The sequence below is a fragment of the Sus scrofa genome, chromosome 3, assembly GCF_000003025.6.
Source record: "Sus scrofa isolate TJ Tabasco breed Duroc chromosome 3, Sscrofa11.1, whole genome shotgun sequence".
NCBI lineage: Eukaryota > Metazoa > Chordata > Mammalia > Artiodactyla > Suidae > Sus > Sus scrofa.
The window spans coordinates 127,235,866-127,524,223 of record NC_010445.4 but is presented as its reverse complement, the minus strand read 5'-3'; the positions used below and the strand labels follow the sequence as shown (position 1 = coordinate 127,524,223).

The following is a 288,358-nucleotide window of genomic DNA, read 5'->3' as shown; positions in this document are numbered from 1 at the left end:
CCAGCTGTGGGGGGGGCTCTCTCCTCCTTCATGGCCTCCCAACAGTCTCCTGTTTGCACATGGCCCTTTCTCTTCTGTCATTCCTGACACCTTCTTCTTCTTCTTTTTGCCACACCCCAGGCATGTGGAAGCTCCCGGGACCAGGAATCGAACCGGCGCCACAGCAGTGAGCCGAGCCACTGCAGCAATAATGCCAGATCCTTAACCCTCAGCACCACAAGGGAACTCCTCGACTGCTTCTTAACTTTTCAAGATAATTATCATTTGGGATGAAGTTTCTTACTCTTGAATCAGAGCCAAGGGACCTTTTTTTTTTTTTTTTTTCAGTGTTTAAGGAAGATTTTTCAAATATCTCTCGTAGGTTCCAACTTCAACTCATTTTAAACAAAATGTACGAGAAGCCACAAAATATTTGAAATGTGTATTTCAGTAAAAGAGAATCCACTGAGTCCTGCGGGCCAGACAGCACAGCCCCGAGGAGACTGGGCTTGCAGAAAGCCTCCCTGTCAGAGATCTGCCCTGAGCATGTGTGGGGTGGGCAGGGGGTGGCAGGGGGCGGCGGGGGGGTGTCTGCTGTGGACCGAGTGTCCTCTGGGGACCGCAGCCCGGCCAGCGTGGCCGGCCACACGCGTGCGCTGCTTTGCTTTCCGAACCACCAGCCCATGGGAGCCAGGGGCTCAGGCTCCCCATTCAGAGCCTGTAATGTCCACTGAAGCGAAACAGGAAGGGAAACAAACGTTCAGAGCAAAGGGTTTCTCCCTCCCATGACCCTGAAAGAGAGCCAATGGCAGGCTGCAGGGCCGGGGCCAAAGGCTTCGGCAAAAATCACCCAGCCGAAGGTTCTGCGGCGTGCTGGAGAGCCCGCTCCCCTCAGAGTCAAGAAAACTGCCCTGGAATCCTGCGACATGCCAGCCGTGATTCCGAGGTCCACCCTGAACCTCGGTGTCCTCGTCGGGACCAGGGCTGGGGCTGATGGGGTGTGTGACGGGCCTGCTCGCTCCAGTCCTCCTCCCTGACCAGCTCCTCCTTGTTCACTTCCTCCAGAACCCCTCCACGCAGCCTCCACGCACCTCTCTGAAGAGTGACCCATACCTCGTCACCCACTGGCTTCAAGATCGCCACTGACCCCCCGCCTTTTCCTGCAAGGAGCACCGCAGCCCGCAGGGTCAGCTCCATCCTCCGGAGTCCTCCGGATGCAGCCCGGCCTGAAGTCCTTCCTGAACACCTGTCGTCAGGTACCCAGCGGGGCTCTTCCCTGCCCCTCCCCTGGGGCCCTCCCCTCTTCTCTCGGCTTGAGTTCCCCACCCTGTGCACAAACTCCCAAAGAGAGAGCGGTAGTGCCCACGGCTGGAAAAGGAGCAGGGAAGGCAGACCATGGAAGGCATGTCCCCTGCAGGGAGCAGCACCTGCACCTACCATCGGGGGCGTGGCTGCTATAGTCGCCCACCACCCCCATCATCTTTAAGGCCCCTCTCCCCAGGAAGTCTGGTTTCCCAGACCCCATGCTCCCGGGCTGGTGGAAGCCCCCTGCCCCAGGCTTGCCTCTCTCCTAGAACTTACCATACGGCCCCACAATGCACTTGTTCATCCGCCTCGCCTCTCATCTTTCCCTGCTCTGCTTCTGTGCTGGCAGCTGCCACAGCACCGAGGCTCAGGTCGAAGGAATGAATGAATGAATCGGAGGGAAGGAAGGAGGGGAGGGAGGCGACTTCCGTCCCACAGTGGGCACGCAGAGGTTCTTTTTCTGTCTCTTCTTAAGGACATCTGGCCCCGACGGGACCCTCCCTGCCCCTCTAGGCTCCAAGGCGCTGAGGATCACGAGAGTGCCTGTCTGTCCAGTGGTGTCCCCCTGCCACAGCTGTCGCCCACCCACCTTCAAGCAGAACAGAGCAGAGGGTCAAGTCTCTGTTGCATCAGCTTTAGATTCCCGCCTCCCTGTCCTGGGCCGCTCGCCACACCTTCGTCCTGGCGGTTCCCGCCAGCTTGTTCACAAACCGAAGGCCTCGGGTTTCTCTCCCCAGACTGTCCCAGTGTCCCCTTCAGAGAGGAGGCTGGCGTCTGAAGTCCCCCGTCCCAGTTGGAATTAGCCGCTTCGCCCCGGAATCTAGCTTGCTCCCCTGGGTCTGTCCCGAATAGGGACCCGGCCGAAATGCGTCATCATGCAAGACAGTCCTTCCTGGAACTCAATCTGAGTGGCTTTTTGCAAAAACAGGAGACGAGCAGACAACATCTTTCCCAACCTTGATAACCACGTCAAGACGGGGCTCAGGCACTCCTGACCCTCCCCCAATTAAATAACCTCAATTCCTTTCCTCAAAAGGATCACCTGGAGCTCCCATGGTGGCTCGGTAGTAACGAACCCAACTAGCATCCCTGGCCTTGCTCAGTGGGTTAAGGATCCAGTGTTGCCGTGAGCTGTGGTGTTGGTGGCAGATGTGGCTCAGATCTGGCGGAGGCTGAGCTGCAGCTTCAATTCAACCCCTAGCCTGGGAACTTCCATACACCATGGAGCAGAGGCGAGGGGGTGAGACATCCTGGAGGCCAGCTGGGAGGAGGCCTGTGCTTCCAGGATGGAGTCCGGAGAGCAAGTCTTCAGTGCAGGTGGCCTGCTTCTCTCAGTCAACCATGGGGAGCTGCTTAGAGGCTTGGAGCAGGGGAACAGCAAGGTCCCCGTTTTGACCCTGGGATACAATGGCTCTGGCCTCAGTTGTAATTGGGTCCGCGCTGTGTCCTTACGTAGCCAAATGCCACCCTCCACGCCAAACTGTCACTCTTGTCTCATTCCACTTTGCCCTCACCACAGGTCTGTGGCATCACCTTTCTGATGCACACAGACAACAGTCAACGGAGGGGTGACTTTTCTAGCAACTGTGCATATTGTGTTTTTGCTTGGTTGCAGCATGACAGTGGAATCTCTCATAATCAGCTTCAACTGGTTCCAAGCCAGGGGACCCCCGGGCACTGGCCCAGGATGGTTGGAGTTCACGCCGGCTTATGCTGCTGTTCTTGCTGGTGAATGGTGTCCCCCGCTTCTCTCACAAATGTCCTGCTTTGGAAAATAAGTCATATGGCTACTTATGACTTTTATGTTTGGAAAATTGAGGCTGGGGGCTGCTGTATTCTGTGCATTTATCCCCCAGGGGGCCCTGTCCATGGGCTTTTTGGAGGAGAGCAGAGACTGGACCCCGAGTTTTTTATTGCTTAGCCTTGCAAATGCTGGATGGGGTGGCCACGGGGTGCAAATTTCCCCTTTGCTCAAGAATTGGACAAAACCCCAAGAATACAAAGAGCTATGTGCCCCCAAATTCCTGGGAAGCCTCCAATAACTGGGGCAGACTTGGAGGCAGCATAACCCCTCGGTGACTCTCCAGCACCCCTGCACCCTTACTGCCAGCCTAGGGGAGAGCAGGGAGGGGCAGGTCAGCCCTGGGGGGCCCGAGCTCCCAGTGAGAGGCTCCCCCTCTCCTCTGGCCTCCAAGAGCATCTCTGCTGAGGCCAGGGGTGCCTGGCCGAGCTCAAACCCCACTCCCAGGGCAGATGTCCGCTCAGGACGCAGGGAGACGGGAGTGGCTGAGACCTTTGTCTTCAACTGTAATTTCAAAAACAGTGCAAAGTGACCTTCGGGGCTCCTTTCTGGCAATAGCAGATTATGGGTCCATGAACATGACAGATGCCATGTCCAGGCCTCATAAAGTAACAAGCCCCTGCACCAGGATCCCAGGCAGTGTCCACACGGCTCCAACTGGGACTTTCACCTGCCGCCTCTGGCTCCTTTTCTTCCCCAACCAGATGCTCATTAATCCAGTCAGGTGTGCTTGGCTGGGAGCCCAGGGGACCGAGGCACCAACTGATGGGCCTTTCGCTGGAACTGCTGAAGGGCACACAGCACCTTTTCTTCCAAAGTCCGTCCGGCCTGGTCCCCAGTGGGTTTATTGACACCTGGCTTTAAGCTTTGGTGGCAAACGGTCTCCTCGGAGTGCGCCTTCAGGACACAGAGGCTTCGGATGCTGACGTGGAGACCTGAGTGCACAGGGGACAGGGGAGGCTGCCAAGGGGGCGGCAGCTCATCCTGGCAGTTCTCTCCCCGGCCCGGGGCTCTCATACCTGGCCGGCATCAGAATCCCCTGGGGGGCTTGCAGGAGCACACCTCCCCGGGGCTTCTGATTCACCGGCCTGGATGAGGTCTGAGAATCTTCACCCTTGACCGTCCCAGTGGCACTGATATCATGGTCCACGCTCGGAGAGCCTCTACCCTGGTGTCCTAGTGGGGGCAGGGCCGTCTGCCCCCTGGACATGGCCCCACCTGCCAGGCCCGGTCTGTGATGAAAGCTCCCCTGGCGGGGCCGCCGCAGGGGCTGCAAAGCTCAAAGGATTCGACCAGGAGGCAGCCCAGCCTGGTGCTTGTGGCTCTGAAGGGGAGACTCTGGGGAGAGGGGGCCCAGGTGGGCCAGGGGAGATTTTAGCAGAAGTGACATTTGAGATTGGGGACAAAGAAGGACCAGGCCACCAAAGGAGGATGAAGGGAGCCCCCGAGAGCAGGATGGACAGAGAAGCAAACCCCCACCCCGCACAGGAGAGAACTCTGTGGAGCAGCAAGCAGGTCGGTCAGGAGTGCTGTGACAGGAGCAGGGGTGACAGCTCAGGTGGGACAGCAGGTCGGTCACAACCTGCCAGGACCTGCAGCACCGTCAGAATCTGGACATCATCCCGAAGGCAGGGCAGCTGGGAAGGGTCAGAGGCGTGGGCTAATATCCGATCCTGGGCCCCAGGGGGCTGTGACTTCCCAGAGGGAACAGCCCTCGGAGGGGCCCGGGCTGGGGATCAGGGCACAGAACTGAGGCGGGAAGTGGGGGTGGGGGGAGGCGGGCTGGCTTAAATGACAAACATTGATTTCTCACAGTTCTGGAGGCAGGAAGTCCAGGATCACGCCATCGGTGGATTCAGTGCCCGGTGAGAGCCCTCTGCCCCTGGCAGGGTGGCAGCCGGCTCCTCACGTGGGGCAGGGGGGAGGAGCAAGCTGTCTGGTGTCTCTTCTTAGGAGGACCCTGGTCCCATCAGGGCGGCCCCTCCCTCACCGCCCCATCTAATCCCTGTCACCTACCAGAGGCCACCTGCAAACACCCACACACGGGGGTTAGGGCTTCAACACATGAATTTGGAGGAGACACCATCATTCGGCCCGCGGCAGGGGGATGGGACAAAATTCCAAGCTGGCGTTCACCTAAGTTTCCGGAGGGCTTTACATGGGAGGGAAAAAAACAAAAAACAGTGCTATCTAAGAAAACTGGGGCCGTCTTTGAGAAGTTCTGCGCTGCCTTCGCTCTATTCTGGTAAACTGCGGGTCACCTCTAAATACAGTTTTCTTCCCAGAAGCAGACTCAACAGAGGCACTGTCGGTTAAAAATTAAACAGCAAAACGCAACTCAGACCATGTGAAGGTCTTTTTTTAAAAAGTAATCGCAGAAAGCATCTGGTCTCGTGCCCTGAAGGTCGAGATCCATTCGGAAAAGGTCACAGTCTGGGCTCAGCGGTGGGTGTCTCATAGTCTAGCTTTCCCCCTCCCCAGGGTTCCTCGAGCAGCAAACCTCTTCCAGGACACACGGGGGCCTCCTCGCCCCGCTCCCTCGATCTGGGGGGATCTAGAGTCATTAGTCTCTTGTTTTAAAAGGAGAACCAGGGACTGCCCATCGCGTCTCAGTGGGTTACAAACCCGAGCAGCGTCCACAAGGATGTGGGTTCCATCCCTGGCCTCGCTCAGTGGGTTAAGGATCTGGTGTTGCCACAGGCTGTGGCGTGGGTTGAGGATGCAGCTCAGATCCCACGTGGCTGTGGCTGTGGCATAGGCTGGCAGCTGCAGCTTCAATTCCACCCTTAGCCTGGAACATCTATATGAAAAAAAAAAAAAAAAAGAAGAAGAAGAAAAGAAAAAGAAGAAAAATAAAAGCATAAAAGGAGAATCAGGGAATAGCCTTTGATGTAGAGAGTGTTTTCACTGCAGCCAACAGACGCATCTTCATTCCTTCTCGTGCCTCGTGCCACACCGTTGTTGTTTGAAGGGTCCAGGGGTGCAAAGGGTAAACCAGGCTCTGCTCCCCAGGAGCTTATGATGTGAGAACATTCCGGGGGTATTCAGCGGAGTTCAAAGAACCAGAACAGGTGAGAGGACAATGATGGCCTGAAAGCCACCATACCCACCTGCCCCAGGGATAAACCCCGAGCCCAAGGGACAGCCTGAACTTTCCGAAAAACCTCTCCAGGCTAACCTCTAGTTTTCCCAGATTCTTTGCAGCACAGAGTCAAGACATTCAAATAAAACAAAACATACCAAAAAAAAAAAAAAAAAAAAAAAAAAGCCCTCTTCCAGTCTTCAAGCTCCACTTTATGACCTAAAAAGCAAAATCTTTCTAAAGCATAACAAGCTACTTCAGCTGAAGAAAACAGCGAACTCTAAAAGGCCAGGAATCCAGCGTATGCCCTCTGTCACGTGAGCACCAAATACCGAGAAACCATCCGGGACGAGAAGGCCGGCCTAGAGCAGCTGCTTCAAAGAGGCTGTTCTTTAACCAAAGGCTTAACACGATGACCCTGGACACTCGGAGGGGAAGCAGGCTGAGAGCTCGGCTGGCTTGCCACGGAGGGCTGCGGAGGGCCTCTCGGTGGGATTCAGGCCATCGTCTCATTTGCAGAGACTGCCAAGTGTCAGCGGCAGCGATGGCCTTTAAAAAGAGCCAGGCATTGGCACCACATCGAAAAAGGAAAGGAAAGAAGCTCAAGATTCCCCAAGCTTAAAACTGCAGAATAAAGGATAAGTTTCCCCCAAATAAATAAAACAGATGCAGCCAGGTTAAAATCGGCGTGGTTGGCTGTTTTCCTTTTCTTTTTCATCTTTTTTATCTTTTTCCAGCCATGCCCTTGGCATATGGAGGTTCCCAGCCTAGGGGTAGAACGGGAGCTGCAGCTGCGGAGCTACACCGCAGCCACGGCAACCCTGGATCCGAGCCACGTCTGCAACCCACGCTAACAGCTCACGGCAACACCGGATCCTAAACCCACTGAACAAAGCCAGGGATTGAACCCTCATCCTCACGGGTACAAGTCGGGTTCTGAGCCTGTTGAGCCCCAATGGGAACCCCTGCTCTCTTTTTGAAGCCAAGAGGGGCCACCTCCACGAGGAAGCACAGGTGCTTCTGCTTCTTCCCCGACCCCCGCCCCCAGCCTTCCCCACCCCACGCCACCCCACCCCACCTTCTGAGCAACAGCTCTGCACTTGGAACCCATCAGAAAGAGCCTTTGTCATCCTGCTCTCTGCATCATCCTTCAGCTCATCTCTCCAGTTTGGGTGTGAGGCAATCTGGGCCTTTTTTTTTTTTTAAGACCGGTGTGTTTAATTTACAGTGATTTCGCTCAATAGTGCGAATGTTTACCATATGGTGGTTGTGTGGCAGAATATTCTGGCTCCCCTAAAAGTCAAGCTGCTGAGTCATGCTGAGTCACTTGCCAGCTGGGGCCACTGCCCTGCCATGCGCCGCCCTCCCGGGAGAAACAGGGACTGGACAGCTGAGCTGGAAGAGTCAGGCCAAGATTCCACAAACGACTGAAGCACCGCTGCTCTGAGGAATCAGCCACGTCCTGGGAATATAGAAATTGTAGGACTTTGCTCACAGAGGGAAATAGCCAAGATGGAGCCAGAGCAGCAAGCAGGACTAGACACTTGTAGACAGAAATTGTACTCAATTAAAAAGCAAGATAGAACCTGATGGAAGATAATATGAGAAAAAGAATGTGTGTGTGTGTGTGTGTGTGTGTGTGTGTGTGTGTGTGTGAGACTGGGTCACCATGCTGTACAGCAGAAATTGATACAATATTGTAAATCGACTACAAGTTTTAAAAATATTTAAAAATGAAAGGCAGAACTTTAGCACTAACAAAACACAGACTGCTTAAATTTGGTAGTTTTTGACTTGTCCTGTGATCTCTCGGATATTGGATGAGTCAACAAACTCATTTGTTTTGATGATTACTAATCATGTTTTAAATGGAACATGGGTCAGCTTGACTCACTATTCCCTAGAGATCCTTCAGTGTCCCCAAAAGTCAGAACCTTCGTTGGATGCTCGAATGGCCCCTTCTAGTTGCCCTGTGGCCGTAGGAGTCACCTGGTGGATCAGTCACATCTCCACCTCTGCTGGGAAGCTCGGGGTCCCAGAATAATATCTGAAAACATGATCCCAAGATTGTCCAGGAATCCTGTCAAAAAATTTAAAGTACTGGCCCTTTTCACACCTACCCCCAGATTCTTATGGGATAGGTAGAGGTGGGGGCTAAAACTCGGTATTTTCCAGAAGTTTCCAGATCATTCAGGTTGGGTTTTCCCTGGCTGTGCTTTTAAGAAACCAACGTCCCATCGCTGCCTAAATGACCCTCAATTTCCGAGCAGACATGGAAATGTTGCCCATGGGTTTCTGTTACTCTTTTCCATTTAAGAGTAATCTTTCTCATGATTTTCCCTGTACTCGATGGAAAGAAGCAGAGAAAGTACATCCATCGTCCCTGACTTTGCTCCCTAATCCTGACTCTCAGTAGCTCTGTGACCTTAGACTTGTTTCTTAACCTCTCTGAGCTTCGCCTTCTGACTTATTCTAAAATAGAGTGCCAAAAGCTGTAGCTGCTTCCGTGGAGCTGTGGCTGGGGTCAGGCACACACACTCGTAACGCTTGTGAGTGCCTGACTCTCCTACTTTACTATGAAGTTCCAGCCGTGTGAGCCGGAAGACGTACTTTCTTCAAGTCTCTGCTCCGATGCCACCTTCTCCATGCAGCCTACCAGGATCGCCCCATTCAAAACCATTCCTCCACCCTTGCTGTCGGCACTTCGCATGGCCATCCCTGCTCTATGGCCACAACCTCCATCATCTTTTAATAACCTCTGTTATTTAAGCACCAGTTTCATTTCTTTGTTCTCCCCCACGCACCCCTCCACTGGAGTGCAACACCCTGGAGGTCAGAATTTTTGTCAGTTTTGTTCACTGATGACTCCTAAATTCCTAGAAGAGTGCCTGGTGCATAGTAGGTGTTCAGTAAATACTGGATGGATGGATGGATGAGTAGACGGATGGATGGATGGATGGATGCGTGCCTGCATGCATGGTCAGATGGGCACCTGCCTTTGCACTCTATCGCATCTGTGCCACCATTCACACCCGCTGCATGTCTGAGCTTGGAAAACCTGTCTTCTTTTCCAGCTGAGGTAAGATCTGATTACTCACAAGCCAGTGACTTCCCCTTTTAAAACCAACTTTGTTGTTTTATTACTGACATGTTTGCGCCAGATCTGTTTGCATGCTCGTTAACCCAAGTAAACGTTAATAATAATAATTTTAAAAACCTATGAAAACAGCTTCCTACGTGCTTCCTCTCCCGGGCATAATCATGTGACCCCGCAGGGTTCGTATGTGCCAATGGAACAGTTCCCTTTCCTAGGCGTCCCAATTCCTCCTGGGAAGACACCAAATCCCAGTATTCACATCGCCAGTCCCAACCCCAATCTTTCTGCTTGTCTGCACAATGCAACGATCCTCAAGTAAAACAAAGATATCGAAGCCCCCTGCCTGTGACATGGCAGCACGCGGCATCCACTCCCATGCCAGGGCAGCCTGGGGATGCAGTCATAGCTGTACAAGGGTTTGTGAACGGTGGGAATATTCCAAGAGTTATTTCCTCCGTGGCTGCATCCTGCCCGTAAATACTCATCTCTTCACAAATAACACGCAGCACTTTGCAACATGAAGGCCGTTGGCTCTAGGTTCCCCTGTCCTGCCCAGTTCCAGGGTCCCAGCCCTCCAGTTCCTGCTACCTTCCCCACACCCACACAAATGGCTCCACAACAGGCTTTGCAGTCCCCACAGCAACAGGGGAACTGGCTAAAGGTCACTGGGCCAGAGGCCTGCCCCGAGGCTCTGCATCAGTGACGGTGCTGCGGTTCCCAGCCTCCCCACACTCAGGCGTGGCCGGGAGACAGTGCCAACGCAGGGGGCCTCTGACAGAGCGATTTTGCCCCCCAGAGGACCTCTAGCGATGTCTGGAGACATCTTTGGCTGTCACGCTTGCAGGAGGGGGTTTCTATTAGAATCTGGTGGGGAGAGGCCAGCACCCAGCCTGCCTGGGACAGCCCCCCACCACAAAGGAACATCACCCCAAGTGTTGGTTGTGCTGACCCTGAGAGGTCCCCTTCTGACCTAAGGGATGCGAGTTCAAGTGCTGTGAGCCAAGTCTACCCCAGGGCATCTCCGCAGGGTCCTCCGAGCTCTCTCCCCTTTTTCAGGCTGGAAGGGGATGAGCCGAGACGCTCTGGAAGCCCGCGGTGGACCCGGGAGAGCCTCGGAAGTGGGCGGGGCCTGGGTCCCCGAATCGCGATTGGAGGAGTGAGGCCCCGGCCACCTGCCACCGCTGGCATCACTTTGGACTTCGAGCGAGCTGTGCTGGAGCCGTCCTGGGTCAGCAGGGTGACCTGGGGATCCTGGAGTAGCTGTCCCATCTCACGTGGGACAGGGGCCTCCCCCGGGGTGACGTCGCTGGAAATCAATTTATGACAGAAACAAGGAGCTGACCTGTACCGAGAAGCAGGAGGGGCCCGAGGACCTATATGTCTGTCAAAACCGTGCAAACCTGCCGCTTTCTAAATAAGCCTTCTGATGTCCACCTTTGGCCATTGTGGTCCCAATAGACTCCAAGTTGGAATTTTTACCACTGTAATCTGTCGGTTTAGTTAGACATCTTCTCTCCCCGTTATCTTAACTAGTCAGAGCTTAGTGACAAAGGCCCGTTCCTATCTTTACGGACTTTTTAGTTCATTCCTAAGGAGTGCTTGCTGCTGTCATAGTGACCATGTACTGAAAAGGTTGAGAATTAGCAGGAAAAATACAGGGACTCGCTAAACTAAAAAAGTACTCCTTGGTCATCTGAAATTTAATCTGTGCTTCATTTTACCTGGTGACCTGCTTCCTGAGCAGGTCTATCCGCTCAGGTGTTGTATGTGACACACGCTGACTGTTCAACATACCACCCAGAGTGACGTGCTGTTATCAATCCGAATTCTCAGAGTCAGAAGGGCCAGGGCTTTCCCTGCATCACGTATCACCTGTCACGGCCGCAGTGCTGGGACCCCGGGCAGGCTCCCTCCAAGTGCGTTGATGCTTTCCCCGCCCAGAACGCTGCTCCCAAGACCACCTGCGCTCAGGGATGTTCCATCGTCAGCATCCTTCCTTCGGTCCCCACCGGCCACATGGCCTCGGCCATTATCTGCCCCAAGGGGATCCCACGACACAGTAAGGATGGTTACGATTATTTTATTTCAGGAGTTCCCTAGGTAGCTCAGCAGGTTAAGAACCCAACTAGTGTCCATGAAGATGCAGGTTCGATCCCTGGCCCCACTCAGTGGGTTAAGGATCCGGCATTGCCGCACGCTGCAGCAAAGGTCTCAGATGAAGCTCGGACCTGATGTTGCTGTGGCTGGATGTAGGCTGGCAACTGCAGCGCCAATCTGACCCCTAGCCTGGGAACTTCCTGTAAAATATCCCTTGTCAATGTCTCCTTTTTCTTTTTTGTTTTTTGTCTTTTTAGGGCCACCCTGTGGCATATGGAAGTTCCCAGGTAGGATGGGAGCCACATCTGCGACCTACACCACAGCTCACTAGGCAACGCCGGATCTTTAACCCACTGAGAGAGGCCAGGGATCAAACCTGCGTCCTCATGGATGCTAGTCAGATGCGTTTCTGCTGAGCCACAGTGGGAACTCCCATGTTTCCTTTTTTTAAAGCCAGCAAATCTCTCTGAAGACAATGCAATGGACTAGATACACCTTCAGAAAGCCTTAGGGAGGAACTCAGTCAGAGATCGGACTTTGAAGCCAGATAGTCCAGGGTCCAGATTCTGAGCCCCATCTCCTGGCTGCATTGACAGGACGGGTTACAGGGCAGCTTCCTGGCAGGTGAGACAGGAGTGCGAGCAGGTGCCAACCTGAGGGTCTTGTAGGGTTTAGGGACGTCAGGCCGTGAAAGACCTCATGCCAGGCCTGTGCTGGAGTGAGGGGGCTGAGACGCCACCCGCCTTGTGGGGTGGAGGTGTTTGGTGGGTGGGAGCCCTGACCCAGCAATTCCCAGGCTCTGTGCTCTCAGCCAGAAGGACCCCCCTACCACCCTGACCCCACCCTGGGACTAACAGCCCCACTGCAGTGCCCAGCACCTCCCAGGCCTGCTTCCCACACAAGCCCTCACTTGTTCCCCATCCAAAGACATTCCCACTCCCCATGGACAGCGGAAGGAATGGGCACCCTGGGGTCCAGTCCTCACCCCACCCGCCACCTGGCCCTGCAGTACCACCCACCTTAAAGGATAAAGCCGGAGATAAAGGTGGAAGCAGGTGTTCGAGCATCTCTGCTCCTGGCTCCTTCCACAGCTCCAGGCGGCCCCTCACTGGCGGCAGCTCTGGTTCCCCAAAAGGTTCTGACTCAGTAGGTCTGGACCGGAGCCAGAGTCCACTGGCCTCCGTGCTCCCAGGCTGCAGGCCCTGGTGCCACACTTTGCGGAGTGCGGGTCGGTGCTGAAGTGCTCCCGTCCAGCCTGCCCCACAGTTTGAGCCTCTTCGTACAGGTGGAGGAGCCAGGAACCCGGGCCCAGGGTGACTGGCTGATGGCCGCTGCGACCAGGGGGAGATGGCAAGGCTGAGGACAATACTGTCTAAGCCAGGAATTCTACAGCTGTCAGACCTCTAGACACCTGCAGTCAGGGCCAGGTTGGGCCTAATAAAACAAGACTTAAATCATATTTTTAAACTCCACGGCTTGATGAAGTAAGGTACATGGGAAGGTGCTTTCCAAAGCCAAACAATACAGAAATGTGAATAGTTTTCCATTTTATTTAACAATTAACATACAGAAACTTCTAGTTCCACATAAGATGATGTAGATGTACCTCTCCCTGTTCCTCCTGCTAAAGAGAGCTAAAACTCTGGACGTTGGAGAGAAAACAAAAATCAGAAGACGCTGAGAGGTGGAGAGAAGGGCAGCCTGGCTGGCGACGGTGGGGCCCAAGGAAGGGCATGGTGATGTTTTCTCTGTTTTTTTGTTTGTTTGTTTTGTTTTTTGTGCTTCTTATTTCCCAGGCCCGATGCCGGGGAACCTGGCACCCAGAAAGGCCAATGGACACAAGCGAAAAGAAAACAAGAAAAGCCTGCTCTCTCAAGCAGTGAACCAGGAACAAGGCAGCCTGGGAAGATAGAAAACACCTCGACAATGACCACACTGCTCCAAGCAAGCCCCACAGTTTCATCTACGTAAGATCCCTCGCCCTCGCCCTCGCCCTACTGCCAGGAGGCGCCCCCACCCCAGCCTCCCTCTACAGAAGGGCGGTGTTACAGATGGTGGGGTGGGGAGCGGGGGCATCCGGTGCTGCTAGTCGGCAATGAGCCCTCTCAACAGGGTCAGCAGAGGTCACCTGGGAGCCTGGACTTTCACCACCACACAGCAATAGCCAGGCACTGCTCCCCTTGCCCACTGGGTGGTCTCAGAGAAGGCTGAGCAAGAAGCTGGGGTATCCACATCCTTCTGGAGGTAAGAGACCGTTGCCCCCACAGTGTAGGTTGGAGACCACTCTGCAGGGTCGGAGAAGACACCTCACCCCCTCCCCAGCCAGGGTGGCGTCAGCAGAGGCCTGCTCTAATAGCAGATGCAGTTAAGATCCAGAGTTTCATAACACCCAAAAAGTTCAGGTTTCAATCAAAAATCACTCATCATACCAAGAACCAGGAAAAGCTCCACTTGAATGAGAAAAGACAACAGTTGTCAAGACTGAGTTGACATGATGTTGGAATTAACTCATAAGGATTTTATAACAGCCACCAAAAAAGTCTTTCAATGAGCAGTACGAATATGCTCCAAAAAAGAAAAAAAAAAAAAAAAACTCAGTAAAGAAACAGAAGATATCAAGAAAATACATCATGGTCAAATTTCTGAAAAGTGAAGATGTGAAAATATTTAAAAACACAGGGAGAAATAGCACCTTATCTACAGAAGAAAAAGAAATTTGAAAAAACAAAAAACAAAACCCAGCTGATTTCTCATCCATAATCATGGATGCACCAAGGAAGTGATCGCAAATGCTGAAAGAACTCTAGCCCAGAAGCCTAGATCCAGCAAAAACATCCTTCGGGAATTGAGAGGCTAACAAGACCTTCTCAGATGCAGGAGAACTCATCACCAGCAGATCTACCTTGAAAGAATGTCTAAAGGAGGCCCTTGAAACAGAAAGGAAATGGTAGAAGAAAGAATAGTGGAACATCAAGAAAAAAGAATAAGAGAGAAAGTAAAAACGGGGGTAAAAATATAATAAACGTCTCTTGTGTTCTAGAGTTTTGTTAAATAAATAAATAAAATGTTTGGATCCTCAGGAGGTCCAAGATAGCTCGTTCTCACCCTGTAGGATGGACGGAAGAGGCCAGTGGCTAAGCCAAAGCGTCTCAGAGTGTGGCGCCTGCACCTCCTGCATCAGCATTTCCTCAGGCTGTTTCCTGGGCTGCTCACCAAACCCGGTTAATCAGACTTTCTGGAGATGGGCCCCTGGACTCTGCCTATAAAGACGACTGCTGCACATACTCAGGTGTGACATCCTCACATCCGAGTTCTTAATAGAGTCAGGCTCCGGCACTCGGTGGGACCTTCTGAGGACGGGGACAACAATGTGTTTTATAAATTTCTGCAGAACTGGAACACACTTCAAGGTAAAAAAATAACCAATATCCCACCGGGGGTCAAGGTGGCGCCCCTGCGGATCGTCACAGGATGCTGTGTAGGGCGTGTGGGCTCACAGGGGCGGCTGTCCTTCTGTGCCCCAGTTTCTTCCTTTGTAAAATGGGGACGGCATCTCCTTTTCCTAAATCCTGGGGTTCAGAGGAAGAGCAGAACGGGCCAGCCGGCATGGGCTTGTAAGTGATTACTCTTACCCAGTGTGAATGTTTAATCTGGCCTTAAAGAGGGCCATCGTGTCGCCCTTTCTTCTTTGAAATGGAATGTCTGGGCGCTTCCCAAGGACTCCTGGAAGGGCAGAGATGGTTACCATAACATATACCACTTAATTCCACCAGCCTTTCCTCCCAGGGCCCGCAGACCCACAGCCCCAGCCTTCAGACGGGCGGGCCCAGGCGTCAGCGGCGGGGGAAGACAGCGCGATCCAGAAAGAGCTGACGCTGGGTGCCCAGGGACTGCTCCCCGCGGGTCCCCGCTGCGGACTGGGTCCCCATCACACCTCCCGAAAATGCTGTCCTAGGTCCTGTCTCCTCTCGCGGACAAGGGTGGCAGTGACCTGTGACAGGAGTCAGGGGGCTTAGAGAACCCTCGTGCTATTTCCAACTGGGGAGAAGAAATATCGTAAATTATCATTTTTAGGGACGTGGGAGTGGAAGCCTCAAAGACTGGCGGGGGCCGGGGGAGCGTGGAGAGAAGGATTTCAAATCGTTTAAAAACCAACGTCTTTCCACCGGCCAACCGAAGAGACCAGCGTTTAGAATTATGCGCGCTGGCGCCTCCTGGGTGCCACCAGTGCCCCAGAGGCGGCCTCCCGGGTCGGAAAAGGGCAGTGGCCAAAGCGCCGCGGGCACAGGACGCGTGTCCGCCGCCGAGCGCGCCCCGGCCCGGCCCCGGCCTGAGCCCCAGACCTGTCGGCGGGACAGCGGCGGGGCGCGGCGGGGTGGCCGCCGGGCGGGCGCGCTCGTGGTGCGGGGCGGGTTCCTCCGCTCTGAAGTCATGGACTTGGCCGGGGCATCGCGGCCGGCGCGCAAACGTGGCTTCGGCCAAGAAGGGGGGGCGGGAGGGAAGCGGACAATGTGTTTCTTGTTAGGGACTCGCAAGCCCGGCCCGGGGTTTTGCTTTTGGTGCCGTATTATAATATTAAGATGCAGCTTGATTCCGGACAAGCCCGCCCTCGTCGCCGGCCGGGGAGGGCGGCTGCGGATTCCCACGGACGCCAGTGGGCAGTCCCGGGGGCCTGGGCGCAGCGGCCCGAGCAGGCGGCGCGCTGTGGGCGGCAACCCGGGGTCCCCGCGGTGACCCGGGGTCCCTGCGGGGGCCGGACCCCGCGACGCGCGCCTCGGGGAGGCTCAGACTCGGCGACGCCAGCCCCGCGCCCGCCAGCTCTCGGGCGGCCGGGGATTGTTTCCCAAGACCTTATCTCTTGCTCAAGTTAATTTTCTTTTTTAATTTGGTGACCGGAACAAAAGTCACAGGAAAATCCTTTGTGAAAATCAAACGCGGTCACAAATCGGGGCACTTCACAGCATTTGTAACCAAATATTGGCCGTGCTGGTAGTTAAATCGGCCCCTCTGCCAAACTTCCCAAACTTTGCTTTCTTTGAAAGGGTCTGAAAGGTGATCTCGCTCCCAGATCAGACGGTTGAAAGCAATTGGATTTAGCACGGCGTTTTTCCTGGTGCTCTTGCGATCTCTGGGCAAGCAGGACGGCGCGCGAATCCTAGAAGGAATTAGGGCTGCGATGGTGGCGGGCGGGGGAGGGATGGCTGTTAAGCCATTGTAGTAGCTCAAGCGTTTTGTTAATGCAATTTATTAGCTGTGCGCGACAAGAAGTAGGAGAGGTTAGGCAGGTCTTCAAAAATACCCAAAAGGAGAAAAATAAACATCCCCTTGTTTGCTTTTTGCGGTTTTGCTCGTTTTCTCTGCCCCCCCCCCCCCGCCGCCGCCGCTGCCCCTCATCTAAGGCTGGTTTTAAACCCAAATTCGGTTATCTGGTTTCAGGGCAAGGGCTGCCTCTTGCCAAGGTATTAAATAAACAAGTACAGCAAAAACTTGAATCCTTATGTAATCCAGATGCCGTTTCCTCGAAAACCACAACAAACTCTGCTAAACCAGATAACAGGACCGGGAAGAGTCGTACCCTCACCCCCGCGGTCTTAGGGCCAGCAGAGGACATCCCCGTTCAGCAACTCCTCGGCAGGACAGACGATAAATAACTGCTGCTAACACTCCAAACTGCAGATGCGCACCCTTGAGGGATCCGGATGCCATAAACTGTCCGGGAATGTTGGCATCTGGTTCTTAAAATGGAACTTTCCCTTGAGATAAAGTTGGGAGCGTGGGGGCGTCTGCGTCCGGCGGGCTAACTGGGAACTTTCTGGCCTCCTGATGTTCTCAGCTAAAAACGCCGCCTTGGAAAAGGGGCGAAGTTTGCCTGGCTTTGTAGTGGTAATGAGGACGCGGACGCGGGTCCGTTGGCGCGCTGAGGCTGGGAGGCGCGGACCCTGCTGCACCTCCGGGGGGCGGGGGGTGGGGGGGCGACTGTTATGGAAAAATCTGTAGGTGTTTAGGGCAACCTCCAAGGGTTCTGAGAAGGACGGCAGGCAGGGGCCAATGATTGGCGGGGGGGGGGGGGAGCGGGAGTGAGGGTTCCTTCAAAGGCATTCGGGGGAGTCCAGCATCAAAGTCATATCCCGGAGGTTCCAAAGGAATAAATAAATCTCGCCATCCACTAAGTCACCTTCTCCCCATCCGCCCTTCCCTCGCGCCAGCCCCACCCTGAACGCCTGGATTGCAAAAACAAATAAAATAAAGCAAAACCTTTTGCTTTGGCAACCTCTAAGGCACATTACGCCTCCTTCTGCACAAGGAAGATTTCTTTCTTCTCCCTCTCCCGGCTGTTTCTCTTCGCCCCCAACCCCCCGCCCCCTTTGCTTCTCCATCCTCCTTCCTTCCCCCAAATCGCTCGAAACTTAAGACGTGCGGCGGCTGCAGGTGCGCGCGGGCCGGGCGGCCGGGCCGGGGCGAGCCTGGGACGGCCGGGCCTCGCAGGCATTGATCAGCAGGGCGCGCGCGCTGAGTGACGGCGCGGTTGCCATGGCAGCCGCCTGAGCGGCGCCGCGAGGACAAGGCTGCAGGGCGGCGTGAATGGGCGGCGTCACGCGCCTGGCGCCAGAGAGTCTGCTCCGGGGCTCCGGCTCCGGCCCCGCCGCGGCCTGGCCCGCGCGCCGCCGCCGCCGCCACCGCTGCCAATTCATCACCTGTCAGGGATCACTCGGGGGGTCACGGGCGGAATGGACACAGCTGTGAGAACAAAACCGGGGGGAAGAAAGGCGAGCGCTCCCAATTGCGCCAGATGTGCAGGGAGGACCTGGAGGACCCCCCCCCCGCCCCCGCCGACCCCGCAGGCTCCTCCCGCCCCCCGTTGCATCACGCGGGGATTGCAAAGGCGGCCCGGCCGGCCCAGCCCGGAGCTGCTTCTGATTACTGCGAGGAGTTGGTCGCCCTGGGAGCCGGCGGCGGGGCCTGGGGTGGAGACCGAGGAAGGGAGCCCTGGAACCAGGGTGGGGGAACTTCCAGGGCAGGCGTGTGCCTTTAAGTAGGGGGCGAGAGCATTCCCCCCCACACACACACACACCGGAAGCCATTCACACCTTCCCACCACCCAAGGATCTAGCGAATCCAGGGCCCTCTCTGCAGCTTTAGAGGCCGCAGATGCGAACCAATTGACAGATTTTTCGGTGCCTTGTAACCCACCCCGAAAATGCTGCTCCAACACCAATTACCCGACGAAAACATACTTTTAAAGGGAATTTCGTATTGGGCTTTCTGAGCTAGCCATACTAGTCATCTGGGCCTTTTTTTAATCATTAACTTATACAGGCTCATAATCCCCTTAAAATGATCTTTAAATGAACATGGAACTGGGTAGCCTACCAGTCGAATCAAATTCAACACAGTCAGGCTGACTGGACTCTTGACATGGCCGCTAAAGAAAGATACACCAGAAAACTTTTAGCGTATTTAGCAATTTGACTACAGCAGGGTCCAAAAATGATCAGGGGAGCAGGCACTGCCTTAATCAACTTTGCAAGTGTGTAAAGTAATACTGCACAGCGCTCATTAGGAACCAGCCCAGAGCCTGGCTGTAGGGATAATGAGGCTGGCAGGGACGTTAACATACGGTGTCCTTGGAAAAAGCTAGGCATGCGTCAGTATCGCAGAGCTGCAATGTCCAAGAATCACAAGTAATAATTTGAGAATCCCAAAGATGTTTGTTTACATTGGCTATTATTGTAAAATAGTCAAAGTATAACATCATGAACCAAAATAGTGTCAAAACAAAATCTGTTCCACTGTGGCACGTATGTGACAGAAACACATGCACACAAAGTACATCAAAAGGCTCGAACTGTGGGGGACTCGGGTATGAAATCATTTCCAGACTTATTATCAGAGGAGAGGTTTTTAATCGAATACTGTCAGGAACAGAATTGCAGGCTTCATTTTCCCGGCCAGGCCCTGAGCAGATTTCTCTGCGGGTCAGAGAACCATCCACTTCCATCCTCCAAAACCAAAGCGGCTGGATTTTCTGAAAGTGACACCCACCTCGTTGCCACCAGCTCTTCCTCCCTGGAGAGAAGCCCTGAGGCAGGCGCATGGCGGCAACTGGTGTCAGAGACCAGACCCTCGGGCCACCAGCTGAAGAGTTAATCATTAATTGATGGAAAAAATACTGTGTCCCCATTATTAAACTTTGCTTTTTCTCCAGTTCTGCCCCCCCCCCCCGCCAAGTGCAAAGGAGATTGAGACAAAACATAAGATACTTAGAGACATCATGTTGTCTCAGATTTTCTAGCTTATTGTATTCTAGAGAAATATGGTTTTCAACACACTAATTTATCATGGTCTTCAGTTAAGCTAGAATTAATGTGTGAATTAACTGAAAAGGATTTGAGCAAGTAACTCCAAGCTTTGTAGAAAATGTAGATGGCAGAATAAGTTCTTCAAGATTTAATAGGGGAAAAGAGGGAAGGAAACAACCTGAACCTGCCCCTAAGGCTAGTGCTGAAAAGAGTCCAAACTTGGTATATGACAGATTTAAAGAACAACAACAACAACAGCAACAAAACAACAACAACAATGTGAAGATATCCACCACTGGCTGGAGCCACCTACCTGTCACAAAGCTTTAAAAATACAGTAGGACTGGAATGTGACACCAGAAATCACGACTTGTGCATAATTAATCACCTTACTTTGCCACCTACACTGCAGAGGACAGACTGGCAGCCTCGGAAGGCAGTGTACGTAAATACAGCTTCCATACGCAAATTCTCCTAATGATTTCCGCTTCGTAGGATCATTATCATAGATAGCCCTTCCTCCTTCTAGAAAAGGAAGCCAGAAAGCGTCCTGCGCTCAGAGCTCCTCAGCGATCAGCACAGGTTCCAATAAGCACTCACTTCACCGAGTTTACAACAACGCCTCCTGCGTTGCTCCGAGTTGCACGATCCCACACTAAACCTGTCGTTGAATGCGCGCGTGGGTGATTTTGGTTTTGTTTTTTACAAAGCTTTTCCTTATCTTAAGAGACCCAACTCACACTACAGACGTCACTTGGCGACGGCAAACTTATGTGCGTTTTCACTTTCTTCAGAAATGCTTTCTATCTTGCTGACATTCCGTGGGGCGCAGGGGACCGTGGTGGCTTTCCCTCCGCTGCGCAGACCTGGCCTCGGTGGCTGTGGTTTTAGGGATGCTCAAAGCCCCGAGGTGTAGAAGGCTTCCTCGGGAGACACCTTAGGGAGAGAGTCCGGCCTCGCCGTTGGGATTAACAGGGGATTAAGATGCACATTGAGGTTCCTGGGGTCTCCCCCTCCCCCACCCTGTCCGCGACCCCCTCCTCTACCCCCACCCGCTTCTCTCCCCCCAGCCCTCCCCTTCCCCTGCGCTCCCCTCCGGCCCGGCGCTTACTGTACTCTATTTACCACCCCAGCTGGGCTCGCGCCGCGGGGATTGGCTGCGAACGCGGAAGGACCGAGCGCTCGCCCCGCGCCCGCGCCGGCCAATGGGGGTGCCCGCCCGGCCTGATGGACGCGCCGCCCTCCACCAATGGGGACGCAAGGCAGCCGGATCGTGTGGCCCCGGCGAGCGCTGATAAAAGCCGCCCGGCCGGGCTCCCTGCTTCGTTCTGAGCCGAGCCTGGTGCCGAGCGTAGGAAGCTCTGCAGGCGGCGGCGGCGGCGGCAGCGGCGGCGTCCTGAGCTCCGGGGCAGCCCGCTCCCTCCTCCCGGTCTCTTCTTTCCTGCGGTCAGCATGAAAGCCTTCAGTCCAGTGAGGTCCGTTAGGAAAAACAGCCTTTCGGACCACAGCCTGGGCATCTCCCGGAGCAAAACCCCGGTGGACGACCCGATGAGCCTGCTGTACAACATGAACGACTGCTACTCCAAGCTCAAGGAGCTGGTGCCCAGCATCCCTCAGAACAAGAAGGTGAGCAAGATGGAAATCCTGCAGCACGTCATCGACTACATCTTGGACCTGCAGATCGCCCTGGACTCGCACCCCACTATTGTCAGCCTGCACCACCAGCGACCCGGGCAGAGCCAGGCATCCAGGACGCCGCTGACCACCCTAAATACGGACATCAGCATCCTGTCCTTGCAGGTAAGACCTGCTCCTGGTGCCCCGCTCGCGGCCGCGCAGCCGGGCGATGCCTGGGCTGCCACTGGCCGACCCATTGTCGAGACCGCCGGCCGCAGTCGGTGACTCACAAATGAGCTAATTAACTTCATTGTTATTAGTTTTAGTTTTTTTTGTTTTTTTTTTTTGTTTTTTTTTACAAATCTGCTGTAGATTGAGTTATGCGGGAAATTGCTGATAGGTTAGTTCTGAGAGGTTAACGCATCAATCTTTGAGTCTGCAATTAGCGTAAACGTCTTTACTGGAACTTGCTGTTCTATGGGCTACTTGGAAAAAGAAAAAAAAAAGCTCTTTCTCCTGAAGTTGTCTAACGTCGAGCCTTTTATCCCCGTTCTCTCGTAGGCTTCTGAATTCCCTTCTGAGTTAATGTCAAGTGACAGCAAAGCGCTCTGTGGCTGAATAAATGGTGAGTGTTTGCTTGTGCCACCGGTCGGTGAACCGGCACTCGGGGTGTGTGCGCGCGCGCGCGCGTGTACTTGCGAATCTGTAAAATGTTGGGTTTGGTAGATGAATGTGTACTTGGTTGTATAACACGTAGTACATTGTTTACGTGTACTAGATGTGAAGAGGCATCTGGCTCCTGTTACTCAAATTCACGGAAGATTTTCCTTAAAAAAAAAAAAAAAAATGCCAGTAACTATGGAAGGTGGCAGAGGAAACTGTGTAACTGTGTCCCGGTTTTATGTGCCAGTATCATGCCTGGGCTGTTTTCTGCTCATGCTCTGGTACTACGAGGTACTAACCCCCGTGTAATTAATCTTATCACCGCAAATTCCATCGGGATCCTCCCTCCCTAAAACTCCAGCCCTCTGGGACCAGGCTAGCCAAGCATTGCTGCCCTGTGCCTCAGCCCCTGTGATGTGGGATTCCGACTTCCCAATCTGTTAACTAAAGGGCTGTTTTCAATCAAATAATTGTTACAAGAAGCAGACTGGCGCCTATGAGCCCTGCCGCTGGAGATCCAAATAGGAGATTGCATTGGGAAGTTTTTCGCCTGAGTCTCTGCTATTTTAATGTTTAATTTGCGCTGTCGAGGCCGAGTGTGTGTCTTGCATCTGTGGACGCCAGGGTTTGCCCAATGTTTGAGTGTTTGGTTAAATGTTCAAACTGCGGCTTCCTCCTGGCGCCAGTCTGCCCGCCTCTGCCCTTAGGTTAAAATCTCCTAAACAGTCCTTTCTCTCTCGATCTTTTGCAGGTGTTCATGACTCTTCCCCCCCCCACACCCACCCCCTTTGCACAACAACAGCAACAAATCCACAGGCTCTTTTAAGGCGCTGAACTTATTTTTCAACCATTTCCCAAGGAGGACAAGTCAAATGGACCTTTAAAAAAAAAAAAATGGAAGGAAAACTAAGAACGGTCGACTTGCCCAGTGTTCTCTGACCTGGACTGTGTACTAGTTATTTATGAAAAAGACTTTTAAATGCCCTTTCTGCAGTTGGAAGGTTTTCTTTATATACTATTCCCACCATGGGGAGCGAAAAACGTTAAAATCACAAGGAATTGCCCAATTTAAGCAGACTTTGCCTTTTTTCAAAGGTGGAGCGTGAATACCAGAAGGATCCAGTATTCAGTTACTTACATGAAGTCTTTCGGTCAGAAATTACCTTTTTGACGCAAGCCTACTGAATGCTGTGTATATATTTATATATAAATATATATATATATTGAGTGAAACCTCGTGAACTCTTTCCTTAGAGTTTCCTTGTACAGCGGCAGAGATGTCAATTTCTGCATCAAAGTGTAATGATGTACTTATTCATGCTAAACTTTTTATAAAAGTTTAGTTGTAAACTTAACCCTTTTATACAAAATAAATCAAGTGTGTTTATTGAATGGTGATTGCCTGCTTTATTTCAGAGGACCAGTGCTTTGATTTTTATCATGCTATGTTATAACTGAACCCAAATAAATACAAGTTCAAATTTATGTAGACTGTATAAGATTATAATAAAAACATGTCTGAAATCAACACCTGAATTCCGAATGATTTTTAAGATGTTCTCCTTCTCTGTCTCGCCATTTTATTTAACCCCTCACCCCTTTCGCTCTCCCCCCCCCCCCCAAGTCTTGGAACCTGTGTGCAGAGAAGCCCCTTATCAGATGTGTGGTCAGAAGGAGCACTTTGGGGCAAAGGGCTGCTGCTGCTTTTTGGGAGAGCTGATGGGCTGGAAAGTCTCTAAACCCAGAAGTTTCTCTCAGTCCCGCCTGTGTTTTGAGTGTTGAGTTGCCAACCAAGGAGTTGCTGTGGCGGTGGCTCCTGGGAGTGGGATCATTCAAATTACATGTGGGCTCTGGAAGGGCTACCTGGCTGCAGAGATGTTAAAACGCTTCTGGAGTAAAGGAAACTGCTGTTAACCAGAAGAGGAAGAGCTCCAGGGAATTCGGAACATGATTTTAAGATTTAGAGGCAGGGCAGAAAGCCCTCAGTGTTAGGGTCTGCTGCTGGTGACTGTTTGCCCTGGGACTTCAGGTGTCATCGGGCCCTGAGCTCACAGCCCTGGCTTCCCCTGTGTTTGCTCCACCTGCAGCACACCCAGCCTCGGGAGAAGGGCTGGGACCCCGCCGGCTTTCCAAGACGGGTGCCTGTGCAATCGCCCTTCGCCCTTGACTGTGCCGCTGGCCGGCCCAGGGAAGGACACTGGGAGTCACGGGGACAGTATCAGCGCGCTCTTTGCACTGCAGCCCTCCCGTGGTGATACTGGGACCCTGCCTTAAAATATCCGGTTAATATAGATGCGTGTTTAAAAGCCACATGTCTAGGTACATTTATATTAGACGCTCAAATTGGAAGACACGTCCTGTGAGGGGGGAGGTTCTAGAAGCCTGGTGGGAGGTGGACGGGAGCTGGAGAAGGAAGTGGATAGGCCGGTGAGGATGGGTGCTCACCTGGGGCCACTTTCTCAGGCCCAGCCAAGCAGGTGTTTGGGTGGCGCCACCGAGTCTGCCCTGACGGCTGCGGCGTTTCCGGCCCTGACACGGAATCCATCACCACGGAGCGAGGGGCGGGGGCGGAGGTTGGGGTGAGAGGCCGCCGGGGAATCTCGGCTCCAACCTTGCCGGGTTCTTGCATCCTCGGCAGCCGTCCTGGCCCCCAGGCCCTCCCTCCTTCAGGGCGGGGGTCGTGCAGCCGCCCAGGGCAGCCCTGCCCACCATCCGCGTCCTGGACGTCGTCCAGGCCTGGGATGGCATCCTACTCCGCAAGTGAGCCTGTGCCTTGCTTCAGGCGCAGTACCCAGGGCCGTCGTTGTTGTTCATAATCATACCCGCAAGGACGTGAGCTCTGGCTGCAGCAACCGGGCGGAGCCGGTCCTCCCGACCCTGCTGCCCTCCAGGCCTGTCAGCTGACGTCTGTCCACACGTGCTCAGCCCCTCCCGCCCCCTGCGCGACGCGCCACCCTGCGCGGGGCTGGACCCGGTGGGGGGCGAGGGCGGAAAGCGCAAGGTCAGGTCGCTGCCCACCCTCGTCCTTTCCTTCGGGGACGGCGGGCAGGGCGGACGCCAGCCCCATGTCCCCCGCCCCCGTCGCCAGCCTCGGTGACCAGTGCGAGGTCGGCTGGATGCACGAGGGCATCCGATCCGGGCGGAGGATCTTGAGCAAGGGCTCCGTGGCTTTGCTGCCTGTGTGGGCGGGGTGGGCCCTTTCAACACCTGCACTGTCACTGGGAACCCCGGGCCCATTTGCAAGTTTTGGACGAAGACCTAGAGTAGCAGCAGCGGCAAGAAAAAGAGGCTCCCTTCGGAGGGGACTTCTCGCTGCGGCGCCAGGCGGCCCTTCGAGGTCCGACCGGTGGAGGCCGGGCGCCACCTGCTGGCCAGCGCGAGGAAGGCGGCTCGAGAGCGGGGATCCTGGTGGGTCGGGGCTTGGAACCCGAGTTAACCCGCTGGAGTGTGAGGGGAGAAAAACGCCAGGGAGATAGATACAGCGTTGTGACAGTGAAGGAGGATGTCATGAAAGCTTCTTTCTCTGGCACGCATGTGTTCAGTCGTTTCCACATGTGACTCTTCTTTCATCTTTACTACTTCATAACTTGGATAGGATCCCCTTCTGGAAACTCGTATCTATGACTAACTCGCTCTACACCAGGTGCTCTCCTGGGTTGTAATAAAAGCCTCAGCCATGTTCCCCGGCCTCAAAGAGATTACATCCAGACTGTGGAGAAAACGGAATTGTGAAGTCCAATGCGAGCCAGAACGTTTTCCCTTCTTTTCTCTTTCCCTAATTTTTGGTTGAATTTTTTTCCGGACAGCTTCCCCAGGACCTCCTGGTGAACACCCTGTTAAAGCAATGAGAGCTTGGGATGGGCATCTTGTGTTATCCCAGACTTTACTGAGAATAGGTCAGATTTTCTGTTATACCCGACCCGGCTCTAGGATTTTGTTATTGTCTTTATTAATTTTAGGAAGAACCCTTCAATTGTTAGGGTTTGTTTTGTTTTGTTTTGTTTGAGAATTGAAAATCATAATTCAGGAGTGGTTTGCAAAATAGTTTTACTGTATCTATTGATTCTCTAGTGTATGACACTGATTTTTTTCTGATGTGAACTACTCTTATGTTTTCGTTATAAATCCTTACCTACCTGAACACAATGTATTACTTTTTCTATGCACTAGTAGGTTCTGTTAGCCCGTATTTTACTTGGGTTTTGTTTTTTGTTTTTTTGTTTTTTGTCCATACCTGTGACATGTGGAAGTTCCCAGGCCAGGGATCCAACCTGTGCCACAGCAGTGACAACGCCTGATAATTTAACCACTAGGCTACCAAGGAACTTCTACTTGGAATCCTGGAGAATGAAATGCAGCGTCGGTATCTTTTGCAGTCCTTGTCTGATTTTGGAATTAAGGTCACACGAACCTCAAGCAACAAATGTGCAGGTCAATTTACATTAAGTTTAGTCCTCAAAGCCATGGACAAATCCGCGGAGAAGCAGATATGTAGTCTCTCCTACAGACACCGGACTCAGCCGTGCGAGGTAAGTGAGCACAAAGGGTGCAGGACAGTCAGGGGCAGAACCACTCAGCCCAGTGTCCTCCTGGAGCGCAGAAGGGGCTTCTGAGCTTCATAGGAAAGAGCCTTGTCAATACAAAGACGTTCTGTGAGCTTTTTTTTTTTGTTTTAACTCAAGGGTGATTATTTATGGGGCTCGCTCTCCACAGGGTGAGCCCCCAGCTCCAGGCCTGCCCAGTCAAATAGCCTGGCTGGCCACACCCCCTGCTCTTTCTGATGTGTGCCCTGTGGCTGAAAGACACCTCCAGGCTCAGTGTCCTTCTGAACGCTGGCTCTGCCCAGGCTTTGACTGTCTTTCGATTTTATCCAAAAATAATCTGAGACAGAGGCAGCAAGATTTGTTGAGGAGTTTAGCAAGAGGCCTTCGTGCCACCACTGAAGCAGGCCCTGCTGGAGTCCCAGCCTGAGGTTGCACGGATGTCGGGGACCCCAAGGAGGACAGAGGAGGGTGCAAGGAATCAGAACCAGGGGAGTGTGCATCTCCCGAGGGGCCTAAGGGACCTGGGTGAGCCCCACCAGCCTCAGCATGGTTTTGAAACCATGCAAAGCAGGACACTGTAACAGAGACCACTGTGCAGGACCCTTGAAAGCCTGCAATCTTAGCTAAAGTATAGATGGGAAAAAAAATTACTCACTAGCCCAGGAAGATCATAAGAAAGTCTGTCGGTCTAAGACCAGCCAAGAAAAGAAACAGCTCTCTTGAAAACACAATGCCAGAAATTCCCATTGTGGCTCAGTGGTGACAAACCCAACTAGTATCCATGAGGACAGGGATTCCATCCCCCGCCTCGCTCAGTAGGTGAAGGACCCTGCATGGCTGTGAGCTGTGGTGTAGGTCACGGACGCAGATCTGACCGGGCATTGCTGCGGCTGTGGCATAGGCTGGCAACCCCTAGCCTGGAAACTTCCTTATGGGGCCCTCAAAAGAAAAAAAAGAAAAGGAAATACACTGCCATAGATCTGCGCTAGTGGGGATGCAAGTTCAGACATATACTACCCAGTTAGCCTGAGACATTCTAATCCTGATAAATTAACATAAAAATGGGGTCCTGGTGGGTGGTGCCCCTGGGATGCTTGGCAATAGCAAATGCCAAACTTCTCTGGAGAGGAAAGCTCACCATACAGACAGCACAAAATTCTCATATGTAATGGCTTACTGTAACTTAATTGTAAATATACAATTAAAAAAAACTAAACCACTGGCAAACAATTTACTATGAGACAAAAATCAGTAGATACAGTGAAAAGAAAGATTAGAAACCGAAGAACGATAAAGGATAAGGATGATGAAAGTGATTCTAAAAATCAAAGAACTAATTGAAAACATAATAAAATTACAAGATCTATTTATTGAAATTAAAAACTGAATGCAAAAGTTAAAACTCAGATTAAAAACCACTGGAACAATTCTATATGCTAAGAATGAGCAATCCCAAAAGGAAATTAAGAAAATAATTACATTTACAATAACATCAAAAAAGAAAAAAAAAATACTTAGAAATTAAGCTACCCAAGGAAGCTAAAGACTTGTACAGTTAAAAGTACAAAACACTGCTGAAGAAATGAAAGAAGACATAAAAAAAAATGGAAAGCTGTTCCATGCTCATGAATTGGAGAACTTAATATTGCTAAAATGACAGTGCCACCCAAAGCAGTCTGCAGATGCAATGCAATCTTTGTCAACTCACAATAGTACTTTTGCAGAAATAGAAAAAAACTATTTTAAAATTTATATGGAATTGTAAGGGATTCCTAAGCTAAAACAATCTTGAAAAAGAAGAACAGAACTTAACAGTTCCTGACTTCAAAATGTACTATAAAGCTACAGTCATCAAAACAGTGTGGTTTGGGCATGAGTACAGGCATAATGGTTAATGGAATAGACTAGAGAACCCAGAAATAAACCCTTGAATACAAGGTCAAGTGATTTTCAACAAGGATGCCAAGACCGTTCAGTGGGAGAAAGGACAGGCTTTACAACAAAAGGTGCTGGGGAAAGTGGATATTCGCATGCAAAAGAATGACAGTGGACCCTAACACCATATACAAAAATTAACTTAAAATGCATTAAAGACAGAAACATAAGAGCTAAAACTATAAGATTTTAGAAGAAAATACTTTACTACACTGCATGTAGTAATGATTTCTTGGCCATGACACCAAAGGCACAGGCAAAAATAAATAAAAATAGACAAACTGGACTTCATGAAAAGGTAAAGCTTTGTGCATCAGTAGGCACTATCAACAGAGTGAAAAAGTAACCTACTGAGTGGGAGAAAATATTTGCAAATCATGTATCTGACAAGGGATTAATATCCAAAATATATGAAGGCGTCCTAAAAGTCAACAACAACAAACAACCCAATTAAAAAATGGGCAAAGGACTATTCACAATAGCCATTCTATTCACAGTGGAAACAATCCACACGTCCACCGATAGATGATTGGATTAGGAAGATGTGGTATATACACACAATGGAATACTACTTGGCCATAAAAAAGAACAAAATAATGCCATTTGCAGCAACATGGATGGAACTAGAGACTCTCATCCTGAGTGAAGTAAGTCAGAAAGAGAAAGACAAATACCACATGATATCACTTATATCTGGAATCTAGCATACGGCCACAGAAAAGAAAATCATGGACTTGGAGAATAGATTTGTGGTTGCCAAGGGGGAAGGGGAGGGATTGGGAGGGACTGGGAGCTTGGGATAATCAGATGGATAATGTTGACTTTGGGATGGATTAGCAATGGGACCATGCTGTATAGCACTGGGAACTCTGCCTAGTCATTTATGATGGAACACATAATGTGAGAAAAAAGAATGTATACATGTACACTGGGTCACCATGCTGTACAGCAGGAAAAAAAAAAAAAATATATATATATATATAAATAAATGATTTTAAAATATGGGCAAATGACTTGAATACACATTTATCCAAAGACAATATATAAACAGCAAACGAAACTTGAAATCATTACCACTCATCATTAGAGAAATGCAAATCACAATCACAATGAGATATCAATTCACATCTATTAGGATGGCTGCTATCAAAAAAAAAAAAATCCCAGAAAATTGCAAGTGTTTGGGAAGATGTAAAGATATTGTAATTCTTTCACTGTTAGTGATAGCATAAAAGGATACAGCTGCTGTGGAAAACAGTATGGAAGCTCCTCAAAAAATTAGAAAATAGAATTACCATATGACTCAGCAGTTCCATGTCTGGGTATAGATCCAAAAGAATTAAAGCAGGATCTCAAAGAGATATTTGCATGCCCATATTCACAGTAGTATTATTCACAAAAACCAAAACTTGGAAGCAACCCATCTGTGTCCATCAACAGATGAAATGGAAAGCAAAATGTCTATACATACAATGAAATGTTATTCAGCCTTAAGAAGGAAGGAAATCCTGACATACGCTGCAACAGGATGAGCTTCGAGGACATTATGTTAAGTGAAATAAGCCAATCACAGAAAGACAAGTGCTATATGAGTCCATGTACATGCAGCTCTCAGTCAAAATCACAGAGGCAGACCATCGAAGGGTGGGTGCCAGGGGCCAGGGGGAGGGGAAAAGAGAGAGTTATTGTTTAATGGGCACAGTTTCAGTTTTGCAAGATAAAGAGTTCTGAAATTTTTTCATTTGTCTTCTGTTTTTTGTTTTGTTTTTTTGTTTGTTTGTTTGTTTGTTTTTGTCTTTTTAGGGCCACACTCGCAGCATATGGAAATTTCCAGGTTGGGGTCCTCGAATCAGAGCTGTAGTTGCTGGCCTATGCCACAGCCACAGCAACGCGGGATCTGAGCCGCATCTGCAGCCTACCCCCCAGCTCATGGCAACGCCAGATCCTTAACCCACTGAGCAAGGCCAGGGATCAAACCCATGTCCTCATGGATGCTAGTCAGGTTTGTTAGCCACCAAGCTATGATGGGAACTCCAAAAAGAGTTCTGATGATGGCTGGTACTGATGGCTGCACAGCAATGTGAATGTACTTAGTACGTATGTATTTTTCCACAATAAGAAAACAATTTAAGCTGCTAGAGAGAGAATTAATGAACTGGGAGGCATGTTTGAGGAAATCACCCAGAACATAGCTATGAAGAGATAAGGATATCACAACTATGAAGGCAAAGCAGGATGGAATGAGAGGATCCAACACAAAGTTCAGACTTTACCGACGGTCACAGCAATGGAGGGGAGTGCGGCACAGTGAGCAAGCAACTTCAACTTGACCATTTGACAGTCTACATCGTAGGCAAGCCTTCAGTCAAGCTGACAGCTACACACATATACATCCTAAACTTGAGAAGACAAAGTTCAACAACACAAGACAGAGATTTCGCAGATGAAGGAACACAGTGGCCTTTAGACCTACAAAAAGATAGTCAATTCACAATAAATACAAATGGAAACCACATGAGGTTCCAGTTCTCCCCTAGCAGATGGACCAAAGTCCGAAAGTGAGCATGTACTGTGTTGACAAACCTTGTACAGTGTTGATAATGAGACGGTACAACCCCTATGTAGAGGATTTGGACAACATCTAGCAAAATTATACATTCATTTAACCTTTCATGCAGCCATCCCACTCCTAGGAATCTATCCCAAAGGCATTCTCATAAAAATATGAAATAATATCTGTTTCCCAAGTTAATAGATTTGGCACTGTTGTTTTGTTCTGTTTTGTTTTAAATAATAAGTGATTGGAAACAGCCCACAAGCTGTTGTGCTAAGTGCTGCAGACACAAGGACCCCTGCCCTGAGCTGGGGCTCCAGCACTGAGAGGCAGACATACACAAGTAAACAGCCTTCCATGTCAGGGTGGCAGGTGCTATAAGAGAAATAAAGCAGGGAAGCGTGAGAGGGGCTGGGGACGAGCTGGGAACTCACTCACTGTCTCTGCTCCATCCTCTTGGGGTGGGGGCTCTGCGGCCCGGCCCAGGTTCAGGGCGGGGTGACTGGGAGGGGCTGAGAGAGGGAAGCCACCCATCCCGCGTGTACAGGAGCTGCGGCTTCTGGAAGGCCTGGGGCGGGGGAGGGGACAGGCTCCCTGCGGTCTGACCTCTGTGATACCTCCCTAGAGATCTTTTTGTGGTTATCAGTTACTTAGTTACCACTTTACACCTTGTTAACAATAGGATTCTCACTTTGAAAGTACCAGCCCGGACTCTGACTGGTACACTCTGCCCAACCCCTTGACCTCCCTGGACAACATGGAAACCCGGTAGCCCAGAGGAGATGCTCCGAAGGCTCACCGAGTCTTGGATTTAAAACAGAATCTTGGAGTTCCCGTAGTGGCGCATCGGAATTGAATCCGACTAGGAACCATGAGGCTGAGGGTTCGATCCCTGGCCTCGCTCAGTGGGTTAAGGATCCGGCGTTGCCGTGAGCTGTGGTGTAGGTCACAGATGCGGTACAGATCTGGCATTGCTGTGGCTGTGGTGAAGGCCAGCAGCTGTAGCTCCGATTAGACCCCTTGCCTGGGAATCTCCATATGCTGCAGATGTGGCCCTAAAAAGTGAAAAAATAAAATAAATAAAACAGAATCTCCATTATGTGTTAGCCCTACACTGCTGCATAACTAAGCACCCCAAAAGGTAGCAGTGCTTAGGACAGCAGATGCGTCTTATCTTGCAGGGATTCTGAGGTCAGGAGCCGGGAGGGGCTCTGCTGGGTGGTCCTGGACCAAGATCTCTGGACTCAGGAGTCCCCTTGTGGGGCAGCAGGTTAAGGATCTGGCACTGTCACCACAGTGGCTTAGGTCACTGCTGCCATGCAGCTTCGATCCCTGGCTGGGGAACTTCCAGATGCCACGGGCAGGGTCAAAAAAAATAATTTAAAAAAAGGTTAATGAAAAAGATCTCTAGACTCAAGGCTGACCACAGCCCAGTTTCCAGGCTCCCTCATGTGGTCGCCTCTGTTCCTCTCCAGCTGTTGGCTGGGGGCGGGGGGACACGGGGGACCTTCTCCACGGGGCTGCTCACAATAGGGCAGCTGCTTCTCCCAGAGGGAGACCGAGAACATCCAGGACAAAAGCTGCAGTCTTGGTACCACGCCAGGTCCCAGACGTGGTACCACCACCTACGGTCACACAGACCAGCCCGGTCCAAGCAGGGGGACCACAGTGATGCGGGCAGTGAACACCAGGAGGCAGGATCACTGTGCCATCGTGGAGGGTCGAGACACAAACTTGTGTAGGTTGTTTCAGTAAGAACATTGGCGTATGGGATCGGGTGGGATCCGGGCCAGCCTGGGTGTCCTGATTCCTTTGCTGCTGGTGAAAAGGGAGACACCCCTTGTCTGAGCAGAGGCTGCAATCCAGGGGTCCCACAGGGAGGACCTCATTAGATGCTCTTTCAAACATTTGGTGGAAATGGCAGCGATAATTTTGGCTGGACGACTCCTCCAGGCATATCTTGCTGTGTCACTAAAACGCTTTAGGACCTATGCTGGCATTTCCTCCAGCTGATAAGATGTCTAGCTGTCTTTTTTAGTTATGGACAATTTGTTTTAAACTTAAGAACAAGGTCACCATTAACTTGGTTTTTGAACTCACGAAAAAACAAGCGTATTAAGTCATCACATCCCAGAGCATCGTCACGCCCCAGGTCCTTGGACTTTTCCCAAATATCACTCCCACCTGATTCAATACCTGGCTACAAGAAGCACCTTGAAAAGGGGGGAATAATCTTTTCACTTCTACAATGGGAGGGATAATTGTGGCATATCCGAAAGACTAGATAGATAGATAGATAGATAATTGTGCTATCAACTAGTTTGGACTTGAAATGATTATTCCATTGATAAAGGCAATGGCAAGGTATGAGAGCCAAGGATAAAAATGCAGTTCTTCCCTCTCCTTGCCCGGCTACAATATGAAGGCAGCTCGTCTCGGGAGAAATAATTCGATTCCTGGAAACACACAATCGATAATGTTCCTCAGTCTCATCACTGAACATGTTTCCCTTCAAGTCCGAGTGACTGGCTGGAGTCAATGAAAGGACCAAAGTTCCAGAAATGTGGAAAGTGGCCCGTGGGCCACCTCCACGCGTTTGTACACGGGAAGCGGGGAGCTTTCGCGTAGCATCTAGTGAAAGACAAGGGACTTGAATCCTATCACATGTGGACACGCAATCTGAAAATAGTATATATTGAAGATTTTTATACACTTCAACATTTTCTGGGTAAGGCCTTTACATTCTTAGTTAGAGGCAAGAGCCCAAGTTTTCCGAGATTCCATAGCCAAACCATCAGTGAAATAGGAGGGGAAAAAATCTCACTGGAAGCCATATGCAAGAGAGAGATAGTGACAGTGTCTGAAAAGAGAGCTATTTCTAGTTTTTACATCTTTTTCACTACAGTGAGGGTGAACATTTTAACTGACATTTCTCGATGAAGAAAATCCTTCGGGAGAGGGGGGGCATGGAGGCAAGGACGTATCAAAAGTATGTCGGAGGCTTCAGAGTTGAGGGAAAATATCGACTGGATTTCAACTATTTTCAACCAGGACAGCTTCCTGCCCCACACTGACCACGCAGCAGCACCTCCGTGGAGCCCCTGGAAGAGGAGTGAGGCTGCGAGCTCTTCACCCTGGGTGCTGCCACCCCAGGGTGTGGGCAGGTGCATGCACTAACCAGCTCTCAGTCTCACCAGAAGCAAACTGGGATGCTTTCAGCCCCACTGTGCTGTCTTTAATTCGTCTCCTGCCCTGGAAGAGGAACAGCTCTCCCGAGTCAGGCTGGGATGCATCCAGCACGTAACAGGTGTTTTCCCATCCATTTTCAGCCATGACGGACTCATAGGAGAGTATGCGTTTGTCTTCCTTATTCCCGAAGTGATCTGAGACAGTTTGTGTTTTCCAAAAATAGCTGCAACATTTCTGGGCCCAGATGCTCTTCTAGAACCTTGTCACTCAGGTAACAAGAGGTGGAGTCCTGTCTCCCTGAACCTGGGCTGGATTTTGTGGCTGCCACGGCTGGGTCATAAAAGGAGACACAGGAGTTCCCATCATGGCACAGTGGAAACGAACCTGACTAGCAACCATGAGGTTGCAGGTTCAATCCCTGGCCTCACTCAGTGGGTTAAGGATCCGGCGTTGCTGTGGCTGTGGTGTAGGCTGGTGGCTACAGCTCTGATTCAACCCCTAGCCTGGGAACCTCCCCGCCCTAAAAAGACAAAAGACAAAAATAAATAAATAAATAAAAGGAGGTACAACTTCTGTCTGGTTCCCTCTCTCTCTCTCTCTCTCTCTCTCTCACACTTTCTCTCTCAGTCTCAGGACATTCACTGTTGGTGTGTAGCTGCCATTTTGTGAGGAAGCCCAAGCTGCCGAGAAAGAACATGCAGGCAGTGCCACCTGCAGATGCTGTCCCAGCGGACAGCAGTCACCCACCAGACATGTGCGTGAGAAAGCGTTTGAGAGGCCTCCAGCCCCTGCCTCCATCTGACCAAGTGCATGCAAGACCCTAAGTGGGAACACCCGGCTGAGCCCAGGCCACCCCAGGACGCTGAGGTTTATATTTATAATATATAACTGTGGGCGTTTTTGCCAATCAATTTGGGACAATTTCTTACGTAGCAGTTGATAACCTGAACATGGTCTGAAAAGGTAAGGCATCACATAATTTAAGATTATAATTAATACAATTAAGATCATAATTAACCTCCAAATGTTTTTTTTGTTTTTTTTTTTTGCTTAACCTCCTCAAAGGATTTTGAAAAACCATGTATCTGCTCACACAGTTTTCAACTGTCATCTGAAATTGTTGTTATAAGTTAAAAGGGCTACAAAATAAATTTCGATACAAACGGATCGCATTAGTCTCTGAAGTTCATCTCCTGGAGTATCAGCCGCCATCACCACCCATATTTAATAGACAAGAAGCATTTCCTCTTTAGAAGTCAAAATGGTCACATTGTTTCTTTCTCTCCAGAGCCAGCATTTCTACTCCACTTCCCCGGCACAATTTTATTCCAATGTATGTTTGCCTTTCAAAATTATTTGTTGCCTTATCATGCCTTTCTGCAAAAAGAGCATGTACGCAGCTACGTAAATGCTCACCTATATATACAAATTGAAGTTATAAACATTTTTGTTTCCAGTTATCACAAATCGTATTCAACACTTAAACATCTTAATAAGCATTAAGATCCTGTTTTACAGGAAATACATTTCTTAATGAGACAGGTAAGATGGTTTTTCAAGTACCTTGAGTATCCATGGATGAATATTCCTTTTGTATAGAACGAGCCAGAGTTCAGCATGAATTTTCATCCCAGTATTTTTATTTGCAGAGATTTATGTGCCAAGAAACCTAAATAAGTTTCTCACTCACATAAATAAGTAGACGGAATTGGAAGTTGTTTTGATAGAGCACTGTCAATGAGTCTTTTATCTCCCAAATTCTATGCTAGAACGGACGTGGCAGTTCTTTATCAATCTGCATGTTCGGTACACTATCCCCCCGACAACTCAGTCACACCTAGCTTCCCTTTTACTGGTGGCAAGGAACTTGGAGATCACCCGGCTTGAACGTTTCCTCAAAAATGTTTGAGGGAACAAAAGGGGAAGGGGCTTTAGATGGTCTTAGGAACACTGGACAACCTTCCATTTCTCCTCCCACTTTCCCCTCTGCCTCCAGGGGGCGACCCTGGGCTCCCAGAGCCTGTAGGGGTGTTGGAGGCCCTGTAGGTCAATGCTATTCTCCTTCTGGCCATTGGCAGGCACCCAGGACATGGCTTGTTTCTCCACTAAGTCACCAGCCTCCCTTGGGTTTCCGGTTTACAGCATTTGTTGAGCCCTCTCCTCTGCTGTCACCCCCGCTTCCTGAGCTTCTGGTCCTTGCAGGTTGACACAACAGGATGGAGAAGAAAGAGATGCCTGCGTTCATTCTCTCTGTCTTAGCTGGTAGTGAAGGAACCAGTTCACAGAAAGTGCAAGTACTCAGACTTACCCCACTGAGCGTCTTACACTCTAAAGACCAGCCTTGGGGAGTTCCCGGGTAGCCTAGTGGTTAAGGATTTGGCATTGTCACTGCTGTGGCTTGGGTTCGATCCTTGGCCCAGGCACTTCTGCAAACCATGGGCGTGGCTCAAAAATAAATAAATAAGTAAATGAAAAATAAAGACCTGCCTTGAGTGGCCCTCTTCCTCTCAACTCATTAAAACAGGAACCTCATCATTTTTTTAATGTGCTCTACGATGGATTTGCTTTATTGATATTTTCAAAAAGCCCTTTGGAGGAAAGGCCTTAATTAAACAAGGCCCTTTATGGGACATTCCAGGGAATACTGTCCACGCGTTGCTCAGGGGGAAAGGATTTGGGGTGGGGTCTATTTGGAAGAGACTGCACATCATTTTCCCGTCTTGGAGTTTCACGATATACATGGAAAAGTCTAATAAATTATGTAACAAAAAAAATGATTAGAGGAGTTCCCACTGTGGCACAGTGGGTTAAGGATCCGGCTTTACCACAGCTGTGATGTAGGTCCCAGCTGGAGCTCAGATTCTATCCCTGGCCTGGGAACTTCCGTATGCTGTGGGTATGGCCAAAGAAAGAAAAACCAAAACAAAAACAAAACAACACTTACTGGAGTGGCGCTTCTAAACTGAACGGACCACAAATCCAGTTTTTCGTGTAACACCTGCTAACATCCTCGCCAAAGCAGCCTTCCTTCCACAGAACATCCCAAGGGAAAGGCTGTGATAAATCCGGTAAGAGATTTTGGTCAGAAGCTGTTTCCCCAAAAGCTCCCCTTCAGTTGGGTCCTGGGCGTAATAAGGACCCTGCTCAATCCCCCGCTTTGTGAGGGTCCTGGGGCCCCTCAGCATGTGTGTGACAAGACGGACGGACTTTTGACCCCAGGTTGGAACAGTTGCACCGATGGCAAAGGGACAAAGCAGTGTTTTTCTTTCTGATTCTGACATGTGTGCTCTGGGGCATACTGGGAAGGTTGTAATTTTCCAGGGCAAACTTTGACACTTTGTTTCTGGGTCACTGAGAAAACACTACCTTTCAGTGCCAATTACTGTTTTCCTCAAATCCGCTCTTTTTGTCCAGTTTCCTTTGAAAGACTGGAACAAACGCTAAGCCTCTGGCTTCTCGACTCGTCACTCAAATTCATAGCACAGATTTCTGAGTCCTGCTTGTGTTCAGGTTGTCCTGCAGAATACATGGTTTGCTCTCAAAAGTCACCTCTTTTCCCAGCCCTGGGCACGCTGCTGGAATCAGAGCTCTGACTTTTTTCCACAGTCATGATGTTACTTGTATAGTTATTGATGTCTTCTATACCTTGTTGAATTTTCAAGGCCACACTCTCACTTTTGATGTCATTTCATTCCAGTCAAATCCCTCTGTATACATTTACATTTTATGTGAAACTTTGACTTGCCATAATCTTTGACATCCTTTGCTCCAAATAATGGTACTTTCTTTTAAGCCAATGCATAATAATACATTCTTCTACTTTTCAAGGCTGCTAGAAGGAGATTAACTCAGACAATGTTGAGATTAACGCTGCTGCAAGTCAAAACAAGTTGCAACATGCTGGAAAACAGAGCCCGGTTTTGAGTTTACAAATGAAGGGTGTTAGACCTGAAACTTTGAAGGTCTGTGGAAAGCTTTATGCTTCTGCATGTTGCTAAGCTCAGGACTCTTGTGTGTAAATGATACAATAACAGTCTTAATCACTTATCATTCATTACATTTTCCTCAAGTGTTTGAGATTCAATTATCTTTCAACCTATTGCAGCTCTTTAAGTAATAAATTCTATTAACCTGCTACGCAGCACGTTCAAGTTGGACCCTTGGCCCAGGGCCTTGCAGACGGTGGTGGCTGCGCACGAAGATTCAAAAGGACAGTCCCCTGGGCTGTGATCAGTTTCTAAGCTTTAAAAGACAACCCAGGCAATTCCAGGAGATACTGTGCCGAGAAAGTACGACCCATGAGGAAGAAAAGGGCATGTATTTGGGATTGGATGGAAGTGGGGACAAGTTCACAAAATCAGGACCATCTGTGAATTGAGTTTCCTGAAGATCTTTGTAATATTCAGGACAAATTCGGTTAAGTGGACGGCTTTAGCTTAGAAATCAATTTGCACAGGAATAAACTGGGACCAGATCTTAAAGACCCTTGAAGGTCCATCCAAGGTTACTAGGCTCGGATACGCTGCGTGATGGTGTCATCACCACTAGTGCGCGGGACACGAACGCGGGGCTTTGCGAGGCTCCTCTGGCATCTGCGCACAGACTGGACTGAAGCGGGGAAGCGGCGGGAGGCAGGTGACGCGGTTGGCGAGATGCGAGGCGGAGGGATCCTAAGGGCAGAGGCAGGAGCCTGGCGAGTGATGGGACGAGGAAGTGGGAGAGAGAGGAAGCAAAGGCAACTGGTTTCGGAGCCCGAGTAATGGAAGCAGTGATGGCACCAGGGACAAGGAGGAGCACACATCAGGGCGGGGGGCGGGGGTTACTGGGAGGATGGGTTTGAACTTCGTGTTGGACAGGCTGTAGGTGAGGCGGGGCCGACATCTGGTGGACGCTGTCGGCTGGTGCTGGAGGCGAGGGAGGGCGGGATCCTGGGGCTGGCTGAGCGCATGCGCGGTCTCCTGCCACCCCCCCCCCCCCATCACGTCAGTGCCCAGGGTCACCGCTGTTTCCTCCTTGCCTCATTCCAGAGTCCAAGGTCCTGGTTTTAGTCTGTTTCCAAATGGCAGTCTCTAGGGTGCACAGCGGTCACCCACTCCCTGCCCCTGATGCTGTGGTTAAGGTCTCATGATTGTCGCTGCAGTCTAGACGCTGACTTGCCTCCAGGGAGGTGTGGCAATAGAATAAACCAAAGGAGTCTTTAATTTCTCCAGTTTTCTTCTGGTCACGAAAATACATGTTTTTAAAAATAACTCTCATCTCTGTGTGTGTGTGTGAGAGAGACTGGGTCACTTTGCTGTACAGCAGAAAACTGACAGAACACTGTAAACCAACGAAAATAGAAAAAAATACAAATCCTTATTAGAAAAACCTCACATCCAAAAAGTTCAAACTCTTGCACGTGTACAACAGGAGATGGGTAACACATACCCAGGCAAACTTTGCCATCCACGTTGAAAACAATATGCAGCAAGACAGATACGAGATACCTAGTTACAGGACGGACTACTACTCTGCAGTGAAAAGTCCCGAATGACACCTACGTTCGTCCCCTGGGATAAGCCTCACGGTGTGTCATGAAAGAAGCACGTCAAGGATAAACACTGACAGTATGACTTCACTGACATGAGGTCCAGACCAGGTACACTTGTTCGTGGGCACACGCATAAGACGGAAACACGTAAGGGTACGCAAGGAAGGGTCGGTCACAAGAGGCAAGAGAGTGGTGTCTGCAGGCACTTCCAGAAGAGACACACGAAGGACTTCTAAGATACTGGCTGCTCCTACTTCTTCAACTTGCTGTGGCTCATGGATATTTGCTTTATTAGAGTGACACAGTGAGAAACAGAAATAGGATCTTTGGCCCACGTTCCTGACGCAGAGCCCTAAACTCCTCGGGGCTTCCCCGGGTGATCGGACAGTCTTTTGTTCTAAGGGTGCCTCTTGGTGGCGCCCGGATAAGCATCAGGCTGGGGCTGCTCAGAAGAAAGACCAAACCACGATTAAAGCCTGGAACTTCCGGTCCCACTCTCCGTCCCCGGGGAGCGGACAGGGTCTGAAGACTGAATTCTAGGAGGTGCGCTGGCTGCTTTGAGGTCTGAACGGCACCTGGAGGTCCTGGAGGGAAACACTCCTGGTTTCTCGTGATGAGGGTGCAGCGACAAGAGGCTGGTACCCTGATCTTGGACTTCCAAGCTCCAGAACCGTGAGACACAGATCTCTGCTGTTTATAAGCCTATGGTCAGTCTATGGTGCTTTGTTACGGCGGCCTGAGCCAAGACAAAGATAAAATGAAGCTGAAAGCGGGGTGAAGGCAAACCACTCGATGCAGCACAAAGGTACCTGTCACAACATGACCACTTTGCAACATGCTCAGCTGTGAGCGCCGGGCGGCGGGCCTAAGTGACCGGCAGGTTTTCCTCTCCCTCTGCGCTCAGGAGCCCCTTGGCCACTACCTGGGGGTCTGCAAACCGCGTTGACATCGTCCTTGGAAAGGAAGGCGTGGCTGGGGATACGTGAGTCGGCTTTGGTGTCAGAGCTGGGCTCAAGCTTCTGCTCTAACATGGAAAGGCTGTGAGACATGGGGCAAGGTTTTTCCCTTCTCTCAGCTCTGGTTTTGCCATTTGTGAGACAGGCAAAATATCTGCATCTCCAGATTATTGCAAAGACAGGGAGCGACTGTTTGCAAGTGACTAACATGTAATAAGCACTGGGGAAGCCGTGCCAGACACTGAGGGCTTCTAATAGACGAAGAAACGAAAGCCGACTCGTAATGGCCAGCGGAGAAACAGCGGACCCAGGCCGCCCGAGACTCCGTCCTCATGTCACCCGCAGTGTACTGACCGACTGACTCACCATTTCAGGGACGGGACTGATCAGATCAGCCATCTGCCGAAGTCACATTTAAACACACACATGCACGTGCACACACACACTCTCTCCCTCCCCCGCCAGCACCAGTGTAAATACTTCGAGTTGGTTCTGTCCATCCTAATGGACGAGCTCAGTGCAGGAGACCCGGTCAGTGAGGACGGTGTGGCCAGCCAGGCGACGGGTTCTGAGATGCACAAGGACTTAGAGGCCCAGGGGGCCCACGGATCCGGACTCCTTCAGCATCGAGGGTGCAGGTTCAGGGGAAGGACGGAGGAAGGAGACCGGGCTTCGGTGGGAAAACCCGGGACTCACTCGGCAGAGTGCGACGGCTCAGATGTGTTCAACACTCACCACGCACATTTTCTACAACAACGCAGCGTGGAAACCGAGGCACAGAGACCCACGGAAGACAGCGTGATGGGTACCGGGCTGAGGGAATCAGGCACCGCGGTGGGAAAATCACCAGACTTGGAGTCAGCAAAGGAGGGTTGGTGTCTTTGTTCTGTTTCCTAGCTCAGTGACCTTGGGCGGGGTGGGGAGAGGTCTCAGACTCCCAAATCTTTAGTTTTCTCAAAATGAAGATGATGCTGATAATGCCAAGAGTCTTAGGAGCGAGTGATAAACACCTCATGGACGGTTGTTAATGGAAAAGGTGTATGTTTCTGGATCTCGGTCCCCTTATCTACAAACCAGGGAGAGTGACAGTATTTGTTTTACAGGCTTGTTGGGATTTAGTGAGTTAATCCATGTGAAATGCTTCGAATAGTGTCTGGATTAAGTAAGCACTCGAATTACTAGGCAGTTAATTACATAAAACCAAACTGTCACCCACCACCAGCTCAATCCACTGTCTACCCGCCATCACTGATGTGTCCGCTGGTGTCTTACCTTTAGCAACTAGTCATCGTGAAAGACGAAGGGTCCCATTTTGCCTATTTTCTTTCCTTTTCTTATTAGAAGACAGCGACTAGAATCATTAAACAAACAACAAAAAACAAAACTCTGCTGCAGTCATGACTTTGTAAGTACATATGTTACTCATCTATTCATATTTACTAAGCATTAACACTGTTCAATAATAGAATATAAAGAAAATACGTACAGTGCTATTTCAGATTGTAACCTAACACCGAGCACCTCCCATGGTGATACAGTCTAAGGCCGACCACAGAACGGCCACTATAGGAAAGACGATAGGACTGCAAATAAAGTGAATATATCCAATTTATGTACAAACTTTAATGTAATGGCCTAATCCATGAGTAATAATGGGACAAAGGACACTAAAAAGAAGTCATTAGATTATTAAGCAAAAATTGAACATTGTTCCAAAATAACTATAGGAACAAAGATATTTGATGTTTAAAAAAATGATTTTTCCCTATAAATATAATTTACACGGGCTCTAGACTTTTCTTTCTACAGATGTGCCTGCGGCATATGGAAGTTCCTGGGCTAAGGTTTGATATGGAGCTTCAGCTGCCAGCCTACATGGCAGCCACAGCAACACCGGATCCAAGCCACATCTGTGACCTACACTTCAGCTTGTGGCAACACCAAATCCTTAACCCACTTAGCAAGGCCATGGACTGAGCTGGCATCCGCATGGACACTATGTCTGGTTCTTAACCAACTGAGCCACAATGGAGTTGTTAAAAGACTTTTTTCCTTTGCAGCAACATGGATGGAACTAGAGACTCTCATCCTGAGTGAAGAATGTCACAAAAAGAAAGACAAATACCACGTGATATCACTTATATCTGGATCTAATACATGGCACAAAGGAAGCTTTCCACAGAAAAGAAACTCATGGACGTGGAGAACAGACTTGTGGTTGCCAAGGGGGAGGGGGAGGGAGTGGGATGGACGGGGAACTTGGGGTTCATAGATGCAGACTATTGCCTTTGGAATGGATTAGCAATGAGATCCTGCTGTGTAGCGCTGGGAACTATGTCTCGTCACTTAGGATTTTAGGGGAAGGTAGTTTTCACTCAGCCAGTTCTCATATATCTGAGAAACTTCCAAGTTTCTTTCTTTTTTGTCTTTTCAGAGCCTCACCTGCAGCATATGCAAGTTCCCAGGCTAGTGGGCGAATCAGAATGTAGCTGCCAGCCTATACCACAGCCACAGCAACCCCAGATCTGAGTAGCATCTCAGATGATGGAGCAGGATAATGTGAGAAGAAAGAATGTACACATGTATGTGTGACTGGGTCACCGTGCTGTACAGTGGAAAACTGAAAGAACACTGTAAACCAGCTATAATGAAAAAAATTTAAAAAAACAAAAGGCTTTTTTCTTAAACCCTAAACCCTATTTTAAAACAAGTAGACAATGATGATGATATAGCAAATAAAGCTATAATGAAACTGTGTCTTGGGGAGTTCCCCAGTGGCTCAGCAGGCTGAGGATCTGGCACAGGTTCAATCCCTGGCCTGTAACTTCCACACGCTGCGGGAGTGGCCCAGAAAAAAAATAAAGTAAATGCTGACTCACCCCTATGTAGCTAAAGAAAATAAAGATAAATGTAATAGAGAGCACGGATGTTCTGGAGCTCCAGTGCCTGGGCCTGAATCCGGGCGCTGCCACTTAGTAGCTGTGTGACCATAGGAAATTACTTAATCTCTGTGTCATCTGAGAGCTAAGGATAACAGTAATTAATTCACGAGGTTATTGTGCAGACTAAATTAGCTAACACACGTAGAGATCTTAGAACAATGTCGGACACATAATGTGCTCAATAAATGTTAAACTATTTTCATTAGAATAAATGCATAACAATACTTTATCCAAAATGAATACACAATAACTTTTAAAAGAAATATTTAACATAAAATGTTGAATTTGAGGATCCGTTGAATATACCACCACGAGTCCACGACGATTGCTAAAGATACAGCTCAACATGGCCTTGCCGTGTGTTAAAATAACACCATGTTTCACCACTCCAAGCAAGACTCCCTCCACTGTACCGAGGGGCAAATGCTGCCGTGGATGCCAGCGATGGTAAGAGACTCCAGAAAACCACGCATCTCGGGACTGACAAAATGTCAAGGGACAAAACTGAGACGTGGGCAGTAGAGTTACTGCAGACGTGCTGCCTTAAAAGCAAGACGGTAAACTTGAAGTCTGATTTTCTGCCTTCTGGGAGGGGAGACATACTTCCCAGAGGAGCGGCCACTGATATAAGTTTAGCCTCTCACTCACTCTCTTTTTTCCCTCTTCTGGCCACCCCGGGGCATACGGAGGTCCCGGGCCGGGATAAGATCCTTGCCGCAGCTGGGACCTACGCAAACTGTGCCGGGCCTGCTGCAGAGACGCCGCCAGCCCCACTGTGCCACGGCTAGGTTTGGCTCCTCTTCAACTACCAATCCCCGCACTGGGAGCCAGAGCCTCCCAGGACCACATCCTGCCATGTCTGCCAGGCACAAGGAAAGCCACCAAGAGTCCTGTTGTCACTGTCCCAGGAGAAAGAAAGGCGAAAGAATAGATGCAACAGAAAGACTGTATTTATAATCAGATTCCGGCTGGTCTGAGAGTCTGGGGATAGAGAAAGGACCCCCGAGGGTTGAGAATATTTACTCTTTTTCCCATTCTTCATCTTGTTTAATTCTCCCCGCCACCTGTTCCATATTAGAAACCTGTGGGAGTTCCCAATGTGGCTTAATGGTAATGAACCCGACTAGCGTCCTTGAGGACATGGGTTCGATCCCTGGCCTCGCTCAGAGAGTTAAGGATCTGTAGGTCACAGATGCTACTCAGATCTGGGGTTGCTGTGGCTGTGGTATATAGGCTGGCAGCTACATTCTGATTTGCCCACTAGCCTGGGAACTTGCATATGCTGCAGGTGAGGCCCTGAAAAGACAAAAAAGAAAGAAAGAAACTTGGAAGTTTCTCAGATATATGAGAACTGGCTGAGTGAAAACTACCTTCCCCTAAAATCCTAAAATCTTCCAAGTTAGATGTTATGATTTTAACAGACTTCCCTACCAGAATGAAAACTGCATGCACGGCAAAATTTTAGAGAGATGTCATTTAAAAAAAAAAAAAAAATTCTGCTGCTCAAGTTGAAAGCCAGATGAGTTGCAGCCTTGACTCCGCCATGGATGGACCACCCGTGTCAAGGCCCTGGGTGGGAAGATGCCTGTGTGCTACCAGAATGTTCGCTCTTCCTCCAGGGCATACAGGTCCCCGCATTCCCAGGTCCCTTGCAGTTCAGCACGACCAGGTGACTTAGGAAGGGCAATGGGATGGGCAGACACCACTTCCGGGCCTGGACGATACAAAATTCATCCCTATGCGTGGTCCTCCACCCTCTCAACTCCCTATGTATCAACAGAACACAGAGGAGGGAGCAGAGGAGAGGACTCTGCAGCCTCGGAGGCTGGTGGAGCCACCAGAGGAAGCGGGTGGGTCCCTGAAAATTTACCAACTTAGGTAACGTTGAGGTTCAGTTACAGGAATGAGAAAGAAACTTCGAATGTATTAAGTCAATGAGATTTTGAGGTTGCGGTTAGTGGTCAGCCTACCTTAATAAAGAGCTTTTTAATCAACACACAATGGCCCAGGCATGCACAGCATACTGAGAATGGGATCCCAGTATAACACGAGTATTCCAGTCCAAGCGTGTCAGAGTGGTCAACCTGAGATGAGGAGTGAGAGACAGCCCTGAGGGGCGGTCAGCGAAAGCCAGTAACAAACCCTGCTAGACGCTGCGCCAGAGAAAGGGGAAAACCTTCACGTCAGATTTTCTGGAAGTCAAAATGGGCTCGGTCTGGGCTCAGGGAAACAGGCTCGCCACAGCTAAGCTACACCAGAAATAGGTTCAATATCCTGAAGTGAAGTGCAGAACTGAACCACTTCATGTGATTCTGTAATTATATTTATAAGGCAATATCTCCGTGAAGCACTAAGCAAAGGACCTGAGGCACGGGGGGGGGCTTTGAAATACATCCATGAAGTAGAGCATGGAGCCAGCACTTTGAGGCGAGAGAACTTAGCAAGGTGGGCTGTGGGTATTCGTCCCTGAGGGATTTTAACAAAACATGACAGCACGCACTGAACGATTCCCAGAGTCAGAAACGGAAAAGCTTTCGGGGCCAGTTAGCAGGTGGGTGGAAGGTGCCAGCAGAGACTGGGGCCTGTGGAGGACGGCGGCGCAAACGCACAGAATTCAACTGTGGCACCTGCGTGCACCGCGTTCTCTCACTTAAGTACTGCCTGACCCCCCACCGCTGCCTGAAGCCAGGATTGGGCCTAAAAGCTCTCCTGAGGGTCCTTCCCATTCGAACACTCTAAGGAGTAAAATGAGATGAATATAAGGCAACCAAAACAAACCAGAAACAAAAACCCAAGACACAAAAAGAGTGAGAAGAAAAGAACTCAGGTAAAAAATCCCGGGGGAGGGGGGAACCACAAAGAATTCAAAAAGAAAACAATTCTTTAAAAATAAAAGTTTTAATTTGCATTAAGGATAACAATATGCACTCTATAAATTCTCAGAAACAAAGCTGAAAAGGGCAAGCATCGATAACTATGACAATTTTGAAAATAACAATCTAAATTTTTTTTTTTTTTTTTGGCTGTGCCCAAGGCACGTGGAAGTTCTAGGGCCAGGGATTAAACCTAGGCCACAGCCACGACCCTCGCCACAGCAGTGACAATGCCGGATCTTTAACCCGCTGCGCCACCAAGGGAACTCCGTCAATCTAACTTTTCATTAGACAGTCTGACCAAGAAGGTGCTATAAGATAAGAAATGTCAGGTTATGGAGTTTGTTTACATGCTTTTTCTATACAATTTGGGCTTTTATCTAAAATTTCATAAACGGAACATTTTGTTAAAATGAATTCAAGTTTCACAACCACGCTTAGTGAGCAAACAGGCAAAGGTGAACAGATCAATCGTCTTCAATCGACCGGATAGCGGGGTTACTGACCGGTAGGTAGTATCTTCTTTGCCCCTTATGTTTGGTGAGGAAGCCAACTGTGAGAGGTGGCCACTGTCACGAGGAGTGGGCTATGGGTGGGGACTAAGGTCTAGAGCCCTGTTGCCTTGAAAGAAAATGAGGTAAGTGTAAAATATATTAAAATTCAAAAATGACAGTGGGCAATCAAGACGACCTTATTTCAGACAACTCCTTAATTTGAATAATATGGAGCATGTAGTGCTATATTCTTTTTTAAGGTAAAACTGTATTTACTCAAGTTCTAACATTGTTTGATATGCTGTTGTGTGTTTTGTTAAATCCTGGCGAAACTAAGATAGGGTCGTAATATACAGCCCCCGATGTAAATAACACCACGTGAAGCCTGGTGACCCCGGAAACGGAAGACCTAAGTGTATTCTTGGTCAACAAATGACCACCGGCCATCCTGCACCGACACTGTCAGAACAGTCTGTGCGTTTAAACGCAGTCCCTGCCTTTCCCGCACAATATTATTATAATTCACATTTTTGGCCAGTTTGGGTTGGTCCTCAGTCCAGTTAGGTCAAATCACTGCTATTTTTATTGGCTTTTAGAGTCATCCTACGAAGAGCCTGGAAATAACTGTTCTGCTTCCTTAACTAATACTTTTCTTCTTACAGATTTTGTATTTTATTTTATTTATTATTATTATTATTTTGTCCTTTTGCCTTTTCTAGAGCCACTCCTGTGGCATATGGAGGTTCCCAGGCTAGGGGTCTAATCGGAGCTGTAGCTGCCGGTCTACACCAGAGCCACAGCAACGCAGGATCCGAGCCACCTCTGTGACCCACACCACAGCTCACGGCAACGCTGGATCCCCAACCCACTGAGCGAAGCCAGGGATCGAACCTGCAACCTCATGGTTCCCAGTCAGATTCGTTAACCACTGAGCCATGACGGGAACGCCACAAATTCTTTTCTTAATGCAGGGCTGTAAGTGGAACTCCAGGGAAGAGCCCATCACGCCTCCAGCTAGGCCCGCTTCAGAGGTTTCTGCTCCAAGGGCTGGAAGCCCTTTTAGCCCTCTCGCCGCCCCCCCACCCTGCACAGACTTGCGTGTGGACCACGGCTGTGCTTTACTGAGAATTTTCTGTAAGGAGCTCTGGCCGAGTGGGTGGCCTCTAGCAATCATGTCAGCCTTTACCACCTGTTTCTTAAAGCGGTGAGAATATGCATTCTCTAATTGGTGAGGACTGTTGGAACAGCGGCGTAAAAGGAATGGACTTGGAAAACTAATATTTTTTACATACCTTATTTTAAACAGGATCCTCTGAAGATCTATCTAGCTCAAGGGCAGCATTTTCTTCCTAGGCATGAAAGGGTTTAAAATACGTAAGATTTCACATTCTCTTTCTAGTTCATCGGTCTCAACCAAGGATTCTCAACCTTTCCGAAGTGAAGAGCCATTGCAACATCATCCAAGCGCAGGCTCGTGGGTATCTATCAGTTTCTTTCTATGGTTCCATTTATTTGTGTAATTACGGCCTTTGCTTAAAATTCTGAGGTAGGGAAGGGGGTGCGGGGGGGGGGGCCTCACAACCTGGAAGCTAAAAATGCAAGTAATCTCAGAGGGTCCACCCAGGCCAGCCAAGCCCCACCCCCACCCCCACCCCAAGCAAAAGAGCCTCCCCGGCTGTTTCCTCCCTTCTGCCAATTGTCAGCATCATTCTAGAAAGGCAGGAGGGAAGGAGCCAAGATATTCAGTCTCACGTGTTTGTCAAAGAAGTTAATTTTACTGTATCTTCCTTTCTTCCTGCTTATTCCCTCAAGGTCACTCTTCCCTGAGGTAAAGGGGACTGTGCCATCTAGGCCTCTTTTCCTGGTAGGTAGGCTGATTTGCTCAAGAGCTAGCCAGGAACTCAGGGATTTTTAAACTCTACGATACTTCTAAATAGGCTGAGAATTCCTGGTATAACCAAAGAGTATGTACTCTTAAGACCTTTTAAATTTAGTATCTTAGCCAGAAGAATAAAAGACTTAATTTCATTCAGAAATTTTTCTAATGTTAGTATTTGTAAGAAAAAAAAATCATGATTACAAATATAGTTCACTCAGAACTTTAACACGCGAATGATCTAGAGTTCTCACCTTAAGAATTTCAGTAAATAAGTTTCTAAAATTTAGCTAGGCAATTAAAATTATTCTGACTGGTACAGAAAACAGACAAATACAAGACAAAAACAGATTTTCCTGTTAATACTATAAATGTTGGTTTGGTTGTGAAAGCTTAAGTTTCCCAGAATTTGAAAGCTGGCCCTTAAACACTCAGCATCGTGAAGGTTGTACCAATGGAGAGAGCGCCGGCTTCTCTTCATTTTGAGTCTCTTCTGCAGAAAGGCTATATTCTTGGGTACCACTCCAGAAGCCCTAAGTCCAAGGTGAATGGATCTGGCTTAATGCTGTGCTGCATGAACAGAACCATCTGTGGCTTAACAGAGAGGTCAAATGGTTTCCAAAACACAGCAAGATCCCGAGGCAGAATCTAAGGGGCTCGCAAATGTCATACGTCGGCTTTCTTCCCTATCGTTTTTCACCCAGCTTAAAGAAGAGTTTTGCATCTGTGAGAGTCGGGCTGAGCTGTGTATTTTAAATATTAGACACACACACACAGGATTCAAGGGGATGACGGTGTGACTCAATAACTCATCCGGTTTGTTAATGTCTACAACGGTATGAAAAAGCAAACTTTTCCAGAAAGGTCATACAATAATGACAAGGATATCTTCCCAAGATCTGGAAAACCTACTTCTGGTAGCTACAGAAAGGCACGGTACAGAGTGGTGCTGTGGGGCATGAAAGTGCCACAAAAGCACCACTCAGGCCCTGGCACCTAAGAGCCGAGCTCTGCCAAAAGGACCAGTGAGAGCAGCTGGGAACACTCCTGCCAGCTGCACGACGGCTCGTGAACCTGACCGTCTTCAATGGACTTCAGACATGTGACAACACACACACACACAGTCCTTTTTTATTTTTAACCAAAATGTGAATTATCATCCCTACAGTGAATAAAAATTCATGAGTCAGAGTAGCATGCGATCTTTTTATTGTCTTCTAAATCTGTTTGTACACTTAATATGCTGGCATTAACTTCACAAAGAGAATAAAGAACATACTACAACGATATGAAGCTAAATCTACGCACCTGCTAAGGAACAAAATATTTCCCCGGAAATAATGACTAATTACACAATATTGCGAACTAGTAAACACCATAAATAGTAAAATGTTAACATTTCAATATATAATAATAACATTCTGGCTTTTAAAAAATTAGTTAAAATGGGTTAACGTCATGCGAAATAAACACGTCATGAAAATGCTAGATTACACTCAAACATCAAGGCAAGAAAATGCAAAAGAGCAACTTTTAATGCAATGACTGGCTGAGTAAATAAATACTTAGCGTATTAATTAAGTGCAAAACATTGAAAATGGACCACTCAATGTAAGTAGCTGCTCAGCTACGATCTCACCATCTACAATCTTCTCTGGGACTGAAGGTACACGGCCAAAATTCTTCTACATCGATGAGCCACGTTAAAAAAGACCAAAAACATGTCCACGCACGATGACAGGTGCACTTCCAGTCCACACGATACTTAAATGTGCTTGTTCTCTTAATGCTACCAATACATGAAAAGTCACACCCGATTTATCTTCTTTTCGCCTTTGCTTTGCTATATGTTTTTAAACGCTTTTCCTAAAAGTATTTCTCATGATCTTCCCCCAGAACTAATTTAGGAACAGATGAAGCAGATGAGCTCTGCGCTGGAGGAGAAGGCAGTGGTTTCATTTCACCTCATCACATGTTTCCTTGTCATCTGTCAACGACCGCCGACCTCCCGAGGTACACGGTTCCTCCTGGCCCCCGTCTCTTCCCCCACGAAGACCCTCAGTGCCTATCACTGCGCGCCACGGCTCCCCGACTCTCCAGGGGAAGAATTCATTTTCTCCTCTCACTGCTGGGCTCACGAAGGAAAGCTGAGCGCCCAGTTTAGATGGGTCATAGGGTAAACCTGGGTGGGTCTTGAAGCCAGGTCTGGGATTTAGGGAGAAGGGGGTGCAGGTCGGGGGGAGGTTACGGGCCCCACCCCACGGGCCATGCTCCCAGCAGCTCACAGTGGCCCGGTTACTGTGGCTCTACTCTGGGCACTGCGGACTTGCTCTCCTGGCAATTTTTAAAGCCCTCTTTACATTTTCTACTTAAAATTTTACAACTCTTTGAAGCAATCTGTCTATTATATAGAACACTGGTTCTCTACTCACAAAGCATTAACCGTTAGTCTCTAGGCTATTCCGTGATCTGTAAACTCTTGCCTATTACCCTTAAGAGCGAGCGAGCTGTGCTTCTGGTTCATTTAGCATCGATCATGTCTTCCCTCAAATATTTAATGAATGAACGTTCTGCAAAAGGGCTCTCTGGCCTTTTACCTCTGTTGGCAAATTAACCCCTTTATATTTAATAGACGACTTCTGACCTATCGTTCTGCTCTGATCTTGTCTTGGACTTATATGCCAATGAAAGGTGTGATAGCAGTAGTGGGGTTTTCAGCTTCTAACTGCAGAGACAATGGAGGCGGCAGACGAACCATCCTTTTGTACACGTCCCTCCGATGCACAGCATTTGTCTCTTTTACCAAAGGCCTTCTCATCCATTCGCGATTTGTGAGCGAAATGTACAAGGAGGACGAGCCTGGATGGACTCACTATAAAACGCAGCTCAATCTTGACAGAGGGGTACAGTAAGACTATTCGACTTGCGCTTGTCTTTCTTAAAGAATGCTTTCTCTTTCTTCTCCAAAGCCTGTGCTATCAGAAGAGGCTACTGCGTGGAGCTCTGAAGACTCTTTGGAGAGCCTCGTGTAACTTGAACGCTGGCTTCGCTTATGCGCCATGCTCTTCAGGTTCTCGTTCTGAATGGCAGACGAGTGGGAACTGGAGCCAGACCTCAAAAGGACTTGGGAAGTCTCCCTGATTCCCTCCATTTCATCAAAATTCTGGTTGGCTCTATTAGCTGGAGCACTGTTGTTGTTCAGAGTCACGGTGCTGGGTGTGCGATTGAGATTGTAGGCTTTCTGGCATGCTGGCCAGTTCTCCTCGGGGCTGCTGGCTATCAAGCTGCATTCGGAAGGGCTTTTCTTGTCTTCGGAGCAAATGGACATCCGCGCCACAATCGGATCTTGCAGGCCACTCAGGCTGTGCGGTATTCCCCGCTTGGCGCTGTGGCCGTCGTCCTCCAGCTCTATGAGATTGGCCTTTTCCAGGCGGGAGTCGTCCGCGGCTTCGTTGTGAAGGGAGTGGTTGGGGGAGCTCTCGCTGGATCGCACGCCTGAATCAGACGAGTCCTTCTTGTCAAGCAGGGCGTCTGACAAGTACTCCTTCGCCTTGATGAAGGTCCGAATGGGCTCCGTGCTGTGCTCTGGAGACTTCAACACCCTCTCTGCTTTCCCCTCGGCCTTTTTGTCTTTGTCGTCTTTGAGCAGAGGGGTGTTGTCTGACTCTTCGGTCCCAGATTCATCTTCATCACTGGGAAGTTTCTGATAGCGCAGGCCACCTCCCTTCAGCTTCAAGTCCGTCTGGAAGAGACTGGACCTTTCGGAGGATTTCTTGCCTGGGAGCAGCTTACTGCCCGACTGATCGGATTTTTCATCTTCTTCAGTGATAGGGTCCAGGGGTGAGGCGTCGTTCGTGGAGACGCCTGACGATGAGTAATCTATAACGTCGCCCCTCTTCAGGAGAAAGGCCTTCCTGCCATCATCTTGCTTTGGCTCGCTATCCTTCCCTTTTTCTGGCTCCAGGTTAGAGTGGATGGAGCCCCCTGATGAACTCGGGCCCATATAGTACGTGCCATGCGGAGAAGACCTGCCGCTCACTGTTGCAGACCCTGTGCCCCCCTCTAACTGAGACATCTGAGCAATATACTCTCTATAGGCATCTCTATACTCGGCCTGCACCTTATCAGTGAGCTTTGAAATTTCAATACTGGAATCCTGGGAATTGAGACTCGAAAGACTGGGGGTTCTGCGAGTCTGTGACTGTGAAGACAAAAAAATAATAATAATTTAAGAATTCAAACACACCAAAAAAAAGGCATAATAAACATTAGCTTAAGAAATACATATGTACTGTAAGAATTTTTAAAGTCCGTAAAATAACAAATTCTTTTCAAAGAATTCTGCATAATACAGTTTAACAAAAGCTGTGAACCTACGAATGAATAATTTTACTGATATTAGAAACTAGCTTTATACAAATTTTAATAGAATTAGTTTACTTTTAATATTTACAACTGTAGTTAAAGGTTATATGTTAACATATAATCTTAGGACTTGTTTTTATAACTTCAAACTTTTAAATGTATTTAAGACAAAAGTTATCTTCATGGATAAAATTTAAAAATTCCTCTTAGAAAAGAGAAAAGAAGATGAGAGTTAAGACAGATGTGAAAAATAAAATACTCAAGTCTTCACTGTTGGTTAAAAAAAAATTTCTCAACTTGTACACCATGAAGCTTCTGTCAACTTTCAATTCAGAGAAAGAAAATACACTCAAACGCGCACCCACACACATGCGCGCGCACACACGCACACACACAAAGAATTTAAAAGGAAAGTATAGAGTACAATGGAAAAGATAAAATGACAAACACAGGGTCCAAACGAACAGAAATAGAAGCCAGGAGGCCAATCGTTATGTCCAAGTAAACAGAGAAAATACTCCTTAAGGTTTGATTTCCGTTGTGAAGCTTTAGGGTCAGAACAGTTTTAGGTCCCAGAAAAGTGGATAAATGAGGGGTGAAAAGTAAAGAGGAGGAAAAAGAGGAAGGACACGGAAGAAAAAGTGTCAAGGAAGCTTAAAAAGGGCCAAGAACAAAGGCTGAAAAGCAGCAAAAAGCAGAAGAAAAGAGACCCGGCTGCCCGAGGAGGCTCCCTGAGCCCTAACTGGAAGGGCAGTGCCAGGGCCGGGGGCTCTCAAGGGCAGCGCGGGCCCCGCTCAGGGCACCCCCGCCCCTCCCTCCGCTCGGAACTGTCTTCCTGAGCCAAGGAAGCGTCTCTGCCTTTGCTCCCTCACAACGTGTGCACTGGAGCCTCCAGAGGCTCCGTTCCCAGAGCCTGAGGGTGGAAGCGGAAGCGGGTCTGAGCATCCAGTGGCCTCTGTCAAGCCAGGCGTCAAGAGAGCTGCAAAACCACAGCACTGCCAGCAAATATGTTTTGTTTTGGAAACCACCGTCATTTTTCATTTAAAGAGTTATTTGTGTTAAGATGTTAACTGGTTCATTTTTAATTCGTACATATTTAAGTTTCTCGGTTTTTATTTCCAATAAATATAGACAGGTAAACAAAACCTCTCTGGGGTCCTCCATAATTTTTAAGAGCGTAAAAAGATTCTGAGATTTAGGAGTTCCCGTTGTGGCGCAGTGGTTAACGAACCTGACTAGGAACCATGAGGTTGCAGGTTCGGTCCCTGCCCTTGCTCAGTGGGTTAACTATCCGGCGTGGCCCTGAGCTGTGGTGTAGGTTGCAGACGCGGCTCAGATCCTGTGTTGCTGTGGCTCTGGCGTAGGCTGGTGGCTACAGCTCCGATTAGACCCCTAGCCTGGGAACCTCCATATGCCACGGGAGCGGCCCAAGAAATAGCAAAAAAAAAAAAAAAAAAAAGACAAAAAAAAAAAAGTTTAAAAAAAAGAAAGATTCTGAGACTTAACAAAAGTCTGAGGACTGCTGCACTGACAGGAAGGCTGGGAGAGCGTCCAGGTCACGGTGGTGAATACCAAGTGTGGACGAGGAGGAGGAGGATCTCCTAGGAAAAGTTAAAAGGAATCCCAGGGAAGAGAAAGGAATTACTGCACCGGAGATGGAAAGGTCAAGGGTGGACTTAACTTACTGTAAAATAAGAAAAACGGTCTTGGTTACTGGAGAATAATGCGATGGTTTCCCAACTTAAAGAAGATTGGTGGTATGCAGAGAGAGGTAATAAAACAAAAAACTATCTATTTTTACTACCAAGCCAAATGAAGCAGGTACTGCTCTTCCCTTTGCGTGGAGCGCTCGGTTGCTCCTCGCTGCTTTTCCTTCCGACTTTCCCTCCTGAAACCTGCTCTGCTTGGCTCCTAGCTTAGCTCCTTCTTGCCCTCCTCGAACTCCTTCTCATGTTCTCTCACTGTTGTTTTCATTCCTGACCCTTGGCTGTCCTCCCCCTTCTAAGAACATCCAAAGAAAGAACTCGCCCATATCTAACAGCGGATTATAGAAAGAAAATGCATGTCCATCAACAGTGCGTCTAGGTGCTGAAAAACCTCGAGATGGTGCGCAAAGGGGTAACACGCAGCTGATTTTCCAATAAAGGTGTATTTTAGCCAACGATAAATGAATTTAACAAGAAAGGAGCAAGGGAAAGACTGAACTCAGCTCCCCCGCCCAGTAAGCTCAGTTCCCGTCCACTGTCAAGGCCACGACCCTGCTTGACCCGTCTTCGCAGTTCTTATCAATTCTTAGACAACCGTCTTCTCTCTGTTCACCGCCCGGCCTCTCCAAAGAGCACAGCCCCCGGAGAACAGGGAGCCCCCGCTTCACCCTGTTCCCGCAGGTACGCAACACGCAACAAGCTCAGATCCGCATGACTGTCTGAACGCGCCCACCCGACCCGATCCCGGCGAGTTGGATGCATCTACCGCCTCCAGGGCCATGAAAGGTGACCCGTGACAAGTACCTGCCAGCTGAGGTTACTGTGACGCGCAGCCCCTTCGTCCAGCCCGAGCGTGTTCAGCTCTTCAAAGCTGAAGTTGAGGGTGTAGGGAGCCTGGCTGGAAAGCTCGGTGTGCGGCAACTCGCTGTGCGACGCGCGCCGAGCTGACTCGCCGTGAGCAGCTGCGCTGCTGCTGTTTTCACTCAGCAAACGCGGGTCTTCGGGGACCACCTGGTTTTCTGCGTTTCTCATTTCTATCACCTTAACAGAAAAAAGATGCCATTACTGCCCACACAGACAGACAAATCACCTTGCAGAGGCTTTAGACATTATTTTTAAAATAAAACACAAAGTTATTACCCTGGAAATGAGAAGGCATATTTCCTATAGGTGAATGTCAAATAAATCTGCAGTAGACCTGCTCATCTCTCATTCTAACTTGTACAGCTGACCCCTACACAGGACCCAACTGCACAGGTCCGCTTACATGCAGACGTCTTGCCAAAGTCATAGGCTGCGGATCTAGTAGGTGGTCCGGGCTGGCGGAATCCTCGGATGCGGAGGAACCTCGGACGTGGAGGACCGACGGTAGGGGGTCAGTGGACTGACCTCGGACATGCAAGGATCAGGGGTACAAGAGAAGCAGAGTCGGCCTGTGGTATCCAGAGGTTCCACGCCCGCGTATTCAACCAATCACAGGTTGAAAACATTCAGAAAAAGAATTCCAGAAAGTTTCAGAAAGCAACACTTGAACCTGCCATGCACTGGCAACTATTTACACAGCATCTGCATCGTATGAGGCATTGTAAGTAACTTAGGATTTATAGTATACGGGAGGACGCGTGTGGCTTATATGTAAATACCATGACATACTACACAAGGGACTTGGGCATCCAAGGATTTTGGCAACCACGGCGGTCCTGGAACCAATCCCTGCAGATGCGGAAGGGCAACCGGGTTGGCCACCACCATCACATGCATTGTACTCTAATTTGGCCGTTATGTTACTTCTTTAAGATTCAGCTTCAGAACAGAGCCTAATGTAACTGCCGTATGTCAAAGAGAACCAGAGCCCGACAGCAGCTCAAGCAGGAAAAGCAGACTTTACCCAGGACCTCCTGCAGTGGGGAACACTGGGCTCAGTTCCAAACACAGCGTGGACACATGGCCGTTTACAGCCAAGGAGCGAGGTGGGGTCGGTGGACAAGGACAAGGGGGGATTCTGGCTGAACCGACCTGACGGGGCGAGCGGGGGGAGGCGGGGACTAGGACACCACTGGCAGTGGTGGGGATGAGGAATCCGATCCGACACCAAGGACGATCAGACACTGAAGGTGAGAGTCTCTCTAAACTGACTTAACAGGAGTCCTGCTACAGCTGGGCCATGCAGGGCCAACAAGGACAGACACGGGCGTCGAGGCCGAGAAGCACAGAGGGGCCTGCCTGGCTGAGGTCAAGGAGAGGGCTGTGGTCAACGGCAGCATGGAGCATTGGCGGGTGGCCTCTCGCCCACATTTCCAAGAGAATTTGCCTCAAAGGCAAAGGCTGCTGGTGCTGCTGTGTCTATTCTGCATGACAGCAAATACAAGAGTTGTACACATACGTGTAAAATACAATTTTTACATGTTTTTTTAAATACAGGAAACTATCAGTTTAGGCCAGCACTCGCTGGTACGTGTTTTACACAATGCTGTAAATTATTCCACAAATATAAAATATCTTACTGTGCTTCTGAAAAGATGCCAGTCTCCAAAATTCATATTCATTTCCTTCTTCAGCTCATCAATGTTACACTGAGCTAACACACGGCCATTTATGTTCGCCTAATACAAGGACAAAGACAAAGGACAGGTGAGACGCCCGCACCGTTAGTGACTGACGAGTACACTCGCCTTGTGGCCACCGAGCCAGAAGCGAGCCACCAGAGAGGCTCCACCCCAGTCCGAGGTGCCCGAGGGACCGGCCACGAGCCAACGCCCCCGCTACTTCCGAAACTACTTCCATGAGCAACCACAAAACTGTCAGCTTTTCTCCTCTCAGCCATAAAACACGGCCACGAAGGCAACAGCTGGGAGGGACCAAGACGTCTGTCCGCGCGCCGGTCGCTGACAAAGTCCGGAGTGAAGCCATGAGCTCTGACGAACTTGCGTATCAGCTGCAGCAGGTACCTTCAGCCGTCAGGAATGTCCACCCACCAGTTTCCCAGTCCAGCAAAGGCACCAAAAAATGATCTGATCACTACTGGGTCTCTGTCATGCTGGCCTCTCCCACGTAAGAAATGATGGAATTTGCTTTGTTAATAGTAGGTAGCGTCCCTCACGAAATCCCAAACCTGACTGTATTAACTATGGTAAAACCATGGAACACCTGGAGTGCTGGGCTAAGGGCTAAGCCCGCAGAAGGTCAGAGCAAGGCTGTGACCGAGGGCCTGCGGCAGAAATGCCAGGAAGCTTCCAGCACTGGAGAAACCAGGTGCCAGGTTTCAAGCAGCCAGGGCCTGGCAGTCAAGAGCTGAGTGGGGAGAAGACACTGTCTGGCGGGAAACAAAATCCCCACAAAGGACTCACGCTGGAGGCCTTCCTCTCCCCTGATGCCAACCCGGCCGCCTCGTGCCTTGGAAAGGCGGTGCCCGACGCGCTGCAAACGGGCTGCCACCAACTCGATGCGTAAGAAAGCTGGCATTATCTGCAGCCGTGCTGACCAAGCGCAGCTTAAGATGAGTGTCACGGTATGTTTGCCCATAATCTTTTTAGATGCCATTCTCTAAAGCATGTAACGAACAGGGGCTTGCGGTTCGTGTCCTACTTCACGAAACCTCGGACGGAAAGAGTCTAACTTGGTGCAGACACAGCCTATCCAACCTGGGACTTGGCCTCATACACACGAAGCCTCCCTCCAACTCCCAGGTTCGCGGCAGCGCCCGGGACTGCACAGCGAGGTCAAGAAAGACGTGCACTTCCTCTAATGTGCTCGCCAGGCAAACCCAAGCCTCTGCAGCCTCATCGAAGGGGACGTGAAAGGACATGCATCAATTAAAAACCATCTAATTATGTTCTGTATAATTACGTACAAAAAGGAAATACAACGTAAAAGAAAAGGCCTTCTCGTGTTCTCTGCTGCCTGTTGGAAATAACGAGTTGCGGTTCATCTAAATGTGAGACCCCTCAGGGCTCTGCCTTCCTCGTTGCAGCATTTTCTGCTTGTCTGAGGTCATCTGAAAGTTAACACTGCGACACAGCCCTCTACTCGCGGTCCACCTGCCCGCCTCCGCGCCCTCAGCCCCGCCTGGGTCCGCGGGCCCGTCACCTTTTTGATGGTTGCGCAGTACTGAGGCAGCAGGCTCTGGTCCAGCCCTTCTATTTGCTTCAGCTTCTCACAGACGGCATCCACGTTCATCGCATTCAGGGATACGGCTCCTGGAGCTGGGCCTGATCCCTAGATAAGTCGGGGAAAGATCATGTATGAATAGCGCTTCCTGCCAGATGTACGCACTCACGTCACAAAGAAACACTCACGAAGTACACTGTGAAGTGCGCGGGTTAGTGATGTGTTTTCACATGAGGGTAAAGACAGCGGATGTGTGCAGCGTGGGGAAAGGCCATCGGGGAATAGATTTAGCTACTGGTACCCCTTCGAGAGCATCTTTTACTACGGCAGATACAGCCTGATCGAAACACTCTTCTCAGAAGACAGAACATTCCGTGAGCCAAGAACAACCTCAAGAGAGCCTATAACCTCAAGCCTAAGCTCAGGAGAGAAGGGCACAGCCCTTAGTAACACAGGACAGGAGGGTCCGAAGGGAAAGGAAGGGGGATCACAGGTGCCTCCGTCGCAGAAATACGAGAGGAAAACCTACGCGGTCCTTTCGACGTGCCCCACGAAGCAGCTCTAAAGGTCTGTACAGACCGTCCTGATGGAACCCAGCGGCTGCAGTGCTCAGACCGTCGTCCTAGTTTATGTCCAAGCACCTAGAATTTCCCTCAAGAGTCTCGACCATGGCCGTGTAAATATAAAACAATGCTATTTCTGCTCAACACATGTGGAAGTAGATCCACTGAAATTCGGTCTCATTTAAAAGAAAATGCAAAATAATAAATCTAGCATTTACTTAGAAGAAAAACATTTTCTCCAAGTGGTGCCATATTAAAGAAGTGTGTCTCTGTGGCTGATTCTCTATGAGTCTCTGGGATAACAGATGTGGACGCTGGGGTCCAGAGAGGTAGGTTTTGGCTTCAAAGTCACAGAATAAATAGCTAATTATTGGTAGATCTGGATCTGAACCCTAACTTATCCGGTCTTACGACTTCCTGTCTTCTTTGCTACAACTATTTTTTTTTTTTTTGTCTTTTTGCCTTTTCTAGGGCTACTCCCTGGATGTTCCCAGGTTAGGGGTCCAATCGGAGCTGTAGCCACTGGCCTACACCAGAGACACACCAACTCTGAATCCGAGCCCCGTCTGCGAACTACACCACAGCTCACGGCAATGCCGCATCCTTAACCCACTGAGCAAGGCCAGGGATCAAACCCACAAGCTCATGGTTCCTAGTCGGATTCGTTAACCACTGCGCCACGACGGGAACTCCAGCACAACTGTCTATTTTTAAAGAGTCTGTGAAAACTAGAACCAAGGTAAAGAGAAGACAAACCAACTAGTTAGAGGATTATGTTCCAAACGGCCTGTCTTGCTCACCATTCAATCTAGTCTTAATATGATAAATACAATTAATCCTATTCTCAGGACAAAAGTAACAGCCAAAACTTCCTGTTAGCAACTTGTTAAACATTATTTGCAACATGAAAGCATAACATAATACTCTAATAGGAACTAATAAATAAATATACACACCTAGTACATACCCAGAAGATATATATATTACATATAAATATAGCTAGGGTATGAAATCAGATTGAACAGGTGGGGTAGCAATTTTACGAGAGGGAGTCTTAGCAAGTTTACAAGTATAAGACAGTCCCATAAAAATTTATAATGAGTTGGAATACACTGCACCAAACACATGTATAGTTTGTTTTTAATTAAATATAAATTTAAAATATGCCAATATATTATATGGTCTGAGGTTCCATTATTTCAAAAATATTAAACGCAAAATACCAGTGTTTCCATAATTTAATTCTCATATTTCTGTACACAGCTATGTTTTCTGCCTGGAGGAGTACAGCCAATGATCAAAGGGTTAGTTATCCACTACTCACCATGGAAACTCAAAATACTTTCTATGAATGTGGAATAAGAGTATTTGTTTTATTTTTCTTTCCTTTTAAATAGGTCTATTTGGGATATAATTCACACACCATGCAGTGTTCCCACTGAAAGTGTGCCCTTCGAGACCCTTCAGTGACTTTGGGTACATTTACACAGGAGGGAAAGGCTCACCACCCTCAACTCTAGGACAGTTTCGTGCCCCTAAAACGAACCCGGTGCCACCAGCAGTCATTCTTCTCCCTCCGACACCCAGTTCCAACCCCTGCAGCCACCAGTCTACTTTCTGTCTCCATGGATTTGCCTGTTCTGGGCACTTCATGTAATGGAAACACACAGTATCTGACCTTCTGGAACTACCTTCTTTCACTAAGCATGACGCCTTTCGGGCTCATCCTCGTGAGAGCACGCATCTGCACGCCACTCTTTTATCCCGAACACTGCTGACCCTTTAAGTGGCCTTTAACGCTGTCTTTCACATGCTCTTACCGCCCAGGCTAGCACTTCTCTCTGGACACACCTACACCGGCTTACACCTCCTTGACTAGAAAGCCACAAGTGAACAGTCTGATCACCAAAATAAACAATGACTAGGCTGAATTACAGTTCATAGAATAAAATGCCCACGAGTCCAGTCTGATACAAAAAAAAGGTAGAGATAAGTGAGGAAGAAGGGACAGCTTTAACTTACAGAATTCTAATTAACACATAAAGACGAGGGAAACAGAATACGGCTGTACGCAAGATGCACCGATGGATGCTAACACTGACCCACAACGGTACAAGGAGAAAAAGGATGTTTGCAGAGTTGCAGTCTCTCCTCCAGATATGTACTCAGTGCCAAGGGAAAAGTAAAACATTACAGTGCTGAAATCTGGTAGATGCCACCTTAACCAAGTGCCCGAGGTTGGCATGACCATTGGGAAGGTGCAGGCCTCAAAGACCCTGCGTATGATGCCCTGGGAAGGACGCAGCGTCACTGCTGTGGGTCTCTTGCCAAGTATGAATAATCTCCTTCTAATCATGAGGAAACTGCAAACAAACTCGAAGAGAAGGACAGGCTATGAAAGATCTGTATTCTTCAAAAGTTTTAAGGTCATAAGAGACCAGGGAAGACGGAGGAATTGCCACAGACTGGGGAACTCTAAGGAGAAATAACAGAATACAACTGGACTGGCTCCCGGACCAGAAAGATGACCTCAGTGGAAAAACTTATAACAAAGTCCGCAGTAACTTGAGAGTATTGTAGCGATTCTAATGTCTGCTTTTGAGAAATGTGCCCCGGTTAGGAAAGATATGAACATTAAGGGAATACAATTGGTGTACCTTTTAAGTCTAAAACTATTTTAAAGTTTAAAAATTTTAAATCACACAAAAAACTCCTTCTGATTGTGCTACAAAGGACAGGAGAGAAACAGCCATGAAGCAGATGAGCTGTGTCTACGTGGGGGCGGGGGGTGTGAAATGTCACGGGCATCTTAAAGGGAATCTGAGAATTCTGCACAAAGACACGTTAATGACGATACTACTCGTTCCCTTTATTTTTTCTCACTCTTTTCTTTCAAAACAAAAAACTCCACATTATTTTACTTTCATGATCCCTTAAAACTTTACTATTTTATCATTTTAAAATATACTTTGCTCCTCAATAGGAATTATGCATAAAATATATATTATCTCTAAATGACTTTTTGAAGTTTTATAAGAAAAGACAGACATGCATATGAATATAAAACCCCTGTAATTCTATCAACGCTAGAGTCTGACTACTGATTACTTGTGAGCTGAGTTTTATCGAGATGAAGGGTAAATTATCAATAAATGAAAATACATTACAATACGCTTCTTTGCATAAAGGAGAAATGGCAACCACCTGCCAGGTCTTTTTGAAAGTATCCATATATAATAAAATTATTTTGAAGTCAAATGAATCTTAGGAACCAAAATAACGACCTTTGGATGGAAATCTCATTAAAAGATGGAGAAAAAGTACAAAAGTGATAAGGAAAAAACCCTTTCAATAATTCAGTATATACATTCTTTAGTGGAAAAGTAATTACACTGCGTGGACAGCATGGTAACATTTAAGAGCTCGTCATGCATTCTTACTTGAAATTTACCTGTGACCAAAAACGATCATTTCAGTATACTTCACAATTTATTTTTAATGTTTTCTTCTAAAACAGAAAACTGAATGCAAATGTTAGTCTGTTTGAAGTGTTAAACATAAACTTCAAAATTCACAGAAATTAGAATTCCTCCACGTACAACCACAGCTCACGAAACAGATTTAAATTACTTTGATGAAACTATATGATTTTATATTGTAAGTAGATTAAACTACACTCTGGAACATGATCATCTTTGGTAAATTCATTAAATAAGCTTAGAACTGATTAGCCAGAAATGAAGAGCCATGCAAAGGCTGAAAGCAGCTATTAGAACAAACCCAAGGCACTGAAATGAGCACGGATTTATAAACAGCCCAGCATGAGGTTGCCAATGATTGCTTCTAAGTCTAAGGTAAGAAAAGAAAGATTGCACTGAAAGTTTCGGTACCTGTCTCTGTTTGTTAAACCCAGAGTCACACGGCTTTAAGGAAGGAATAAAACAGAATGAAGGACACGAGCTTAAAGTGAAACATCAACTACATACATATAATAAACACAGGCAGCACGTTCGTCATTCCTCTCATTCTTCTCTAACTGTGAACACACCACCTCTACAGCAACACAAAGCAAGGAACACTCGCAAACACACACGTGGCAGTTTGATTTCATTAACATGGGCTTGGTAATTTTAAACCTGTACTCTCAAACTTGATATTCTTTCTAGTAAAAGAATAAATAAGTCATGGGCCCTACATTCAACAAGAAAACCAGGTAGATCAAATTTGCTACGAAAAGTCAATATTCCTGCTACATAACAAGTTTTAAATTAATTTTTAAATCTGATTGAAAACCTCCAACTATTAATCGTTTTCTGTGCAGATTAGGTTGGTGGTAGATATTCTTAAAATAGTTAAAATAATCTAGAGGTAACTGACAATATTGAGTCAAAGTCCATTTACAATGCTTTGCTTTGTTTTTTTACGTACTCATTATCTGGAGTATTTCATGAGAACCTTGTTTTCAAGTTGACACATCAACCTTATTTGTTATAAGTTGGTTTTTAGAAAGTTCCTATGTATACCTGTGGAGACCTGAGATAAGTATCAGAAAGGAGTGCTAACGAAATCATAGTTTACTACAGGATACCCAAGACACAAAAGAAAGTTATTGTTTCCTAGCTGGAAGATGGACCTTCCTCTTCCACCTACATGAGAAATAAAAATGCGGTCCAAGTTTGACAAATGAGGTTTACCTAACACCACATTTAAAGGGCAATCTTAAAAAACACATGTACCAGATATGATGTTGTTTTTTTTAAACTTTCACCTATACTCTAGGATTTCAATGATCTCACTACTGCAATATCACATTTCTTCAATTACCTCCCAACCAATTTAGTTATAGCTTTAAAAGATTTCTTGAGCTGAAGCCTGGCACAAAAACTTGAGCTGGAAGTGAATACAATTTTTCATTTTACTACTGAAGAAAAAATAAGCAAACGCTTTTCCAAATGGAAAAATGCACCCCCTGCCGTTTAGCAGAGGGAACTATATCCAACCTCCTGGAATAGACCATGATAGAAAATCACATTAAAAAAAGAATGTATACGTGTGTACACGCGGATATAGATTTTATATACAAATATAGATAGAGCTGAGTCTCCGCGCTCTACAGCAGAAATTGGCACATTATAAACCAACTAGACTTGAATAAAAAAGAAAGAATTTTGAAAAAATAAAAATGCATTTCTACAATGCTTTAGAAAGTATAAGTGGGCCTCCTGAGAGAAAGTGTAAGCGTACCCGGCCTGAGCCTGCCATCTGAACAGGCCCCGACGCGCGCCCTGCCTCACCCACGGACTCTTTGGCCTTCTCGTCCCAGTCTGCTCCTGAACAATGAGCGACAGCTTGATGTGGACATGTTGCTTGTTTGAAAACAGGTTTTAAGTTCTAAGCCAGTGGTGGAAACAAAAACGACCTACAGTGGAGTCCCATCTTTTTTTTTGTTTACTTTGGTCCCTCTACCAATTGGATTCAGTTCAATGAAAACCATGACCTTCACTTTCACACTTGCAGTAACTCAGTAAATCGTCATCAATCTCCAAAAGCCAAAGGACCACCACACTGGAAAGCAGGAGGCCGTATTTCACAACACCTGCATGATTCTAAAGTTCTTTGCAGGGAAACTTTGTGCTAATTATTTTCATGCCTTTTCAGCAAGGTAGGAAGATGATCTAAATAAAGCTCCCTAAATGTGTCGTGAAAACCCTGCGACAGAGCAGGTGCAGAAAGAATGGCTTGGTGGCACTGATGGTTCCCGCCCGGCAGCTCCATGAGGGCAGAGGCCCGCCAGTTTCATCCACTGGAATAGCGGCTCAGGACATCCCCAAACCAGCCAGCGATCACACAGGCTCTGAGGCGGTCCAGCCACGTGAGCCAAGGAAGGACAAGGGGACGAAGAAACACTCACCTCGCCTTCCTCTGAGAAACTGCTTTTCAAGGAAACACGGGTACCACCATGAGCCGCTCATACCTTAAATGAAAGACTGAACTGGGGAGTTCCCATCATGGCTCAGTGCTAACAAACCCAAGTGGCATCCATGAGGACGCAGGTTCGATCCCTGGCCTCGCTCAGTGGGTTAAGGATCCGGCGTTGCCATGAGCTGTGGGGCAGGTGGCATATGCAGCTTGGACCCCGAGTTGCCGTGGCTGTGGTGTAGGCCGGCAGAGCCAGCTCCGATTCGACCCCTAGCCTGGGAACCTCCATATGCTGCTGGTGCAGCCCTAAAAAAAAAAAAAAAAAAGACAAAAAATTTTTTTTTAAATAGAGACTGAATACAACACTCTAAAAGCAACTCTTTGAAAGACCTTAACAGCGCCTCTGAGGAGATGGGACTAGAGACAGACCCTCCTTGGTGGGGCCTCCGTGCATGGTCACAGAATGACCTGAACGCCCCTACTTCTTGGTGGGATCTCGACTGAAAGAAGGTAAAGGCACCGAGTAAAATTCCCCGGGGAAGCTTTCAAAACTGTAAAGTATTTGGAACATTCAAATAACCTGGAAACCCTTCTAAGTTCTAGAAAACAACTCAACTGACAGCTTTCGGGCCAGAGAAGCATCAACAGATAAGACTGAGTTAGTGTAAACTGACGGGGGTATTTGCACACTCCCCCCCCCCCACTGAAAAGGTTATTTATACAAAACAGTTTTAGTTTCTGACTCTTTAAATACAGCTCTGTGGAATCCGGCCTTTAGGAGAGTAGTAATAATGATCATTATTAAGTACTTCGAGTACATGAAGGTGGAGCTCTCCTTACATCAGACCTATGAGGTAGGTCTGCTTTTTCCAGATGAAGAAGTGGAATATCAGAGAGGTTAAGTGATTTCTCCAAGGCAAAAAGCTAATTGCCAGGGTCTGTTGAACTTGAAAGACCAAGCACCTGACCCAGTTGGGCTCAGGACTGACAGGGCAGAGAGGGCAGCAGGGGTGAGGCAGGCTGCACGCTAACAGCCCCATGGATTGAGGTCTACACCCAGTGCTCCCTCCTGTGAGCCTCGGGGAGTCCCACAGATGGCCCTGGACCAGACCAGGGGTCCTGGAGCTCTCCGAGAACCCTGCAGAGAAAAGGCAACTCCAAAGTGGGGCCACGGGTCTTTTATTTTTACTGGTTTGTATAAACTAGAGTTCTGATGAAGATTTCATTTCTTAAAAAGGGCTTCTCTGCTTTGAAAGCTTGAAAACACTTGTCCTTTCTCGCTCTAACATCTGGGGGATCATATCTTGGGTCCAATGGGGTTTTTTTAGTTTTACAAGATTTGGCATATATTTTCTCTATTGTAAAATTACAGGGGAAAGAGCTAGCACAGAGGCTTCGCTGTGACACCCCGCCTGGAAGATGGAGAAACACCCAGAGGCATCTACAACTTATCTGATTAGTCCTCGGCTGGACCTCACAAGTCACCATCATTACAAGGGTCCTTAATGTCAGAGAACCCAACTATTTTCGTAAGGATCTAATTTATAAAGGCTTATGAGCTATTCCTTAGGATAAAACAAGAGGGGACCACCTATATTGAAAAGACCATAGCGAGTTGGTTAACTTTCTGTGGTCTTGGCTTTTGTGATGTGTGTGTGTGTGTGTCTGTGTGTGTGTGTGACTCATTCTTTTGTGTCCCTAAAGACGAGGTGTCCAAAAAGGTGTGTGGAGCTCCTGACTTATCTCTAAGAAGCTCTTGCCATGAAGTGTTGCCTCCGCACGGCTGAGTGAGCGGAGATGGACTCAATCTGCCGTCTTGTTACCGCAGAAATTATACGGAGGTTTCCGCTACAGGACTGAAAACCAAAAGAGCCACAAAGGGCTACGGACTTTTCACATTAACTGCTGCTGTGTCGGCTCAGGTTTATATGAGGAGCCCACACAGTGTTCCTGTGTACAGATACTTCATACTTCCACCACGGCTTCTAATACGGCTTTGAACTCAGTGTCTACTTGAACTCGCCTACTAGAAAAGAAATTTTACATGCCACTGTCATTGCTAATTTCTTAAAAGCAAAAGAAGGCTCGGGAAGCAACTATTATTGATTACACAGAGTGCACAACTATCTTTTAATACTAAAAGAAGAGCAAAGAGTATGGTTATTTTATTCAGTGAAGGCACTGATATATTCAGAGCATTTTAACTCACTGTTATTGGCCTTCTAAACACATCTTAGAAGTTGCCTTATTTCCCCTTCCTCAAAAACTCATTTTAAAATTTGCCTGATGCTCCTTCACTGGTTCCTGAAATTACAGCCACCTTTTAATCACAAGGGTGTGTCTACAGTCTTACGCGTGGAACAGCTACTATTTCAGTGAGCCTCTGTCATTAAGACCCTCAAATTCTTCACAGTATCTCATTTTCATCAAAAGTTTGCTGAGAAATTTTAGCTCAGAGAATTGGAGCGCATGCATGAATCGATGATATATTAAAGGCTCCCTGACTGAACTAAAAGTCATTCTTGCTTGTGGTGGCAATGAACCATGGATTAAAGATTCCTCTAGGAGTTCCCATTGTGGCTCAGCGGAAATGAATCTGACTAGTAACCATGAGGATGCAGGTTCGATCCCTGGCCTTGCTCAGTGGGTTGAGGATCCGGTGTTGCCCTGACCTGTGGTGTCGGTCACAGACACAGCTCAGATCTGGTGTTGCTATCTATGGCTGTGGTGTAAGCTGGCAGCTGTAGCTCCAATTTGACCCCTAACCAGGGAACCTCCAAATGCCATGGGTGCAGCCCTAAAAAGACAAAAAAAAAAAAAAAAAAGAAAAGAAAAAGATTCCTCTAACACCCAAACAGAATTACTATGGTTTATTATGTCTATCATTTGTGGATAACCAAAGGCACTCTGACACTTCAGCTAAAATATTAACGACTCCAAATGAATCATCAGCCCCTCAATGAAAACACCAAAATGGTTCTTTCTATCTCACTAACATTAACTCAAAGAAAAGTAAAGTTAAAAAATGATTACCTACTCATATGCACGCTTTAAGTTAAAAATTACAGGATACAATATTTCACCAAATTAATTCTTAACTCCTACGCCACATGAAACTGACCATGTTTACACGGGCATAACATTCTGATGGAAATATTTAAGAACTTAAAATACAAACTGGGCTCTTAAATTCCACACTGATTGAATGAATGAAGATTTAAAGGCTCATCACATTAAATGTATTTCTCATTAAATACAAAGCCTTGAGTGATATCACAAAGTGACATCCTACAAAACTTGGTTTTTTATAGAAACCTACCCTAAAGTGTTCGAGGAAAGAATTTTAAATAATTCCCACTACGCGCTAAACGAACTCTGTTTATCTGGAAACTTTATTTCCAGAAACCGGAGATAAATACAGTTGGCCCTTGAACAACACAGGTCTGAATTATGCAGGGTCACTTTTACGCAGTTTTTTTTTCAAAAGTAAATACACAGGAATACCCGACCTGTGGTTGGTTGAATCTGTAGCTGCAGAATCACAGATAAGGAGGAGCCACTTATGCTGGAGGGCTGACTAAGGTACAGGCTCTGTTCGCGACTGTTAGGATTCGGGGCTGCTAGCAGGGTCAGTGCCCTAACCCCCACATTCTGCAAGGGTCAGCTGTATGCGGATACAGGAAAGCAGTATTGTAGCAGTCCCGAATTCACACCAGGCATGGGCACCGGGATTAAACATGAGTCACTAAGAATCCATACCTGGTCTACACCATCCAGCTCAGAACGTCTTTCTGTTATCTCAATGCTGATTTGGGGTATTTTGTGGAAAAAAAAAAAAAAAAAAAAACATGCATTCTGCATGTATAGTCCCAGCTGCAGGTTTAAGAAAAACCGGCACATGAGAAAGTCAAGTCCACCGTTAAGGAACAGACACCACCAAGTGAGTGCTCCTGCGGACTGCTGGAAAAACGCCTTCCTTACTAGACGACAAAACCACCCAACCCATGTCATTGAAAAGGGGGAAAAGCAGGAGGAAATGGAGGGTAAAGTTAAACATGAGCTGTTTAATTAATCCATGGACTCTAGGCATTAGTATTCAGCTACTCTACAGCAGCGGCCCGTCACACCACGGATGCAGTTAGTGAACTGCCGTCACCACGACTGAAGACCGTCGTGACTGCTGCACAAGCGGCGAGACGCTCGCGTTCCACACCACGAGACTACTCCGTTACCCTCGAGGAGCCTGTGGGTGAAGAAAGCCCCTCAGCAGCGTCCTCCTTGATAACCTCCTACCAACACAAAACGAGAGTGGGGGTGAAAGTGAAGGCCTGAGCCGGACAAAGAAGGAGCGCGACGCTGGACCGCTGGACCCCGGGAGCCTGGCCGGGATCGGAGCTCCCCTTCCACGCCAGGATCTTAAACCTTCAGCCACGGCCTACGTTCTATAGATTCGGCCTCCGGACTTAAAAAACGTACTAACAGGAATCTCTTTTTAAAACCGTTAAACTCAGTTGATCATCAGGAACACCTAAAACCGCGGGCACAAAGGTATTTTGGTTTTGATTCGAAGTAACAGTAATTTGAAGAATTCTCTTACCCTGTTTAATGTCTGCTATTAGATCCAAATAGTCTCTCCCTAGACCCCTCATTTTATACCATCGTGCTCGCATTCATATACATACAGATACCATACGTGTATGTCCTTTGAAAAGAAATGAGAAACTAACAGGTATAACGGCTTCGTTTTAAAAGTCTGCTGACAAACAATACACTACAGGCCGGAAACTGATCATAAATAACTCATCATTTATTCCCTGAGGCTGCTAGTGACTTTCCTTCCGTAGCTCTTTGCCAGAAATGAAAAACAAAACACATTTTGGGTTAGTAATAGCTTATGTTTCTTAGAACTCTTTATAAAATAAGTTGTGCTTTTACTCCAGAAAGGAAATAACCAAACTTCTAATGCTGACTGTGTTTCTTATTGGATTAATGCTTTAGTTACCCTTTTTCATACTTACTAGGCCATTGCTCTGATCTCTGGGCAAATTCGTTTTTACTGATGGACGTGAGATGAGATGGTGGGAACCGCCAGGGTAGTACCGTGGCGTGTAAAGGTATGGGGCAAAGAATGGCTATGGAAAAAACACGTAACAAAAGAAGGGGATAAACAATTACAGAAATCAAAGTGGAATGAGATTCATCAAATGAAACTAACCAATAAAACACAACTCCAAGTTTTTCATGCAAGTGACAAAACAAACGAAAACAGCCTCACTCATATTCTGTAAGATATCAAACCCAAACATGAAACGTATGATTTACAATCTCACATTGCTGATTTAATGCAAGCTTTTTTAAAAGCAACTAAAGTTTTGTACCTTACGACTTGACACAAGAGTTTCTCTTTACACTTTACATTTTTATGGGTTTACCATGTGTCAGGTTCTGAGTGATTTACAAATATTAACTCACAATCTCATTTCAAAAAAGCAGAATAGAACTTCCATAGAATACTATTCTTTACCAAAACACAATTAGCCTTAAGGGCGACCAGAAAGTCTCAATTATATGAGAACCCCCTAGCATGGACTCCAGGAATACCGTTACTCTAAGTTCCTAGACTTTACTTCATAGTCTATGTGCTGGAGTTTACTCTGTCTCCTAAATAGGCAAAGGTATTTTTAAACTGGGGAATCCACTGTTCAAAGGAGATCTAGGGCTATAGCATTTATTTGTAACCAGCTTCATATAAACAGGAGCTATCAGATTACATGGGCTAAAAATAAAGATTAAAACACACTAAACTTCACTACACTGATGTAACATCTTCCCTTACCTTTTTAACTTCTGCCATTTTAAGAAACTTCTGCTTTTAACTTTCAGACTAAAAACGTCAAATAACTGGAGCAAAAAATAACTAGATTTAAAAACACGAAAAATTGCTGAATGCTTTAAAAGTAACAAAACGCCCTTAAAGCATCACATCATTGTTATTCATGTAAAACTAGTTGAACACAAGGTCTCCAACTAGATGGCACGGCAATATTTTTTTAAACTTCTTGGTCTCAAAACTTCACCTGTCATCTAATGATCAATTGAGCCATTTTATATAAAATCACAGCAGATTTTAAGACTAATAAAATAAAAACCTGCATTTCACACTGCCGACACCCAGTTAAAGTTTACAAGGATGAAATACATTATAAAATGTTACTGTTCCACCTTTTTCTCCTTATCTGAGTCAAAGAATGAAACAACACTCATAATACCTCTATAAGCGGTATATACCCAATAACTTATATGGCCAGCTGGCCAACATTTCTGAAAAAGTGAAAATTTAAATTCTAGAATTCCTTCTTTACCACATTTGTTCTAAATTTCTCTATCTTCCTAGCTCACATGAAATGTATTTAGGCATGCAGTTGGCTTCTCTGAATGCTAGCCTTCATGCTTTCTCGAATTAGACTAAAGAAGGAAACAACAAAAATAAAGAAATTGCAACGGATCTTAGCGTTCCAGAAAGTATAATACTAGGATTAGTGCTCCGTTTTCCTGTAGGAAAAATTATCCTCATTAAAATGAGGCTGGCTTGTACCTTCTAACCTTGATAGGGTCTGAATACCGCTGATAATTAATTGTGCTATCATCCTTTGAGGGAGAAAATCATCATATTTATACTAAGTAAATAATGATACATGACTGAAGGTAAGTTGAAACAAAACTCTAGAAATGAGCTATAGCGCTATCACTTGGCAGTAGCATCTGAGTCCTCCAAGCAGTACTTCCCATCATTATCTCACATTTAAAAGCTATAACACATATCAAATACAGGTTCACTGAGCTACTGTAGAAACTTTTCATTGTTTTTAAATGCCTGCCAATATAAATTATTATACAAGATATAACAATTGGAACATTTGTTTGTGAACAAATAGAAAAACAGACCCCTTTGCAGCAAAGGAGAGTCACTGCTGACCCTGCAGAGTTCAACTTCTTATCAAGGTAACAAACAAGGGCAAAAAGCATCTCTAATTTGCAAATTCAGCTGAGATCTAGAACCTGCTAAAATTCAAAATTCTTCTGACTTTTGAAAAATCCTGTCTATGGCATTCAAACTGCACACCGTTTTGTCTCTTAAAGCTAAAGTACAGCTTCTAATACTTCCTGGAACAAATTCTTAAAATTTCAGATTCCCAGCCCCTGCCTACTTACCCTGTTGTAGAACGGGTGCTGGGGTCCCGTCATGCCGCTGTAATAGCTGCTGTGAGGCTGCGGTGACACAACCCCACCCGCAAAGGGTCCATTGAAGGACGTGGAAGAAGAGCAGACAGACGGAGGCTGACTGTAGCCTGAGGGCGGCCGAGGAGGAGCCTCGTGCAATGGAAGCGGGGGATACGCAAGCCCCCCGATATTAATCTGCTCTCTGGCAGCACGAACATCTGAAAGATGAAACGATACCCCAGAAGGCCAAAGAAAAGAGCACATTAGGAAGCAGTCCAATTACCACAGAAACATGACTGGCCTGCGGAAGCAGACGCAGAATCCTGCACACTGCTTGGACACCGGAGTAAATAAAAGACACCTGACGACTCTGCATAAAAGCCTTTTGCACCATTTGACAAGTCACCAACCTCTAGATTCTTCTCTTCAGTTATCAGAACGATACATTTTTTTCTGACTTTCTAAGGTATTTGTTTGTGCTATGCTAACAATTCTTAGGATGGATAAGGTTTTGCTAATTACTAATAAATCACTCTTAGGTAGTAAATACAGTGTTAGCTGAGACTGGAGGCTTGCAAACGCTATGACTCATCCGCCTCTAAGCAACAACGAACAAGTCCACAGCCACACAATGCACGTCTGGTGGCAGCCGTATGTAGGAGTCGAGGCTCTCGCTTCCTAATTCCTGGAAAATGCAGAGGTGGGTCAGCAGCACCTGTGTCATACAAAAGACAGGGTGTCCGGACAGAGGTTTTGCGTCCTTGCGGCAGCGCCTCAAGGACACAGTGTCTTCGAAATCTTCAGGTCACTGTCCTCAAGGTCCAGCCCCGATTTAGCTTAAAATTTAAAAAGTAATAGAGATTTTCTTAAGCTTCTGCATAGAGATCTCTGTTAAAGACAGAAGACTAGTGACAAAAAAGTGACAATGGACAGACATCTTACAGGGGTGACTATACATTACAAGGAATCTGACTCCCAAAAATGCTCAGCCGTGTCAACTGGGAAGCGCACGGTAAGGTCAACTGAACAAAGAGCACGTTCCTCGCGGCCCCAAAAGGATGTCGAGATTCTCCGTTTCATTCATTCTCCTTGCAAGGGCTTGGGTTCAGTATTCCTTGGTTTTTCATGGAGCAGGAGAAATTTATACAGCTAATTTTTTTGAACTTTTTTTTTTTTTTTTTAGCAGTTTAGAGAAGGACATTTTTTAGTACTTTAGAGAAGAAAAATTACACTTACAACTAGTACCCACCTGCAATAATTTCCCGGAGTTTGGGATCTAGATTTACAGTGCATGGCAAAAAGGTTTTCACATCTCGAGCCACAAGAACTGGGGTCCTTGAAGACAGAAACACTTCAAAATTTCGTATATCTCCATCTATTTCAAGCAGTGGCTCAACATCTTTAGTTGTTGGAATATTCTTTGATATTCTTCAAAGAAGACACAAATGGAAAAGGCCTTTAATGTCACTACTAGAAAGACAGTCTGCATGTAACTTAATATTTGTTATTTATAAAAATAACGAACACATTACACACCTTGTTCTCACAGTTTTTTTTTTTTAAAGAAAAGAAAAAGAAACAAGAGAAGTAGTCTAGTTACCAGCGCTGAGGTCAGAATTATACTGCCTTTAAGCAGAGGCAGGATTTGGGCTGAGAAGACAGAGGAAGGAAAGCAGCCCCTGTTCCAGGTATATCACACGGTGGCGACTACTTCTCAGTGAAGATGAACCGAGCCACCGTTTTACACACGAGAATGGTGGCCTCGGACAAATTAAACAGCCGAAGTCACACACTCAGAGAATCTGACTGGCTCTAAAATCCAGGTTTATTATAAGATTCCATGGTTCTTGCCTTTGCAAAGAAATGCAGAAGTGAAGCATAATTTCTAAATAAGTTACACAAACTAGAAAACGCCCAGATTTTTCTTTTTCAAAAAGGTTTTATTTGCTACTGTGAAAGTAAAAACTGACTATATAAGCATATATATAAAACAGAAATACAAAAAAAAAAAAAAAACCACATACTTTTACCAACCAGACACAATAACTACTAATATAGGGTCACTTAGTCTCATCTTTCATTCTGCAGAATTTTTTACATAGTTGAATTTATATACGTACGTGATTCTCTATCAGGTAGGCATCTTAAACGTAAAAACAAGTGACACGCACTAAAAACACCTACTAAGCGCGCTTCTACATTGAACTGTGTGAAACTGCCATTTTTACAGGTCAGAATCATCAAATACTGACAATTTCATCAGGTGCAAGCTACTACATGCCAGGCCACGTCCTGATCAGAGGCAGTAAGACAAGGGAACGGAAATAAGAAAGAGCGCTTAAAAGACAAGGGGATGGATGAGAAAACTGGCTGTAACCCAAGTGACCACTGACAACCAAGCGATCGATAACATGCCACGTGTCCATATGACGGCAGACTGCTTAGCAATACAAAGGAATGAAGTTATTTATCTATGCAACATGGATAAATCTCAGTAAATTACGCTGAGTGAAAGAATACAGTATATGCTGAGTGAAAGAATATAGTAAGTAAAGAATATAGAGTTGTATTTTTTTCATTTATATAAAACTACAAAAATGTAAGCCAATCTGTAGTGACAGAAAGAGGCGAAGGTTCCCCGTGAAGTCAGGGATGTGGGGAAGATAAAAAGGGAGGGATTTCGAAGGATTAGGAGACACTTGGAAGTGAGGTGTGCGCTCTCCCGAGGGTGGTGACGATTTGGTGGTGTCTCTCTCTCTCTCCATGTATATAACACATGCACACACATCAAAACTTCAGGAACTGTACAACTTAAATATGGCAATTTACTGTACGTCAATTATACCTCATAAATATGTTTTAAACTCACTAAAGTTGGTGATATCGTCAAAACACTCCATTCCCATTAGTCAAGAACAGTATCTGTGAGATTATACCGAGTCTAATTTCAGAGAAGCGGTAAGACTTTCATGCCCTTCAAAAAAAGTGAAATGGGATCTTACTCTATTCGTGATAATTCCATTAGTTCTCTGGGACTAGCACTTTACTACTCAGGCCCAATACTTGGCTAGTAGCCATTTATTAAAAGCCGTCTAAGGGTAAAACCAGAGAACAAAATCAGCAAGCAGGGAAATCTGGATACGGTACCAGTGAGATAATAAGGACAGCAAGTTTGTCCCAATGAATTTGAGGAAGTCCTTTTATGGACTCATGCACACGTGCACAGAACTGAAAAGCCCTCGGAAAAGGGATTACTTCTTAATAAATTAAATGCGCATTTAAACTGCCTATTAAGTATATTTAAAATGCAAGAGGAAACTTGGAGAATGGGTGCACAGAATACTCAGCAGAAGTGGCCAGGATCTCAGAGCTTCAACAGTTAAAAAGGTACATGGTCTATTTCAGGAGTTTAACATAAAATATGAAGAAGAGAAGCTAGAAAGATTTAGATAAAAACACACAGCTGACGAGTCACATGAAACAAGTTAAGAGAATCTGAATGCCAGCTCTGCTTAAGTCTGAATGTGAATAGTGTTCGCCACGCGATGAATAATAGAGCTGTTCACAAGCCAACAGTCTGCTGCTGGTTTCCAGATTGAAGTCTCTATTCTAACCTTTTGAGCTCAATACATTAAACTCTTCTACTGCAAGAGATATTTATGTAAATGATAATCTTTTGGCAGTCGGCCACCAAAATCATATGTGCCTTTATTTTTCAGATATTTTTCCAAAGGTTAGTATTTAAAGAATTGAAGTAACTTCACTTCTCACTGAAGAGGGAATTTAAATTTCCAGTATTGTGAATCATGTGAATTAAAGTTGCCAGCAGTTAAATGGCCCACAGAAAGCATTATAAAACCTCAGGCATCAGTGATCTCCTGGTAAGTTTAAATGCAATTTCTTTCTATGCTACCAGTCTAGCAGTACTTCTTAATGCCAACATCAGTGTAAGTTAAAAGCGTTGTGATTATAAGTGAGAGTGGTTTACAGAAAGTCCATATTAATTCCCTGGCAAAAATTACATAAGCCATTCACACCACGTCTATTCAAACGAAGGTTTTTAATTACATGGAAAAAATTCTACTTTAAATCAAAATATAAATAGGTTGGAAGAGCATAATTTATGAAGAAGGCATTATTTTCCATATTTTGTCTAAAAGTAGCTCCCTAATAATGCCATTATTTAATCATAAGAGGGTGAAAATTAAGATAAATTTTTAAAAAAGAATGTATATATGTATGTGTGACTGGGTCACCTTGCTGTACCGTAGAAAATTGACAGAACTCTGTGAACCAGCTATGATGGAACAAATAAAAGTCATTTAGAAAAACTAAGACAAATTCTCTGTAAAATTTTTAAAAGTGAAAACTCAACTGCCTCAGAATTTTATTACTCTGAAATTAATTTAACTTCCAGGAGACTCTCAAATCCTCCCTATCAGTGAGTGCCCATTTGTTAAATTCTCTCCATGCACAGAGCACTCTGGAGATTCTGGAAGACAGAGGGAACACCCAGACAGAAAACAGCCACTCGGAACAGTAGCCAAAAGGTCAGAAACAAAGGATAAAATGAAATCCACTGTTAAGTCTATTGCTGCCTGCGGAGGACAGACAACCCAAACTCCCGGACGCCGCAGGAGCTCATCGTGCGCTCCCGTTCCATCCTACCTCGGTCAATGCCCACCTCTCCTCCGTCTCCCAGCCCAGCTCCCCGGCAGGGAGGCCCTCCGTGAAACCACACCGTGTTCCTCCGTGACACGTCCTCCTGGCACAAGTGCTTTCTTGCACACACATGCCACAACTAGAATGCTGTGGGATTCATTCCATATTCTGATTTCTGGTATTTAATGTGCTTGACTTACGGGTTTAAGGATGATCCAATAAGGCTTCGATACGGCAAACCATGAAAGTATTTGTCTAAGCTGCCACAAGGAGTCACTGGCAGAGCTAAACAATATTACTCTTTTACTTACAAAAAGAGCTTACGCTACATTTGCAAAAACCTCTTTCCCACTGAGAGTGTGCATGTCCAAGACAATCTACTGGGCCAGAACAGGAGGGCCCACGATGGCACTTTCATATTAACGGAGGAAACACGCAGGCCTAAGATTTAAAGAATAAAAAAGCATTCCATGTGCAAACTCAGTAGCATATTGAATACCAGGTATTAGACACAATTTGCATATCTGCAGTCGGCCTTCGCTGAGCTTCATCTGGGCAGCACAAGATGTGACCTTGGCGGCAGGAATCATAGGAGGAAAATGTTCTGATCCTAAAAATCTCATCATTTGTAAGTTTATCTAAAAAGCACTGAAATTATTTTGACACTCAAAGAGAAATGAAGTTGTTCGATTGGCTAGAAAACACAGTATCATCAAAGTCGGGGGCGGGGGGGGGAAATCTCCCTTTGAAGCCATTACATAAACTTACTACGAATTTACACGTTAGATGCTGCCCATTAAATGAAGTTCTAACGAAGGCAGTGATTTCTAGGGATACAACGCCTGCATGAAATGCAACTTGGCTGTATTCTGTTTACTGCAATGACTTTCCTTACATCCAGAGCTGACAAACTCAGATAACTTAGAATAAGGCTATAATGTTTGACAATTAAAACTAAAAGCAATGAGTTTTTTGGTTTGTTTTTGTTTTTAAGGCATAAAAACGTATTTAAAGGCTGGGTCACTTGTTAACTGTGTGTGATCTGGGACCAGTCCTTTAACGCTCCAGATTCTAGCTTCCTTATTTCAAAGGTGATGTCTAAGACCTATGGCCCTCTAGAGGCTTTGAAGGAATCTTTGAGAGATGCTCATTCTCTCAAAGCAATGAAGGAAGTACCCGCCCACACAAGATGCCCCTTCCTCGCCCCAGCTCCCTTGAGTTTTGCTATAAAAATGAGACACCCGAGCATGACCTTACTTGGCTATAAGGCTGCAATTTTGGTAACTACAGGGATGAGAACGGATCAGCAGGAAAGGTAAAACATGAAAGCCCAAAGAAGCAACTAAGTAACTAAGAAAGTATCTGCTTAGGCTCAATGGCAACGCTGCCTTGATTCCTATGTATTAAGAAAAATGTTCTGAGCAATGCCTTACATTAAATCTGACAAAAAAAGATATTTAAATGTTATAAAGAATTGAAAGAGAACTAGTTTAAAATAAAGAACTAATATTGTTGAATACCAACTGTTTGCCATTCTTTGAGCCAGATGTTTCACCTAGTTTATCTAATTTCTATCTCCCAACAGTCCACGAGGCATTATTTCCTTATTTTTTTTTTTTTTTTTTTTTTTTTTGTCTTTTCTAGAGCTGCTCCCGCGGCATATGGAGGTTCCCAGGCTAGGGGTCGAATCGGAGCTGCAGCCACCGGCCTACGCCAGACCCACAGCAACGAGGGATCCGAGCCGCATCTGCAACCTACACCACAGCTCACAGCAATGCCGGATGGTTAACCCACTGAGCAAGGGCAGGGACCGAACCTGCAACCTCATGGTTCCTAGTCAGATTCATTAACCACTGCGCCACGACGGGAACTCCTATTTCCATTTTTAAAATGAGGAACCCAAGGCTCAAGAGGTTATGCACTCGTCCTGACATGGCCTGTCTGTTCCTGGGGCAGAGCTGGAGCCCATGTCTGCCTGATCTGCAGTCCTGTACGCTGTTTCCTGCACTGGCTCAAACCCAGGGCCACAGGCAGGGCTCACAATTCTCATGCTAATGATTTACATGTTTTTAACTCCTTATAATTATAACAAAATAGAATGCTGTTACATATCAAATGTCAACACACTGAAGAAGACCAACATATGAGCCTGGGTTAGCAGGTTGTCCCAGGCTTTTTCTTTTGTTTCATTTTTTTGCATTTTGAAATAAAGTTTCTCTCCATCTGCATGTATGTATTTAAATTCCTTCATTTTTAAAAATCCAGACTAGCACTTTTCTGTTCACAAAATGAGGCAAGGACCCTACTCCACCCCCATGTGCCTGAGCACAGAACGCAGAAACTGGTAAGAGAACAGCAATAACTCATGAGGTGACCTGGTCGGCAGGACCCAGTCAAAGGAGCACCCAACACTTCAGCTATTATTTTTAAGAATACGAACAATGGTAAGATTATATTGGTGAGCCCCTAAGAAGCACAATCCCCAATCAAACTTTCAAGTTTCTGGATCAGATTAATTGAAAAGATCCTGCCACTGCAAAGCACGTTTAAAAATTGGTGACATTTGCATCTACTCATGATCAAGAACTTGCTTCATCTTACATTGCCAAAACTAAGTACAGACACAAACAGGTGTTTAAATCGATGTAAGACTCCAGCGTTCAACTTGTTCAGAGCAGCTCATTGACCTAACTGAATTTATCAGGAAATGTAATTTATATTCATTCTGCTTTATTTAATGGGATTCTGCATAAGACTGAATTTGCAAAAAGGTTTCCCCTAGGGAGGAAGAGCCTGAAAAACAGTGTGCTGCATGCAGTAGGACGCCGACCCCACAAGGTCCGTGTAAGCGAACGGATGGCAACAATTCAACGACAGAAGGATCATTTCAAGCGAGGCTAAGAGAGAAAATTCCAGTAAAGAGGTAAAGAGGGCACCACACTTTACAACGGATGCAATAGGAAGACAGTATCTTTCGTAAAAAAGCAAAACCCACTGCTTTATATCAAGAGTTTATACAATCATATGATGCTCTAAAATAGCCCGACACAAGCAGCTGAACAAGACCAGTTCACGCAGCTCTGTGAAGGACACTAGCAACACCGGGAGGCGCCAGGAAGGGGTGAGATGGTTATGTACTTGCTGCCTTTAAGAAATCTCAGAACAAGTGTTACGCTAACCATATATAGGAAGCAAATGTTTTGCAATAACACTCTAAATAGCAAGAAGAATGGGTGCTCCGAGCTCAAAGCCCGCCTAGAAATACGCTTAAGGTTAAAGCAAATCTTTTATTACATAAGTTATTTTAAAGGTTTAATGTTCAATCGGCACAGAACCCAAGATCGATACTGTTTAGGATTCACTACTTTAAACTATAAACATGGGAGTTCCCATCGTGGCGCAGTGGTTAACGAATCCGACTAGGAACCATGAGGTTGCGGGTTCGGTCCCTGGCCTTGCTCTGTGGGTTAAGGATCCGGCGTTGCCGGTGAGCTGGGGTGTAGGTCGAAGACGCGGCTCGGATCCTGCGTTGCTCTGGGTCTGGCTTAGGCCGGCGGCTGCAGCTCCGATTCGACCCCTAGCTTGGGAACCTCCATATGTTGCGGGAGCGGCCCTAGAAAAGGCAAAAAGACAAAAATAAATAAATAAATAAAATATAAACAGAAATTTGTAAGCAGGTCAATTAGAAAAAACAACTCTTCTTTCTTTATATCTACCCTTTTCCCAATAGTCAATTTAACGGATTTTAGGAGAAAGAAATACTACACCGAACTTAAATCTGTACCATACTATCAGATAACCATTCACTTGTTTATGATCGTGATTCTCAGTGCTTACAAATGTGCCACGAAACCGGAGTTCCCAGCATGGCGCAGCGGAAACGAATCTGACTAGGTACCATGAGGTTGCGGGTTTGATCCCTGGCCTTGCTCAGTGGGTTAAGGATCCGGCATTGCTGTGAGCTGTGGTGTAGGTCGCAGACACAGCTTGAATCCAGCGTTACTGTGCCTGCGGTGCAGGCCGGTGGCTGTAGCTCCAATTCTGCTCCTAGCCTGAGAACTTCCACATACTGCGAGGTCGGCCCTAAAAGTCAAAAACAAAACAAAAACAATATCCTGTGAAACCACACTCTTTAATAAGAGTGAAAGTTGAACTTTAGAATTTAAAATATTTATTAACCTCAATGTTTTGTTTTTCTGCCATGGAAAAGGGAAGGCAAAACGCATTCCCTCTTAATTCTTGGCACATGGTGCCAACAATGTTTCTGGTAAAATACTCCCCCTGGTGGACTCCTTGGTCATTGCAAACAGTGGCCGCGGCCTTGCAGTTTTACACCAGCCAGCACTTGACCATGGCTTAGCATTTCCGTCAGTACTTTTGTTTATTGTTTTATTTTGAAGAGTCTTAAAAACATTTTGATTTGAAATTCTGAAATTACAAACCTCTGTTGAAAAAATAATTTTGGAAAAAATTGATCTCTAGCTGACCTCTAATGGTATATTTAAATTTGGAAGGCAAATATGAGACCTTCGAAAGTCATATTTGCTTACTGTATTAGAAAATAAACTGTAAACTTGCATAAGTAATAATATTTTTTATTTTACATATTAAGACATTTTAGAAAAACGGGTTTTGCTAGCACCATTCTTAAATATTTTTAGTTAATATATTTGAATTTTCTGGAGTTCCCATCGTGGCGCAGTGGTTAACGAATCCGACCAGGAACCATGAGGTTGCACGTTCAATCCCTGGCCTCGCTCAGTGGGTTAAAGATCCAGCCTTGCCGTGAGCTGCGGTGTGGGTCACAGATGTGTCCCGGATCTGGCGTGGCTGTGGCGTAGGCTGGTGGCTACAGCTCCAATTCGACCCCTAGCCTGGGAACCTCCACATGCTTCAGGTGCAGCCCTAGAAAAGACAGAAAGACAAAAATAAATAAATAAATATATATATATATTTTTATATATATATACATACAAATTTGAATTTTTCATGTTGAAGTTAGAAACTCACAACTTTGGAACATTTAAAATTCTTTGTTCTTTATTGGCATAAAATACTGAAAATGGCATCATGAGTTTAAATGAGAAAATATCTTAAAAATCAATTTTATCCTTTTGAAAGCAAAAGAAAAGCTCCTAAAAAAAGCTACCAAGAAAAAAATTACAGCCACTTAGGGTATATAAAAATGGTAAAAAGGCTTAAACCCACAGATGCACCAGCTGCTTTAAGTGCTAAATATCACAACTGATTTTTTTTTTTAAACTTTTCCATACAAAACCTACTGCAGTTAGTAGACACAATTAGATCTGAATAAAAGCACTGATTTGGGGGTTTTGATAAGATGGTAAGAAGTTCGCATTTTCTTTAATGAAAAAGATAATTTCCACCCTCTAGAAAAACTTCTGTCTACTATAATGTTCCCACTGATACACAATAAATGATTCTAAATATTCCTTTGAAAATGAATAAAATATATCTGGAAATAAAATCAGTTTGGTTCTGCATTTCTACTCTCTCAGACCCAGTGTCTATCTAGCTCTGTACTTATAGCCTCCTGGCTTCCAGAAATAGGCCTGGGAAGCCCCCACAGCTGCAGCTGGGCGGCCCTAGGTTACCCGCACTCTCTGCCTCCCAGAGCTACGAGTGGTAAACGAGTCATCTAGGTAAGTGCAATGTGCGGCATACAGGGAGGGCCCAAGTATTACCAGCCAGAGTTTTAATTAATATGCGTCCAGCATGTAAAATCTGTACGTTTAGCCTCACAAAAACAGAGTCCGGCTAAGTCACAGGAGCTTTTCAAACAGTACTGACAACAGCCTGTAAGGAGAAACTGCAGGGGGAGGCAGACCCGGCTCCAAGTGTGCCGAGGAGTTCCTGCTGTGGGCCAGGGGACTAAAGATCCGGCGCTGTCTCTGTGGCGTTGCCGGTTTGATCCCTGGACCAGCGCAGTGGGTGAGGGATCCCACACTGCCGCAGCTGTGGTGCAGGTCGCATATGCGGCTCAGAAATGATCCCTGGCCCAGGAACCTCCGTAGGCCCCGGGTGTGGATGACAAAGCAAAAAACAAAAGGGTGGCGGTAGGAAGCAACTCCAAACGGTGGCATTCACAAAAAGATAATAAACGCAAGACACCTTAGAAATGCCACCGATCTCAACGTTAAAGGGAAATGTCTATGCAGATATTGCTTCCATCTTCCTATCACCTGACACGAGGCAGCATCTACGAGGCGTCAGCTGAAATATGTAATCACCATTCAACCTCTGGGTACTGAGAACTTTCTATGTGCCTTCCCCGGGGACCTACTGGTATAACAAAGAAAAATGTCTACCTGCATTTAGAACCAAAGAAGGAAGCATCTGTATGGACAGTATTCTTTTCAAGATAAAATGTGGCTTCTCATTTACCCACCCCCCCAGGGCCTCAGCTTTCCTCAATGCAAATGTCACCCTCGTATTTCTTCATTCCTTCACAGCACCCACTACTGTCTACTCCGTGCCAAGAATGTCTAGAAACAAGGAATTCAGCAAAGCTTAAGGAAGTTACATTTCGTGACGTTACCGGTCTGGTTCAGGAAAAAAAATTAAATAAATGACAAGGCAAATATTTATAAAAGCACACTTAACTACAGTAAGTGTTCTGAAGTAACATATCCATCTATAATGAACACATCTAATAAAATCTTGGAGACAAATGGCTTCCTAGTGACATTTGAGGTGAGAGTAAGGTGGGAAGAATGAGGTGGGAGGGGAAGGATGGGCCAGAGAGAAATACGGGTGGCAAAGGTAAAAGGCAGGAGGGCGAAGGAGCTGGAAAGCCCTGCTGAGGTGGTTTGGAATGCCATACAAACCCGATTCCTGCATAGAGAACACTCACCAACGATTCCTCATGACCTTAGAGCCCAATTTAAAACGCAATGACCATCACTCCCAAGTTACACTACTCATAAATCAAATTCCGCACCACTCTGCAGGCCAGTCGGGACTTGCTCTCTACACCTAGGAGTGCGTGATGCTAAGGAAACCACCTTTCCTTCCCTCTCCAGCAGGGGTTTAAAGGTGGGAGGAGGAGGACAGGCCATGCAGTTGGCAAGTCCAAAGGAAAAAAAGGCAACTGAAAAAATGACCCGAAAAGTAGGCTTATAAATCCACTGTTTTGTTAGAAAATAAAGAATAAAATAATCTTAAGAAACATGAAACTATAACAACAGGAGAGACACGCAGGGAAAGGTCAATACATTCTTGCAGTTGTTAAGAACCACTAACTAGTTTTCTACCAGACACAACAAGACCGTAGATGATGCTACTCAATCCTCAGCTTTCTCATATTCACGGAGGAGAGGACCACCACGCTTGGAAAAACCTTGGCTGCCTATCAGGAAGGATCATCATACAATATGATGCCTTACTATGAAAAATGTCGAAAATACTACCACTTGAATAATTTAAAGATAATGAATTTAGGACGTTATAAATTAGATGTCTATAGTGTCTGTTCAACAAACAGTCGTTTCAGTAAAACAGAAAATGGCTCCCATTCTGAGACTCGCTCAAAACTTGCTCCACTGTTTGAAAAAAAAATCAAAATAAAGTACCAAAACAAAGTATGGCATCATCCTTCTCACAGAACTAATTCTGACCATATCATCCAAGTAAAAGATTGGTTGAGCGGTGTCAAAACAGAAATTTGAAACATTATCTTCATGAAAACTACTTAAATTGATCATTTAAAAACCTCTATCATTGCCTAAAATGCTTACTAAAAAATGGCAGAATAAAGTTTTATACTAAAATATCTCAATGGTGCCTAAAACTCTATAATAGAAGTAGACAGCAAATCTTTACAGTTTTTATTCTACTCCCTTTCTTCTTACTAAATGTATGTTAAAAAAAAAAACCCTCAAATGATCTAGACAAAAGCTTTTAGCTCAACACATAATTGCAAGAAAATTACAATAATTGTACCAATTAAAATAATCTTGAATGAACAGTATGTCATCTTAATGTTCCAATGGTTTATAGAGGGATCTACTTAATTAGCTAAAATTGCTTTCCAGTGTTAGTATCAAATGTCATTTGTTAAAAGTTGAACAATTTAGAAAATAATTTAACAAAGCAATTTTACCAAACACCAAGAACCAACATTTTCTTTTTCAGATGAATAAAGCAGGCAGATGTGTCATCAAATTGCTATAAAAATAAATGAGGCTTTTTATGGAATCAAAAAATTTTACTACTAGCGTTAAAAATACTATTTTCTGATTGTTTTTACCAAATCAGATTTCTTTAATAAAATAAATGAATATCAATTATATACTGCTGCTTTTTGTCTGCTGTAAATAAAACTTTTTATTATTCAAATGACAAGCAATAGCATCAAAGAACTCAACTATGGTTTAACAGAAAGTCATCTAAATTACCCTCACATATTCCAATATACGATTTTTCAATATGTTGATCAAATTGTCTTCCTATAGTTTTTCATCCAAAATCATCTTAAATTTAATTATTTTAAGTCAACCCCTTAACGAATTCTCAAAGATTCTTACAACGTTGTCTCTTTCTCTTCCTTAGACCAGCTACAAAATGGTCTTTGTAAGTACTGCAGGCATAAAGGACACACTTATTTCTTCAGAAGAAAAAAAAGGCATCTCAAAATCGCCCTGAATCCATTCATGGATGGCAGGCCCACCAAGAGCGGAAGTCTAAAATAGCAGATTAATCTAATGGCAAGACAAAGTTCTCATTATACCTCCTATATATAATACTTTACATTTATTTGAACAAAATAAAATATTCCCTCTACAAAATTCAATGTATTTTTATCATATGATTAAAAATACTCTCCCTCAACATTTCTTTGGCAAATCTTCTATTTAATAAACAGGGCAAAAAGGTCCTATTACCTTTAAACTGCAGGTGATATATTCTCTTTTGTCTGTAAGATATATTTTCATTAAGAATATAAATTTTTAAAAATTTCCTTGAACATGAGGAAGTCCTATAAACTTGAGGCTCAAATGCTGGAAATTAGGGTGAAAGTTTTAAAAGGTCAAGTAATTGTCTATCAGCAAAGAATAGCAGTTTTAGCCTGAAAAGTTTCCCATCATCCAAAAGGCCATGTTTTAGCCTGAGATTGATAAAACTTGTTAACTGGCTGGCTGAGCCATCATCACATTTTAACTTTCTTCCAATTGTTTCAAGTACGTCTGTTTCATCTTTACGCAGAATATAAGGTTCTCGACACGCCAGTATTTAGGGACACAAGATGTTGTTTGTAATTTACTGATGGTTTAGGAACAGTAAGACTGTGTGTGTGTGTGTGTGTACGGTGTTTTGAGGAGATTCATGCTGAAGTATTTAAGTGTGAAATACACGTTCACAGAGTCCGGCAAAAGAAAGGCAGATGGACGTGTGTGCAGACACGAGCATGTGAGCTCCTCAAGGACATGAGCTGCCTTTTGACCTGTCCCTCTGTGCACCCACCTCCTCAGCCAGCCCCGGAACACGTAAAAGCAGAAAGGGCGAAATATAAGCCCTGACCCACAGTTAAAAACTCACACGAAAGACACATTAAATAGAGAAAATTAACTAGAATAGACAGACAAAAATCAAGAGAAGCCATTAGATCTCTAATACCTACTCATCTTGGCTTCTCTAAGAAAAACAGAGGCAAGATTTTAGGGAGATGTGTTATATTCAAGAGATAATATCCAAAAGGAAGGACACCTCATCCTTTTTATATCTTTTGTCTTCCTGCCACCATCCCATCAAAAAACTAAAGAGAGGAGTTCCCGTCGTGGCGCAGTGGTTAACGAATCCAACTAGGAACCATGAGGTTGCGGGTTCGATCCCTGGCCTCGCTCAGTGTGTTGAGGATCTGGCATTGCCTGAACTGTGGTGTAGGTTGCAGAGGCGGCTCGGATCCCGCGTTGCTGTGGCTCTGGCGTAGGCCGGGGCTACAGCTCCGATTCGACCCCTAGCCTGGGAACCTCCATATGCCGCGGGAGCGGCCCTACAAAAGGCAAAAAGACAAAAAAAAAAAAAAAAAAAAAATTAAATAGAAAACTCTGAAACCTTTACTTTCTAATTTAAAGTACTGCAAATGATAAGTTAAAGCTCATTTTCATAAAAACATGCTCAGAATTCTCTATACAGTTTAACAACATCAGACAAATAAGATAAATTCTCTGGAAAGAAATTAGAAAATGGATTTTTAAATTTTTAAAAATATGTATGAATTCACTTCAACACACACATACATATATAAAATTCTATAATTAATAATAAATATGACTCTCAGGTTAATAAAATATATACATATTCATATATATATTCATGAATATATAATGTCATTAACCTGAGAGTTGCAGACTCTAATCATACTCGACCTCATGGATGGACTGCCCATTTCACTTGCTACTTGGCTCCTCGGCTGGACTGCAGCTCTTAAAACCCTAATGAACACGACGCCTCCTGCGACTACTTGTCCCGGGCCTTTCAGAGGTATGAGCTGACTCTCACATTTGGATCAACTGAGAAACTGTGGTTTGTGAGTCACCCTGCCGTCATGAAACAAAATGGCAGGTTTCTTTCTAAAGCTTTCAACGGGGCTATGTGACACACAGAATGATTCTCGATGACACGTGCCACGTGGGTAAAGGTTACTGAAATCACGTGAGCACACTGAGAAGTACAGCGCTTAGATTTCATTTAAATTTTTAAATATGTCCGTAAGTAAAAACGTTAACAAAACAGCAAATATTTACTGAACCATCACTATGGAGGACGAAAGGAATGCGAAGAGGAAAAATTTTAATGAGACCCAGGTGTTTCACATTTGTGCCCACCTCTCTTTATTTGCTCAGCTCCTGGCATTCATCATCCTAGGTTCTAATTATGCACTGGGTCTCTTCCCCTGCTTCAAAATTTCTTTTAAAATTTTTAACTCACAGGAAAGTTGAAAGAACAGAACGCTGACACTCAAATACACCCACCTAGACGCACAAACTGCCATCATACATCCTGACACAGCCGCTATCTCCCTCCTCCCTACCTGCACATGGACGTGTATACACACTCAGAAAGCACGCACATCCATAGGTATTGCACACATCCTTGCACACTTGCACACACACATATACACTTACACGCATACACACATCTACACACACACACACACACTACACTTTCCTTTTGCCAAACCATCTATATGGGTATTTTACACCTAAATACTTCAGCATAAATCTCCCCCAAACTCTCTCAGCATAGCCATGGAAATTAACATCAACTCAAAAACTCCAATTCCACAAACGCCTGCGAAATGTCCCTCCGAGCTCTGCCTTTCTACTGACACAGATTCCGGCCACAACAACGCACTGCCTTCGTCTCCCCCAGTGGCCAATACGGAATCCAAGCCAGGTGTCTTGCAGAATGTTCCACATTCTGGCTTCAGCTGTTTCCTTGAAATTAGAATCGCAGTAAAACGCTGCTGGCCACACCACCACGTAGGTGACGTGGTCCCTTCCACCGCATTGTATCTAGAGGCCTGTGACGTGTGCATCCCACCGCCAGCCTTGACGATCTGACTAAGAGTGCGGTGGCAGCCGGGTCACTGACTAAGAGTGTGGTGGCAGCCGGGTCACTGTCCTGCAAGGGCGTTTCTTCTTGGTAAGTCCATGTAACTGAGGAGCGGTATTTGCAATCATGTGCACCTCGTGTTCCCCGAAAACTTGCCCCAGTGGTTCCTGTAACCACCGATGATCCTTGCTCGAATCAATCATTACACTGGGGATTTAACCAAACGATAATTTTTCTATTTCACTCATTTTTACTCGCTGGCATTCTCTAGTGATTAAAAATACATATTCCTTTTTTCTCTCTTCTAAGTGTTACGATGGACTCATGGAATTTTTTTTGATGTGTTATAATCTATTACTATCATTTTTCCCTGTGATTCTCAAACAGGCCCAATCCGAAAGGCGCTTCGCTAGGCTAAGGCCTGCGCAGACTCCACCGTCTTTGGACGTGTCCTTCTTTGATTTCTGGCACAACAACGCTGGCTCCCCTTAAGCTTTCGCTGCCTTAGCTCTGGAATTAGCCATTTCTTCAAGACATCCCAATCAGAATCCAAGATTTAGGCGTCAGATGTGCTCACGATTTGGGTATTTTTGCTCCCTTTCGGTGGACAAAGCTGGGGAAAAATCTCATTTTAAATTATGAGTTAATATTGAATATCTCCAAATCCAATCTAATGCCATAGTGCTCTTCCTAATTTCTTGCATTCCATATTTGTATCTCCCTTTGCTCATAAGCAAAATATTTATTCATTCTCTTTACTATCTATTAATTTATTTACTTTATCCTATGATACACGCAAAAGGATTTCACGAGTATAATAACAATACTATTCCCAAGAACAAACCTCCTAAGCTCAAGACTGCTTTGCAGTTCATTTTGTCCTCAGCGTATTCTACGAAGAATGCAGAGTCAGAGAACGGGCTTCAAAGGCATCGGAATAAATTTTTTCTGTGTGATCATATCATCCATTTCATTTACCATGAGGAACATTTTCTTCGGTCCGTATTCAATATTACAGTTCGCTTTCTCCCATCCTTTTTAATTTTATTTTTTGAATATCACATAAAAGGCAAACGACATAAAAATGTCCATACGGAGACAGCTCATTCCCCAACGAAGCACCCTCTTTAGATCAACATTGTCATCAGTGTCTGGTTTGCCCTTCCGCTGGGTTTGTTTCTTCTTTTTACAAAAAGCAATACATATTTATATATTTTCACACAGGTGTTCTTATTCCCTCTTCTTTCTTAGACAAACACAGGTATGTCATATACTCTCGCACTGTGTGTTATTCTGGAAATGCCTCCACATCAAACCAACGTTTTTGCTCATTTTCTACAGGCACCAAATACTCCGCTACGGTAGATGTGCCCTAAGTTCTTCAACCAGTGCTCCCACAGACGTGCGTTTAAGCTGTGCTGCTACAGATCAGGCCACAATGAATACCCTCATCGAAGCCCTGTGCTGTGACCGCGGCGGCGTATGTTCAGAGGACGTGTCCGCATGCGGGACCCGGGGACGAAAAGGAAACATCCATTCACTTGGTCGTCGCTGCGGCTCCGACATTGAGCAGCAGGGCCTACAAGCAGCAGACGCTTGTGAAAAAAATCACGAGCTTTTCTGAGAGCTTTAAAAATCTTTTGTTTATTTTCGCATCTATTCTGCCTCTATTTTCTGAGAACACAGGCTTTCTCTCCCCAAGTCTCACCCTCTCCACAGACTATGCAGGGGGCCCAGTGCTTGGACCTCTGAGCACACAGGCCTTAAAACGCGGAAAACTGATGGAGGTTCCTGTCCTCCTGAGACACGGTAAACGCCTAAGCAGTAAATTCAATTCGAGGAAGGGAAGAGACTGACGTGCATCCTGTTCTGGACCGAAACCAAAACCTCTGCTCATCTAGTAAACACTCATTACTATACAGCACCCGTGTCAGGCTGCAAACGCTTACCCGTGAAATAAAACAGTATCTTACTACACAACCCAGGGGAAAACTAATCACGTATCTCATAATAAAACAATGACCTCTAAAATATCGAAGAGCAGGTGCACTTCAGTGACACTGCCCTCCAGGCCTCTGGTAGCTGTGTGCCACTGCCACCTACTGGGACACCTACTTGACAGAGCCCACACAGCGTGAGCGGATTTAATTTACCATAATTTACAGCAAGACCTACAAGAGCTCAAGCCGTAGACCAATGCCACAACCATCCTCCATCCTAAACTCAGCTATTTACCTAGAAAATACTAGATAGGATATGCGCGTGAAAAAATGGAGACTGGAAAATAATGAAAACCACATGCTGACAATACTCTTAAAGGAAAATTATTTGCAAGCTTAAACGTTTTAATATGTGGAGTTCCCGTCGTGGCTCAGTGGTTAATGAACTGGATTAGCATCCATGAGGACTGGGGTTCGATCCCTGGTCTCACTCAGTGGGTTAAGGATCCGGCATTGCCGTGAGCTGTGGTACAGGTCACAGATGTGGCTCGGATCCCACGTTGCTGTGGCTCTGGTGTAGGCAGATAGCTACAGCTCCAAATCAAACCCTAGCCTGGGAACCTCCATATGCCACGGGTGCAGCCCTAAAAAGACAAAAAAAAAAAAAAAAAAAAAAAAAGGCAGACCAGCACTGATTCGCAGTTCTCACAATGGAACTATCTAAGGTATGAAGAGCAGGAAATCACTGATGCCCCCCCCACCCCTCCGCCAGCAATGTAAGAGCAACAAGCTAAAATAAAAATTAAAAAGTTAAAAAAAATGTTTTAAGATATGAACTCTACACTGAATGGCTTGTTAGAGTTCATATTTCATCTACATGTTCAAAATAATAGTTCCAATTACACCAAATTTTATAAAATTGTATAGTTTCCTTGTATTATCTTTTTTCTACGAGAAATTTTTATTTAGAGTTGTAATTGAAAATTCTGAAGGCAGTAAATGTTCTGCTAAACACAAAGGATTCTAATTTTGTTTGTGAATTTGACAAGACAGTGGTAACTCTTAAAACCTGACATACACGACGTTTCACTGAGCCTTAACTGTATGTCTTTCCAGAAAAAAATTAATCGGTTTCTTTATCAGAAGTAGATTTTAAAAACACTTTGACTGACTATAAAAGAACAGTAAACTCCTTTATTGTTTAATGCAAAGAAGGTATTCCAGCCAGTATTCACAGATCCCCAAATCCTTCAGATACAAAGCCGTGAAAACACCTGCATTCATGATTTGGAAAACTTTCGTTTCCTTCTTAGTAATATTCTATGACGACACTTGGAATAAAAAGTAAAATGGAAATAAGTAATAATGTTTTAAGGTTTGCATTTTGGATATATAAATACATAAAGCTAAGAGGTCTATTAATTAAACCTTTTTTTAATCATAAAGGTTACACCGAGAAAGGATGAATATATCCAAATAAAGCTTTAAGTGCTACATGATGGGATAAGCATCTGTGCTAATACAACTCTGAAATTAAAACGGAATTAATGAAAATGATTGGTTGAAACCAGAACTACATTTCATACATATTACTATTTTGTATTTGTCTTGCCTTACTATGCATTCACTGTTTTCTGAAAAGTCAACTCGTTCTAACATAAAGTTAAATATAAAGAGGTCAAAGTACCTTTCATAGATGGTTTTTAATGTCATTTGATCTGGAATACCTTCGGTCTCCTCCAAGTATAATATGAGCCATGAAGTTCGGTATGGCCACTGCTCAGTAAGGTTGATCCAGCTAGCCAGCCTGTCCCAGTTGAAACTTATCTGATTAGCTCTCAGCAATCGCCCTTGAAAGAACGCAAAGCATTTTAAAATTAATAGGTGTGTGATGTTATATTAAGTCAAATATTTCGTATATTCACAGATAATTTAACTTTAAATCTTTTAAAATTTGCCATTGAATTTATACTACAAATTCAAACCTAGTATTTATATGGCTTCTTTAATTCAAAGAGCTATCCTGGAAAACTTAGGGCTTAAACACAATTCTGTTTAATTCTGTAGTAATTTTTTGTGATTTGCCATTGTGCTCTAACTGCTTTGGTGACATTTATGCAGGCAAAAACCTTTCGGAACTGCACGCCAGACAGTCTCGACACTGCCCACGATCACACGGCAGGACATCAGTGCGCCCACGATGGGCCCCACGCTCTGATGGACCCGAACAAACCCCGATACGCTGGCCCATGCTTGGTACGTTGGGGTAAAGGCGCAAACCCACTCTCCTTCATTTTTATGTTCTAAGGTAGCCTGCGCAAGTACCCTATCAAGTGACCGATAGTGCCCTTCTGCACTCTGTTCACATTCATTTTGAAATGCTCTCTGCCACTGGGGTTTTCCTCGGACGCCAACAGCCTTCTGGGCATGCCCCTGTCAGGGCAGGTGCAATCCTTGAACTTTCAGAAGAGACGATCTGCCTCGTTGCTTCCGCAATTTTCCCTTGATTCACTGGGATCCTGAACTGCCGGCATCATTGCCTTCTAGTTCCAAACACTGTCTGTCTTACTTCAGCACGATCAGTTTAGTTCCTGCCTAGACTGAGACCTCCGTTCTCGCTCAAATACAAACCCTCCCTTTCCCGACAGGAACACATGTCCATAGGTAACTGCCCATCCACTTCTGCCCACAGCCTCAGACCCTGGGTCCCTCAACACATCTGCTTCTGTGTGCAAACCACACGATCATCACTGCCTTCCTTTTTCCCTGGAATCTGGTGGAATCTGGTCCGCTACACCAGCGACAGGGTCTTAACCTTCAGTCCAAGTGAGCCAGTCACGTGCACTTGAGAGCTACAAAAACTCCCTGCAAAATCCAAACGTGTGAATATATGAAACGAACGTCGGAGACAAAAGCTCAGCAGAACTGATGCGGTGCCGGTCCCCACGAAGCGCGCGCTCCAGGGGGCCACGAAGACACGTCCCACGGAGCGCGCAGCGCATGAGCCACGGGTTGTGGTGAGAGGAGACGGCTCTCCGTGGAGTGTGCACAGGCGGACACAAAACCAAAAGCGGAAAAGGCGAGGCAACCAGAAGCAAGGCATTAAAATGCACTTGCAACACTGACAATATACTTCTCGAACCTTTAAAGATGGAAAAACTGGTGAAAAAAACTTTTAGAACTCAGTTGGAGACATCGGTTAAAACAAGGTATGTATTCATTTTCATCACAGGATGGCATGATCCCCAAACTACTAATTTAAAAACAATTTGTGTGAAGTCTTCAAATCTAACTACAGTTGCTCTGTCGGGCTTTTAAACCTCACTCGTTCAGTACGTTAGTTACTAGTGTCAGAGATGGAGGACTGACTCACCACCCTACAAGCAGCAGGAGGAGCTGGAGGATAAGCCAGCTCGCTACTGTGAGGTCTACTCATGTCGCTGTGGGAGAAGAGCAACTGCGCGTCAAATCCGGAAGCCGCAGTTGAGGGAAGGTTCCCTTGAGGATGTAACCCTAGGATTCACCGCGTGGAGCAGCGGGTCAAGAGGCCAGGACAGTGTCCGTGAGGATGCGGGTGCAAGCCCTGGCCTGGCTCAGTGGGCTAAGGATCCAGCATTGCCACAGCTGCAACCTGACACTGCGGTGGCTCTGGTGCAGGGCTGGCAGCTGCAGCTCCCAGGAACTTCTACAGGCTGCAGTACAGCCGTAAAAGAAACAAAAACGGCATGTAACCACTAGAACTGAGCCATGCAGGATGAGTGCAGGTCAGCCTGGCGAGGGGGCCAGAGCAAGGGAAGGGAAGAAAGTCAGGACATTCGAACAAAAGAACAGCAACTGCGGCCATGAATTCATGAGGCTAGGAAATGGGGAGAACTGACGGCTGGTTTTAAAAGTGTGAGTGGATAAAAATAAGGCAAGTATCCCAAGTGTTCTAGCATATTATACAGTTCAGGAATAAAGCAGTAGGAGTGCCCGTCGTGGCGCAGTGGTTAACGAATCCGACTAGGAACCATGAGGTTTTGGGTTCCATCCCTGGCCTTGCTCAGTGGGTTAAGGATCCGGCGTTGCCGTGAGCTGTGGTGTAGGTTGCAGATGTGGCTCGGATCCCGTGTTGCTGTGGCTCTGGTGTAGGCCAGCAGCTACAGCTCCGATTCGACCCCTAGCCTGGGAGCCTCCATATGCTGCGGGAGCGGCCCAAGAAATGGCAAAAAGACAAAAGAAAAAAAAAAAGAAAGAAAGAAAAGAAAGAAAAAGAAATAAAGCAGTAACAAGAAAAAATTTTGCCCAATGAATGCGTCCAAGGTTATTTTGTAATACTATCCTCCAAAATAATCCAATAAAACAAGTTCTAAATAAAGAACATTTGATAAAATAAAGTACATTTTTAAAGCAGGAAACCACTTAAATAGTCACCAATACTTTACATACTACATCCCAAATTATTTTCTGATACTAGTTCCATCCATCACCTAACGGTCCTAACAGCAGCAACCATTCATATAGTTTCAACAGATAATATTATACATTTTTACATATACGGGAATGAAAGCACGTACAACCTGAATCTCACCATTTTAAACTACAAGTTAAATATACCCAGTTATACAACTTAGCATAAAATTAATTTCATACAAAGAAAGAAATTAAACCTGAGATGAAGTTTTAAAAATTTTAAATCATCACGTTTTAAAATAAGACAACTTACCGTCGATTTTTCACTGTCAAAGCTAATATTGGTTTTACTGACACACTTAATGCAAATAAAACCGGTATGGAGCGGTGCAAACATACAAACGGAGTACACACATCCCTTCGTCTCTGAAACGGAATTGCTTTGTTAATATTAAAGCTTATTACCTACCACACAAGAGCAAGAAAACAAAAGGCACCTGTCACAGAAACAATATTGAGCAATCTTCGCATGGTCTGAGGACTTATGTCGCTGAACCAGTCCTCGGTCACCAGCAGTTTCGTCAGGTCGAAGGACATCTGCCGGGTGATTGTTCTCTGCACCTGCCGGCGCCGGTACGTATCCTGAAACAGCGCGAGGTCAGTGAGAACGAGCCCAGCCTTCGAGCCCAGGAACTTCAGCTTTCCGAGAAGTCAACATATGTTTACGACGCCAACAAAAACAATCCGAAATTCTAGTCAAAGCGGAAGATTACACAGTAATACAAAGAAGGATTACTCCCCAAGGCCAAGTATGTCACACAGTAGTTACAAGTCATATTAGCAGCAACTGCATCAAATGCTACGGCTCAGCTTCAGAGCTATCGTGATGTACATAGAAAGCTCTGCCTGGAAGATTATAAACGAGCAGAACTGAGTAAAGAAAATACAATTCAAACTCTTCGGGGAGCTCAGTATGTACAGGAACCCTAAACTAATAAAGCAAATAACCCCTCGTCTAGATTTAAGGATCCAGCCTTTTGACATTTCGATTATTGGAAAATGTGTGCCAGCTATCTGAAGGGCGCAGCTGTCTAACCATGCTCACGTGTGCTGTCGAGTTGAAGGCACTCTCCTGGCGAGGGGGTGGGGGTGGGGGACAGGGAGGCCCACCTCATCAGAGGACGAACAGGCACAACAGAGGTGGCTCCCACCTAACGTCACGAAACCAAGACCGCGGATGCCATCACAGGGGAGCCCGCAGCGCAGACTCCCGTTCAAAGCGATCGGGCACGCCCTCCTCTTAATTTAGAGTCACTGACCGTCATTCCTAACACTAACTGGGCATCCATACTGGTATTTGGTAGAGGCTTAAAATCTAAACCTCACTGAAGACACATTTTTTTGGACATGTTAAGAAACGGGCGGGGGTGGGGGGCCAGTGCCCACGCTCGCCCAGCAGAGCCATCCTTACGTGGCACGATCGCCATGACCTTCCTGCAAGTGGAAGCTTGCCAACATCAGGGGAGGAGGAAGGCCACCAGCCAGAGAAAGCAAGGACCTGGCTCGCACGAGCCGCTCTCCCTCACAGCGATGGGGGCAGTGGGCCCCCGCAATGAACACCCCTGACCTGGGAGGAACCCAGTGGCTCTCTACCCTCGATGAACTCATCTGGGGAGCTTTACGCTCGCTCTCAGGTTCTGATTCAGCTGGTCCGGGGCCTGGAGTGGCGCCCAGGCTGAGAGCAGGTTGCGGGGACGAGGACTCCTCTATGGTGTACAGTAATTACGGCTCTAGGTTCAGGCATGCTCTGAAAAGCCGCCTGAAGCGGGAAGGAAATCCAAGGACAAAATTTACTTGATGGGCTTAACGCAGCATTTACAGAAAATTAAGCGGCGTCTCCTTCGTTTTGTTTGCCCAACAGCAGCACAGACACGTGGCTCAAAACAAAGGGCGTCCTACCCGTCTATTGAGGGCCGTCTTGCTACCCAGTTTCGTCATCTCTCCGAGGCTGTTCTGCGAAACTCTCCTGTCAGCATCTTCCTGCACCCCTGAAAGAGTTTATCAAGACTTAGTGAGGTACGTCAGAACGAGAGAGACAAACACCATACGACAGCACTTCGATCTGGAACCTAATACACGGCACAAATGAACCTTTCCACAGACAAGAAACGCATGGACTTGGAGAACAGACGTGTGGGTGCCGAGGGGGAGGGAGTGGGGTGGGCCGGGAGTCTGGGGTTCCATCTGCAGTGAATAAGCAATGAGATCCTGCTGTGGAGCACAGGGAACTCTACCTCGTCACTTACGGTGGAGGATAATGCGAGGAAAAGAACGTACACACGTGTGTGCCCTGGGTCGCTGTGCTGTACAGCAGACACTGACAGAACACTGTACACCAACTACGGTGGGAAAAAGAAAATCCTCCAAAAAGAGAACTTATCAAGAAAGCACCATGTGCACTAACACTCTGTTGTAAATGACATTCTAAGAGGAGGGAAATAAGAGCATTTTCCAAGGTAAAAGGAGGTTTACCGTAAAAAACTACGGAACAACGTCAACCCCAAGCGCCTGAGGCACCGGATCTTTACCTGCGCTGTCCGAGCAAGGCACATCCCCATTCGTGGTTGAGGTTACAAGGAACTTCCTGGCACTGCTCAGTCCGCGGCTGTTGAGGAAGACGGGCAGGTGAACTATGTTGCGCATGTAGTCGTGGCCGTTGATGTTGGAGTCACGGAGCACGCTGTTGAGGTTCTGGTTAATGGCCTTTATGATGATATGCGGGTCACTGGCAAAGATGGCAATGAATGGGCCTTTGGAAAACAGAACTCGGACCTGTGGGCAAAGAGATGTATGTTCAGGATATAAAGTTTAAATCATCCGAAGGAGCAAAACATCTCTTCAAGATCTGGGAAATCCTTTCATGACTGTGTTTTTAAAATAACGTTTCCTTTTCCTCAAAATATTATTCTAAATGAAAATAAACTGTGCTGAAGTCTCAATCTGGTTTTTCGCCATCTGACAATTTTTCAACATTTGGCAGAGACAAAACCTCCAGAGAAAACAATCGATCCTGCCTTGTTTTGAGACACTCGGGAAGAGTAAGGGTGAGAGTGAATCTATCCGACATTCTGAACACACAGGTCTTTGTCCACGGTGCCACACTGCTGCTTGCAACGTTCCTTGCTGCTGTGCCCACTTTACCCCTAACCACCAACTCTGTGGTTCCTACCCGGATCGCTATTCTAACCGGAACTGTTTGTAAAGAAAACCTAGAGACACTTATAGACACTGTTCATCTTCCGCCTCTCTCTGCCATTAAGCCAGAATTCTTTAAATCACCGGGTGACGAAACTTGCTCTGTTTCTGCATAAAATGTGGTCATTTTTACACAAGAAAAGCATCATTCAAATGCTGCTGGGGAGACTCAGGAAGTCACTCTCTCCGCTGCCCCACCCGTGACAATTACAAGCCTGCAGACAGTGAAGACGTACGGTGTCCAGCATCTGGAGAACCTTGTCCTGCTCACAGGCATCTAGTCCGTCGATGATAACCACCAGCCTTGTCTGATTCTGAGTGAAGCTGTCAATGGTCTTGGCCATCCTGGCCATCAACTCCACTTCACACTTCAGCACCTGTGCAAGCAAAGGGCAGACAGCACTGAAGACACGAGAGCGTCCCGCACCCTCCTTTAAAAGCCCGAGAAGAAAGTCAAAGGCCTCACTGCCAGCGGCCGTTCCAGGCTGAATTGAAGTGGATGCCTCACCACTGACAAGGTCACTTCACCTAAAGGAGAGCGTTCCTTACAGTGGCGGAGACGCGGTCATGTCCGCTTGAAAAGGGCAAACGCGGCCGACTGACCTCCTTGCCAAGATCACGTGCTTTGAATGGCAGGAGACGGACCGAAGGCAAATCCCAGTGGCCCAAAGCCCACACACAGCTGGCTCCCTGATCAAGGGACCTTGCGCACAAGGAGAGGCTACAGATAATTGTATAAGGTCCTTTTCATTCTAAAAGTACCATCCCATCTTGCATGTGGTGGTTCAATCTTCTCGCTCTGGCAGGCTCTAGAAGAACCTGTGTCAGGAGGCAGTAATTACCACCTGGGCAGTAATCTGCTAACGCCTTTGAGTATCTTATCAAGGTCTATTTTATAAAAATATGTTACTGTGATAACTTTTCCCACTTCATGTATGCGTGCCCACGGGAAAAATGTGGCATAAAGCTAAACACAAATGCAACACCATGACAGGCAGAGAGCAGATGCCCTGGAGCCCCAGGCCCTGGAACGGGGAGCTCATTCACCCCAGAGCTGTTTCTAATAATCAGTGACGCTTACTTTCATGAATCCTTCGCTTTTCAGTTTGTGCAGCTTGGAGGCAGCGCTGTGGAGGCGCTTCCTTTGCGAATTCAGGAGCGAGTCCAGCACCCGCCACCACGTCCGACAGTTCAGCACAACGGCCAGGCCCACTATCGAAGCAATCGCTATGAGGACCGCATTCACTGTCAGATGTCTGGGGTCAACTCTGAAGATGGCCAGGAGGGTGATCCCGGCAATGATGCAGCCAAAGATGAAAAGGAAGATGACGAAAGACGGGAGGCAACACGTTTTCTTCCACTTCTTCTTACCTGCAACGTAACAAACGGTTTTAACAGGATTTACGCATCACGCACCCAGGAAATCCCAATCGTTGCGGTGGCAGCACACGATCCATCTGGTGTCTGGGGGTCTCACGCGTTTCATTCATCCCATCCTCAACCACTGCACACACACAGAGAGACGCGAGTCCTACCCTGCGTATCTTCGGTCTTAAAGACTCGAAAAAGCCTGGTGGCCAAAAAGCCGAACTCTCTTTCACAAGCATCCGAGAGGGTGGCAATCATCTCAGCCATTGAAGTTTCTCCGCCTACACTGGACAGCCTGTTGTAATCTGTGAACAGAAACCTGGAGGAGAGGAAACAAAATGTTGGCCATCTAAAGAACCACCTCAACACAGGTTCTCTATCCTTTATCCTGTATTTTCTTCACGTCTCTTTCAAAACAGGGTTTCCATGAGGTTGCGGGTTCGGTCCCTGCCCTCGCTCAGTGGGTTAACGATCCGGCGTTGCCGTGAGCTGTGGTGTAGGTTGCAGACGCGGCTCGGATCCCGCGTTGCTGTGGCTCTGGCGTAGGCCGGTGGCTGCAGCTCCAGTTAGACCCCTAGCCTGGGAACCTCCATATGCCGCGGGAGCGGCCCAAGAAATAGCAAAAAGACAAAAAAAAAAAAAAAACAGGGTTTCCAAAACTCTGAGGCAGGCAGGTGCTCTAGTTGGGTGTCTCCCGTTCCTAACCTCTTACATGCTTTTCTCAGAAACGATAACGTCAAACGGAACAGAGTTACACGAAGCAGTTCCGACTAAAGGCAGAAAGGGAAAGGGCTGTGACGAGGCTCAGACCGGGAATCCCAGATCTCAGCAGACCTCACGATGCGACGATCAAAGGCGGCCCCACATCGCAGCCAGAAAGAGCTGCACAAGCAAGTCCTCTGAGCTTCCTTATTGGAAGAGATTAGAATCTTGAAGAAAATATTATCATGATTAAGAACAGAAAGCCATTTAAAAACTCAAGCTTATTATGCCTTATTTATAGCTTAAACATCTATCGGGAATTCAGAGAGACGCTGTAAAATACTCTTTTCCCAGATTTCCTGCCTCATGGCTGAGTTATTCGTTCTTGAGTCTCTGAATGAATCCTATTTCTGCATTAGTTCCTTTCCACCCCTCTCTCCCTAAATCAAACTCTCGTGCCAATCCAGTAGATAGGTATCGCTTTCAAAACTACAACCAGAGAGTTCCCACTGTGACTCAGCAGGTTACAAACCCAACTAGTATCCATGAGGACGTGGGTTCAATCCCTGGCCTCACTCAGGGGGTTTAGGATCCGGTGTTGCCATGAGCTGTGGTGGAGGTCAAAAAGGCGGCTCAGAGCCCACATTGCTATGGCTGTGGTTTAGGCTGGCAGCTGTAGCTTCCATTTGCCCCCCAGCCTGGGAACTTCATATGCTGTGCGTGCAGCCCTTAAATGCAAAAAAAAAAAAAAATCTAGGATCTCAATGTACTCTGTGTATGTGTGGTTTTGATTAATGCTGTGTTTCAGATTTGTTTGTTTGCTTTATTTAGGGCCACGCCTGTGGCATATGGAGGTTCCTAGGCTAGGGGTCGAATCGGATCTATAGCTGCCAGCCTACACCAGAGCCACAGCAACTCCAGATCCAAGCCACATCTTCAACCTACATCACAGCTCACAGCAATGCTGGATCCCTAACCCACGGAGCTAGGCCAGGGATGGAACCCACATCCTCATGGATACTAGCTAGTTGTGGCACAGTTTCTGCTGTGCCACAACGGGAATTCCCAGATTAATGCTGTTTTAACTGTTGTAACTTCTAAAAAACACCATCTCAGTAATTTAAAATGTTTTTATTTTCTGTAAAAATATTTCCCTCAATTCTTTTATTCTAACCTTTTTCTCTTTACCTTTTTCATTTTAATTTCTCATTTATATCTTTTTCTTAATACTTAATCCTTTTTTTTTCTTGTCTTTTTAGGGCCACACCTGCAGCATATGGAGGTTCCCAGGCTAGGGGTCAAATCAGAGCTGTAGCCGCTGGCCTACGCCACAGCTCACAGCAACGCCGGATCCTCAACCCACTGAGTGAGGCCAGGGATCGAATCTGCATCCTCATGGTTCCTAGTCAGATTCGTTTCCGCTGAGCCACCAGGGGAACTCCATTAATACTTAATCCTATATGCCAATTGCTTGTAAGCTTTTACTTTTATTTTTCTCTCTTATATTACAGTTTTAATGTTCTTCTACTTATTTTCAGCTTAACTCACATATATTTTATCTGACAATTTTTAAATTCTTAACCTTTTGGTATCTATTTTATTATTTTACTAATTTCTATTGAATTTCTTTTGCTTTCAGTTTTCTTTTTTTTCAGATTTTTCTGAACTGTTTTCCCACACACTTCCTACTTGATATTAATAATAATTTTAGATAAGCAGGTAAATGTTTCCACAGGTGAGAAAAAGGCGCTCGAAGGATGAGCTGAATTGCTAAGGTCACATGTTAATGTAGAGAGGTGGCAGGACTCCGTCCAGGACTCAGCACTCCTCAAATGGGTCTGAAGCATGAAAACAGGTGTCATGGGGGAGGAGCGGGGGTTTAATGCCCAAATAAACCTGGTAAATCGGAGTCGAACAGATTTCTTTATGCAAAGGTGTCTCTGATCCTTTAATATGCAAGAGGCAGATATCAAAATTTGTCTAGAGCACGTTTGTTTATTTCTCACATTAAAACGTTCAACGAACCAGTGTTTTTTGGAAGGTACATTGAGAAATGATGTGTTATAAGCTTCAATGTGCTTCATCTTATCAAAAGTTACTTCTGTCAAAAGGACCCACTCACCGCACAGGTAAAGCCTTCGTGGTTTGCTCTGGCAGCTCGGGTGGGTTCACAAACATCAGTTTGAGGAGGAGCTCCAAATAGCCGATGTGTCTTGCCAACCTAGTACTGAGGACCCAGGCCCAATTCCAACTCTCTCCTTCCCTCCGTCCGCCAAAGTAAATGACAACTGAAATTCACAGTTACGAAAAAGTTACCCATAACAGTCATCACTCAAGCAGCCCCTTTTCTCCAAAGAGTCAAGTGTCAAGCAGTGACAGGCAGGCTTACATAACCTTCATGCTGTTTCCTAACTACTCCTCAAAGAATTCCTCAGTTATTTAACACATCAGGTTTGTGAAAAATGGAAACTAAAGTACGACATAAGAAAAACAACCAGAAGGATGAGGCCTTAAACAGAAATATGTTACTTGGTTCAGATGCGAATGTTAACGACTTTGGGTTTATCACTATTTGCAACTATTGAAGTCCCCAGTTCCTCCAAGAGGAAACCTATTTCCTTACTTACACATGCAGACAATGACAAGAACAGGGATCACAGATACAGATATAGATACAGATATGCACACTTGTTATTGTGATCTTAGATAAAATAAACATCACACTGGAGTTCCCATCGTGGCTCAGTGGTTACCGCCTGGGACGCTCCATGTGCCATGGGTGTGGCCCTAAAAAGACAAAGAAAAAGAAAAAAAGCCACAGTCGTGATCAGCATGCTCAAGAGCAGGCCCTGACGGCCATGAAGGCTTCCTGTCGAAAAGACCTCAACAGAAACCACTGCGCCACACATAAAAGGGAAAGCATAATAAATCGGAACTCTGCTTCAATACCGACAAGGTTTTAAACGCTAGTCAATTACGCTAGTTTTCAAAGCTCTTCCAGCCTGGCTGGGGACAGTGTTCCTCCAGGCCAACCTGTCAACAGCGAAAAGGTCAATTTTCCCACCTAATGATAAAAATCACTTACAGACTTTAGGAGACAGACATAGATAAAATTTTAAGTAAAACAATGAGTTCTGACACTCTCTACGTTTTTTAAAAAGATAAAAGGCAACGACTTACCAAAAAATATATATAAGAGAGCCAGGAAGCTCAAGGACACTGCTATTCCAAGATTTGGGTCCACTGTAAAAGCAAACAACAAACCAAGGCCTCCACAAAGGAGCAGAGTCAGAAATACGATAAGCCATGAAAATTGAAAAAGAGGTTCAATCTGTTGTCCTGCGAACGTTTTCATTTCATCTGAAAGAGAAATTAATGCAAAAACAATGTGGTTTAAGATGTACAATTTCAATTGGAAAATTTCACGCTTTCAACATAAAGCTTTACTGGGCACCTGCCCCTTTAGAAGGCTGCCACTCCACCATTCTAAGCCAACTTCTCCTTTGAGAAGCTTCCCAGGCCCAGGGGCACACCTGCCCTTGGCCCTTGGCCCACCCGCTCTCCTGCTTCACCCGGAAGACCCACAGGGTCCTCTCGCATACATTCCCACTGGGCAAGATCTCGGTGGCACTTATGTTCGTGGTTTGTATTACACACTCCACGTGTAAAACTAAAAATCATGACTTTGCTATGTGTTTTCAAACTGCGTATCACCGCCGTTCACCTCTGCTCCCCTGCACCGCTCTGCCTCCAAAGACACGGGAGGATCACTGCTCTTAAAACGGGCGCTGAGCCCAGACCAGCCCTAAACAGTCATTCTTACTACAGAACTTAGGAAAAATGTTACAGGCAACACTGAAACCTGTTCTTGAAGAATGCGTATTTTGCCAAGCACAAGGAGTGGGTGTTTTGTGGGGCGAGGGGTCAGAAAGCTCCTCGTAGAGGAGCCACTCAGGAAAATGAGCAAGCAGCCCCCTGCAACTACAGCACTGAGCGTGCAGAGGTGCCACTGGCAGGCGTGACCAAGCAAAGTGACGCGTCTGCGAAGGGCCCTGGACAGGACGACTATAAATAGGACGTGCAGAAATCTGGTCCCAGGGAGTTTTAGGATGTTAAAACACAACTGGATCTTTGTTTCAGAACGAGGACTCTAACGACCGACTGTGTGGAGGAGCAACGATATACCTAGATACACAGTTCGGTTTTCCTTTACTTAAAAAAATACCCAAGAGAAAACTTCATTAAATATACAGACTTTCTACAAACGTGCCCTTTACCTTCCAGTTTCTTGAGTAAGAAGGACTTCCCGCTTCCCCACTGCGCATACAGCCCCACACAAATGGGCGGCTGCATGGTGGGTTCACTGAGAATGTCGGCCAGGGCACTGCTGTATAAATCATACCCAAGCATGTCACCATCTGTTTCGGTGGGAGACAAGTGTCCTGCAATTATAAACACACCGTATCCTTACATTAAAAAAAAAAAAGTCATTACTATTAGAAAGGAACATCAATCCTCATTTTTTGTTTATTTAGTTAGAGGGAAACAACCTTGGCGTTCCCGTCGTGGCTCAGTGGAAATGAATCTGACTAGTATCCATGAGGACGCAGGTTCAATCCCTGGCCTCACTCAGTGGGCTAAGGATCCAGCATTGCCGTGAGCTGTGGTACATACTGGTCACAGATGCAGCTTGGATCTGGCGTTGCTGTGGCTGTGGTGTAGGCCAGCAGCTACAGCTCCAATCTGACCCCTAGCCTGGGAACCTCCATGTGCCATGAGTATAGCCCTAAAAAGACATAAATAAATAAATAGGATCTTTAAAAAAAAAAACTTTTGTAAATGGTTAGACCTGTGTAAAATATTTTCAGAGATTCCTAAGTTAATACCATATTTCATTGAACTTAAGATACCTATAATTATAAAATGCATCATTATTACATACAACTAAGAAAGAAAAAAATGCTGCCAAATTGTGACATAATGCTTTCTTACCCGTCAATCGTAAGACATATTCCAATTTCAGAGATGCTAAAATGTGGAATAAGGTATTGGTTTAGCATCAATAAAATGATGAAAACAGAAACTAGCCCATAGGAATCAACTCAGTGTGTGCAGTGCCTACATAAAGAGGCTCTATCACATCAGTGAAGGCCTAATAGACAACCAGAGAAAAGGAGACAGGCTGCAGTTCCAGGCAGGAAGGCTCAATGACTTAAAAACAGGAATTGTCCCCAAATTAATCTACCACTTTAAAGCAATTCCAAGAAAAATCCATGAGAATACTGTGAAGAATCAGGAAGCGCATATAAGAAGCATTACGAAAAAGTTTTAAGACTACCAAAAGTGGTTGTCTCTGAAGAAGAATCAAAATACATTTTAAAGCTGCAATAACTAGAACATTACAGAACTTGCACAGGATAGTGACGTGAGTGGCATTTCCAATCAGTGGGGAAAGGATATATTAATAAGTGGTGTTGGGAGAAGTAAGCCACCTATTCTCAAAATGAAGTTAAAACTCTATGTCTTAGGCTTTAACCAAATAAATTTCTGAAACATTAAAAAATTAAATCCAGAGAATAAAACTCTAAAAGTACTGGAAGAAAATACAAGAGAAAAACCTATTAAAATTTTTGTGTGGAAAAGGCCTTTCTCAATATAATACTAAAGCCAGAGTGCAGGAAAAGACCAACAAATAAACCACAAATTTATATAACCTTGGGATAGGGAATTTAAAAAACCCATCCCCATAAATAAAGACTAAGCCGGGGAGACAGATACAACATGTAGGCTGGACCCTCGATCAATATCTTCAATATGTAAAGTCACAAAAATTATTTTTTTAATATGAAAAACTCAAGAAAAAAGCAGGCAAAGGATACAGAGAGGAAAACAGCAAAAACACATGAACATATTAAAAGATCTCAATTTTTCTGTTTTACTCATAATAATTTCACAAGGCACATTAAAACGAAATGTTTCCTCAGTGGTCTGATTGGCAAAGATTAAGGAAGCTGGCAATATCCAGCGGTGGCAAGGTTATAAGGAACTGCGCTATCACACATGATCCAAGGAGGAAAAAACTGTTGCAGCCATTTTGGATAAAGTCTGTCAAAACAATGAACAGCCGCTGACTTGCCAACTCTACTTTTGGGAGTTTAGTTTAGATTATTTTAAGAAAATAGTCTCAAAAAAGATTGTTAATGGATACATGCACAAAGATTTTCACTGCAGCACCAGCTTTTAATAGTAGAACAAATACTCATCAACAAAGAACTGAATGTACCATCAGAACCTAGAATGAAAGATCATGCAACAATTTAAAAATGGTATAGCTCGTTATTTAAAAATTTTATGATATGGTATCACTCACTTTTTTTAAGGCTATATAATAGCACAAAACATCTTTAGAAATGTAAAGAAAATCCTGCTAAATCATTCAAACAACTACAAATTGGGAGATAAGAGACAATGGGACATTTGCACTTTCTACTATATTTGTGTCTTCATCCTTAAAATGTAACGCGTGTTATTGTATTTTCAGAAAAAAAAAGTGTGCATTATTATCCTCAGAAAAAAATATTTTAAAATACAAAAACTTATAATGCAATAGAATCAGACTTAAAAACAAGATGTAAGTAAACAGCTAAACTGAGAAGTGACAGGACTCTACTATCGCCTGCTGGTTTCTGAGACCAAAATGTCTCTTTTTAAAAAATTCTAGTAGAAAATTGTTCCGTGTTTCAAAAGACCACATACAAATGATTACATTCTCATGTGCATCCTTTTCAATCAAAAACTATTTTAGTACAATATTCAACAGGCTATGCTAGATGTTGCAGAGGGCGTACGATAAGAAGAAACAGCCCCTGTCCCGAAGAACCTGAAACCTGGAAGGGAGAAAATTCTAAAAGAAACAAAATAAAAGGCCACATATAATAAGTTTTAAAAAGGGAAAAACAAACACAAGTGCTTAAGTATGCGAATGAAGCAAATTTTGTTTCGTTTTGTTTTTAGGGTCGAACCCATGACATATGGGAGTTCCCAGGCTAGGAGTTGAATTGGAGCTAGAGCTGCCGGCCTACACCACAGCCACAGCCAGATCTGAGCCAAAAACATCTGCCACCTACACCACAGATCATGGCAATGCTGGATCCTTAACCCACTAAGCAAGGCCAGGGATTGAACCCACATCCTCACGGGTGCTAGTCGAGTTCTTACCACTAAGCCACAGTGGGAACTCCTGAAGCAAACATTTTATCTGGTGAGGCTGATCAATTAAAATATCACTGAGAAGGAGACAAGTGACTCCAGCCTTGGAGAGAGGAGATTTCAACCAGAACATTCACAGGACAGAGAGAGCACAGCACAAGCAAACTGAAGTGCTTGAGGCCTGCTCGGAAGAGAGAGCACGTTTTGATAAAAGTATACCTGTGAGAATAACAAGGGAAAAGATTTTTAGAAAAGCAGGAAGATTTTTGGAGGTCTTGAAAGCTGACTGTTGACTCTGAATGCGCTTAATTCAGAATGCCAGAGTACAATGCAAGAGAGCTTCGGACAGTCAGAAGCTATTTTTCCACAGTAAAATAGTAACTTCCCCAACTTGCATTAGCTCCAGTTAAGCAGTACATGCCAAATTGCCGTTGGTCTCAATTTCTTCATAGACAGTCACTTCTTAAAATCTCAGATACAAAACCCATACTTACTGGCTCCAAATATCTGAGTTAAAATACTTTTCTGATGGCTGCAGTCAATGTTGTAGGGCGTCTCGCCGGCTTTGTTGGGCCTGTAAAGTAACCTGCCGTCTTTGGGGTTTCTTAAAAGAAGCTCCGCCAGCTTCCGGCTCCTGCCACGAATAGCAATATGCAAAGGAGTGTCTCCTTTCTGCAACACAGGGGCAGGAAACCCGACCAGTCACGTTGTTTACACATGGAATGTACAATTTTCATGTTTCTATAAAATCACAGAAAATCTGAACTTTTCACATTTTGCAGCGAATGCATGAGTTATATGAATTTTCAGGGCAGCACGTGCAGCATATGGAGGTTCCCAGGTTAGGGGTCGAATCAGAGCTACAGCTGCCAGCCTACACCACAGCCACAGCCACGCCAGATCCGAGCCACATCTGCGACCTACACCACAGCTCACGGCAGTGCCAGATCCTTAACTCACTAAGCAAGGTCAGGGATCAAACCTGCATCCTCATGGATACGAGTCGGGTTCATTACCGCTGAGCCATGACGGGAACTCCCATGAACATTTCAATAAAAGGACGAAGAGGAGGACATACGGCAGAACACTGTCCCCCCCCCCCACCCCGCCAGTGAACGTGAGCGCCAGGCAGCTTTGAGCGTATCTTCTCCAGCCCCTTTCTCCGCAACAAGCCCCCCACCTGGGACAGCCTCCTTGCATGTGGTCAGTGCAGCTCCCTGTAGCCGCTGTGAGCCTTGGCAGGTCAGCTAGAGCTGCCGCTTTCACAGCACGCTGAGCCGCCCACTCCTCAGCACACTATCAAGATACCACGGCATCCAAATCCCACACGGATATCCCCAGCAAGAAACCTCTCCCTCCGCGAAGTAAAATCGGGCCCCCCCCGAGGCCACCAAGAGCCCTCTGAAAAACGTTCCCTGCCTGGATGCTTACCTTATCCACAGCAGACACTTTAGCTCCTTTATCTAGCAGCAGCTCCACCACTTCAATATTTCTCATCTTGGTAGCCTTTATAAGAGGTGTTTCACCATCCTGTGGGCACAGATAAGAAGGTGTTGCTGGATTAACACCTTTATTCCTCACTGTTTTAAGCCACATAAACACACATGTCAAGAATTCAAATAATCTGAGAAGTCTATATTGAAAACGTTCTCAAGAAAACATAGTTGAAAAACTAACAAGCAAGTGCCTCTCCTTTCCCAGCCAATCATTTGTATCACAATACTTTTATCTCACTCAGGGGCACGGGATGTGCCCATCACTTATCAGTCGTTTCTGCCCTGGGCTCGCTGCTCCTGCCATTCCCAGGTCCCCACACCATCCGCCATCCGGGCAGCTCCTCCAGAGGCTGTTGCCCTGTCTCACCATCTCCCCACCAACCGCCGCAGCCCCCAGCCTCGAATGTCCAGGCGAGCCAGCATCTGGACCTGTCAGATGTCTACACCAGCACCTCTGTCTACAACACGGCAAACGGGCTCGTACAAGCGGCATGCCTTGGCAAAACCTCCAAGGAGTTCACAATTGCTTTCGAAATCAAATTAAGAGGAATAAGAAGAAACCACAGTTCAGCTCTGAATTAGGAAAAAGCCAACGTTGCTCAGAAACCACATGGAACCACATGGTCCAAAAGAAAAAGAAAAAAGATTACCCAGGAGCCACCACCTGTAAACCAGAAGATACCCCAGGAAACACTCTTCCCGAGGGCACTGAGGTTATCATCACTGGTTTAGAAAATGCTGCTCCAAAATCTACAGCAAATGAAATAAGAGGGTTTTATGGGTGATTTCATAAGTTTGCTTTATTCGTTAAGAATTCCTGCCATTTCAGTCCAGAATTCCAAATACATTCTCCCTTGGAAAACTGTTTCACATGACGTCAAATATAACGACTCAAGTCTTAACAGTTTTACACTTTCCACATGAATTGAGTAAAATAAACTCAAGTGGTTGGCCTGGGGAGTCACTCACAGGGACCTTTCAAAAGGAAACGTGGTCTGCCTTCCAAACCACAGGAGCCTGAAATATTTCTGGGGGAATGATCTGTCCAGAATTTATGAAGAGCTGATACCACACTTCCTGCAAGTATTCAACTAAAATAACAAATTACACAACGCATTCTCCTGGGAATACCTAACTCCTGAAAGGATACAAAGTTACTCTTCAATTCAATACAGAACTTTACCATAAAACCAGTATAATTCCAGTATCAAACCACTGTAAAAACTGAAAATAAGAAGCAGTGTTAATATTTCGCACTCAGTATTGCTGAGACAAGAGAGAAGTGTATACCTTCGTGCATATTTCAGTGTCGGGGTTGCACTGCAGGATATCTCTCACCATTGTCGCATTTCCTTTCTCCACAGCCCAATACAAAGCAGTTTTATTGTCCTATATAATTAAAAAAAACCAACAATCACTTCATATACAATATGTTATAAACAGCTACTTAGAAATATAAAATAATACTATTAACACTTCTATTAAAATATGAATAGATCTTACCAAGCAGCAGCATGAGAGAAAATAGGAATCTTGATTCTCTCTTGCATTTACTTGTGAGAAATTCTTTATGGAAGAAGCCTAGGAACACTTAATATTTCCTGACTCAAAAAGCAGCGACCCCCCACAGCTGATAAGTGAGCTGTGCTTCGGGAACGCGATCAGATTTCAGGACCCTGCCCTGTCGGAAGTCATCAGTACCCAAGCTTTGCATCCTCTGATAAATCAGGTAAATATTCGGACCCCTGGCTTTTGGCTGTTCGTCTGCCCAATCTTTTCAAAGATAATGCATGAGAAATACTACACAAATACAAGGTGAACCGTTTTAGCATTTTTAGTTTTCTTAATCTCCTCCCCGTACCCATATACTGATCTTCATCAGATTCTTTAAAATTCTAGTTTTAAACCAAAAATCGATCTATATGAACTTTGAAAACAGAGCTGGGGCGGGGGGGGGGGGGGAGACTGACTAAAACATAGGAAACCAGAATTGACCGACACAGGAATTAGATGAAAGTCTACACAGGGGCTCCTGTGACCCACTTTTAGCGAAAAGATGATTTAACACCCAAGAGAGGGCGAATGACTTCCTGCTGCTGCCACACAAGATCTCCTGCACCAAGGCTGCCTCGCCGGAGTCCCCTTCTCAGAACTGCACGCCAGCTTCCAACCTTCTACGCGCGGCACCCACGCCCCTCTGGCCCTACTTCCCTTTCTGCCTCCACCTCTCGTCCCACGCTGCCCACGGTCCCAGTGACAACCTGGTTTATTCACCAGCTGGGGAGTACAATCTTTCACCGTCCACTTTTCCTGAGCTTTCTCATCCCGTTCTTCCACTACCCTTGCCGGATTACCCAGCCTTCCTTTTCTCTCCCTAATCCCAACCTGTTTTTCAAACTTAGCTCAAATGCGCCCTTCCTTCGAAAGCTTTCTTAAGGCCTGCTTTCCCCACGTCAAGTCTCGTACACTGGAACCTTTCACTAGGCGATCAATCGCATACCATCTCATTCCAAAGCAGCATCACTTTTCATGGTCACATTAAAACTTAAGAATAAATATAAACGAAACAAACTAAAACCTTCCTAACTAAAATATACGGTTCTTACAGGCAAGGCTCATGGCATTTGGTACAATATTTATTGTTTTGATTCAAAAATGGATTTGGATACAAGCTAAATGCAAGGAAAAGACTGAGCAGAAACGTAGACTGTCCAACCACAAAATGGGCTGTTAAGCAAGATTTTTTTTTTTTAATCTAAAGCTCTTGACATATCAGATAAATTCACAACTTCAGAGACGCTTTTAACCTAAAATCGGTAACCTTTACAGCTCTATGAGCTCTGACTGTCTTCAGCAAAGTTCACAGGCACAACCAAGTGGTCCTGGGAAAGGCTAACAGAATGGTAAAAAGGGGAAGAAAGATAAAACAACAGGAATAGAAGGAAAATGTACGGACGAAAAAGACAAACAGGGGCTGCTGAAGAAAACAGGATGCGTACACTCAGCGTGCCACCGACTGTCTCCACAGCACAAACCACCCACTTCAGGACTGAATTTCGATATTTCTTTAGACATAAGGAAAGGAGGTGTATTTGAAAAACCTGAGCTTCTTTATGGTTTACTTCTGTCTAACTTGACACGAATACAGAAATCCCATGATAATGGCAGTGAAGCAACAGAATCGGCTCCCATTACACAGATGAGGGTTTATAAGCTTATCTCCATAGGAAACAGCACTGTATTCACACGCACCTGTCCTCTGATGTCTATATCGGCATATTTTTGGAGAAGCGCTCGAACGATTTCCACGTGACCACCTCTGACCGCGCCAATTAACACAGTGTCTCCACTCTGAAAAGACAAAAAACCAAGGTGAAGGGATGATGAAAACAAAAAACACTGTTTTGAAGTGAAGATTATCCACGTGTTAATATCAATAGATTTTTTTTTCCTGAAAAATCCTTGGGGAAAAACACTATCTCTAAATAATAGAAAGTTTTTAGTTACCAATATGAACAGCCTTCAGAATAAGGGATAGAAGACTTTATACTTCAAAATGAGGACATTTATACCTGAGATTTCCGGACAAAAAGTTTAAAAGGGTAAGTCACCCAGAATAAGCCATTCTCTTTGCAGGTAACCTCTCATTTCAAATGTAAATTGAATAAGAGGACCCATGGCTGTCAATGAACCAGATGGGCATTTGGAAATTACATAACACAAATCCCTTGGAATGATGCTAGATGACAAAAGCCATGGATTCTAAAAAAAGGAGCTGTAGAGCTAGAGCCATCTGTGGGTTTATCACCACGTTTAATGAAGGGAGAAGGGTGGTTCCCAGAATAGCACCTATACCCTATGGACCTGGCACTGCAGGCCAGCAGTGCACCAGACTGACTCATCCCCAGTACAAGGCGGAGACGAATGAAGCTCATTACCTCCTAAGGACATCTCTGCCCTGAGATTATATTCACCAAGCAATAATCACTAGTAATTGTATCTCCCCGGGTTTCAAATGCTGCAAATGGCCTTTGTTAAACTGCTAAATCACAGACCAGTCGCATGGGTTTGGGTTGGGTGATTCCATCACCTACGGCTCGTCTCAATCCTAAGGGGGCCCCGGCGGGCTGGAAAGCAAGGTGCAGGTCCTTGAGGATTCTGACGCCACGCTGAAGTATCTTAACTTCCACGTTAAAAGTGTACAGAAACCCCCAGCAGACACCCTTTAGTTGAGAACGTTAGCATTAATGTGGGTCCAGACTGGAAAATGAATAAAAGCGTCTAAGTATTTGCGCCATGGACTATTACTCCAGGCGCTGGGAAATAAGGTGGACAAGCTCCCACCCAGCTCTGAGAAAATCCATAGTCCCGGAGACCGACAGACGACAGACACAAAGAAAAAGTCAACTAACTGTCATGCAAATAAAATGCAGTGATGTAAGAGAAAGTGATGGGGCAGACTGGGTAGCTGGAGAAGACCTTTCTGAGGAGGTGACATTTAGGCTGAGATGGGAAGGACAAGGAGGAGCCAGCCACATAAAGATCAGTGTTCCAGGCAGAGCAAGCTGCAGGCGGCCTGTGGCGGCGACGAGCCCAGTGTGGTCAAGAAAGGGAAGGAAAGGGTTAAAATGGCTGCAAACTACTGAAACGGGAGGGAGAGGCACAAGTGAGGACAAAGCGTGAGGCCAGACTAAATCAAGAGGTGCTTATAAACCAAAGAGGGAGCACGCATCCCGCGAGCCAGAGGCAGTCTTGGAGCACACGGAGGATGCGCTGCTCTACGGATCACGCTGCGAACTAGCGAACACAGGAGACCTGGTTAAGGCAGCACTGCTGTAATGACGGGAGGTGGACCTGGAAACGAAGGCAAGTGGACAGATAGAGGGTGCGGTTTGGACATAGAGCCAGGGGAACCTGCTGAAGGCGTGGATGTGGAAGGTGAGGAAAAGAGAGAAATCAAGATTAAGGCGCAGTGTAAATCCACTATGCTGCGATAATATTTTTAAAAAGACTACTGCGCAGGACTGAGGGCTTTCACAGCAGGGGAGATGCTGTGCTGCTGTCCCAGACGGAGAGACGGAGGGAAAAGCAGCTCTGGGACGAGGCAGCATGAGGTGCGCTTCGCCACACGGAGCCCATTACACATTCGAGCGCAGGGTTCGAGCAGAGCTGGACATATGAGTGAGGACGTCGAGAAAAGGTTATGGCAAGAGATACAACTTTAAAAATTTGAAAATCCTAAGTATAAAGGTGGTATTTGAAGCAATGGAACAACGAGTAACACCAGCCATGAAGGACACCTACAGGAAGGGCTGTTTCAATAGGACATTTTCATTTCGTTTGTTTGGTTTTTGCTTTTAGGGCTGCACCTGCGGCATATGGAGGTTCCCAGGCTAGGGGCTGAATCAGAGCTGTAGCTGCCGGCCTACACCACAGCCACAGCCACACAGGATCCTTAACTCAATGAGCGAGGCCAGGGATCGAACCCGCAACCTCATGGTTCCTAGTCAGATTCGTTTCCACTGTGCCATGATGGGAACTCCTCAATAGGACATTTTCAATAACCATATTATTTGGGAAAAAAATGTTAAAACTCCTTTTATAAAGATGGACGAGTTTTTTTACTTATCAGTTCTACAGGTAGAGATAACAAAACCTTCAAATGTGTGTCATGTATGAAGAATCCCGAAAGGTGGTGCGACGTGAGGTCACCCCTCATCGGTGTCACCACTGGAAGGCAAATTCTGAAATGGTGACCTACCCGATCAGGTATATTCACGTACGTTCCTGCGTCAAGCAGGTCCTGTACAATGTCCGTGTGGCCCTCCTTCGACGCGATCATCAGAGCTGTGTTCCCGTCCTTATCTGTCAAATTTACATTTGGGCTCCTCTTCAAAATCTCCCTCACGGACTGCGTGTAGCCTCCTTTGACTGCTACAATAAGCGCAGTCATTGAATTCTGAAAAACCAACCCCAAAAAAAGCCCAAGAAATTAATAATTTTTAAAAAAGAGAATTTATGTCATAACCAAAGATCTGACGTTTTCAAATAGGAGGCCTATGACTAACAGTTACTTGTGGTAACAAAATGCAACATAAATAACCAGAAACATACTGAAAGTAGACAGGAAGCATATTCTCCATTTTTGAAGATACGTTACTTCTCTTTGGCCAATGGGACCGTTATGACATTCAATTCTTTACATGCGCCTTGAAACTAGACTCATTTACACTGAACAAACCCTCTCACTAACGCAGCAACATAGAAAATAGCTGAAAGGACGATCCCTGAGATTAAACACAGCCCACCCAACAATGCAAATCAACTGCACTCTAATAAAAATTTAAACACACTCTAAATTCAATAATCTGAAGTCAATTAGACTTCAAAGAATTATCCATAATAAAATGCATAGGAAAAACCAAAGTAAAACAATGAATTAATAATCTTAGAATATTTCAATAAAAGTAACATATATTCTTCTGTCTTCCACAGTGATCTAGAAACCACATTCTCAAAACTGTCTTAGTGATTCTTTTAAAAACACTCACTGTGAAAGAAATATTAAAACTTATTCTTGAGACTTTGATCTATTTTGATGTATCATATAATTTCCCTATAGAAATATTTCAGTTTGTATATCAGCCCCAAAAACTAAGGCATAGTTCTCTCGATACTAAAATAACACAGCCTGGAGTTCCCTGGTGGCCTAGCAGGTTAAGGATCTGACATTGCCACTGCTTGGGGAGGGAGTTCGATTCCTGACCCAGTAATTTCCACATGCGGCAGGCATGGCCAAAAAATAAAAACATACATAAAATAAAAAATGTAATCTTTTCAGATTCTTTAGCAGTCAGTAATCACGGAGACAAGCCTCTCGGCCACTTGCTCAACTGTCCACAAAGGAGGCAGGTGAAAGGTATGCCTTCCAGAGCTAAGCAAGGATCATGCTCTCTCCACAGCCCTGAACTAGTATAAACCCTCGAAAGGTCAGCAACTAGCAGCTTCTGCCCACATGGAAAACAGGAGCAGGTGGGAGGTGTTCCGCCAGGAAGTCAAGCATGCTTTAGAGCTCACTTTTGTTACACTGCAGCCAAAGACAGGCAGCGACTCGGCTCAGAATCCTTTATGACGGCCTCCCAGAATGTGATACTGACGGGTGTCAACAGAAGTCTTTATCGTTTCTTGAGCTTAAGTGTCATCCCCTGTAACTACATTCTTACAAGCTCAAAAGAAAAGCAACTGGACGGGCTTCGGCAGAATCCCCAGCACATCTGGCACAGGGCTGGGTACACAGCAGGCACTCAATACGGAATTCACAACTGCTAGCCAGTTAGACTCATGAAACCACCTTTGAGCTTTCTAGTTAATCATCTTTCCCATTTTATTTCTCCTGAAGAGATTATTGCCCACTTTCCCCATTTTACTTCTCCTGAAGAGATTACTGGCCACTGACTTTTAAAATTTTTAAACCTTTCTATTAGAGTGACAGCTAAAAATATTTTTTAAATTATGATATTATTTTAAAAATTAAAAAAAAACATATTTTAACAGAACAGAAATCTTTTCCACAATGATATTTCAAATTATTTGATTTGGGGAGTATTTTAATTTATCCTAAGATTACTAAAAGATATTCCTCCCAAACGTATGTGCATTAACAATAAATCCTTAAAAGCACATATTCATAATATATAATATCTATACATACAGTTACCAGGATAAGCGAAAGAAGATACTTGTTTTTCTAAGTATCATTTGAGAACTATAGGGAGAGCTTTTTCTAGGCATATACTAGGAAAAAAATATTCTCTGTCTTAAAAATCTGTCTCTACCACCTGCAGTAAAGAAAGAAAAGACACTTACAGCTCCTTCTTGATCAACATCAGCTCCCATGGCCAATAAATGTTTTACACATTCCAAATGACCCTTTCGTGCAGCCCAAACCAAAGGGGTGGTTCCATACTATAAAAAGAAATAATAAATTTTAAATCATCAAAGGCACATTAAGACAAACCAGCTCTCAACACAAATTTTGAAAAAAAAATCATACTTTGGAGTATTCTTAGATTACTGTTTACGCGAATCACAATTTTAACCCTGTATCTTAAATCATATTTTCCCCACTGTATTTCTCCTGAAGTAACAATTCATCACTGCATGCATGAAATGTATTTTAATCAATTTTAACTTTTATAATCTGTCAATTTTTCCATCAAAAAGTCATACAGTCTCTAATTTCCAACCAGCTTTGCTTCCATATCTTGTGAAACACAGTTTAAAGTCCAATAGTTTGACTACAGTTAAAAACAGTAACAACTAAGGGCCAAATACAGTTCCAACTGCTTGACATGGGTTCACTCGTGGAATCTTTATCACGAGAACAAGTACAAACCACAATATCACAGTTTCGCAGATCAGCGACCAATTCCCTAGAAAGCAGTCACAGGCTCCACATCTACTACGAGGTGCTGCAAAACCCATGAACTCCACGAGCCTGGCTTCAGGCTGTGCTCTTACCCACCGCTCCAGGTCGGCCTTTACACTTGACAAGCTAACCTCAGCCTAGAAACTGTTCTGAAAAGCACATTCTGCTGGAACATGATTCAGAAGACAGCAGAGAATATAAACCACGCTTTATCGTTGGGGAGTCTGGCAACCAAGAGACAAACGAACACTCACAGTGACGTTTAACTACGTGGGAGACTGCAGACTGAAATGCACGTTTAATGAATGCCCACTTTCCAGAAGAGGCTTGACCAGAAGAACAGGTGCGCTCCAATGAAGCTGTGTGTGGAGAATGATGACAGTACAAAAAGAAGGGGCATCTAAGGTGACGGGGTAAGTTATGGGGCCGTAACAAAGAAGAAAACATCTCAACTGAGCCTTGAAACAATAAACAGGAACTCATCAGGCAGAGGAGGTCATAACACTCCCGGCAGGGCGCCTACTTCACAGAAGCGCATAAATGTCCACAGAGGGTGAATAAGCTTCTGCATCCAAAAGCTTAATGCAGATGAGAGGGGCGGCAAGACGTGAACCTGGGAGGACAGCCTGGGGTCCAACGGAAAGTGTGGGCTTTGCCTGGAAACGCAGACGCCATCAAAGCTCTCCGAAGGCAAGAAAGAGTGACACAACGTCCTTATTAAATGTGTGAGCAATTAAGGACTTAAAAAAACGAATGTAACAAAATCCTGGGGCGCTTTCTGGAGCTGAGAGCACATGAGCGAGTGTGAAGGAGGAACAGAGGCTAAATCCGATGAGGAGAGGGCCCCGCACACGATGAGAGGGCACGTGCCAAGAGCAGGGGGTTAGCAAGTGATGGACGCAGCACCCGCATCACTCGGTGGTCTGGCGTGCAGGGGAGTTTGGGGGGACGGCTGGCAGAAGACAGGATAGAAAGGGAGGCAGGGACTACCTTTACGTGATTAGAGGGATGGGCGTCCTCAGGATTTTAGGCATGAATTTAAAAAAGTAGTTTGGCAATGTTTTTTATACAGGGAATATATATAGGACAGAAAGTAGAAAAAAGAGGTGCAACAGAAAACTTCAAAAAATGACGATAGGGAATCAACTCTGTGTTCTCAAGAATGAGGAAGTGATACAAGAAACAGTGGAAGGACGCTTAGGACGTATTCAATACCTCTGAGGAGGCATCTACGGGAGGTACCGCTACCTAAAATATACTAACAGATACACATGTACGACGTATCAGAGCAGCCTGGTGAGGTCAAGTGAAAATACGTGTAGGTTAGACACCCGGAGCGAAGTGAAGCCGGAGAAGGTCCTGCTGACCTACCTTATCAGAGCAGTTGACTTTAGCACCATTTTGCAGTAAAAGATGCACTATATCTGCATGGCCTCTTCCCGCCGCCCAGATGATGGGGTACACGCTGTACTGCTGGGAGACAGGCAGGTGCAGGGGAAGGAGGGAGGGAATGGGGGAAGAAGGGGAGAGGGAGGGGGGAAGGAAAGTCTTTTAGGTGGATATTTATTACAACACACATTTGCTAAGAAGAGAAACAAAGGGAGCAATACAAAGTAATATTTTAAAAAATCAAGTTATAGACGGTTCTCCACTTTAAAAACACACGTGGTACTCCTAACACATAACTGGGACCTACGATGCACTCAACCTTAAATACATACATATTAGGGACACTTTTTTTTTTTTGCCTTTTTGCCTTTTTTGCCTTTTCTAGGGCCGCCTCCCACGGCACGTGGAGGTTTCCAGGCTAGGGGTCTTACTGGAGCTGCAGCCACCTGCCTACGCCAGAGCCACAGCAACGCGGGATCTGAGCCAAGTCCGAGACCTACACCACAGCTCACGGCAACGCCAGATCCCCAACCCACTAGGCAAGGCCAGGGATCGAACCCACAACCCCATGGTTCCCAGTCGGATTTGTTAACCACTGCGCCACGACAGGAACTCCCCGGAACGCATTTATTTTTGTAGCTTCAACACATTTCCTGTAATTATCTAGCCAACAGCTAAGACTAACTAATAAAAAGAATGTGAAACCTTTCTTTCTAAACCCTTCCATCAACTTGAATAAAGTTGTTCCTTTTTTCAGCCTCACCGAGGAATAAATCCGAAATAAAATTGTACAATATTTCAAGTGTACAACATGGTGACCTGACATACATACACCCCGTGAAAGGAAGCCCCATCAGTAAAACAATATCTTAATCTGCAGTCTGAGATCAAGTCTCAAGCAAAGCAATAATGCACGTAATACCCCCCATAAGAATGTATAGAAAAGTGACATAACTACTTGGTAAATGTCCCTTTTCTTTAAAAAAAAATTGAGCTTAAGAATGCAGACCCACAGAAAACAGGTGAGACGATGTAAGTATTTCAAAATATCCTTTTGAAATGCGACATGGTTATAAGTAACATTTAAGCTCTAGGAGTTGCCTTTTGGTTGGTAAAAACTGAGAAATAAGTTTGCTTGTGAAAAAAAATTTCATTGCGTTTTGAAATAACATTCTGCCTTATTATCTTACACGTCTCCACAGTGAATAAAGCCGATTGAGACCTCACATCTAGACCGCGCTGAGGAAGTCTGAAGCACAGCAGCCGAAAGCACTCCCTGAGGAAATCACCCCCCTCTACAGGCGACCTTGTCACCACCGTGTCACCACCTACCAGACCAGTCACACTGGGATTGGCGCCGTGGGACAGCAGCACCTCGACCACTTCGGTTCGGCCTTTATAGCAGGCCCACATGAGCGCCGTCCAGCCTCCCTAAAGGAGAAGAAAGGCAGAGAGAGGGAGATGAAACACCAGATGTCTCCACCCCCGAACACGTCCTCAGTGAAGCTCCTTTTGCGACTCTTCTTTATAAAACCATTGTTTTCAGAAATCACTACCACGTGGTTTTAAACACCCAAGGGCCCCAGAGGAACACACGAGAGTAGCTGCAAAAAGGCGCATCTCTTAAGTCCAGAAATGACTACCTCAAAGCTGGTATTATACTTTGGAAATTGAAACAGGGAAGATTCAGGTTGGACTCCTCCAAAGTCCCAAGGCTTATTTCGGCTGTTTAAATATTTCAGAAAACATTCCACGTCCCCAGATTCTCTCCTCCTCACGTGAGTCTAGACTTTTCCCAGAGAAGGCTTCCCGCAATCCGACTCAACTCCTGCATCCAAACACACCCTGTACACTCGGGCGGTTGGAGCATCTCTTGCTACGGCTGACAGAGAGGAAACTACCAGGTAGTGGGGGACAGCAGATCACGGCCCCCAGGAGCGGGCGCTGCTTTCAGGTATGAATTCACAGCACGACACTTTTCCTTGTGTTCCAAGCTACAGGAGCAATATTCTTTGTTTTAGCAATTTTCTCGTTAACTGTAGTGCAGTTCAATAAAAGAGACAAATATAATCCATTTACATTAAGAAACGAATGTTTTGTTTGCCTTTTTTTTTTTTTTTTTTGGCCTTTTAGGTCTGCACCCCTCAGCATGTGGAGGTTCCCAGGCTAGGGGTCAAATTGGAGCTGCAGCGGCCGGCCTACACCACAGCCACAGCAACGGGGGATCCTTAACCCACTGAGTGAGGCCAGGGATCGGACCTGCAACCTCACGGTTCCTAGTCGGATTCATTTCCACTGCACCATGACAGGAACTCCTTGTTTGCTTTTTAAAATCAGTGTTTGGACCATTCCACATTTGGTCCTAAGAATATAAATCACTTAATCCTTCTGATTCTGTTTCATCATCACTAAAAAACAGATAAACAAATACTTTCCCTAATCTGGAAAGGGCAAAATTATAGAAAGGGAAAACAGATCCGATCAGTGACGGCCATGGGCGGGGGGAGTGGGCGGAGGGTCTGATTACAAAGGAGCAGCAGGAGGGAGCTGCTGAAGCCATGGAGCTGCTCTGCAAGGGACGGTGGTGATGGGCATTCCACACCAGGCACTTGGCAGAACCCTCCAACTATACGCCGCCACGGCTGGCGAGTAAATTCTACTGAGAGTAAATGTTTCTAAAACTCAACTTGAATGTGGAGAGGAAAGACATAATACAGACTGGGACAAAGGAATTATATTCCAAATGAATCACCTAATCACTTAGACACTGACCTCCGTAACTTTGGAGAGCAACATTTTAACTGAATTCTGTACCTAAAGACGAAAAGAACTGTGCCCAAACACCGTACTTGGTAGCAACTCTGTTTCTTCTGGGGTATGGAGTAGAAATTCTGAACCTATTTGTGTATTAGAATTGAATGATAAGTAAATACATTACGTACATAGTGAGAGCCAGATTTCTCACAGTCAGAGGAGAGTTACAAATTAAAAAAAAAAGGATGCCACAGCAGATTGGGTTCACAGTATCAACCTGGTCTCTTTTAAGATATATACTGAATACACACAGATACATACAGAATGGAGGTATGTATATGCCAGAGGTAATATACAGACATGTATTTCCCACATCGGTCCACTGAGAAGGGCTACAGGGAGTGACATCCCACCAGCAATTAGCACACCGAACACCTAAATTACTGGTTTCTAAATGCCATTTTCGAATAAAAGGAACCAGGGTTCCTTGGAAAACTGACTGACTCCAGGGCTGATGATCAAGGAAATGAGGCAGTGAAAACACAAGCTGAACCTGAGCCTGAAGCATCCTGTAATGACAGAAAGTAAGGAAGTGCTAAATCATATTTCTATAGAGAGAGAACTCGTCTTTACAGAAAAATTCCAATTAATAAATGTAGATGGAATGATCAAAATAGAAAAATCACCAGTATCACACCACAGTCATAACTGCTATATGCAAGACACATTGACAGATGCTAAAATAAATGAATGAAAGTTTAGTCGAAAACAGATACTGATATGGTCTCAACGGATCTTGTGTATTCATTAACTGCAGAGGGAAAACAGTACTCTGACAGTGGATAAACCTGACAGTCGTCACCTTCGCCGACACACGTCACCAGGGATGCATTCTGCTATTACGTCCCCAGATGTGGCACCCTGAGCAGGACAGAGCACCTCCTTCCCCAAAAGCACAGCCTCCGCCTAATCAGGAGAAACATCAGGCAAATCCAAATTGAGAGACGGTCTAAAAATGCCAAACAAGTAGTCCTCAAGAGTGTCAAGGTCGTGAAAGAGCCGAGAGCTGGCCGCGTCTTGCATACACCAGTGTATGTCCGAGTCGTACTCGAGTCTTACAGATGCCACCATTTTAATAAGCAAAGTAATACATGTGCCACATATCAAGGCGGTTCAAGTCCTTCTTTTCTCCCTATTAAAATTAACTTTCAAAAAGGCTGAGCCGTTCTCAGAATAAATAAGCCAGAAATGAGCCCTTTCTTTACCTTTATGCTTAAGCAGATGCCAAGATCAAATAAGAGTTAAGACAATTAGGAATCATATCTTGCTAGCACAGGTGGCATATCTGAATATAATTACACTTTAAAATAAATTTATAAATGTTATTCTGAAAATCATCACTTTATTTTTTTTTTAATTTTTTTGTCTTTTTGCTATTTCTTTGGGCCGCTCCGCGGCATATGGAGGTTCCCAGGCTAGGGGTTGAATCGGAGCCGTAGCCACTGGCCTACGCCAGAGACACAGCAACGCAGGATCCGAGCTGCGTCTGCAACCTACACCATAGCTCACGGCAACGCTGGATCATTAACCCACTGAGCAAGGGCAGGGACCGAACCCGCAACCTCACAGTTCCTAGTCAGATTCTTTAACCACTGCGCCATGACGGGAACTCCCAAGTCATCACTTTAAACAACTGAAAATATTTTTAAAACTATACTACATGATGTTCCTCTCAAAGCTCTTCTTCAAGGGAACAAACCTCTCAGAAGTCCTAAACCACTGATGCATTACAAAGGGTGAAGTGTCTGACGGTACACAGAATTTTAAACTCTGAAATAAACAGAAAATGCCAAGAATAAGAATGTTCTAAAAGAGGTACCTTACATCATCTGGGTTTTAAAACATTCTTGAGGGTATGTCAATGCCCAGTCCCAAATCCTAAAAACATTATTATATCACTTCCCACACAAAGTACAAGACTTCACGCCTGCCTGTCACGTGCACACGAATCCAGCCGACGGCACGAGGAGAACCACATACCATGTCACGGTGCTCCAAGGCTGCCCCGCATTTAAGCAGCTCTTCCACGATGGGCAGGTGTCCTTCTTTGGATGCAGATATAAGTGCTGTCCAGTTGTCCTTGAACACACAAACACAAGCGCTATCACCGCAAAACCAAAAATAACCCTCCAAGTGAGGAAATTAAAACTGAATTTACATACCAGATGATCCTACCAAATTGACACGCTTTGACCCACTCTAAACCACTCTAAAATAACACGCACAAGCATACGCTTTGTTAAAAATGTGTCTGTCTACATGTATGACTACAATGGGGCAGAAACGGTTTCACAACTGCTTGTTCAGTCTTTTCACTGGATTTCTAATCACGTATGGCATTTTTCAAAAAGGACAACAGATGACTGTCCACACTCAAAGCCAATCCTTGTGGTCGGCAACCATTACTACAAACTGAAATTAAAGAGCCTGTGGCCAGATTTAAGAGCACATTTACCAACCATTAAGTTAAAGCGATTCCATATAATGAGCTTAGAAACTATGTGATAAAGAACAATTCTCCTTTATTTTTTACATAAAAGTTACAAGTATCCTAGCCTAACTTTGATTCATGAATGTACTGTAATTTAACTGAAATGATCATTCAGCTGAAACCATCAATATCATCCATTTGGATCATAAAAACAAACAACCCAACAAAAAAACCAACTGTGTGACCCTGAAAAACAATTGCTAGGAAACAGAGAAAGTAAGAGGAAAGGGAAGAGTGATTTATCAGGAGGGACCACATCTCTCTGGCTTAGCTCACACAGTGACATTTACAGTAATGAGATACCTTTATGGGAAGTTATTTAACAATATGCCTTGGGCGCGGCGATCTTCTAAGGTAGGCATTACTTGTACCTGCATGCGCTCCTCATTCAGTCCATGCCACTTACACATAAAAAACATGAAGAGCTGGGACCTTTCATTGAAAGCAAAAATTTCTCTTGGATTAAAAAAAACTGACTTAGCGATTATCTGGCAAAGCTGAGGTACAACAAAGGACAACCCATCATCTATTACTTTTGCGTCCCTTCTTAAAAACGCACAGCAAAGGAAAACAAAAAAGACACGTGAGTAAATTATTTCAGTATCTACCAAATCTTCCAGGTTGCAGTTAGCTCCATTCTTGATTAATTCCTTCACTATCTCCAGATTGCCTTGTTCAGCAGCTATCATCAGCGGAGTCTGGCCGCACTAGAGACAGGGAAGCACAGAGAACTTGTCAGGATGCTGCACTTTAGCTGAAACACCAGTTAAACACACCACACTTACATTTTCATGATGTTAAGCGCTATTTACAGTATATCATTCATTTAGAAACACATGTGAACTCTTAAGTTTTCAGTTTATTAAGCATGTAAAAGCCAAAGAGAAAATAAAACTTTTTAATGAGAGAATCAGTCGTCTGTTTTTGGCACTTCAATTTTATTTAAAATAAGTAAACACAAATAATTCCAGGCACCAAAAAGTAACTACCACAAAGTCAATAAAAATCCTAGAATATCTATCGTAACCAAATTCTCTAACGATACAGTTAGAATATGATGTTTTATTGCATATATAAGATGTTTTATCAGGACTAGAAGGAGAAAATTAAAACAATATAGGTGTTGTGTATATTAAATATAACATATTAAATATTAAATTTGCACAGCTTCCCTTATAACCTGAACTCATTAAACTAAATCTCCCAGCAGCTACATGGAGCTGCCCAGCCTGTGTGCTCAGAATGAGTCCCAGCAGCAGGAGCAGTGCTCCCTCAGCCCTGAGACGGGGGCAGGGCCCGGGCATCTGGACCCTGGGCCAAGTTCCCGCCAGCTGCAAGCCTCATCCATCTCAAGTGCAGTACGCGCAGGACCATTTTCTGTAAGTGCGTGATACGAAACAGGTCAGAAGCACTGGGTTAGCAGACAGTACTGCGGGTGCTAAAACATACTAAGGTACTGAGTACCAAAAATTCAGTTCAATTAGACAAGTATTTACTTACATACCTACTTACTCAATGTCTATCAGTGTGGGGGAAAATACCTGTGATTTTTTTTTTTTTGTCTTTTTTTTTGCTATTTATTGGGCCGCTCCCGCGGCATATGGAGGTTCCCAGGCTAGGGGTCCAATCGGAGCTGTAGCCACCAGCCTACGCCAGAGCCACAGCAACGCGGGATCCAAGCCACGTCTGCAACCTACACCCCAGCTCACGGCAACGCCGGATCGTTAACCCACTGAGCAAGGGCAGGGACCAAACCCGCAACCTCATGGTTCCTAGTCGGATTCGTTAACCACTGCGCCACGACGGGAACTCCTGTGATTTTTTTTTTTTAAATGCTCATCTGGGACCATTCCACTGCCTAAAATTCGCAATGGTTTTCTACTGCCCTTTTCAGTTTTTTTGTCTTGTTTTCTATTTTTTGGAGTATCGCTGATTTGCAATGCTGTAGTCGTTGCAGGTGTACAGTGAAGTGACTCAGTTATCCATAGACACATATCCATTCCTTTTTCCCACACAGGACTTCACGGAACCTGGAGTCGCCCTCCCTGCGCTGTTCCGTAGGTCTCGTTAGGGTACTTTACACACACTGACGTGTCTGTGTCAACCCCACCCTCCCAGTTTATCCCACCCTCCCTCCTGGTTTCCCCTTTGCTAACCCGAAATTTGATTTGGAAATGTGTGAGTTTGTTTCTGTTTTATAAAACACATTCTTTTGCATCATTTTATTAGCACCGACGTATAAGTGATACCATACGATACTTGTCTTTCTCAATCTGACTTAACTGCACTTAGTATGGCAATGTCTAGGTCCATCCGTGTTGCTCCAAATGACATTATTTCACTCTTTTTTAGGTAAGTGACAGAATCCTTACGAGGCCTGTGCCCTATAAAAACCTCAATGATGGAGACCACAGCAGGCCCACCTGGAAGCCTCGTCTGTGCCATGCCACGCCCTCCTCACCAACGTGCCTTCAAGCCCTTTCCTACCCCTGGGCCCTCAGTCTTCCCTCTACCCCACCCAACTAACGGCCACCCCCTGGACTACTCCTGGGTCAAACGCCAAGGCCTCAGGGAAGCCCCGCTCCCTCTAATTTCATTTACTATACCAACCCTTGTTTGCAATTACACGTTTACTTGTGGGATTAACACCGGATTAGTCTGTTTCCCCTAAAGGCCCTAAAGAGCTTGACTGTGGGAAGCATGTTTGGTTTCTTTAATACTGTATCCCTAGTGTGAGGGGCAGTGACTGCCACCCAGATCCTCGAATACTGAGTAAATGGGTGAGCCAAGTCTGAAAGAATTTAAAAATCTACCAGTGGCAAAACGCAAACAAGCAAATCATTACAACAAGACAAAATAGAACAGATGCTACTACAAGAATACAAGTAAAGAGAAACACAAATACCGAGTTCAAGTACAAAGGTAAAGAGAAGTAGACACAGGCACTCTTCTACAACGACGGATGCTAAATTATATGTGGTGGTCGCACGTCATTCAACCAGGGTCATGAGGGAAGGAGATATTCTGCATAGACAGACTTTGCAGGTGAAAAGTTGATCCTTTAAACACTAAGTCTGAGTATGACTTTTATGATAACCTTGCTGCTTCTTATACAGATGAACTTCAACATATTATGCTTGTGATTCTGAGTCATAATTACAGACAGCAATAATTACGCCAGGCTTGCCCAGGTCAGCTCTAATGTCTCTGACTTACTTTCTAGAGCATCTTTCTCCCTTCTAATAACTGGGATAAAAAGTGAGATATTAAAGTCACTGGTCTAACATATAAATTAAAGCCAATTCACTGAATCTATGGCCCTAAGGATACATGAATTGTACATCAGTTTTCCAAATTGTAATTCCAAAGACTCAGGGACTTTCTGTTTCTTTTCTGGGCTCACAGTCACATTTCAGAGTTCACAAAGATGGGTGCTTTCAGAGCATGAGGGGAAAATAATAAGATGTGTACAAAAAACTAGAATACAACTAAGAAAGATGGCATGAACTCCATTAACTAGAAACAAGCCAAATGAAGGAAATGAATAGTCAAAACTTTCTCCTGCAGAAACTATTAGTTGTCCGGACCCATTCATTATCGAGAGCCACAAGATTTTGCTGGAGACAGCAGTGTGCTCAGTTAAAAAACCTCCACTGTTCAGCCTGACTCGCAGCTGGAAATAATCCTGGGGCACCACTCTGGCCAGGTCTCCCAGGGAAGCTCAACAATTAGACTAACTCAGTTGGCCTGTGCCCTTTTCTCGCCTGCCTGATCTATGGGCACAGTGCAGGAGCTGTAGCAAGACAGCTGGTGGAAGTAAGCAGCACTCATGAGGAGTGGCCGGAAGGGGCCTGGAAGATATTCTGAAGCCACCACTGCATCCTTGGAATGGCTCCTCCAGCTTGTCATTTTATGAGAAAAATAATCCTTAGTTTGAGTAAGCCACTATTTTGGCAGCTACACTATCCAAACAGAGAAGTGATGTTCGGGAAAGGTTTCTATTAAGTTTCATTAAATCTCAAAAGATAGAAGGATATTTACCTTAAAAGTTGTTCCTTATCACAAAACCTATCTTACTTCTTCTACTAGTTCTTGCTTAGTCAGCCCAGTAAGTACAGCTGTGAGATACAGAGTGCCTTAGGAACAGGCACATGTGCTTTCACCGCAACATGAAGCACTGCAGGCCCCTTCCCTCCCTAACTGCCCCCCGCCCCACATCCCAGCAGATCCCCTGCCCACTTCTTCCCCAAAACTACACCATCGCAGAACCCCTACTCTAACTGATAACAACCTCAAACCAAAATAAACCGAAACAGGAGTTCCCATCGTGGCACAGTGGAAACGAATCCAACTAGGAACCATGAGGTTGCAAGTTCGATCCCTGGCCTTGCTCAGTGGGTTAAGGATCCAGTGTTGCTGTGAGCTGTGGTGGAGGTCGAAGACACAGCTCAGATCCAGCGTTGCTGTGGCTGCAGTAGAGGCCGGCAGCTACAGCTCTGATTAGACCCCTAGCCTGGGAACCTCCATATGCCGTGGGTGCGGCCCTAAAAAGGACAAAAGGCAAAAAACAAACAAACAAAAAACCGCACCAAAACAGAACACTGCACACAAACTGAAGTTCCCCACAACAGGTACCATATTTCATCTCAGCTTCCCAGCAACTACAATGTGAAAACATCTACTCAGCATCTCTTTGCTCTTCCCAATTCCTAGGGTAGTCCCACTTTTATTTATTCAGGTGTACTTAAAGTAACCACTGCCTTCAGAGGATACAGACTTCTTTAAATAACTGAAATGAAACTAAAACATTTAAAAATTCTCCTTTGAGGAAGCTCCTCAATGGTTAAGAGCCCGACTAGTAACCATGAGGATGCAGGTTCGATCCCTGGTCTTGCTCAGTGGGTTAAGGATTCAGCGCTGCCGTGAGCTGCGGCATAGGTCACAGACATGCCTCGGACCCCATGTTGCTGTGGCTGTGATGTAGGCTGGCAGCTACAGCTCTGATATGACCCCTAGCCTGAGAACTTCCATACACTGTGGGTTCAGCCCCCCAAAAATTAATAAGTAAGTAAATAAGATAAGAAAAAAGAAATACAAATAAATAAAATTCTCCTTTGAAATTTCCTTCAGGGTCTATTAATAAGCACATAACAAAATTCATCTCTTGAATTTAACTTTCCATTTCATTTTCTTAGACAGGAGAATAATGTCCAACCTCAACACTATTCCCTTGTATTAAGGAGAATTGAGAGTGACTTTTTGCTCTTTTCAAAAATACAGTTAAATTAAAGCCTTCACTACTCTACAAAGGGCAAAGACCTGCCATCAATATGAACATTCAGAGGCCAAGAGATTTATCTAGCTTACAAATAAAGTAGAAAAAAAGAAAGGAGGAAATTTACTAAGTGCCGCTGATTATATACCAAGCACAGCATCAGGCAATTTTCCCCAAATTATTTTATTTTATTGACGTAACATTTAAGAACTCTTTTGGACACTGATAACCAAAACACATTAACATGAAGTAATTAAGTACTTCACTTTTTAAAGGCAAGGAAGAAGGGACCTTTTTAGAATTCTTTACGAATTCAATTTTATCAGAAGTTACAGAAGCCAAATGCTAAAAAAGTGCCTTGAGAAAGCTACTTTCTCTGCAACCTTCACACTGAGCCATCATTGAACAACCCTGGGTTGTTTCAAAATATTATTTTAAAAGTCCAATTTTAACTGATGTAATACATAACACTACGCTGGATGTAAATATTCGTTAAATGCTGCCTCATGCCTGATGCCAAGTTAAGCTCTACACCAAGGACACGTCACCCATTATGTGCATAAGATGAATACAATTTTACGCTTATCGAGGTGCTGTTCTTTCCTTCCAAGTGAAGCTACTTTCTCAATATTCCCAAAGAAAATGTCTATGAAGTAAAACTTCATCTTTTTAAACTATCATTTTATTATTCCAAATATGCTAATATATGCTAATAAAATACTTCCATAAGTAGTTCTTTTATAAAAATGAACAATCTCCAATTACAAATTTTATCTCATTCATTTACAATTATTGACTATTCATAATCACAGAATGGAACAATTATGTCAGCTAACCAAAATACTCTTTGTTCCATATAGAATCACTGAAAATATAGATCTTATCATTAGATGAACTTATTCTGAAGACTCAAAGAAAGGCAAAAGAGCGTCAACGGATCATGGTTTATCTGAAGTCAAATAGAACAGGGCTCAATCTGGATTTCACCAGAAAATATCTTGGCTAGGACACTAAGGAATTAAGCCATTTTTCTGTAAGTCAAGATAAATTAGAGTATAATTCTTTATCGGGTTGCTATGCAAATTAAATGAGCTAAATATCCAGAACCATTATTATATTTAGATAAATATTCAGTAAAAACATTAGCTATCATAATTGTATTATGGTAATAAAATTTGTGTACACGATTCTTTATTAACAGTTACCATGTAATAAAATCGGGTATCCCATGTCGAAAATAACCATAACAGGAGTTCCCGTTGGGAGTTCCTTCCCGTCGTGGCGCAGTGGTTAATGAATCTGACTTGGAACCACGAGGTTGCGGGTTCGGTCCCTGCCCTTGCTCAGTGGGTTAACGATCCGGCGTTGCTGTGAGCTGGGGTGTAGGTTGCAGATGCGGCTCGGATCCCGCGTTGCTGTAGCTCTGGCATAGGCTGGTGGCTACAGCTCTGATTAGACTCCTAGCCTGGGAACCTCCATATGCCACAGGAGCAGCCCAAGAAATAGCAAAAAGACAAAAAAAAAAAAAAATAACAAAGTAATAACTGTTGATTCAGCAGCTTTAAAAACACACAATAGCTGCATGTCATGGTCACGGCAGCGCTGTTCACAACAGCCAAAAGCAGGAAACCCCGCAAACGTCCATCAGTGGAGAGGAGGAGACACACAACGTGGTCTAAACACACCCTGGGAGGCTGGTCGGCTTTCATAGGAAGGAAACCTTGTCACACGCTACAGCATGGGTGAATCTCGCCAACCTCACACCAAATCAAATGAGCCCGTCCCTAAAAGACAAACGCCGGATGCGTCCCCTTATGTGAGGTGCCCAGAGCAGTCAATTCATAGAAACCCAAAGGAGAACGGAGGTTAGCAGGGCCTGGGAGGAGGGCGGAACAGGGAGTTGCTGCTCAGTGGTTATGGAGTTTGCAATTCGAAAAAGTTCTGCAGGTATTTTATAACCATGAATTTCTTAACACTACTGAACACCCCTGAACTGTACACTTAAAAATGGTCAAGATGGTAAATTTTATGTTATGGGCTTTTTTCCCCACTATAAAAAAGTCATAACTAAAACTCTTTGCATGTCTCACACAGACACACATCTGTGCACACATACGCACACGCATACATCTGTGTAAAACTAACCTCACTCCTCATGCATCTTATTCACAGGCAAGAAGAAAATTACACTTATTGAAAATACAGTTCTAAGAAAATGGATTATTTTCCTCATGTTTTATAAAGCATAAATACTTTGCCACTTAAAAAATACATACAAAAAGTCTATTAGTCCCTAAAATGTTGCCACTGGGCTGCTCGTGATGAAATAATCAGCACTTTGCTTGTACTGTTGAACTGAAATATCTAATCCGAGTTAATGAAAATGGTAAATATACACTGGCTTGTCTTATTCAACAGAACCCATGACCCATTTAACTGTCTCTCAAAGGGGTCGGGTCTTTAAAGTCCCCAGGTGTGTGGAATGAACAACTCAGAAAGAGAGTTGAGGCTCCAAGAAAGAAAATGTTTCAGAAAGTCCTAATTTTGTTTGGCTAATCTTTTTTTTTTTTTTTTTTTTTGGTTAATCTGTTTACAAGAAGATTGTGTCTAGAAGCTCTTCTAAAGCTTCCTAGAAACACTTTTGATTTTAGTAACTAAACCTTTTGAATACTGATTATTCTATCTGGGAAAAAACATAAGTCTCAGTCATGAGGTCAATATTCAATCATTTACGTAAATTCAAATGTATTCCAAAAATACAGAATTCAAAGTACTTTTAACCATAAGAAATTATGTCTATATTACTGAGGGTGAGAACTGCATATTTCTTATTTACTCACCTTTATCCTTAGCACAATGCCTTGTACAAAGCAGGTAGTCAACAAACATTTATTTTAAAAAAGAATTTAGTTTTAGAAACTCGGTCTTACCTCATTTCTCTCATCCACATCTTTGCATTTTTCAAGAAGTGCTTTCAAAGCAGGAATGTTTTCTTCTTCGACATAATTTATTACACTCTGTGATATCAGAACTGACATGTTCACAGGAAGCTACGGTTATCTTTATTCCAATACCTGTGAAAGCAGATTAGATAAAATACAAATAAATTGCAGTTTGGAAAAAAAAACAAAAACAAACTACAAATGCAGTTACTACTAACGCCAGCATCTTTCTTAACCTTGAGCTTGTACAAATGAGACCTCCACTGGCAGGAGTGAAAACAAGGCCCCATAGCTCAGCTATCAAAATGCCCAGCCCTCTCTTCCCAAGACGCACACTCATCTCACTCTTAACTCATCCCAACTCCAGATCCACCCCCGCAAGCCCGCCTCTCCATCACCGCCCACAAATAAGAGAGAGGCTCCGCGGCTCCTCCTGCTGTCTTCCCCATCTCAGGAGATGGCCACTCCGGCTCCAGTCTTCCAAGGCCAAAACCTAGGGGTGTCCATGACTTGGCTCTTCCTCTCACACTCTACAATCTATTAGCAAAACCTCCGGTTCTACCTACAAAGTAAATTTCACTCTGATTACTCCTCACCGCCTCCATCTCAACCCCCGTGGTCCAGGCGCCGTGACCTCTCACTAGATCCCAGCCCTTCTCCCTTCTGCCACCCTGCCTTCCCCACAGTCCATCCTCCACAGGCACCCACAGTGATCTTTCGAAAATGGAAACGTTGGACGAGAGCTTCTTAAATCATAACATACATCAGAATCACCTGGAGAGCTTATAACACAAGACGCCTGGGTCCTCCCCTCAGAGATACGGACAGGTAGGTCCAGGTGCGGCCCCTGAGTCTGTGCTTCAACAAGCTCCCAGGTGCTGCTGCAGATGCTGCTGCTGCAGATGCTGCTGCTGCAGATGCTGGCCAGAGACACGCACCTTGCACAGTGCAGAGTCAGATGCCACCCCTCCTTGCTCAAAGCCCTCCAGTGGCTTCCCAAAGCCCTCAAGGTCAAATCAGATGTTTCACCTTGGCCTAGAGGATGCTAGGTGACCTCTGACCTCATCTCCCACCCTTCTCCCTCCCCCACATCGCCTGCGAGTACCCGCCAGGCACTGGGCCATCTCCAGGCCTCCACGCTGGCTCCTCCGTCCGCCTCAACGTCTCTTAACCAGACACACACAGGGCTCTCTCCCTCACTTCCTCGAAGCTGTCCTACCTGCCCTGTTGCTCCACACACCTGCCTTTGCTCAGTTGGCTCCCTCCAAGCGAACACCTTTCTCGAAGCCACTCCACCAAGCCATCTGCTGCTCCCTCCAGTAGAACGGTCACCATGTTCTGCCCAATTTACCTCCAAATGTCTGAGGTCCGCCCACCCCACTCACAGTGCCTTAGTGTCAAGACTTCCAGGACTACAAGAGAAGAATTTAAGCTAGCTTATGGAAAACCAATTTGAAAATGTTAAGGATACTAGTTTATTTCTCAGAAACACACTGTGGGAAAGGTGGGTGCCCCTGGACCTCGCAGGTGAGTAGAATTCTCCTTCTCTACTGGCTCAGGCTACCAACTTCTACACAGCTGGGAATATGGCTGCATAGCTCTTTAGCTTCAAACATGACAGTTTCAAAAACGAGAGAAAGCAAGAAAAGAGGAAAAATAAAAGAAAAAAACTAACTAAAAAATAAAACGCTTGTTCCCAAACCCAAAGTCCCAGTAAAGGGCTCTGACGGCCCAGGCTGTGTCAGGTGCCCACTTCGAGTACATAATCGGAGCTGGGAAAGGGCCGTCCGGAAGGTTAAACCGTCCTGATGCTGCCTCCACAAAAGAGGAACGGTTGTGCTCCAGGTACCCGTCCCCAAAATGGCACCACAGATCAAGGTGAGAGTGTCCCAACTTCTGTTGCTGTTCAGATGAAATCTTCATTAGAATAGTTTTAGACTTACAGAAACACTGTGAAGACAGGACAGTGATGCCCACATGCCCACCGGCAGGTCTCCACTTTAGTCGCATCCTGCATTCACGTGGACAGTGTCCCAACCTGAACCTCCTCCCTCCCGTCTTTCTCCCGTCCAGTACGACTGCCACATTGAAGCAAGGGGGATCTAAAACACTCCTCTTAAAACCCGTCTGTTCATTCCCCAATATTTCTTGATGGAAGAAGAGCAAATGACGGCTTTATTACTCGTAAGATATTCGAGGAATTAAAGCCCTTAAGTCTTTTAAAGCCTTAATTGAAGTCATTGGAGAGATTCGAATCTGTAATTCCTGTGAAAGCCTTTGCCCCGTGCAGTGACAAAGTCAACCCTTGATGATGACGGTGAGGGCAGGTCCTTCAGAACCGGCCCCTCTCACCACTCCGGCTTCACCTCTTTCTCTCCTCCCCGACCCTCCTCCCCTCCACCCCAACCCACTTCCCCACTCACATCCACGTTTCCAGCTCCAGCCGGGCTGCCTAGGTCTGACTCCTGACTTTACTGCTTACTAGTTTATCATCTGGGGCTAGTTTCTTGAACTCGGTGCCAAATTTCACCATCTTTAAGTAACTGCACAGATGTATGCAAAGAGATTCAGATAGGGCCAGATACATACAAACTCAGTAACTATTGGCTATTTTACATAATAACAAAATAGGGGCACTTCTTAACTAGCCTTAGTGGATTCCTCGGACTTGGATTATTCTCTGCCATGGGACTCTTTTGGTTTCCTTTGTGGGATCCTTATTTATTTCCTTCACAGTACTTTTCCAAACTCCTAATTTACTTATTTACCTATCTAATAGCTGCCTCTCCCACTAAGCTTTATAAGAGAAAGAACTATTGTCTTTTGTTTTATACCAAATATCCAACTCTGCACACTATGTTTGCTTCATGAATGAATGTGCCTTCCAATTCAATCTATGGTCCACAGCATTTTTTTGTCTAATGGGAATAAAGGATTGTTACTGAACAAGTAGTAAGAAAATTAGTATCTTGACATTTTTTTGAAAAGGCAGCTACAGCCAATACCAGGGTTAGGAAAAATATTTTGCAATAAGCTCATTTTTAGAACTTACGAACAAATGTAGTAGGCTAATACGATTTTGGTATATTCGAAATGCTTTCCAAAAAGGCTAAGTGGTGAACAGACGTACACTGTAACTTTCCTCCTTCACAGACTACACCAGCAGTTCCCCTTGTGGCGCAGTGCTTAATGAATCCGACTAGGAACCATGAGGTTGAGGGTTCGGTCCCCGGCCTTGCTCCCTGAGTTGAGGATCCGGTGTTACAGTGAGCTGTGGTGTAGGTTGCAGACTCGGCTCGGATCCCAGGCCCTACTAACCCCAGCCTCCCCGCTCCTCTTCTCATTTCGGCCTCTGGCGGCAGTGCCTCAGGGTGCAGCTCCCAGAGTTTCCTCTGTGCTCACACCTCTGGGCTGCGTGGCTGTCCCTGCCACCTCCGCAGTCTTCTCTCCCCCGTCGCCCCGTCTCATCTTGGCCATCCCAGGCTCCAAACACCCAACAGGTGTCCTCTCTCTCAAGATAAAATCCCAAATCCTTGCTACAGCCTAAAAGGCCCCGAGCAAGCTGTTCCACCCCTTCTTCACCTCCCACCACTCTTTCTCCTTCACTTTGCTCTGGCCGCACAGGGTCTGCTCAAAGGTCACCTGATCAGAGCTTCCCTGACCACTGTTTGCAAAACAGCCATCACCCGGCTATCACTCCCCATTCCATAACCCCGCTTTCGTCTTCCATGTAACACGTAGCATCACTCAACAACTCTTTCATTTTTTAATGTTTTTGTCCGCCTCATCATTCTCCAGCCCACCTCAAAAACGCAGCTCAATGAGAGGAGGGACTATTTGTGTGTTCTGTTCGCTGCCGAGTCCCCAGCATACAAAACAGTGCCTGGCACCCGGCGGATACCCATTGTCTAAGAATGAATCAGCACACCTGCCCTGATGCACCCACCTGGAATGCCTGGCCCCACTTGAACTTTCTAACAAACAGAAACTCTGCTTCAAAACCCAGCTTGTGGGACCTCCCTCCTCCTTCCTTCTCTGATCCTGTCCTGCCCTGGACACCTTCATCCAGGACACCTTGTGTGATGGATACTCAGAGGATGACGCGTAGGATAATGTAGCACAATGATGAATTTCCTGTGAAGTCCCTGAAAACAAGAACAGGTCTTACTCATCTTTTCATCCTCAGCAACTAAATAAAAGCTTGGTTACACTGCCAATAAATGGATATGGCGTTAACTGCAACATAACTGCATAGCCTACGTGTACCCTAAATTTTAACTTAACACTTGGCGAATGTGATTAAGGCATAGAAGAGAGTTCTTTGTACTATTCTTACAAGTCTTCCGTAAGTTTGCAAAATAAAATAAAAAATGTAAACACACACACACACAAATGTCTGACAAAGCCCTAATTGGGGCAAGCATTTTTCCTCATTACAATATTACATAAGACTGGAATGAGTATAGGAAAGAAAAGTAGCTATAAACATTGACCTCGGTTGTTTAAAAAAAACAAAAATTGAAACTCTTCAATTTCCAAATCTAGTTACTTCTTTCCCCCAATCAGTTATGTGGATTGTATGTGCATCACCCTGAGATACATGAAACTTAAAACAGTCATCACTCAAAGACAGTGACTAAGCTGAAGACTTTGGACTTAGATTCCTTTAGACTAAGATTAAGCAGAAATGGTATAAAATAGTAATAAAGAAATAAATAAATTCAATTATAAATGGAAGCTTCTTTGCCTTAAGCTACCCGGAAAATATCCTTTAAACACATCTATTAAGGAAAGGTGATCTGTCACGTAATTCTGAGCAAGTGCATGTAATTCTCCCAGCTGTAACCGAGTAACAGTTGGCTCTAACCACGGTTTGTTGGAAGCCTATAATTTGCAATGCACTGTGCTTCAGGTTATCACCGACAAGCCAAAAAAGACGCTATTCTTGCCCTGCAGAGGCTCAGGGCTCTTTAAAGTTCTGGAGGAGAAAAGAGGGAAGAGAGAAACCCCATTGAAATAAAGCTGATAAAACACCGGCAACTATTGGCTGGAGGTGGGGTTGGGTACGTTGGGGTTCATGACAGGATTCTCCACTTTGTGTATTTGGGGGGGCGGATACTAGAGCAGGCTTTGCTGGTCATTCAACATGAAACGCCGGGAATTCTAGTCACCTCTGCATTCATCCATCCATCCTTCTTTACACTGTTTCTTAACGGGGAGAACTTCACAAGTCTTACCTTCGCAACTTCAGAAGCACCTAAAATAGTTTCTTGTGCACATGAAAGAATGCTTCCTGGACTGAATTTGATCAGGCCACATCACAGGTATTAGCTTAACAACAGAGAACCGTCTGCCACAGCGGACAGTCATAAAATGACTCCCATCAGCCAGGCTTCCAACAAGACAAATCATGAGTTTGATCATCAGTCTGCCCAGTAAATCAGACTGTCCTTAGAAGGCCAGCTCTCGCCGTCCCTCCTTCAGAGGCCTTGCTTCTGATCAGCGCTGCTCTGCCCCGTAAATGAGTCCTTGAAACAGGTTCCACTCTCCCCGATCTTAAAGGCCCTCATCCCCAGAGCCCACCCGCCTTTCCCGTCATCCCCCTTCATCCTCAGAAAGACCAGGATCTCCCTCCTCCCGACAGACAGGGCCGCCCAACCCACCAGCAGACAGCCCAGAGGTCTCAATTGCAAAGTCACCCCCCGACCCCCGCCACCCAGGGAGGTTTCCCTGCTGCCCACTCCCTCCGGGACCAGCTTAGGTCCTCCTCTCCCACCTCCTCCTCCTCCTTCTTCCCCCCACCCCCACTCCTCCAGAGCAGTCTCGTTAAAGATTCTCTGCCCTTTACTGCAGTGACTGTTCCCAGGTAGGAAGTTATGTCTGGGTTGGTCACCCCTGTTTCCCCCATGCCTGAAACATTTCCAGGAACATAGGACAGGCTCAGAAGACATCATGTGAATGAAGGAAGCCCAGGGGCAAGATCTCATCTGATCTGCAAATACTTCCTGGGCCCACAACAGCCTTTGGTGGGTCCCTACCAAGCCTTCAATAAGCTCACTATCCATCAGGAGACATGAGAGAGCTTCACTGCGAAAACAGCACCTACATATCGGAGATGCTTTTACATCAACTACCTTATTTGACTTTCCATTAACCTTAAGTATTGGTTCTCATGCTACGGGGGAGAAAATAGGTTTCATACACAAGTAACTTGCCCAACACAATTCAAAAAAGCAAATGCTGTAGCAGCAAGATAAATCCAAATCATAACTGAAGGTAAACAGCACTGGAGAAACCCAAAGTGCTAAGACAGCTCCGAACAGAAGTTCTTACTCGCACTGGACCATCACGGGCGTATGACTCCGAGTTGATCCTGTAAGAATGGATCCAATGGGTGGGAAATGAATGAAGGACATATGAGGCAAAAAGAGCAGCATGAAAACAAAGAGAATGCTGACCGGGGAACTACACAGCGTATGTCCAGGAAACAATGAACAGCACGTCTGGGGTGTACAAGTGAAAAACGAAGGCTAGGACTGGCAAATGAGGGTGATCAGATGTGTAATCTCTTCAAGGATAAACACTGTCTCTCTTTAGTTCTTATATCCCCAGCACCTGTTACCAGTCTAAAGCCATCACAGATAACTGTCAAACGGAATACCCGAATCGGAGTACCAAGGACGCCTCTCCTACAGGACTTGGCCTGCCCATACCTCCTGCTACCCTCAACGGCCAGGTTCTCTGCCATCGTCACCAGGGATGAGCTTATGAGTTCATGTGACTGCTCAAAAAGACAAACTGGTCAGATTCCTCTCTCTAGAACTGGAAATTAGAAAACCAGAGACCCAGTCATTACGGGTCACATGCAAAATGATACAGCTTGGAGACAGCCCGTTTTGAGTCAGCAGAGAGAGGGCTCAATAGATTTCACAGAGAAAAAGACTCCTATCAAGTGAGAAAACGAATGTGGCCCCTGAGAGAGACACGGAAGGCGGAGGTGCCTTACATCCCGGTTTCCTGCTGATTCTCTCGCCCTGTAAATCTCCTTTGCCCTGAGCTAAAGGAGTAAGTCTCTGTTCCTTGCCTTCTCAACAGCCCTGACTAATACAGTAGCAGAGAAACAGGGTTCTTGAGTAAAAGCAGGGAGGGGGGGTGGTACACTGTCACGATCCGAGGGAAAGTTTCACCCCAGTGGAGTATGCGGTCCAGAATGGGCACCGTGGATACCATCAGGGAGCCACCAAAACAGCCCACAGGAGAGGGGACAGGTGGTAGTGACGGAGAAGAAATGCGAGACACGAACTTAAACAGTATAAAATTCCCCGTGTTGGACCCGTGACCTCCCGAAATATCCAGCAGAGAGATTCTGGATGTAGAAACTAAAAATCATGTGACCTGAGATAAAAGAACAGGTCAACGATGACACCAAGCACAGGTGACGGACGGATGGTGCGGCCATTAACAACAACAAAAGTGAAGTCAGGAGGAAGTCAGGCTTTCCCGTGCTGGGTTATTGATGGCCCCTGCCTTCCCCACCATTCTTGCTGGGTGAATGAGGCCAGGCTGAATTTAAGGTGCCCCCCAAAACCCTGAGTTAGAGAATCCACCCAGTATGTGGAAAAGCAGATCTGGAAATCATTCACAGAGTGCAAAACAAAAGATTCCCAAACGTGTGTGCATCAACGTGACTCAGGAAGCTTGTCAAGATTCAGACTCCTTGGGCTTCTCCCCCAGAAAAATCTATTCAGTAGATGTGGGGCACGGACATGTTAACAAGCACCCCGAAATGATTTTGATGAAAGCTACCTTGCTAGTAAAGCCAGAGAACAAAGAACACAACCTTCCCGCTGCATTTCTCAACCGTGGTTCTGCATCAGAACTCCTAAGGTGCTTCAAAAACAAAAAAAACAAAAAAAACAAAAAAAACCCAATGTCTGATGCTCAGTATTGACAAAGTGGAGGCAGGGACAAAACCTATCAGAATCACCCATCTGAAAGCCAGAGTCCCGAGCCACACCCCAGGCCCGGTGAATGGGAATTCGGAGGGGAAGGCTAAGAAAGCTACATTTTTAACCAGTGCCCCTAGCGGCCCGCAAAGATGGCTCCATAAATAAATAATAATAATAAATCTTCATTGGTTTAAGCCTTTCTCTATGTCAAAACACGTTCAAAGAAGAACAATCCAACATTGCTGGCTGACAAAGAAACCGCGTCCCTATAAATAAACCGTGGAAGTATGGTAAATCAATAGCTTGCTGATACTTTGCCCGTAGAATGGCCTGCACAGGACAATGGAATAATGGAGCCCAAAACGAAAGCAAAGGGAGAAAAAGCAACCACCTGGCCCTTGGGAAAGCTCGAACGCCGGTCTTGGACGATTCTCGACCTGGTGGGTGTGCCTGAGGCTGCTCCGAAGAACAAACACAACACCTGTTTCCCTAACATCCCCCATCGCAGCCGGGGGAGAGACTGACTACCTGAGACAGCAAGTCTGAGACCTTCCCCGCGCGCCAGCCACCGCGGACTCCCCCGCAAAGCCGGCCCCCGGCCCCCCGGCCCCGGCCGCGCGCCCCTACCCGGCCTCGCCTCCCCCAGCCCAGCCCCTCGCTCCCGGGCCTCGCCCCCGCCTCGCCCGGCCGCGGCCCCCTGCCCGCACCCGGGCTCGCCCGGCCCTTGCTCCCTCCCTGCCGGGCCGCCGTCCCTCCGTCCACCGCCTCGTCCTCCTCCACACCCCGCCACGGCCCCTTCCCCACTGGCCTCGCCCCCTACCCACCGGCCGCGGCTTCTCCTCGCCGACCACCACACTCTCCGTCTCCCAGCCCGGCCCCAGGTCGGCGCCCACGCCCGTGCGGAAAGGGCCCGATTTGCCGCAGGCGCTGTCAGAACCCGGGAAAGGCAAGGACCTCGGCTCTCGGCGCGTCGCCCTCACCACACCCGGCGGCCATTTTCCTCCATCACCCAGAACTGACAGGTCACGTGACTCGGGCGGCGGGCGGGGCGGCGGGTGGCCACGCCCCCTGCGGGTCGCGGGTGCAGCCCCAGGAAGGCGGGGCTGCCGGGGGCTGGCGGCGCCCGCCCGAGTCAGTGGGCGAGGCGGGCAGGTGCCGCGAAAGCAAGGCATCCAGGCCTGCCACGCTCCCCACCTTCTCTCTAGCCTCCAAACAGGTGTGTTTTGACAAAGGCCCCAGGCGATATTTTGTTCATTGTCAGTGTCTCGCTTCTTATTATGGTGAGTTTGTAATCCCTGTTCATGTGACAGTATCGTCAAAGCTTCTGCGGAGAAATAAACCACAAGTATAACTTCAAAAGATACTGCAACTACATCGCAAACGGAGGCCAGCTCAAATCCCTCCCTCTTGAACCCAGAAAAGAGAACGCCTGCGGGACCCATACTCCTGATCCGGAGAGCCCGCCGCCCCCCTTGCTTCCTCACTCCCCAGCAGACTCGGCAGAAGGGACCCCTAACCTCCCGCGGCCAAATGTGATTGACAGCTTGTCCAGTCGGTTTCCTTCCGATTCCCTTCCCTCCCTGGGCTTCTGTGACTCTGATTCTTCTGGCTTCCTCCCAGTTCTCCAGGGCTCCTCTCAGATTTCGCCTCCCTTACATTGGTTGATGTTTCCAAAGTTCTGCTCAAGGCTGGATTCATCCGCTTCCTGATCTAGCGTGATCCTCCGGCGCTGACATTGTGAGGGCACCTGTCTCATGCCCCCATCCACCAAGACCAGAATTGGGAGGTCACGCACTTCTTCCCCTCTGCCTCCCTCCTGTCACCCAACCTGCCCACCACCCGACTCTAGCCCCTTGAGCTGTTTAAGGCCTCAAAGCTCCCCACCAGGACTGAACCCAAAGCCCCCAACTACTCTCCCTGTCTCTGCTGGTTCCCCACTAACTGCTTCTCCGGGATATAGAGGATCATGTCACGTCTTTGTCAGCGGCCTTCCATTCCCATAGAACAAAGTCCCAAATTGTCCTTAACACGCGAGGCTCCTCGGCAGCTGGCCCCTGCCAGACTTCTTGCTACTGTGCTGTCTGCCACTCTCCTCCCATCCTGCCCCCACCCGCAGGCTGGCCAGTTCCGTTCCTGGGACACTGGGTCTCGCTTTCTCACCTCCATTTTGTTCCCAAAGTGTTTTCCCTTCTCCCCTGGACACACTTCCCTGCCTCTTGGCCGTTAAGTCCAACAGATGCCTTCCATTTGTTTTGGGGGGATTGCAGCCTAAGAAGCCCCCTCTTATGCAGCTTTCTGCATGACTCAAGCAGAGTTCTTCATTCCACCTTCTGTGTTCATCTTCTTACTCCTCAGTCCTAGGACACAGTAGGTGCCCAAATATGTGGGTTAAAACACATGGAACCTGTTTGCTTGTCCCTCCCCTACAATAAAATTCACTCCATCCTTATTCCAGGCCAACTTCCCTCGCCCTGTTTAGAGCAGTGCGTGGCCTTGGCAAGTCTTTAGGGAAGAAACAGCAGCATTTACAGCTCCATCACACACTTCGGGGTGCCCTCTCATTGTCTCCTGCGTGCCACACCACATCTGATGGAGCCATGCTCCTTATTGGCTTTTTCCGTGAGTTACCAGATGGATCTACTGGGAGATGCTTTTTAATGGTGCACAGACGTGGCACATCAAAGTCATCTGTAGATCTTTTTAAAAATCAAAATTTGACTCTTGGGAATTTTTAAAATATCTTCCCAGCTGATTTCGATGAAACACCTTTCTCAAGTTTGACTTTTGTCCCATTGTGTCCAAATCAGTGATTTCAAACATGAATATCCCTTTTCAATGTCAAACAGTTTTTTGAGGACCTGCACAGGACAGCAGGTGGCCTTTCCATAACCACTGGTTGTGAAAGCAACATGGGAATTAGAATCTGTAATTTTGCAGGGATCTGTAGCCCCAGGATGGGAGCTGGTGCTTTAATCATAAGGAACCATCTAAAGAGTCAGCAAGGCATTTGACAGGCTTTCTTTTTTGCTCAATTTGGGGTCCCCCCCCTTTTTTAAATATTTTAATGAGTGCATTTTAGTATTCCTGGCATCTTTTGTAATCATATTTATTTTATTTTTTTCTATTTAAACACATCCTGAGAAGGCAATCAAAAGTCTTACCGGACTGCCAGAAAGGACTATAACACAAAAGTGGTTCAGAGTCTCCAAGCAGGAGTTCCCTCTGTGGCACAGCAGGTTAAGGATCCAGCATTGCCAAAGCTGTGGCATAGGTCACAGCTGTGGCTCAGGTTCAGCCCCTGGCCAGGGAACTTCCATATTGCCACAGGTATAGAAGAAAAAAAAAAAAAAAAAAAGAATCCACAAGCAAAAATATTAAACATGAAACGAAACTTACTAGACTTCTTGACCCCTTCTGGGGTACCATGCGGGAAAAAGCTGCACTGTCATCCCAGTGATTAAATTTTTTTTCAGGATTCCCACCCAGAGAAATTTCCCACCCAGGGAAAATCTGGATGCTGTTCTAAGCAAGCCTGTCTGAGATTTTTGACCTTCTGAGCTACTCTTGAGCACAAACTTGCCCTTCTCTAGGGATGTTGACTGGCTTTCTTGATGAGTGTGTGGACACAAACAGAAAACAGGGAGTGTGTACCAGAGGCCGAGCACCGACAGATCTCATGCAAGTGCGGCAGCTGCGAAATGATGTCTCAGGGAGGCAGGGTTCCTGCGTCCCCCAGTCCTTCCCTCTAGAGGACTGTTTTGAGAAGAGCTGCTCCTGTGACGGTCTTCTTTCCACCCCACCCCACCCCCTTCACCCCTTCACCCCGTAATTTCTGTAACTCCAGCAGCACCACCTGGTTGATGAACCCGCCCATCCACCGCAAGCCCAGGAGACTGGCTTTAGGCCGCCTGGCACCCACCAGGCGGGAGCAATGCTGAGCGGCGGTGAGCCAGCACCCTCAGCGGGCCTCTCTTGGGGACACTAGGAATGCAACCGCAAGTAAGGGGCAAGCTGGGACAGGAAGCTGTGGTCCTCCAGCTTGGGTGGTCCCCCAGCTTGGGTGGTCCCAAGCATCACCGCCCCACAGCTGGGGGGTTCTCCGTCTAGGAGTGGGACATTCCGTCCCAGACACTGACAGGGCAACTGGCCACTGACAGGACAATCTACCCGAACCCCCTCCCCACTTCTTCTCAACACCCCAGATAAAAAATCCCTGAAGACTGTACAGATTGTCCTCTGAAGAACACTTTTAAAGCAGTCCAGATGACAGCCGGGAAAGAAGCTCCTAGACACCGGCTTTCCTCGAATAAACGAGTGACTACAGGGTAAGAGTAGGGGCAGGTTCAAGGACAGTTAAGAAGCGGGGGAAGCCCTGGAGCGGCGAACAGCTTTGGGACCCAGGGACCCTCACTGCAGGTCTCAACTGGGGAAGGGAGAAACCACAGCTTCAGGGCTTTGACTCATAGTCCAGGCCAAGCAAGGCAGCACTAAAATGAGAATTTCTGGAGTTCCCGTCATGGCGCAGGGATTAACGAATCCAACTAGGAACCATGAGGTTGCGGGTTCGGTCCCTGCCCTTGCTCAATGGGTTAATGATCCGGCGTTGCCGTGAGCTGTGGTGTAGGTTGCAGACGCAGCTCGGATCCCAAGTTGCTGTGGCTCTGGTGTAGGCCGGTGGCTGTAGCTCCGATTCAACCCCTATCCTGGGAACTTCCATATGCCGCAGGAGAGGCCCAAGAAATAGCAAAAAGGCAAAAAAAAAAAAAAAAAGAATTTCTAATGACCAAAAGGGACGTGCTAACCATCAATGATCCAAGAATGGTGAGGAAAAACTAAAAATGATAGTTTGCAAATTTTGTCCAGGAAGCAAGAAAGAGACAGGCGGCATTGACAGGAACAAGAAGGAGGAAAAAGAAAGCTGCTTTTTAATCCGGCTGTAACCCACTCTCCTCCAGTCACATAATGGTAACAATTAGTCAATTATATCTGCTGTGATAATAAAATATTTCCTGCCAAAGCTTGCTGACTCCTCTCATATTTATGGGCTCAACGTTCAACTTGTTTTTTCTCTCTTTGGCCCTGCCCGCAGCCCCAGGACATTCCAGGGTCAGGGATCAAACTCTTGCCACTGAGGTGACAGCAGTGACAGTGCCAGACCCTTAACTTGCAGAACCATCAGGGAACTACTCAAACACTCATCTGGCCACACTGTGACTGCTGTTTTCTTGTTTTGCTTTTTAGGGCCACACCTGCTGCATGTGGAGGTTCCCAGGCTAGGGATCGAATCAGAGCTACAGCTGCCTGCCTACACCACAGCCACAGCAACGCAGGATCCGAGCCACATCTCTGATCTACACCACGGCTCACGGCAATGCCAGATCCTCAACCCACTGAGCGAGGCCAAGGATCGAGCCCGAAACCTCGGGGGTCCTAGTCAGATTCATTTCCACGTCGCCACAATGGGAACTCCTGACTGGTGCAAAATAGAACCGAAATGTTTTCTCCTCAGTTTTGTTTCAAACGTATCATTCTCTCCACTTCCCTTGGTCTTTTTGTGGTTTATGCATCTCACCTAAATCTTTCTGGTGAATTCCTCCTAAGAGTTTCTTGCTTCAGCAGAATCGCTCAAATCACTTCAAGAGTCTGGCTTGTCTCCTCGTCATGTGGTATTATGTAGAAGGAAAAATATGAGTTATCTTTCCATCCCTCACCACTCCCCCATCAAAACTGTAATTTTCACCGTGCTTTCGTCTTGTTCAGCAGTATCAGCATATTGGCCGGAAGGTTTCAGCAGTCCGATCTTTCTTACATGGTTTCAATTGTAATGCCCATCAGATTCTCCATGGAAACCTTAAGATGTTTTACACACCGTCTTTAAAAAATATTTTTCTCTGACTGTTAAAGGGATGTGTGTTCACTAAAAAGTATTTGGAAAATACAGCAACATTTGAAGAGGAGCTCTCTCCCCTAATTCACCACTCAGAGTTCCCTGACTTCTTCCACAGAGATTGGAAACAAAAACTTTATTGACCAAGGTTTGTATTTTAAACACTAATTTTTTTTTTTTAGGGTCACACCCACGGCATGTGGAGGGTCTCAGGCGAGGGGTTGAACTGGAGCTGCTGCAGCTACTGACCTACGCCACAGCCACAGCAATGCAGATCCAAGCCACATCACAACCTACACCACAGCTCACAGCAACGCCAGATCCCAGCTGCTTCTGTGACCTACACCACAGCTCACAGCAACACCAGATCCCTAACCCACTGAGCGAGGCCAGAGATCGAACCTGCGTCCTCATGGATGCTAGTCAGATTCATTAACCGCAGAGCCATGATAGGAACTCCTCCGTAAACATTTATTTTTGCAAAGGGGAGGGGTGACAGGGATGTCCCTGAGATGTCATTTTTGGCCTTGACAAGTGATGGTTGTCACTTTCATTTCTCATGACTATCTTCCGCCAGCTGCCTTCCTGACCCCTTTAAGCAGCAGGTTCCTGCTACGTAAAACACAGGCAGAACAATTTTCTAGATGGGGTAGCATTTGAAAGAAAAGGAACATACTACAGGACAAAGTGAAGAAGAGAATTGAGGGGCGATGGAAGAGGGGCAAATGCAAAACCCTGTCTTCAGGGGGAGGGCAGGGGATGGTGGGAAAAGAGGCAGACGAAGAGGTGGAGGAAAGAGAAGGCGTGAGAACCGAGTCACTGTCAGTCCAAATGAAAAAGACTTTGGGTTTTAGTGGATGGCAAGCTCAACATAAGCCAAACGAGGCAGCCAGCAGTTCACGTTGCCAAGCCACTGCCTTGCACAGCTGTTTTAAGCTCTCTCATGCTCCTTCAAGCCTCCAACTCTTAGCTGCTAACAGAGACTGAAGATTCGCAGCCCGGGTACGTGAGAGAACAGTCTAGTTAGCGAGATGGGTAATGTGCTCACAGAAAATAGTATCAGATCCAGGCGGCATAGGCTAAGCCCCAAGGACATGGTGCCTCAGAAGACTGAGGGGTCCCTGGGGACTAGTGGGGGCCAGGGATGCCCTCTAAGAAACGAGGAGAGGGAGCAGGGGTCAGGGGAGCAAGAGCGACTCGGAGGCAGGAACCAGCCTTACCTGCTCAGGAAATCCTAGTCAAGACTGATGCGCAACCGCACTCATTTAGAGGTTTATAGCAAAAGGATTTTGGGGGGGCAACATTAAGGTTGTAAGAGGTTCGGTGCTTTGTTTCCTTCTGGAAATGTTGGAACTCTCTCCACTTCCAGGATCTCAGCATCTTGGTCCCGCTAAGTTGGCACCTGGACTCCCTGTCAGCCTCCGAAGTCAAAGTCCTCTCATCAGGACAGATTCCCATAAAAGGAAGCAAGAGCTGTTCCAGAAAGAGAGTTAATGTTGCATTAGATCCACTGGTTGATTTTTTAATCCCTTCAGTTGTATGAGACCATGAATTAATGTTTAATTTTATTGTGCCAGAAAACTATTCAGATCTGCTGATTGGTATGCATTTTGAAATTGTACCTGTCTCCTATCTTCATCATGAAATTTAGTGTTCTTTTTTTTTCTATTTTAAATTCTCAGTTTCTGCTTGCTAAAGATACATTAGAAGTATAGGTTGGCACATCATTTACCATAGCATTATACTATGCTGTTACTAATGATTCTACTTGATAATTGTATCTCCTTTATCTTTCTTTAAAACCAACGTTTAACGTAAAGAGAGCGGCTCTTCCATATGTTTCTTATGAAGCATTAAATCTTTTCTCCTCCACTTCTAAATTGCCTACCAAGTGGTTCTTTACTGAGTTTTTTCTTCTTCTTCTTCTTCTTCTTCTTCTTCTTTTAAGGGCCACACCCACAGCATATGGCAGTTCCTGGGCTAGGGGTTGAATCAGAGCTACAGCTGCCAGCCTACACCACAGCCATAGCCACACAGGATCCAAGCTGCATCTGCAACCTACACCACAGCTCACGGCAACACCACATCCCCCACCCACTGAGCAAGGCCAGAGATTAAACCCTCATCCTCATGGATCCTAGTCAGATTCGCTTCCTCTGTGCCGCAAGGGGAACTCCCTTTACCGACTGAGTTAAACTGACTTCAACTTTATTTATTTACACATTTGCGTATTCTTGGGCCAATGCAACACTGTTTAAATTACTATCCCTTTATAAGAAGTTGTAATATTTTCTAGGGTTACCCTTCTTGGCCCTTTGAAGTTCCACCGTTTATCCTCCCTAGGGTTCACATAATGGACACTTTTCATCAACATCAAAACTTTCTCTAACCTTCTCCTTTCATGGGATTCTAGTCACTCACATGCTAGGTCTTTTCTGTCTCTTACTCTCTGCTCTGTGCTTTCTCACCTTCTTCCCCCCTTCATGTTCCCCTCTGGATATTTTGATATATGCTGTGAAAAGGAAGAGATAATTACGCTTGGAGGAAGCCAGGAAGACTTCATCAAGATGAGATTGGGGCTGCTTCTCCCAGCAGGCACAAGCATTTGAAGCAGGAACGTGAGTAAGGTGTAGTCAAAAAATCACTCAGGAGTTCCCGTGGTGGCTCAGTGGTTAATGAACCTGACTAGTAGCCATAAGGACATGGGTTTGATCCCTGGCCTCTCTCAGGGGGTTAAGGATCCGACGTTGCTGTGAGCTGTGGTGTAGGTGGCAGATGCTGCTCGAATCCCAAGTTGCTGTGGCTGTGGTGTAGGCTGGCAGCTGCAGCTCTAATGCAACTCCTGGCCTGGGAACCTTCATACGCCATGGATGCAGCCCTAAAAAGACAAAAGACAAAACACTAATATAGTTGTATAACCAGAGTAGAGTATGGGAGGGGCGTAAAGAAAAGTGGATAATACCAGTCAAATAGCCGTATATGGAGATAATTGAAACTAAGCCTGGAGCAACGTGCAGTCAGTACAAACTTTCGTAACCCCAGCTAGCAGAATCCCTTGAAGACGTATCAGGAAACTGCACAAGGAAATAATGAGGAAGCTACAGGGTATCTACTTAGGGATATGCCAGGAATATCAGCAGAGGCTTGCAGTTGTGCAATCAGACTCCATGCACTCATTCATTCGACTCATCCAAATTCATGAGACCCTGTTATGTGCCAGATGCTTCTTGAATGAGTGAATAATCTTCACTCATTCGACCAATATTTTTCGAACGCTTACTGTGTGCTCAGCCATCTCCCCTCATGGAGCTCATATTCCAGTTGGGGAGACAGAAAGCCAACGAGGGCTACAGTCAGCAGACAGCAGCAGGTGCCGCGGAGAAAGGGACGCGCTCGTTAAGACGGCGCAGGCTCAGAGGCCAGGCAGAGGGGCGGGGAGCGTTTGGAGGAAGAGCGGTTCGAGCAAAGGGGGCAATAGGTACGCAGTCTCATAAGTGGGGACCTTCCGGGAGTGTCAGAGAACAGCGGGGGGGGCCAGGGGGAGGCTGGAGCAGGAGGGATGCGGGAGTGGAGGCTGGGAGATGCTCCGCCCCCAGGCGAGGGTGGGCGGGGCCTCCTCTGCCTCCGCAACGAAGGTGCAGTTTTTACTGCAGGTGGGATAGGGTTTTGACAGAGGAGAGACGCGACTGATGGGTTTTAGAAAATTCCTCCTACCTACTGTGTGAAAAAGAGACCTTCTGGGGTTACAAGGGGGCGACAAAGGAAACCATTTCGGAGGCTTTTGTGGTGGCACAGGTGAAAGGTGCTGGCGTGGACGGGGGCACTAGTCGTGCGTGGAAAGAAAGGCCGGTTCTGGGTGTACTTGGAACAAGATGCGCACGGAAGACGGAAGGTGGCAGACCGAGAAGGTCTGTAACAGGGAGCGGAAGCTCGTCCGTGAAAGGTTCTCCCAGTCATTAGGCAGATAAACCTGTAAGCAGAAGATCTGCACCTGCTCGGAAAGGAAGTTCTCTCCCATCAAAACACATTCAAGAGAAGGACGTCGGGCCAATTCCCAGTGGAGAGACATCCTGCAAAAACCTGACCAGTGGTCCTGCCAGCTGTCGCGGTCATCAAAAGCAAGAGAAGTCTGAGAATCTCACTGGCAGGCGGAGCCAACGGAGATGTTTATTATAGAAAGTATTTTATATAAGCTAGCTTATATTATCTGTAAGTTATTTTTGTTAAATGCCATGTGTCCCACATGTGATCCTGGGACAGAAAAGGGTGTGAGGAAAACTAAGGCTGAGGAAGTCAGACTAAAGGGTGGGCCTGACAGCGTTGGTTTATTATTGTGGCCAATGTGCTACGCTAACGAAGACGTGGCGATGTCAACAACTTCAACGTTGTGTGGGGTATGGGGGAACCCTGCGCTCCTCATACGTATTCTGTAAGTCTAAAACTATTCTAAAATGAAAGGTTTGTTATAGAAAGTATTTTATATAAACTAGCTTATATTATCTCTAAGTTATTTTTATATATTTTATATAAACTATTACATATGTTTCATAAATGTTTCATTTCTTTTTTCTTTTTTTCTTTTCACGGCCGCACCTGTGGCACATGGGAGTTCCTAGGCTGGGGGTAGAATCGGAGCTGCGGCTGCAGCCTACACCAGAGCCACAGCAACACCAGATCCAAGCCACATCTGGGATCTACACTCCAGCTTGCGGCAACGCGGGATCCTTAACCCACCGAGTGAGGCCACAGATCAAACCCCCATCCTCACGGACACTGTTGGGTTCTTAACCTGCTGCGCCACAATGAGAACCCCCAATTTTAGAACACGTGTATTTGCAGCGATGCAGCACTTATAATTACCAGTGCAACATAGTTCATTTTACTTTTCTTTTTTCCTTTTCTTTTTTTTTGTCTTTTTGTCTTTTCTAGGGCTGCACCCACTGCATATGGAGGGTTCCAGACTAGGAGTCCAAGGGCAGCAGTAGCCGCTGGCCTACGCTAGAGCCACAGCAACACGGGATCCAAGCCGCATCTGCAACCTACACCACAGCTCACGGCAACGCCGGATCCTTAACCCACTGAGTGAGGCCACAGATCCAACCCGCAACCTCATGGTTCCTAGTGGGATTCGCTAACCACTGAGCCACGACGAGAACTCCTAGTTCATTTTTCTTCTTTGCTGAATCACACCATATAGAATTCATTAGAATCCTTTGTGCTTTTAGGACAGAAGCTTGTAGCAGTGCTATAGTGCTGTCGCTGCAGCATTACCACAAACTAACTGCAGAGCAGGGTCCAAGCAGGGTGAGGGAGAAGGAAGGACGTGGGCTAAGCTCTCTGGAATATAAGAGTCTCATGGCGTCAAAGACGTGGGTGGGGTCTGTGTACTAGAGGGAGAGGGAGAGTCGGGAGGTGGTTGGGAGTGGAGCCCTTGACATGGGGACCGTTGGTGACAACAAGGTCTAAGGCACGTCTCCAGCTGGCCTGAGAAGAATGGGGGCCAAGATCACTGGAGGCAGCAGGTCAGGGACCCGGGAGGCAGAGGACCGGCAGGTTCTCCTCTAGGGGAATTGAAACCATCAAGGGGCGTGTTGGAGAGTGATGATAACCAGGTTCGAGTGTTTTCTAGTAAGGAGCGACCCAGGGAAGTCTATGGGTAACAGCCACAAAGAGGGGCGGCATGCGCTTCTAACCTCTGGAATTTCAGGGAGAAAGTGGGGACAACTTGCATGTGACAGTGAGGAGGAGGCAGGGCACCTGCCCCGCCTCCAAGCCCAGGGGTGGCACAGGGAAGCCAGCTCCCGCTTGTGAGGTCTGCAGGGGGAGACCTGGGTTTTCATTCGAGCAAAAGGTGGCAGAAAGAGTGTGAGGAATCGGGGGCCCTTTCCTACCCATGCCGCGAGGTCCCAGGATGGCGGCAGGTTTGGGGAGTTGGGGAGGGAGAGGAAGCAGGACTGTACGGAGCGGCAGGCTGTCCATTTTCAGTGCTGATGATCACAGAGCTGATGGGGCAAACAAACACATTGAAATGCCACGGCTCTAGGCGTGACACTCACGTCCGTGAAGTCAGCACATGGCAGCACGAAGTTGAAACAGTGCAGCCACTCCTACAGGGCGTTCCCCGAAGAGCACCACGGTGGGGTACTAAAAACACCGGCTCGCATTGCAGTTTATGGGTCCAGATTCCTCATGGAATAAAACATCAGGAGCACGTGACTCCTGGCAGGGACATGCCTTAGTTCTTCATTTTCAGGCCACTTCTCCCGAGCAGCCCGAGTCGGGGCGAATGACACTCACCGGGGCTGTCTCCCTGTAGTGGGTCTATCTTGCACCTCTCCATTGCCTGCCTTTCTGTTCTTGATGAAAATCGATAAAATATTTTGAAATTAAGTGTATCTGTATGCAGGCTCATGTGCCCCCCAAAGAAGAAAATTACTTTCAGGAAAATCCTGTGCCCCAGGATAAAGGGAGAGAAGCTGAGGTGACTCATTCTCTTCGTGCTTCAAATACATTTTATACATGGAAGCTGGAACCTGATTTTTCTGCTTTTATGGTTGGACTAGAGGTCAGGGAAGATGTGGCTTATTGAATCTGCATATTATTTACATCCTTAATTTCTCTTTTCCTCTTGCTATTGTCCCTCTAAGGAAACTTATTTAGGTGAAATAAGGGAAGAGAGGTACAAAATATCAGTGAAAAATGGAGTTCCCTGGTGACCTAGCGGGTTAAAGATCCGGCATTGGGACTGCTGTGGCACAGCAAACCTCTGCATACCTCGGGCGTGGCCAAAATATGCATATACGTGTGTGTGTGTGTGTGTGTGTGTGTGTGTATGTGAGAGAGAGAGAGAGAGAGAGAAATGAACCTTACGAGATTATTTTTTAAAATACATCTCTATCAATAGGGGGAAAAAAAGGACCAGAAAGAAATATACCAAAATACTGAAATTAGTATCTGTGACAGAATGAGGGTTTCGTTTGACCTTTTATTATTATCACATTATTAGCTACGTTGTGCCTAATACGAGGAGCAGGGAGAGGGCAGGCCGTTAGTGTGGGTTGGACACAATAACCCTAATCCGAAGGTTTGGATGGAACAGATTTAATCTTGTCTACCTAACATCTTCGGTCTTAGTGTTAAGGGGTTTTGATTGCTTGTTTCTGCCATACTGCAAATTTTCTAAAATTAATGAAATTCCGCAAAACTTTGTTGCTTGGTATGAAGAGGGACCTAGGCGTGCTCAGACGCAGAGGTCGCTTCTGCTTAGCAAATATACAGTGATGATGAATTTCCTGAATGATTCTGTTTACACCCACATCTAGGATGACGTGGTCCTTGTGCCTTAAATGTGGCCTCCGGGTCTTAAGCGTCTTGACCCAGTAAGTAAGTGTCTCCATCCCGAAATGGGGAGACTTTGAGAATCTCCCCGTGTTATCAACCACAAGTTGGGACAGTCACGAGGCCCCGGAGAGGGCGGTCCCATGGCTGAAGGCACCGGTTTGGCCGTGTGGAGTAGGCGTCAGATAACCCGTGATCTGTATGTGGTTCTGCATTCATCATCCTGCCTCCTTCTGTGGCTGCGCAACTTTCAATGAATCTCTCTGTCCGCAATTACAGCCCCGCGTGGGGAGGGCAAGGTCGCTGTGAGAATAAAGAACCCGTGAGGGGAAGGTTCAGGAAGGGGCCGCCTGGAGGAAAGCGTCTCGTGTCCCGTGCTCAGCATCCACCGCCGTGGCTGGTGCGCAGCACGAGCTCCCGGACAGCCCCTGACTCGAGCCTGTCTCCCGGGGCCCAGGCGGAGTAGCAGGGGCGAGGCGGGGCCTGACGTGTGGATGGGAATTCTGGGTAAAGGGGCAGCAGGCTGGAGGCTGGGGAGAGGCGGGGGGAAGGAATGCGCCACCGCGGCTGGAGCATGAGGATCCTGAGTCAGAGCAGACGCTGTGACAAAGCGCCACAGGCTGGGTGACTTCTAAACCACAGACATTTATTTCTCACCATCCCCGGGGGCTGCAAGTTCAAGGCCAGGGTGCCAGCATCGTCAGATTCAGTGAGGGACCTCCCCAGGCTGCCGACGGGCCAACTATTTGCTGTATCCTCACGGGGTGGGGGGACCGAGGGAGCTCTCCGGGGTCTTCTCTGGGGGCGCCGAGTCCCATTCGTGAGGATCTCGTGATCTCTTCCCCCAAACCCCACCTCCAAATACCCTCCCCTTGGGGTTAGGCTAGGATTTCCACAGGAATTCGGGGGAGACAGCCCCAACCTAGGGCCGTTTGTGTCCGGGGAGGGGTGTAAATTGGGAGAGAGGCGCGCAACGAAGGGTGAGCAAGGGACAGATCATGGAACGTTCTCGATGCCACATCCCGAAGAGCTTGAATTTAGCATCAGAGCCTTGCTGCCCACTTTCCCTTTGAAGCAGGAAAATAAGAGCCAGTGTGTCGACTTGAGAAGGATGACTCCAGGCGGCATTTAGGGTGATTTGGAGGAAGACGTGCCCGGAGGACGCAGGACCTGTTGGGAGGGCGACGCTCTAAACCAGGTGGGAAGTGGGGAGGCGGGGGCGGGGGCGTCATCGTCTGGGCGACAAGAGCCCAGGCTGAGGACAGGGGATGCTGGGTAAGGAAGCAGAAAGGTGGTGCACAGGCTTCTGACTCGGGCCACGTGGGAAATATTCGGGACATCTAGTGACAGGAGCCCTCAAGAGAAATGACACATTTTGGGGGGTGATGGAACGCGACGACAGGTTTGGATGTTCTGAGTTGGAGGCGATGCTGATTTTCCGTGGAGAGGTTTAGCCGCCTTGGGGGTTGGAGGGGGCAGGTAGGAGCCAGAGGTCTGGGCTGGAGGACGGACCAAACAGAGGAACCAGGAGCGGAGACGAGAGTGTGACCGGGGGCCGGATCGGGGGTCTCGGCTGACGGTGACCGTCCAGAGGCAGGAGAAGCCAAGCAGGAAGTGTCTCAGAAGCTGAGAAGAGAATCTCAAGAAGAGAGTGGTCACCACAGCCCACAGCTGCAGAGCCTGAAGGATAGAAACTGGAGGAGGTCCTGTGGTGGCTCAGCAGGTTAAGAACCTGCCTGGTATCCACGAGGACATGGGTTCCATCCCTGGCCTCGCTCCGTGGGTTAAGGATCCGGTGTGGCTGTGGCTGTGGTGTAGGCCGGTGGCTACAGCTCCGATTCGACCCCTAGCCTGGGAACCTCCATATGCCGCGGGCGCGGCCCTAAAAACATGGAAAACGAACCGTCACTTTTAGGGACACAGGCCCAAATGACCCTTTGAGAAGTGGCTGAGCAGCGCAGCGGGGACAACCGAGGAAGCAGAGCTGCTGTGCTGACTACTCTTTCCAGAAACTTTAATGTAAAGGCTGAGGATCGTAGGACGGGTTCCCAGGGCTTGTTCATTTGTCTCCTATACTTTCCTCATGGCCGCTTCTTGAGGCTAATGACTCATGCACTGAAAAAGCATGGAGAGATAAGAAGGAACCCCACTTTCCATGGGACCGGCACCCCCCCAAGCCAACTGGAGGGGCCTGATGGTCTCCAGGGTCCCTGGCCTTGGGGTTCTGGGCAGCCGACTCCCCCCCAACCCAATGGCTATAATCAGGTGGCAGCTCAGCTCAGCCCTGAGGCCTGTTTTTATAAGGCTGCTCACCCTGCAAAAAGGGATGGCAGGCCGGAAGGGCATTCCCTCTCCTTACACAGCACGTCCAGCTCTGCCCTGGTCGCGGACCTGGACCCGCCCTTCGGCAGGTGGGCATCTCAGCCTGTGCTAACAGCCACCACGGGCATCGCTTGGGAGGTAGCGCCCAAGAGAAGCCCCCAAACAAAGCACACGTGAAAAATGAAAGCGCCACAACAGAAGAAAAGATCTTACCAGTAAAGAGAAAGGCTGTATTTTAACTCCTGCGCTGAGGACTTCCTGCTGCGGTGCAGCGGATGAAGGCTCTGGCATTGTCTTTGTGGTGGCTCGGTTCCCTGCTGAGGCTCGGGTTTGATCCCGGGCCCAGGAACTTCCATATGCCGGAGGTGTGGTCAAAAAAAATTTTAGCTGACATTTGGCTCCAGCAACAAGCAGACTGAGCCAACACCACCCATCTTGCTACAAACACGAGAAAGCTATAGGAAATAGAACAAAACATTATGTCTTATTTTTAAATTTTTTTGGCGGCACCCATAGCATATGGAAATTCCCAGACCAGGGATCAAATTTGAGCCACAGCTGCAGCAACACCAGATCCTTAACCCACTGCACAGGCCCTCCACAGCCACCAAAGCCACTGCAGAGACCACACCAGCCCCTTAACCTCTTGTGCCACAGCGGGAACTCCCACATTAACTTTTACATCACATAGCAGAGTTTAGAAGAAAGAAGGGGACCAGGTGAAGAGCTGCCCATTGACATGGTTGTGACTTCTGAGGAGGGAGGGGGAGGGGAAAGGTTGGGCAGGTAGGCTGGCCTTACGTGTAATGACCTTTCTTATGGAAAAAAAACAAACAAACCAAAACTATAAACCTAACGTGCAGAGCAAAAACATCTGTTCAGTCTGGGCGCCTGTTAAACTGACTACATGCTTGAAATGTTATGTAAAGTCTTTTTTTTTTTCTTTTTAGGGCCACATCTGTGGTATATGGAGGTTCCCAGGCTGGGGGTCGAATCCGAGCTGCAGCTGCTGGCCTATACCACAGCCACAGCAACGTGGGATCCGAGCCGCATCTGTGACCCACACCACAGCTCACAGCAACGCTGGATCCTTAACCCACTGAGCGAGGCCAGGGATGGAACCTGAATCCTCATGTATACTCGTAGGGTTCCTTCCTGCTGGGCCACAGTGGGAACTCCCTGTAAAATCTTATGTTTTAAACATTGGCTAAACTCAATTTTTTCCTATTAATCCTTTTACTAATTGGGGGAAGGCAAGTTATCGCTAGATAGTTAGTACATAGTAGATTGAAACCTGCTTAACTCCTGTTTTTTTAATTCTATTTGTGTAAACACAATTCCCGAATATGCTTTTCTTTCTTCCTCTAACCCCCGTCGCACCTCTTTCTCAGCCCAGTAAAACCCAGGCGCCACCTCCTCTGCGCACCCATGGCAGCCTCCTCCTGGGCGCCCCACCTCTCCGGAGGCCAGAGGCCGCTGGCTCGCTTCTGAGATAGACTTACCTTACTGCATGGGAACCACTTATTATTAGCTCCTTAAAGTCAAGGGCCATGACTTATTCTTTCCTCAGCACACTGGGTTGGAACTCACTGAATCACTGTGGAATAAAGAAGTGAGAGGGGGAAAAAACCCATCAGGATGCTCATCTGTACACAGCAGGAGCCCTGTAATCAGCTTCCAGCCTTCCCCAGCGTGAAGCCAATCGGTTACCTGTGCTGTCACGCCGGTCAGACAAATGCACGTGCGGGCCGGGCTGTGTCCCTGCCGCTCTGGGTCATGGCTCAGTGTCAGCCCAGTCCCGACCTTCAGACGGAGTCCTTTAAATCTGCCGTCGAGTCTAAGGCCTTCCAGCAAGAAAGCACCAAAACTTACGCAGGCCTCAGTCCTAGGTATTCAGCCTTGCATCTCTGGATGACAGTATGTGTTCATTAACAGAAGATGTTTCCCCCACAGCTGTTCTTGACAGCGTCTGGAAGGGCCTGGAAGTACACTGCACAGCGCCCTTAGGTTTGAGATCACGGTCCAGAACCGAGTGGGAGTCCCAGCACTCTGCTTCTCAAAGGCAAAGACCAGACCCACTTATGAGCGCAGCAGAAGTGCCAACAGCAGGACCGGAAGGGCCAGCTCCTCTCTGTAACTGAGGCCACCCAGCATCTTCCCCACTTTATCCGTCTGTTTTAAGAGAGACGTCGAGATACTACATACTAACCTATGGTTGTTTTAATTGTCTCCTAAAGTGTGTATAATGTGACAATACTTTCTTTTTCTTTTTCTTTTTTTTTTACTTTATAGCCCCAGCCATGGCATATGCCAGGGACTGAGTCCGAGCTATAGCTGTGGCAATGCCGGATCCTTTAACCCACTGCACCGTGCAGGGGATTGAACCCGCAACTCCGTAGGAACCCAAGCCACTGCAGTCAGATTCTTCACCCACTGCACCAGGGTGGGAACTCCTCTTTTAAATAATTTTTAACCAGTTAAACAGTCAGTGGCTCCTGAGAATATTACCACCCAATCGAAGAGTCCTTCAATTAAAAAAAACCAAAACATTATTTTTCATGAGAGGCCTGATACTCAGTTCTAGAGCTGGCATTTGAAGCCTCTGAAATCAGCAAACACACACGTGTATTTTTTTAACTACCATTTAATCATTTTTAAGGACACACATTAGAAAAGAAAAACATTTATACGTTCAGTTAAAAACATCATGAAAACCCAGCAATAAGCCACCGGGGCGGCTCTGAGGACACAGAATAGAAATGGGTGGTTGTCCACGTTTCACGGCACCGTGTAACTGACACAGTGGTGGTTTCAGTTTACCATACGATGGGAACTCATTTATGGATCTGTCGAAAAGTAACACTCCTTTAAAAAATACTTTGGAATAAGAAAAACAAAAAGCACAGAACACTGCGTTCTAGTCCCCCAGGGAAGGCAAACGAGGACGGGAAACACTGCCTGGAGTTGGGAGCTTCCTCGTGTCGTGTTTGGGTAACGAGGTTCAGCTCCTAGGCAGAGGTCAAGGTGCAACCTGGAAAAGAAGGCAGGAGTGAAAGCACAGCTCTTCCCTCTGGGTGGAGAACCCTCCTCGTTTCACTGGAATTGCTCTTACTGTCCCTCTTATTGCTCTGCGTCCTTCCCTCTGGCTCGGAGAGGGGGCAGCTGAGGTGACAGCAGGTGGAGGGGACTGGCTTAGAGCATGTGTGGCTTGCGTGTTGGATTCCTGTCTCCTTGCTCAAAAAGTCAGAGCAAATGTGCCTGGTTGACCGATCCCGTAGACACAGAATCAAAAATACTTAAAAGAGGCATATTTGAAATAAAGTCTGTCAAACACTCGACACGCCCTTGCCCTTTAAGAAGAAAAGACAGAGGGGTATCACCCAATCGCCTGCTCCAAGCTGTTACCCCAAAATAGAGACCAGGCAGAACGCTGTCATTTATGACTCCAGCAAAAGGCCAGTCACCTCTTCCACTTCAAACGTGGTATTAAGAAAATGGTTAGTCATTCTGCTGACGCCGCTCAGTCACTTTTGGTCTTTCGCTGTATTTCCCTTTCTTCCTTCTTTCCTTTTTTTTTTTTTTTTTTTTTTTTTTTTTGCTTTTAGGGCCACACCCATGGCACATGGACGTTCCCAGGTTGGGGGTCCAATTGGAGCTTCAGCTGCCAGCCTACACCACAGCTCACCCACTGAGCAAGGCCAGGGATCGAACCCACATCCTCATGGATACCTGCTGAGCCACAGCAGGAACTCCAGTCCCTTTCCTTTTACAGCAGACATGTGATAAAACGTGACTGGAGAGAGATGGCTCCACTGGGTCAGCAGCTTTAGCCGGTGCTGCGTATGGATGCTTCGTGCTCCTCTCTACAGAACGGACGGTTTTGGGGCTCTTTGTTTTGTTGTTTTTGCTTTATAAAAAGTGTACTGAAAGAAGACAGTTAGCAGGTTTACTGGCAAGACACATTAGTTGGCATTAAAATGTGTCTTTAGGCTCCACTTCTGCAAGTTTTCCCAATCCATGACCCACAGAGCCTGCAGACTGTTACAAACCTATTCAAATAAATACTATTTTAAAATACATAAAAACATTATGAAGCAGCCCACCAAGTAAAATGTAATTGGCTGCATCCTCTTACAAGAGCCTCAAAAAGCAGTTTAGTCCTTGATGCTAAGAGCAGTCCTACAAAATGCCAACAAGGTGGAGCATCGTGTCTCAAAGAGTCTTCTGTAATGCGTTGCTCTAAACAGACTTGACTGCCTGGTGCTGCAGCAAAACACAGAGACCCTGTGCATCCTAGTCTTTCGATTCCACCGTTCAGAGTGGAATTTCTTTCCTTTAATGTAACTCTTTCCCTTCGGTGTAAGGCGGGTGCATTGATACGAACACACCTTTACCAGAAAGGGTTGTAGAAAGCAGAACTTTCGGCATCTAACTCAAGTTACAAGCGATCAGCCATCCGTTAAACGTACACTGAGTCAAGTGCAGTTTTTTAAGGTACTTGAGTGCAGTTAAGATTCCATTTCACAGTGTTACTGAGAATTCTGCACCTATGTTAAATCCGAGGTGTTCAGCTTCAGCCAGGATGGACTATTAGCGGCTGAATAAAAACTGCACAAAATACTGGTTTCCATCTAAAATTCCGGACAAATCCTTCATGGACACAGTAATAAGAGAAGCCGTTCTGAAACAATTATTCTCTCGAGTAATGTTTTCTTTCAACTGTATATGGAACCCTTCAAATCCATACGTAATTTTGGACAATTCAAAATAAACAAACAAGGAGTTCCTGTCATGGCGCAGTGGTTAACGAATCCGACTAGGAACCATGAGGTTGCGGGTTCGGTCCCTGGCCTCGCTCCGTGGGTTAAGGATCCGGCGTTGCCGTGAGCTGGGGTGTAGGTCGGCGGCTATGGCTCCGATTAGACCTTAGCCTGGGAACCTCCATATGCCGCTGGTGCAGCCCTAGAAAAGGCAAAAAACAAACAAACAAAACAAACAAACAAAATAAAAAAGCACAAGCATCCAGAGTCATCCATGGATACACAAATAAAAACGTACAAGGTATAAATTTTAAAGAGGGAAGATTTTTGTCCTAAGTGTCATCTTATCCTCGCATAAAAGTATAAGGTTTGTAATTACTTTCAAGTGCTTTTTTTTCCTGTGGTTTACCCTAGGCTATAACGAAATTAAATATTCTTTAAATATCTTTGAAGTAAATAATATTTGAGAAACCATACAGGTAGTAAACCTGTTCAGGAAAGTTGGTGATTCATATGAAATGGTTTCTAGCATCTGTCTTCATTGATTGCACACATAGCACGAACAGAAGCCAAAACAGCAGAGAAAGCAGAGGGAGAACATATTCTCCGCAGCGGAGAGGACTTCACCGCGAAAGATCCACTTTAAGGGCCACGTTCAGAGGAAGTGCCGTGTTGCCGTGCCTTCCAGTTGAACGGATTGAAAGGTTGTCCTCTCTGCCTCAACGTTTACAAAGAAGGAGCTCAAGGGGTAAAGAGGAAACGACTCCGAGGACAATCCTGATGTTCGGTGCCCCTGGCTCGAGCCGCTTACAGAGTCTCGCAGCTTTTCCCACCCGTTACCAACACAACTGGTCATAAACTTTGGGAACCAAGGCTCTGAGCTGATTAAGGAGCTTTGGAGGACCGGTGACTTGGCCACGTCACCAGGCTCACTAACGACAGAGCCAGAGGAGCATCCAGGGCTGCCCCCAGGACAAGGTGTCCTTCCACGTGGGTACCCTCGCTTGCTTTTTTTCTCTTGAGGGCCCAACCCTCGGCATATGGAGCTTCCAAGGCTAAGGGTCGAACTGGAGTTGCAGCTGCTGGTCTACACCACAGCCACAGCAATGCGGGATCCAAGCCACGTCTGCAGCCGCCACCGCAGCTCACGGCAACACCAGATCCTTAACCCACTGAGGGAGGCCAGGGATGGAACCCTCGTCCTCATGGATACTAGTCACGTTCCCTAACCACTGAGCCACAACGGGGACTCCCTGCTTTTTAAAATCTTTCTTTTCACGGCTAATTTTTCTCAAACCGGTACCCGTGGAAATCCTGCGTGTGAACATCACACGTGGTGGGGGATCAGGAACAAAAAAACTTCTTAACCAAAAAGCACGTGGTGGCTGACATTTCTGAAGCCAAATAAACCTCCTGCGATTAGGCTGGGTATTTTAGAAGCGAAATAAATTTCCTCAATTACCCTGAGTTCCAATTTAAAAATGCTGATTTAAAAAGCAAGAATGAGCCAGTTGCAAAATGGTGACAGGCGAGATACATCAAAATAGATGAAGTGTTCCTAATTTCAAGACATAAAAGTAAGGGAAAAATCATTATTTTGTTCATTTTTGTCCCTGAGTCGCATAACCGAGACTATAAACATGACGTTGGCCGACCACCTCTGGAGTGATTTCATGACGAGTAACGGGTGGAGAGAGAACACACATAGGCACAGAATCCTATCCTGTTGATTCAAAAAGCAAACACACATTGCAACGAATCCCTTGGAACCTGACATAGTAGACATACACCAGTTTTCAAGTCTTCTACTGCCCCTCGAAGTAAGGTATTAATCCTTCGAACACTCCAAGTAGATCTATTCAATTGACAGAGCACAAAAAGTCTTCTTGGGGAGAAAAAGCAAAGAGCCGAGAATTAGAACCATTTCTTTAGTTTTTCTCCCAGATGACATAAAGTATGTTTAATCACAAGATGAAAGAAAAGCCCTTCAAAATTCCTTTTATACCCGCCCCGCAAATAAAGCGAACAAACAAAAACCAAACCTAGACAATCCCTGGGGGGAGTGGAAATCAGCCAAACTGTATTGATAATGTTTTCTCTTCAAGTAATTGGAAAATTCCTCAATTGTCCTGCTTTCTAGATGACAGGGCTCCACTTACAGTCATTGAGCCAAAAATAGCTAACGGTGATATTAGGCTTATAGGCTGAGACATGAAATCGAGTCAGGTAATGGAAATGAATCATGATTATTTGTTAATAGCTAGATAGGCTGAACAACAAAAAAAAAGGTATTTCGTCTTCTTGTTTTCACTTCTGACATGCCTAGACGTGTCTTTTAGGCTCTAAGCTTACTCCCTTTTGCTTAAGAGTCATGAGGTCCCCTGCAGCACTAATGAAACTGAGGGGACCCTGGGGGGCGGGGTAGGTACCTTCTGGGATTACTCTTTTCTAACCTCCCGCATTCTGCAGGTAGCTTCACTTCAATGCCTGGGAAAATAGAAAAAAAATTTATGTGGCAATCCAGCCTTTCCCCGGAGGTAAGAGGGCGTGGCTAACATGCTCAGGTAGAAAAGATGTACTTTTAGAAAAATAAACACGTTTCATATAAACAAAGACTAGGCTACTTCTAAAGTTCTAGGGAGATACCCCGATACTTTTGCTGGTTAAACCTCAGAAGTGCCAAGTATATCTGCTTTTCCTTTCGTCTTTACACACTACATAGCTGAAGTCAGAGAACTGTTCCGTCTTTAACTTCATTTGCAAATTTATTAATGACAGGGAAAAAAAGAGAGACTCCCCACAGACAGACAATTTGCATTTCATTAAAAAATTTAAGGCAAAAAGAAAACAAATTCCACAAAAGGATGGGTCACAGGAAAGTGCAGTCGGAAGCCCTGCCCATCCTTCTCCCCGAGGGCCCGTGATTCATCACCCACGGCCTCAGCCTGATGCCACGCTGGCATGGCCTGCCTCCCACTCTTCTGCTTTCAGCTACTTAAGCTTCACAAGACTGTGGGATCAAAGAAGACACCTAGCAATTCTAGATGAAATTTATCATGGCCAGGATGACCCATAAGAGCAAAGCGCATTTTTCTTCTTAAAGAATCTGAAACTCAGGAACAAGAGTTAATGGCAAAGTTTTGATGTGATATGTTAAGAGATTGGAAACTAGATTATTCTCTGAATTAAACTGTCAAAGATTTAAAAAGTGATTAGCTGGAGAGGAACCTTAATGAGCTCTCTTTCAAAACCTTCGTGTAATCTCCCATTTAATTTTCATAATACTTTTATAATTCCATATAATTTACGCTTGATAAATTTCTTTGAAAAGTCCAACATATTAAAAAGTCATTCAACATGTATGTCTTACAGAATCACAAAGAACTCCAATAAATAGGGGTGAAAAGCCCTTCTGCTGGACACCTGTCACCTGCACGGCACACCTGTGTGTACCTGTCACAGCCGCCACCGGCTCGAACTCTGGTCCACACTGGGCTTTCTTCATTCATGCCTTCCTTCTTTCCTTTGTCGTCTTCTCTCTCTCTCTTTTTTTTTTTTTTTTAAGGAAAATAAGCTTAAAATATCACATTACCAGCTGTAATTACGTTTAAGAAATCCTTCCTTGAAGGGCCTTCGGACGGACACAGGGTAATTAAACGCTCCAGGAAAATAAACTGCCTATCATTTGGCATCCGTGACTGTTTACGGTTTCACCACACCCTGTTCTCATCCGAGATACTTTCAGAAATCCCTTCAAATACTGAGATGTTTATTGCATGTTAAAGTACCCACATTCTGAAGTATCCTGTTCCAATTCCTCCAGGATTCCTGGGCAGCATACGACACAGAACAGAGAAATAGTGTTCATACAATAGGACACGTGGAAATACCATTTAGGAACAATATTTTAGGAAACAGAGGGTTTAAGGCAAGACATTCATTTGGAAAAGTTAATTTTTCTCAATCACGTGGACTGACAGTTGTTCGCCCTCCTCTTCAGTGCCGTGGGATACGCAACATACATTCAGCAACAGGGCACCTGTACGACCCTACGGACGGATGGTGAGGTCCCGAGTGCCCACTGCAATAATGGAAATATTTGTGTAAGGCGTGGCCCCCAGGGACGAGCGGGGAGGAATATTTCCCTCCACTTCCAATCTGGTCAACAGGGAATTCGCTACTCAGAACTGTCTGATTCCCCCCCGCCCCACGTGCTCTCTTTCCAAACAGACACAAACCCCTTGAAAGGTGCTAAGATTGGTTTCTGTTAACATACGAAAAACAGCCGTCAGAGTGTTTTCCCCATCAGTGCTTTAATGATGAATGTCTAGAGGCTACTTCCTGGCTCTGACTGCAAACACTGTTTGTCGTGGAGAAACTGTTCTGTCCCAAAGAATTTTCTCCTTCGTCCAATTTTTTGGATCGTGACAGCTGAGCATTTTCATGCGTATTCTTTCCTCTTGGAGTTTTTTTCACCGGCAACAACAATAATACTAAGATACCAAGGGAGTGAAGGCTGTAATACCAGGAGCTAAAAGGAAAAGGGGAAAGTTTACTTTATTAAATTCTGATCAGTGACCAGTCTTAATTTGACGTTAGTCAGAATGTCACAAGCCCCACCTGGGATGCATATATTTATTCTTTTAGTCGCAATGTGTACCTGTGGGCATTTATGAAGCACTGTATAAACCCAGGCCACTTAGAAGCATGACACTAGATATCATACTACATTCCTCTGGAAGGGTCATAAGGCCAGGACTGAACAGAGCAAAAGCAAAAAGGTATTTTTTAATAGCTGCAGAGATCTGAAAAAAAATCTCTGAAATCCACAGAATCAAAAAATGAGCAAACTAAGAGAACACGGGTAGAAAAAGCGGGTATTAGCCTGCCTGCTATTTGCTGTCTCCAAGTAAGTTACAAATGTGCCAATGATGTGAGCAACAGACATGCAGTATCGCCTCTTGACGGTTACTGTCAAGGCATGAAGGTCACATTATTAAAAGTATCAGGCTTCACATTAAATATGCACCAGATGTGACCTACTGTTTCTACAGCTGTGCGTTCAAGTACCTGTGAACAAAATACCTGAGACAGGAAATCTGATCCATAGCTCAATCAGCTCAATCACATTGAAACATATAAAACAATTCCGTTAAAATGGACTTTTTAGCTGGAGTTGCCTATGTCTGCCTGTACGATCAGCGTCACATTCTGCTCAGGGACTTTTTACCACACATTCATGCTGTCATTCTAAACGCTAGGGTAATGAAGAATTTGTGTAGCTGTAAAGTTTTTGCTCGCAAAGATATCCCTATCTAACATGGGGGAGTGGAGTTCGGTGGGGGAGGGATCGGAGACAGATAAACAAATATGGAATTAAAACAGTAATCGATAATGTAGAGATGACAAGGCACCGGGGAAACACATAAAGGGTGAAAAGGGAACCAATAAAGGAGATATAAGTAATTGATTATCTTTTGATTGAAGAATTTAAGAGAATTAATCATTCCAGGTCAAGATCAAGCTACATTTTTTTATGAAAAACTGCTTCATCATATACTTTATTGTCTTTTTTTTTTTTTACCGCACCTGCAGCACGTAGCAGCTCTCAGGCCAGGGACTGACTCCGAGCTGCATTTTCGACCTACACCACCTGGATCCTTAACCCACTGTGCTGGGCCGGGCATCGAACCTGTGCCTCCGAAGCCACCCAAGCCACTGCAGAGACAACACCCAATCCCTAACCTGCTGAGCCACAGAGGGAACTCCTATTGTTCACCTTTAAGTTCTCCTTTCTTTTTGGAGTCAGCAGGCTAACGGCCTGAACTCTTGGTCCATGAATTTACCAACTGTCACTTGTGACCATCAGGAGCTAAGTTTGACGTCTGCCCCAGCCTCCGCTTTAACACATAAACGGCTAGATTGTGGCTCTAGGGCAGGAGTGAGCCAACTACTGCCTGTGGACCAAAGCTAGCCTGATGTTTCTCTTTTTAATTGAGATATAACTGACTGATAACAGCATATTAGTTTCAAATGTACAACAGAATGAGTCAGTCTATGGAGACCTTGTCAAATAATCACAATAATCTAGTTAATACACAAAGTGCAGCCGAAAGAGCTCTACTTTCCGGTGAAACCTCTGGGAGATTGGAAGCAGTGGCTACCCGGCTGACATTCCTCCCTCTGAATCACACTCTCATCTCAGGTCTCAGTGACGGGAATCAGTCCATACAAAAACCCTGAGCTTGCTGGGTTCATGATATTAAAGCAACCGATAAGGCATTTCACTGCAGGAGATAAATGATGGCACTATTTCTCTTTTCTACCCAAGAGCAAGAAGCTTTCTTTGAAAAAGAATTTCCAAAGGTATATTTTTCAGAGTTACACTTACCTGTAAAACATGAAGGATGGTTTTACAGACAGAAGCACAAATGGCACAACTGTGTAACTTATTGCTATTTGAGTGACTATCCACGTTAAGATATCATACAATAATTTAAGTTGGGGAGGTTGGAGGAAGTAATGTCTAAAGTTATTTCTCACCTGAAATAAAGAAACAAAAATATTTATCTCTAACACTGCTTTAAAAATTACGCTGACGACATCAAGCGCTTCAACAATGCGGAAAGCACGCGACTCTCGTATGTTGCGGGTGGGCCTCTGCAATGGTACTAGCTCCGTGGGAAAAGCCGGTTGAGAAAAACCTAACACGTGCACGAATCAAAACCAGGGCGTGTATGCCGAAACACACGGGCCCAATCTCTGAATCTGGGCACAGGACAGGCAGGCGTTCTTTGCAACTCTTCTGTGGATTTGAAGTTCGATGAAAACGGAAAGTTTCCCTTAGACGTTAAAAATAACACCGCCTAGAGTGCCTGACACCACACGTGGCATGCTAGAGCACAGGCACACTCATTCTATTGGGTTTCACTTTCCCAGCCTTCGTGGACACCGTATTTTTTATAAATTGAAGGTGGATGGCAAAACCTCATCCAGCAAGTCTATAGGCACCGTTTCTCCCACAGCATTTGCTTGTTTCGTGACCCGATGTTACATTTCCGGCAATTCTTCAAACGTTTTCATTATTATCATATTTGTCATGGTGATGTGTCATCATTGACCTCTGATGTTGCTACTGTGACTTGCTGAAGACTGAGATGACAGCATTTTTTAGCAATAACTTTTTTTTGGTCTTTTTGCCTTTTCTAGGGCTGCACCAGCAGCATATGGAGGTTCCCAGGCCAGCGGTCAAATTGGAGCTATAGCTGCCAGCCTACGCCAGAGCCACAGCGACACAGATCCCGAGCTGCATCTGCAACCTACACCACAGCTCACGGCAACACCAGATCCTTAACCCACTGATCGAGGCCAGGTATCAAACCTGCAACTTCATGGTTCCTAGTCAGATTCGTTAACCACTGAGCCATGACGGGAACTCCAGCAATAACATATTTTTAAATTAAGGTATGTATGTTTAGGCCTAGTGCTGTTGCACACCTAAGAGACCACAGAGTACACTAAACACATCTTTTGTATGAACCGGGAAACCAAGACATGTGTGTGACTCGCTTTATTGCAATTCCACTTTATTGCCATGGTTGGGAACCGAATCCACAGTGTTTCCGAGGTCTGCCTACATGTACACAAACTCCACTTGCCAATCCATTTTTTTCACTACTATGAAACGAGCCATGCTTCCTCTTCTCCCATCTCGGCACCTGTGCACTTGTGCCCAGTTAGCTCAGCTGGCTAGAGGGGCGCTAATAATCTCTGCAAGTGCGACAGGCAGCTGTCAACCCCGAGCCCAGGTCAAACAGCGCTTATTAAAATAAATGGCAATTAAACACGGTATTCAATCATAAGTGGAAACTGGGAAAGGCTTCTCAGGAAAAAACATACTTTCTAGTAAGGACTCTTTTAAAATTTTTTAGCTTCTAAAACAGTCCACACATCTCAGTTTGGAACTGGGCGACCTTAACCAAGCACTGCTTTCTTCCTCTGGGCTGCTGCTTTTTCTCATCGGACACGTTTCTGGTGGAAGCGGGCCCGCTCCGAGATGCCACGCGGGCGGTGACCACCTGGTGCGTCCCGGAGACGAGCACGCGCCTCGGCAGGACCGGGACCGTGGGCCAGGCTCCGACCCCGCCGGGCCTGCCTCCCGGCCACACGAGTTTCTGCCCTCCCTCCCGTCCACAGGGCTAAGGCCCCCTCCGGAGGCCCGGCTCGCAGCAGCCCCTCCCCGACTCGCCGAGGGTCAGGCTCCGCCGGGCCTGCTGTTTGCGGTCCTCGGTCCTTGGCCTCTTCCTCACCGCACCCCACCTCTCCTGTTTGCCTTTCCAGAATGATCCACCCTCTGGGCATCTATGCAGCCTCTGCTTCAACCGGATTTGCCTCTTCCCCGGTACAGCACACTCCTTCCAGCGGGGGGTGGCTCGTGTCATTTCCACACCCAGACCGTGGTTTCCTCCCGCCGACACGCCACTCACTACTGAAAACTTTCAAAGCCCAGAGCCAAGCACACGCTCCCACGGAGGCCACCTCTAGTCGGCACAGCCCAGGGACTTCCCTTCCCTCCAGACACCCACGGTACTTACTCCCTACAGAGTGAAGGGACCCAGGCACACGCCCTGGAGGGGAGGTACCCCCCTCGCCCCCCACGCCCGATACCTGCGCTCATACACACCCCTGAAGCCCCCACTAGACCACAGACCACAGAAAAGAGCCTCTAGTCAATACTTGCTGCCTTTGACCTCATACGCCCCCAAGGCACCTTAAAACCGAATGAGAAAGTACACATCTGCCTGTTTGGTAAATGAAGCCACCTCGCTTGTGCCCTCATAAGGCCCTGCAAACACAGGTCCAGTCACACTGCTCTCCTCTGATTGGCCTTCAAGGACTTACACGAAACTGCCCTTCTTTGCTCACCCGTCACCAACCTAATTGCTCCACTGCTTCCCAAATCCTGGCACCAGGTCTCAACCAGGCAACTGCTCCAAAGACCTGGGACCTGCACCTCGGGGTGGCCACCCCCGGGCATGGCCGGCCCCTGTTACCCAGGCCTGGCCACATGTCCCTCTGCATCTGAAAGAGGACTCAAAAGCTGCAGCTCTCAGGAAACGTTTCTCAAGTAAACCTGCCGCCTGATCCTCTCCGTTTAACTCAGTGTTGAGCAATCCTCCAGAAGATTCTCATGGATGGTAAGGAATACACTGGGGGGGGGGTTCTGTGGGCCAGGGCTTCCTCTCAGATGACCCAAGCGTGGAGCCGGTGAGGCAGCTCGGCACACACGTGGGCCAGGCACACCCTGCCCTCCAGCTGGGCCGAAGCACTGACTGGGCCGTAGATGCAAGGCCGCCGCTAAGAGGCTTACTCAGCCTTTAAAAATTTTTTTCTTATTTAATTTTTTTTGCCATGCCCACAGCATGTGGAAGTTCCTGGGCCAGGGATCAAAGCCGTGCCATGAGGGATTTGATGTGGCTGTAACCAGAGCCAGAGCAGTGACAATGCCGGATCCCTAACCTGCTGAGCCACCAGGGAACTCCTGTGTTTTTCTCCCCCTCTTACTCGGCCTTTTATGCCCCTGACGAAAAGCGGTTCTCCATACTCACAGCTCGTGCTGCCAACGTCATCACGGTGCCCGTGAGAAAGGTCAGGTAATAGCCGGGGTACACCCCGTGCCAAATGGCAGACAGGATGAACGTCTGGATGGTGGGACTCGTGGAGACGCGTTCATAACACACCCTGTAAACCATGGAGACAGGAGCGTTTAGAGCCGCGAAAGCCCACAGTGACCATTCTTCTATTACTGCTGGAATCCAGGAAAACAGGCACAACTTATCTTAGGCATCAACCTGATCTGTGGCCTCAGGGAGATTATGGTTATTAAGTAGCAGCTTTATGAAAAGAGATTTAATTTCCATCTTTGACGGGTACATGCCATTGCTAAAATGTTTGTTTCCAGCGTCTGGGAATCTATTCTATGTACAGAGAAAGTTTAACAAATATAAAGGTTATTTTTACATGGTTTTATTTTCTTTGGTAACATTTTCAACTTTCAATGGATCTAACAAGGTTCTCCTGGGAAGCAGGCTGTGTTTAAGGTTTTCCTGTCACATGCTGAGAACTCAGATGAAAATAAGATTTTCTTAAGGTATCACATTTAAAATATAACGACAAGAACAAATAACACAACAGACTAGCTCAGAAAACAGGCAGTCACTGGGGAGACTCGAAGGCAACATGAGATGAAAATATATTTTGGACATTTTAAGGGGGAAAGATATTGAACTTGTCATAAATAAAAGACGTTACAAAAGAAGGCTGTTTTACGGAGAAGGGTGCTTCGAGCCCTGCCATCACCGGGCAGTATCCCACTGGGAACAAGGAGACAGAACCACCGGAGTTTCGGCCCGGTGCGCTGTTTTTGTTTTTCTTTTTGGACACACCCCTGGCATGTGGAAGTTCCAGGACCAGGGATCGAATCCATGCTACAGCAGTGACAATGCGAGACCCCTAACCGGCTGAGCCACCAGGGAACTCCCTGACTTCATCGTTTGTAAGCATTTCTCTGCCTGGGCTGTCCATGTAACCCCGTCCTGAACATGAGCCTCAGCACAAGAGTATCCTTCCAATCTGTGCCCCGACCCTTCGCGCTCGCTCTCACCCTCCCTACCGTGACCTGCCCGTGTAGACAGGTCTGTGTGTGACTGATGCGCTTTGCTGTACACCTGAAACTAACAACGCTGTAAGTCGACTGGACTCCAATAACACTGGAAAAAAAATTTCTTGGCCCTGTTTCTAACAGGACCGTGAACTCAGACTGCTGGGTCTATGCATCTTGTTCACCTGAGCATCCTGGGCTCACCATACAAAAGCCTGTCGTACTGAATTATTTCCCAACTGGAACCGCTGTGGAAACCCAGGGCACACATATAGTGGTTGTGTAGCCATTTACCAGACCAAATCTCCCACGGATGGACATACTGGTGATCTCAGGCCTCGGCGGGAGCCTCCAACAGCGGGCTGAGAGGTCAGTGACATGACGCAAGCCTGACGGTTCTCAGGTTGGGTAGCACCTGCTCTGGAGGATGCTGGCTGTGTGGCCCACTTAACACAAGGTCACAGCATGAATTCAATTGACTCAAGAACGTGAACTCAGAGTTCCCGTCGTGGCGCAGTGGTTAACGAATCCGACGAGGAACCATGAGGTTGCGGGTTTGGTCCCTGCCGTTGCTCAGTGGATTAACGATCTGGCGTTGCCCTGAGCTGTGGTGTAGGTCACAGACGTGGCTCAGATCCTGCGTTGCTGTGGCTCTGGTGTAGGCTGGTGGCTATGGCTCCGATTCGACCCCTAGCCTGGGAACCTCCATATGCCGCGGGAGCGGCCCAAGAAAGCAAAAAAAAGACAAAAAAAAAAAAAAAAAAAAAAAAAAAAGAACGAGAACTCGGTGATGCTCCAGCGCTGGAGGCAAAGCACAGCTGCTGGCGGTTTTGGAAGGCGCTTACCTTTTGAGCCAAAGAGCTGTCTGAATGTTCCAATTATCAAGAAACATCTTGAAACTTGTTGACATCTGAAAAAAAAACAAAGGAACTTTTTCCTCTGGCCCACGAAATAAAGCAGCTTTAGCTCCACGCACCACTTTACCTCGCTCAGTGCACACCGCCCGACTATGATGGTGTGTGATCCTTCTTTCCCTGATGCTGCTTCTAGGACCAGACCGACATCCCTCTTCAAAAGGAGCTTGTGTATTGCAGGGAACATGCGAGAGGTAAATGCATTCTCGGCGTTTTTTTCCGGTGTGTTAATGTTTACAGGGGTTGCCATGGACTTGCTGCCAAGACATCCCTGACGGGGCAGGAGAATGACCTCTCCGTGGCCGTTCACGGGGGACCGGACTGGACACCCCATAGCGTGCAGCCTCTCTGTCCCCCCCACGTTTTTGGCTCTCCAGTCATCCCCTCCCCGGACCTGGTCCCCCGGAGTGGTCTGCACACCCCCCTCCCTTTCCGGCCCCTCGCTCTAGCCCCCTACAAACACCACCCCAGCTCTCAGGACAGCTCTGGGCTCCGGGCCTCTGCTCCTTCCTCGGGTCACCGCCCTCCCCAGCTCCGCACTTTATCCACCAGTTCAGTCTCCGGCTCATTACTCGGCCCTCTTGTCAATATTGGCGGGTGAAAACTGGCTCTCAGGAGGCAAAAAAGTCTTAGTCTTTTTATGCGCAAAGCACATGTGTATGTATTTGACATAAACAGATAAACAGTCTATCTGTGGCATTAAACTTTCATGGAGGCTATTAGGAAAAAAGCCTCAGAGGCCCCTGGGCTGAGAGGAACGAGTAAAAGGTGAGAAACGCGGCCAGACCTTCACCACCCAGTCTCCACAGTCCTCGCTCCCCGTCTCCCTCCCCTGCTATTTCTGACGCTGTCAAGAGTATTTCAAAGCAAACACCAGAGATCTTATTTCACCTGTAAATAGTTCAGGGTGTGGGTTCAATAAATAAAGACCTTTACAAAACTATGATCAGACCTAAAACACAATTAATAATTCCTTCACATCATCTAATCCGCTGGTTTAAAAGCATGGTTTTCCCAGCTGACGGACGCAGTCGGGATCCAAACCGGTCCATGAAGTACGTCGGGCTGAAGTCCCTTGTCACCTGTCATAGTCCCTCACTGCCCCCCTCTTTCCCAGGCCACATATTTGTTGGAGAAAATTGGGTCATCCGTCCTCAGAATTTCCCACCACTGGGCCTGGTGTTTAACTCGCTTCCCTAGACTCTATACTCCTTCTCAATGGAGAAAGATCTAGAGACCCGAGCAGGCCTGTGTTGCCTGTGGTGCCACATCCGCAGGAGTTTAATGCCCTCATCCTGCTTTCGGTGATGCCAAGGCTCAGCAGCGGGTCCAGCCCCATCCGTTCACGGGCTGTTCCCATCACCGTTTCACCCAGAGTTCCGGGAGCGCCTCCCGCTGGGAACAGCCCTTTTCGTGGGCTCGCAGGGCCATCTCCGCGGCGGCTTTTCCTCTCTTCTCTCCCCACCCCTCCTGCACGCCTTCCTTCGCCCGGCCGGGAAGGAAGTACGGGGACAGCTGTCTTCCACTCGCTCAGTGACCCTCCTGGGCACCCTCATGGCTTCTTCCCAAACCCAAATGCTGCAGTGGCTGGGTGGCAACAAACCCAACCAGTATCCATGAGGTTGCGGATTCACTCCCTGGCCTTGCTCGGTGGGTTAAGGATCTGGCATGGCTGTGAGCTGGGGCGTGGGTACAGATGTGGCTTGGATCTGGTATGGTTGCGGCTGTGGCTGTGGCTGGCAGTTGTTGCTCCTATTCGACCCCTAGCCTGGGAATTTCCATATGCTGCTGGTGTGGCCCTAAAAAAAAAATAAATAAATAAAGCAAAACCAGAAATGCTGACTGTTGATATTTCCCAAATTACAATCTCAGACTCAGATGTTTCAGCTAATATTTCACCATTCACTGGCCTGCTGGACAACTCAGTTAAACCTGAAACTTGAGGAGTTCCTGTCATGGCGCAGTGGTTAACAAATCCAACTAGGAACCCTGAGGTTGAGGGTTCGATCCCTGGTCTTGCTCAGTAGGTTAAGGATCTGGCATTGCCGTGAGCTGTGGTGTGGGTCACAGGTGTGGCTCGGATCCCATGTTGCTGTGGCTCTGGTGTAGCCCAGCAGCTACAGCTCCGATTAGACCCCTAGCCTGGGAACCTCCATATGCTGAGGGAAGCGGCTCTAGACAGATTAAAAAAAAAAAAAAAAAAAAAAAAAAAACAAAAAAACAAAAAAACCCTGAAATTTGAACACATTATCTTTCTCTTCAAATTTGCCCTATTCCCGGTTCCTTACCCCAGAGATAAAAGGTACCACGTGAATCTAGTTGCTTAAATCAGACATCTGAGCGTGACTCCTCTCATTCTCCTGCTGATTCCAGCGCATCCCCAGCTCCCACTGGGTCTCTGAAACAGTTCTCCAGCGCGTTTCCCTCCCTCCAGCCTCACTGCCCTGGTCGAGGTCCCGGTCACGCCGGATTAACACAACCCTTGCCTAACAGATCACCGTCCCACGAGGGCAACGCCTTCTCCCTGACGTGGCCCCACCCTCCTAACCCACCAGGTGATCACCTTACCTGCCTGCACGGAACCCACCTGCAAAGCCCCATGGCTCTGCAGGGGAGTTCAGAACCCTTGCACGGCCTCCAACCCTGCCCCTTGCGGCCTGTTTCTCCGCCCCGTCAGTCACCCCTCCCCGCGCTCCGGACCGGGCCACGCCCCCTCCCTCAGGCCACGCCCTCCCTCGGGCCACGCCCCGCTAGTTGAGGTACCCGGCTGCCTCCTACCTAAACTAAGGCTCAGCTGAGGACATTATTTCCTTCAGGACCCCTTCCCTGAGCACCTAGACTCCACTGGGTTCCTATCTTATAAACACCCTCCGCCCCTCTGATCACAACTGCTCTCTCTGTAACCCCGTGAGCCCCACGAGGGTCCAGACTGGACCCATCTTATTTGCTGGATCCCCAGTGCCTGAGGCACGTGGTGGACCCCCAACAAACAGCGGCTGAAGGAACGAAAGAGCGTTATTATTACAGATCTTCCAGTACCACCCGGGACATCACGTCATAACCTATAAAAGCAAAATACAGCACTTAAAGTATCGTTTGGCAACTAACTTCTTACTGATGTACTAACCTCTATTTGCTGAATTCTCAGATTGGAAATTAAATCCCAACGAGCTGCTCCATTCTTGTCGTAGCCTCGGAAACCAAAGCCGGCAGCATTATTGATAGCGTCAGCTGTGGCACACAAAGGAAAAAACAAAAAACTATTAAGAACCTATTAACAAACTACCCCGTTCGACCAAAAGATGTATCCTATGATCTTTTATTCTTAACTATGATGACATACTACCATCTTTTATTCCTAAACTGTCAGGGCAGACTTAGGCTCATTTTCCTCTGATATTAAAGCAAAATGGGCCGCATCCGGTTTTCAGGGGAGCCCAAGGGCTTTCCCACGTGGGAGATGAACCGGGACGCGTCCTTCTTCTGCTTCTACGGGACCCTCGTTCTTCGCGCGGGTCTTGAACCATATGTCCTCAAGAGGGCGCTCTCCCGGCTCCCTGCAGGCTAAGCCACGCGTCCCCCTCTCAAGGAGAGGCCTGTGCACACGTTGCTCACCTAACGTCCACGCGAAATAGTACTTGGGTCTGGCAGCCAGAAGGGAGACGTAGAGATAGAGAACCCTGGTGGGCCACGACGCCGTGGCCTGAAAATGCACGTCGATGTTGTACTCCACGGGCAGCCTCCTGCAGATGGTCAGGTGGAAGAGCAGGGACAGGCCGCAGATGAGGAGCTTCTGGACCACCGCCGCCTGAAAACGAGACGAGACCGCGTGACCTCAGTCCCACGCCTCTAGCTCCTCTCACTGGTGCTGCCAGGGGGCCCTTCCTGAAGTCAGGAGCGGCGCGGGGCCCCGCATTTCCTGTCGCCACCGTCTCACCGTCTCACCGTCCAGCCCGACCTCTATCGGCTGCCTCTGGGCTGCCGCTCAAATCACGCCAGGAACCCAAACGTGTGTTTTCAGGACGTTCGGCATGTTAATAACCACCTAGAAGCAGACACAGGTGTGTTCGTGTCGGTGTGACTGTGCAAAAACGCTACCATGCGTAGGTTTCGGGAGTGGATTAAATATGAACACACACACACAGAGCTTTTTTTTTCCATTGAGCTTTTTTCTCGTTTCCAAATTTGAAGTATTGCATGGATACTATTTTTACAGTAGCTTTCACATGTCTAGACACGGCAGAGTTCTTTAATGCATTTTTGGTCAAGAGGATCAAGCCGAACGAGCAACACACCTGAGACGAAGCAAAGATTTGCGTTAAAGATCCTGCTGGAAGCAAAGGCTCACGATCACTGCATTCCGCTCAGCTTAAACGACCCTGACAGAGCCCAGCTCATGGTGTTTTTGTCTTTTCAGTAGGTAGACGATTTCAATCCGATTCGACTTATAGGAGAGTATACAGGCCATGAAGGCAAAGAAACACGTGAACGAAAGAAAAGGCTGGATCCAGGTGAAAGAATGGAACAAAATATGTGGCTGTCCTGTCCCGCCCAGTAATAAGAGTCAAAATTAACTACAGTAATTTGCAGATGAATCGCCATCTCTAACACTTTCTGTAATGAGGCCTAAAGAAAGGCTCAAGGCAAGAGCCAGGGCACACGTGGATTCCTGAACCTTCCAAAAAGCTTGCTTTATTCTCTGCTGCTCCTGTCGGGAGGCTCTGAAGGGTCAAGGGCTCTTTGCTGCAATTGTTCTTATTCTGATTTTCCTGGTCCTCGTTCAAATCCTCCAGGAAAGTCAGGCTACCTCTTCTTCGCCCCCACCTCCAAAATATCTAACTTACACACTTGAACAGAAAGGGATTTGAAGCAGGTAATTAGAGAAAAACTGTAATTATAAATGGAGTGAGATGAACCCAATGGCCTCATATATTAACCGAAAAATTGGGTGCATCGTCTTAGTAACAAAATGAGAAATACTGCGGCCATTAGACTATGCCCACTCATTTCCAGGTCTCAGTTTTAAAAAAGTTTAAAGTACTTTTTTAAAGTACCGATCTCAACTACCAGGTAGCATGCACACCAACGACAAAAAAAAAAAAAAAAAAAAAAAAGGCTCAGCCAATGCAAGATCAGGGCCTTGAAGAAGGGGCGGTGGCGGGGGTGGGGGTGGGGGGCTGAATCTGGGAAGCCAGGCGTCACCCCGGCTCCCGAGGCCTCGGTGCTCAGTAGAGGAGACACCCCTCCAGCATGCTGGCAAGAGGCCTTAAGTCGATTCTCAGGGAAGCCTCACCAGGGAGGAGCCAGGCTTAGCGACACAGAGCCAGAGTGGGGCTGGGGAAGGGCTGGAATGAATGTGGAGACGATGCGTGATACAGCCCGAGGGGTGACATCCTCAGCCCCCCCACCCCCACCCCATGCCCGGCTCCAGAGACCAGCACTCAGGTCTGACCACCCCACGCAGGAGATGGCAGAAGCCTCACTCAAGAAACCAAACAGGGAGTTCCCGCCGTGGCACAACAGGGTCTGCTCTCTGGAGATATGGGATGCAGGTTTGATGCCCAGCCTGGCACGGTGGGTCAGGGATCCAGCGTTGCCACAGTTGCAGCAAAGGTTGCAACTGCAGCTTGGATCTGATCCCTGGCCTGGGAACTCTGTAGGCAGCAGGGCAGCCAAAAAAGGAAAGAAAGAAAGAAAAGAAATAAGGAGGGAGGGAGGAAAGGAGGGAGGAGGGAAAGAAGGAAGAAGAAAGAAGGAAGCAAGCAAGCCAACAGCTCAAGACCTACAGACGTCACGGGAGGCCCTGGTGCCCAGGAGCCCTCCTGCCCATCTTCTGCAGCAGTGAGATTTCTTTTTTTTTGTCTTTTTTTTTTTTTTTTTTTGTCTTTTGTCTTTTTGTTGTTGTTGTTGTTGCTATTTCTTGGGCCGCTCCCGCGGCATATGGAGGTTCCCAGGCTAGGGGTCAAATCGGAGCTGTAGCCACCGGCCTCTGCCAGAGCCACAGCAACGCGGGATCCGAGCCGCGTCTGCAACCTACACCACAGCTCACGGCAACGCCGGATCGTTAACCCACTGAGCAAGGGCAGGGACCGAACCCGCAACCTCATGGTTCCTAGTCGGATTCGTTAACCACTGCGCCACAACGGGAACTCCAGCAGTGAGATTTCTGTCTGGGCAGGTGCTGAAGTCTAGCTAAAGCCCACACGTCACAGACTCCTTTGGGGCTGAGTGTGGTGGCTATGTGGTCACAGGTAACAGGGACAAGGTCAGTGGTGGGCCATCTAGACCACGAGGAGGAGGGAAACACCGTAAGGGTGGCAAAAACTGGGGAGCGCTTGGATCCCCAACCCACATTATCCACGGACCAGACGCTTGAGCCGCCACATGAGAGAAGAATACACTTTCACCGTATTTAACCTCCTATTATCCTGGTCCTTGGTTTAGCAGGCAAATCTGTATCTTTTTTTTTCTTCTTCTTTTTAGGGCCACACCCCATAGCATATGGAAGTTCCCAGGCTAGGGGTCACATCGAAGCTGTAGCTGCTGGCCTACACCACAGCCACAGCCACGCAGGATCCAAGCCGCATCTGCAACCCATACCACAGCTCACGGTAACTTCTGGAATATCCAAGCCGTCCGTAGTTACCCTGACATCCTCCCACGGCAGTGAGGCCTCGAAAGCGTTAAGTGGTCCGTCCGGAGACACGAGACAGTGGAAGAGAACTGGATATGCCCGAGTCCACGTCTGACATCCAACCCAGTCACTTCACACTTCACCAAGAATATGGAGCCAGCGGCACCCAGGGGTCTGAAACAGAGTCACAGGGCAGAGGAGCGACGGTCTGCAAACCGGTGCGCGTGCTCCTTCGCTCTGCGTCTCGCAACACCTTGGAAAGGAAGGGGTCCCCGGCTCCAAACCCCACATTCAGAGCAACCACGCTAGCCCCCCTTTCTTGTCTCAGACTTGTCCACGGCCTATTTCTCATAGGCTTTTAGATTGTACCAGATCAAAGCCAACAGGCCCCGGCCCGCACGCGGCCGCACAGCCGCTCTCGACAGGGAGCGTGGGCACCTGCCGGCGGCCGGGCGTCCCGAGGAGCTAAGATGATGTTTGCGTGGGGCACAGGCTGCCTGGGTCGAGCGCCACGTCTCCGGGCCAGCCTGGGACCCCTCGGTCCCGTTACTTGGCCTCTGAGCCTCCGTGCGCTCTTCTGCGAAGGGGGCGAGTAAAGCATCCGACACTGTCTGAAGGGCTGAAAGTGCTTTCAAAGCGCCCACCACCGCTATCGCTTTATTGTAAAAAGTAGACAGGGTTTTACAGAAAAGGTAATATTTGCAGCAGGCTTTTAAAGAGGAATAAGATTTCACCGGCAGTGATGAGGATGAGGAGAGGGAAAGAACAGTCTCACTGTGCTGGGATGAACAGAATAGGTACGGGAAAAGCCTGGAAAATTGGGCTTGGTCGGCTCCACGCGACGGGCTTTCTTGTAAAATACTCCATAACCACTGGAGTTCCTGCCGTGGCTCAGTGCGTTAAGAGCCCAATGTAGTCTCCGAGAGTATTTGGGTTTGATCCCTGACCTCGCTTGGTGCGTTAAGGATCCAGTGTTGCCGCAAGCTGCAGTGTAGGTCGCAGACTCGGCTCAGATCTTGTGTGGCTGTGGCTGTGGCCTTGGCTGTGACTCCTATTCGACCCTTAGCCCAGGAACTTCCATATGCTATGGGTGTAGCCATAAAAAAAGCAAAAAACAAACAAAACTCCAGAACTAAAAACATGACTCTCACTAAGGAACCCAGCACAGTGTCTTCAGTAAACCTCTTTTTTTTTTCTGGTCTTTTTGCCTTTTCTAGGGCCGCACCCACGGCATAAAGAGGTTCCCAAGCTAGGCGTCTAATCGGAGCTGTAGCTGCTGGGCTACACCAGAGCCACAGCCACGAGGGATCCGAGCCGTGTCTGCGACCTACACCACAGCTCACGGCCACACCGGCTCCTTAACCCACTGACCAAGGCCAGGGATCGAACCTGCAACCTCAGGGTTCCCAGTTGGATTCGTTAACCACTGCGCCATGACAGGACTCCTATCTTCATTCTTTTATCACGATTGTACTTCGAGGCATCGCGACTACATACTGTGTGAAAAGTCATTTACTGCAAAAAATACTTTTAAAGAAAAAGATGGGGAGACTTGGAACGTGAAAAAGTCAGAGTTGTTAAGGAGATGAGGCTAATCAGTTCCTGCTCTAGAGGCTCCAGATGAATCCCCGATCTTACGTTTGGAGACGGCTCCGTCCTTTCGCCCTGGATCCCCTCCTTTCCACTCTCGCCCGACTGCGCGGCGTGGTACGATCGGCCTTCGATGAACGTGATGTAGTCTTTGTAAGAGCAGAGCGGGCCGGCCAGGATGCCCATGAAGTTGCAGGTGTAACTCAAGTACTCCAGGAGGCTGGGCATGCGCCTGCAACGAAGAGACACGCAACCTGAGAGCCGGAGCCCACGCGTCCAGAAAACCTGCCAGGACCGGGCAGCCACACAAGGAGCACTTAAGGGTTGGGGATGAAGGCCTGCCCAGCAGGACTTCCGGACGCAAGCGTTTCCCTGCGCATCTTCACGAGCACCTCCGAAGGGCTCCTGCCTAGCTCCTCAGGGCCAAACGAAGCCAAGTGGGCAAGACTGGGTGGCAAGTGGCATCTCTTCTTGGCAGGAGCTCGCTCACTCACCGAACACACCCGCATGTGTGCCGACAGCCACACACGCGCTCACGCTCCAGAGTCTGGGGACACCACAGTAAACAAAACAGAAGGATGCTGGGCTCCCAGGCTGAAAGCCGCTGCAGAAAACGAGGAAATACACGAGATACTCTCAGAGGTGCCACGAGCCGCAGGGCCCAGGGGGTCTTGTTATACTGATAAGCCAGGGAAGCCTCTCCCACCAGGAGATGCTTGAGGCCTGAGGGAGCGAGTCGTGGCAAAGTCCAGGACGAGGGGTCCAGGCAGAGGGAACAGTGAGAGTGAAATCCCCGAGATGGGGACCTTCCAAGAGCCGGGGGGGGGGCGAGTGGCTGGAGCGGGGGGACCCCGGGGAAGGCGCAGGAGGGCCTCAGAGAGCGGAGCTGAGCCAACACCTCACAAGCCTTACCAGCCCCGGCGGGGACTTCGGAGTTTATTCTGAATGGGAGGAACGACTCCGGCAGAGTTTAAAATACCTGAGTCTCACAAGAAGCCCGCTAAGCCCCTGTGTGACAGAGAGGGTGGAGGTGGGGAGACCAGCCAGGAGGCGACTGGATCTCCAGGGGAGGGGACGGCGGCCAGGGAGCAGGGCCCACATCCATTCTGGCAGCACAGCCGTGGGCTCTGCTGATGGAGCGGATGGACTGCGGGAGAGGAAGGGATCCGGATGGCTCGCGACATTTAATTCAGCGGCTCTCAGGTCAGTCCCAATGGCGGGTGGCGCCTAAAGTTTCATCCAGCACTCCAGTTCTCCACGCAGGGAAACGGGTGAAAAACGGTCAGGAGCATGGGCCACTAGGCACACCATCTATGTTCTCAAGTAAATGCATCTGCAGTGTGTGGTGTTTTTTTGTTTTGTTTTTTTTTTAATTATTATTCATTCGGCTGCACTTGCAGCAGGTGGAAGTTCCTGGGCCAGGGATCGAACCTACGCTGCCACAGCAGTGACCTGAGCCACAGTAGTGACAATGCCATATCCTGAACCTGCTGAGCCCCAAGGGAACGCCTGTTTTTCATTTTTTAAAAGGAGCTCCATGTGTCAAGCCTGCCATCCACTGACAACAATACACCACCATAAATAAAAGAATGATGACACTTGGGGACAGTAAGCCAGGTCCTGAACATGGTACAGCTCCCGTCTTCCTCCCTAATACAGTAAGGGGGTGCCTAGAATAGCACCAACACTCTCCACGGCCCAGAGTAGTCGACAGAACCCCCGACACCTAGTTTTATAAAAGGAAGAAAAACCACACACACACGAATAGGAACCAGTGCTTCTGGACCACCTGACACTTAGCTAAGTCACCACTTAGCCAAAACTCCCTTTATATTTTTTCCTGAATTATTTTTTTTTTTACAATTAAAAGTGTTTTGAACCTCGCATTTTTTTTTTTTCCTTGAGGGCTCAACACACTGAGAGCAAGACATTTCTGGTAGATCTTCTCTTGTGGTTCTTTCCAGGCAGCGCTGAAACAGGCGGCCTTCTCCCCGCCGCCAACCCCGGGACAAGCATCCAGGGACCACGGAGCCGCCAAGAGCCCCACTTTCAGCACCACTTACTCTGAGGCCAAGGCAAAGCCAGGTTCTCACGGCGCAGCTGAACCTCACCCGGTCAAACTATGCATCACAAGGTGCAAGGACAGGAGATCATTCTGAACTGGGAAATTCACTGGAGTCATTCCTGGCTCAACTGATATACCAAATGACAAGTCATTTTAGGAAAGAAGCAGATAATGAGACCATGTGCCAGGCAAAGGAGAACTGAGCATAATCCCTTATACTCTAGTTATGTCAGGACATGAAAGATTCCATCTTTCACTCCAAAAATATTTATTTGATATTAACCGGGCGTCACCTCAGGTCAGGGCTTCTCAGTCTCAGCACACAGCAAAAGAGCCTTTGGCTGCCAGGTGGACAGTAGACCTGGAGGCCAGGAGAGAACACAGAGCCCGGCTGGAAAAGCTCTGACCGTGGACCACGTGGCAAACGGGACCAGGAGGGGGCCGCATCAGCAGGACGGTGCGAGGGCCCAGTCAGGGTAGAGACGGTCCCACGTCACCATCGGATGGGAGACAGGTTTCAAAAGAAGGGTTCACTTGACTTGCTGGGGAAGCAGGTTTGCAGGAAGAAGAGGGGAATTTGCCTAAGTTTCTGCACCTGAGGGGTGGTAAGCACGGGCAATGGGTGGGGTGGGAGCGGGAGGAGGGAGACAGCTCAGCTCTACCCTGAGCAGGTTCCACTGGAGATGCTCCAGCCACACCGAGATGCTCAAAGGGCAGGTGGACGGACGGACGAGGCTGGAGCTCAGGAGAGAGGGTGGACTGGGGTCAACAACTTAGGTGACTTCGAGTATGGAGATGGCACTGAAAGCCAACGGAGGCACGTGACCACCTGGAGAAGATGGGAAAGTTCCAGGATGTGCTCTGGGGCACAGCACATGTCAGCGGTGAGGCGGGGATTCAGCAAAGGGGAGAGGCAGAGGGGCGGTAGCAGGACCTCAGAAGCACCCTGGGCCCAGGACCCCCAGAGCCATGGGGACCAGAGGGCTGGGCGCTGAGGTCAAGCCGCCTGCAACCTGAGGCTGGCGATGCAATCTGCCCAGATGAAGGGCGACCTGGCAGCAGGCCCGTGGGGGCAGCAATGCGAGAGGTCAGGAGGGAGGAGGGAAGGGGAGGGAGCAGGCGTCCTGCAGGGGGTCTTCCTGAGCTCATCAAGGGCTTCTCCCCCAGTTGGTGGGAAAGACCCAGCAGAGAGGGAGACGGTGACGGGGGACCGGCCGGGGCAACTGAAGCCGCACGGTTCTCGCATGAGAAAGAAGCCACTGGGCTGCAAGCGGGAGGGAAGCCAGCCTCAGCCTGGCCCGGGGTGGGTATCCCTGGGCACCGTGGAGGAAGGGTGCGGGCGGGTGGCGAGGTCCGGAGGTGGCAGAACAGAGGGAGGCGCGGGATTTCTCCCACCGTCCTCGCTCGGCCCTCTTCCGATGTTCCGGAGGCGCAGCGTGGACTTGAACTCAGTTTGGGGTTTTGCCGGGGCGGGGGGGTGGGGAGCAGGGGCTGAGCGCTGATTAACAAGTTGTTTCTGGGACGGACCAAGGACTCGCAAAGGTCCGGGGGCCCAGATCAAGTTAACCCTCATCAACTAAGTATATTCAAGTGTATATTTATCAATATACAAAGACTGACTAGGAGTTCCTGCTACGTCACAGTGGGTTAAGGACCTGGCTGCAGTGGCTCAGGTCACTGTGGAGGCATGGGTTTGATCCCCAGCCTGGCCCAGTGGGTTAAAGGATCCAGTGTTGATGCAATCTCTGGGCCAAGAATTTCCAGATGCTGCAGGTGCAGCTGTAAAATAAAAAAAGACTGACTATATCGAATATCAAAACAGAGTAATTTTAAAGATGGGGAAAATGAGAAGATTTTCAAGACATTCTGCCTGGGATAAAAGGGGAGCACCTAGGGTAGGCCTGCCTGCCACACAAACAATCCCATTCTTCCGGCAACCCGGCAGGTATTAGCTCTAGATGAACAGGAAACAAGGTATTTCACAGGAAGGTTTTCTTGAAATAACACGAGCATCTCAACTCTAATTATATGAGGTGAAGACAGGCCCTGACAAGAAATGAAGCTATTCCTTAGACGCATCAACGGAGGACCTGCCATAAATGAACTGGAGGGAGAGAATTCCTCAAATACCGAGAAGCTCCTGCTGGCTCTTCATTATTTCAAAACGTGGCACGTGGCACCTGTGTGCTAGGCCAACCTGCCGTTTAAACCCAGCACCTGCCATGACGTTATTGGTCTACAGACGGCAACTGCGATTACTCCCTGGAATGAGCAGAGACCGTGTGCCCTTCCTGTGTCTTCAGGGACGCAGAGCCTCATGGCAGAGACAGAAACGTTCACAGGCAGCTTCGTGGTACACAGGAGGCGACGCTGTGTGATGTGAAGCCTTAGGAAGGGGTGCCTGGCCCCGGCCCAGCCAGATTTGGTGGCCGGAGGTGTGGAGAGGGAAGAAGGTTTGGTTTTCATGGACCCAGCCTCTCGGAGGAGGACGAGCGAGGCTTGGCCGTAAGTAACCGGGTGTCCCCGGCAGGGACAGTGCCAACGACGGCAGGAGACAACTTAACGGCACGCACCTCACTGCCAAGCTTCTCTGTGAGGGCGTCAGCTCTTCGTTCTTCCGAAACATCCCTGAGAAACAGAAACAGGCAGGTGATCAACGCTCACATCTCTCAGCAAGATGCTTTTCCCATCCACACTTGCATCACTTTCGTCACCTGAAATTCATGCTACAAGCACAACTGTGGTAGATCGGTTTGGTGTCACTGGCCCCCTGCTTTCTCAGGACAACAAAGGCTCAGGCATGGGAAAGGGCCATCATGTAACCCAACACCTCTGGCTCGGCGTAAGACAAATAACACGCGTCACAGAACTAACGTGACCCGTTTCTAGAGGAAATCATTATCACATTTAAAAATTCCCCGATGCCAGCATATTTAATGGTACATGTGATGACTTTTCAGAAGGAGGCGTTAAAACATGATGGGATGACCCCGCTGACTGAGCTCAGTGGTGTGGATTCAACGCGCAGCAGAAAGCGAGGGGTGAATCCTCACTCCTCCGGGACTCTGGTGAATGACACGGTCCCCCACAGGCCAGCTCTATCCACTTCTTTACCTTGTCCTCAAACAGGAGAACCTTACCTGTGATTACACATCACCTGACTAAATCTGAACCCCAACGGAAAGACCAGAGGGAGGTCTAAGTTAAGAAGCAACATCGCGGTTCGGGGCTGGCACATGCAGGCAATTGTACATGGAATGGATGGCCAGCAGCGACCTGCTGTCCGGCACAGGGAACTCTACTCGAGAGGCTGATAACCTCCAGGGGAAAGAATCTGAAAAAGGATGGAGGTGTGTGTGTACCACGGGGCCCGCTTTGCTGTACAGCAGACACAACACTGCAAATCAACTCGACGTCAATGAAATTAAAAAGAAAAGCAGCAACGCATTTCAAGGGTCCTGAGCAGATGCCCCAGGGCGGGTGATGGCTCCAGTGAGGCTGGAGACCCAGCACCACCAACGAATGACTCTCTCTCTGCAGAGCGTGCTCCTTCCGTCTTTGAGGAAGCCAGAGTCTGGACTGTTAGCATTTGCCATGGCAAGGTGTTCATGCATCAGAGGCATGGAATACGAACATATAATATTGACACTGAAAGGCCGTGTAAATGCGTGTGTGTGTGTGCGTAAGTACAAGGGAGGCGGGCGGGGGGGAACTAAGTTCTAATGAAAACGCAACACAGAAATGAAGCAGGGATGAGTAAAACTTGACCTATACCAAAGGTCTACTTCCTTTATAGTTTAAGTTGCCACGAATGGAGGAAAGGAATCTGACTAGTATCCATGAGGTTGAGGGTTCGATCCCTGGCCTCGCTCAGTGGGTTAAGGATCTGGCATTGCCCTGAGCTGTGGTGTAAGTCACAGGCACGGCTCAGATCTGGCGTTGCTGTGGCTGTGGTGTAGGCCGGCAGCTGCAGCTCCCCTTCAACCCCTAGCCTGGGAACTTCCACAGGCCGTGGGTACGGCCCTAAAAAGGAAATAAATAAATAAGTAAACTTGCCACTAATGTGGGTTATGTGAATCACACTGTTTTCCTTTGCTTTTGTCACTGAACTGAAAGCAAAATTAAGAATAAACAGTGTAGGAAGTTCCCTTGTGGCAAAGCTGGTTAAGGATCTAGCATTGTCATTGCAGTGGCTCAGGTCACTACTACGGTGTGGGTTTGATCCCTGGCCTGGGAATTTCCAAATGCTGCAGACATGGCTGCAAAGAAAAAAAAAAAAAAAAAAAGAAATAAAAAATTTTTTGAAAAAGAAATAAACCGCGAAGGAAAATGATGAGGCTTGAACAACCTTCAGCAGAGTTAAACATTTTCCCCTGTCTTACCTCCATCCCCTTCCTTCTTCTACTAGCAGAAAGTTAACAGTAGCATCTCAAACCAAAGATTGTCGGAATAAAATTTTTTTCAGTGCCGATAAATCAATTTCCAAATTCTTACCATCGTGGATTTCACAAGCCAAACTAGTGATCTTCTGGGTAATTATCATCATTGGGCTGTGACAAAATAAAAAGATAAATATTTTCAAAGAAGAAATTTAAAATAGAATTTATTCTGCTTACCTGACTACAAAATCCTGACATTTTTTAACATTAAAAAAAGACCCCAGGGGATTTCAAAGAGAACTCGGGGGCTGCTGTGTCGGGGGTGGGTCCAGGAATCTGGGCCTCCTCTGAAGGCAGGAGGGGAGGGAAGGGAGGGGGGAAGGAGGGAAGAGAGGGGAGGAAAAGGCTCCTCTGAAGGAGACCCCAGGTGAGCAGTGACAGTGACGCTGCCCCTGGACCCCGAGGCCAGCACTGGGCAGCACGCAGGCACCAGACCCGGCCCAGCTCCTGATGCTGCCTTAGGGCCTTTCGGCTGCTGGGCTGCCTTTTACCCCAGGGCTAAGGTTCAAGGAAAGTAAGTTGCCTGGGAAAGGAGGACTCAGTAGGAAATTAAAGGCGTGTGGGTGAGAACGGGGGAGCAAGACAGAAAGAAGGAAATGAGAAAAAGATACAGGACTGTGCCCAGGTCCCTATTCCAGAAGCCCAGCCAAGGGGGGCAGCTGGGGGGCTGTTAAAACGCCCGGGAGCCTCGCCTCGGGCTCACAGACCAGGGCGCAGGGCACCCTCTACAGAAAGAGGACGTCAAACCTGTGTCACAGGGAGAAAAGGGCAATCGTTGCCCGTGTTTCAGCAGCTCTAAGGGAACGGACAGCTCGGGAAGGAAAAGGAAATGCACGGAAGAAACCTCCAGGCTACAGTGCAGCCGTTACATCCTTACAGACATTGGTATAAATGTCTGGATCAGTATCAACCCTGAGGTCCTCGATGATATTTGTGGCATCTCAGTGATGTGTGTTGGCTCCAGGAGACCTTGAACTCTGCCTGCCGGGGGGGAGCAGCGGGGCTCAGACCCACGGCAAAGACCCTGTGTTCTCACCTCCCCCAGGGCTCAGAGCACAGGCGGCCACTTTCCATAAAACGCCAGCATCTTTCCACAGGTAAAGACGGGAGGTGATCTCTCACCACGTCGGCAACGCCACCAAGGGTCTGTCTTAAACGGTCCAACTGCTGGCAGCAAGATGCACAGACCTGGGTCCCCGGGAACTTAGAGCTCATTCCCTCACATCCCAGGCAGGATCTCATTAAAAAAACTGACAGGGCTCTTCAACGCAGAGGCGGAGAGGGAGGAGATTCCTCCTGGGTGCCCTTCCGAGTCAGTTCTTCCGCTTACACCACTCGCTCTCAGGAAGTTATTCCCCAGCCACCCTAGCCCCAGGCTGCTTTAAACACCCGGTTGCCATTGCAACTTTGCAAGCTCTTTCACCAACTTTCAGGGTTATAAAAATGCCTTATAATTTCTAATTCCCTGAGGGAAAAGAATCATTTTTCTCACCCTGCCTAATTATCTTCAGAGTTTAGCTCAAAAAAGAATTATATATTATATACCCTGCAGGGAACCCTCCTACACTGTGGGTCGGAATGTAAGTTGGTGCAGCCACCATGGAAAACAGTATGGAGGTGCCACAGAAAACTACAAACGGAGCTGCCATATGATCTAGCAATCCCATTCCTGGGCACACATCTGGACAAAAGTGTAATTGGAAAAGATATGGGCACCCCTATGTTCACAGCAGCACTATTCACAACAGCCAAGACATGGAAGCCACCCAAGTGTCCGTCGACAGAAGAATGGATAAAGATGTGGTGTGTATACACACACACGCACACATATACACACACTGGAATACTACTCAGCCATAAAAAAGAATGAAATAATGCCATCTGCAGCAACATGGATGGACCTAGAGATTATCATACTAAATGAAGTAAGGCAGACAGGGAAAGACAAACACCATATGATACCACTTATATATGGAATCTAAAACATGATACAAATGCACTTACTTGCAAAACAGAAACAGACTCAGAAACAGACTCACAGACAGAGAAAACCACCTGACAGTTACCAAAGGGGAAAGGGGGTGGAGGAAGGATTGGGAGTTTGGGGTTAGCAGACACAGGATAGCATATATAGGCTGGATAAACAAGCCCCTACTATCTAGCACAGGGAACTACAATCAATACCCTATGATAAACCACAATGGGAAAGAGTATGAAAAAGAATACAGGCGTTCCCATCGTGCTTCAGGGGAAACGAACCCGACTAGCATCCATGAAGACAGATTTGATCCCTGGCTTCGCTCAGTGGGTTAAGGATCTGGTGTTGCCGTGAGCTGTGGTGTAGGTCGCATTCGTGGCTTGGATCCCATGTTGCTGTGGCTGTGGTGTAGGCCGGCGGCTACAGTTTCAATTCGACCCCTAGCTTGGGAACCTCCATATGCCGCGGGTGTGGCCCTAAAAAGACTAAAAAAAAAAAAAAAAGAATACAAATATATGTATTACTGAATCACTCTGCAGAAATTACTACAACATTGTAAATCAACTATTTCAGTAAAATTTTTAAAAATAAATACATTTCAGCTCTAAATTTTAACTCTCATATCACCTTGAAACATGATAAAAAACAACTGATAAAATAATTACTAGGTTTATTTTACCAACTCAGTGACAAACTAAACTGTTAGGCCAACACACAAAAGATGTTCAAAAAGGCAGGTGTATGCTTTCTGGGAGCATGCCCTTCCTGTGCCCACAGCTACCTGGTGGCTCCTGCAATTTCTACCTCTCAGGTGTGGTCTCCTGGGGGGCCGGGGGTGTGAGGCTGTACTACTGGGTCCAAGAATGAAGCTCGCTAACAGAGATGGAAAGAAGGCGGGGGCAGAAACAAATGCTCCAGACCCTCCCCAAGAGTCGCTCCCTCCACTGACATTCTCTTCCCAGAGCTGCTGTGCCAGGATGGCCCGTCCCCTGCTTCAGGTCTCAGCTTAACAGTCGCCTTGTGCCGGGGAGGGTGCAGCTGGACCCCAGGAAGCCAGCTCTGCCCAAATGTGACACACGCCCTCCACTTCATCTCAGCTCCTTCAAAGAACTGTTCACATTCGTGGTATTTCATTTATCCAGTTACAGCAGTGTTGAAAATCTGTCTTTCCTTTCTAGAAGGCCCATGAGATAAGGCGCTAGCCGTCTTTTCCACCACGGACTCGCCAGCACCCAGCACAGCGCCCGGATCAGGATACGCGCTGAGTAAGTATTTCTAAAAATACCGAATGAGCCGAGTCTTCTGAGGGTGCAGTCAGGATCCGCTACCTCTTTTGTAGGCTGATGACATGCCTCCCACCCATCCAGTCTCATCTGTGCTGGAAAACCGTCACCAGACGGTTCTGTGATGATTCCTGTATTTCTCTGCCACCCCCAAATCCACGGACTACCTAACAGCCTTGTCTACCCGGCGCCGCCAGGCGCCGTCAGGCACCGTCAGGGGTGTTCTTGGCACGTACTTGGGTTCAGAGTTCTGACTGGTTGGCAAAGAGCCTCATGTCACTTTCCGTCTGCGGTGATCACAACCCCGAACGTTTCCTTGGGTGTTAAAGGCGTGGCTAGTCCACCGCCCCGGGTCCAACCTGTCACGGGGTGGCGTCGGGGGTGGCGAATGAGAGAGTAAAATGACAGAAGACAGAGCTGTTAGAGTGACTTTGCAGGAGCGCTTTACGGATGCAAGCAGAAAAGTACGGCAGGGCGGGGGCGGGCAGGGACGGGGACCACGGAGGGCTGAGCACAGCGACGGAGGGGAAACGGGACAGGTGAGTCCAACACAGGCGCCCACGTGGCCGGGAGGCAGCCTCACCCGCTGCACCGAACCCGGGGCGCAGAGGCAAAAAAACGCTTCCAAGCAAAAGCGATCCCCAGATGGGCTGCAGTGGGTCTTCTGACGAGCGCGTCTTAGTCATAAATATCTGGATGGCGACAATTCGAGTGACTCCCTCAACACCCCTTACACCTTTAGTGACACTTCAGCTACCTGTTTGCTTTGCACCTGGTGGAGCTTCGACTATCTAATCGCTGCCCCCGTCCTAGAAAGTCTGAGATAACATGGCATGAGTCAGAAAGACTCTCCTGTTTGCTGGGCGGAGGCTGCGAGATGCGGACGAGGTCAGGGCCTGGGTGCAGCCGCCCGCACCCACTGTGTGACGACATCACTAGATTTAGGTAGAACTACGGGTATCTTCTCTCAGTGCTAGGAATGCAGAAAAATATGGAATCTTACAGAGGAAATAGTTTCAGGTAATCTTTTTAAAAATACTGACCAGATGTGAAGAACTAAAAAAACTCTAGCGTTCTTAGACTTTTTAAAAAAGATACAAATGAACTTTTTTTGTTGTGTTTTAAAACGTTTGCATGCATTTTTTTTTCTCTACAAAGAATGAGAATAATAGAATTTAGTTCCACCATACAGGAAAGCTCTAGTTAAACATTCTGAGAGACCGATTGCTAAAAAAGAACCACCAACTCTCTGGACTGTTCCATTATCTCCGGGAGATAGCTCAACTCCAGACACACCCGTATGTGAATGCCACAAAGCAACCAAGAGGTAAAGCAGCCAACAGGTAAAAGGTGAGTGTGCCGTCAGGGTACAGGTGCCCCGACAGCAGAGCAGCTGCGACTTCCCTCCCCGAGGCGTCTCTAAGCACACAGGTGCGCGCTCCTCTACAAACAGCAAACCCGCTAAAACCAATAAACCCACAGACCTAGGGCCAAAGGAACGCACAGTGAGAGAGAACAGAAAGGCTGCCTCGCCCTCCTCCATTCATTCACTTTGCCCTCTCATCCGAAACCTGCAATGCACCAGGCTGGAAACGCAGCCCTGAGCAGGACAGCAGCTGCTCTGCTCTGCATAGGGAAGGGGTGGGTAGGAAATGAACGAACAGGTAAGTATGTCGTAGAGCAGATGGCGATCCGTGCTGAGCAGGAACCAAGTGGGGTGGGGAGAGGGAGCGCCAGGGTGCAGGCGAGGCCTGGCCTCGCCCAGCGGGTGACACTGAACCGAGAACCTGCATCAGGGAACCAGCCCTGGGGGCCTGAGGGAAGGATCTTCCAGGAAGAAAGGAAAGCAGGTCCACCTGCCTGCTGGTGGAGGGTGCCTGGCCTGGGGGCAGGCTGGCCACGATGCCGATGCGACTGCAGCCATAGGGACAGGAAAAGAGCTGGAGGGCAGACCGGCAGCGGGTCAGATCCAGCAGGTGCTGTGAGGACACGGGCTGTGACCTGAGGGAGCCTGGGCACCACGGGAGGGTGACAGGCAGAGAGAGAACTGGTTTGGTTTTCCATGGAGAAATTCTGGCTCTGGGTGGAAGAGACCGTGCGGCAGCGCCCAGAGGTGGGTGGGGCTGGGGGCTCGGAGTCGTGTGACAACCACCGGCTGGTGGAGAAGACACAGGATTTGAGGGTCTGACACGGGATCGGATGCAGGCTGGGAGAGCTGAGGCCACCGAGGTTTTCGACCAGAGGAACTGAACACAGGATGGAGCAGGCTGAGGACTGCGGGAGCCCCCCGGGAAGGGGCGTCGACAAGGTCCGCGTGAGGCGCCCACGACAGCCCGGGGAGGGGGGGGGATGCGGGGACCAGACAGCGGCCCGAGGCAGCAGCCAGGCCCCGTCCCGACCCCACGGCGTACCAACTACTCAACTCTCCCACCGCATTATCACCCACCAACACAGCCTCCGCGTGGATTCAGGAAAACAGTGATGGGTCAAACACCAGGAACCATCTCAGACACAAGTCGGACAAAACCTTCCTGCATTGATTTACTAACTTTGGCCGCACCCGGGGCAGTAGAAGTTCCCGGGCCAGGGAACGAACCGGTGCCACAGCCACGACCCGAGCCACTGCAGCGACAGCTCAGGATTCCTAACCCCCTGCACCACCGGGGACCTTCCCAAGCCTTCGATAATAAACACAGGAGGGCAACTCGGCAAAAGACAAGGGGCCGTCACACTAACGAACCGTAAAGGGCGGACTCCGAGGCGCTTCCTCACCAGCACGGGACCTAAATGGGTCTGTAAATCGCCACAGAAAAGAGCCTTCATTGCCAAAGAGACCGCTGAAGAAATGTGTAAAGAAAGGAGACATGACTTCACAGAGGAAAACCGGAGTTCCCGTCGTGGCTCAGTGGTTAACGAATCCGACTGGGAACCATGCGGTTGTGGGTTTGATCCCTGGCCTCGCTCAGTGGATTAAGGATCCGGCATTGCTGTGAGCTTCGGTGTAGGTCGCAGAGGCAGCTCAGATCTGGCGTTGCTGTGGCTGTGGTGTAGGCCGGGGGCTACAGCTCTGACTGGACCCCTAGCCTGGGACCCTCCATATGCTGCAGGTGTGGCCCTAAAAAGACAAAAAGACAAAAGAAAAGGAAGACCAAGGAGGAAACACCTCGACCCGGAGTCATTTCATCTGTGCCTTTAACAGCGGCTGGACTGGAGACCTTCGGGTCGGGTGGGAAGGGTGTGCCCGGTGCAGAGTCAGGTGGGCAAGAGCAGGAGCCCGAAGGCAGGTGCCACCGCATCCTCGGAGGAGCCGGGCTGCGCGGGGAGGGGCGCCCGGCACTCGGCCCCCAGAGCCAGTGAGCCGCTTTCCAGAGTCTAAGAGGACATGCAGATTCCTGATAAATATCACTCGACCACAGCGCTTGGTGAACGAACATGAATCAGGGGAAAGGGCTCAAGCGGGGTGAGGAACAGACAAAGCAAAGCCATCACAGAGCCACGCCTGCTTCCCCCGGGTTACTCGAACTTCAAGGGGTGGCGGCTGGGCCAGTGGTGCCTCTGAACGAATGTAGGTCAAGGTGTCTGGACACCCCCCCAGGATGAAACAGGATAAAGGGAACACGAGGGCTTATCAGCTGAATAATTTACGCCAACCCTATTTACAACTAGTTTAGGGGCAGAGCAGAGAGGAGGCTGGTAAAAGCAGCAGGGTCCTTCCAGGGCTTGGCTCAGGGAGCACAGAGATGGGAGGAAGCTTCCGGACTGGGCTGTCTCTCCAGTCTTATACTAACGTCACCTGCAACTGTCCTTAGCGTCAGGAGGAACACACAGTACTGCACGTGCTCAGAAAACCTCGGCTGAATGAACACCCGGAGGCTTCCGGGGATAAAATTCTCACTGAACCCCGATACTATCTGGTTGGCTCTAAAACATACTCTTGATTTGAATGACAATATGTCACAGAGATCTTTTGGGGAGGATGCATGAAGCAGCCCTTCAGCTCTGAAGAAATCAGCATATTCCAATCAGAACTCATTATCTTCCTTCCTCCCCGCAGGAAACTCTGTTTCTGCTCCCATCTACAGGCAGGCAAGCATCTGCCTCTCCTTTGCCGTCTCAATACCATTTACCAAATAACTGAGAGGGCTTTCCACCGATCCCCCACCTGCATTCTGTACATCTATTTCCCAGACTCACAGGCTCGTTTCTCTCTATGAGCTTCTTGGATTTGTCTATTTCTCAGCCAGTCTTATAATATTTAAGTCCCGCTATCTTACCAAAGGTAGTAGGTTTTTATATTAAATTTGCTTCTCTCAAACACTTCTAGAGGAACGTTTCAATCTGTTCAGTTTCCTTCAACACCCCAACCTGACCCACATGACATCTACAGATTGACTAGAGAAGAAGGATCATCTTTATAATACCGACTGTTACTCAGAATAAGCAAGCTATTTCTCCAGTTCGTCTTCTTTCAGATCCTACTGTAAAGTTGCAGAGTTGTCTGAGCAGTTTTCTGCATTTCTTCTTACATGTATTTCTAGATTGTTCATGGTTTTACTGCTTTTGAAATTAGCATCCTTTTTCAATTACATTTTCTAAGTGGCTATTGACATAAAGGAAAGCTATTTGATTGTTTTATACTTCCCTTCTACCTATTTTCTGAGTCCAACATGAACGCTAATAACCCAGCTTTTCAACCTTTCTGCAAGAAGCGGCTTCTATTAAGAGGCAAAGTCTCTTTTATCTAATCGACATTTTAAGGGTGTCTGTATCTATCCATCTACGCACACACAATATCAGTGTCCCACAACTCACACAACTAACACCGCCCAGGACAAAAGAGCTCGCAGGTGATTCCTCAGCAAGCCTGGCTTCACTTCCTGCCCTTCTAACTTTGGGGCAACGGGACAGCTTAGCACAAAGAATGGGTCTCTTCGTGCAGTTCTCCCTCCTTGAGAGCCAGCGTCCGGGTGGCTGTCGTACTTACCTTCATCAGGACCAAGTCAGGATCCTTTCTGCTCACGTAACACGCTCAAGGCTTCTCTTCTGCGCCCATTTAAACGACGACAACAACAACAAGACGGGTGCCCTTTAACTTAGTTTGGCCAGGGTGGTCCCCTCAACTTGACCTGCCTCTGTCTAATCTGTGTCAGTTCACGGATTAACGGTCACATGTTTCCCCCCAAGGGATAACAATTACATGTTAAACTGGGGGTTTTGTATCAGGTTGTCCATCTTTAAAATGCTATGTTGTTGTTCTTCGAAATACTTCAACATTTTAAATTATATTCAAATATGTAAATGAGAATTTTAATTGCGGTAAAACACTTAAGCCACATCACACGCCCTCTGTTCGCAAGGTAAATTATCCACTAAATTGCAGGGTCAGGTGACTACTTTTTCCAGTGGAATGGGAGAAAAAGTGGCAAGCAGACGCACTCTCTTTGCTCAGCTCACCCCACACACGCCCCTCCACCAACTTCATCAAGAGGACTCCGGGACCCCGAAGGACGTGGGGCCGCAAGAAAGGAGCCTGGGTCCCTGAAAGACTGACTGTGCTGAGCAGAGGTCTCCTCCTCAGTGGCTGTACCGTAAGCGAGAGACCTTCATTAGGTAACGTCACTGAAATTCTGTCGTGTGAAGCGTAGTCAGCCCATCGTAACTAGAGAGTGACAAGAGTTGAGCAAAGCAGATAAGGGCAATGAAAAAGAAAACGACCGAGACGGAAAGGAAGGAAGAAGCATTACGAGGCTCCAGCACACTCTGGGCTTCACGTGTCCGTACTTGTACCAATCCATACCACTAAATTCAATTCCGCTATGTGAAACGGCTTATTCAAACTGGGGGTTCAAAAATATAAGCAGCTAGTTTCTCCTGTCATTATCCTGGGATGACAACATGTGACCTGGCTTCCCTCTTCAAGTTCACCAAGATTTTCAAGGTGGCCCAATGTATTTACTGAGTCTACTCAATAGCTCTCTTCCGCCAAGAATTCCTGATATTTATAAACTACAGTGCCAGCCTTTATGCTTCCTGTCTGAATTCCAGATGTACTTCTCAATTCTATTCAATGTATTGCTAATTTGTCTACTTTTTTTTTTGGCCACACCTGCTGCATGCACAAGTTTCCAGGCAAGGGATGGAACCCAAGCCACAGCAGCGACCTGAAATGCAGCAGTGACAACACAGATCCTTAACCTGTTAAGCCACCAAGGAACTCCAGTCTAACTAGTCTTTTTGGTGTATTAAATCAATTTTGTTTGGCTTGGTTTCGTTTGTTCTTTTGGATGCAAGCTCCTTTCATCCAAGCCTATTTTTACAATCTTAGTTTAATAAAAGTAAAAGCCACTTTGATCTCATTAAGGAGAAAAAGAGATTTCATCTTTTAAAAATTCTCTTGTTTCATAACAGTGATTTTTCTCTAAGCTCATATAACTAGTCCTTTTTTTTTATTGTTGAACTTTTTTTTTTTTCAGAGATGCCATGATTTGCTTTGTTTTGTTTTTATCCATTTACTTATCCTTAAATAAGGATTTACTGGTCATTATTTATCTTGGCCAGGTGACTCAAGACGGATCTAAAAGCAGCTCCTCTGTATCTTGCTGCATCGAGAAAGCTGTCAGGCTGACATGAAGACGACAGGGTCCCCGCCCGGTACCCAGGTGCTGGCAGGTGTTGCTTTATAAAGGTGATGAGCGAGTTCATTCATGAGGACCTGGGCCGCATTTATCTCATAAAAGACACTCGGTTTTGAGACAGGAAAAATACGCATCCAGTACCAAGGAGGGACTAAAATCTCCTTTGAAGGAGTAAGAGCCAGAAAAGTTATTTCGACCACTCAGTAGAATACTTAGCATAAGTAAAACATTCCTTTTAAAAGTGAGGTGCACAGAGTGAAAACACATGTTCTAGTGCCTCCTCCAGGACATTCAGACTGACCGAAGCTATCGGCCTAAGGACCTCAAGTCCAGAGAAAGTCCCCCAGGCTAAGAAGCAAGAACGAGAAATTAGATGTTCCCCAGAGGCTGGTGAACCAATTGTACAAGAGAGATTCCACAGAAGAGAAGGAAGGCGGGGTGGGGGGGGGAGAGGAGGAAGGCGGCGGGGGGGGGGGGGGGGAGGAAGGAGGGGAGGGGAGGGGAAGGGGGGGAGAGAGAGGGAGGGTGACTAACAAGGACACTGGCTCAAGGAGGCTGATTTTCAATAGTTATAAGTGACTGCAGACATTTCTAACAGAATTAGAAAATGCTTCCAATAACAGAATGCCATACAACAAATATCCATAGATTTAGGAATTTTACATAAGTCAATTTAAAAAAAGCAGGTTATTTCTGTGACTTTACATAATAGCACTATAAAAGACCTCTTTACAAGAAGAAAAATGCTAAATTCATAAAAGACTTGTCAACGAAGAGAGCTTTTCATTTGAACTACGAAATGCAACTGTAGTTTGTCCTTTAACCAACATGTTAGAACAAACAGGCTACTGACGGTTTCATCTTACCCCGAAAAATCCGCAGAATATTGTCCGTAGTCAAAGATATAGACTCTAGTGACCTGGCACACGGTGAGGTATCCCAGCGCAAACACAAAGCAGTATCTGGAGAACAAAAATAAGCTGGATTAGGGCGATCAAAAGATTTATTGTGTCAAACAATACATTTTGAGCTCCCTTGTTAACTAGAGATATTGTTTGAAAATGCAACATTACTAGATCTGCTCCGCAAACAGCTGTCTTTAATAAATTATAAAAACTCTTTACGAGCGTCTGCTTCAGTGCCCTGGAATTCTGTACCATCCAATGGTAAATGCATCTAGTTCCTATCTTTCCTCATTTTTTTTCCTCCGGAAAAACCTCCGTACGCCAAATTAAATAACTCAAAGTCGAGTTCACAGCATAAACCTGAATGTGGCGAGTACTGGGACCTGTTACTCATTCTTCCTTCTTTCCAGAAAACAAAATCTGGCATGAGAAAATTTGGCTAACATATACCTTAAACACGGTCTTAGTAGGATTTTAAAAACGTGTCCTCAATCACATAAAATCATAAACTGTGGATCAAGCGGCACGTGCCCACATTTTATAACCATCAACATTCAGTCAGTTTCCGTCTTAAGACGCCTGGGAGAGTCCTCAATCCCTAAAAACATGGTGTGGGAAAAAGAATCTACACATCAATAGAAGAGAACAGAAACCCAGAAGCCGACTCTAGAACATACAATGCTGCAGAAGATGAAGGCTGCAAGGCAAATCAGCAGGAATGGCTGGACTATCACCTAACCGGTTAACAAGTCAACAGTTTGGGTGGGGGCGAAAGGAGCGCTCCCTCCGTCTAAACAAGACAGACACAAGAATTATACATACAAGATAAAGCCAAAACACACAGGGGCTGTGGGTAAGTATTCAACATTCTCCAATGTGTAAAGGACTTTCTAAACATATACAATACGGAAGAAATCAAGAGAAAAAAACCAATGTATTTGGCTAAGTTACAATCTTAAACTGCTCGTGTAGGCAATTCAGGTGGCTTTATGAAGGGGTCCTTTCAAACTTTAGACAAATAGGTAATTTCAACGAAAAAAGGAGGAAACCTTCCTACTTCAAATGATTTTTTTCTTCTTTTTTTTAAATGGTTGCATCCTCAGCCTATAGAAATTCCCAGGCCAGGGACTGAATCCAAGCTGCATCGGCAACACCGGATCCTTTAACCCACTGCGGCGGGCGAGGGATTGAATCTGCACCTCCTCAGTGACCTGAGCCACAGCAGTCAGATTCCTGACCCGCTGGGCCACAGCAGGAACTCCCTCCTTCAAATGATGACAGCGTTTATTCCTGACAGCTACGGCATCCTCGCACGCAAAGCACTGACAGAGCAAACGGCGGAACTTTAAAAACCATGGGACAGACTGCACTTTCCAAAGGCTGCAAGAACGTCCCAGTTCCTGTGTTCTTCTGCACCTGCTGTTCCCTCGTCCAGAAGAAGAGTCTCTTCTTCTACCCACTTCCTAACCACGCTGAGTCCGGGCTGGCCCCTGACTGCGCTGGCCAGGTGCCTACGGCAGAAGGAACACGCTGCCAGTTCAGGCGTCGCCTGTCATTAGCCCGGAGGTTTCTAGGTCCTGCCTTTTGGAAGATGTTTGACAGGAAAGCAGCACGACCGTCCCAAGAACCCCGCACAGAGGCTCTGGAAGAAGGGGTGTCAGAGGGAAAAGTGCCAGGAAGCACTGGTCTTCAGCTGTGTCACGGGCAGAAGCTGCTGGCAGGTGACTATGAGATGTCAATTCAGTTGACCTGTTCCTGGATTCCTGACCCACAGGATCACAAGCATCTTAAGCCCCTGCATTCTGATGGAGTCTCATGATAGAAATGGGTAAGGGAAAGCAGGGTGCCACCTCAGGACGAAGCTAAGACACACTCACTGGCTTTAGGACAGGTAGCAGGTGGCAGCAAGAAAGGTCTGGAGAGATTTGCTAAATGAGGCCCCCCTGAAGGGCAGGAAGCAAAGTGGAACTGGAGACAGAGGCAGAAACTGGGGTCCCTGCTGCCCACTGGGACGTGGAACGTGAGAAGCAGACCCAGTCAAAGCACCCGCAAGTGTCTTTCGGGTGCATACGGCAAAGGTCTGAGGAGTGACGAGCTGAAAAGGCAAAGTGTGCAGGGTTTGAAGAGAGCTTAGAAAATACGGAAAGGGCTCAGCACAGTCTTCTCTGCTGGCAAAACATTCTTAAAGTAATCAGGATAAAGGTGAAGTCGAAAGGACCCTTTTCTTGCCCTTTTTTTTAAATTAACAGATGCAAACTATTGCCTTTGGAATGGATAAGCAATGAGATCCTGCTGTGTAGCCCTGGGAACTATGTCTGGTCACTTGTGATGGAGCCTGAGAATGTGAGAAAAAAGAATGTATACGTGTATGTGTGACTGGGTCACCTTGCTGTGCAGCAGCAAATTGACAGAACACTGTAACCCGGCTATAGTGGAAAAAATAAAAATCATTATAAAATAAACATAAATAAAATAAGTAAATAAAAATAAAAACATATAAATAAATAAATAAACATTTCTGGCCATGTCCGTGGCATGTGGAAGTTCCCAGGCCAGGGATCAAACCTGAGCCACGGCAGAGACCTGAGCCACTGCCTAAGGGAACTCCAAGTCAGGAGTATCCTTGGTAACACCCCACAAAGATTTAAGGGCACATATTTATTGAATCTCTCAGATTAAACAGAGAATTTCTGAGAACCTTAAAAATATCTCTTAGCCTCTTAGACTCTATCTGCTGGACAAGAACATTTTTTTTTTTTTGTCTTTTTGTCTTTTTTTTGTTGTTGTTGTTGTTGCTATTTCTTGGGCCGCTCCCGCGGCATATGGAGGTTCCCAGGCTAGGGGTCCAATCGGAGCTGTAGCCACCGGCCTACACCAGAGCCACAGCAACGCGGGATCCGAGCCGCGTCTGCAACCTACACCACAGCTCACGGCAACGCCAGATCGTTAACCCACTGAGCAAGGGCAGGGACCGAACCCGCAACCTCATGGTTCCTAGTCGGATTCGTTAACCACTGCGCCACGACGGGAACTCCAAGAACATTTTTTAGAAGCTTAAGGATACTGTCCCACAGCACTTTCAGAAGAAAATAAAAATAAGACGGGCACTTTCCTCAGGGCCTGTTGCATAACTTCACAGCCTTGTCACTGCTATGGCTCAGGTTCGATCCCTGGCCCCAGGACTCCCACGTGCTGTGAGCACAGCCAACCAATTTACGAGAGAGAGAGAGACTGTCCCAAAGAGATCTGTGGGTGCGGCTTTTGTCTAATGCAAGAGATTTATAATTAGATACATAGGAAGCCCACATCATTTTTAAGGGAATTATATGAGATTGGACTCAAAGAGAGAAACAGTTCAAAAGGAAAACAGATCCTTGGGTCCCAACTGTCTACGGTTAAGCAGCAGGCTCAAAAAAACTCTTTGACTGCAAAATCTGGCTATTTCTTATGAAAAAGGAAAGGCAGCTCAAGGTGTGGAATCAAGAGCCCAGAGGGTAAAGCCAAGAGCCACAAAGAACCACATGCAGAGACTAGGTCTGGGCCCTAATCAAGGAAGAGATAACAGCTGTCTGTCTGGTTTCACAGTTGCTATGGGCTGGGGATTGCTGAGTGACCGGCCTCCCTGTCCTAGCTGAACAAAAAGGTCTAAGAGAGTTACCCTGTCCCTGCTCAACACTGTATCTGAGCACCCCGGGGGCCCCCGAACTTGCCTCTTTAGCTTACTGGTCCTCAGCTAGAGAAGAACTGTACTTTAGGAACCACATCCAAGAAGCCTCATCCATACTCGACCTTAGGTGACAAGACAGACCTCTTGAGCTTGATGCCATAATGAGGTGAGATTCTGGGGATCTTGGCGGCAGAGTGTGTGAATTTTTTCTGTGGGATGAATGCATGTGAGTTGTGCGGGGAGAGATTGCCTCCGAAGGTCTCTGCCCCTAGGAACAGCCCTCCCCTTGCCCATGCAGCTCTGTACACCTGTACATCAAGAGACGGAATGCCCTCCTCCTCCCCCTGAGTCTGAGCTGGACTTCACAACTGGGCGTGCCAACAAAACACAATGAAAATGGCCTCCTGAACATCACGGCTAAGTCACAGCAAGTCTTGCTGCTGCTTCCTCCCAGGTTTCTTGGAATGCTTGTCTCCAGCACACACATTCTCCGAGCCCAGCCATCGACTGTGAGCTGCCCGCGCCCACATGAAGACGCCATGCGTAGGTGCTCCAGGCAATGATCCCAGCTGAGCTCCCAGCCAAGAGCTAACATCAACCGCCTGCCTTAGAGGGAAACGCTCCTGAATGTCCAGTGGCCATGCTTTCAAATAACGGCAGTTCCAGCCAAAACTTACTAACAACCATGAGAGCCCAGGTAAAAGTGGTCCAGCTGAGTCAATGCAACACAAAGAATCATGAAAAACAATGATAAATTGTTATTAAGCCACTAAATCTTGGGTGGTTTGTCATGCTGCACTAGATAATTAAAATAATTCCTGAATAAGAGTTTAGCACACTAAAACGAACTGCAATTTAAAACAAGATGCCTCGATGGAGTTCCCATCATGGCTCAGCAGTAACGAACCTGACTAGTATCCTTAACTCAGTGGGTTAAGGACCTGGTATTGCTGAGAGTTGTGGTGTAGGTCACAGATGGGGCTCGGATCTGGTGTTGCTGTGGCTGTGGTGTAGGCAAGCAGCTACAGTTCCAGTTCCACCCATAGCCTGGGAACTTCCATATGCTGTGGGTGCAGCCCTAAAAAAGACAAAAAAAAAAAAGAGAGAGAGAGAGAGAGATACTTTGGTGAAGTAGGGCTTGATAACCGCAAGAGTGATTCAATATAGGGAGACTACCAGCAATATGCATCACCATAGTGGTAAGTCAAACAGAAAAAAAGAAACAGTTATAACGGACACATAAAAAAGTATTTAATAAAATCCAATCATGTTTCCACAAAACAAATTTGAACTCTTAGAAAAATGAAGGGAAAGGATGCTTTCTTAAGGTTAAAAAGAACCATCACAACCTTCAGTACTTTGTCAGCCTTGAAACACTAGAAATTCATGGAGGAAAGCATACGAAAGTTTTTCAGGTGGGAAAGTAAATTACATTACAAAGGTATTAAATGTTCAAAACTCATCACTCCCCAGTTACTTCTTGACTTTTGCTAATTTTCTACGCTTATTGTTGTCATCATCCTCATCATTTGGATGCAGCACACAGCAGCTGGTGTGGCATCTTAGTTCCCAGACCCGGGACTGAACCCAGGCCGTAGCAGTGAACATGCCAAATCCTATCCACTGGACCACCAGGGAACTCCCTTATTTTCTCAGCTCTTGAGGTGATTTATGTTCTCTGAATTTGTGCAGCAGAAACAATATATAACGGTGAGCCATGAGCCTTCCCTCCCAATTCCACATGCGGGGGTGTCAGGTTAGTAGCTTTAAGTCCACCAAGGTGGAAGTACTGACACCTTGAAAACTGGTAAACACTATAAATCCTTTAAACCAGGGATCATCAAACTAAAGCCTGCAGGGCAAACCTTGCCCCTGTGTCTGCTTTTGTAAATGAAATTTCATTTGACCCCACCCATGCCCATTTATACACACAATGTCTAGGGCCGCTTTTTCCTGAGAAGAAGCTGAGCTGAAGACTTCTAAACGCACCCGCACGGCCCTCAAAGCCTCGCCTACTTACCATCTGGCCCTTTATAGAAAAAGTTTACTGGCCTGAATGAGAAGGAAGGAAGGAAGAGAAGGCTGACACATACCTGTTACAGTTTACAAAGGAGGTCATGACCTGTGGCCACTACACTGTGAATAGCAAAAAAAAACAAACAACAACAACAAAAAAAGAGGAACCCTTATTCTTCCAGGATTCAAAAACTAGCATTCAGTCCAGCAAAGAAGTTGCTCACATTATGGACAAACAGACTGAAGTGACAATATCTATCTTTACTGCTGCACTTTCAACTTACTAAGGCAAACAAAATTATCAACAGACTTTCGTGCGGGAACCGTCTTTGTTCATGATGTGAGCAACTTCTTTCTGGACCTGGACAGAATTTGTAGGCTAATTCTGTCCCATCACGTGTGAATTGCAACCAGAGATGAGGCATATGCGTCTGTCATGAAACTCTGAGGAGAGCGCTCTGAGGATCAGAGAAAAGGAGGGGACAGATGCAGCTGGTGTGGTGTGAACTCCTGCCCAGAATGTGGATCCGGGGGCCGCTGCCGCAACCACCTCGCCTCCACGAGGCAGCGAGCTGACAGGTGAAGATCAGCACTGCCGGGCAAGAGAAACCTGCTTCTTTGTTGACACTGGCGAGTGGCTGCCCGATGCCAACGTCCCCCAAATTTCAGTTATCTTTTCTCTGAGTGAGGCTGCAGGGGAGGGCGGTGGGGAGAGTCTCTGATTTCTCAAGTTCACACGTCAACAGAGCAGACATAGAAGCCAATACTCACGTGGGTGATATTCTTTTTTTTAAAGTACAGTCATTGTACAATGTTGTGCCAATTTCTGCTGTACAGCTAAGCGACTCAGTCATACATATATGACTCTCTCTCTATACACACACACGTTCTTTTTTATGTTATTTTTTACCATGGTCTATCCCAGGAGCCTGGATGCAGTTCCCTGTGCTACACAGTAGCACCCTGCTGTCTATCCATTCTAAATGGGACAGTTATGCATGATTTTCTTGCAAGTGCTGTGATCGGTGAATGAGTTTCACTGAATGTCCTTAAATAGAAAAATACACATGCACATAAAATCCAGACAGACCTCACCTAGACTTAGATAACGGCCCCATCACGTTTCACTCTTCCTGACTATGTGATCTTTAAAAACTTACTCGACTTCCAAACCCTGGTTCTCTGCCTTTGGAGGCAGACACACGGCATCCTAACTGTGTAACTCAACCGCTGTGGCCGCCTCCTCCCTGCAACTGACCGGTTCACAGGAGGGCGTAAAACGTAGGTCTGGTCAAGGAAACACGGCAGAGCTTCAGGAAAGGCTTTCTCCTTCTTAAAGCCTAACCCCTGCTACCGTCTCATCAACAAGCCTGGCAGCCACTTTTAGAGCTTATAAAAGGAGCTGGCCTCCAGCAAATATGCCGAGATGGTGAAAGAAAAGCTATTTAAATAAAACAAAAAGTAGAACTTTTGGGTGCCCTCATTCAAACCAGGAGTCACTGAGTTAACCAAAATGAGCTGCCTTGCCTCCAGACTTCCTGCTCTGAGAGGTAAATCTTTCTGTACTGTTCTACCCTTAGACCACGATGAGCTGGGATGTCTGCTCTCCGCAGCTCTGAAAAGCATCCTGTTCCTATTATTACTCAGAATGAAAATAAATCGGCAACATGTGAAGAGTCCCAGAGAGAACCTTTTTCTTATTCATTAAAATGGAAACGTTGAGTGACTGCCTCCACTTTAAAAAGAGAAGCCACTTCTAAAATACCCATTCTCTAGAAATTAGGTAAGAAGAGGAAATTGTTCAGGGGAAACCAAAGCGCTCAGGAGCCATGGGAACTAGTGGGCCAGAAATGCTGGGAACTGCAAAAGAATTCTTCCCAAACGAGGAAAACAGGCACCATGACCAAAGGGCTCCAAATCCTGATGGGACAAAAGACAAAAACTAATAAACGGGTATTTGGATGAGCGGAAATCAAATTAAACGGTTCACTTTCCAAGGGGCTGGAGTTCATATGGCTTTGGGTGCAGCTAAAATTCAGGAACGGCCTGCATGTCTGAGCAATAACTGTAATTTCTTTCTTTCTTTCTTTTTTTAATGGTCACATCCATGAAACATGGAAGTTCCCATGCCATTTGGAAGTTCCCATGCCAAGGACTGAATCCTAGCCACAGAGGACTCCTTTAACCACTGCTCCAGGCCAGGGATCAAACCCTTGCCTCAGCAGCAACCTGAGCCACTGCAGCTGGATTCTAAACCAACTGTGCCACAGCAGGAACTCTGACTTTCTCCTTATTTTGCCTTCCCTACTGTCTATTCTTTCTGTTTAGATGGAGCCGCTCACATACTGTGAATTGCAATTCAAAACAGAAAAGATGCATGTGGAGTTCCCGTCGTGGCACAGTGGTTAATGAGTCCGACTGGGAACCATGAGGTTGCAGGTTCGATCCCTGGCCTTGCTCAGTGGGTTGAGGATCCAGCCTCAGTGGGTTGCCGTGATCTGTGGTGTGGGTCGCAGATGAGGCTGGAATCCTGAGTTGCTGTGGCTGTGACGTAGGCCAGTGGCTACAGCTCCGATTCGACCTAGCTTGAGAACCTCCATATGCCGAGGTAAGTGGCCCTAGAAAAAGGCAAAAAGACAAAAAAAAAAAAAAAAGAAAGAAAAGAAAAGAAAAGAAAAGATGCAGTGAACAAACAGTGCTGGGACAACAGACACATATGCAGAAAAAAAAAAATAATTTCAACCCTTCCCTCACAAGACACACACAAACTCACTCGGCATGGCCCATAGACCTAAGCAGCAAAGCTCCAACTGTAAAACCCCTAGAAGAAAACATCCATAATCTTAGGGCAGGAAAAGACACAAAAAGCTCTAAAGCTTATTGTTAGACAGACCTCAGCACAACTTAAATGTTCTGTTTGTCAAGTGTCCCCACTGAGAGGATAAAAAGGCAAGTCTCAGATTGGGAGAAAATACCCACAATTCATACACCCAAGAAAGGACTTATATCTAGAACATAAAAAGAATGAATGGTAAGACAGTGATAAAATTCAAGTCAAGATCCCAAAAAAATGTGTCCCAAGAAAGAAGATGCACAATTGGTCGAAAATGCAAGAAAAGATGCCTGACGTCATCAGCTACGAGAAATCTACATTAAAATCATAGTGAGATACTGCTGTGCTCACATTACAATGACCAAGATTGAAAAGAGAGACAAAAGCCAGTGTGGAGGAGAATATGGAGCAACTGGTACTTTCACACATCGCCTGGAGGAGTGTAAAAACTCGGTATGGCCACTTTGGAAACGTCTGGCAGTTTCTTGTATGGCTAAACATTCTCTTCCCCTATGTTCCAGCAATTCCCCTCTGGGCATTTACATAAGAGAAACGAAGATGAAACGAACTTATCTATGAAAGGGAAATAGGCAGATAGAGAAAGCACGCTTACGATTGCGGGGGGGGGGGGGGGCGGGGGATGGAGAGGGAGTTGGGGGTTAGCCGATGTATCTATTAGACACATATGACTGAGTCATCCTGCCATAAGCCAAAAATTAACACAACACTGTAAATCAACTATACTTCAATAACATAAATTTTTAAAAAGAGAAAATAAGACATACATCCATAAAAAGACTTGTTCAAGAATGTTTTAGAAGTTTTACTCAAAATAATCCAAATTTTGAAACGATCCAAATGACTATTAATAAACAGGCTAAAGGATACAAAACTGTAGTCACACAACGGAAGGCTAGTCAGCAAGAAAAGGAACCAACTATTGATAAACACAGTGACATGGATAAACCTGAGAACATGAAAATGAATTTAAAAAGCCAGACACAGAGTTCCCGCTACGGCGCGGTGGGTTAAGAACCCAACTGCAGGGGCTCGGGTTGCTGTGGAGAGGAGGGTTTGATCCCCGGCCCTGCAGCGTGGGTTAAAGGATCCAGCATTGCCGTCGTTGAGGTATAGCTGGCAGCTAGAGCTTGGATTCAATCCCTGGCCAGGGAACTTCCATATATTGTGGGTCCAGCCATTTAAAAAAAAAAAAAAAAAAAGCTAGACACAAAAGATTCCTTACTACATGGTTTACTTTCTGAGAAATTCTAAAACAGGCAAACAAATCGATGGTGACAGAAAGCAGATGACTGGGTGCAGGGGGCTGGGCTGGAAGAAACGGGATGAAGGAGGCGACCCTACCTGGATTCAGATGGTAGCTCACACAGGTCTACACACCAGTCCGAACGCGCTGAACCGGTGGTTCTATTTTGCTTTAGGTAAATTACACCTAAACAAAGTTCATTTAAAAGTTATTTGGGGACAAACACGTTTTACAATCTGCTCTGCAGAGGCCTTGAGAGAGCTGGGGCCCTGGGGTTCAGTTCTCTTCTCCATTCACACCTATTTCCAAAAGGATTTCATTCCTTGCCGTGATTCTCCGCATCTACTGCCTACCGGCCGCCCGCAGATGTTCTCTCTCTAGGTGAGACATGTCTCCCAACCTCCAAATCCAAACATCCAACCAGCAAGGCTACCATCGCTCCTTGGATGCATAACGAGCATCTCGAATTTATCACGTTCGAAAGAGAAATTCTGATCCCACGCGGACAATCCCGCCACCTCGTCTCCCCCATTTCTGTAAACGGCATCATCTTCCGCCCAGTGGCTCTGCCCAAAAAACTAAATCACTTCTGATGTGTCTCCAGGACTCACCTCCCACAGCCAACACTTCAAACCCATCTTCATACGTCACATCACGTGTGATCCGCATCCGAATCCAAATCTACCATCAACATAACCCCCCAGCCCCCCCCCCGAGACTGAGCCACCCCACGGGGAGCAGGTCCAGGCCCGGACCACGGTAGGAACACCTGCCTAGCCCCGCTGCACCCTCTCCCTCCTGAGTCTGGTATATGCACCGCATCCAGCGTGCTCAGGGCTTGCCAACAGCTACCTACCACACTTAGAACAAAATCCAAATCTCTTCAAGAACTTCTGTTGCCCCAGAATCTGTAAAAAAAAACCCTGAAAACGAAGTCCTTTTTTTTGGTTCCACTGGACGAATGCGGCACACTCACACAGGCTCTACGGTGATGACTTGAGAAATAAATAATTATTCAAGACGGATAAAACTAGACCACGACAGGAGTTCCCGCCGTGGCGCAATGGGATCGGCAGCCTCTCTGGAGTGCTGGGACGCAGGTTCAGTCCCCTGCCTGGCACACAGGGGGTTAAGGATGCAGTGCTGCACAGCGGTGGTGTGCGTCGCAACTGCGGCTCAGATCGGATCCCTGGCCCGGGACCTCCAAAAAAGAAGAACAAAAAACCCCAAAAGAACGAGACCGGTGCTAGAGCTTGGGTAAACCTGGCAGCATGCAGATCACCCATCCCACCTGCACACAGCTGATCACGGCAATTCCAGCCGTTTGGGGGAGGACGTGTTTGTCGCCACCCGCGTCGTCCCAGGCTGCTCACGGTTTGCTGAAATGGGCTCCGTTTCACTTGAAAGGTCACTGTGTCCTTTTATAAGCATTTCTGCCAACCCGGCGTGGGTCTTCCCTGGCTCCCCTCCCTCTGTCTTCGGCACAGCTAAGTGGAAACCTCAAAGCTGAGAGACAGAAGGTAAGCGCGGGTGAAAACAGACGGGGGGTCACTACAGCCTTTAAGTCAGGGGTCAAGTTTTCTTCAAGTTGCCATCTCCAAACTTTATCTCCACTTCTTGGCACATCATCCTGCCCGTCACAGGTTTTACTCCGTAATTTTGACGAGAGACTCCACTCAGTTTGAAAAACAAACATCTTTGGAGTTCCCATCGTGGCGCAGCAGAAACGAATCCGACTAGGAACCATGACGTGGAGGGTTCAATCCCTGGCCTCGCTCAGTGGGTTAAGGATCCGGTGTTGCCGTGAGCTGTGGTGTAGGTTGCAGACACAGCTTGGATCTAGCGTCGCTGTGGCCGTGGTGTAGGCCGGCGGCTACAGCTCCGATTCGACCCTGCCTGGGAACCTCCATATGCTGCGGGCATGGCCCTAAAAAGCAAAATAGGTAAATAAATAAATAAATAATAAAAAACAAACATCTCTAAGCAAACACTTCTTCTCTGCACTCATTCCTTTTAAAATCTATTGCAAATTTCTACCCACAAATAGACATTTCCACTTCTAGAATATAGTATTTCAAATTAAATAAGCAAAACTATAATTCACTTAGTCATAGCTATTTCTGTTTTAATCTATTTAAATAGCAATAAACATAAGCCAAGCATTACAATAAGCAGTAAATATTTGGAGAGGGGTGGACATTAGATTTAACTCCAAAGATGGCACTAATGAGAAACATAGTTTGAAAAGTATTTAATAAATAACTTATGAGCTCTTAAAAAGAGATCTTGACAACAACCAGAGAACTACAAAATACTCACATTACCTAATCAGATACATTAACTGATCACATTTGGCTAAAATGCTATATATGAACACAGGAAAACTTTCTAAAACACAAGAGTCAAGGAACGCGAACACCATTATCAGGCATAATGAGAGTCTGCTGACCGAGGAGTGGATGAAGTGAAATGAACATGAATGCGCTACTTCTGGGTGTCTTTCAGGACCTTAGATCTGATGACGTCAGCAAAGACCTGGAACGGTGACCGCCTAAAAATTACTCAGGTTTCCTATTTAAAAATTTACGGTTAATCAAGTCTGCCTGTCGTCATGAAGTGGCGACCTAATGTGCGAACAGAATTTATTTTCTACAGGACGGCATCTGCAGCAGGAGGAGGCGCCCTAGGAGCGCAGGCGGTTACTGGGAGGCCAGCGCCCCAAAGCGCGCTCGGCTCACAGGAACACGTGCACAGAGTTTTAAAGTCCGAGGGTCCGACACGGGTCACCGCGACAGAACTGTCTGCAGCCCCCCAGCTCCCCACGGGCTCTGCTCCCCCGAGGCCTTCAGGCCTCAGCTCCCAGGACAGACAGACTTGTCCTCTGCAGGGCCAGCCTTGAGGGCACTTAGTGTCCGTTTCTGTTGACACTCCGGTCCCCTCCTTGAGCTTACACCTCTCTGACGTTTCACTGCCATTTTAGTGGAGTTTCAGATACAACTGGGTTTTTGCGTTTGTATTTTTAGGGCTGTAACTGCGGCATATGGAAGTTCCCAGGCTAGGGGTCTACACCACAGCCACAGCAACGTGGGATCCGAGTCACGTCTGCAACCTACACCACCAGCTCACGGCAACACCAGATCCTTGACCCAATGAGTGAAGCCAGAGATCGAACCCACATCCTCATGGATACTAGTTGGGTTCCACAACGGGAACTCTCACATGTGTGTTTAATCTGCTACAATTACCTGAAGCCTCAAAACTTAGTTTTACAACCATCATCAAAACAGCAGTTTTCTAAAATCTCTTTGATAGTATCTGAATCTTACTCTAATAGTCTGGTTATAAATTTAATGGAGTTTTAATACATGTAATACTTAATATTTCTTGTTCTTTTTACTTTGTATACTGTAACACATTCTAAGATATACTGTTTCTGCTAAAGTATCACAACTAAAGGTTAAGTTTATTCTCAGGAAATCAATAGGTAACTATCGACTATCTAGTCATGTGACGTCTTTAAGACCCAAGTTTAGGAGTTCTCTTGTGGCACAGTGGCGTTGTCGCTGTGACAGCTTGGGTCACTGCCGTGGCATAGGTTCCAATCCCTGGCCCGGGAACGTCCATCTGCCGTGGGCGCGGCCAAAAAAAACAAAAAAGAACCAAGTTTAGAGGTTCTTTCCACAATTACCCCATTTATAAACACACCCTCTTATAAACACGCCCTAACAATTCCATGCAGCCACATCCTTCACATTTTAAGATCACGTGTCTCATCTCTTCCTAGAGTTGGTTTGCTAAAGATGTCACTTTGACTCAACAGACTTGCCTTTTTTAGAGGGAACAGAAAGAACAGTAAGATACAGCTCCTCCGTTTTAAGAACCTGACATCAAGCCAGGCATGTTAGTCACACCGTCTGGCAGCCAATCATGAGTGACAAGGCTGGGATTTCAGGACTAGCTATCGAAATGCCAGCCACCGTCTCACGAGGCCTATTTAGAGCATCTTTATCTCCTTTTGTAAAAACTGTTCCCTTCGCTGTCCGCAGCCGGCACCAGACTGAGCTCCTTGAAGAGTCCAGGCATCTGAGTATCAGAGCCTGGCACTGAGCTTGACCACGAGAAGGCGTTCTGTAAAGTGGCAGAACAGAAGCAGGGTGAGAGGTGATGTCACAGGCCCAGGGGTGGGGAGTGGGGGTGGTTACCACGGGCTCCTTCCAGGACGACGCACCGTTGATGTAGCTGTAAACACGAAACAGGGGTGACACAGAGAAGATGCCACCTCACAGTCAGGCTGAACGCCCAGAGTGGCCAGCATGCCACCTACCAAGCGAAAACTAGGAGAAACAACAGGAAAGGAGCCCAGCTGGTAAAATCGGGTCCAAAGTATTCTTAAGGGCCAGGAGGTTCTGGAATGAGTATTCTGGCTGTTCTCCTGGAGGCATTCAAAGACTTTGAAGCAGAGAGTGAGACGATGAAATAGTTCTCAGGCAAATACTAAAGACTAGTCCCTGCATGTGACGGATGGTAAAAGAGAAGCGCTGCGGGTCAGAAGAGCAGGGACCCAGCAGGAGGAAGGCCCTTCTGAGCTCAGACAGCAGACGAACGAAATGCTAGGACTTCCAAGGAGAAACGAAGCAAATCTCTCATAACACACTGATGACAGGAACTAAGAAGAAAAAGTCAGGTTTGTAGGAGTTCCCAGTGTTGCAGAGGGTTAAGGATCCAGCACTGTCACTGCAACACCTCAGGTCGCTGCTGTGGCACGGGTTCAATCCCTGGCCAAGGAACTTCTGCGTGCCTTGGGCGGGGGGGAGAAAAAACTTCAGGTTGTCAATGACGTGTATCAAGGAAACACAGAGGCGGATGCTGGGGTGGAGGATCGCCCGGGCTGGAGAGCTGGCTGGACCTCTTACTGGCTGGTGATCCTGGAAAGTTGTAAATCGGAGCCTCCGCCTCTTGTCTTTACATTTATGGTTTTTTCTGAGATGACTTCATTTAACTCTAAGGCTCGAGAGCCTGAACACCAGACTGGTCTGACTGCCCGCCCAACACGAACACCCACTGAGGCCTCTCAAGCTGCATCCAGCAAAGCAAGCGCTCCGTGTGAGCGTCTCCCCGGCCCTGTCTCATACCTAACCCAGCCCAGCAGCTGCTCCCGCCAGGACTCCACTCCTCGGCTCAGGCCACGCTCCACCACCAATCTTCCTGCCAAACAGACCCCGCACCCGCCACCTCCCTGTCCCCACTGCTCCCCTCCCGGCTCCCCACCTCTCCCGTCTGATGTGGCGGCAGGACTGGGACGTCCCACCCTTTCACCATCCTACCCACACACGGCGCTCAGGGTCCTGCTGTCATAAAATAGGCTCCTGCTGCACCTGCCCTGGTGCGCTCCCACTGCACCTCCAGCTACAACCCGGCCCAGCCTCCCCGAGGTCATCCTGCCCCACTGGAGACCAGGGCCCCCAGGCACAGCAAGCTCTCCTGGCTCTGAACACACCCAACACTGACTCCTGGGAGCCTGGCCCAGGCTCTGCCATCTGCCTCCCCGGGTCTCCCTCTGGTTCAAGAATAACTGGCTCATCTGCATCATTTAATTGTCAACTCATCTAAAACTGCATGGTGCTCTTTCATCTCACTGTCTGAAATAACGTCTCATGAATATTCTGTTGCCCTGTCTATCGCCTGTCCCCCCCCACATGGACTTGAACTCCAGGAAGGCAGCCCTTCAGTCTTGTTCACGCCACCCCCCCCACCTAGACCGGCCGTGGCTCAGAGAAGGTACTTGGGGACTGAACGAGCACTTGCTGAGCAAAGCCCCACATTCCCCGTTTTTAAACTGGGTTGCCTGGCTTATTATTAAATTATAAAATTTCTTTACATATTCCAGATACAAGTCCTGCATCAAATACATGTTCTGCAAATGTTTTCCCCCAGAGGCCTGCTTTTTCTTTTCTTTCTTTTTTTTTCTTTGCATCTTTTTGTTGCTGTTGTTGTTCTCTTTTATTTTTTTAATTGTTATTTCCCCAGTACAATTTTTTTCCTACTGTACAGCATGGTGACCTAGTTACACAAACATGTACACACTCTTTTTTCTCACATTATCATGCTCCATCATTAGTAATTAGACATAGTTCCCAGTGCTACACGGCAGGACCCCATTGCTAATGCCTTTTCATTTCTTAATGGCTTTTGAAGAACAAAGGTTTTAAATTCTGATGAAATACAACTAATCCATTTATTCTTTATGGACCATTCTTTGGGCATCATATCTAAGAAGTCTTTGCCTAAGTCTTCATAAAATTCTTCCATAAACAATCTCTCCTGTTTTCGTCCAAAGTTTCAGAGTTTTAGCTGTCACACTTATGTCTACGATACACGTTGGGCTTGGGTTGTGCGTGGTGTGAGGTAAGGTTGAGGCTCATTTCTTCACACAAACCACCCCGCACCACCTGCTGGAAAGGCCAGCCTTCCAGCTGAATGGCTTTGGCACTTTGGTCAAAAATCAAGCGACCACAGCATAAGGTTTATTTTTAGACTCTCGTTTTGTCTAAATGATTTACGTGTGTCCTTACGTCATTACCACAGCATCTTTATTACTGCAGCATGAGACGAGAGTATAAAGCCAACTTTGCTGTTCTTTTTCAAAGCTGTTTTGGTTATTAATGGTCCTTGGTATATTCATATAGATATAAGACAGGCTTGTCAACTTCCACCAAAAAAAGCTCAGTTTAGGAAGAACTGCCAAAGTAACAATATAAAGGCTTCATAAATAAAAAATTAAAATTAAAAAAAACAATAAAGAGTGCCTCTTATAGCAAGCACATGGTTAGACCTTTTATATACCCACACGTATGTAATTACTGATGGTTAGATGTACACCTGCTACTCTGCTCTTTGTTTCAGGTACGTCTCAAGTCTTTTTGTCCCTCCTTTACTGCTTTCTTTCATATTAAAAAAAAAAAAAAAACACAACTTGGCAGTGTGCGATTTTAATTCCTCTGTCGATTTTCTTCACTCTACATACATATTTTTAGTTATTTTCCCAGTGCTTGCCCGAGGGATTACCACATGCATCTCTTTCAGATTGATGCTGACTTAATTCTGATCAAATGTAGCAAGTTTGCTCCAATACAGCTCTACCTTCTCCCTCATCCCTTGTGCTGTCATTATCATAGGTTTGACATCTGTATGTTATAATCCTCATATGTTAGTGTTATAATTATTACCTTACGCAGCCATCTGTCCTTTAAATAAATTTAGAAAAGAGAAAATACATGCGTACGCCACTTTTTATATTTGCCCCGTATTTACCATTCCTGGAGCTCTTCATTCCTGCCTCTGGATTCAAGTTCCCATCTGGTGTACCCTACCCTCAACCCAAAGGACTTCCTTTAGCCTTCCCGACACGGCTGCTCTTTGTTTACCTGGCAGCGTCTTTACGTCACCTTCATTCCTGAAGCCTAACTCTGCTAGACAGAGCTTGCGGTGGGACGTTCTCTCCTTCAGCGTTCTGATTCTGCCTTCCACTGGCCTCCACTGTTTCTGGTGATGACCGCACTGGCCTCCCTCTCCGGCAATGGGCTGTTTTCCCCTTTCTGCCTTCGAGATGGTCTCACTGTCTCCTGCCGTACAGCACAGGGAACTGTATCTAATCACCTCGTGATGGAACGTGATGGGGGCAAATGTGAGAAAGAGAATGTATATATTCGTATAACTGGGTCACTCTGTGGTACAGCAGAAATTGGCAGAACACTGTAAATCAACTATAATAAATTAAAGGGTTTCCATCGTGGCTCAGCAGAAACGAATCTGACTAGTACCCATGAGGACGTAGGTTCGATCCCTGGCCTTGCTCAGTGGGTTCAGGATCTGGCGTTGCCATGAGCTGTGGTGTAGGTCACAGACGTGGCTTGGATCCAGCATTGCTGTGGCTGTGGTGTAGGCTGGCAGCTATAGCTCGGATTCGACCTCTAGCCTGGGAACTTCCATGTGCCACAGGTGCGGCCCTAAAAAGACAAAAAAAAAATTTTTTTTTAATTAAAAAAAAAAAGATGGGAATTCCCATCGTGGTGCATCGGAAGCAAATCCGACTAGGAACCCTGAAGTTGTGGGTTCGATCCCTGGCCTCACTCAGTAGTAGGTTAAGGATCTGGCGTTGCCGTGAGCTGTGGTGTAGGTCACAGATGTGGCTCGGATCAGGCGTTGCTGTGGCTGTGGTGTAGGCTGGCGGCTGCATCTCCAAATAAACCCGTAGCCTGGGAACCTTCATATGCTGTGGGTCCGGCCCTAAAAAGACAGGGAAAAAAAAAAAAAAAAAAAAAAAGATCTTCTCATTATCTTTGCTTTCTTTCAACAATGCGACTACTGTGAATGCTAAAGACCATCTGTGTGTCTGTCCTTCGTGGGGTCTGTTGGGCTTGGTGCGCCTCGAGATGAATGCTTTTCATCAGATGTGGGGTTTTACTGGCCACCGTTTTTTGAGTACCTTTTCCGTCCCTTTCTCTCGACTTCTCTGGAGCTCCCCTCGTCCGTCACCCACAGGTCGCTGTACCTGGTGCCATCCCACGGGTCTTTGAGGCGTGTCTTTCTTTGCTCTTTCTTACATCTGTTCTACAGACTAATAGCTGCTGAAGTTCCAGGATTCTTTCTTTGGCCACCACCAATAACTAACAGCAACCTAGTCGATCTTTCTGGTTCTTTACTTTTCCAATGGACGACTTTCGCTGGTTCTTTTTGGCCACACCCACAGCGTCTGGAGGTTCCCAGGCTAGGGGTCAAATCAGAACTACAGTTGCCAGCCTGCACCACAGCCACAGCCATGCCAGGTCCCAGCCACGTCTGCAACCTACACTGTAGCTCACAGCAACGCTGGATCCTCAACCCACTGAGCTGGGCGAGGGACTGAACCCGCATCCTCATGGATACCAGTCAGGTTTGCGACCGCTGAGCCACGACGGGAGCTCCAGTTTCTATTTCTTTATTGCTATTTCCTATCTTCTTTTAATTCTCCGAGTATATTTGTAGTAGCTGCTTTGAGGTCATTAGCGAATTCAACATCAGGACCCACTGAGAGTCCATTTTCAATTGATTGCTTTTTTTCCCCATTTCTCATATTTTTTTGTTTAAAACCAGACGTGTTAAGTAATACTCCCTTTGGCTGTCTTCTCTTGAGCACGGCTGTGCTGTGTGTTTATCAGGGACGACTCACCCACGGCAGACGGCAGCTGGCCTCTCCGCTTGGTGTTTTAAACTCTTGGTTCTACTTTTCAGCCTCCCTCTGGGAGTCACCCCTGTGCCCGTAATCTCAGGGGTCAGCCAAGGGCGAGGCAGAGCTTGTGCTCAAACACCTCCAGCCAGGAAGGCTTCCGCCCTCTACCAAGGGCTGTATGTGTGGGGCCGGGAGCTCAGTCAAGTCCAGCAGTTTCCACGCCCGTCGGGCTTCCCTGCCCCCTCAGGCCTCCGCTGAGTCTCCAGTCGGCCAGGGGTGGGTCGAGGTCGACTCGAGCCCCCTTACGGGGCTCTGGCCTCCAGGATGTCGCTGCTGGTGTACAGACCACGTCCTCAGGACAGCAGAGCCGGGGGCGTTCTGGGTTTTCTGCCCTTCCCGCCAATCGAGTCACTCAAAGCTGCTCTTTGGCAAACAGCCCTGCCCCAGCAGAGCTGCTCTGCCAGGGAACGAGGAGTGGAGGAGACCCAGGCAAGACCACAAAGATCCCGCCTATTCTTACTCCTCGGTCACCCGTTTCCTTCGGGATAAATGCCTCCCTAGCTGTTGTTTGCTGCTGGTCAATTTCCAGAGCCCTAAAATGGTCTTGACCAGTTGGTCCAGTTTTATCGCTGGCCTGGGGGGAGAATCTGGGGACCTTTTCATACTCAAAAGCGGCAAGTTGCGTCCATTAAAAGCGGCTTCTGCAGGCCGGCAGAGAAGATGATCTCTGTAGGAGGTAAATTAGAGTTCCAGAAGAGATCCAGAACCAGCTCTGGGTTTGCTGCTCTCACAGAAGAATCTTAAAACCCCTTTTAAAAGCCAGCTGCTTTAGGAGTTCCCATTGTGTCTCAGCAGGTTAAGAACTTGACTAGTATCCATGAGGATATGGGTTCGCTCCCTGGCCTCGCTCAGTGGGTTAAGGATCCGGCGGTGCCGTGAGCTTTGGTGTAGGTTGCAGACGTGGCTGGGATCTGACGTGGCTGTGGCTGTGGTGCAGGCCGAAAGCTGTAGCTCCCATTGGACCCCAGCCAGGGAACGTCCATACGCCACAGGCGCAGCCCTGAAAAGGAAAACAAACAAAAAACGCAAGCTGTGTCGCCAGCCAAAGACAGCCATGCCATCTTCCAACAAGATCCAGAGGCCCCCCTTTCATTCCCCGTCACCGCTGTGCTGCTCCTCTCTGTGGGGTCAACAGCCACCTCCCCAGGATGCCACCTTGGGCGGTTCCCTGGACAGAGAGACACCAGATTCTGGTGTCTGGTGACCAGCACACACTCTCAATCTCCTCCTAGAGGCCTGCAGGTAGTCTCTGTTCTGCAATAAAAGTGCCCCTTCTCCAAAGGCAGGTCCCCGGGTTTCCGCCCTGGCGCTCCAGCCAGGTGCTCTCTCTGCTGGAACAAAGAGGTCTCCCGAGCCACACAAAGAAGGAGTCGTGGGGGGCTGTGTTTGCCGTGTAACAAAGCCTTATTCATGGAGAAAGGGAAAGGAGCTTAGCTGTATTCACCCGACCAGACACAGACACAGCGACATGGATACACAAAGCCACTCAATTCTCTCCCGGCCTCACTCAGTTTACAGATAACAGAAAAGACACCCCCACACCGCCCTGCTATTGTTCCGTCTATAACAATTCTCATTCTGCTCCCACGCCCGGCTCTGCACCATCATGAAGTCACTTAACTATGCTTTTTAAAGCAAATTTCCAAAGTGGACTCCAACATACAAGTAAAATTGAGGAGCGGCTGTGGGTATTAAGATTATTTTCTCTTTCACAATGCAAAGCCTTGCAGAGTTGACACCAAGATGTGAGATCTATGGGTTGCAGTTCACGACGTCATCGGATTAAACAGGCCGTCGGAAGCAGTGCCAGCTGACCCTCACTGCGGCTGCGTGCTTGGCAGAGCAGGCGCGGGGTGGTTTTTGTTTAATTTTATGATTTACAATGTTGTGTTCATTTCTGCTCCACAGCCAAGTGCCTCAGAGAGACCTACATACACATTTTATGTGCTTTTCCATTACGGTTTAATCACAGGATACTGAACACAGTTCCCTGTGCTCCGTAGGCGTGGGGCCTTCCTGTCTGTCCATCCTATATACTCGTCTGCATCTGCTAATCCCAAACTCTCAGGCCTTCTCTCCCCCCCTCCCCCGCCCCAGGCAGCCACAAGTCTCTCTTCTACGTCTGAGCGCCTGTTTCTGTTTCGTAGGGAAGTGCACTTGCGCCCTATTTTAGATTCCACAGGTAAGTGATACCATACGGTGTCTGTCTTTCTCTTTCGGACAGGCACGGTTTAAAACGCCTTCCAGATGGCTAAGCCGCAAACAACCCAAGAGGCCTAAAGCAAGCAGGTCCTGAGGGACCCAGGGACGGCCAGTTCAGGCGAGAAGACGGGGGCAGGGGGGGATTTGGCCAGTGACCCGGCTCTGTGGTTTAGGTGGAGAAGGGGAGAGGACGAGGTCAGAGGCCCAGGATGCTCCTGGCGTTGGACACGTGGGCCCCGGTGGCATCAGGCAGGACCGAGAAGGGGCAGCACCGTCCCTGCGGGGGTGGACAGCTCGGACCGCGCCTGGCGTCTCCGGCTGCCGAGGGAGCTGCCCCTCCTCCTCTGGCTCCCTTGTGTCACCTCCAAACGCCTTACCCTGCATCCTGAAGGATCATCTCCCAAGAAGCATCTTTATCTTCATCCTAAACTCATAACGACGAATGTGTGTCATCTGCAAAGTGTCTGCAGATTCGCCGAGTGGATTTACAAGCAGCTAAGATTTACACTCTCTTTGCAAAGAATGGGAAAAGGCGTTTGAAAACGTCAACTAAACTCATTTTCAAGAGGGATGACGGCTTTAGGGAAGGTGTCTGTGAATCGGCAGTAGCCCAGACCCACCACGTGGCGCTTCCCCCACGCTCGGCTGCCCAAGCACAGGAGGGACCTGTGTCCAGCGCAGCCTGGACACCTGCCTGAGAGTGTGGGCGAGAAGGGCAGGACGACGGGCCGCAGAAGAGCGAGCTCAGGAAGACACGGACCAGGAGACGGAGGCACAGCGACCCTGGAAGTCGAATCCCCGCGAGCACGGGTTCCAGGCTCTCAGCCCAGCCCCGGCGTTCACTGAACCACCCGGCAGCCACCCAGTCGTGCACGGAGGGGCAGGAGGCTCAGGGACAGAAGGCTGCGGGCCCCGCTGGCAGATTTCAGAGGCAGAGCAGCAGCAGATGAGGTCAGTGAGGGCACGAGCATAAGCCCTGATGACAGGGCTGGCTGGGTGGTCCAAAAAGTTAGCTACAAAAGCCGGGAGAGAATTCCAGAGCAGCTGTCCTCAGGGCTCTGGAGCCAGGATGCTCTATGGGCTTCAAAATTACTGACGAAACCAAAGACGCCTGGCCCACTTAAAGAAGAGCCCTGCATATTCACCATGTGAGAACAAAATTGAGAATTTAAAAAAATTTAATTCAGGAAAAACAACAAGAAGCCTGCTACCTTAGGTTTTTATGAAACATTTTTGTGAAAAATAAGTATGTCTGCCAAAACCAAAACAATTCCTGAGAAGAGTGACACTATTTCTACGCTTTTGCAAATCCTTTAATGTCTGACTTTGACGAAGACAGCTGAATTCTCAAATTCTACTGCAATACCACACATCACCTAGCCTCTGGAAAGCCCCACTGTGCCCCCACGAGAGAAGGAAAATGAAAAAGGCAAATCATATCTAAGCGTTATTATGAAAATGGTTTTGCTTTGACCACCTCTTAAAGGGCCCTCAGGAACTCCCAGTGTCTCTGGACCATACTGTGCAAACTGCTGAGGTACAGGATGGTAGCTGACGGCACTTTGGAGGGACAAGGGACAGAAGCCAGAGAGGCCAAGATTGGAAAAGAAGTCTGGGCAGGCAGGAGAACTTCCACCTGACACATTAGCAGGCACAAACATTAAATATAAGATACCAAATGCGCCAAGTGCACGTTTTCTGTTTTGGTTTTCTTTATCGTTTATCAGAGTCACTACTCCATTCCCCCAAATTCTGATATAACCCTTTACCTGAAAGCAAGAATTACTGCTCTAGAGAACACTATTACTGGAGTTCCTGCTGCGGCACAACAGGTTACGGATCCAGTGTGGTCTCTGCAGCAGCTCAGGGCACTGCTGAGATGCGGGTTCAATCCCCAGCCCCGCACAGTGGGTTAAGGATCTGGCGTTGCTGCAGCTGTGGCATAGGTTGCAGCCATGACTTGGATTCAATCCCTGGCCTGGGAACTTCCCTATGTCACAGGTTCAGTCAAAAAAAAAAAAAAAAAAAAGTGTGTGTGTATAGATAGATAGATACAGATATACACTATTGCTAATAAACAGTATGTCCTATTGGGTGTGTTGGGGGTAGGAAAATTGGTTAAGAATCACTGATTAACTTTTGGTTCTTACATTTAACAGGAGGTATCAAGTGACGTCTAGATAAATTAAGACACTAGCCCAAGAATCAGAATTAAGAACTTCAGCCTCCCAATTCAACATTCGAACTAAGATTAATTTATATTCACTGTAAAAAAATTTAGAAATGAAAATATTAATTTATATTCCTTGCATACACACCAATTAACAATGAGAGAAGCAAGCCTAAAATAAAATGGATGGGACACAGCACTTCCACTGAAAAGCCACATGTTGGTAAGGCTGGAGGGGGGCGAGTTCAGTGGCTGCTGCAAAGGCTCTGGCACTGAACAGATGCGGTTTCAAACTCTGAGCCTGCTGAGGACCAGCTGTATAAACCTGAGAAACGCATCCAGGCCGCTGGGTCTCCTTTTATCTAGTGCAAGGCTGAGGTGCAGTGTTACAGCACAGGCAGCTGGAAGGATCAAATGCGGACACACTTCAGCTTGGAACGTGTATTTGATACAGAATTTGTCTTTAATAAATGTTAACCACTACTGGTCATTTAGCTATTAAATCTAATCGATTTCTAATTCAAGTTGTCTATTGTCGCTTAAGGTTTGACCCTATTCATTTCTTAACTTTTATCATTTTCTCTTGTCGGATTTAATTTTCAAGTCTTTAAGTCTGCTCTCTAAACATTTTATTCATTTATTTATTTTTAGGCTACTCTCGCAGCATGTGGAAGTTCCCGGGCCAGGGATCGAACCCACGCTACCACTGTAACCAGAACCACAGCAGTGACAAAATTGGATCCTTAACCCACTGATCCATGAGGGAACTCTGTGTTCTCTAAACATTTTAAAGCTCTCCTGTTTAAGGAAAAAATTTCTGCACTCTATTCTAAATAATAGCTCTCTAATCACTCATGTTTTGAAAGGAAACTGTGCTGCAAGCATGAGTTCTATACAGGACGTTTGAAAACTTTGAAAGGCAAATAGTGCCCGCCCATCCCAGTCCTGCCTTTTATCTTCTTCCTAAGCTAGTCATGCTGAGGCATGTACTCTGTCATACCCCAAGGTTAATTTCATTTCCAAGCCAAGAAAACACTGGCCATTCCATCTTTCTTCTGGACTTCATTAAGTATGAACAAAAGCTCAATTTTCACTGTGAGAACAGATGCCGAGGCTCACCTGCTCTGATATTTTTTCAGCAAAGTGCCCAGCTGTACATAAGGACTGTTTAACAAGCCAGCAACAGCAAGGAGGACGCGTCAGTATTTTTTCCCCTACAAAAATTATCAAAAATAATTTTTTAAATTCTCTTTTTAGTCAAGTGATATTAAAATCGGACTTTAAAACCTCTATTTATTATGTATTTTAATAAACATCAACCTCAAGCATGAAACTTGTGAAAGTCTGAATAATTTCAAATAAAGGAAGATTAGTTAGAGACAAAAACCACTATTATTCAGATGTTCCTCTAAAGGGGAGAGGCTTTTTCAAAGATCCCAACACTGCATTCTAATGAAGACTAAGAAAAAGCCAGTCACAATATGTCTCCATCGTGCTTGCTAATCTTCCAAAAAATAAACCAGGCTGTCTATGCTCTCTGGTCAGCAGGCGAGAATCTCTTTCTGTTTCTCCAGTTAAAAAAAAATACATAAAGAATCTCAGTAAGTCAGCAATGACAACAGAAATGAAAGTCACTGGCTTCCAGGGCAGGTCATTACTGGCTGTGTGACCTTGTTCATGTGACCTCATCTTTCGGAACAACTGTTTCTGTTTCCTCCTCCGTACGGTGGATAATGACACCCCTACACGGGGTTGCAGGGACAGTCAAATGGGATACTTATCAAGAGCACGCAACAAAGTGACAGCTCACGGAAGTCACTCCACCACTTCAATTCCAAAGTCCAAGTGCAAACACTTAAATCGCACTGTTTCTGACACAATAAAGACAAAACCTGCCCATGCCATGTCACTGGAGTACCCGTCATGGCTCAGTGGTATCGAACCCGACTAAGATCCACGAGGATTCAGGTTCGACCCCTGGCCTCGCGCAGTGGGTTAAGGATCCGGCATTGCAGACAGCTGTGCCTGAATCCTGCGTTGCTGCGGTTGCGGTGCAGGCCAGCAGCCGCAGGTCCAATTCGACTCCTAGCCTGGGAACGTTCACACACCGCAGGTGCAGCCCTAAACAGCAAAACAAAAACAAAAACTTGCCCATGTCGGGTCTACATATTTACTACAACGCACCACATGCAGCATTGGGCAAGCGCTCGTGTTCCAAAGCAATTTCCGCATTTCCTACCTAAACGTCAAAAAAAAGTCCATTCATGCGAGAGTTTTCTCTCACCAAACTTCAGCATGGACCACATGTTTTACGGAAATAGCACGCTGTCATGACACATGACGGAATGATTTGGTTCATCACTCTAACAGATGGTTGCACGCGTTCTCAAAGGTTCTCTCGACATCCTTTCAGGGATTAGGATCTTGTAAAAGATGAGTTTCCAGAGGTGCCCGAAACAAAAAGATGAGTCCTTGTGCTTTGCCAGTGAGAAGGATTTCTGCAAATCTGCAAATGATTTCTTGTTCATTCCTGCAACGATCTGATTATCATTATTAATATATGAATTGTTATTTTCAAAACAAGAAAGATATATCATCTAACTGGACAGTATCTTCAAAACTCCCTTCTGGTTTTTAATTGAGTCATTTGGAGAATTAGCTATGAAACTGGCATTTCAGACAGACCTGACCTGGCAGAACCCCAGCACCCGAGTCCCCTGTGCAAATCTCCGCTTACTTGAACACATTCAGACATGACAGCAACTCCCCAAGTGACAGCTCTTCTCACCGAGGGATGTGCGTTCACGCTGTCACAGCCCCACATGAAGTGAGCTTCCTACTTCCTGTGGAAACCCTTCAGCCAAGGGGAAAAGGCTTCCCGACTTGCTCATGGATGACTGGATCCTTAACAGAGCTTCGGTTTACAAGTGGAAACAAAATGTAGACTTCAGATGCCTCCCACAGAGACATTACAGTGACGTGACAGTGTAAAGGCATCTGAATGGGACCCTTCCCCGAGGGCAGGATTTGATGAATGCTATGCCCCGAAGATTCTTCAGAATCCAACAGGCCTGGGCGTCTTACCACCTTTCACCAAGTAACAGGCTTTCCTTCCTATGGTAACTGAGAATATTTTAAAACGTCAGGCCCTAAGCACAATATGTCCAAAGGCCGCTACATCCTTTTGGATCAAAATATCAGCATCTTTGCTCTAAGGAAGAGTAACCAACACATACAAACCCTTGCCTTTGTTCAGTCAGGACCCTGTTGGCTCCTATTACCTCTCCTCAATCAATTTAGGATTTTTCTTTTTAATGACTCGTTCTCATAATCATAGCTACTTAGTGCTGAGAAGTAGCAAAGGGCAGAAACAAAAAGCTTAGCCACTGGGTGCAATCAGACACACCCAGTTATAACCCCAGATCCACCACTTCACTAACCTGCCTCTGGTGTCACAGATCTACCAGATCCACCTCCAGGGCTGCTGCTAGGATTTCATGACAACCCATAAGCTCTGCACCATGACGGGCATGCAATAATTACTGAGACATTAGCTGTCATAAGGATAAGTTTGACATTTGTTTATTTTTGTCTTTATTGTCATTACTCTAAGAGGTGAATTTGAGGAGGTATTACTGTGGTTTATGTCAGAGAATGTTTGGCCTATGTTTTCCTCTAAGAGTTTTTATAGTATCTGGTCTTATATTTAGGTCTCTAATCCATTTTGAATTTATTTTTATGTATGGTGTTAGGAAGTGTTCTAACTTCATTCTTTGACATGTGGCTGTCCAGTTTTCCCAGTGGCACTTACTGAAGGGGCTGTCTTTTCTCCATTGTATATTCTTGTCACCTTTGTCATAGATTAGTTGACTGCAGGTGCGTGGGCTTAATTCTGGGCTTTCTATCCTGTTCCACTGATATTTAGCTCTGTCTCTGTGCCAGTGCTGTAGGGTTTTGATGACTGCAGCTTTGTAGTATAGTCTGAAGTCAGGGAGCCTGATTCCTTCAGCTCCATATTTCTTTCTCAGGATGGCTTTAGCTCTCTTCTGGGTCTTTTGTGCTTCTAAACAAACTTTAAAATATTTTGCTCGAGTTTTGTGAAAAATGTCCTTGGTAATTTGATAGGGATTGCATTGAATCTATAGATTGCCTTGGGTAGCATGGTCATTTTGATAATATTGACTCTTCCAATCCAAGAGCTTAATTAAACTTAAGATTTTCTGCACAGCAAAGGAAACCCTAAACAAAATGAAAAGACAACCCACAGAATGGGAGAAAATCTTTGCAAATGAAGCGACTGATGAGCGATTGATCTCCAAAATTTATAAACACCTCCTACAGCTCAATACCAGAAAAACAAACAACCCCATCAAAGAGTGGCCAGAAGATCTAAACAGACAATTCTCCAAAGAAGACATACAGATGGCCAAAAAACACATGAAAGATATTCAATATCACTCATTATTAGAGAAATGCATATCAAAACCACTACGAGGTACTGTCGGGAGCCACAAGGCTGCTCCAGTAAAGAAAACAAAGCCACAGTCAGCACCTGCGTGAAGCTTGTCTGGTTAGCAGAGCTACAGACAGGCTGAAGAAGGAAGAAGAACTGCAGAGCAATTCCTTGAAAAACATCAGTTTCCTGGAAGAGAAAAATGATACCCCCTAAAAACATGTTGATTTACTTCTCTGTGCTTATCCTTCTCTTTCTATCTTTGATTCACAGTTTCTTTATAGCTAGGGATTTGCCCTGGGTACGTAAACACCAGGACCAAAACAGAGTGAAGTCACTTAAAGAGTGTGTTGGAAAAATCCTTTGTTTTGGAGTAATAATTTATGGCACCTATTTTATAAAAGTATACAAGGGAAACTTTTACGACTTCAGTTCTTTCACATTGGGAAGAAGCCCAGGGCTGGTATAAGTGCTGTACATGGCCTACAAATTGCCGTTCCCTACAACAGATATATTTTCTATTAAATAACAGTGTCACCTGTAATTTTTATCATCCCTTGGGGGGGGGGCACCTGGCAATTCTTAGAAATAATACTCCTCCCTATTGGAATTGGTGGTTTAGACAAATAGCTTATATAAAGAGCTTACGTAAGCCAGGACCATAGGTTATATGCTTAGCTTGCTGGCGCCAAATAAACCGCAGCCCCAAGAAAGTCATGAGACTAAGGCTCTCATGCGTTTCTGTTAACCACATACGCCTTTAGCTAAAGAATGTTAGGTACCACAGTCTATCACCTATTAAAGCTTTGTTCTTAATATAGAATAGAATAGCTTACTAACTGTTACTGACCTATTAAGAAAAATACAATGTGAAATTTTAAGTTTGTAATCTTAAAGAAAAATCTGAAACTGAAGGAACATGTTCTGACTAATCTCTTTTTTCATCTCGGATGGAGGGAACAGTAAGGGCTTTAAATCAAGTATCAATGTCAAATCTTATATAAGACTTGTTTGTAAAATGGTATAAAAGCTGATGCTCTTCACTTAATAAATCGGCTCATCTGCAGCATGTGGCTGAGGAGTTGACTCCAATTCTTTCCGCGCTTTTTGTAGCCCCTCCTCTTGTTCGTCATCTCCTGGCTGCTGGGGCTGGACCCCGGCAAGGTACCACCTTACACTGGCCAGAATGGCCATCATCAAAAAGTCTACAAACAATAGATGCTGGAGAGGCTGTGGAGAAAAAGGAACCCTATGACACTGTTGGTGGGAATGTAAATTGGTGTAACCACTGTGGAAAACAGTACGGAGATTCCTCAGAAAACTAAATATAGAACTACCATTTGATCCAGCAATCCCACCCCTGGACATCTATCCAGAGAAAACCATGACTTGAAAAAACAGATGTACTCCAATGTTCACTGCAGCACTATATACAATAGCCAAGACATGGAAACAACCTCAATGTCCATTGGCAGGGGAGTGGATAAAGAAGATGTGGTACATATACACGATGGAATATTACTCAGCCATTAAAAGGGAAGAAATAACTGCATTTGCAGCAACATGGATTGACCTAGGAATTATCATGCTAAGTGAAGTTAGATGCTGAGACACCAACATCAAAAGCTATCACTTACATGTAGAATCTAAAAAAAAGGACACAATGAGCTTCTTTGCAGGACATACTGACTCAGAGACTTTGAAAAACTTATGGTTTCCAAATAAGACAGGTTGGAGTGTGGGGAGGGGGATGCGCTGGGGATTTGAGATGGAAATGCTATAAAATTGGGGTGTCATGATCGTTGTACAACAGTAAATGTAAGAAAATTCATTGAGTAATTAAAAAAAACTGTCATAAGGAGAAGATAATGTAAACAATCCATCTTAGCACTACTTACGGTTTTCCAATTGAAATGCAATTTTTAGCTCAGCATAGCAGAGCAATACCCAAAGGGCTTGTGCCTTCACTCTTAGTCACTGCAAGGCTTTCAAGCAAGGTCCATCGAGAGCAGAAAAGGAAAAAGATGGAAGAGTCCAGTCTCCCTCTTGCCATGTTTTGTTCCCTCCCTTGGGCTCAGGGGCTGCCCTCACTGAGGTCCCCCCGCAGAGCTCCTGCTGAGCCGCTGACCACTGCTAAGGAACGTCACCAGGACAAATCTTTAAGCGATGTGAGGCTTCTGCCTGCCACGTGCCATCTCCAAGGTGACCGCTCCTTCCTAGCAGAGTTCAAGCCGTTCCTCGGGATCTTTCTAGCTAGGAATCCACGTGGCAGGAGTCTTGCTCGTACCAGCAGGTAACAGGCGAGGACGGATCCTGGTCCTATCAGGTCCTCAAGGTCACGAAGGACGGAGATAAAGTCACATCAGCTAAAGCCACCCTGCCCCTCCCCAACCTCCCCCCAGTCCCTAGGGCCGCTGTGCTACAGCAAGCCTCCGGGGATGACAAGCAGGCAGGGAGGCAGGAAACACCACAGGCTGCCAGTCAACCCATCAAGCGTGCCATTCAAGGCCCGGTGCACAAAGGACCACCATCTGCTCGGAAACGCCCAACCCAACCAGAGCCCCAAAAAGGCAACAGAACAGAGGCCTCTCTTCCTGAGCCGCTAGGCTCTACGCTCAACAAGGAGACTGGAAAATAAGGCGTGACCCTGCCGAGGGGTTCACGGTCTGGAGAGGAGACAAAATGCATTACAGCCACTGCACGAGCACCTCCCGCATGCTCTGACGTGACACCAGCGGGGCAGCGAAACCCAGCAAAATACCTGGTGACTAAGAAGGACTTTTGAGGGCATTTCACCCCTAACATCTCTTCTTGGAAGCCGAACCCTTTCTGCAAACAAAAGCTTACCTGGGAACCCCCAGGCTCCACAGCTGAGTCACTGGCTTTAACGCAGCTTAGCCTCCAAAAGGTAAAGGGACCTGGCTAAGGTCCCAAAGCTAAGGAAAACCGAGCAGAACCTGAATTCCAGCCCAAAGACATCTGCCCCCAAACCACACCCCATCAATCATGAAGGCCACCTGGGGGCAGGGAAGCTGGAGTTTGAATTTGATCTTTTCTCAGGCCCTAGGCCTGCTGTTCACTTTTATCACCCGTACAAGAGAATTTGGAAGAAAATGGTTTTTAGTATTTCCCAATATTTAAAAATCTATTGTAGCATAATTCTACCTAACACCAAACATCTGCAGTCGGTTTTCAGCTGTTTCATTCTGCAGAGCACCTCGTTAAAATGGCTCATGTGGACACACTTTCTTTTTCACTCCTTTCTGAGCTGGTCGCTCCTGCTTTGTGCTCCTTCAGCCCTGAGTGCAGCCTCTTTTGTAACAGCGATCCCAGCGCGATTGGTACCTGGTTGCCAAGTGTCCTGCAGAGACAGACACGGCTTAGGACCCATCACTGGATCCCAGCATCATGTAACAAATACCTGTTGCACGACTGACTGTCTTAAGGTCTCTGACAAGGAGTGCGCTTCAGAGGGTAAGGCCCACACCCCTCCACTGTCTCTGAGTTTCTGGAAACACTCCGGCACACGAGAAACGTTTGTTCAAATTGGTAGGGAGTTAAGCCATGTGGCGACAGGCTTCAAATCACTTTCCTATAGTTTTTACAATAAAATCCCATACAGAGCTGGGCAACCCTTTAGACGAAGGAAGTCGTCCTGTAAATATCTACCTCTTTACATGTTTCTTTAGGTCACCTGTTTCCTTAAAAATTACTGGCCACGTTATGAACAAACGCTTCGGCTTAACTTTAGGCGAATGGGCTTTCACATGTTAGCCAGTTAACCATCCCTCGCTTCTGCTGTTTATATTTAAATACGGGCAGCACCCTGTGCTGTATTCCAAACTCTGGGACTGTTTTTTGGAACTCGAAACAAGTTTTCCCAGAGAAAAGTTAAAAAACAAACAAACGCGAAGGACGCTTGGGTTCCCACGCTGGTCCACAAAAGCCTATTGAGGCCATCAGAAGACCAGAGGCCGGCCACACTGCCACCTTCTGCAGGGGACCCGCCTTCCCAATCCCAGCTGGCTGTGCCTGAAACACACCTCTCCCTCCCTCCCCTTCCAACGTAAGTGGGCACGGTGCTCGCATCCCCACCCTTCCCACCCCCTCTGTCCCGCCACGGCCCCCTCCCCCTGGGAACAGAGATGCAGGCAAAGCCCAGCGGATGCTTAGTTGAGACAACAGGGCCGCTCCAGTGGCCGATCCCCAAACTCTGCCAGGGCAGCCCCAAGGGGACACCCACGGAAGGCAAAGGAGACGCGGAGGCAAGTCCCCTGGGGGCTGCTCGGCGCCCTGCAGAAGCCGCATGCCCACTCCTTCACCACTCGGCAGAGATTTGCTGGGCACAAACAACCTCCAAGGTCAAGTCCCACATGCAGAAAACAAAACAGGCAAGACATGCCTGCTGTCGCTGGATGCGCGGCCCGTGAGGTCAAAGGACAGGACATCCCTCAGCCTCTCACTATAACCGAGACATCCTTCCTTGGGCCAAAGATGTGCATCTTCTTATTTCACTTCCCGGATACCAGCTCCATCTCAGGACTCCAAAGAGCAGCACAGACACCCCCTTCTGTGTCTAAGGACAGCCTCACGTCTCCCCCAACACCCCGACGTGCCTCCTCTGAGGGCACCGTACGTGTTCCATGTTCCTTTGGACCCTTCATTCCTAGAACTAAACTCAAAAGCATGGGCACATCTGAACATCTATAAATTTGCCTAAATGAGAAAACATACGAACCCCTGGAATCTACTTTCAAAAAGTTGCTACTTTGGGAGTAACTGTCGTGGCTCAGTGGTTAATGAATCCGACTAGGAACCATGAGTTGCGGGTTCGATCCCTGGCCTCGCTCAGTGGGTTAAGGATCCAGCATTGCCGTGAGCTGTGGTGTAGGTCGCAGACACGGCTCGGATCCTGTGTTGCTGTGGCTGTGGTGTAGGCTGGTGGCTACAGCTCTGATTGGACCCCTAGCCTGGAAACCTCCACATACCTCGGGTGCAGCCCTATAAAGCAAATTAAAAAAAATATATATAACTCTTGTTGTTCAAAGAAACTTATCATACATATCATGCTAAACTAGACTGAAAGAAATAAACAGAACTGCATCTAACTTTAGACGGCACAGGAACACTGTAAGCCCCATCCAGTAGGTTTGAATGAAATTCTTAAGTTCAGACCCATTAAACATTTTAAATAACATAAAAGCCTAAGTGAAAAGGGAAAACAGCATATACGAATAACAACAAGGCTAAAAAACAAAAACAAAACAAAACAAAAAACCCACAAGAAAGAAAAGAGTCAAAACAGAAAAACATATACGGGTATAAAGTGAAATTGAAGAGCGCTAAAAGAGATTAAAATTAATTAATTTAATTAATTAAGTTAATCACTCCCCTCCCTCTTTATTGCCAACGCCAGCAACTGACATGGCAAACCCATTACCCTGGCCTGCTCTGGCCAGAGGGTCAGACTCGAAATATCAGCAGCATGTATGCAAGCAGCCTTTTCCTCCTGGTCGCTTACTGTGAGCGGGTACCCAAGCTACCTATATCCGGCTCTGTGTCTCCAAAGCTGCACGATCCAACAGAACTCTGGGTAATGACGGAACGGTCTCAGGCTGCACTGTCAGTGCAGTGGCCACTGGCCACCCGAGGCCGGCGAGCACGTGCAACGTGGCGGAGAGACTGAACAACTGCGCTGTAGACGTTACCTTAAACCGACCCGCCGCATGGGGCTGAGGGCTCCGTACTGGACAGCAGCTAAAGTTCTAAAAGTGAACTTCACAGACTGCCACTGCCTCTCAGAAAAAGAAACAATTTCCTCTGACAAAATACGAATTTACTCTCCTTCGCATTTAAAAGCAGGATAGGACTTTGGTTTACGCAGTGATAGACAAGTCCCCTGTTTCCAGCAATCTAATCAGGTTTTCCTTCTTTTATCCAGATTCAAAACATAGAACTCTTTTTTTTTCAGATGTTAAATATAGTATCGCTTTGAACCTGTCATCTGTTAAGATTTTATAAACAGGGTCATGATGGTATAAAAACTGCATCGAATGCAACACCCTCAAAATATCTTACGCCCCTTATACCAATTAAAATCAAACACCAAGACCCTGGAGTGTCGGGGTACGGACGGAGGGAAAACCAGGGCAGGTGGCATACACAGAGACTTAGGGAAATGGTTCCGGCTGTAGCACAGTGGCTTAAGGATCTGGCCTTGTCTCTGCAGTGGCGTAGGTTTGACCCCCAGCCCAGCACAGTGGGTTGAGGCCCCAGTGTTGCTGCAGCTGCAGCACAGGTCACAGCTGAGGCTCTGATTCAGTCCTCGGCCTGTGAACTTCCATACGCTACGGGGGTAGCCAAAAAAAAAAAAAAAAGAAATTGAAGGAAGACAGCGCATCAAACAGAGAGGATGACCAAAGAGTTAAACCCTGAAGATGCAAAACAGAAAGAGATTGGGAAAAAAAGCTCATCCATCAACCACAGGGTCAGAATTCCTTATATAGAACTCTTGCAGCCACACATACGTCAGAATTCAGACACCCGGCACGTGTTCCATCACAAATACTAGAGAACACCCCCGGCGGGACCTGGGGTCCACCCCGGCCCTGGGGGTGCAGCCAAGTAAGCATCACACCTCTACCTCCCAGTGTCTACCTCTGGCCCCGACCTCGACGCCAGCTCCCCAACATCCAGCAAACGTCTCACAGATCCCCTGACGCCCACATGCGCTCGCTCAGACCATACTGGGTCTGCCACATCACAAGCGCGGCTTCAGGTGAACATACACCTGCCTGAAATGCTCCCCGCCTACGCATGCTCCCCACCCGCAGGGCTCCCTGCTCAGGAAAGGGGGCCTCCGTGCACCTGACGGCTCAAAGCAGGGACCTGGAGTCGCCCTTGACGCCTTTCCTCCACTCGCACTCCCGTCGGTCACTAAGTCCTTCCAAACTGCCTCGACGTCTCGCTCCCGCCTATTTGCCTCTTTCCACCTCTCCACGCTGCCCCGCTGGGACAAAGCCCGTGGGCCTTACCTGGAGCTGTGGCTCCACCCTGCCCTCCCCCCCAGGACATATGACAACGTCTGGAAGCATCCATGGTTGTCCCAACTTGGGGAGGAGGCTCCACTAGCATCGAGTGGGCGGCCGCCAGGGACGCCGCTCAACGCCCTACAGCGCAGGACTGTCCCGCGCGCCAAAGAATGACCCAGCCTGAAAGGTCAGCGGTGCTGAGGCTGAGAAACGCTGCTCTGGGGAAAAAGACGACGATGCAACCTGTGTGTGTGACAGTTCTCGGAAAAAAGGATCATCGTGTGGCGTAAGTCTTAACGTAACAAAATTCTACGTGGCCCCGACGCCCTCGTGCTGGCACGCACCCGCCGCGTGAGGACCGGGAACACTTACGTGTGCATGTTCTCCACGCCTGTGACCATCATGATACAGTAGGAAATTCCACTTTGTACGAGAAAATGTAAGGCATACCTGTGAAAAGAAGAGCACCGTTAGGGAGGCCGCTCGCAAACATCAGGCCGGAGCAGCTGAGGCTGAAAGGGGCTGCTGCCAAACGCACAGCAGCCCCAGATACAAACGAGGAACCAAACCTCCGGTGTCTACAGTTCTGCCATACCCCGGAGAGGGAGTCGCAGCCCCTGTCCCCTTAAGAGCTGGAAAAAATAAGACAAAACCCCACAAGCCACACTCGGCGCCCAGGAACCACATTTCCCGGCTCTCACAAAAGCTCCGTGGGCTTCGGAGGCTCGGGAATCACAGCTTTCTCCGTAACTTAGGCGCCAGGGTGGAAGGGGAAAGAAGCCTGGATTTCAGAACAGTCCCGACAGACTGTTAGTTGTTTGTTTACCCAAAAACCTTCTCCAGTACAGCTTTCTATCTGGCTTCATCACGTCAAGCATCACTTATGCAACAACCAAACACACGAAATACTAGAGTTAACTAAAGAGGACACACCCAAATTTATTTATTCGGAAAACATGATGGCTCAAGTCAAATAAGCTTCCTGGAGTTCCCGTCGTGGCGCAGCGGAAACGAATCCGACTAGGAACCATGAAGTTGCGGGTTCGATCCCTGGCCTCGCTCAGTGGGTTGAGGATCCGGCATCGCCATAGCTGTGGTGTAGTCCAAGATATGGCTCGGATCCGGCATTGCTATGGCTGTGGTGTAGGCCAGCAGCTGCAGCTCCGGTTAGACCCCTAGCCGGGGAACCTCCATATGCCACAGGTGTGGCCCTAAAAAGACAAATAAATAAATAAATAAATAATAAGCTTTCTTATACAAGTCGAGTCAACCCTGAACTTGCAGTAATCTGCCTACCAAGCGCTCTCACCATGATGACACAGCGTTTTCTAATGTTCTAACGTAGAAATCCACCATTAAACAAGAGAACTGATGTGTCATTCATTTCACAAAATTCAGGCAAAACATGACTCGGATTCTGATTTTAAAACCAATCCAAATTGTCCCTAAGATTACACACACGTGCAGGCAAGCACACACACACACACACACACACACACACACACACGCACACACACACATGCATGCACGCACACACGTGCACACACATACACACACACTGTTTTCTTTCTTTTGATTGGCATGAATAATTTATGAAAAAATTTTTCAGTCATTGTATACAATTTAAGCTATAATTACAATTACTTTTTAACCTAATCATCATAGGATAACAGGCACCTCCTCTCTGGAAAAGTTACTTAATTTTTTTTTAAATTTCCTTCAAAATATTACAAAAAAGAAGCAGGCTCCGAGGCAGGCCCACAGAAGAAACTCATTTCACCCACTGTATAGAGGCCACTGTCAGTCCGTCTGTCTGTCTCTTCCTGTCACACACACACACACACACACACACACACACACACACACACACAGGGAAATGACTTCGTCCAGGAATACTACGACATAACCAGAGGGCCCGGAGGAAGCAGAAAAACACATATGAGTACAAACTGAAACAGAAAGAAGCTAAGAAAGTGTGGTGAAAACACACACTTTTTAAGTGAATTACCCACGTCCTATTTGCTGCCAGCACGAACAGACCACGTAAAAATGCTGCAGCAGACGGCCAGACACCTGTATGAGTTTTATTAACTGACGGGAGAACTCATTAAAGATACCCGCCTTGAATGAACAAAACAAGTGTGAAGATTCTCGGGGAAATAGCTTTCCTTTCCTACTGAGCAGATTTTCTTGGAACACGAGCCACTTCTGTTCCCAACAGAGATGCGGTTCCTCGGATCCCCTTGAAATGCCCCCTGCAGGCATCGCCTTCAGATGACAAGCTTAGCAAGCTTCCAAGTATGACATGATACGCTGCAACCGGCCACAAGCCTTTGCTCTTGCGATGATATGACAGCTCATCCGTACAGGTAGCCTGCACTCCCCTCGGTCCCCGTGACCTGTCCACGACACACGGCAAGGGGCTTGATGCCCCATCAACACGGATGGGTTTCCCCATTACTGCGTGTAAGCAGCTACCGACTCACCCTTATTGGTCAAAGGAGCGTAATAAATACATGGTAGTCACCTTGTATGTTTTAGGGTTCAAAGATAGTATGTGCAAAGTGTTGACGGGGTTCCCTGGCGCATAGTAAGCTCTCGAATATTAAGTACTATTAGCGAAGTAAAAATGCAAGCAAGAAGTTATCTGAAATGTCTGTGGTCATTCAACCCTCATCATTTTAGAGCTGGGGAAACGAAGCCCTAAAGTCACACACCCAGTTAGTACCCTGAGTGACCTTGAAACTCAAGTGCTTCCTTCCAGGCAACTTATCCCCGGGGCTGGTTCTTCCCGGGTGGGACGGGGTGACACCCCAGACCCTGCGTCTCAACCTCTCAAGCTGCCTGCACGCGCTGAACACAAAGCAATCCCTCACTCCCCAGACCTCAGTTTGATTTCAGATAATCACCTGTTACGTATTTTGAACTTTGAATCCCTAGAGGCAGGTATAAAAGTTATTTCTAGCCAAAAAGAGCTTTAAAAAGGTTGAAAAACACGTCTTCGATTGTTTCACTGTCTTTACTGCACGTCCACTTTCTGAAAGACCCTACACTGGACACCGTCTCTGTCCTCAGAGAACTTCCAGCTCTCGAGACAAAGACCTGCACCTGAAGAGACTAATTCTGTCTGGTAAACTGAGGAAGAGACACAGGGTCCACATAAAACCCTCTAATCTGGACCACCGACTGGTTGATGGCAACGACAGACCATGAACGTGATACTGTTTTTGACCCCGAGTAGCTAGCTTTCCGTGCTCACCCGGAGCTGGCGGCGGCTGCAGTGTCACGTCTTTCGGTCACCACGACCCCCGTGGGCTCCATTTTACAGATGAGAAAAGGGACGGACAGAGCCTGATCGGCACGTCACCCGCAGAAGCAGCCAGGTCTGTCTGACTTCAGAGTCAAAGCTCCAGGCCATGACCCTGCACGGCTGTCAAAGAGCTAAATGAGTAACTGAAAGTGTCAACTAATTCTCAGTTAAAAGAGACTCACAGATGATGGTTCCAGAAAAAAGCTGAGACCCCCATACCAGGAGGGAAAATAATCAATTATACTTAGACAACTCACTAACTCACACGTCCTCCAAAAGAGACAGCATCGAAATCCAGGAGACAGGGCTGCCCCTGAGCCTAAAACAACAAAGGGCTAAAATGCAAACCCGAAGGCTACTCTACCCCCGCCCTTCTTCCGATCTGCCGGGAGTCCTCTCTCAGCTGGCACCCAGGCTCAATCTCTTTTCCCAACGAAAGGAATAACAAACCCGACTAGTATCCATGAGGACGAAGGTTCGATCCCAGGCTCTGTTCAGTGGGTGAAGGATCCAGTGTTGCCACGAGCTGTGGTGGAGGTGTTGTGGCTACAGCTCCGATTCAACCCCTTGCCTGGGAACTTCCATATGCCACAGGTGCGGCCCTAAAAAGACAAAAAAAAAAAAAAAAGAAGAAGAAGAAATAGAGAACTCTGTTTTTTATAAACATCTCGGTCATCACATGTATTCTGAAATACTTAGGACCGCCTAACATTAAGGTCAGTTCCTGGGGACAATGTTACAAAGCACCTGAGCAGGTTTCACAGCAAGAAAGCAGCTCTCAGTAAAGACCTCGGCTCTGCGGGGCTCCGCGTCCAGGGCCGGGCACCGCCACTCACATCTCAACCCTCCAGGCTGCGCACATGCACCTCGATGCCAAGCACGTCCCTGGAGTTGGCCACTCTGAACGACAAGCTTCCCCCGGCCCCTCCTTAAAACATGCTGCTGAGATGCACATGGAACACTGAGTTTCATGATGAAACGTGCAGACCAGGACAGGCCTGAAAATACTCCAGAAAAATAAGTTGGGGAAAGAATAAAAATCAGATCAGTGAAATTTTAATCACTGTTGAGACTGGATAACACTGGATAAATAATATAATGGGAGAGCTCATTATATTATTTTCTGTATTTTTATATCATAGAAGTTCCATAATGTAAACACACACACACACACACACACACACACACACACACACACACACACCACCCCCATGGCAGGATTTACCAGAAGTTTAAGTAGGATCACCTGAGAAACCTAAGAAACTTTGCTGACACAAATTTGACGCGATCAAGGAAGTGGAACACCCATGACGCCTGATGTGAGAGAGCACGTCTCAATCTCAGAACTGCACACACCTTCCACGCAGCGCCTCGCAGAGGGACTGGCCACAGACACTGAGTAAATTATCCCTCATTGATTTTTCATGAGTTTCTACGAAACAGGGGCAACTGCCAGAGGCGAAAACTCTATTAAGAAATAGCCGTGTCTTTCAACCCTCCCAGGAATCAAAAACACCTCCCAGAACAAACACAGAGGCATTATCAAAGTCCAGCAGTCTACAACCCACAACAAAAACAACGAAACCGCAGACCAAGTGACTGCACCTCCATCCTTGAAGAGAATTTTCATCTCAAACAAGCCTGCAGAAGAGCAAACCTAGAAAGCGTGTGTGTAAACATACAGCAAACGAGCAAGCAGCACAGGCTCTCATTTACGAAGGAAAATTCAGGGAGTTCCCTCCGCGGCTCAGCCAAAACAGATCCACCTAGCATCCATGAGGATGCAGGTTCGATTCCCGGCCTCACTCAGTGGGTCAGGGATTTGGCATTGCCATGAGCTCTGGTGTAGATCGCAGATACGGCTCAGCTCCTGTGTTGCTGTGCCTGTGATATAAGCCAGCAGCTGTAGCTCTGATTAGACCCTAGCCTGGGAACTTCCATATGCTGCAGGTGCAGCCCTAAAAAGCAAAAAAACAATAAAAATAAAAAAGGCAAATTCAGGAAGAATCACAGGGACTCTCTCCCACGGAGTGCTGCTTCACCAAGACTCTGCGTTCCTCTCCTGGTTTCCCCTGTCACACACGACCAGTGTCACCTGGGGCGGACAGGAAGCTCTACGTTTCTGTCTCCACCCAGAGTCCTTCCAAGTAAGAAAGTGAAGGGAACACACACACACATACAGAGCATCTGAAGGACCATAAATACAAGCCTTCTATCATCAGTTCCTCCCCACCAAAACCAACCAAACAAAAAGCCTCTTTTGGCTAATGACAGAATCTAAAAATGGGTGACAGAGTTCTATTAATGGGCTTTACGAGACTCTTAAGAGCCACTTGCATAGAAAGAAAAAAACTACTGTCAGTGTTGGTTTGGTTGTTTTGTCTTGGCATAAAAGATTCTCAAAATATGCAGAAGAGTTTCTCACGATGGAATAAAATGTCTTTATGTCTTTTTCCTTCATCTGTCCTTCTTCATAACTTAGAAATAGGAAGTTGCCCTCTGAGCCCAAACTGAAGAGACACTCCACTATTTTTTCTGCCAAAGCGAAAAAAGCGAAAAAATACACAACTTTATAGGTAAATAGAAGAACACCACCCTACATAATGGATCTTTCTACACGTCAATTCACAAAGACGACCAAAGTCTTCATTAAATAATATGATCAAAATAATTACTTACCATCCAAAGCAAAAAAGTGCAAGATAAAGGCCCAGAAGGGTAGCAACGACATGTCTTATACAAGAGCTAGTTTTGCTTGAATGTAGGTAAGTTCGAAACCAAATGGCTGCTAGCAAGGCAAAGAGTTGGCACACTACAAAGTTGACCTGTAAAGAAAAATTAAAATTTCATATTAGCGACACAGACTTGACTTTTTCTCTTTTTTTAAATTTTTTTGCCTTTTGTCTTTTTAGGGCTGCACCTGCGGCATATGGAGGTTCCCAGGCTAGGGGTCAAATCAGAGTTGTAGCTGCCGGCCTACACCACAGCCACAGCAACTCGGGATCCGAGCCACGTCTTCGACCTACACCACAGCTCACAGCAACGCCGGATCCTTAACCCACTGAGTGAGGCCAGGAATCGAACCTGCATCCTCATGGATGGTTCTCGTCGTGGTTCAGGGTTCATTAACCACTGAACCACGACGAGAACTCCCAGACTTGACTTTTTCATTTGATGTCACATTTACGTTCTCAGGACAAAAACGCCAAGATTATGTAAAATTAAGATCTTCCAGTTTACTAAAGAGACAAAAACGAAACTCGGGAGGGCCTCTTCCCAGGGACGACAAGTTCAAGTCCAAAGTGAAGGGCCAATGCATAGGCCCATGCCAAGGCTACACTTGGCAGGGAGGCTGGTGCCCAGCGTGAGAAGAGGCCTGGAGCGGCCCCCGGAAGAGTCTGGAAGACACAGGGATGCAGACACGGAAAGGGCAAGCCCACGGGAACCCTGTGGTTGGAGGGAAAGAGAACTTATTTTAATGACCAGGAAGACCCTGTAACTGGTAGAACGAAGGGCTCCGCGTTTCTCCAGAAATCCTCGAGTTCAGGTGTGCTCAAGACCCCTGAGAATGGGAGGTCCCGCTGTGGCGCAACAGGATCGGCAGCAGCTCTGTAGAGCCAGGACGCAGGTTCGAGCCCCAGCCCAGCACAGTGGGTTAAAGGGTCGGGCATTGCTGCCACTGTGGCTTGGAACTGATGCCTGGCCCAGGAGCTCCATATGCCTCGAGGAGGCCAAAAAAGAAAAAAGAAAGAAAAAGAAAAAAGATCCCCGGGCGTCTGTGGAACACACCCTCTTCGCTCTGGAGTTCTGGAGCCGACCCCCATGGGGAGTCACGGGGCTGCTGCTGGTCTAAAGCCATCACTGAACGTGGGCACCTAAGGTCTCAGCTCTGGGGCCTCAAGGACTGGACCCGGAGGCCAGCGGATAAATGGGAGAAAGCAGCTTCCAGAAAGCCTCAAGGGAAGGCATTCAGCCAAGCAGCCCCCCATGCCCACCCCCCTGCCCCGGCCCCCCGGCCATTCTTAAATGTCCCCAGGACTCGCCACCACTCTCGCTTCGCAGGAATGGCTGGCTGGCTGGTAACAGGGCTGCTGCTCTGTCTCTCCCTCGACATTCCTGGGCCCCCCCAAAGTGATAAAAGACTACGAATGAGACTCCCATGGTCTCTCAAGACTCAAGAAAAATTGCCACGTCTATCTCTTATGAAGCAGTTTCTTAGAGAGTGTTAAGGAACATACGTCTTCAAAATCCGCAAATAAAAGAAAAATCCATTCGACTTTAGGAACTTGTAAGAAACACCCACCACCAACAACACTGTTTCAGGCACCAAAATTATGAACAAATCACGCCATCTACATGTCGAAGCTGCCACAGACCCACAGAGATATCTCTGCCTAAGACACAGACAACTGTGTGCTTTTTCTTGCTCCACAAGGAGAAAAACAGTTGAACATTGTTGTACATTGTCTGAGAGACCATTGTGCTTAGAAACGGTTAGACTCGATGCAAGCGAAGCGTCATTCAAACAGGTTCTGAGCACTTTTCTCCTAAAGGGTTGCAGCAATACTTTTTTGATTAAGCAGAAAGCTACACATATCAGAAAGATGCATACCGATATTAATAACTACTCATACCTACAAAGCTTCTCATCGCCTAAAAGGCTTCTTTCAAATATCTCTTAAAAAAACTGTATGGGACATCCACTCTGGGCGAAACACGGAAAATCAAAAGAGGCACTAGATCTGTGCTAGCTCTGCACGATTTTAAAGACTAATGAAAAAAAATCAAACACACACACAAGGCACTTCAACTCAGTTTCTAAAGGCCACACGGACAGGGCCTTGAGGATGCCCCCAAGGAAGGAGCAGGAAGGGGTGCCGGTCACAGGGCAGGTGACGGAAAACTCCTAATGGCAGCTGATCTCCACAACAATCTGAGGAGGCGCCCCCCCTTCACATCTGTCTAAACTCAAACAAAGCATGAGTTACTGTAGAAGCATTCTAGGGAGTTCCCTCTGTGGCTCTGTGGAGACAAATCCAACGAGAATCCGTGAGGGTATGGGTTCAATCCCCGGCTTTGCACAGCAGGTTAAGGATCTGGTGTTGTCGTGAGCTGTGGTGTAGGTCACAGATGTGGCTCGGATCCTGCACTGCTGTGGCTGTGGGGCAGGCCGGCAGCTATAGCTCCAATTTGACCCCTAGCCTTGGAACTTTCATACACTGGGTGCAGCCCTAAAAAGCAAAAAAAAAAAAGAGAGAGAGAGAGAGAGAGAAGATGAAGAAGGAGCATTCTAGAACCACCAACAAAGAGAATTTTGGATCTTTGAAAACATCCATTTCAATATCGTCATTTTACAGATAAAGAAAAGGAGACCAGATCTCAGGCCAGGCACTGCACCAAAACCTTGAGGACTGGTGCCAAACTCGATGATCCAAACACACAAACAAGGCCCCAATAATCCCAAGGTATGAGAACCACACTGTTGGAAAATCAGAGCAAAGGCATTTTAAGCAACATGAAAACAAAAACAAAAACAAGCCAATGTGAAGGACGCACTGAGGCTTGAAAATGCAAAGCAGCCGGGGGGTGGGGGGCCTGGGGAGGTGAGGCTGGGTCGGGGGGGCTTCCTCTGTTCTGCTGAGGCATTTAGAGTCGGGCCGCAAGTGAGGATGTTGCCAACACTAGGCCTCTGGCCGCCGCTGCCAACAGAAAGGCGGACGTTGCTACTTTGGGGCGAAGCAGAAAGGAGATGCTTCCGTGGTTTTGCCAGGCAAAGGAGGCCGCAGCGGCCAATGCCCTAAAGCCTGCGCCGTCCTGGAGGAGGACGGGGAGGGGTCTTAGAAAACAGGGCCACACATCAGGATCAAGGGAGGTGGAAGCTTGCATCCTTCTTCAAAGCTGGCCTTCTGTGGCCCCAGGACGGGTTCGGGTGCTCCTTGAGATTGTCACACAGGGACCTTCCCTCTCTGGAATGAAAAGGCTTCATCAAATACTTAGCATTTTCCATTTGCTGAGGCTTTTAGTTCTGCAGAAGGGCTCAAAGACACCCTTATGTGCATCCCTCGAGGCGGAGCCAGGCCCCTGCCCTCCTCCCTTCCCGGATTAGCGACTGTCTGCTCTTGACCTTTGGATGGAGCTCAGGGCTGAAGGAGGCCTCATTCCTACAGGCAAGACGTGGGGACACAGACGGGCTTTTGGGGCCCTACAGGGTCCCAGGTGGTCTCAATGAGAAAACACCCAAGGATTTTAACAGGAGGAAGTGATGTGCTGATTTTAACAGGAGGAAGTGACGTGACCCTTTGCTTCGGCAAAGGATGAATCAGAACAAGGAGGCTGGCGGCTGCTGCCCCACGGGCCTTGAGAAAGGGGGCCTGGAGGTGCAGAGGTACCGAGAGCAAAGGACCCAGTCTTTGAACCATCCAGACTGGCCACTGGACGAGGGCATGGGAAGGCGGGAAAGGCCACAGGTCGCGCGGGAATGGTGACAGCAATCACTGGGGGCCCCGGGGAGGGGGAACCCTCTGTGAAGCAGCTGGTTTCAGCGCCGAGGGCACAGGTGCGAAGACGCAGAAGCCGTCTGGGGGGCAGTGGGGCTTCGGTGCCTCTGTGAGTGATGCACGGGGGGGGACAGGCCGGCTGGGGCAGAATCCTCCAGACTGCAAGTCACGTCCGGGCCAAGTAACAGCAGCAAGGATGGGTATACGGTAGGCGGGTGGGGCACGAGGAGGCTCCAAAGGCCACAGTCACTGTCGGGTCAGAGGGCACAAGGTCCAAAACCAACTACCTAACGTGGCAACTGCACCTTTATGAGCGAGCTTGGCGAGAACAGCTGAGGAGGCCCGTCCGGGGCGGAGAGCCACGTTTTACAGACGAGGCTGAGGCCCAGTGCCCAGGGGACCAAATTAACACAGGCGGAGACGAATGCCCGCTCGTGGCCAGAAGAGCCGTATAGGGGACACACAGATACAGGAGCGGATGCAGCACAACTGCGGTGCCTGCAGAGGAGCCGGGGAGCAGAGTGTAATTAATCACCCCAACCCGGGGCGGCGGGCAGGGGGCACCTGAAGGCACCCCCGGTACCTGGGCCACAAAGGAGAAGGCTTCGGGTGGTCGGACAAGGGCGGGAACGCTAGGAGGAGGGAGCAGCACGTTTCATATTAAGCAAAAAATCTGCAGGACCTCCAGGTGGGAATGCCCCTGCTCCTTTGCACAGGGGACAGAATATGCATCCACAGCCAGATGCCCAAGTGACCGCTTTGAGGGTCTTAAAGGTAACACCTGCCCAAACTGAAACCGCGGTTCGGTCATTCTTCCATGGGTGGGGGAGGGTGGGGGAGGCACGTGAAGACCTGAGAGGGAGGGGAGCCAGGAAGAAGAAACAGGAGGCCCCCCACCCTGCGCCGGGTACCTGCACAGCCTCACAGGGCTTCTCTGCTTTAACCCTACAGTCAAGGTGCTACCTGCCCCAGGACTCAACCTCCTCCAGGTCCCTGACAAGAACACTGAGGCCCGAGCCTCAAACCCACATCTGATGCCAGGCTGTTCAATTGCTGCCTCCCTACTTCCAGAAAATGTCTGAAGGTCCAACCTGATGGCTACCGCAAGGCTATACAGAGAATTTTCCATCTGCAAAATACCTCCATCCTATTGAACTAAACGTCAATGGCTACTTCCCATACCTAAGACACACAAAAAAATACACATTTGTTTTCACGTGTTACAGGTCAAGCTTTCTTCTAAAAGGAAAGAAATTTAGACCAACATCTTGATGCTTTTTTTTTTTTAAACACAGTTTTGTTGAACAGACAGCTGTACCTATGACCTGAGGTGCCTTCAAAGAAACAGCCCCCAGCAATGTGGGAGTGGAGGGGTGGGAGGGCAGGTGAGGCGGAGGAGGGAGAAAGAAGCAAGGGTGAACACCCTCAGCTAATTTAAGGCTCACCTAGTACACATCTCGTCTTACACAAAAGCAGCCTTTTTGGAAAAGCTGCACATACAAGTACCTATAAAACCAACTGTAGACACACCAGAGGGTGCTTTCAGGAGTACGTTTTACATGAGGTGGTGAGAGAAGCATTTTCAGCACCATATAATGTGGTCAATCTCACAGTTAAGCCAGTGCCCAGATGCTCAGGTTGAAAGCCTACCACTCAGGCATTTATGCCCCTCCCAAGAAACAGCAACAAGATGCACTTTTTTTTTTTTTTTTGTCTTTTTAGGGTTGCAACCATGGCCTATGGAGGTTCCCAGGCCAGGGGTGGAATCTGAGCTGCAGCTGCCGGCCTACGCCACAGCCACAGCAACGTGGGAGCCAAGCCGCGTCTGCCACTTACACCACAGCTCACGACAACGCCGGATCCTTAACCCACTGAGCGAGGCCAGGGATGGAACCTGCATCCTCATGGATGCTAGTTGGGTTCATTAACCACTGAGCCACAACGGGAACTCGAAGATGCACTTATTTTTAAGGATATGCAAAGAAATTATGAATAACACTACAACATAAATTTGCGAAAGCTTTTAAGGAGGGACTCTCAGCTCATCTCCTGCAGACACTCCAGATCAACAGCTGCACCTCTTAGGAAAAAAATTAAGTAGACGCTGCCAGCCAGGCCATTTAACAGCTGGTTCATCACCTCCGCATCAGAACTAAGCCGTCTATCATAAGCCAACAGTTGACTTATAATAAGTTTAGATTAAAAAAAAAAAAAAAAACCTTAAATCTCAAAGCAGCTCAAGACGAAGTGAGATGCTCAACAAATTAACAGAAGCACCCCCAAAATCAACTGCTGCCTCCGTATCTCTAGCGATGGAGTAAAAATTATGTCTAATGTTACTTTTCAACTGGTATAAGTGGCTTCTGGATAGCATATTTACCTTCCTGGCCAGCAGCTCCCCAGGGAAGGAGGCAGCCTTTGGGGGGCCTCTGGGAGTTGGGGCTGGGGAAAGAGACATGTGGCTCGCCCCGCGGTCAAGGATCAAAGGGGTTCTCAAGGCCCCACAGATACAACCAGCTTCAGCCACCTCAGCACCGTGCTGGACCCCACCTGGGTGAGCCCGGCTGGGGAACAGCCACCTGCACAGATGCTCAGAAATGGAGTCCTGGATACTAGTCCAGAACGTTTAGTCCCTTGGTCTGAAACAGGACTTTGGATTCTCTTTTTTTTTTTCTTTTTAGTTCCCCAGGCCAAACTCCCAGGTTCTATGTTTGGGAAATGCGTCCTCGTCAACCAACCTCAAGTCAAGTAGATATAAAGGGGCCCAAAGGCAAGGCAAAGAATCACGCTTTACATCTTTGGGAGCTAATACCCATTAAATCCATGTCCGGTACCATCACACAGCCGCCGGACTGCCAGCATTTCTGAGGTCTGACAGCACCGAGGTGAACACGGCTGTGGAGCCAGGGGACCTCGCGAATGCGCGGACACAGGCACGTGGGGAAACGGCACTGCGTTTTCTTACAGGACGAAAGATGCTCGCACCCTGGGACACGGTCCCTCCACTCCAGGGAGGTGAACCTGGGACCGGGGGACATACAAGAATGTTCAGGACCGCGCTGTTCATAGAAACCAAATGCTGGGAAAAAGCCCGTCATTCCTGGGAAAATGGTTAAAGATTTTTAACCATTTTAAAAATGGATTAAAAATCTTTAATTTTAATGGGATGGATTCCTCCAACAGGAAGCTACCCGGAATGACAAAATGACACATCACAGCTTCTTACAACACACGGATTAAACTCAACGCACCGCGCTGTATAAAGAAGCCACCGCGTGAATTCCTGCACAAGAGCACGCAGAGTGTATACACCTATGTTCCTCAAAAGCCCCCCCGAGCAGGCAGGAAACCGTCTCGGCTGGGGATGCTGCGGAGAGGGAAAACCGCTGAGGACGTGAAACGCTGACCACGGCGGTCGGCACAGCCGTCGCGAGGAAGGAAGGGACCCGCTACCACGAGGGGCAGCCGGGGGCTCGGGGGGGGGGGGGGGCTGTGATCTGTGTCTTGCTCTCGGTGCTTAGAGAGATGTTGGCTTCTATTTTATTTTTTTATGGCCATGCCCTCGGCATGTGGAAGTTCCTGGGCCAGGGACGGAATCTGAACTGCAGCTGCAACCTACATCACAGCTGCAGCCACGCCAGAGCCTTTAACCCACTGCCCTGGGCCAGGGATCAAACCCGCACCTCCACAGCAACCCAAGCCACCGCAGTTGGGTTCTTAACCCACTGTGCGAGGGCAGAAATTCCAGCTTTTCAATATTTGGTTAAACTGCATATAATACTGTGGTAAAACTAGGTGCTGAAATAAACAGACACACAAAAAAATACGTAATGGCTCCCACAAAACCAGGGTTTGGGAGTAGTCCAGGGCAGATATTGTGGTCAGTGGGCAGCCTTCCTGGGCGGGTGATTTAGGGGTGCTGGCTCCATTCATTTGCGGGGGGTCACCATCCAGAACCCCGTCATGACTGCAGCCGGCCGTCTGGAAGGAAACAGGGGCACAGGGAAAAGGCACTCTTGTTTCTAAAGAGCCCTCGCCTGAAAATGGGACACGGCTCCCAGTCGCTCATGCTCCCAGGGAGACCTAGTGAAGCGCCCCAGGCCACGCTGCCGGCTGGCGGGGAAGTGCGGGGCTGGGCACCAGCACAGGAAAAAACTGGCTTTGGGGAAGGGTCGTGCACGGGTCTCCGGAAGGCCACCCCGGTAACAGGGACGGAGACGTGCGCCCCGTCACTGCACACCCCCGACCAGCTTTTTCTTTTGCACATGGACCTTTATCATCTATCCCCCAAACAAAGGTTTTAAAAGTAATTCATGCTTCTTTTCCAGTTTCCAAACCAAAAACCGAGCACCAGGATTAAAGACTATAAATTACCTCACCTCCCTACACGGAATCTGCGTTGCTGGCTGCATCCCACTAAATTTCAGAAAGTGGCACCCAGGTCTCAAAGGATGCAAGCATTTTCAAATGTGATTCGGCCACTGCCACAAGCAACGCTTTCAAGCTTAAAATAACAGACAACAGCCCAGGGAGCCCAAGGCGGGCGCCCAGGAGTCCCAAACCCTCCTACTCTGTGCCAAATTTGAGGTCCTCGAAAACGGCCAGACTCCCGGGGCTTTTGTAACGGACAGGTCCTGAAGGGTGTTCTCGGATCGTGCACACAAACCCCCAAGCAGTCCCTGTTCAAAGGCACCGACACAGAAGCAGAGTCACTTCCTCGAGACATCAGGGCACTGAAAGCACGTTTCGCCCACCCGCCAGGCTAACGGGCGCCCAGTCCATTTCAGGCTTTGCCGTCTCTATACGCCGCCCAGGAACCAGGAAGGACTTTATTTCTCTGGGCCTGTGAGGGTAAAGGGGGCTCCATCAACTGCACCCACAGCTGCTAAATTACGAAGCTCAAGTAACGGCAGTCTCCGGAAATACGTTTAATCCAGATAAAATAAACTCACCACACACACACACCCCCTAAAATATCAGCCAGAGCACAGACACAAAAAAGGGGGGCCGATCTGCTTCCTACCCACACCGCTGGTCACACGTACTCTGACAAATGACAAGGAGCTCATCCCCAAACGGCATAGAGAGGGTATAAAGATAAAAGCGATGGACCCCCGCCTATCTTAGCATTTAGAGTGAGTGAGTGTGTGTGTGTGTGTGTGTGTGTGTGTGTGTGTATCTCAGTGTTTATCTCCTAGGCGGTCACCAATAATACTAGCACATCAGGACACGAGCTGAAAGGAAAAAGCCAGAGGAGCCTCAACTCACAATGACTGAATAAACAAATCCTCCTCTGGCCACACAACAGGACGTTCGTTACTCGGCAAGAAAAAGGAATGAACGATGGTGACACACACACCACAGATGAATCTCAAAATAATGAAACTGCGTAAAAGAACTCAGACAAAAAGAGTACAACTCTATTTATATAACCCATAGTGACACAAAGCAGATCAGTGGTTGCCTGGGGGTGCGGGGCCGGGAGGGGCCAGAGGGAGGCGCTACTAGGGGACACCAGGGGCCTCTGGGGGTCAGGGCCAAGCGCCCTGTCTTTACCGCAGTAGTAGTTCTTTGGACGGATGGTCAAAGCATCCAAGTCTACACTTTTTTTTTTTTTGTCTTTTTGCTATTTCTTTGGGTCGTTCCCACGGCATATGGAGGTTCCCAGGCTAGGGGTTGAATCGGAGCTGTAGCCACCGGCCTACGCCAGAGCCACAGCAACTCGGGATCCGAGCCATGTCTGCAACCTACACCACAGCTCACGGCAACGCCGGATCGTTAACCCACTGAGCAAGTGCAGGGACTGAACCCCAAACCTCATGGTTCCTAGTCGGATTCGTTAACCACTGCGCCACGACGGGAACTCCCCAAGTCTACCCTTTTAAAATGGGCAGTGCATTGTGTGCCAACTGTACCTCGATAAAGCTGTTTACATTTTTTTAAATAAAAACAAACTCACACTGACCATCGTTCGGCCATCATCATTTTAATGAAAACCTTACAAGCTGACTGAGCTTATCTTTACTTCTGGAAGGATATTTCCTTTCAGTTGCACATCCTGCCGTGTGGAGCAGCACCTGACGAGCCCCTGCGGAAGGAATACGATGTGGGCACTTAACCGCCTCTATCTCCTCCCATCCATCACTTTCATGGTCTAAAGGCTAAAAGAATTCGAGCGAAAACTGCCATCACTTCCAGTTTCTCACAGACAGCTTCTGTGCTCAGTAAATGCCTGCTGTTCAGAGGGGAGGAAAGCTCAACCCGTCCAACTTCCCCAACGAAAGGGCAAACTGAAGGCTCCGCCATCTCCCAGGACTTCCTGTCCAGGCGGCTGACACCAGACTTGTAGTTGGAGTCTCGGCCTCCACTGAGCTTCAGACGCCTTTATTCAACTGCCCCGTCCACCCCCTCCCCGAGGAGTGAGGATCTGAAACTCCCCGCAGCCCCAAGGCTCCCCCCACCGCCAGCTTCCCCCTCAAACTGCAAATGCACCAGCACGAACTCGGGTGCTCCAGCCAACACCCAGCAACCACCCACCCCTTGGCTTCCACGGGGAATCCATTCCTACGTCCTGGGAGCTCTGTCTCCACATCGCACGTGCCACGCACGGCCCCGTCTCCATCTCCACTGCGGCCGCCTCTTCCTGCCTGGACGACCCAGCCGGCAGGGCCCCTGCTTCCCGCCGCTGCCTCTCCGAGCTGAGCCGCACGCCCCAGTCCGTCCTGCGGCCCCAGTCCTTAGCCCTGCGACGCCCTAGCAGGCCGCCCATCACGAGTAACGTAAAATCTTGACTCCTCCCTCTGCCCTCGGAGAACCAGGCCGCCTCTCTCGCTTCATCTACGGCCCTTCCTCTCACGGACGACCTTTCCACCCCAGTGACCTCCGCTCACGCACCAGACTCACCTCACCTCAAGGCCCCACCGCCACACCTGGGATGCGCAAAAGGCAGACTCCTCCCGCCCCGTCAGAGCCCAGACCCCCCAACCTCCAACACGAGGCAGACCCGCTCGCCGAAGCAGCACCCTCATCTCGGTGACCTGACAGCGTCAGCACGGCCTAAAGCCGCCCTGAAAGCCTGCTCACTCACTCAGCATATCTCCTGAGGACCACTCGCTCGTTTGTTCACCCATGTCTGTTACGACCGTCAGAAGCTTTAGTCCAAATAAGAAGAGTGGTTTAGGAGTTCCCATTGTGGCTCAGCGGGTTAAGAATCCAACGCAGTGTCTGGGAGGATGCGGGTTCAATCCCTGGCCTCGCTCGGTAGGTTAAGGAGCTGGCGTTGCCACAAGCTGCAAGGTAGGTCGCAGATGCAGCTTGGATCCAGTGTTGCCAGGGCTGTGGCGTAGGCCTGCCGCTGCAGCTCCAATTTGACCCCTAGCCCAGGAACTTCCATGGGCTGCAGGTACAGCCATAAAAAGAAAAAAAGAAGAGTGATTTAACTCGAAAGCATTCATATTCAGGGGCCTAGGTGCTACTGGATAAAAAGCACCCACTCTTAAAAAAAAAAAAAAGGTCAATTTCAGCCATTCTATTAACTATACAAATGATGCAAAAAAATTCACTTTTCTCCTGGGCTGCCTCACTATCATAAGATTTCAGTTCAATACTAACTACAAACATGTTGATTTAATTTTGAAATTATACTGCCTCCCACCAAAATTAGTACACTTTTCAATGAGGACCATGTCAACAAAAACCAGTATTAACCTTCAACAATTAGCTTGGGATCTGCACACCTTGCTGCTGGAATACTTCGCCAGCAGCATTTAAACACCACATTATCTGAAGGGGCCAATATAAATGTTTAATTTTTCTCTCTCTTTTTTAGAACTTTTAAAGGTTTCAGACACTGCCACCCCAAAATTCACAATCGGTCACACTGTCTCCTGGTGTCGCACAGTGTGAATTACCCTCCAGCAAATCACTACACGATAATCACTAGAACGCACATTCCACGAGAAGAGGGATGTGTGTCTATTTTATTTCCGTGTTTCTCAGCACCTGTTTCTGACACATGACCAGCACTGAACAAATAAGTTCAGTTAAAGACTCAATAAACTCATATTTTGTGTTATCGTTTTGTTTTGTTTGGTTTTTAGGGCCACACCTGCAGCATATAGAAGGTCCCAGGCTGGGGGTCGAGTCAGAGCTGCAGCTGCAGGTCTACACCACAGCCACAGAAATGCTGGATCCGAGCCACATCTGCTCTCAGCAATGCTGGATCCTTAACCCCCTGAGCAAGGACAGGGATCAAACCTGCGTCCTAACGGATACCAGTTGGACTCTTAACCCACTAAGCCACCAAAGTATGGGAAGCCCATATTTTGTTTTATCTTATTTCAATCATCATATTATTCTAAATTTATGTGTCATCTCTTCTTCCTACTGCTTCATGTCATTTTAAGTGTGACCTCAAAAGGAATTCTCGGATCTAAATCACAGCAAGTATCTGACCTCCAAACTCTACGGGGACATGTGGTCAGCCAATCACGAGAGACGCACGTGGGCCCTGTCTCGGGGGTATCCTCGGAGGTCAGACTCCCCGCCACCCGGACGCACTGGCTCCCCCAGCAAACTCCTAATGAGTTTCTGCTCTCAGGCGAGGAAGGAGGCCACAGCTGGAAGACCAGCTGTACCTCGCAGATTATCAAATATTTACACCCACTCCGAGGTAGATGCTAGGCAGCACTGCACGGCTGATAAAGAAAGTCACCATAATTAAGCCGTCGAAGCGGCAATTATGACTCACAGCAAAGAGGTCTGTCTTGGGGTGGGGCACATGTACGTTTTTACGAATAAAAGTTAAACTCGTCACGTTCGAGAAGGACTGTGATAAAGGCATCCCCCCCAAAGAGAAAAGCAGCAGAGATGCAACCAGTCGGCTGAGAACCACACACAACAGAGCGCCCGGAAACAGGCCCAGCTCCCGTGAATGGACCGAGCACATGAGAACTGACAGCTGCGGACCCGAAGGAAGCGGCTCATTCTTACCTACTGACCCCACGCACAACACCTGCTTCAGGCCGGACCAACTGACCTCTGGCACGCGAGACCCCCGTGTGCCATCACTTCTCAATGTGAAAGTAAGAACCACCTCCGTCTACACGTCTAGATGATGAACTGTACCCCCCAAATCGAACCACATTGGACACACTTTTGATCCTTTAGCTGGTTGGGTCTGCCCACCTGGGAGCTCCACTTACTTGAAGTCTCTAGAACAGTCAAACTCATGGAAACGGAGAATAAGACAGTGGTTACCAGGAGCTGGGGGAAAGCAGAAATAGCTGCTTCATACGCATGGTCCTCACTCTAGGAGCTGAGAAGCCGTGGAGATGAGCACGTGAGTACACTTAACGCTGCTGCGCCACACACACACTTTGAAGTGGTTAACGTGGTAAACTGCGTATGTTATCACAACTTTTTGAAATTTTTTAAATTCCTTTTTGTTTGTCTGTTTAGGGCCATATGTGTAGCAGATGGAGGTTCCCAGGCTCTGGGTCAAATCGGATCTGCAGCTGCCAGCCCACACCACAGCCACAACAAAGCGGGATCGGAGCCACGTCTGAGACCTACACAGCAGCTCAGAGCAACGCCAGAACCCTGACCCACGGCGCGAGGCCAGGGATCCAACCTGCGTCCTCATGGATGCTAGTCAGATTCGCTTCCTCTGTGCCACAACAGGCAACTCCCTAAAATTACTTTTTAAAATAAATAAATCATCAAGAAGTTTTTTCATCCAAAGATACCACAAAGAAAATGGAAACTCCAGCTAGACACTGGGAGAAGAGATTTGACAACACAGATAACGGAGAAAGAATTCAAATCCCAGAGAGAGAGAACCTCCAAAAAATCAAGATAAGAAAGACAAACTCCTCCATTTTAAAATAGGCAAAAGGCAGGACTAAGGATTTCACAGAAGCGGAGATACAAACGGCCAGGAGCTATGTGAAAACACACCCACCTCGTCCATTCAGGAAAAATGAGAGTTAAAATCACAAAACACCTTTTCATGTCATGAAACTGGCCCGACGTTATCAGTCTGGTAACCGTGGGAACCGGATGCCCGTGAGGACCAGGAATAAAAGAACCTTAAACCACGCTGGTGGGAGGGCGCAGTGGTGCCACCACTTTACAGACAGCTTGGCATTACTTAGTGAGGTTAAAGATTTGTTCTCCGAGACTGTAATTCCACCCCTAGGGACAAACTGATACAAACTCTCGCATACGTGACAAGGACATGTGAACGAGAACTTCACTGTGCCACTGTTTACACAGTAAAAACCCAGAAACCACGCAAACCTCCTCAGACAGAACACAAACAACTTACAGTGGAAAATGTAAGAACTGCAGCTACGGCCACATGAATAACTACACCTGCCAAACACGATCCTGATGGAAAGGCAGGACTCAGAAGGAAACATACTGCATGAATCGTTTCAATAACGGTCAAAACAGGAATTCCCACTGTAGCTCAGCAGCTAACAAACCCAACTAGTATCCATGAGGAAGTGGGTTCGATCCCTGGTCTCGCTCAGTGGGTTAAGGACCCAACGTTGCTGGGAGCTGTGGTGTAGGTCACAGATGTGGCTCAGATCCCGTGTTGCTGTGGCTGTGGTTTAGGCCGGCGGCTACAGCTCTGATTCGACCGCTAGCCTGGGAACGTCCATATGCTGCAGGTGTGGCCCTAAAAAGACAAAAAAAAAAAAAAAAAAGCCAAAAACTGAGCAAAGCTATACTGTGGCAGACACATGCATCTGTGAATAAAATACTATGAAGAAAAGAAAGGAAATGATAAACCCACTTTTCCAGACACCACTCCTCTCCCGGATGAGTTCTCGGGGGCACCCAGGGGCTTGGCAAGGGTCTCCCGAAGCTGGAAGAGTGTGTGAGGGCTCCTACATCCTGCCAACCTAATCTGTATAAATCTGCCCAGAGAAGGGCAGAGGTCCTGGTACAAAAAGGCTCTAAAACAAGAACTCTGGAGGGGAAAGAAGCAACAATAAACCCCCCAATATTTTTTACTTACTCCATCTTCTCAGTCATAATGCACCAAGTTCTAGGACCACGTCAACTTAGGTCATCAATCCCACGGGCCAAGTGTAACATCATGTACTGTGTGACTGTCAAACATCTTTAGAAAGTCCTGTTACAGCACTGAATAATGTAAATCCCTCTGCCTCCCTCTCGCCACCATCCCCTGCAGGGGAACCAGGGCAGGTGTGCCCATCCCCCCTGCCGGCCACAGAGGAGGGAGCGCGAGCAGGAGGAGGCGGAAGGGCACCAGGGCTGGCGTCCTGCCGGAGAGATCAGGAGCCACGGCAGCAGCCACATGGAAATCTAGCCCGAGGGAGCCTCCCCTCCAGGCTGGACCCCCCTCCGAGAAGGAGAAAACGCAATGCACTGACACGCTGGCTGTCTTTGAGGCCCCCCAAAATATATGTACACAGTTTCTCAGGGAAAACACTCAAAAAGCTCCCCAGGTGTTTCTCCAACAGCTGCAACGGCCCAATCAAGCTGTGACTTTCCCTGCGGAGCTGGCTGTACCGCGGGGCCCCAGGGTCCCAGATGCGGACCAAAATCACCTGTTTGCTTCTTTTCATTCCCAGTCCTCTCAGAAAGGCCATGTATTTGCTCTTCTTTTTTCTCACCACTCTGATGAAACTACCAGGGGCTCTTTATTCTATCAAACCCAATGCTCGGTCTGAAAGCACAAGGGAATTCTTGATGGGATCCCGAGCCCTGCCCTGCCTCCTGAGCTCCAGACCCGCCGTCCACGCCGACTCCGCGCTTCTCCTCAAGTCTAACCGGCTCCCCGGACTCACTCGGCCAGAGGCACCCTTCCTTCCCTCGCTCCCAAAGCCACGTCTCCCCCGGCACCTGCAGCATCCGCGCCGCTGCTCAGGCCACCCACGCGGGACGCCACACCCACTCCTCCCTCTCGGTCCCTCGGTCCCTTGGGACGTCACCGCAGCAGAGCCGGGCAGAGCCGGTGCTCTCACCCCCACCGCAGTGTCGCCACCGTGCTCTGCTCCTCCGGGCTCTCCTCTCGGCCTCCACACACCAACAAGCCCTTCCTAAGAGGTGACCAGACGAGCTCCTTCCTCTGCGCATCCGTCAGACGGCCGCCTTCGCCCGGAGCACCTCGTGGAGAGGCCCCCGCAGGCCAGGCGTCGCCTCGGCCGGGTCACCGGGCTGACATCCACCGGGACCAGTCAGGTGCAAAGTGCGGGCCCGGGCACAACGTGATGGAAATGACACGGGGCCCCCGCGCTCTTCCTCCCAGACCCCCGCCGGCCAGACTCGCTGGGAGGAGAACATCAGACAAACCCCCCGCTGGGCCTGCCAAGACCCGGACGCTCTCACGGCGCTCAGCTCATCCAAAGCGGGGCAAGAGGAGGAACCGTCAGGCTGGAGGAGCCCCGGGGAACGCGACGTGACAGGGAACATCCCGCACAGGGTCCTCGGTCCCAAGAAGACCCTTGTCAGGGACGCCGATCCCCCAATTCACTGCCGCAGCCCCAAGCCCTAATGTGATGGCATTTGGAGATGGAGCCTTGGGAGGTTAGCAGGGCAGGAGGGTGGAACCCCCAAGATGGGACTGGTGCCCTTGTAAGAAAAGAGACCACAGAGGAAGCTCCTGCCCTCTCTCTACGCCCTCCGCCTCCATCCCCAGACACACACACACACACACACACACGCACACGCACACGCACACGCACATGCACGCACGCACGCACACCCCAAGGAAAGATCCTAAGAACACACAGCAAAAGGTCGGCCATCTGCCAGCCAAAGAGAGAGGCCGCACCAGAACCAGACCACGCTAGCACCCTCATCTTGAACTTCAGCCTCCAGAACCTTGAGAAATAAATGCTGTTAAAGTCACTCGGGCTCCAGTATTTTGTTCTGCACAGACCTTACCTGAGTAAAACTAAGGACATCCAAACAAAGCGTGGAGTTTAGTTCACACTGAAGTCTCAACACCGGCTGCTCACGGTGATAACGGGCCACACCCACGTAACACGCCACCGACAGGAAAAACCCAACAGGAGTTATACGGAAACTTTCCGCACTATTCTCACAACTCCGGAAATTAAAGCTGCTGTGAAATTAAAAAGTTCTTCTTAAAAAATCCAATGGCTTCCTATCCTACTTCTATTGCAACTGAATGTCTGCCCATCTCTTTCGACCCAACACCCGCCACTCTGGCTACCAGACCACCCGCAAGGGCCACTCACGCCCTGATGAAGTGCAGACCATTCGCCAAAACCGATCCCACTGTACAGTTCAGACCCGGGTGTTTAAGTTATACTTCTGCAAACATTTTAAAAGACAGGACCGCCAAAGTGAGAAAGGTGATGACATAAAAACTACCCTTGAACTTGGTGACTTAAAACACTAACACGTCTTTTGCTCTTGAATCTGCAATTTGAGCTTGACGGGCCAGGGAGGCCCTCCCTGCTCGGCTTGGCATCGGCCAGAAACTGTAAATATCTAACGGCCCACTCGCTCTCAAACTGGCTGGGGCTGCAGGCCGAGACACCGGCACATGGCCTATGTGCCCTCGGCTTCCTCGAGTGGCAACTGGGTTCCAAGGACAAGCGTTCTGAGAGACAGGAAGAGAGCCACACACGCCCACAGCAACGGGAGCCGCAGCCCTTTAGTGCCCTAAGCCCCAGGAGCACACAGGACCACTTCCGCTAGACTCTGCGGGCTGGAGCACTCGCAAACCTGTCCAGTGCAAGGCGAAGGGAACTAATTCCATCTCGTGATAGGGAGTGACAGGTACCAGAATGCTGTGACCATCTCTGGAAAATAAAATCCATCACAGGTTGGAATAAAAAGGTGAGGGACGTCTCCAAAGACACAGGTAGCAAGAGAGACAGAACTCATCCAAGACGCCAACATCTAACAAGTGAGAGTTCCAGAAAGGGAGTTCCCCTTGTGGCTCAACAGGCTAAGGACCCAACAGAGTCTCCACCAGGATGCAGGTTCGATCCCTGGCCTCGCTCACTGGCTTAAGGATCTGGCGTTGCCGTGAGCTGTGGCACAGGTCACAGATGGGGCTCAGATCTGGCATTGCTGTGGCTGTAGCTCTGATTTGACACCTAACCTGGGAACTTCCATATGCCGCTCATGCAGCCCTGCAGCTGTAAAAAGATAAATAAATGAATAAATAATTTTTTAAAAGGAGTCCCAAAAGGAAAATGATGACAGCAACAAGAAAAGTTTGGGAAGAAGTTATCTAAGAAGTAATTCCAGAGGGACTCTCAGAACTAAAGAACGGGAGTCCTGCTGTGAAGAGGCTTACCAAGTAGCCACACAGAGATAATGCGAACTTGGAAAATGGAAGCTCCTGCGAATCGTCAAGAAAATCAGTTAACATCATGGTTACAAGAACTAGGCCAGCATCAGGCTTCGCATCAACATCACTGAGCGCTGAGAAAGAATACACGATGCCTGCCAAGTTACAAGGGAAAGTTGTTTTCAACCTAAAGTTGTATGAAGATAATGTCAAATACATGAAGACACAGAAAACTCACTTTTCCCAGGTCCGCTTTCTCAGAAGTTACCTGGAGATGTGCTTCAGCAAAAAGTCTACACCAAGAAAGACGCCAAGGATTCAAGAAACAATGCCCTTGGCTAGAGATGCAGTGAGAGGAAGCTGCGGAAGGAAAACTGCAGTGAGGCCAACTGGAGACAGAAAGGAGGCGGCTCCGGAGACCCTGACCCAGGAGAGAAATGAATTCTCCAAAGGCAGACGCTGTCCCTCAGGACAGGAATTCAAATTTTAAGCTAGCAATACACCTTCCAAATTTCCACAATGGGCAAGTACTGTGAATCTTAGTGATTAAAAAATTTATATAAAGAAAAATTTGTAATAGCAAATTTAAAGGACAAAAAAAAATTTTTTTTTGTAAACAGTCTTAAAAGTTGACTATTTCTCTGCCTAAAACTAAGTCTTTGGAAGTGTTTTCCTCCCAAAAGAGCAACAGTGACCATGAAAATCTTGTGCTCCCCAGCCCACAAAACAAAGAACATTTTTCTCTTTCCTATTTAACTGCCAGTGAAAACGACCAGTTTTGAAGGGGTCCATCCTGTGTCCCAGTAGAAGTGATTTACCAAACAAATGCATACTTCTAAAAAAGTTACCTTCTAACAGGTACATCCACAAAAAAAACCCTTTCCATAATATACTTTTTTTTACAGTTTTATTGACGTACAGTTCATTTCCAATATTGTGCTCACTTCAGGCATACAGCACAGTGATTCAGCTTTATATACATACATACCTATGTATATATATATATTTCAGACTTTTTCCCTATAGGTTACTACCAAATATTGAGAGCAGTTCCCTGTGCTCTTCAGGAGGTCCTTGCTGCTCATCTATTTTACAGACAGTGCTGGGCAGGGTTAATCCCCCTCCATCTCCGAAGTAACTGCCTAGCAAAGGCACGCATCTGCACGTGTGCACGCCGCGGGGAGGACCACACGCACAGGCGTCACCAGCTCTGAGTTCTCGTCCACGTCCAGCCGCCCACCGGCTGGGAGGCCCTGGAGGCACCGGGCAGCCCGACTGCAGCCAGGGCTCCCGGGTGCGCTCAGGAGGAGCAGCGGACGCAAGCGACGAGGAGGAACGGAGGTGCCCGGCACAGGGAGGGCGCTCGCCACCTGGAGGGGGTGTCACACAATCTGGCCAAGCTCCAAAATGCCCTTGTTGAGCAGTGAGAATGTGCCAGGTGTCTTAAATCCGCCATGCCCCGAATAATGCTCGGTAACCTGGAAAACAGCCACTGCCATCCCGATGGAAAAACGAGGAAGTGGGAGTTCAGAACCTTCGTATGTTCCAAGACACAAGTGCTAACTCTGGACCCCAAGACGGAGTCCTGGGTCCGCTGGCACGTGCTCTGGTGGCCGTCCCTGGCGGGGAGGCAGGGGACCTCCGGGCTGGCCACCCCCCATCCCCACCTCCGCCCATGGGAGGCCGCACTGGCTCCCCCCAGGATGTGGCGACCAAACCCGACCTTCAGAACTTGCCAGACGACGTCTCCACCAGCAAGCGAAGCCCGGGGAAGCCCCAGGGTAAAGAAGGAGACAGGCTGTCGCTGTCCGAGTTGAAAGAGGGAGGATCTGCCAGCGCAGAAAGGCGCCCTGATGTCATTACAAGCTTCGCCTTGTCACCACACGCAGGCAGAAGAGTATGTGACCGCGCTGTCAGGGCAGAGCAACGGCTCAAACCAACCCAACACTGAGGATGACAAGGAACCTGGATTCAAGGACGCCGAATGGGGCAGGTAGACAGGAAACAGCCACGACTGCTTCTCATGACACCTGCCGCGCTCCTTAAATTCTGCGACCATGCACACACGCTGCCCTAAAACATTCCCTTGCTGCTCATACTCAGCCATGTCAAGAAAGCGACTACCGTGTATTTTCAATGGCAACTTCCCCAGTCTTTTTTTTTTTTTTTTTTTTGTCTTTTTGCTATTTCTTGGGCAGCTCCTGCAGCATATGGAGGTTCCCAGGCTAGGGGTCGAATCGGAGCCGTAGCCACAAGCATACGCCAGAGCCACAGCAACGCAGGATCCGACCCACATCTGCAACCTACACCACAGCTCACGGCAACGCCGGAACCTTGACCCACCGAGCAAGGGCAGGGATCGAACCTGCAACCTCATGGTTCCTAGTCGGATTCGTTAACCACTGCGCCACGACGGGAACTCCCAGTCTTTACTTTTTAATCTCTCTGAGCTGGAGAAGCCCCCACTCCCTCATGTGTAGAACAGCGACAACGGTCACATCGGAGGTTCAGGGTTCTCGTAATGAAAAACCCTCTCGAGCCACAGTCAGCCTTGGCGGAGAGAGGCAAGGGCCAGTGACTAGTTCCAGGGTTCCTCCCTAAAGCGCGGCACACTCATCCTTTGAAACTACTGTCTCCCAAGAAGAGAAAAAGAAGTGCCCCAACTGATGTTGTATTAAACTGACGTTCCAAAAAGGACACAGAAACAGGACATTGTCCTGTCATTTGCTGCTGTAAATTGTATTCAGTTAGCTTTAGGAAATGAAATCTAAAAAATACCTATAATCGGAGTTCCCGTCATGGCTCAGCGGAAACGAATCCGACTAGGAATGGTGAGGTTGTGGGTTCGATCCCTGGCCTTGCTCAGTGGGTTAAGGATCCGGCGATGCTGTGAGCTGTGGTGTAGGTCGCAGATGCGGCTCAGATCTGGCGTTGCTGTGGCTCTGGCCGAGGCCGGCAGCGACAGCTCCAATTCGACCCCTAGCCTGGGAACCTCCATATGCCACAAATGCAGTCCTAAAAAGCAAAACCAAATAAATAAAATACCTATAATCATCAGCTTGATGGTTCATCAATCAACAGACAAATACGCACTGAGCACCTGCTATGTGCCAGGCACTGTTCCAGGTACCAGGCATTAATCACTGGGAAAAATTAAAGTCCCTGCTCTCATGGAGATGATGGTTTGGTGAGAGAAAGAGGTAACACTAAATTTAAAAATGTCAAAATGTATAAAAGAATGTAAGGTGAATATTTTAAAAATTCAGACGGACAGAAAGCAAGATGAGAGGAGGGTCTCCTCTGGGCTGGGGAGAGCCGAGCAGGCCTCCTTAGCGGGCCCTGAGCAGGGAGCCGGGCCAAGGGGCGGAGGAGACAGGCATCCGGGAAGCCCGTCCCGCAAAGGGACTCGCGCAAAGGCCGCAGGGGCGAGGAGGCCCTGCAGACAAAGTAGAGGAGAAAACGCTGCAGGAAGTGAGGGTAGAGGGGTCGGTAGGGCCAAACCATGGCAGGCCTTGGGGGCCACTCGAAGCGAGGAGAGAAGGCCCCAGAGGCCCCCTGAGCAGGGCTCTGACAGGTGACCTGCTCGGGACGCCTGCCGTCACCTCCTATTCAACGTATTTCCTAAAGTCACGTGACGATTTTTGGTTTCTCCCTCACCGACAAGCAGAGAGATCGGGGGGAGTGGAGCGTCCCTGTCACTCTCAGGGACCCGCAGAAGGGCTTCGAAAGGAGGAAGGGAAAATGGGAGTGTCTGCTCCATCAGCTGTGACCCTGGCAGTGGCTCGGGTGACCTCGGAGCACGAGGCGGGCAGGTGGAGAGCCCCCTCAGCGTGTTTGGGTGGCAGATGCAAAGCCTCCAGCATCCCTAACGGTGAGCCTAACCCCCTTCACGTACCCACTGGGACCGCAAAACAAGGCGGCCAGGAGAACAAATGCTCTGAGGAGGGCGCACCTAACAGTGAAATTCCAGAAGTGCTTTTAAGTAATTGATTTGTTTCACACAAAACCGCTGGCAGGCTTCCCAATGGTGTGGAGGCTTAAAATTAATTTAGTATCATTTTTCTAAAAGTTAGAAATATAATCATCATAAACTCGTATGCAATGCAAACATCTGACAGATGCTTGCGACGGAAGGGCAGTCTCTAACTGGGGAAATAATGCAGAAGGGCCTTCACGCAGCCACAGCCAGAGGCAGGGATAAAAGGAGGCTCTGCCTGGTCAGGATGGCATGTTCACCATCCTTCCAGCATTTGCTAAAGGCGGGAGAGCAAGCACATCCACTGGTCCCGAGCTGACGCCCAGCCAAGCTGGGGGGGTACCCGTGACTTTGCGACACATAAAACATCCGAGCCCTGAAGAATGAGCCCATGTCACTTCTAAAGTGTGCAGGTATGAAGAAACACAGAGCAGAAGCAATTGAAAATATTAAAGGAGAAAATAAACTGGAATAATTCAAGGGCAAAAGCAGAAGTTTTAACAACTGCTTCAAAACCAGTGATTGCGGATATACTGTTTCACACTCAAGAAACTTCTTTTCCCAAAGAAAACGCTCCAGAAGCTTATCACAAAATCATGACAGCACAAAAATTGTACACAATAGAAGAATAATTAACTATGACAGGTCCAAATGATGGAACATTATATAGGTTTTGGAAATCAATTTAATAAACTCAGAAGTAAAAACAAAATGTTACAAAAATCTTATATTCACTATGCACCTAATTGTGTTTAAATACACACACACTAAAAAAAGGGGGGGGGAGTGCCCCTTGTGGCGCAGCAGAAACAAATCCGACTAGGAACCACGAGGTTGCAGGTTCAATCCCTGGCCTCGATCAGTGGGTTAAGGATACGGAGTTGCCGTGAGCTGTGATGTAGGTCGCAGATGTGGCTCGGATCTGGCATTGCTGTGGCTCTGGCATAGACTGGTGGCTACAGCTCCAATTTGACCCCTAGCCTGGGAACCTCCACATGCTGCAGGTGTGGCCCTAAAAAGGACAGAAGACCAAAAAAAAAAAAAAAAAAACAGTGGGGGGGTGTTGTTCTTCTGAATTGAGGAATAATGAGTGATTTTTCAATTTTCATCTCATACCTTTTTGTATTTTATACATTTTATATCATGAGTATGTAATATTTTTTCATTTGGATAGAAAACACACACACTAAATTCAATTCCCTGTTAAGGTCCATAATACATCAGTGAAAACACCTATGACACTGGAAACACATACACATGTTATAAAAGGAGAAGAGTCAGCTCCCAAAGACGGGAGGCAAAAAAGAATTACCTAATTTCACCTATTTTTCAAGTTACGGATGAACTCAAGTTTGCTTACATCCTATTATTTGGCCCAAATCCACCATTTTGCTTTGCTTTTGACACTGGTCAGTAAAAAACAAAAGGCCTAATGCCTTTTTCCTGGCCATTTCTGGCATCCTTGTATTTGTCACCACCTCAATTTTATCATGCGACATAGACGAACTTGTCACTTTTTTTTTATTATTATCATTAACTTACAATGTTACTTTCAGGTGTAAAACACAATGACTCAGTACTTTTATGGGTTATACTCTAAGGTGACTATACAACGTTGGCTCTCTTCCCTGTGCTGTGCAATACCTCCTTGCAGCTTATTCACTTTATACATAGCAGTTCGGACCTCTTAACTCGGACCCTCTCCTGTCCCTTCCCGCTCCCCTCCCCCCACTGGTAATCACTAGTTTGTTTTTGGTAAGTTTGGTGCTGTGTCGTTATGTTCATATGTTTGTTTCATCTTTCAGATTCCACACACAAGCGATAATATATAGCATTTGTCTTTCTGTTTTATTCCACCAAGCATAACACCCTCCATGTCCATCTGTGTTGTTGCAAATGGCAGAAATTCCATTCTTTTTTATGACAGAGTAATAGTCGTGTGTGTGTGTGTGTGTGTGTGTGTGTGTGTGTGTGTGTGTGTGTGTATCCTCTTCTTTATCCATTCGCCTGTTGATGGACGCCTAGGTTGCTTCCATAAAGCTGCTACCAAACACTGAGGTGCACGTGTCTTTTCAAATTACTAAATAATGCTGCTATGAACATAGGGGTGCACATATCTTTTCAAATTAGTGTATCTGTTTTCTTCGTATATATATATATGAAGGAATGGAATTGCTGGGTCATGAGGTAGTTCTACTTTTAGATTCTGAGGAACCACCATCCTGGCTTCCATAGTGGGTGCACCGATTTACATTCCCACCAACAGGGTAAGAGCGTTCCCCTTTCTCCATATCCTCACCAACACTTGTTATTATTTGTGGTCCTTTTCATGATGGCCATTCTGACAGGTGTGAAGTGATGACACCTGTATTCTCCAATGATGAGCGAGGCTGAGCATCTTTTCATGTGCCTGCTGGCCATCTGTATGTTGTCTTTGGGAAAATGTCTATTCAGGTCTCTGTTCCTTTTTTATTTGGGTTGATTGGGGGTTTTATATAATGAGATGTATGAGCTGTTTATATATTTTGATATTAATTCCCTATTTGTTGTATCATTTGCAAATATTTTCTCTCATTCAATGGGTTGTCTTTTCGTTTTGTTGACAGTTTGCTGTGCAAAAGCTTTTAAGTTTAATTAGGTCCCATTTGATTATCGTTGCTTTTGTTTCCTTTGCCTTGGGAGACATATTCAAACAAAGATTGTGATAATTTATGTCAAAGAATGTTCTGCCTCTGTTTTCTCTTGGAGGTTTATGGTTTCCAGTCTTACATTTTGGTCTTCCACCTACTGTCATTTCTAACCAGCAAAATGACACCAAAAATATCAACAGTGCATGTCGCTCATATTTACTGTCCACTGATGAACATTAACTTTCAAATACATATAGATAAGCCCTCGGCATTTAACTTGCTGTCAAATCGTATTATGCGACTTACGGATTCATATTCTATCAGTCGACATAGAAATCCACGCTTGTTATCACAAGAGTAAAATGCTGGTAGGACTATGAAGACGGTGAACAGGAAAGCAAACGAGCTCATGTGAGTGTGAGAAAAAGTTCACTTGCACGACAACTTAAAGAAGACTACATCCTTTGAGGAAAGTGTTTAGAATTTTTTTAGAAGTCAATAAGAGATTATTTTATAATTCTAGTATTTGTAAAATTGTTAGTATGCTAACAAAACAAAATAAACTTTAAGATCTGTATTTGAGTTTTAGTTATCTAGTTCCTTTTAAATCATGAAAAAGACCTTTTTTAATGAAAAAGCTCTATTTGGGAAGTCTAAACATCATGCACAAATGAATTAAACCCAGAATAAGTAGCTCTACCATCTCAATTTTACAAGGAGAAAGAACCCTGAACTCACACACAGTAACACCCATAACGAATCATAAATACATAATAAATAAGGGATATATTTATATAAGGGACATGGAAGAAAAGGCAAGTGTCAGAGAACCAGGGTTTCCAAAACATGCTTTCTTCTCACGGATTAACTGTAAAATCCAGTCTTCATAAGAATGTTTTGAGAACTCCTATAGTTTTGAGTCTACAGAGGGAACAAATGTTTGCAGAAATGACTACAGGACACCATCAACCAGTTTCAAGAGCTGAAGACAAAGACATTTTTGAGATCTGCCTGGGTAGTATTCAGCTTTAATTCACTGTTGATTTTTAAGTCAGCCAGGAGTTGCTGTTGCGGCTCAGCAGAAACGAATCTGACTAGCATCCATGAGAGCACAGGTTTGATCCCTGGCCTCGCTCAGTGGTCAAGGATCCGGTGTTGCCACGAGCTGTGGTGTAGGTCACAGATGTAGTTCGGATCCCGCGTGGCTGTGGCCGTGATGCAGGCCCGCGGCTGCAGCTCCAATTCAACCCCTAGCCTGGAAACTTCCACATGCCGAGGGTGTGGCCTTAAAAAGCAAAAAAAAAAAAAAAAAAGAGTTTCCCTTGTGGCGCAGTGGTTAACGAATCCGACTAGGAACCCTGAAGTTGCGGGTTCGATCCCTGGCCTCGCTCAGTGGGTTAAGGATCTGGCGTTGCTGTGAGCTGTGGTGTGGGTCACAGGTGTGGCTTGGATCCCATGTTGCTGTGGCTGTGGTGTAGGCCGGAGGCTACAGCTCCGATTCGACCCCTAGCCTGGGAACCTCCATGTGCCGTGGGTGCAGCCCAAGAAATGGCAAAAAGACAACAAACAAACAAACAAAAAAACCAAAAACAGCCATCAGGCATCAACCAAAATTGTGACGTGAGGGACCCCACTTCAAGGCAACCTTAGCTCAGGCACCCCAGCACTTCCTCCACCTTCCTCAGCGACGCTCTCTTTCTCACACCTGAACACCAGCAGCCAGGCGCACAACGCGTGCCCAGAGTGGAAAGAAGGTTTGGTGCCTTTATCAGGGTCTCAACGAACATGCTTATTACTAAGTCAGCAATTTTATTCTGACTTTTCATACATACCAGCAAGTAACAGAGGCATAAAAGCCAGAAACCTGCAGACAAGCATGCCAGCGCTGCAGCCCGCCGCAGAGGGCCAGCCGGGCCAGAGGGCTTTCAGGGGCAGGCCTACCCATCCCAGGAGAGCCAGAACGTCCCCTCCCGGGCCCCCGGGTTCCACAGCAGAAGGGGACTCCACGCCGGATGGACCACAGCGCCCTTGTCCACGGGCCAGCCACGGGGAGGCGGGAGGAAACGACTCGACGCTCCAGAAGGTGGCCGTGAAGAGGTGGCTCATTCCAGACTCTGTCCACGAGCCCCAAGACGACAAACTCTCTAACTGGGACGGCGGTCCGGGAACCGAACCCGCTGCCCAGACAGGGAGCAAGCTCTCCATCGCCCGGATGTTCACAGACGCCAGACAAGCCCTCACCAGAGCCTCCCGGAGAAGATTCCGGCTCACACGAGCAGTTCTCCCCGAGGTGCCCGCACCACAACGGCTGCTGTTTACGGGGCTTCCTCGCACCAGGCTCTGCACGGCACACAAAGCAGGCGCCAGCCGCTCACAGCGCCTAAGCTGACTCCCGAACCCACAGTCCTTTTTAACCATTTCTTTGCGGCCGCACCCTTGGCATGTGGAAGTTCCTGGGCCAGGGACCGAACCCGCACCACAGCTGTAACCAGCGCCTCAACACTGATAACGCCAGACCTTTGACCCACTGAACCACCAGGACACTCCATGAACCCACGGTCTTAACAGCTCGATTCTTAACCAGCTGCATCACCAGGCCTTTTGCCCATCTAGGCGCTAATCTCCAACTGGAGGCCTCGCACAAAGCCTGCCCGTCAATCAACGGGTGAGCCTGCCCTGCTTTCCGCCGCAAACACTGTTTCCTTAACGACAAGCTGCACTTTGCTCTGGGATGCCAGGAAAATTTATCCTTCAAGATTTGGGCTCCAATGTGACCTCGCCCCGACCAGGCCAACCCTGAGTGGCACTTGTTGTTCCCTAAGCGATTCCGGGGTGGTGGCGCCGGCCCTGCTGTCCCCCAGGTGGGGGACATTTACTAGCCCCCACCCCACCCATCTCCTGGCTGGGACCTGGGACACATGACAGAGCTCGAGCAAGAGGAACGGGAGTCAAAGGGATGCGTATCTGACCGCCTCCGGCCCGCACTGTGGCCTGCGTCCGGGGCTCCTTCCCCTCCTGGTCTGATGGGCGACTGGAACCCTCCAGTTCTCAAGGTACAGTCGCCAGACCAGCAGCAGGAACTGCGGCAAACTCTGAAGCTGTCGCCCTTGCAAACTTGGCCTTCCGAATCAGAAACTCTGGTTGCAGGGCCCTGCGATGCGGCTTTTAGCCACCGCCGCAGGGGGTTCTCACGCAAACTCATGTCTAAGGACCACTGCCCTCGGCAAACCAGCCTCCCCACGATCAGACCGAGAGGCCCAGGCGGCAGAACTGACATGTTGGAAGGGACTCTGGTCTCCGGACAACCAGGTGGAGCAAACTATCCACCAACCTGGACCATTTACGTCAGAACCGTCGGGTGAGAAAACGAGTCTTCTACGATCCGCAGAGCCCCTGGGTTGGTGTCGGGACACCTGCAGAAGCCTCACCCAAACGCAGTCCAGCATCTCTCTTCTGGCAGCCTCGACACACCGCACGGGCTCACCACACTGTCTCCTCCCACGAGACCAGAAGTTCAGGAGCCAGACCAGCTCATCTCTGCATCTCTCAGCGCCTAAGGAATCCCCTGGCCTGTACCGCGTGCTGGAGGGACAGTGATGCCTCCTTACCCTTTTCCATCTTTCCTACCAAGATGGAAATTCCTGACATCAAAATCCATACCAACAACCCAGCGACTTCCTTTTACAGAAATAATCTACAAGTAACAACACTCGGAGTTCCCATTGTGGCTCAGCAGGTTAAGGACCCAACAAGGGTCCATCAGGATGCGGGTTTGATCCCTGGCCTCGCTCAGTGGGTTAAGGATCTGGTGTTGCCACAAGCGGAGGCGTAGACTGCAGACGCGGCTCGGATCTGGCATGGCTGTGGCTGTGGTGTAGGCCGGCAGCTGCAGCTCCAATTCGATCCCTAGCCTGGGAACCTCCATATGCTGCAGGCGCAACTCTAAGAAAAAAAAAAAAAAAGGAACGACACTCACCATAGACTAAAGCTCTCCAATTCTGCCTGTCACAGGCCCGTCTCCACACTGCTACCACCCAGTTTACTCGGGTCCCAGTTCCACAGAAGGTTCTTAATTTTGATCTAACGCACCTTCCCCGACACACAACTTACACCAAAGACACAACACATGTGGTTCCCCCTTGCTGCGCCCTGCCCGCTGCACACGGTTCCCCGTACACCATAAGGACGACCCAGCCACCTGCTAGCCCACGTCACCAGCCTGGCCAGGGCACCAGCCTGCACTGCCACTCTCCTTCGTTTTACAGCAGCTGAAACACCACTATCGTACATTTACCAAATCTGGGGGGGGGGGCAGAATGGGGAATAGGTTCATCATTTTCCAGAAGTTCTTGCTTTCAATAAAATGTTTGCTTTTCCGTACAAAAAGGAAAACACTCCAAGACCATCCTTCTGGCACTATTCTAATTTACTTTGTCGTTGCTGAAATGGTCCCAACATCCTTTTGTCTTTAACAGTCCAAGCAGGGGTTGTTGTTGTTGTTGTTGTTGTTTTTGATTGACTCATGTGTTTCCTACCAAATACCACATTCCTAACAAAGCGGCTTTATAAATTATTTCATGCTCCTACGTGCTCATCCTGAGTCTATGCCAACAGCCTTCTTGGAACAGCATACCTATTTCTCCATTAATTTATATGTCTTGGGCCTTAAAAAAAGAAACCTAACCCTTTAGAAACAAATCCTTCCCGTCCGTACGGAAAATTGTCACAAATACACAGTTCAATACCCAAAGTTCTAAGCTTCACTCTTGATTAGTTTATCAGAATTTCCATTCAAATCTCATGGAAGGCTGAAGCTTACTGTTGTGATGCCAAACACACCAAGATTTTCCTTTCCTGTGTGGCTTTAAAAATATTTTCCAGGAGCAAAAGGAGAAGACATAACCGCCTCATACTGTGGGGATGGTTCAGGGACCACATTACACACCAGGAGGATTATCTCACACCTGCAACCGCCCCCAAAGACCCTGGATACCAGCCAAGGGTACCTCTGCCCTGCCCTCTGCCTCTGTCCTCTCGGCTCTATGCAGACACTAAAAATCTTTGTCACTTCTATTCTTGGTAAGCAGCTAACACGAACAGCTGTGCCAGTCCCAGTATTAGAAAAGGCATGCTGACACTCAGGGTGAAACTCACTGTAGATTAAGCTTAAACTCCAAAGCCCCAAGAGTCATCTCAAGAGAAAATATGCTGGCCAAAACTCAACGTACACTTAAAAAATAAATAAATAAATAAAAAATAAAGTGAAAAATATGGTAGGAGCTTATCAGGCAATCAAGACCTTTCCAAGTATGACTTTATTCTCCACCAGCTAAACTTTTTTTTTTTAATGTCACACCCCATAGAGTAGGCTTGACCACTTAGGCCTGTCAGCAATTGTAATACTGGATCTGCAAAAAGAATAAAATGCAGGTGGTGTGAAAATGCAACCTTCCCACCTGAGTGGGACATTAATGTTCAAGATTATTTCGGAGATACAATCCTCTCCAAAGGATACGAGCCAGGCAGACAAAATTTAACCTGAAGTTTGGTGCGCCAATTTAAGGATGAAATTACTAGGGGATGAAGTTTAAAAATGACCTCTTCAACTCTCCCATGACATGGTCGCCAAGCCTTCGCAGTCCTGGCGGTCCTGCTATGGTTAGAATCTGGTTGGCTGAGGTTCCTTTGATGTCTCGGAACAGGACAGTGCCCTTCAGTCCGGACCGACTGCATCAACTGTAACAGAAAGGACCTACCTCCTAATGGCCAATAAGCTAAACTTGGTATTGCTGTGTTGTTTGAGCTCAAAGAAAGAAAACTTAAAAACATTTCAGCCAAATTTTTAAAAATCACAAATTTTAACACACACACACAAAAAAAACAAATCCAGAATTCCAGCTTCCCTTGAAAAATCAGATGGTTGAGTTCCCGTTGCGGCTCAGAGGAAACGAATCTGACCAGCATCCATGAAGACGCAGGTTGGATCCCTGGCCTTGCTCAGTGGGCTAAGGATCTGGCATTGCTGTGAGCTGTGGGGTAGGTCGAAGCTACAGCTCCAATTCCATCCCTAGCCTGGGAATCTCCATATGCCATGGGTTTGGCCCTAAAAGACAAAAAAAAAGAAAGAAAAAGAGAAATCAGATGGTTACCAGAAAGCTGCATCTGCACTTACGTTCACTTGGTTAGGTTCCTTGCCTGGCGCCTTCCAGACACAGGCACTTGGAGCCCGTGCCGTCCTTCACGGCTTCGCCTGGCCGTGACCTCGCCAGGTGACGGCATCCGACCACAGACAAGCACTCCCAGAGTTTATTCACAAGATGTCCTGCCGGGCTTGGGCAGTTCTTCTTCTACACGGTTAATCACGAGACCACCACTGCAAATCTTTCCATTCATCTCTGAACTTCCACACCGTTAGGCCAGACACCCTCAACTCAATCACCACTTGCTGATGAGCACCCAGAGGACAAGTGCTTTTGAAACCACTCATTTTGCCAAAGGCAGAACCTCTCCCCCCTGGTTTTAACAAGAATCACCTGAATGCCTTTCCTAGTTGTCGTTTTACTTCTCATTTACCTTCAAAAAGAAAGTGAAAGGATTCAGCATCTTGTTTACGTGGAGAGCTACCTACTGTAATAGACATGTAACTGAGTAGCTTAACTATACCTAAAAGTACATGTCATGTACAACCCTGACCTCCCACACACCCCTAATTTGGCACGGAAAACCTCTAAAAGCTGAAAAAGTTTCTCCGAGATGTGGATTAAAACGGAAAGTATGTGACATCTTCGTCCGACACGGAGACAGGAGCAAGGCAAGCTGCTACGGTCTGGCTTTCCCCAGAAGAGTGAGGCCCAGAGTGCCCTGGTGGCTCAGGGGTTGAGGATCCAGCATTGTCACTGCTGTGGCTCTGGTTACTCCTGTGGCACGGGTTCGATTCCTGGCATGAGAACGTCCACATGCCACAGGTGCGGCCAAAAGAAAAAACAAATTTTTTTTTTTTCTTTGTCTTTTCAGGGCCATACCCACGGCATATGGAGGGTCCCAGGCTAGGGATCAAATTGGAGCTATAGCTGCCGCCCTACACCACAGCCACAGCAGCACAGGATCCTTAAACCACTGAGTGAGGCCAGGGATTGAACCTGAATCCTCATGAATACTAGTCAGATTCTCAACCCAGAGCCAAAATGGGAATGCTCCCTCCCCCCAATTTTTTAAATTATAATTAATTAAAAGGACATTAAAAAAAAAAAAGAGCGAGGTCCACCTGGGCTAGCCCCTGGCTTCCTCACTCCACAAGGACACTGGCCACCCAGGGAGGATCCACCAGTGACACCGGCTACAGGCCAAAAGCCAGGCTGCCTGGATTGGTTGGTTGGAGAGCGTGGGGTAGCGTCTGCAAGGTGCCTACCTGGAGGCCCCTGCTGTCAGGGGAGGAGGCGAGGCACTAAAAGCACAGCCCCTTTGTTCTTTCTGGATAAAGACACGGTTCCACATGCTGAAGGCTTCTTTTTTCTGAACCGCTTGAGAACGATGCTGATGGAGCTTCTTTCCAATGGCCCCTTATCACCGCGGCTGTAACGACGGTGTCATCACGCAGCTGAGGGTGCTGGGACCTCTCAGTTACCTTCATTCTCCTGTGAATCATCAGTCCCATTCCTCCGAAATCCTTCAAATCTCCTTTTAAGTAAATAAAAGTCAGCCGAAGAGGTTTACGGAGCTTCCTTCGAACACACGGAGATGCACTGTGGGGCCCTCTGCACAGAGCTCACAGCCCAGGCACCGCAACCCTCCGGGCAGCACAGCCGGGAAGAAGCACAGTGGGGACCAGAGGGAAGAAGCACAGTGGGGACCAGAGGCAGGAGACGGAGTCACTGTGATGGGAACCCAGTCTGGGGGCCGCCAGAGCTGCAAAGGCAATGGAGCACCCCAGCCAGTGAAGGCTTCCCACTGCTTTCTCAGCCCCAGGATCTGCCTTCCAGCCTGGGAGGATGTGGGTGCCAATGAAAGATGCCGAAGAAGTGAAGCGGTCCCAGGAAAAGGCTCCCTGAGGAGGCCCCCGGCGCAGGCCGCTGGGAAGCATGCCCGGGCCGGCCTCCTGCAGCTGCTTCTTGGAAAGTGGGCGAATCACGGCCTCGAACGGCAGCCACTTTCTTCTTTGAATCCTGAGCATCCAGCACCTTGTGCGGGACACAGCAGACACTCCAGAGTAAAATGGGTCACTGCAAACGTGAAGGCCCCGAGGGACCTGCACAAGGCGCCGGCACAAGCCCTGGAAAGCAGCCGCGCAGCTGAGGACTGAGCTCGGCCGCGCGCGCCCCTGAAGGCGGCCCACGGGCAGCCCCCCGCCCGCCCCGCGTGACGCGATGATCAAACCCTGAGCCAGGCCGCACCCCTGGCCCTCAGGTGCTCGCTGCAGACGCCCCGACGCCAGCGAAGGCCCGGGGCGTGAGGGTCGCAGGCCTGAGGAGCAGGAGGCCCTGTGCTCCCGGAGTTCGCAGCCTGGCGGGAGGCGAGTGTGGTCCGAGCAGGGCAGGCAGGGAGGGGCAGGGGCGGCCAGGGCACTGAGGGCAAAGGGGGAGGTCTTGTACCCCTACTTCCGAGGGTGAGAAGGATCCACGCGGGGGCCACGCAGCCCGCGGACAGACCCCCAACTGGTGCCCTCATATCCTTCTGAGAACACGAGACCCCGGGGATGCTGGACTTTGGCTTCAGACCCGGGAGGGGCTGGGGGAGCCCAGAGCGAAGGACAGGGGTGGAGCAGGACAGCGCTGTCTATCTGTCTGTCTGTCTGTCTGTCTTCTCTCCGAGCTGCCTTCCGGCCTCACTGCAGAACCGCTGCAGAGCTTCGAGAAACAGCTCCTCAAAGGGGCTTCGCCTGAGACACCCGCAGCCTCAGACCCCTGGTATGTGTGTGTGTTAGACACACAAGGGGCCCAGAAGGGAGTGCCAAGTGACAGAAAGGAAGGGACAGAACTTTCAAAGCCTCACCAAGGAGGTAGAGGCTTCAGCAGAATACTGCAAAACACGGGTCTGCCAGCCCAAAAGAGCGCGCGGGGGGTTTCAGACCGAGGAAACCACTTGATCAAAGGCCTGGGGTCAGAAGATGGGAACGGCTACTGCAGGGACTCAGAGTAACTGGTTCTGCAGGTACTTGGGGCAGCAGACCAGAACTAACTGCAGCCCAGTCACTTCCGCACGTATGGTGGCTTCTGGAAATTCTCTGCTCCCGCTGGGAGAGCCTGTGGGTGTGTGAGGGCGGCCAGGGTGGGGGCGGGGTCTGGACCGCAGAAGAGGAGCGGGCAGCGAGGGGTCTAAGCCCCCCTCCAGGCCAGGGCTTCCCAGGCAGTAAGAAGCCGGGGGCAGGGCCTCGCACAGGACCGGCCTCCGTCATTCCCGAAGGACCTCACTCGTGTTAGACTTGAGACACTTCCTACACCCGACCTCACGCACAGGGTCCCTAGAGATGCAATGACAGGACCAAGGAGGCGTGTACACCCCTCACCAGAAACCCAGGGCCACAGTGCCTAACGTGCGCTCTGAATTTTATTCTTTCCCAGATATTGTGACCATCTCATCAACAGCACAATTACCCTGGATTCGATTTTGGAGATTATGTGTTAAGTGGTTACAAGCAAATATTTTTTAAAATGCACCACACTTTTATAACCTTTTAATAACAGGGAGAACCTGGAAACAACGAGGTCAAGAAGCTGTTGGCCTCTGAAGTAAGAATGAGCCTGGTCAAAAGTACAGGTTCCCTGGCCCTCGTTGGGTGAGTCTGGGAGGAGCCTGGGAATGTGGTTTTTTAACAACAAAACCACATGATTTTTGATACAAGTGGACTCACAGCCACACTTTAAAAAGCACTGCAATAGGCAGGTGGAAGCCATGAGGAGTTTCAAGCAAGTGACCAATTAGCATCCCACGCTTCCAAGGCTGCCTCCGCGTGTGGCTACTAGTATTGGAGGCAGACCCCTGATGGCAATGGTTGTAAGAGTGAATAGAAATTAGGAAAATGGAAAAAGCAAGAATCAACTCCTTTTTTCCAACGTGTGGCTGAGAAGAGACAGGATGAGCTGTGCATCAGGGGCCCGACAGCAGGTGTTTTCTCTGCGCGCCGTAGGTAGGGATAAGTACCGCTGCAAAGGCCAAGGGAATCATGACATCCTGCTCGGGATCTGAACACCCTCCAGAGCCACTGACTACTTGACTCTGTGCTCCCAGCATCACCCTCCCCTGGGAAGGGGACCCCAGCAGGAACGAGAGGCTGGAAGGCAGGGGGATGCCCCCTCTCTGTCACTGGCTCCCTCAAGGCCACTGCGGGCTGGCTGGGTCCCTCGCTGCAGGCCACAGCACCTCCAGCAGGCACCCCCACGGCCCCCCTCACCGGGTTCTGACTCCCCCCTTAGGGCTCTGCCCTTCCTTCCTCTTGCCGCTCCAGGCCTAGAGGAGCTGGCCCGGCGAGCCCATCCTGGTCCTCGCTGACTTCCCTAAACCTGCCCAGATCTTGGGAAGTGGTTCTTAAGGTCTCCTTGGTTACCTCGTTCCATCTACCTCCTCCCAGAGACGCAAGGGTTACAGACAACACTAAGCAGAATAGCCATGCCAGGACTGTGCCAAACCCAAGATGCTTCCGTGGTTCAAATGAGACAGCGGTCACATCAGCTGGGAGTCAGGGGAAGATTCATAGGCAAGGTGCACGGGATGCGGCTCGGAAGAAGAGTGAGGATTCCGATGAGCAAGGAAGGGGAGCACACGCTCGCCGCCTGCTCAGATCTCCTGAAGCCGAATTCTGGCTTTCACCAATCAGTGGCCCACCCCCTTTTCCACACCCTGCGTATGTGCCAAAGCAGGACCCGTGATCACTCTTTTGAGGGCCCTGTTTATGGCTGGTTTTATTTTCAAGAAATCCTGCCAAGTCCTATCATCGTAGAATCCACCTGTTAAATCGACTGCCGGCAAAAGCTGTGTGTGAGCTGTTTTGATTATTTCCCTGGAAAGTCTGCCCTGATGGGCCCCAGTAAACAAAGACGGGAGCGCTCTGTACCTATCGAGGAAGTAATAACGTAGGAAGCATTTTTAAGGCAGAGGACAAAGAACTTGTGAACAGTAAGGAAGCAGAAAAACCACTTTTGACTCCAAATTCAAAACGAGCTTTGAATCCTCGTTTAATCACCGTGTAGGGATACACGGCGGAACCTGATATTTCCCTTCCTAAAAAGGAAGTCCTGGAGATTCAAGATGGAATATACATGAACAGATGTTCACTCTCCAAAAGAAAAACAGACGACCCGTTCCCAATATTCCACACTCGTGAGGAGGAAAGGCCCGGGCGGCGCAGCGGCAGCAGGAGTCAGGCACTTTGCTACCACCTCCGGGATAACCCCCAAAGGGCTACGACTTACTATCTTTGTTTTACAGATGAGGAAACTGGGGCTTGAAGAAAAAGACAGTAATTTGCCAACGAGCACCAGGCTGGCAGAACCTGGGTGAAACCAACCGCGCCCTCTCCACTCCACCCCGGTGCTGCTCCTTCTGTCGATGAAGGGAAACCACACCAACAGCAATTTAGGGCACATGGTCCTTTGCCTCAATGCTCGATTAACCAGAGAGGCCGTTTCAATTTACTGCTGGAAACTTCAAGATGCATCAGTCCATGTCCCCTTGGGTGGGGGTCTTACTTAGAGTCTCTCCAACTCGGTCCAAAAAGAATTGGGGGCGCCTTGAGGAAGCAAACACAGAATCACGGAATTTTAAAACTCAGGGCAACCCCATTTTACACAGGAGGAAACTCACGAATGTAAAGTGCCAGATCGCACGCGAGTTAACCGACAGCGCCTGAGACACGGAGGCAGGATGCTCAGGCCCACACGCCTTCCCCAGTGACGGACCCTCCACGGCCGACCCCCTCGACGGCAGGGCTCTCGCGCAGAGGACCCGCGCGCATTATGGGCGTAGCGGGAGACGGAAGGACAGACGAGGTAAATATTTATGTCCCAAATGTAAAGCATTCAAATGGCAACTTTCCAACAAAACAGATCTCTGACGTGCTGCTTCTGCTGCCATTCAGCGGCTTCTCCCGGAAGTCACAGCCGAGAATGGCACCCACTTCCTCATCGCTAAAGCGGGGTTCGCCCCGGGCACAACTGTAAGAGGAATAAAGGAGGTGACGTTTTCAACGACTCTCTTCCCTGATACGTTACTTATTTTCTTCGGCTGGTTACATGGCACGGGGTGGGGGAGCATATTCAGAAACTGAATCAACAAGAGGACCAAAAAGATGGAAACAGGATTGGATAAGCCTCTGCATTTCTCTCTCGCTAACGTACACACGAGGCGTTCCCACCCCAACCACGAGAACCAACACCTCGGCACGGGGCAAGTTCTTCCACTCCACCTTCCAGTCCCCGAAGTCCTCGAAACCACACGGCCCCCACCCCCCAGGCCTAAAACAATGCTCTACTGAAAACATAAACCCACTGTGGCTCAGCAGTAATGAACCCGACGAGAATCCATGAGGATACAAGTCTGATTCCTGGCCTCACTCAGTGGGTGAAGGATCCAGCGTTGCCGTGAGCTGGGGAGTAGGTCACAGACGTGGATCGAATCTGGTGTTGCTGTGGCTGTGGTGTAGGCCAGCAGCTGCAGCTCCAATTTGACCCCTAGCCTGGGAACTTCCATGCGTGTGGCCCTAAAAATACAAAAAAAAAAAGGGGGGAGGGAGAGAGAATATAAATTAAAATTGACCTTTCACTCAAATGCCTAATACCTGAAGCTAAAATACTGGGGGCCTTGAATTTTACCTGACTTCATAAGGTGCCTTAAGGATTCAGTAAAATCATAGAACTTACGTGAAAGACACCTGTAAACTGGAAGGCGTCACCCGTCAGCTACTAGCTGACTTTGCAGGATCTGTTACAACAGCTGGTCCCTCTTCCTCCCACCTCCAAGCTTTTCAAAGCATCTCCAGTCCCCCTCTTGCCCCTCTCCTCGTCCCCAAAGTTCTGAACATCATCTCTAAAACAAGGACTGTCCCCACACAGACCTGTTGGCTCAGGCCAGGCTTATGCCTCACTGGCTCTGTGCCAAGTGTGCCATCCTGGAATCATGCCAGCCACGGCAACCGACTCCAGGGTCAGAGTGATTATGGCATCATGGGAAATAAGGAAGGAAAAGGGGTTTGTGAGGAAAGGAAGTGTAAAGAGATGGAGGAAGAAGAGGACGGGGCGGGGGCTCCGCCTGATAACTCAGAGGGTTGGGAAAGTCAAATGCAACAGAGCATGTATGTTGAGGTTTGAAAACAAAAACAAACGCCAGGTTGATCTGGGACATATAATTATTCTCTCTTGTTTGGTACTCAGTGGGGAAGGTCTTTCAAAAATTCACCACTTCAGCCACTAATAAAGCATACGATTCGATGCAATGACAGCTCATGTCTTCTTGGTAACACACCCGGCCCTTGTCGCTGGCCCTCCGCTTCTTTAGCCCAAATCCTGGCATTAATTATATCCCATTAATGATAACTAGCAGCCCGGAAATACAGCCACCTGGAATGCAAGGCCTAGAAAGGGAAACGGCAGCTGGTAAGTGGTTTCCCATCTTAAAGCAACACTTAACCTCACTCAATGCCAGATTTTATATTTCATCTACATGGGAGGCCTACTGAACAAATACTAGGGTGGCCTCAAGGTCACTCTGGAATTCTCCAGGGAGATGAACAGAACCAGGAGTCTAAGGCGAGCAAGATCTGCTCCTCCTTTGCCTGCCTGGCCCTCTTGCAATGTCTCGCCTACCTGACCCTGCAACGTACATTCTTTATTCGATACACACCAATCATTTCTCTCACCTCATAAATTCCGCACTCACTCTAGTAAAAAAGCGAAACCATTTCCTGGCTCTGAGATCCTTCTCTTCCTCTGACATCAAACAACTGCTTTTATCATTTCCTAAATTTTTAAAACATTGTTAATTAGCACATACCAAATTAACACACTAACAAGTGGTATTTTTACGCTTCTCATTTCCTCATTTGTCTTTTTCCTGTTGAATCACACTATTTGATTACGACTCATTCTTAGGCTTTCTCTCAACTTGGATTCAATTATTTATATGTTACCAAAATTATTTTCTATTTTGCTCAACTTCAAAATAATGGCTCAATGACTACTTATGCATCCAGCTCGACTGGATGTGTTTTGGTTATTCCAAGAGCTTTATCAGCAAAAAAGTCAATTCACTGGTGCTTTAGAGAAATAGTTTACGATCACCATAAAAAGCGACGGCTCGTGTGGTATTAACGCAATATTCTTGAGACTTGCTTAGAGAAAACAACCAAAGCACAAATGGCGTGTACATTCGGAGAAGTCCCAAGAGAATGAAGGGTCCCAGGTACCAAGTCAAAACCTGTAGACAGAAAAGGAGGAAAGTCGAGATTTTAGGTTCTGTCACCTTCCCTTGATCCTCCTGCTCATGTCAGCACAGAAAATAACTTGCTCTGGATGGCTGAGATTTTTAAGTGGGTTCACTGGTATTCAATCACTTTTTTTTTTTTTTTTTTTTTTGTCTTTTTAGGGCTGCACCCTCGACACATGAAGGATCCCAGGTTAGGGGTCCAATCAGAGCTGTAGCCGCTGGCCTACGCCAGAGCCACAGCAATGCAGGATCCGAGCTGTGTCTGAGACCTACACCACAGCTCACAGCAACGCTGCATCCTTAACCCACTGGGTCCTTAACCCGCAGGGATGGAACCCACGTCCTCATGGATGCTAGTGGGGTGTGTTCATCGCTGAGCCACCACAGGAACTCCGGTATTCAAGCGCTTTTAAAGTTGTAAGCATTAGATAAATTAAAAGGTATTTACACAGTGGAGAAAATATTTCATCATGACAGGGAAAGAGAGAAAAGAAACAGAAAGAAGAAGAAAGCATATTCTTGTTGCCTAAAGTTAGTGAAAAGTTACAGGCCTACCTCCCTTGCTCTCATCACCAAAAAAAAAAAAAAAAAAAAAAAGAGAGAAAAAAAATTTTTAAACAGGTACCTACCCTGCATTTGCTGATCCCCTGGCAACAACCTACTTAAGTCAAAGAGGGCTGCAATACACTAAAAGGTCAAATATTGCCTCACTTAGAAAGGTGAGCATTGTCCAAGGGGCTGAGAAGACAAAAAACCCTATGTTCTGATCAGTTTATTCATAAACAGAGAAGACTGCTTTCTTATAAGGCACAATTAATTTCACCACTGGCCCTTGAACCTATTAGCTTGATTCACATGATAACCACTGTTCAAAATGTATGGGGTAAAGTATTTACAAAGAAGGAGCAGTTCATGACTGAAATATAAGAAATTCGGATTTGAACAGAGGCAGACTTTTTTAATACTCACTGGACATACTTGGGTCTGTTTGGTTTGGTTTGGCTCTTTTAACAGCGAAGCACAAAGCAGTTCGTGCCACACTGTTAGGTCCAGAAGTCATTTCCACCTTCCTGCTTTGAAACAGAATCTGAACGCGGAGGAACCCGGTGTTATACACGAAATCCCTGATGACATCAAGGACAGCAACACGTTCGAGAGCACAGCGAACCAGGATCCCTTATAACGTGCAAACACTTCCAGAGCAAGTCCGGGGGAAATAATTTTAAGCAAAATCTCCAGTGAACGACCTCTAGCCTGGGGCTAAGGCAATTCTCTCCCCGCCCCCCCCCCCACCAACAGCCACCCTAAATGTCACTCGGGCAAAATACTCCCAAACTTTCTTTTCTGAATAAAAATGGCGCTGCTTTTCCCATCACAATACTGTTTACTTCTCAACAACCCTTAGGCCTTTCATACCAACTCCAAGTGAGGACTTAAATGCCCCACTCTTCCCTATAGCGTGTCAAATACTTTCTTTTTTTCTTTTGGTTGGCGGGGTGCGGGTAAAAGGGTTCTTCCATCTAAACGGTTGCCGCTTTCTCCGGTAGAAACCCTGGGATCATCAACTCACTTTGACTTTTCTTCACAACCTCTGCCTTCCCCCAAACTGTTGCCTCTCTCGCTAGAATAAGCCACACTTCAACGCAAACTGTCCCAAGGAACTGTCGTCGACCCCTGAGCTGGCCTCCTCCACGCCACACACGCGTGTCCGGCGCACTCTCCACCTAAGCACATCCATCCTTTCCCCGGGGAGCATCTGGTGCCCTGCGCGCAGGGTGCAGACACCCGGACTCCCCCAAAGCACAGCCCTTCCACGCACTGTCTACACCAGTGCCCACACACACACTGGAAGCGGCTTCGGGACTCCGATCGCCGGCTACCCGGGTCAGGCGCTGCTGTGGCGGGGAGCAGGGCCAAGCATGCACGCGCGCACGTCGGTGCCCAAAGCCCCCCCGGGCTGGCCGGGCAGGGTGGGGGCTGGGTGGGCAGCTGGGGAGGGGCAGCCAGCCCAAAGCGGCGGACGGACAATAACAAGTGGGTCGCCCCCTCCCTTCGGGGCCCCCGCCCCAGTCAGCGCCCCGGGTGCCGGCTTCCGCGCGGATGGCACACAGCCGCCGAGGGGGCGGCGAGGGCACGATGCCAGCGGGGTCGCCTCGGGTACCTGGTCGATGGGCAGCTGCACGGCGTTGCTGAGGGGCTGCAACAGGGTGGAGCCCGTAGTGCTGGTGGTGGCCATGGCCGGCCTGGCGCTCCGCCCGCCGCGCTCCGCCCGCCCGCGCCGCTCACCCGCGCCTGAGCCCGGCGACGCCGAGGATGGGGATGCAGCCGGCTCGCCTGCCCCCTGGCCGCCCGCGGTCGGAGCGCGCGGGGCGGGGCCGGGGAGGGGCCGGGGGCGGTGACCCGCTCGGCCCTCCCTCCGCGCCCCGCGCCCCCGCCCGCGCCCGCGCCCCCGCGTCCGGCCCGCGCCCGCGCCCGCGCCCCCGACCGCCCGCGCCCGCCCCGCCCCCTGACTTCCAGCAGCTTCCAGCCGCCCCCTCCCCACCTCGCGCGCCCTCGCGCCAGACAGCCCCGCGGCCCAATCGCGGCGCGGCGCCCCGACGCCCGCAGCCAATCAGACGGCGCCGGCCGCGCCCCGCCCCGCCCCATCCCGGGCCCCGGCCCAGGGGCGGAGGGCCTGTCTGGCTGCGTCCGGCGGGCGCCTGGCGGGCGGCCCAGCCAGGTGCGGGCGTGCGGGTGTGCGGGCGTGCGGGTGTGCGGGTCTGCGACTCCTCACCTCGTTATTGCTCCTCCTTCCCGGAGCTCGGTGGCCAGCCCACCCCTCTCTGGGAGGAACGGTGGACAACAAAGGGGAGTGAGGTGACTGCCAGACAAAGGGGCGACGTGCGGGGCGCCGTCGAGCCAGCGCTGGGGGAAGTTGGAGACAAAGCCGGGTGCTGGGAGAAGGAGGGCAACGAACCAAGAAAGTGACCTAGATAAGAAGTCCTTTTGTCTTCAGGATTGCTTGCAAAAGCCCACACTGGAGGCCAGTTCCGGCTGTGCCTTTCGGTCTCGGTCAAGCCCCCCCTGGGCCTGGCAGGGCTGACACTCTGGTCCTACTCGACACCACACCACGATTGCTCTCAGCCGCGGGGAGGGAGGCAGTTCTCACCTGTACCTGTGGCCAGTGTCCTTAACCGCCTGGCACCTGCAACCAGGGGCCCGCTTTACTCAGGACGAACGCTGTTTCTCAGCATCTCTTCACCGTTGAGTCGTCTGCTCTCCCAGAGTCTTCAGTTGTGCTGTTTCCACCTACCTTCAGCGTCTACTAGTGTGTTAGGTGTCTGTCTAATCCGTTTGCCCAGACTTCATAAAAATAAACCATTGAGGTCCTCGGAAATGCAAGTGTCAGCTTCGTTTAGTTTTCAAACAGAGATGCTGGAGGAGAGCATCCAGCGAGCTCAAAATTCAAGGGTTTAAGAGTCTGAAATCTGGGGTAGAAATAAATGGTCGTCAAGGAGACTTTCGCCTCAAGCTTTAATGCTTTAAAGGTCTAACAACTCATTCCGGTGAGGGTGGGGTCCTGCTACGGCCCTCAACCAAAGAAATGTGGTAACAGGGAAGTAACTTGCCTGAGAGAGCACAGCTAATAAATAGCAGAGATGGGGTTGGGGTCCAAAGAGTGTGCCAAAGAGTTTACCTCTCAAAACTCCAGGCCCTCTTCTTCCTCCCACTTAAACTCAGTCCAGAAACCCTCATCCGCTCCGAGACATGCCATTTACCTAATTCCTATTGCAGGCTCCTGATGCTGAGACAGCACAGGTTTGAGCAGTCTCTCCCTCCCCTGGACCTTAGTTGTCTCTCTGAAAAGGAGGCAGTTGAACTAACCGGTTCAATCCCTCCCTGCCTAACGTGCTTTGGTTAATGTAATCCCAACAACCAAACTGAAAAAGAGAAGAATCAAAAAGCCAGGATCTTCATTCTCCGTGGGGCTAGTGATCCCAAGGGAGCTGTAATCAATTAGAGCTGGAACCTGCTCAGTGGGCTGCTCTTTAAAACATAGTACCCCAGTATTCTGGAGCCTTCCACTAACATAACGTCGGAAAATCTTTTCTTCCCTTTCCTCCACTTTGGGGATGGGTACAGAAAGCGTGCAGGTGATTAGGTGTACAAACTGAAGGAAAACCTAAAATGCCATTTTAAAAACTTAAAAAGTGGGTGTTGGGAACATTGTGCAACCTAGAGTAGCATAAAAATACAATCTCAGGTCTAGAACAAACATTGCCTGCAAAAATGAGTTTGATGAGACTGATTTTTTTTTTCTTTTCTTTTTTTTTTTTTTTGGCTGAACTGACAGCAAGCAGAAGTTTTCCAGCCAGGGACTGAAGCCAAGCCACAGCAGTGACCTGAGCCACAGCAGTGACAACACTAGATCTTTAACCCACCGAGCCACCAGGGAACTCCTGGTTTTTTATTTTAATAGTGCTTGATAGAATACAGGATTCGGGGTGACTGCATGAAATGAGTATCTACAAATGGGGAAGATTTCAGCCATCCGAAAAATTTAGTTGCATCAGAATTGTAAAGCTATAGGTAAAATATAGTGCATTTATAATAACAGATTTTAGAGATAACACAGACCTAGGTTTTTGGCTGTCTCTGCCTTTTATTAGCTGCAAGATTGTGGTCAAGTTACTTAACCTCTCTAAACCTCGGTTTCCTCATGTGTAAAAATGAACATGATAATAGCACCAACTCTGTGAGTTATGAGTTACCTAAGTTACCTAAGAGCTCAGAGCTGTGCTTGGTATATGGTAAGACTTAGGAAATATTCATCACCATCCAAGAAATGTAATGTGATTCTGAAAATGGAGACTATTTTTCTTATACTAAAAATACTGCATCTTCATGTTTTTAATAAAGAAACTGAGGCCCATATGTTAAGCTAATAACTCGGTGGCAACAGCCCATGTTTGAATAAAGGCCTTCTGACCAGTATCTGCTCATTAGACCTGAAGCTCTTAAACTGTGATGAAGGGGGAAGCACTGAATTAATTATATATGTTGCCTCACTGTCCTACCTCAGATACCATCCATCCTATAAAAGTGATTCTCATGTTCTTGATGCTTAAAAACAAACATTAACTGAGACCTTGCTACAGTCACAAACTGTGGGGGTGGGGCACTCTATAAAGAGCAAATGATGCTTATAATCAAAAGAATAAATAGGAACATGTATACACAGAACAGAGAGGGAAGTGTTGGGAGAAAAGTACCAAATGAGAGCCTTTTTTAAAATGTTAAAGAGAATAGGAGTTCCCGTCGTGGCGCAGTGGTTAACGAATCCGACTAGGAACCAAGAGGTTGCAGGTTCGATCCCTGGCCTCGCTCAGTGGGTTGGGGATCTGGCGTTGCCGTGAGCTGTGGTGTAGGTCGCAGACTCGGCTCAAATCCCAAGTTGCTGTGGCTGTGGTGTAGGCCAGCGGCTGCAGCTCCTATTCAACCCCTAGCCTGGGAACCTCCATGTGCCACGGGAAGTGGCCCTAGAAAAGGCAAAAAGACAAAAATAAATAAATAAATAAAGTAAAATGTTAAAGAGAATATATCTAGGAGAAAGAAACTTGGCTGGAAGTCAAAAGACGTGAATTTTCGTGCTGACCTTTCCCCCAAATAACTGTGAACTTGAGAAATCTGCCGAACTTTCCTGTCCCTTCAGTTGCTGGTTGTTCAACAGAAATAATGACAGCTGCTCATCTTGCATCACCGAATGACTATGCGCATGACTTAGTAATAGGCTAAATTTTTTTTTTAATGTTAGTAATGATAACATCAGAGCTAGTGACTAGCAGGAAAGAGATTTCAACATAGCAGCCACGTTGTAACCAGACCAAATCATAGGCGCACTAAGCAGAGCTCACACATAGGAAGACGACTGTCTGTCCTTGTTCTCACCCTGGTGCCCAAGGTCTCCCCTCCTCGAGGGGCCACGGTACATAAAGACTGCCAAAGAGAAGATGCCCCTGCCCAACTCATTTTTAACTTTGTATAAACCACTCAGGAGAAATGAATAATCTGCCAAGCTGCTTTTGTTTCAGAAAAATGGCTACATGTTGTGAAGTTAGAGCTCTCGGGGCAATTACTTTGCCTCGTCTGTGCCCTGGTATCTCGGGAGAACGTGGATGATGAAGGGCGTTGCACCGTGTACATCATACAACCTCCTGGTAACGGGCTGGCATCTTTAAGCACGTACAAGCTAACCCGAGCCTGAGACAGAGAAAACAAAACTCAGAAAATCACCCTTTAAGACCTAACACGCTTGCGTTAGGCCATCACAAAGTAAACTGAACGAAAGGTGACAAACACAAGAAACGTACACATAGGACCTGCCTGGAGCAGCTGAAGTCCTGGCTCCAAGACTGACCCGGAACAACAAACACCACTTACATTCTGTTTCATTGTCTATGCATTAGATTAAAAAACTAAAGAAGGTCAATGGTTCCTTCTTCCTCTAAAAGTATAGGATCCCCAAGAATTTCTAGAACTTTTTTCCTGTCTCTCTAAGCCTATAGTCAGTCTAGGTTTATTTGACTAAGAGATGCAAACAACCCTAATTTGTATTCATCAAGATGAGAAGTGCATTGGCTTTCCAAGTGCTCCCTGGTGTCAGAACTACCTGTTCTTACATCTCTGATCAACTTTCTTCTCAAAAATGTCTCTTATTCTCAGTGACCTGTGGTGGTTTGTGTGTTGTGTCCGTGCCTCTTGGGGAAATACCATTTTCCTCACGTATCTGGCTTTTGCATCTCAATTCAAAGAACACCCCCTTGGAACTTACTGATTATACGTACACCGTCTGAAGCCCTCTGATCCTTGGGTATAGAAAAACAAAGCACGAATGCTCACACTTCCTTAGGTTTTCCTAATGGCATTTGTGTCCAAAGAATGAAATACCTTAAATGTAAGCCAAGACATGCACTGCAGTTTTCACCATAATCACCAACACCGCTGGTAGCACCAGTGCATCCACTCAGGGTACCACACGGTGTGAGCAGGCCTCCCGGCTCAGTTTTGCCGAATGATTTGTGTTATTCCAGCTTATGGATAATGATAAGAGTTCCCCTCCTCCGGTGTGTTGACATCCCACTGCTCTTCTAAATAGTCTCGTCTGGCTGCTGAGAAGTTATACCCCCACCTCTTCCACTGCCGGTTGTGAAGCAACAAGAAAGCCTGGGGGGAGTCTCCAGTCCACCGAGAATTCCGTGTAGTTCCTCAGAAGCCTGTCACTTTAGGCAAATTCTCCTCCTCATGGGTAAATGTGTCAAATATTTCGTTGTAGGTATTTTCTGCCTAAACCCTCCCCGTGTTACTACCATTTTAAACACTGGGCCTTGCCCCACAAATTACAATACCAGTGCTACAGCCCTAAGCAGTGAGGAATTAGGAAAGAGAATCGTTTCTGCATGCGAAGTCTGTCATCACCGCGTCTAACCTAGTTCTCTTGCCAAAGGACTCACTATCCTGAACGGGCAACTCTTCTGGTTAAACACGAGGTGCCTGCTAAGGAATGTCCTTATAAGCAGATAATGGCCTGGTTTCGATTTCATCAAATTATCTTTTATTTTCCATGTGAAAGCCAATAGTAATTGTCTCTTGCTTTCGCTCTCCTTTTTTTTTTTTTTTTTTTTTTTTTTTGCTTTTAGGGCCACACCCTGGGCCTATGGAAGTTCCCAGGCCAGGGGTCAAATGGGAGCTGCAGCTGCTGGCCACAGCCACAGCAATGCCAGATACGTAACCCCACTGAACGAGGCCAGGGATCAAACCCACATCCTCATGGATACCAGTCAGGTTCATTACCTCTGAGCCACAGTGGGAACTCCAATAGTTATTCTCTCTTATATGGGCTTTTGTAGGTAAATTCTGACCTAGGCTCAAAATACTGTATATCCCAAGACAGTTCTTATGGAAATCATAACACATTAAAATTAAGGGGAAAACTATAGTGAAAGCGATACACATGTTCCCACATTAGCTTAAACCAGTATTACCAAATTTATAAATAATGTGTTACTACTTCCAAACCGAGGGGGCAGATCAGGTGGAAATAACTACCAACAGAAGCCCCTTTCTTAAATTCTTCATTTGAAATATGATGCCTGGAAACGCAGGATTATAGAAAGTACCAGGTAAAGAAGTGGGGCCCTGGAACCAGACTGCCTGAGTCTGGAGACCACCTGTTACTGGACTGATTTGGGGGCAAGGTATTTAACCTCACTGGCCCTCAATCTTCTCATCTATAAAATGGGAATAATAATGATTTGTGCCACTGAAATAACTCAGTGCGCATAAAGCACTTGGTGCTTGTGAGACTGCAAGCTCTCAGTAAGTACTAGCCATCACCCATCAGCATCCTCCTCCTCCTCAGCTTTATTAGAGGACTGTGTGGGCTCAGGCACTTTTCCCACAGGTACCAAGCAGAAGTGTAGATTAGCAACAAAGGAGGTTTAGCTTCTCTCTCCAAACTAAGAAGGAAAAAAAACCAACCAGCCAAAGGAAAAAACGAAAACACCAAGGGCTGAGATCTGGAGCCTCAAGAGGGCATTAATGCCAATGATTTATGAGAGTCCTGGCCTGTCTCACCTGAAAGCATTAGCAGAGATTTATACTGACAAAAATAAATGAGAACTAGGTTTAAACTTTGTGTTCCTCTTACATGCTGGAATATATTATGGTAAGTTATATGATTTTGTTTTTTTAACTGTCAGTATCTATTCTGAGACTTTACAACCTACACAGCAGGAAAAGGATGCGGGGGGGAAGAAAAGACAAACAGTAACTTACCTAAGAATTTCATGGATAAGAACCAAGCAAATGAATGTATAATTTATAAGATGGCACATTGCTTTGTGACACGTTCAAATATGATTATTCTGATGATTTTGAAAATTCCAGGTAGCATTAGACTTTATAGTTCCATACAGTATTTCTTTAAATACCATCCTTGAATCCGCAAATGTTTATCTTTTTCTGAGTGTCCAGCTGATAACCAATGAAATGATCTTACCTTATTCTAGGACAGGAGCCAGACCTTCATCTTATTGCATAAAGCTACTCCATTCCTCTTCGTGTAAAATATATTCAGATGCTGCTCCCTAGATACTTGGCTGAGAGAGCAGTTTAAATCATTCCCTTTGGAGTTGCTTAAGTGTCACTGAGAAATAAATTTAAAGAAAAATAAAATCAACTCCAGTATATCTGACACCACCCGACAAGTCAGTGTGTCTCAGTGGCTTCCACAGGTCCACCAGAATCACAATCGCCCAGGACACCTGCTTAAAGTCCAGATTCCCGCACAATCCCAAACACAGAATTTTTTTTAAAACCCTATAAATTCTAGGTCAAGGCACTAGAACCTACACTACCAATGTGCAATTCTTAAGCACATACTGACATTTAAAAACCATTTCTTGGAGTTCCCACTGTGGCTCAGTGAGTAAAGAATACCACATAGTGTCTGTCCATGAGGACTCGGGTTTGATCCCTGGCCTCCATCAGTGAGTTAAGGATCCAGTATTGCCACAAGCTGTGGCACAGGTCACAGATGCAACTCGGACCCAGTGTTGCTATGTTGCGGCATAGGCCAGCAGCTGCAGCTCTGATTTGATTTAGTCTGGAAACCTCCATATGCCACAGGTACAGCCATAGAAAGAAAAAAATAAAGACCAAAAAAAAAAAAAAATTGCTCTGGGTACTTATTTTCTTAAGAACTTCCTTTTTTTTTTTTTTTTTTTTGCGTTTTAGGGCCCCACCTGTGGCACATGGGCACATGGAGGTTCCCAGGCTAGGGGTCGAATTGGAGCCACAGCCACGCCAGATATGAGCCATGCCTGCAACCTACACCACAGCTCCTGGCAACACTAGATCCTTAACCCACTGAGCAAGGCCAGGGATCAAACCCCCAACCTCATTGTTCCTAGTTGGATTCGTTTCTGCTGTCCCACGATGGGAACTCCAAGAACTTCATTTTAATTAAGCAAATTCAGGAATAATTGACGGGTGCTGACTCTTATACCAGGACAAGTAATTTAACTAGGTTTAGTAAGAGTCTTTCCAATTTACAAATAATAAATCCATAACCCTTTTCCTATGTCAAAATGTTAACTAAATTCATCAATACTAATTAATACTAATAACTATGACAAATAACATTACTAGACTTATTTTGTTATTCAGATGAAATTGAAATACTCAAAGTAAATTCTAGTTGTTCGTATATGCACCATAAAGACAAAGATAGAAATAGTCCTGTGTTTCTAGTAACTGTGTTTTCTTACAGT

The 288,358-nt window shown here is 47.5% G+C and overlaps 3 protein-coding genes and 2 long non-coding RNA genes across 31 annotated transcripts in view; 2 read left to right on the top strand and 3 right to left on the bottom strand.

Annotated features, from left to right (window-relative positions):
* Window positions 1-6,352, top strand: part of LOC102160712 — a 6,777-nt gene extending 425 nt beyond the window's left edge. Inside the window, exons 2-3 of one of the 5 annotated variants that reach the window (XR_001307909.2) lie at window positions 1,045-1,235; window positions 1,760-6,352. This is a non-coding gene — a long non-coding RNA (uncharacterized LOC102160712). The other 4 variants (XR_002342871.1, XR_002342870.1, XR_002342868.1 and 1 more) reach the window with 4 other exon arrangements.
* LOC106509912 overlaps window positions 1-20,715 on the bottom strand; it is a 21,458-nt gene extending 743 nt beyond the window's left edge. The window contains exons 1-2 of the long non-coding RNA XR_002342872.1: window positions 19,975-20,715; window positions 1,561-5,885 (exon numbers count right to left, since the gene is read on the bottom strand). This is a non-coding gene — a long non-coding RNA (uncharacterized LOC106509912). The remainder of the gene's footprint in view (window positions 1-1,560; window positions 5,886-19,974) is intronic.
* On the top strand, window positions 21,017-23,465 carry ID2 (inhibitor of DNA binding 2, HLH protein). The gene is given in 3 exon segments (NM_001037965.1): window positions 21,017-21,461; window positions 21,840-21,903; window positions 22,693-23,465. Coding segments are annotated over 2 exon segments (405 nt in total). The 5' UTR covers window positions 21,017-21,113; the 3' UTR covers window positions 21,897-21,903; window positions 22,693-23,465.
* On the bottom strand, window positions 46,471-141,637 carry KIDINS220 (kinase D interacting substrate 220). 19 transcript variants are annotated; one of them, XM_021087890.1, is made up of 32 exons: window positions 141,429-141,621; window positions 132,644-132,787; window positions 125,047-125,145; window positions 123,928-124,026; window positions 120,466-120,564; window positions 119,116-119,217; window positions 117,183-117,281; window positions 115,078-115,275; window positions 112,569-112,667; window positions 110,607-110,705; window positions 109,252-109,350; window positions 108,315-108,492; window positions 104,889-105,053; window positions 103,792-103,971; window positions 102,734-102,899; window positions 100,077-100,228; window positions 99,623-99,912; window positions 98,778-98,918; window positions 97,875-98,118; window positions 97,246-97,334; window positions 95,784-95,928; window positions 92,582-92,744; window positions 73,965-74,143; window positions 72,707-72,933; window positions 70,513-70,626; window positions 69,727-69,783; window positions 63,466-63,498; window positions 58,992-59,120; window positions 57,410-57,508; window positions 55,710-55,946; window positions 48,251-48,307; window positions 46,471-47,085 (listed from the first exon to the last, which is right to left on the bottom strand). In XM_021087890.1, exons 2-31 carry the CDS (start codon window positions 132,749-132,751, stop codon window positions 48,257-48,259), a joined length of 4,140 nt encoding a protein of 1,379 aa, XP_020943549.1. In that variant the 5' UTR covers window positions 132,752-132,787; window positions 141,429-141,621; the 3' UTR covers window positions 46,471-47,085; window positions 48,251-48,256. The 19 variants fall into 19 exon arrangements, with proteins under 19 accessions (XP_020943549.1, XP_020943553.1, XP_020943554.1 ...); XM_021087877.1 differs by lacking the exons at window positions 46,471-47,085; window positions 48,251-48,307 and adding an exon at window positions 50,021-53,035; XM_021087879.1 differs by lacking the exons at window positions 46,471-47,085; window positions 48,251-48,307 and adding an exon at window positions 50,027-53,035 and having other exon boundaries at window positions 119,116-119,214; window positions 141,429-141,622.
* On the bottom strand, window positions 158,781-280,427 carry MBOAT2 (membrane bound O-acyltransferase domain containing 2). Of its 5 annotated transcripts, none has more exons than XM_021087873.1 (13): window positions 280,210-280,427; window positions 238,908-239,053; window positions 233,291-233,368; window positions 197,976-198,071; window positions 187,269-187,324; window positions 185,348-185,402; window positions 180,758-180,941; window positions 176,101-176,293; window positions 175,613-175,716; window positions 172,417-172,481; window positions 170,520-170,652; window positions 167,303-167,454; window positions 163,663-165,442 (listed from the first exon to the last, which is right to left on the bottom strand). In XM_021087873.1, exons 1-13 carry the CDS (start codon window positions 280,282-280,284, stop codon window positions 165,217-165,219), a joined length of 1,563 nt encoding a protein of 520 aa, XP_020943532.1. In that variant the 5' UTR covers window positions 280,285-280,427; the 3' UTR covers window positions 163,663-165,216. The 5 variants fall into 5 exon arrangements, with proteins under 5 accessions (XP_020943531.1, XP_020943532.1, XP_020943533.1 ...); XM_021087874.1 differs by lacking the exon at window positions 280,210-280,427 and adding an exon at window positions 249,263-249,281; XM_021087875.1 differs by lacking the exon at window positions 238,908-239,053 and having other exon boundaries at window positions 280,210-280,392.

Bases quoted from the DNA above. Each gene is read 5' to 3' on its own strand.
- KIDINS220 (XM_021087877.1), bottom strand. From the start codon at position 132,751: ATGTCAGTTCTGATATCACAGAGTGTAATAAATTATGTCGAAGAAGAA. The intron at 105,054-108,314 runs GTAAGTATGGGT...TTATAATTGCAG, and splicing joins AACTCAGATATTTGGAGCCA to GACACTTGTCTCCCACCGAA. The intron at 97,335-97,874 runs GTAAAGATCCGG...AAACTCTTTCAG, and splicing joins GCCTTGCTCGGACAGCGCAG to GGGTGCAGGAAGATGCTGAC.
- MBOAT2 (XM_021087872.1), bottom strand. From the start codon at position 249,494: ATGGGCGGCCTGCTAGGGCGTCGCAGGGCTAAGGACTGGGGCCGCAGG. The intron at 198,072-233,290 runs GTAAGTGTTCCC...TTTGTTCTCCAG, and splicing joins GGCGTGGAGAACATGCACAC to ATACTGCTTTGTGTTTGCGC. The intron at 176,294-180,757 runs GTAAGATCGGGG...TCTCGTTTTCAG, and splicing joins GGACGGAGCCGTCTCCAAAC to GCGGCGGTGGTCCAGAAGCT.